Genomic DNA, 244,853 nt, shown 5'->3' on the forward strand with positions numbered 1-244,853 from the left:
TTTAACTACAACTGTTAGAAGTATATAAACTATCTACTTGTAGCTAAAACCTAACAAAGAAGAATATACATATTACCATTTTCATGCATTAACTACAGCTGTACTTATTTATGCCTCAGATGATATTCATTACAAACCAACACCCTGCAAAAGATATGGAGAGGGGTCTGATGATCTTTGTCCATTGAGAACCATCTCTGGTTTGTACTATAATAATAAAACCGGGCCTCAGTTTTGGAGGGCACAGATATCCATTTCACTTCAATGTGGTATACTGTACAACGCCTCCTGTCTTTGTTCAGTCATCTCTGGTGGAAGCAATGAGTCACTGGAAGGATGTACTGTAACACATCAAGACCTTGAATTCTGGAGAAAGTGTTCCTTTTAAGCTCTTCATAATGCTATCATAGGAAAGGATGACAAGAGGCATCTGGTTATAACAGCCTAAGCTTCCCTGCATTGAGGGCATTGCATAACATCACATTTTTCAGCACTATGCTGTTTTTCAATTACAAAATCTGAAATTTGGAGATCTGGCAGCTCTTCTAATGTTTGTTGATTATGTGCTGTCACTTGATTGACCCATACTTTTTCAACAGCATGAAAACTGCAAAAAGGTACTTTCCAGTGAGTTTTAGAATGTCTTTTATCGTGATGTACACATTTATGATAAAAATCATTCACACTTACAGTAAATGATTAATATCCGTCTTGCGACTTTTAGCTATTGTGTATAGCCTACCTACAGTATATAGCTCAATATGGTTAATTAGAATACCAATGTCCTACAATCTAAATGAGTGCTGAATTGCAAAATAAGTGCTCACTTTCCCAATTCTACATTTTTAAAATTTCACGAGGAATAGTGAATCCTAAGAATCAGCTGCACTTGAGGATGTTGTTTGAGTATCTGGGTATGGTGAAAGGTGGCCTAACCCACGTGGCTGAGGCCTGGCCCCCCCTTCACAAGGAAGCTGCGACCCCTGTAGGTAAAATCCCGAAGGAGAGATTTTAATATGATAGATACAGTATGCTGGAGCTAACGAGAAATTATGTTGGGAATGACTATGATTATGTTGTGGAGAGAGGCTTGGTTGTCATCATCACTACCAGTCTTCAGTTAAGAACTTCCATTTCGTGAATGTAAGGTTTATAAGGTTAAACAGATTCTGACCTTCAATAAATAATCTAGAATATATGATCATTTTTTTAATAAACTAACAAAAGGTTAATAGTTATTGACAATAATATCATATCAAGCATGAGAGAAAGCACAGCTTCATATATGGTATTGTATATCTTTCAATCTTCAAACTGCTGGGCTCCCGGCTCAGTTTTGTTTATTGCATCTCTTCCGACCTTTCCTAATTTTTTTCCCATTCTTTGGCCTTGAAGATCCTTTGTTCTGATCAAGTTTTTCCATTGCTTTTTTCACCCATTTCAGACCCGGATCAGAGCAAACCCTTTTCCCTTTAACAGTGTAGAACCTACAAATAAATATAGCAGAAGAAGAATTGGCAAATCAAACAAGTGTAATTTAAAGCATTTCCTTATGTTCACAATTCTACGTTTTCTAAATTTCTCCAAATGAGATTACATGATGAAATGCATCGGAGCTATGTTGCAGTTCTTCTCATTTTAAAAACATTGGTACCCACTGCATGGATAAGGGGATTAGGAAACTTGAATACAATTTAATGTCATTATTTTGACCTTAGTATAGGTATACATGTATTGTAGATACTGTATCTGCAACCACAGACTTTGCAATGCAGAGAGACAAATAATGGTGCAAATTAAACGTTGTTATTGGTTGTCTCATATCTCCTTTAAAGTATAGTAAAAATATGATTGCAATTTGTAAGTGAAGCTTTCTACAGACATATACCACTTGCTAGCCTATAGTTAATCAGAATAAAAAGTAAAAGAAAAAAGGTCTACAAAGGAAAAACCACAACTGTCAACAATACGCCAAGTGACCTTTATGACACTTTTATGATTGATACACTTTATTCTAGTAGACAGCTGCACAGTGGTGTGCATGCTGTTGTGCTGCATTATGTGCATATGATTTGGAATTTGAGCTTTACAAAGAATGCTGTTTTAAAACTTGAACATGGAGTTATACTGTACTTACACTACTGCATTCACAGGGCACACTGTTCCATTCTGTATAGAGTAGTTCTTAATTCTCTGAGGTCTGAGCTTTGTGTTTGATGTTGTCAGACAGCAGGTTGCAGAAGGACCATTTGCTGCAGGGATAATTAAATTAGTACATTTGAAAAGTCTACAGAAATACCATTGAACGATTTTCTCTAATATTTTAAAACATAACATTACACATCTGACACAGAAACAAGGCTATCAGCTTATTAACTAAGAAATCTATTGTGATGCAAAATGCAGCATTAATCTGTTTTTAAAATACTCAAGCACAGGTACACACATCCATCGAATACTCTATCCTGTTTTCTGTGTTTCAGAGTGACCAGGTCATTCAGGTGAAATAAACCATGCTACTGTAGTAGCTAGTAACACTTTACTCAAATGCAGCCACTTACATGCAAAGATACAAATGGTCCATGCGGTGAAACACAGGAAGATGGTAAGTGTATGCTTCATCTCCTTCAAGGGACTTTCTCTTCAACGGTGACCAAAAAGTTTAATGACAATCTCGACCCCCAGCACTGAGCTCTGTATACTTTGCGCAGTTATGGTTAGAGTTGTTTCCTGCCCACCTGACACCCACCAGCCAGCAAAGAAATGCTGCAAGCCCATGATGCTACTGGAAAACATGAAAAAGTGCAACGACAATGTTAATGAGTAACCCCTTCACACTGGGGGTCTTACATATTCATAACGACCGAAATGTGTATGTGAGGGGGAATGGAGGTGGAGTCTGGCGGAAGAAGCAGTGACTCAAGAGTAAGGTTACTCTGAATAATTAAATAATCTCAAATTAATGTCTTAATACCTATAACAAAGTAGCAGCTTCAATAAAATTCATCCATTTTAAAATTCCTGAACATGTTAAACTTTTCTAAAACCCCTTTTTTGAAATTATCAGGATTATAATACTTAACCTATATAATTATTTCTTAGCCCCAAAAGTATTGCCATTCTCAAAGAAAAAAAAAAGTTTTTTTAAGTAATGTCATTCGAATGAAGACTAACACGTTGAAGGTGCTGTAATTCACCTGGCATTACACAATGTGTTTGTTGAATCATCTGTTCTTCACGTCAAAAGTCACTCATGCCAAGCCCAAACTGCCAGATCACTGTTTTTCCGCTCACACACACAGCGGTGCCAGTTCAGGATATAGATACAGGAGCTATGATGGAGTTCATACTGTAGGTAGAGTTCAATATTCAATTTGTATTATATTCATTTTCTGGAGATAAATACAAAGATATGGTATTCATCACAACTTAAAACTGAACACAATCACTGTGCTAGAAGAGTAATTAGTTTGATATCAAAATCAGTTTAATATTTTAGGAACTCTACCCAGTGTACAGTGCTTAATGTGAAGGAACCCAAAGATATTTTGCGTGAGTGCAAAAACTAAGCTGAATGTCTTCATCTGTAGAAAAAATAGCAGTTTAACATATAAACTGACAAATAATATAATAAACCACAACTCGCATTGTTCAACATAATTCAACATGCATCACAAGTTATTCTAACATGCCGCATCTCTGGTGCCTGTATTCACTTTGTTTCCACTTACTGTACTTCAGTTTCCTATCATGCTCAACACACAGGAGAGGTTCAACTGAACATTTTAATTTGTTCCTCCCAGAGATTGACCTTTGATCCTCAAAGTTTAGGGAACTGAATGCCCTCTGCCTCTACAGGTTCCTATGTACAGTATATACTGTGCAGCCTACTGTATATACCTGTATCATATACTGTATGAGTGTCCACCTTCTGGTATATAAGCTGGTTTAAAATGACAGTTATAGCTGTGTTGAGGGGTTAAAAGTCTCAGTTTCTCACTCTATTCACTTCTCCACACACTCTTTCTTTTTTTGTTTGTTAAAATATGCATGAATATTTCATAGCAAGGTTTGTATTCACTACATTATTAATCTCTTCTTGAACAGAGCAGTGTGGATTTTCATCAAGGACATATACTGTATGATATAGTTCAAGTAGGTAGCTGCGTCAGCATGCGTAGGCCGCAAAGGAACAAGTTCTTCAGGTGTTAACAGCTAAAACGTTATGTTCCCTTTCTTTTCTTTTCAGCATGGAATAAACCTTTGCTTGTTCCCATATCTGATATACTGTATACAGAGCAAGACCATTCCTGGGCATTAATTTACAACATGAGAAAAAAAGGACTCCTTCGCAGTGACCACCTTGTTGTTGGGCAGAGAATTTACACAGCAAGTTTTTTTTTTTCAAATTAATCTTCCTTTTCAGGGTAGCATGATTATTCAAAAAGAATAAATTCAGTTTATACTGTAATGCAACAGTATAAACTGGACCATCTGCAGCTTAGCAACAGGTGAATGTATACAATAATGGATTTCCTATGGGGCTTTCTGTGTGTGATGAATTCTGGGTTCATTTCCACAGATTGTTTACCCCCTGATCACTTAGATAAAAATACTGTAATGTGACTAATATTTCCTGTGATAATTAGACATTCAATAAGGATTGCCTCAAAGTAGGTGAAAAATACCTGACAGAAGCACCTGCTCAGATATACTTAACCACAAGTCTAATACACCTGTTTACACACCTATAGACATAACATGATTCTAACATTGGGCACCCTCCCTGTGTTCACACTGTACTTTAGATGAGATAAGCAGGTAAGATCTAATTCATTTCTCTTTTGATGTGGCAAAATGGAAGATATTATATCTATATTAATGCAGAATTATGTGCCTGTAGAATATACAGGAAAAGCTACAAAGGTAAGGAATCCTACGGGCCAAGCTGTTTCAGCTTGTTACATTGTTATTGTTTCGGTATTTGCATACATGCCAACTAAAAAGTGACTCAATTTTAACTTAATTGGACCCTTGATGAGTGAGTTAGAAAATACATTAACTATCTTGCGATTTTTGCTTGTTTACAGCAGTACAAACAGGTAATATATAGTAACAGTATCTTTATTATGTAAATTTTGAAATAAATAACTGAGCTATGTAGTGTAGAAACAGTGATGTATTGTAGAACACTATAGAATGTGTTTCAAATGAAACCAGGACTAACAAGATGTACCTTGGCCATTCTCACATTGTCTTTCTTTGATTCACCCTTGCTTCCTAACCCTTTCTCTTTCTCCTTCACACCTGTTAGGATTTTTCTTTCCTTCTACCTTTCAGAATGATATTAACCTCTGCTTGTCCCTTTAAAATAACCAATATTTGATAAAGGAAAGTTAATTCAATATAATCCCCACCACGCTTTTTGTAGATCTGAAAAAGAGGCTTTTGGCAACTGTGGGTTGATGTGGAAGCTTTTAACATTCTAAAAATGCAGAAAATATTACATTAAAACATAACTAAAATACTTTGAAGTAGCCGAAATGTGCTTGGGGAGAATCATAAATAGCACAAAAGAGAAAGTTGGCAGGAGATTCAAGCTTACAACTGCTGTATGGTTAGTGCGATGCTGAATCATTTTCACTCCACAAGCGTGGTTTTCTGAAGGTAGTTCAGTTCGGGAATGGAAAAAATAAGACAATACGTTTAGCGACGTTTTCAGGGCCTTGCCCACTCCTTTCTGTTAATCAGCTCCACTCCCACCCGTCTTTGTTCACTTGCAACTTTACACCTGCACTGTGGTCCTGCTGTCGATACAAGTGAGGCCAAGGCCTGAATTTCTCATTCTTAATACTGTACCGGCAAGGTATTTTCAAGGTACCAGCATTTTCATCTCTAAGCTGGACTCTCACTGATTTAAAATCTGCTTCTGCGATTAAGAAAAGTAAAACATTACCTCATGAATGAGTACCTTCTGAGGCTGTGACATGAGAAGTGTCATGCCTTGGTACGCTGTCCAAACCCAGCTATTTTTTATTTGAATGGTAGCTATTTAAAAGTGTGATATTGTATGTCGTCAAAGTTGAGTCGCTTATGGAAAGAAATCAAACATGAGACATCACAAGTTTAAATCCTTTTTATCCATCATTCTACAGCTGTAAAATTAACAGCAGCAATGTGTTTCTGTATTTTTTACTGGCACAAAAAGTCAATGTTCAGTGTTAAATACCACAATGCTGAGATGCGAAGATTCACATAATTAGGTTTAAATTTTGATGTGTACAGGAAAACCAGAATTATTTATAATAAATGAAGACAAACAAGAAAGCAGATGTTGATGACTCCTTATTTTTAACCCTAGAAGCCCTATCCATTTTTTGCACTGTACTGTATGTACATCTAATACATTTTAAAAAATATTTTACTGTAGCAAAATAACAGAAAACACAGGAAAAATGTTAAAGTGCTACCTACAGCACAAGAAACTGCTCTATGGTTTTGAGTGCATATGAGAAGTTTTTAGCAAAACTAGCTGATTAATTGCTGCTTTGAAATAGTATTGAAACTCACAGCAAATACAAAGCATCAAATTGCAAAATAAACAAGGAGGATTTTGCTCAGTTTTTGCACACATTTGTATGCTTTTTTAACATGACAAAATCTAATGAAGAACAAAAGAACATCCAACCTTATCAAGCTCCCTACCAAAAAGATTCCATTGAAATGGCAGAACTGGTAGAAGGACAATGTAATAATTACCAGACTGCATCAGTAGCATTGTGAGCAATAGAACTCCATGCCTCCCCAGGTACTGTACCCCTCCACCGTGTCTTCATCCATCCTCAACCTGGGAAATTTAAATCTCTGTATAAATAGTGTCTAGAAATGGCAGTATCTAATAATGCAATTATTATCTGTCGAAAACCACATCTAGATACTCCTAAAACAAGTAAAAAGGTGCATTATGCTTACAGAGCCCCATGGAAAAAGTCATGCCCAAAGGAACTAGTGATGAGTTTCATCTGTTAGAAGGGGTCATGTACATTTGATATTTGTATGCAGTAGTAGTCACCTTAAACATCACCCTGGTAAATTTCTTCATTTGTAACATTTAAATACCTTTTCCAAACCGTAACAGCTGCTTGTGTAATGTCTCTACAAGAAATATAATTAGAAAAGGCCACTCGTCTTGTTCTGCTCCTGAAAAACTGCCAATTATGCATTGTGTGTGAAGACCACCCCACCCCATGGGTGGCAGCGTGTAACAGGAGAACTAAGTAAACGAAAAGCCACATCACTTGTATTGAGATGACTGGAACAAGTGAACACCATCCTCCTTAAAAAAATATCTCCTAGAATGTAAGTCCCTTTATTTCTGCAGTGAAAGGACAATTACTTGTAAGGAGTTTCTGATTATGGGAAATAGGAGTGGGGGTGGATAGCACGGTGGCACATGGAAGCATTGCTGCCTCAGAGCACTGAGCACTCTTTCTGCATATCTTTCCATGTTTGCTTTGGTTTTTACAGCTTTGGTTTTTACCAGGTGCTGCGGTTTCCTCCCATGGTCCAAAGACATACAGGTAGCTGGCATGAGATTGAGCATGTCTACGTTTGTGTGTGTGCCCTGATTGAACTGGTGTTCTGTCTAGGGTGTATCTAGCTTACACCTGCTGCTTTCTGTGATAGGCTCCGGCTCCCTGAGATCCTGTATTGGACAAAGCAGTGAGGATGTATAGCTGAAAGAGTGGGAATGCTATATCTTCTAGGGTTTTATGAATATTTCCACTAAACACCAAGATCTAACTGAGTATGTAATGATGTAACCAATACACAATATATCTTTTCTCATGGTACTGCCAGCAGAAATTACTGTAAATCCAGAAGTCTACATGGAGAAACCAGACATAGCTGAAAATGCCACAGTGACACAATTAAACCAAACAGCCTATTGTCACTGAATAATAGAGCATAAATTAAATTTAAGGTTTTGGCAGATCTACAGTAGGCTTGTTCAGATTGTTTTGGAACAGAATTTAAACTTTGGCAATTTAACTGTACTGTACTACAATGGAACAAGTAATAGGTTTATTCCATGCTGAAAAAAAGAAGAAGAAAGAGAACACAACGTTTCGGCCGTGGAGCCTTCTTCAGGCCTTCTTCTGTACTACAATGTACTATGATGAGACTGCTGCATATGTAATTGTTGTATACTGTATACAGTATACAGTATACTATAGCAGTCTTTCTGACAGCAGGCAATGCTGAAAGAATTAATGTCCCTGCATACCTCAATATAGTTATAGGGTGTATATCCAAAAGCACCGAGATTGTGACTATAGGAACACAAGGTGCAGTGGTGAGCAATGCTGTCTCGCAGTGCTGGGACCCCGGGTTCAGCTATGGGCCTGGTGTACTAATGTGCATGGAGCTTGTACTGGATGTTCTCTCCATGTTCACGTGAGTTTCCTCTGGGTGCTCCTGTTTCCTCTCACAGTCCAAAGACATGCTGGCTTGTTTTTTGGCTTCTGGGAAAATTGGCCCCTGGTGTGAGTGTGTGCATGCTAGTGTCGGTGTTGAGATGGACTAGAGTCCCATCCAAGGTGTATCCTATCTTGTGCCTGTTGCTTGTTGGGATAGGCGGTGGCTCCCCCACAAACCTAAATTGGATGATAATATCCAATAGATCTAAGTATCACATCCAGCTGTTTCTTGAAGAAAACAAGGAAACAGCTCCAACAACAATGCTGGGTTGCTTCTTCTGTGCTTCTACAACCCTCTAGGCAATGTCATCAGTTTTAAATGCATTTTCTCATAGTTTCAACTCGTGTCCCCTGGTTTGTGTTTCAGAGTGGTTTGTGAAGAACAGTGCACTACCCCTGTCTGTCTGCAGCAGTCTGAGGCAGGATCAGAAGCTTCCGTTAATAGTTCATTTAGATCTGAGACGTGTGTTGAGAAATATAGGACTTCCACGCTTATGAAAACAAAATAAAACATCTGAAGTCTTGAAATACATCTTAAAAAGGCAAAGATTGCTTTGTGTAAGCTATTTAGCTGTCTGATAACTGTAGTGAGGACAGTGCAAAAAAGCTTAGATGTCTACAAAGGGCCATAGGATAATTTTGTATTATTTTCTTGTTGTAATTACTAGAACTTCTGTGTATAAACGTTACTTGCTTCAGCAACAGTACTACTGTACATTTCTAAAACATGATCAAATTGTTCTCAGACTTACATACAGTACTTTGTCAGTCTATACAGTGAACATACGGCACATATCTGAATGCGTGTGTGTATATGCAGGTATATTTCCGGTCCTGCCTCCACACACTGACATACTGTTGTCTACAAAAATAGAAAGGCTGTGAAATCACGAGACTCTGCAAGTGCATAGTAGAAATTCAGGGGAAAACCCACTGAAATGAGTTTTAATAAAGGGGGTTTGAAACCCACAATTGCTCCCCTTCCTGGTCAGAGTGGCTTACCCATGTCTGGTGCAGAAAGTACAGTCCTCCTACACGCGTGTGTCATGTAATCTTGAATGACTGAAAGCAGAAAATGAAAGCCCACTCATTTCTTTGTCATGTAATGACCAGCATACATTTGAAAAAGAATGACAATGTAGTGGGGATCACACAAGATTCAGAAGGAAGATTATTCCATAAAAAGAAAAAAAGCTGATCTATCCAGCCCCTGTCATTCTGCACGGTAGTGCTGGTTTCTGCCCCCTTAACTATAATGAAAGTCCTTTTTGTCTAGTTTGTGTTAATCTAAAATGTAACTACAGACACAAATGAAAGAGAACAAAGGAGTTATAGATGGCATGAATGTACAGCTACAGGAAATATTGTTCTTGTCTGGACCTCTGTGCCCAAGAGCCAAGCCACTGTGACATAAAGATGCTAAGTATCCCATCTTTAATGTGAAACACATGTGAGACATATATCAACAATACGTGTGCAGTAATCCAGCATGTATAGATAATTCAGACGTAAAGATCTGTTATTTAAGTAAAATGTTGAAGACACCTGGAAATGAAATGATCTGAACAAAAATGCACATAGAACGCAATTTATTGATGCATAGTAAACAGAGCATTTGCCAAAGTAAAAAAAGAGTCTTTAACTTGTTCAAATTCATTAGAATAAAAACCTGTGATACAAATCTTTTATGTCTTTTATTAAATTCTCCTGTAATTGATATATAATATAATAAGTTAGTAAATAAAATAATACATTTAACAATTATAAAACAAGCAATATATGAAGTAATTAAAGAACTCACTACATAAAACAGGAGAGTGGAAGCACTGAATGTTGATAAAACTTGCTTGTAAATTCTCACCCTACTGACCACTGGCTGGTAATGTCAGCCAACTTGACCATGAAGGCAATGGTAAAACAAAACTCTTAAGCAGATCACTTTTGAAGCTTAATAAACTCAGGATCACAATTTCTGAAAAAGATATGTCAAAAGTCTTTCTCACTACACCACCTGAAGCCAGAGTGAAGGGAAATTAAGTCACAATCCAAAACAAAAACAGGTGGGGTATATTTTCAGATGTTACAAGAATAATTATAGTCAAGCATATGTTCTACTTGTAGAGTAGTTCAAGACTCAACACAGTAGGCAAATGAAAAGGTGACCAAGAACTGGCTAAGCAATGACATGGAAAATAAATGTATCCATCAACAGTTTCACATTGATAAGGTCACATTGTTCCACAGAGACTGAGAAACTGTACTTTTCATTTATTTCACTGATATGTTGGCCAGAATGTTTTGTTGAAAATTTTGTGAATGTATGAAAAGTGCATTCTTATCCATACACAGGTGAATAATGTTTATTTTGAATAAATATTTACATACATTCATAGACGACACCTACAATGATGCTTAATATATATAATTTAGAACATTTACAAAATAATAAAACAATATTCAGTTTTGAAGTAGGATACCATTGTCTATTGCACTTATTGTAAAATACTGTAATCCAGAAAAGTCAAGTTGAACACCAAATTAACCACAGTAAGGAATGCTGTAGCTTATGCTGCTTAATAAACACTAAAGAAACGAATTGTTTCTGAGAAGGGGGACTTTTGGAGCTCATCCAAAAATGTTTCTTTTGAAGAATTAAAAGAATCCTTAAAACAGATCCTTCCTAGGATTTCAAAGTACAAAGTCAAAATGGGCATCAAAGACTTGTTATTTTGTTGAGTCCAAAGTACACCTGGAGGAAGTGGGCATCTCTGGTGTTGACTGATATGAGGGGGTTGATTTATTCTTCCCATCCACATATTTCATGGCCTTCTTTACCCACGGTTTCCTGGGATCCGAGCAGACTCTGACTCCTCTAATTGTGGTGAATCTAAAAGAACGAGATAAAAATCTTTATTTTCCATTCCATCTGCCAGTCTCTCAAACCTCAACTCGTACATTTGGAAAAACTGCAGTACATACAGTATAGCATCTAGAAACATTTCTTTTTTATAAACTGCCAAAAATCTTATTGTTTTACTCTCATAAAATAAGAATATCAAACAATTCTACTTACACTACGGCTTCAAACAGGCAGACGCCACTGTCTTTCTGTATGTGATAACTTGCAATTTTCTCCCGCTGAAGAACAGTATTAGACGCCTTCAGGCAACAGCTTGCTGTAGGTCCACTCCCTGGAAAAGAAATTACAGAAACGGTTGGTTTGGAATATGAAGTCTCTGCTCAACTTCCGTGAAAGAGCTTCATTCAGCAGGATGGCAGACAAATGTAAGTCAAACAGCAAAAGTACTTCTATGGATCCAAACAAAATCCAGACAAATGTTTATTACAGGTTTGTTCATCAAGGTATTGAAAGTGAAGTGAAATATTTAACAGATTTCATTTGAGACAGGTACTGTGACATGAAGATTCTTGAACAAGTGTATTTAAGTTGGCTTACTTCAATAATGTTGAACATTTTTTATCTCATGTATATTCACAGATATGAAAAACAAATAACAAATCCAAGAACAGCATGAAAAGCTAACACAGCACATGAGAGTCTTACCTGCACTAGTAAGAGTGCATACGAGCAGCACATTGAAGAGCAAGACCAGGATCGCAAATGGCTTCATTTCTGTAAGTCTTCTGATTTCTGAAGACCACCAAAAGTGTTCTGCTTTTAAATGCTCCTCTTACACAGATCAGAGTGGAAAAAGAAGGTTGTATTTCCTCCCAGCGCCCACCCTCTCACCCCCCTGTCACATACAACACCTTTTACTTTTGTGCCATAGTATTTCGTAGCTGCTTGTGTAGCTGCTGAAGTTCCGGTGCAGTACGTAACCACTATCTTGTCCAGAACCGCATGATGCAGATGCACACTAAAACCTCAACTCGGGGTAATGTCTTTTCAGTACTCCATCTGCCTGTGTTTTAACAGATTAGCAAACTCTGTAGTGGCAGTGAACCATTCAGATTCAATTCAATCTGGCACCAAAGGTAGAAGGGTGAAGGTCTTACTGAACTAGGCTCTATGCAGGGAACCATTTTCAGTGGGTAGCCAGCATACATGGGGTGTTCAGTCTAAAGTTTAATAAAGACAAAATTTGTCATGGCTTCACGATGTATCAGTGAGTACCACCTGAAATTTATTTTATACCACAGTTAGGATTTTTATGTGACGCATGAAGACAAATTCCAAACAAAAAAACAAGCCTTGAAGTTTTGACGAGTTATTTGTAGTATTCTTTTATGGTGACTTGCGGCAACCATCTAGTTTTGTATGTATTTCAGTGATATTTCCAAGATATGACAGGTTTTCTACGTTAATAGTGTACAGAGTTCCACATTGTCTGCCAAAGGAACAAGCCTGATAATGGCTGTCAGCATGGGGGTAAAAAGTAATTCACAGAGTCAGGTTTTGCATCATTTTTAAAAGGATTTGTCTATTGTAACTTTGAAAGGTTGAAGCAAAGTTTAGAATTTCAGGACATTCGGGTCCAAGTATTTTCAAAGGGTTTGGTAAGTGAACTGTTGCTAACAGTCAAATTCACAAACTGTATATTCTCGCCCAACCCTATCCCATCACATACTGGAATGTACTACAGTATAAAGTGCAGTACGTACTGTATGGTTAAAAGGCATAGGTAACATGTTAAATAAAGGACTATTGCATGGGCTTTATAGGTATTAAAATAACATTGATCGACTAATACAAACAACAGTAATCACAATCTTTCAACACAGAACCAGCACAACACCATCTCAAAACCAATACAGTCTTCACTACAATATAAAAACAAGACCTCCATGAGACGCGGACACTGGGTAGTAGGTACTTTGCCAGGAGCAGGGGGCAGGGAGAGGCTCACTCTCTAGCTAAATTCATCTTTCAGTCTTAGTCTTTTATACTACGTCAAGTATACGAAAATTGCGCTTAACTACCTTCAGCCTCCTGCTCTGCTCTACCTTCATAAAAGACTCCACCAGCCAGATTGGATTGCGAATAAGCGGATTTGCGCATGTGAAATTAGAAGATATCGAGACCCTGCTTTATTGCATATTTTTTTTCAGAGGTCACTGACATATTTCTCGTTGAGAAAATAGCACATATGTTACCATACAAGTTCAATCCTGCTCAACAGTGAAGTCATGAGCGATACTTCTCTTTTTCAGTTCTGGCATTATGGGAATATGGCCTGGGAATCATGAAAAGAAGAAGAAAGGGCATGGATACAGGCCTCACATTTTCATCAAATATTTCTGAAATTAGAAAAAAATGAAAACGCAGAGCACAATCTGGTTATAAAATATATCTCAGCAGATTCTTTCATTAACTAATGAAGTGCTTTTTAATCAATTCCAAAATTAACAAACACATGCTGATATATTAAAGCAATAATAATAATTATTATTTGAAGTTATCTGTGCTGTCTAACACTCTATTCAATACTTAAAAGATACACATACTGTAGACACAGCAAGTTAACATAGCTGATACAGAATTTAAGAACAAATGATGGTGATCATTTATAGAACGGAGATATACTGTAGATACAGTATTTCAAGCCAAACAGATCAAGTAGATGAGCTGAAGTCATTCATTACACTCAGCTGTACTCAGCCCAAGGCTGGTAAGATAAAGAAACTTGGTCCTACAGTACATTTAATTAATAAATTCATACCTTTCACAGACAGCGTGAAGGATACATGAATGTATCATTTTGCACAGTGCAAAAGCACCTAAGGCTTAAGGACATTTAATAATTACATTCACCACTATCCATCGCTCTCACAAAATATCTGATTATAAAGCAAGACAGAGAAAAGCATTTGGCAGCTTTATACAGTATCATAATTAAATACTGTATTGAATACTTGTTTGAATTGCTAATAATAATTCTTTTAAATGCTATATAAAAGCAAATTATTTTATTTGGAATTTTATTCTGCCGATCAGCATAACAGAGGTCCATGATGATATCATCCAAACAGCTTGCGAAGGGGAACTTTTTTTATTTGACCACCTTAAACTATTTTGATGACAACTTGGCATACAAATAAATGAGGAGAATGATTTTTTTCCCTATACAATCCAAAGCAGACATTTTAGGGTTACAGACTCTGAAGAAAAGAAAACCAACATTTAAAGAAAGCTAAAAGAATGCAATTCATTAGATTACAACCAAAGGTCTGCTTTGAAAAACAAATAACACAGAATATAGTGGAGTAAAAAGATATAATATTGAAATACAGGTACAGGTATGTGTAGCTTCAGGTTCCATTTATTCACAGAGCAAAATTTCTCTTGCCAAAGAAAATGTACATTTTGTACATTTTCTGATACTGCTTTATCAACAGTAACCGTACAGTGTAGTGTGCAATATTTAAACACCTAATAAGACTGCATTCCACACTTCTGCTGTTGTTGTTGCTGGGATCCAGGAGCTAGCATGAACACATGATAACATGTCAAACCTTGAAGAACTTATGAATGTAAGACAGGTCATTACTGGTGCTTAACAACCTATTTTGTATTCATAAACATTTATTAAACGTAAATATGTTGGCAGAAATACAATATCCCTATTGATTTCTACTGGTATATCCTAATTTTCTGTCATTTTCTGTAAGTAAAGAGGGCAGTGAAGATTAATGGACAGCACTAATCTTCTCCAAATGGTAGACCCAGTACTGCTTTTGAGCAAATCAGGTTTTTTATGTTTTAATTGAGCTGAATAAAAAGACACACCAACCAAGTTAAAGTATTACCTATCCTACTCAAATAGTCTTAGTGTGGAAATCTGGTGGTATCATGGTGTGTGACAACACATCTGCACCCTTTCAGAACAACTAGGAAACTCCGTTTTCATGTTCCCATAAGGATTACTCATTGCACTATCCATTCTGTATGCTGTCATGCTTTGACAGCTGCACAGCGATGTCAGCTTTGCTCAGACGTAATATTATAATTAATATTAATTGCAATTGGACAATATTAGACCAATGAAACAATGTTTTAAAACATACAGTACTAGAATTCTTTATAACTGCAAATTAAACAGATAACTGCACTAAGGGATGCTAGATACTAATTTATCACTTATAAATCTATAATTAGAGTAATCTTGACTTCAGAAGCATATCTGTTACTTTTCTGTTCCTTTACGAAATAAACATTCATGACTAATTCATTTGTAATCAGAAATTATTAGCAGTCTGTGGTTGAAGACACCAAAACCTTTTATTAATGTCCCCTCACCACAAAGGAGGGAGAAAAAAGACCCATCGTTGGTGTTTGCTGATGTGAGCTCTGTGGTCATCTGCAGTGACACGAGTGGAAGGAACACTTTGTTTCCTCTGTGTGTGTTGCTAGCTGAAACCGTGAGTCCTCTTTCTCTTCACATGCTGAAGAAGAGAAACTACTACAATTTAATATCACGCTTTATAACACTCTCATGTGTGTTTCAGAAGGTTGCTTGTTTTTTTTATACAGTAGGTACAGTACTTTGAAACACAAGTTTGTTAGTCATGAAACCATGTAAGTGGGGGTGTTTTAAGAACTGTAGGATGATGTGTGGGCGGGAGTAGAGGTGGTTGGTGGTTGATTTACTGCTATTTGCTGTTTTATAACCTTTCACTTGTTAGTGATATGTGTTGTGTACGTTGTATATATGCTTCCCTTTTTACAAATGTCTAAATTTCACAAATGAGCACCTACAGAAGACTTTAATGTTGTTTCCAAACATGGTGTTCTCTGGAACAAAGTTACACTGAAGCTACCCACAGGTGGATAAAGGCCCATCTCAGGTCTCGCATGCTAAGTATCATTAACTGGGATAATCTATAGAAAAGTGGACAGGTGGGTTCTTTACGATGAAGTGGCACAAAAAAGACTGAATGCCTGGGAAATGTAACTAAGCTACTGTAAATTCAACATCTACCTCCTGTTCTCTCTAACACATGGCTGAGACATAGATGTGTGCATGACAGAGTAAAAAAGAGACATTAGTGAATCAAAAAAGCTAGCAATACCTAAAATATTGTAAATATCTGTTTTCCTTTAAAAACAGACAGTGAGCTGTTAAAATAAATAACTCTGAAATAGCAGTTGTCTATAAGGAGTTTCATACAAGAATTATATTTTCTTGTCTGGGTTTTTGTTGACCCTCCTATTTCCTTTTGATGTATTAGGATTTGCGTTTTTTGTGTTGAAAGGTTCAAAGGGTTTGGAGACGTCAATGTTGACAGTTTTCATGATCCAGTCAACTTGTGAGGTAGTTTTCTTTACAGCTGTCTCTGTTGGATGTCAACCATTGTGACTTTGTACAGTTGTGGAAATTCTAAAAGAAGAGAATGAAAGCATTCATTTCTCTAATCAGGTAATATATACTGTATGTAGTTAAACAAAAATGGAGATTTTCAGAAAGAATTCAATATCAAATGCTCCAAAAAAACACATCATGATTGATCAAGGACCCCCATGCAAACTGAGGAGTGACCAAGGGGCAGCTACAGAGGTGGAGACGGTGGAGGTAGCATGCAAAAGACAAACTGTATCCAAGGAAGAGAAGGGGGTCACATACAGTACAGTATTAATAGTGTTTTAGAACAGGAAATGACATCAGGAGTGACTGCTAATTGCCGACAGCCGAGTCGGATTGAATTTTATTGTAGTCATCCCTACTGAACTTTTGTTACAAGCCCCATTAAATACACAATATGTATGCAGCATCTTTCAATATAACATTCATTTGAAAGTCCATTTAGAGTCTACCTGTTTAAGGTTAATCTACCTTGTCTGAGTATCACTTGAGGAACTTGGCATCTCCTTTGTTTGTGTTGACATTTTTTCTTTCCGTGTTGTATAATACTCAGGCAATAGGGTGGTTGATGATTTATTCTCACTCAAATCTGTTTCTTCAAAGCCATATAAAACAGGTTCCCCTGTAGGATAAAGATAGATTTTCTTCTTACAGTTTATCTGTGGAGAACGTATATGTAATTAGGAGCTATACAGCGTGTATAAAACTTTTGGCCACCATTATTAAAAAAAAGGCTCAAAACATGTAAATATTCTAATTTACAGATGTCTACATATTAAAAGGAAACAAAGCATGTAAGTTATGGTGAGTTACTGTATATGACTCTATGGAATATGGAGTCTGTATCAATTGGCTTGCTGGCATGTGAGCAGGAAGGACTTCCTATGGTGTTAGCAATTGAGTTAAGTTGAACTTATGTTTTAAATGTTTTACTAAAAATTCACTTTTAAAAAAGGGCTATGAAAGTTTTATAGGGACACTATGAAACCTTAAATTTAGGTTACAATTTACTGTACATTTACAGTATATGTAAATATGTGTATCTATCTGTGTATGTAGAATGTAAAATACAGCTGAAATTATTTACAATGATGTATTTCTACTTTTAGAAAGAAAGATTTATAATACCGTCTCCAGCAGATTTGTCTGAATGAATATAAAAATAGCTTGAAGTATAATAAAATAACACAATGTTTTGGAAAGTGCAGTGCTGACAATTTATAACAACCATGTTATCCACTGAATAGCGGACATTTATAGATATTTTTAGGAAAATCTCTCCAAGAAGTGACAAATTACAAGCTGACTGCAAAGTGGACTTACAGAGGGTTTACTATAGCTACATAACTGCCGAGTGTGTGTTATAATCAATGCTTCAAGGTATCCCTAGATCACTTTATCCATTAAACATTTCACTACAGTTTCTTGACTAGTTTCTCTGGAATGATAGTGTTAAAAGCTGAGCTGAAGTCGAAGAATAGTAGTCTTGCGAATGTGTTCTTTTTATCCAGATTGGATAAGCTGTATTTTATTTATTGAAAACCTTGGAATTCAGGTGCATCACAATGTGCATAAATCATATTTTATACAGTAGCTATAGTGATCTAGGAATATTAAGCATCAAGCATGGATTAAGACACAGACACAGATAGTTCTGTACGCACTGGGACCTTAAAATCAAATTATGAATAAGTTTGTTCAATTAAATAAAATGGGGTAAGGGGACATGATTTGAAAAAGTTACCCATTGAAGTGCATGAGAAAGGTGTTGATTGAAATGAAGGGACTGTCACTTTTAATTTTTTCTTCTCATCTACACATTTCTTTGTCTTCAGTACCCATGGTGTCTTGGGATTAAAGCAGATTATTTTTCCTTTAATTGTGGTGAATCTAAAAGAAAAGAAGACAAAAATCTTTACTGCCCTTTGATCTGTCAGTTTGAAATGTGTACAATTTTAAATACAACAGTACACAAAAACTTTTGTGTTACATAATGTTATAAATACATTTACAAGTGTTTTTTAATCTTACAAATTTATCAATCAAAATTGATAAATTTGTCTCATACTGTAACTAGTGTTTATACTTACATCACAGATTCAATGAAGCATACATCGTTAATTTTGTATACTGTATATTATAACTTACAATTCTATGCCACAAAAGAACAGAATTAGACACCCTTAGGCAACAGACTGTTGTAGGTTTATGTGCTGAAAAAGAAATGGAAGAAACTGTTGGACTGGAATAGGGAGACACTGCACAATTTCATGTTAGAATGCCATTCAGCATGAAGTCAAGTGATTTGAGTGTCTGGATAACTAAAATAACAAATGTACAATATCCATAGGGATTACTCTATAAATTATAAAAAATCGCATATAAACACAAATGCTGTGGAATAAGGCATATTCAAAAGACTCATTACCGATTAAAGAGTTTCGTTTGGGCTTTTCATCTATTGATGGATTGGATGTGACTGCAATTGATTTAGTCTTCCCATCTAAATATTTAATTGCCATCTTCACCCATGGTTTGCTGGGATTTGAGCACACGCTGACTTTAGGTGTGGTGAATCTAAAAGAAGGTCAGACGTGATTTTTTATTGTTATCTTTCAATGTCTCAAAGTTGGAATTTGTAAAATTGAAATACACAAGAGCATAAAAATGTTATGTTACATAATGTAAAAAAAATACAATTATAAACTTTTTAGAAACGTATAAACTCATAAAAATCATGTTGGTACACTTTTACAAGTACTGTATATGGCGCAATTATACAGTACATACAGCACAGCTTCAAGAGTGCATACACCACTCTAGTTCTGTATATAATAACTTGCAATTGTATCGCACTGAAGGACAGTATCAGATACACTCAGGCAACAGGCTGCAGGAGGTTCATTTGCTTGAAAAGACACTAAAGAAACTGTTGGACAGGAATATGGAGATACTGCATAACTTTCATTTAAGTATTTTATTCAGCAAGAAGGCAAGTGATGCAAGTTCCCAAGAAGCTCACAAATATACAATAAACAAATTAGTTAATATATATACAAATACAAATAATTTACAATAAAATGGGTAAAGTATATTCAAATGAATTGAAAAGATGTTACTCGTAAAAGTGTATGAGATGGGTATGAGAGTTTCCTCTGTTCATAGAGATAAAGTGACCATTGCTGCTGAATTATTCTCATCTAATTATTTAATGGCCAAAAATAACATTATTATTATATTATCTCATGATCACAAATACAAATTGCTGAGTGTAAAGGAAAAATAACACCTTTGACTTTACTGTCCCAATATACCTGGGGAAGACAGGTACTGTATATTGAAATTAAATGTTCCTCATTTAGATATGTACTGTATGTATTAGTCTAAAAACAGGATTTTGCTTTTCACAGTAAATCTATGTAAGCCTACTTTATATATTTGCAGTAGATTCACTTTTCTGAGAAGCTTTTTAAAGCTTCAATTAGAGCACGAGGTCCATTCTCAGTCTTAATTTTCATTTATGCTGTCTTGTTCCTGTTTCTCCATGAAAAAATTGAATTCTTGAATGAAGTTACTGTGCTTCAGTGCTGAGTCTTTTCTCTCCTAGACTTCTCTTCTAGACTAAAAAAATTCTGATCTCGTTGTTTTTCAGGATAAAATATTCCTTTAAGCCAACTAATATACCTGGCCACTTTTATCAAAAATAATTAATCAACATGCATATCAGAAGCTGTAGAACAGTTAATTAATTGATTCCAAATTGTGTTGTTCTACATAGTAATTGGGAATTCCAAAAGTACACCAATCCTAGATCTCAGTCTAGGTAGTTCTCAGTCTTTGTAAGAAATTCCATTAAGGTTTTTTCACAAAATGCTATTTAATTTTCATCTAAATATAACAACGGCAGGTAAGAAGCTACAAGTTGTCTTGCCACTGTTAACAAAAACGCAAATTTGCATGTAGCTATCATGTACTTTTTTAAGTCTTCATGAATAAGGATTTGAATGACGTTACATGACAGCTGTTGCACAGTTTTCCTGCCCATTTCTGTCTGCCCTGCTCTTTCAGCGGGTAAGAGCCAAACAACCAAATCTTGTCGGAAGAAAAAGCACCACAGATTTCAAAGAAAAAGCTTACAATAAAATGTGGGAAACATCATGTGAAACCCCTCCTTCCACAACAAAAGTCATGAACAACACATTTTCACGACTTTCACATGAACAATATGTGAACGTCAACCTTCTATATTGCAGTTAAAAGAGTATTTATGTTACAAGTGTGGAGATATGAAAAAAGAGTTCTAGCAATGCCAAATAGTATACTAGTGTATACAGATTACACATTTATTTTTACCAATACTCAAATTCAGCTGGCTCTGATATTATTGTTACTACTCAATTACTTAATCCTGCAGAGAATGTTCTGTATTTCCAGCAGTAATGATGAACATGAAGCCACCTGAAAGCCAAGCAATTGAAAATTCTCTAACATGCTCTTTACTTCTCAGCTGCCTATACTACAGTGGACATTGTCCAATTGTCCATTGTCCCTAGAATCATCAATACACTGTATTTGTTCCTGAACATTATTTTTATATCTATATACTGTATGTTTTTATATGTATTGTTATATTAATTTGTACTACAAATCAAACCATGCAGTATAAGAAAAGATGTATAAAGACTTACCCTTTTCAGCAATGATGGATATGAGTATTGTGCCAAGACTAATGCTTGAAAAATGACATTATTTTAATTATTTGAATTAACTTTTAAGAGGTTTAACACAGTTAGATATTTCTTGCCAGGAGAGATCAGCACCTCTTTTGAGGACCAAACCATGTCACAACACCTATGAAACAAAGGTGTGTCTGTGGGGGACACTGGAGTTGGCCGAGATCCTCTCTGACACATGATTTCTGGATTTTATCTGTGTCTATGTATGTCATCTAGTGTTTAATCAGTTACCAAACAAGTACTGTACTGTAACATCATTTCCAATTCTGTTTTTCTCACCAGGCTGAGAAAAACTGAAGTGACCATCAGTAAATGATATCCCTTTGTAGGTAGAGACACAGAGAAAAGTAAAGAAAACAAGGACAGGGTAACAGAAGAGGTCTTGTGCATACAACATGTGGAACATGTCAGTTAATGGACGAGATTATTATGAAAAGGGCTGGAGGACAGCGTGCGAACGTGGCCAGGGCCTGTTTGCACCTATCACAGGAAGGATGAGGGCCAGCGTAAATTAGGGGGAGTTGAAATTCAGCCAAATAAATGCAATGGACAGTTTTAAATAGTAAAAACCCATGTCTAGAACAAACCGAACAGGAATGGACAAAGTCAAGGAATCGCATCCCTAGTGAGGACACTGCTGCTGTTCTCTCTTAACAAGGTGCTTTATACCCCCAAATACACACCCGGCTGAATACATGGGCACCTACTGTAAATGGGTACAGTGTATGTGAAAAAAACAGGTAATTGCAGCCTCTCATAAGTCAGTTTGCATTAAAGCATTAGCAAAGTAAATTAATAATAAACTTCAGTGTTAGCTATGGAGAACATGTTTCAGTGAACAACAGCAGTGGACACTGAACAGTTTCACGAGGTTGTGAGCAATGCCCTTCTTGGTGGTGGTGGAGGGGAGTCCCAATTACCTGTAAAGCGCTTTGAGTGGAGTGTCCAGAAAAGCGCTATATAAGTGTAAGCAATTATTATTATTATTAAGCAAACATTCATGGACATACTGTAAATAATGTTCACCAAGAACTGATGCGGCACCCTCTGGCGTCCCCTGTCCTTGTTTATGGGAATGTTTCTATAGTACCGTGTCACTTGTGTTTGTTTTTCTTTTTTATTTGATTTCCAAAGACATGTCATAGTGTGGCACAGTGGCACAATGGCTAGCATTGCTGCCTTGCAACACTGAGGCACCCTGGGTTCAAATCTAGACCTGGAGTGCTATCTGTGTGGAGTTTGTATACTCTCCCTGTGTTTGGAAGGTTTTCTTCTGGCTGCTCCAGTTTCCTTCCACAGTCCAAAAACATGCTGGCAGGTTAACTGGATTCTGAGAATATTGGCCCTAGGTGTGAATGTATGCGTGTCTGTGTCTCTGCCCTGTGATGGACTGGTGTCCTGTCCAGAGTGTACCCTGCCTTGCTCTCGTTCCTTGCTGGGATAGGCTCTGGATCACCCTGTGTCCCTGAATTGGAAGAAACGGTTAGAACATGCATGGGTGGATGAAATTTAATATAATAGATATGTAGCAATGGTCATAAGAGAAGCAATATGAATATTTGGGATAGTGTCACCATTTTCCAGCTTTTTCAATATCATTCTGATTTTCAGGTTTATGACCAGAAGAGGTATTCTTTATTTGTATTACTCAACGTATAGTATAACACTCTCAATGGCCTCTAGAGGCAAAATCTTTGATCATCAAGTGCTTGTTTAAAAACGAGAGGGGGATCTGAGAGAATAATGTTTCCTAACTTCACACCTTTGTGTGCATTTTACTACCTTTACTCCTACTAAATATGCCTCTACGAGCATGCTAAATGTGGATGCCTGCTCGACAGGCTTTAGTTCTTGCGATGTGGGGGACTTGTGCTTGGCTGCTAAATTTAGATAAACCATTACTGTCTGAGAAGTATAGGAAGGAAAAGTGCTTTAAACCATGACCTAGAAAAATAAAGCTTAACCCTTTAGCTTGCAGTATGTCACTAGTGTGTGTGTTATTGTAGAATAGGCTAAAAGAACATTATTCACATTTCTGTTTACAGACTGCAAATAGACTTTGAAGAAACATGTCATCAGAAATATATTATAGGTCTGTATTTTTCTATCTTTGATAAACAGTGTGATAACATCTGCCTTGAGCTATGCTGTCAGAAAGCAGGAAGTGCACTGAAAGGCACAGGATGTTGCAGAGTGACCACAAGCTGCGCAAAAGGTATCCAGAAAGCAGATTCTACGAACACCCCATAGCAACACGGTTACTAATAACATACAGCAGGTTTTCATGTGGATGATTATTTTTGGATCCTGTTGTTGATATGCTTCCATTTAAATAGAAATTCTCACAGAAAGAGTAATAAAAACGATGCATAGACATACAATTTACAATTTATTTTTACTGAATATCGACAGAACGAAAGAAAAACAGAACAGAGAAAAACAAAAGCTGAGCAGAGAAATGAATTAAAAAGCAAACCGCCCAATCCAAAGGATAATGACAATATGCAACATCCAGAAATACATTGCAAAGCTAATAGCCTTTGCAGAGTTTTATAAGATTATCCTCATTTTGCCTGATAAAGACATCAATCAATAAATCAATTGAATCATAAGAAATGATTGTGGTATTCAGCTGCCTTGGTTGAAAAAATGAACACAGTGAGATATTCAACATGATGAGTACCTGCATTATTCTTTATTAGAAATAGTGGCTGCTGAGAGGAAAAGGAGTGCCCCAGATCAAGAAGAGGAAGGTTCAGATCCTCACACTTTGAAGTACCTGTGTTACACATCTCACAGGAATGGTTTCATCAGGGGGGAGGTGTTAAGCTGTTGCCGTTAAATTACTCACTTCATACAGCAGCTGGGAAGAAGGCCCACTTGTGACACTTTCCTACATTGTCTTCTATTTATATTCTTTTCTGTGGCAATTTCTCTCACTCCGCTTATGGTGTTAATGAACGCTTTGTTTCTTTGTGAGTGTGCTATATTTTTATAGTAAAATACAAGAAAAAAATCGTTTCTCTACCCATCTCCATCCCCAACCCCCCCTCAGAGGTACTATAATTATAATTACGGTCGCCAAAAATATGGTCAAACAGGTAGAGTGGAACCCCCATGGCACAGGGCTTTGACTGAGCTTGTAGCAGCACTCCAAACCTTCATTGCCACCCCCTAACACCTCACTGGCACCCAGGCTCCTAGCAGTCGAAATCTCCACACGGATTATATTCAAACAGGCCTGGATCCAGTGATGCCAGGAGAGGGATTGCAGTGGCTTTCAGCACAGTCAGCACTCTGGTACACATTTATATCTCTTGGCTGAGAAACTGTTTGTGCTTTTTAACTTGCACCTTTCCTTCTCCAGCCCCACCTTCAATCCTTGCAGATCGCTCGTCATGATCATGAAGTGAGGAGGGTCCTCTTACTCTTGTCCTCACAGGCAGGGGGGGCCGCTCCCTGAACTCGGCGAGCTCATGTACACTCTATCTCCTATTGAGATTCCCAACAAACTTTTTTTTTATTTGGTAAAAAAAAGTGAGAATTCTAAAAGTAACAAAGCATAAAGGGAGAAAGTGCATAAACAATCATGATAGTACCAGAATGTTTAAATTAGGTGACTGAATTTTGTAAAACGTATGTGCCTTTATTAAGGAATTATGCATAAGCATTAACAAATTTTACAACAAATGCATTTTGTTTCTGAAAAATATAAAACAATCAGACATTGTGATATAATTTCTGAATTAGGAGAACTTGTATCAGTAACAAATTCAGAAAGTATTTTTGCTTGTCCTCACCTTTTCACGGGTTCTCAGCTATTGAAACTGATCTGAAAGCTTATTTAAGAAAAAAAGTAAACTGATTTGAGAAAAACATTATGTATGTAGAATGTGACTCAGAACTCCGGACCTACAGTACAAATCCAGCAGGCCACTGCACTCACTGAAGGGGTTCAGTGAGTGCAGTCAGTGAAGACGTCAGTGAAGACGACGGCTTGCTGATAGCAGTAAGGGTACCCCATGTAATGAAACAAGTAAAAGGTTTATTCCATGCTGAAAAGGGAAGAAAGCAGCCTATGCAGCTACCCACCTGAACTACCTCATGTAATGAGCCAGCCAATTCAGCCCTCTGTTGATGTTCTTTATCTGATTTCCAGTTTGAAAATCCCCATGACCTGTAAAGCGCTTTGAGTGGAGTGTCCAGAAAAGCGCTATATAAGTGTAAGCAATTATGAATTATTATTAGTGAAAGAAGAGGCAAGGCTGATGGCAAAGTCTTAGCAAGAAGACTCTCAAACAGCAAAAAGTCTTTTGCTTTTTCTTTATCAAAGTGAGACAAGTCAAGGTAAGAGCCGAGGATTCCAAATTATTGTTAAAATAAGAAAAAGATATCAGTCAAAACCAACCTAGAAAGAATACTATGAGTGCAATCTCCTATGTTTACCTCCAATCACAACTGTTATTCATAAAAATCCAAATTTATTCACTAGATTTCTGTCAAGCACATTGGGTAATTCATAGTTTAGCTGAGTTCTGCTTCCAGTGTCATATCCACTATTGACTCAAAGCTCTATTCCTGACTAGTTAAAACATCCGTGGAACAAAACACAATAGTATTTCAATTCAAGATACATTATGTAATTAATTACATGCAGAAACCTTCTTTAACTTATGCTGATACTATACTATGTTTAAAATTGAAAGCTTCCTTGCATTATCCATTAAAATAGTAAAAAAGGTATCAAACCACCACTGAAAACCATCCAAGTCCTGTCTTCCTGATGTCCTTTATTCATATTTTATTTTCCACCATGGACACTCCTACGAATGTTCTCTTCTTTTGTCTGCTATTGGAATTCCTGACGCAATGGTATACTGTATAAATAATTGCTGCTTGGGGCAGGGCAGGTGTTTTTTAGTCACTAATTTCTTAATTTTGACATGGAGTAATTACGGCTTGAGAACTGTCTGAGGAGAGGGTCTGCAGTGGAAATCATTTTTGCACCCCGCCTTGGAAACAGGTAACTGTGCTGGCCAAAGGTTACTTGCATTATAGTGCAAGAAGGTGAGATGGAAACGACAGTCAGAATAAAAGAGTGTTAAAACGGAAGTGAAGTGATTAAAGAACAGGGTGTTCAGTAAAACCTGATCTACTGCATATGGGGGTGGTCTTACCACACAGACCAAAAAAGATTCTGTTTAGAAGAACTTATGGTCACAGAAATTCTAGAGGACTTTCGCCAAGCATCGTTTTCAATAACAAACCCCCCCCCCATTCTTTTTAAAATAATTTCCCTAGTAAATTCCCTGTGTTGACAAACAGAGTTTTATTCTATACGATTTGTAGTGACAAAATCATTTAGTGGAAAAGTTATTTTTTTCATGCAATACAAAAGCATGCACAGCCTGTAGTTAAACCATAAGCAAAAAAAAAACTTTTTACATAAAATCACTATGGCAAGGGGTCACCAAAATTCAAAACACTAAACTTGAAAGAGAGATTAAACATACAGATAAAAAGGAATCACTTTGAATCCAATTTTCAAAAAAATCTGACCTACTTCTTATACCCTTACACACGTTTTCAGGACATGAATGAAGACAATGAAGGCCTTTCTACCTTGTGTTGTGATTTCTACAATTGTCCACCAGATGGAACCCTATGGCCAAAAAAGATCATTTACACATTTGCAGGCATACACAATTATTGTATTTTCTGAAGAGTTCACATAATTTATATCTTACTCTCTAAAGCCCTGTACATATGCATTATCGTAACATGGTAGAACCAGAGAAATAACAGAGACGTATGATAGTGTGTTAGGCAAAATGTTGAGCATTCACAGCAAAACAGAATTATAAACACATAGTATAAGTATAGCACAAATAATAAAACTCTCCTATTACGTTTCAGACATTCACAAAGAAAATGACTTTCTGCCACAATCAAGGGTGTACCTGTGGCAGTCAGAAATACCTGGACTTCCAAGATATGTGCAAGATCCAAGTTGTCTAAGAGATTGTACCAGTTTGTTCTTGCAAACTGTACCAGAGGCTGTTATTTAGAATATTGGATTACATCTCAAAAACAGAGTTAGAATCAATTCTGTAAGTAATCTAAATATATTTTAAAACATCTGTAAGAAGTCATATTGTAAGTGCACTTTCTTTGTACTTAATTAGGTAGAATGCTTTTCTGTTGGTTTTATTGTAAAATACCTTCTGGTTGTGGATGTAAGTGTTAAAGAGGCAACAACACCATGTGCTACAGTACTTCAGGGTGATACTGTATTTACTGTAAAATCATTGCAAAAAGAAATCTAAACAAAAGAACATGGAAGTACACATCTATATGATACAGTACATGCAGTATTATATACAGCATACAGACATGTAGACAGAACAGATCTGTACATTAATGTTGTCTTTTGACCAGAAACCTTAGCTGTAAACCAACAATATTAATCATACCCATAAAGTTTTATGGCAAGGAAACTTGGTACCTTGGTACCTCAGGACAGTCGTTGAAATAGGACGATGACTCAAACAGAAAAAGCATCTTTCCATTACAAATTGTTAACGTCACTTTCATCATATGAAGAAAATTTGCTGCATAATACAGTGATTCTTAGAACAGTCGTTTTATGTTGACATCCTCTGTAAGACCCAGTTCTCTTAATGACATTGCTCTTTCCTAATCAAGAAATACAATGTCATCAGTAAAATGAATTCAAGTAAAGTAATGTAACTGTCATTTAAAAATATTAGGTAATCATATCTTAATGCTTCTGCTGTCGGTTCTGCTTTTTGTATAGTAGGTTTCATGTCTTTAACCCAGAGGTAAATTTTAATTTACCGTATATACAGTACATTATTACTGTATTTTGGTTGTAAGTGACAATTACAGTCACCTTATCTTCTTTAGTTCAGCAGTTTTACTGCAGAATTTAACAAAATTTTGCATTAACAACCTGATTTGGCTTAACTTTAATCATTTTAAAAGACTGAAAAGTTGTACAGTGAGTACGTCTTACGCATCTGTAAGATCATAATTAGAAAATCTCATTTCTTTCCTGCATCTTTCTTTAGATCTTAGAGATAAGAACCTAGTGGATTAGGACTTTACAGAGGCTCTCGCATGAGCTGGGAATCTTAAAATAAAAGTACTAAAAGCAGTCATGCCAATTGGAAAACCCCTAGCTCGAAGACTGCTGGCAGAACACCAACTGATTGCACAACAGTCACATTTTCACTGTCACTAACCTCCTGACCATGGAGTTACAGATGCTCTTGAAATAGATTCTGTGATGACTACTGGCATAACTGCTAACTCCTCTTCCTATGGGCAGGAAGTTAGACCTCAGCCAAGCGGGCTTAGCCACATTTTCACTAAACATCTCATAGTTCTTTAAGTACAACTTAATTCATGGATGTCATTATTCTTCGTGAGTGAATTCATTTTAAAACAACCAGGCACTGAAGTATTGAATTATAGTGTTTGTCAATGATTCAACTCAGTCCACGTCACCCAATCATAATGCTCATTTAAACTCAGGCTGGTGCTCTTATTCTTTACCAATCACCAGATTTTCTTAAAACACCGATTAACGTCTCATTACTAACATCTCAGCTGGTCCTGTTTGGCCAGGGACACCTGTCTATAGTCAGCACTTGCCTCGCTGACACAGCAAGAGCTTTTTTGCCTCTTTCCCGTATATCACACATTTTGAGACCACCTCTCTCAGTTATGCGAGTTTTATTTCACAAATCTTCACATGCATCATTAACTAAATACTTTAACACTTTATAAAATCAAAGCATTTTAAAACTCTAAAATCAGTTGACCAATTAAAACCTCAAAAAAAGACCATCCACCTTGCTAAAGCAAACATCACAAGAATTATTGGCAACAGGTGCCTCACTTGCATCCCCTGAGACTGTCAGTCTCTGCTGTTGGTAAGGCCCAGGGTAGTGCCATCTAGATTTCACATGCCTGTGGCACTGTTCTTATAAGCCTCTTAATTATCCCTGAGAAGTGGTTAATTCCATTAAAAGCCTATCCTGACAACTCTTTTCCCTCACATGGAATTTTACTCTTTCTGAATGCTAATTACCCAATCAGAACAGATTTGCTTCATTTCACACGTGATGTCCACATTATAGAAATGGGTGATTCTCTCACAAAGCCATGTCTTACTACAGTACCTCACAGACTTTTAATTAGTTCCCGTGTTACTCAAAATAATAATGAAAGAAAATGGAACGGTTGCATTTTGAAAGTCTAGTGACACTCGTGGAAAGTCATTTAGCATTTTTGTGAATGATTGCACACATTTTATATTGGAGATATGTTATAAAAATCATATTTTTATTATAACAAAATAAAATAACCATGATATACCACATATTGCCATATTCTGCTCTACCAAAAAACGAAATATTTAACCCCACCTAAAATTCTGGTAGTTACTCATTAAGTGGTCATCTGGTTTCAGGGGCTTTCCTTCTTTGGTTCCAAGGACCAAAGAAGTCACTGCACTCGATTACTCATAATAATTTGCAGTTTATTATTAGCTTTCCTTTTTCATTATCTTCTTTCCATTCATGATCCCCTTGAAGAAAAACAGTTGGACAGAGATAGAACAATCACCTACGTAAAATCTCAACTATTAAAAATAGGTTTCCATACATAAATGTTTACGTACTCTGTGTACTAAATTCTATCTACAGCATGTAGCATCAAGGCATACATAATTAAGGTTTTCTGTATACAGTATATTCATTGAATTAAGCAGAGGTTAATTCCACATTGAAAAGTAAAACAAAAGTATAAAACAACATTTTGCTGTTCTATGCTCTATGGCCATTACATTTAGGACATTGGATCATCTAGAGATCTAAATAAGCTTCCTGAGGAATAACGACACACAAGAATAAGACAGCACATTTGAGGATGTTTACGGTGAGCTTAGGTGTAATGAGATTTGACTTAACCCGGCTGAGGGACAGCTCCCTGCCCATAGGACAAGGAGGCTGGGACCCCCATGCAGTGTGAGGAGTGAACCATGAGGGAGCTGCAAAGATGGAGATCGAGTGGAGACATGCATGAGACAAATGAGAAACTACATCTGCTTATGGCACAGACAGCTTTCCATGCGTATGATTCAGAACACCTGTGGTGAAAGTTTCTTCTTTATTCATAATTGTTCTGTCTTAAAATGTACTCAAGCAGCTTTAAAAAAATCAACATTGAGGTTTAAAGAAATAAACATTGCGTCACTGCCCAGTGCCAAAAATTGTCTGATCTCACTCTCTGCCTAATCTGAAATAAAATGCTTTTTTTTATATGTATTGTACCTATGTGCTTTCATGTGTTCATTATACTGTAAGTCACCCTAGATATAAGGATCTGTTAAAGAATAAAATGAAGAACAGTGGACTAGGGGTTTCAGGGGTCCCCCATACCTTTCCAAGAGTCTGGGAGCTTGTTGTGAAGGAGAGTCACATCAATCTTCCTATTTACTTTATTTTTCACAGAAGACCCCACTGTATGATGCAGGAAAGAAGATTAATTCTATAATTCTCTGATTTTTTCAATAAATCTACAGGTAGTTCTTCCTAGGAATGAGGAATAAACGTTGCTTCTCGAAGAGTGATAATGTAGAACTAATCAGAAAACACATCACATTGATACAGCTCAGCAAATTTTTAAACATTGCACAACTTAAAATATCCACTGAGAGCTGTTTCATAAAGGATTGAAAATTAACTTTAGCCTCTCTTAAAAAGTCATCTTACTTGAGGTGTCATCCGAAGAAATGATTCCGCTTGGAACAAAGATTTACATGCTTATATAGTAATCAAATGTACTTAATAAAAGATGTCCCAAATACTACAGGAGTTTAAAGTGAGACATACAGTAAATATTTCAATTCTACTCTGTTCTAACACTTGTTCAGCATCAAGGAAACCTCGTTCATCTGAGAATTGTGATTCTGAGTTGGTCACATTATAACAATGGGACAGCTCATCCTGTCAGATGAGTGCCACTTGTGTATGATATCATTCAAACTGGCAACTATCTTCCACATGTACAGTATGTAGGTCTGTAGTTTGGACCCGAGGTCTTTATGTATTTTTAAGTACAGTATAAGTGCAGTAAGGGCCCAACACACAGTAGTATGTAATGGATTTGCAATACTGTACAGTTAATATTCATCAGCCATAGGGTGAAGTGCATACGGAACATAGAACTAACATACTGTAAGAAACTCCAGAAAAGCCATCCTTTGGATATTCACTACTAGTAGGTTCAGATTTCTAAGAAATGAAAAAAATCTGTCATGCCTGCTAATGACTAAGGGGTATAATTTAAAATGTGGATTAAATATAATTTCCACTAGAACAGTTTGTCACAGAAACCTCATTGAAATTTAAGTGGCCTGTACTTCCGTCTGCTTAATATATTTAACAAGCCTTTTCCCTGCTTTATCTCCTTCCTCAAAATATTTCTGTCTAGACCTAAATAAGACAAATTCAGCCTTTTGAGTCATAACAGAATTATGTACATATTTTAGCTTTGTCATATTTTAGATATAAGGTAGGTTATATTTGTATTTTTTCTCTAATTCAAGTTGTTTTGTTCTCGTATTGTTCCTCTAAATCAAGGTGCCTTGACATATTGCTTTTTTTGCAGAAGGCAGAATATTCTGTTTATATAATGTATTTATTAGCCAGTCACTGCATCTTTAAACTCCAATTTTCTCCAATTTCTTTTGAAACCTAGAAAGAAACATGCATCCTGGGAATGATCTGTTTTATTAAGGAGAATACTGTAAATGTAGTGACACAGGGACAAAGCCAGAAACTGAAATTGTCCCAATATGGTGAGAAAGAACAGATGAAACAGCTTAAGATATCTGTAAAATACATGCTGGGAGGTGGGTTAAAGAATGTACAGTGTAATTCTTCTTTTAGGTTCCACAAATGCTAAATCTGAACCATCCACATTTCTATACGGAGACTTTACATTATATTGAATACATTGAAAAGACAAGCTGATGATGGGGCAGATTAAAACAGGATCCTTCACCTGGTTAAAACAGGATAGTCATCCTTTCTACCCATCTTGAATTCCAGTTCTCCGAAAAGCCGTCTTCTCCATTTAGAGCCATATATTTACAGGAACAACATTCTGTCCCTGTCAGATAACAATATAATCACTCTACCAGTTACTGCAAACCCTTAGCTTCTTTGATGCATTTAAATTGTAGATGTTTGTAAAAAATAAATAATCCTTACACTTATATAGCACTTTTCTGGACACTCCACTCAAAGTGCTTTACAGGTAATGGGGACTCCCCTCCACAGCACCAATGTGTAGTCCCCACCTGGATGATGCAACGGCAGCCATAGTGCGCCAGTACTCTCACTGCAAATCAGCTCTCAGCGGGGAGGAAAACAGAGTGAAGAAGTCAATTAATAAAAAGTGATTATTAAGAGGCCAGGATCGGTAAAGGCTAGGGGGAAATTTGGTACACAAAGGTAACACCCTCACTGTTTTCAAGAAATGCCCTGTGATTTTTAATGACCATAGAGTCAGGATCTTGGTTTTACGTCTCATTGAAGGACAGAGCCTTTTACCGTATAGTGTCCCCAACAGCACATTGGGGCATTAGAACCCACACAGACCATAGGGTGAGCGCCCCCTACTGGTCCTGACACCTCTTCCAGCAGCATCCTTAGTTTTTCCCAGGAGGTCTCCCATCGAGGTACTTGCATACAGTAGCTTCAGTGGGTTGCCAGACATGTTGACATAATAATTTCACACTAAAAACTATATGATCCACCTGATCGCTAAAAAATCATATTGTTTAGATTTAAGAAGGAAAAGTATTTTCGTTCATAAAATGAAATGGTTTAGACCTTTAATATGCCAGAACAGTGAAGCTCAATCTCTTCTGCTCATAATTTACAATGATACAGTCATCTAAAAGGCTGTAGTTGTTATAACTAAAAGGCCCTATAAATAAAAACAAGTACAGTATACAGTATAAAGTATATAAAGGCATATATTCTATATACAGTATGAAAGTATATAATACTTATGGAAATAAAATAGTTTATTACAAAGTACAATAATGTCATATGATGGATGATTCACCTAGTGAGAACTCTGGACTGATGTTTTAATCTTATTTAACAGTCTAATTCTTCTTTCCTCCTTCATGACTCTGCTGCTAACTGCAGTGAAGTAATTACTGACATTACATAAAATGCTTAATTTCAAATTACAGGATATCTCATATAGTACCACATATGTATTCCGTATTTTTGTTAATACTGTACCTTAATTCATCATTTTTATTAATGTTTATTCTTCCTGTTGTTATCCTGATAATTAACCATATTATATAAACAGAGAGACATTAAAAGTGCAGCAAATGTTATTGGCTCACATTTTGTAATATTAATGCCTCCCAACACATAATATCTCCTAATATTTTTGTCTGTGGCAGATAACAGGGACAGAGGATTAATCCACAATTCAATGATGCTTTTGAATGCAGCTCTTTAGAAATAAACAGGAAAACTTCCCCAAACCCCCTCCATGATCTTTCTGGCAGAGTGGTGGCTCTGTGGTTAAGGAGCTATGCATGTGGCAGGAAGGTTGCCAGTTCAAATCCGGCAGAAGAATCCTACTCTGTTGGGCCCCTGACCAAGGCCCTTAACCCCAACTGCTCCAGGGGTGCCATATAAATAGCTGACCCTGTGCTCTAATCCCAAGCTTCTCTCTCCATGCTTGTGTGTCTCATGGAAAGCAAGCTGGGGTCTGTGAAAAGACAAATTTCCTAATGCAAGAAATTGTACTGTATATGGCTAATAAAATGATCACTTTATCTTTAATAAACCTCAGCTCCTTCATGCACTGAAGCTGAAGCAGAGTCCTGCTCAGATTTTTCCTTGTCCTCTTGCCTTGCAAAGGATCAGTTCCTTATTTATCCAGGAATCTCAAAAACTACTACTGTATATGCAATTAAAGGCCACATTCACTGGTTAGAGCATGGATGTGGACCAACATCCCAGGCCCATTCAGGTTCTAGTCCTCTTTTAGAATGTACTATGATGTTCATCAATGTCAGGTGATATTTTCATAAAAAGGCATCGATATACAAAGCCTGCAGCAAAGAAATGACCATTTTGGCTCATGATGCCAATGCAATGGTTTTCACTTCCTTATCCACATCTTCTATGACAGTAACTGCTGGCTTTCAAAATAAGCTGCGATTTTCTAGCGTTGATTGATCTTTTTGCCCATTTAGAATTTTGTTAACCTCTTTCTACACTTTTTGTTTATTCTTGGTTTCAAAAATGTATTGTCCAATAAGTGTCAGCATACTGTATCAAGGCGGGAGCGGGGCGAGTCGCAGCGAGCACCGGTAAATGTCTGAGGGGACGGAGGCACCGGTGTGAGGTTAGTGAGAACCGAAAGAAAAAACAAAAAAGGAAAAGCGGCACTGCGCCGTGTTGTCCAGCCCGGAAAAAGCTTCCCGCTTTTTAAAAGACCAGGCTGGACTTACCCTATTTAACGGGGTCCAGTCTGGGCGAGCTGGCAGGTAGCGCAAGGCCAAAACTATCAATTCAAATAGTGGAAAAAGGTCAGCCTGCCCCGGTAAAGATGCATTCCAGGACAGGCGAAAAGAAAAAGAGGACCTCGCACTCGGGTAAAATCCCCTAAGGACTGCCAGTGTAATGATCCTCCCCTTCCAGGGTAGCCCTGCTCGCCCCATCGGGGCGTGTCCGTTGTGCCTTTATAGAGCCCCACAGGGGCAGCCCGTCCTCGATCAGCCCTGCAGCTGTGTTTACAAAGGCAGCGCGTTGCCCTTCATCCAGGGCTCCGCCTCCACACTGAACACGCCCCTCGCGTGTAGTATCACAATGCGAAACATTGTGCAGTCTCTCCTCAACATGTTCATTAAGAATTTGTCCTCTTATTTCTATATAAATAGATTTTAATAAGTAATGCATTTATGACAAACACAGGAAGAAAAGGCAACACACCTGAATAACTGAAGGTCTGAAACTCAGAAATTGGTACAGGGGTGATAATTACAATATCATTCAAATGTTTCAACAAATATTGAATATCATTCAAATGTTTAAGATCTGAAAGCACATTTTGAAATTATGACTCAGACTGGAATCAATTAGCCTGTGATTAAGTATCCCACTCAGCTGGATTAAAAAATGTTAGGATCATTGGGAAATACTGTTCTAGAAACCATGTACAGTACATGTGTAAATGCATCCAAGATTTCTCTTTCAGAAGATGTGATACATTTTACGCCAGTCACCTCAGGTGCAGTGCTCAGGTCTGACAGGCGCAGAGATCCAAGCGCAGGGCTTCGGGCTTCTCCGTTTATTTATGAAACGAACAGAGGAAAGAGACGCACAGGTGGCAGACTTGTTATGAAAAGCGTCCAGAGGAATCAGGCAGACAGACTGACGACTGATCAGTGCTGGGACGAGAGACAGTCTTTGATTCTTGTGAGAGTGATATCGAATACAGAGCTGACCACCAGACAGCTCACGGTAGCTCCACCTCAGAGCTCTGGACTAGCACTGAATCAAGCCTTATACAGTATGTGGTGATGAACTGACGGCTTGATTGATAGGCAGCTGGTCTGACAGACAAGAGCCTGATCTCGTTCTCACGGCTTCAGCTGGAAGATGAACACTAGTGGGAATGTGGCAATTAGATCGCAAACCACTTCCAGCCACGGCGTGACACTGAGGTCACTGAGTTCCAATGAGATTTTTTCATTATTTCTGAAATATTTTACATAACGTTTTCTATTGTGGGAGTATTCGTACTGTACCTTCCGCATTTGTACAGTAGGACACACGTTTGACATGTTAGGATACAATTTAAGAATTTAACCTTCGTTTGAACGGTCTGAGGTTTGAATTCATCCTGGTCGAGCTCAGATGTAGTGGAAAGCAAACAGCAGGATTAACAAAGTAGAAAATAAAGTGTCAGGATGAAAAGACAAGGAGCTGTTGCATGAAGCTCCCATTCTCAAACGCGTTTTCTCAGACGCATCGCTTGACTCTAGTGATTACATTCTGTCATACAGATTCGCATTTCTGCCAGAAATAACATAGAAAACATAATTTTTGTTTTATTATTTCTTTAATTTTATAGTGTACAGTGTGACAGCTGCTCACGGACAGTCAAGAAATATAATTAAAATTCCCCACCATTTTTAAAGATGAACTATTCAGTGATATGTTGCGTGTTCTTATTTTAGCTTCATGTGTATTTCATGAATGGTTTGTGAATTTTTTGTGGGATATTCTTGTGAATTGTTCATGAAGAGTTTAATTGGAATTTGCAGAGACTAATTTTCTTTCCATAGGAAATGCAGACTAGTTTAAAAAGAAGATTCATAAACCATCCTTTTTACAATCATCCTTAATTTTCTGAGTTCTTTTTTTTCATCAAAAAGTGAAGACTAACAACCTTTATGATGTGGTCAGAATAATTTCAACCTCAAATTAAAATCAGTTTAATGGTCACTAACTTCAAGAGATTAGAGGGAAAGTAATTTATATAAACATTCATTAAGGCAATTTCTTTATGCCTTTATGTTAAATATTTCCATTCACAAAAAAAAAGTCTGTGGAAAATCTTTCAAAATTAGCACACATGCGTGTCCTGACACATTACTAAGCCTGACTTCCCTATTTTATCGTATAAAAGATGGTTATTGCTGCACATTGATCTCCAGTATTCATACACCTACAGTACAATAACAGACATATTGTAAATATAAGTTTGTTAAATAACGGTTTTAACATGAATTACAATTATTGTAAACTAGAACTTGTGATCTTCTGTGTTTTACTGGGAACAGTAACTGTTTTCGGTGGTAAGTATAACTTTCCTCATGTTTTCTTTATTTTGTGTTTAATCTATCTTAATCTGTGTTCATTTAATCTTTTCAGTTCTTCTGAAGAACGAACAAGTTGTATTTATCAAACTTTAATTTATGAATTTCAAAATGATGCTTTATTAAAGAATAATAAGCCAGCTGTTAGTGCTGTATATACTGTACTAGTTAATACAAGTAGAAATATCATACTGAAGATGGCACAAGCTACATTTGCAAATACTGTAACCTTAGGGTTAAGGTTTAGGGATTTTCTATGTTCATAAATGGTATTAGCAACACATAACGTGTTACCTAAAATATTTATCTATGCTTTCTATATAAAAATAAATGAAATTATTTTTAGAAATAACTAGAAATGTAATCCATCTCCTTTGTTCAATCAATATACAGTGTAGGCAGCAGACATTACATATTTGATTGTTGTTGATAGTCACTTTATGACTTGGTGTTTACTTTTTTGAGAGACCAGTACTTTGTTTGATATACTGTACAGTATATATATCAACAGTTGATTTTAAATGCAATCATATTTTAAATATTTTTGGTTCTAAATCTTCTTATTAGTTAGAGTAAAAAATGAGAACAACAAGCATCGTAAATCAAATGCTTAGAAGGTGACCGTTTTTGTTCTGTGAAATTTGCTGTTGGTTGACTGTCGTCACAGATATTGTGTTAATGTTCCCTCAGATGACATAAAGGTGAACACCTGCTGCACAAAGACAAGCAAGAATCGAATTCCTACCCCCATCACAGGTTACATCCTCGAGGAAGAAGCACTGCCTTGTGTGGAAGCCGTGATGTAAGAGCCTGCCTTTGAACATTTACACATCTTAGCATTTCTGCTAAAAAAACTGTACAATTCAATGTAACATTAAAGAGGCTCACATAGAAGAAAACAGTTACAAGTATAAGATGAATATACACAAAGGAACCAGGAGTGTACTGTAAGTTCCCTTTATTTTGTTTTTCAGATTCATTAGCGGCAGCAAGAAGTACTGCAGTGATCCAAATACCCGATGGGCCAAAAAGAAGATTGCAGAACTTCAGTAGGTCAACCGAAATTACAACTGCCATCCTTTAGAAAACTGAGCGTCCAGACACGCATGTCTCAGTGATCCAGTTCCACAAAGTTTCAGTCTATCAGAGATCCATTCTGGAAAATAGTCGTTGTTATTCTAGGACCACATTGTTCTCCATGAGTGATGTCAGCACTTCTGTAGACCACACTCCTGATCTGGTTTCTTCTCTTACTCTCCAACAGGAAACTGGAGGTTCCGAAACTGCCAAACAAGGACTAATAATGACATTGTTTGAGAAACAGAGGATCCGTGGATCTCACTTACATCAGGCCATCGAAGATATCACTTCATCACAATTCTTGCTCCATGGACAGTTGTGTGCAAAACTAAATGTTCACATGATGTAATGGCAGCCAATTACTCAGTGGTCAATAGGAAGCATGAAGCACTTCTAGGGCATGTTCTCCGCGAGATGTTGAAAAACCTCCCATAAATGATAAGCTAAGTCCTAGTCAATGTCTTAAAGAAACAAGTTCAAAAGATTATTGCAGCTTTATGGGGAATTGTATTTTAAAAGTGACATGCAGTCTTGTGTTTGAATTAAGTTAACCATTTATTCATCAAAAGTTTTAAAATACTTTGTTTTCTGTATTATAAACATACCCTATTTAAAAAAATAGATATTTATTTTTATACTGCACAGAAAATGTTGACATTTAATTTTAAACATATTTATTTATTAATAAGCTACTGTAATACAGTACATTTTATATTTATTAAAATAATCAAGGCATTCTTATATTTCCTGTATGGTAATTGTAGTTTGTTTCTTGATGAAACAACTTTTTACTGAGATGTTTATTTGAAACAAGTTTGGCATCAATAAAGAATATCTCATAACTTGTTTTAGCCTAGAAAGAGAAATATTCTTTACTAGTTTCTGTTCACACCTAATATTTTATGTTATTAAAATGTTAATGTCTTCATTGACTTTTATTGTTATTTTTAAAATATTTATTGTAAACATTTTAAATTAACACATCTACACATGATAAAAGGAGTCATCACATGTTTATGTGCGCTACTACCATTTTTTTCATTGCTAATAATTAGCATAATAAGCCTGATCACAAACAGGCTGATATTTTTTTCCTGTAAACCAAATATGCGAACAAGGAAAAAATGAAAAATCTGTGGCAGATAAAAATCACAACAAATGAAATAAATTTCATGAAACCACAATTTCATATACTGTAGTAACACAACATTTATGCACATTAAAAGAGCAGTTTGGTGCAACTGTAAGGGGTTGTGAGTCCAAGTCTTCTCTGCACACACTGCTGTTGAACCCTTGAGAAAGATTCTGTACCTTAATTGCTCCAGGTGTTTAAATGGGTAATGGGATTTCCTGGGGAAACCCTGTAATGGACAAGTGTCACACTCAGGGGCTTATATCAAATTTACTATGTACACAGGCCTAGAGCTCTCAGTAAGAACAACTACAGGCTAGGCTGTTGGACTAACTACGCAAATACCTACACAAACCATAGCTGGTTATAGTTAAGAAGAATTCCACTGCTTACTGACTACAATTCTTATTAAAAGTTTGAAGCCCAGCTTATTACACAGACACCAGATTTAGAAGGATCCCTTCTCAAAGCTGAAAAAGTATTGTAGTGTGATATAGAAAATACTTAGTAGTAAGTGAACTAACATTTACACCTAAACATATTATTACATACTGCATCAAAAGCATAAAAAGAAGCATATTTGTGCCTGCATGTTTTTAGTAGAATAAAGTACATGGATTCAGGTACATTGATAATTATCAAACGGTTTTGTCATGATTTTGATGAATTGATCTTTCATAATTGACTCTAAAACACTTGACTGACTTTGCTGCATAGGCACTAAATCACCATTAATTAGAGGGCTCAGTCGATAAATTCAGTATGATAGGGTACAACAAAAGCATAATATAAATGAACATTAATTCTTTCATGTATTGAAATGTATCCCATGCAATTAAATTGTAAAGAAATACACAAAATATATTTTTCTGTCTCCTGGTTCCATTTCCTATAACTCACCACAGTACTCAGGTTGACTATGCAATAAATCACTCAGCTGGGCTAATCCAATGCCCATGATTTAGCCACTTGACAAACAACACTTTTCCAATACGATTTTACTTTCACCTGAGCTAGACACAATCTAGGACCAACCTGTGATCACTATACAGTCGCTATGGTTCCCAACAGCTGTGAATCTCTAAGGATCTACCATTAAAGAGAATAACATCGTTATGCCAGCGTTGTGTTGGCGGCTGGGCCAAATTAGCACACTGTCACTCGTCATTTTTAAACTTATAAGGCTTTAAACTGAACACAACCTGTTGATGATTTGCTACAATATGGAAGATCAAGAGTTTCAATACCCTGCCAGGATCGACATATTATTCTTCATCACAATTATCATATTATTCTTAATGATCATTTTCATGTTGCTAATTCTTCTGATGAGACAGTGATCCAGCAAGACTGCACAAGACCTCAGGATTCACTTACTGTGTAACAACACCTTACTTGTGAGAATATGACATTTATTCTGTGGATCCCCTACTTGAAGACATGAGCATTTAAGAAGAGGAACAGGGATGATATATCCTGCTCAGTATGAAGGGAGCCACAGGTTCAGACATGTGGTATCTGTGCTTGGTTGAGGAGCCAATAGTGCAAAGCTGCCATCTATGAGATTATTCTAAGTCAAAATCTCCCCTAAAAGAACAGGAATAGGAGAGAATCCTACAAGACAATATCTGCAATTGGTGCAACGCATGTGTCACAGATATACATTATGTGTCACAGTACTTCCAACAGTGATCGCACATGCAATTAGACTATAACTTTTACAGTGGATCTTAGTTTTCTTGATAATCATCATGTGTGTTCAGTTAAATATCAGTACACCAGTTATAAATCTTTGTTTATTATTTTACTGGTATCATCTTTGTGAAGTATGCAGTACATAAAAATTAACAGGTGTATAAACAAAACAGCTTCATGTTAAATACTGTACATGCACATGTACATTACATGTACTGTATATGTACAGTGCAGTCCGTAAGTATTTGGACAGTGACACAAAACGTTTTGTTGTTTTGGCTCTGTACTCCAGCACATTGGATTTGCACTGTATGTACTGTATACCAGATGAATGTGATCATTTAAAAAGAAATTCACTGAACTGAACTCAGCACCTCTGAACTCATTACTCAGATCAAGGATCTTGGGCACTTATCCCAGGACACAACAATTAACTTAGGTAGCACAATCCCTTGTTAGTGAGAAAGAGATTAAAAAAAAAATTAAAATGCTCTTTTGCTTTTCCGATAACCCCCAAAACTGTATGATACTATTTCCTTCAGACACATGACAGCATAAAAGAGATCATATAACTTATTTCACTCCCTAATGAAGAGTTAACACAAACACTGTTTAGCATAACTCAACCATTTTTTCTCACTTTAAATTAATGTATTTCTCTCTATAGATGCCAACACACTCAACACATTACTCAGCTCGGGGGGTAATGGAAACAGGACACACACGGTTGGAACATTTAAGAACAGACAGAGATAGTGACTTATTTAATATTAGAGATACTGAGTAAGACAGTGTCAAAGTTCATTTCCTTTTTTCTTTTATTCTTTTGAACCCATGTGAGAATGCTGCTCTGAGACCAAGCCTTTTTTACTCAGTCTGACTCAAAGAAGTCTATAATTAGCAGCACATGAGAGTTGTCAGTCAGCAAGGAGGAAATGCTGTCTAGGCCCCATTTGTTCATTTTGTAACATGGTGATTGTTTAGTAATGATAATAACCAGTCATCAAGACAAGTGAATGGAATATAGAGCATAGTTCATACATTTATGATTCATCTAATAACACAGAAACGCCAACTAGTAGTTTGTTGAACTATTAGCTGTGCTTAAAAATGGGAAATCTGTGGACTGATGGTCAATCTGATTTGTATTATAAATTCTTTTAAATAAAATGACATAAACTATACTAACAGAAATTAACAGCTCTTTCTTAGATCAAGTTTCTCCTTTGGTTAATATGAACAACAACAACAAAATAAGCAAGAACACTGTAACCCATTTCCCCCTCTCTCCCCTGCAATACAAAACTTATTTATATGTGAATGTAATGGGAGTTTGGGAATGGGATTGAACACCTCTACAAATACTGCACACAAAAACTAGTGAATTAAATGTCACATTTTAGATTACTAATGATGGAATCTAAAGGGACGTTAGTTCCACCTAGTGGCCATTTTTCATAATGAAAAACTTTGACACTGCACTTCCATGAACTTTTGTAATTATCTTTTGCCTTAAATGCAGCATTTGGCTGCCCAACTGACCGACTATATGAAATTTCAAAGTTCTCACTCTGATCATTAAAACATCTTGGGATCACCACGTGGGCCCTGGTGACACGTTTTTTAAAATACTGGATAATAATGTAATGTTGTATAATAATAATAATGTTTCTTTATTAACCCTATACAATTTCTTGCATTAGGAATTTGTCTTTTCACATACCCCAGCTCTTCTCCATGGAGACACAGACAGGGAAAGAAGTTTGGGGTCAGAGCACAGGGTCAGCCATTGTACAGCACCCCTGGAGCAGTTAGGGTTAAGGGCCTTGCTCAGGGGCCCAACAGAGTAGGATTCCTCTGCCAGCCACAGGATTTGAACTGGCATCCTTCCAGTCACAGGTGCAGATCCTTAGCCACAGAGCCACCACTCCGCCCCCATGCAGACTTACAAGAACAAAAATTAAAAAAGGAATGGTTCATTTAGCACTAAAAGCTTTTTCTAAAAAGTGTTTTCTAAAAGATGGATACTACCTCTTTAACAAGGATTCACAGGAGGTGATACACAACAAGATGAGTACTATCAGGGTTGAGTAGAGTTAGACCCCCCGTCTTTCAACACAGCAGCAAGCCTAGAACTCTACAGACAACTGTGAGACTATTATCAGTGAGATATCCATCACTCCTAACATCACTGCTAACTCCTGGAAAGCAATATATAGCAAATCAGCAAATCAAATGTCTTTCTGTTCTGTTGGTTCATGGCTATGGACTGATCTCCTACCACATATCAGAATTACAAGTCAGTTAGCCTCTACACTCCTGTCCTAAAACTCTGTTTTATAGTATAGTTTTTAATTTAGAGTATTAACGTGAGCACACACGTCTGTTTTGTTGTTTTATTGTTATGTACCTTGAGATGAAAAGCACTATATAATAGAAAGTTTTCTTCATGGCATGTGATTAGAAAACTGAATACATTGAAGAAAAAAATAGCCCTTTTGCAAATATGCAGTAGTTGTTCAACTGTCAGTTTATACAGTAGATACCTTTTACTGCACATATTTCCTTGTGCATAACTAAGCAATCTCAGAAATGAATTATTTCAGAACTGCTAACATCAAGTATTTAGTTTCCGATTCCCTGAAAACGTATTGCTTGTTCTTCTCTTTAAGTTACAGTACAGTATGTCTACCTATCGTTTCCCTGGTAACGTATCGTATGTCATCTTTGACCTTGGTATGACCACTACTTTAGGCCTTTTGCCTAATGGGTGTGGGTGTGGTTAACATACTGTAACTCATGGAATTGTAAACCCTAAAACGAATGACAAATACAGACTAGTTCCTCTTTTTGTCTTATAAAAAGAGGAGTGTAGCTTGAGCTCAGGCATTGAGACAGTTATCTTTAACTCATACATTTAGTTAAAACACTAACAATCCAACCATGCATCTTCTTGCTTCTCATAGGTCAATAATGACCGTGGCATTGATTGTCCTCATCTTAGAATTGAATTCTGCCAGGATTGGTGAGTTGAAATATTTTTTATTTTTACAAAAATTGTTTTATTTTCAACAGAGGTTTTGCAAATATATTTTTATTAGACTATGTCATGTAAATAACACAGGTGGGATGGGCAGGTAATTTTAAGTTTAGTGGAAGTTGTAACTATTCTTTTTATATTCTTTAATGTAAAGCCTTCATTCCAGTACAGAGGCAGGCAGCCCTTGTCTTGGAGATCCACAGTCTAGCAGGTCTTTTAAGCTACCCTCAAATCTATCCATTCATCCATTTTCTATGCTTAACCCAATACAAGTGCCCTGTGAAGGACTGATGTCCCATCCACGGTGTACCCTGCCTTGCGCCCATTGTTTGCCGGGATAGGATTCAGCTCCCCCACGATGCTGAATTGTGAGAAATGGTTAGAACATGGACGGATGTATTTTTGAAATACAGGAATGCTGGGGGAACTGGAATATATCCCGACAATCAAGATCAGGACACCAGGGCATACCCATCAAACCATCAGTTTCATAACTCTTCATTTTGGCCACTTAAACTGGTGATATGGACAATTAAAGTAAAAATACCAACACCCTGTTGCTCCCAAGGACTAGAAAATTCCTTATTTTTTAACCAATTAATTTACAAATTAATCAAAACCTGCACATGCTTTAAGTCTTACAAATTGATGATCTGATGGTGGCCTAGAAAACCTGCTAGATAATGGTTCCCCAATTCCCTAGACAGCCACTTTTGCTTTAAAGGAACAAGTAAAAGTTTATTACATGCTGAAAAGAGAAGAAAAGAAGCACAGTGTTTCGGTTGTGGAGCCTTCTTCAGCTGTGTGAAAGAGGGAAATGCCAGTAGCTAATAAAGCATGGGAGAACAAAAGCCAGTAGTGGAGAGGAGGCGGGAGCAGGAGAGACGCAGAGCAGACACTCAGGTGGATTGAAGTTGAGAGGGGTGAGGAGAGGTGTGAAGTCAAAACCTGCAGAAGAATAGAGAGGATTAGAAGGAAACAAGTCTGTCATTGAGAGAAGGGGGAAGGTGTGATCCTAGCTTCAAGATAATTTTGGTTTCGGATGTCCTTCTGCAATAGGAGTTGAGAAACCCTTCTTTGAGAACACAGACGAAGAGATCAGTGTGATCAAAGAGAAACTATGGGCTTGGAGAGGTCTTTGATTCTCACAGCCCTGACATGTTCTCTGAAGTGATCTCCCAGTCTCCTTCCTGTGTCCCCAATGTAGATGGCTGGGCATTTTCTGCAAGAGATGCAGTAAATAAGGTTGCTAGAGGTACAAGATGTCATCTGAGTATTGCGAATAAAGAGTAGATACACAAGAGATGTTTATATCTCAGTACATACTGTAAGATAGAAGGCTAATATACAGTAATTATAATAACCACACTCTGTTACAGACTATTTCATAACGATATAGTTAATATCCTGTGTCTGAGATATACATTTTACAGGAAACTGTCTCCAACTCTAATGAAACTGTTATTGGCAGAAGTTTAACATACAGTATTCTATAGCCACTGGTTCAATGTAATTATAAAACCTGAAGCTGAAGGTGTCTCCAGACCTGAAAGGCTACAATAAAAACTAAGTCGGTTTCTTTCACAGATCATTACGAGGTTAATTTGTATCTTTTTTTTTTTTAAGGGGGAGAAAAGGTGAACTCCTGTTGCCTGAAAACAAGTCCCGTAGAAATCCCTGGTCCCATTACTGGATATACGGTGCAGAAGAGAGACCCTCCTTGTGTTGCAGCAGTAATGTAAGAATTCCATTATAAAGTCTTAATTTCACACCAAAATGTACAGTAACATTATAAAGATATAATGATGAGAGTGAATAACAAAGCTCCTAACAATGCTTGAAAAACCAGTTCAAATTCTCTACAGTTTAGATAAACAAAGTTGTTAGACCTTTCATAAATATACGTTTTACTATATACAGTAACTAACTTGCTGCTACCATATGTTCCTATTCAGTTAAATTCAGTTAAAGTCTTGTTTTTTCACAGATTTGAAAGCAATGGAACTAAATATTGTAGTCCTGCAAAGCTTCACTGGGTGAGAAAAAAGATTGCTGAATTTGAGTAAGTCACTTAAAAGCTTACAGAAGCATTTTTAATATGACTAATCACAAATAAAGCACCTTCAATTCTGTCTGGTTTCCAGTTGACTCCAGTTAGTGCTAAATGCTCTAGTATACATTTGAAAACATCTAAGAAATTTAATTATTCATTTTCTTGGGGTGACATTTTTATGTTGAACAGAAATCTTACAAATATATTTACTATATCAAACTCTGTCATGTGAAGTAATTGTATTGGTGGAACGAGTAGGCATTTTTAAGTTTAATGCAATGCATATCTACTCTTTGCATTTTCTTTAATGTAAAGTCTTCACTCTAGTACAGAAGCAGGCATCTCTGGTTATGGAGAGGCATAATTTGGCAGGTTTGATAGAATATACAGTATATAGTATATATAATTAATAAGTATTTATTAATTTATTAATAAGTAATTAATAAGTATATACAGCAGAAAATTTTAACTTTTAACTATTCTCAAATAAAATGCCTTCTGATTTGTACACTTAAATTTTGTTCCTGTACATATGAGCTTATTTTATAAATGATGGAACACCTGAATAGAAAAATATTTATATGTTTTTTTATTTAAACACCATATAGAATATAATATGTCTGCCACAATGAATGCCATGTTTCAAATATCCTGTATAAAACAGGAAAAATATGAACCAAAAAAAATACTTACATTTTCTTCTTTCCATAAAGGAAGAATCGTCAGTCTGACCCATAAGACACACGTCTGAAGAAGGGGACATCTTTTTGATTCTGTACTTGAATATAATCTTATATACTTACTTTCAGCAGTGCAGTAAATATACTGGTTGGCCTTTAAAGAAAGCATGGTTTTAAACAAAGATATAACATTCATGCTAAAAAACACTATAAGAAAGATTTAAGTTATATCTGAATTTAGTTTTTTATCTTTATAGATCTGTTTGTCACACATATTTAAAATGTAAAATAACATTTAATTTATATGGGTTTTGGTTATGTTATTTTTTTTACAAAATTTATTAGTCGTATTTTTATATATAAAGTATCTAAATAATTTCTGCTCAACATTAATTTATATTTCAAAAGATGCAGGTTATTTATTCTAGTAAATTTATTTTGTAGTCCTCTGCACCATACTATGTGAACTACTATATGTAAATTCACTGTGTAATTCTAAAAAAATTAAAATGAGAACAAGACGTTAACCGACCCATAAGACACACGTCTGAAGAAGAGGACATCTGTTTGATTCTGTACTTGAATATAATCTTGTATACTTACTTTCAGCAGTGCAGTAAATATACTGGTTGGCCTTTAAAGAAAGCATGGATTTAAACAAAGATATTACATTCATGCTAAAAAACACAATAAGAAAGATTTAAGTTATATATTAATTTAGTTTTATGATCTTTATAGACCTGTTTGTCACACGTATTTAAAATGTAAAATTACATTTAATTTACATGGGTTTTGGTTATGTTATTTTTTTACAAAATGTATGAGTCATGTTTTTATATATAAAGTATCTAAATAATTTCTGCTGAACATTAATTTATATTTCAAAAGATGCAGGTTATTTATTCTAGTAAATTTATTTTGTAGTCCTCTGCACCATACTACTGTATGTGAACTACTATATGTAAATTCAGTGTGAAATTCTAAAAAAATAAAAATGAGAACAAGACGTTCACTGACCCTTTTTTTAAGTTATGCTCTTTTTAAATCACCTTATCCACACAAATCATACAAGAATTAAGGTCTCACATTTTGTATATTCTTGTATTTTCTGTACCTTGTGCTCAATACAACACACAAGAAACTGCCAATGTGCTATCCCCTCCAGCTGTGACACATTTCAGGAAGTAATGAGTGAGCAACATAAAGTAAGGTTATTTGATATGGATGGATTATAGACAATGCCTTGTGAGAAAAGTATTCCAGGGCTACTTGCAATCTTTCCAATCTGCTCCATTATAGTACAGTATATCCTTGATTTAACTGACTAATTCAGGGGATGGGGTGTCCGATATTGCCGAATGTCCGTTAAATAGAGTCTATAAGAAACCAAAAGTCCGTTAAATAACAAATGATATATTTTGAAGCACAATGCCACCTGTATTTACGTGAAAAATGACAAATATCGCTATATATTACACATCATGAATTCGAAAATAATAATAGATAAAATCACTTGCTTTGAAATCGATTTTCATGTGATTTGCTAGTGTGTTACCTAGACAATTTTTAAGCTTAGCGCTAGTTTTTGGGGCCCATTTGTAGTTAAGAAAGAGAGATTTATTGTTCCTATCTAAATTTTTTTTCTCAGAAACTCTCTGGGGCCTGGATGGCGTGGTGCACCGCTCCGTAAATGTTTCCCAAAACTGAGTTGGTCGGATCAAAATTTGCAACCAAGCGCTTCTGAATCTCATTCACTTACAAGAGCTTTGATCAATGGTCTTCATTTTTCCCACTCCTACATTTTGGTTTGGGTAACTTTTCAAAATCCGGAGCCCAGAGAGTTTCAGATATAGATTGTGGAAATGCTCTGTTAAAACCCCAGCTAGGGTTAGGGTTAACATTCACGCACTACCTAGACAATTTTTAAGCGCAGCGCTAGTTTTTGGGGTCCAACCCTGGTGAAGGACGAGTGATTTTCTGTTCCTAGCTGAAATGTGTTTTTCAGAAACTCTCTGGGGCCTGGATGGCGTAATGTACCGCTCTTTAAATTATACAAAAACTGAGTCGGTCAGTTCAAAACTTGTAACCAAGCTCTGTTGAATCTCATTCATTTTTCAAGAGCTTTGATCAATGGTCTTGATTGTTTCCCACTCCTACTTTTTGCTTTCGGGAACATTTCAAAATCCGATGCCCATAGAGTTTCAGATATACTGTAGATCGCGGAAATGCTCTGTTAACACCCCAGCTAGGGTTAGGATTAACATTCACACACTACCTAGACAATATTTAAGCTCGGTGCTGTTTTGTGGGGCCCATGTCTAGTTTAGGACGACTGATTATTTGTTCCTAGCTGAATTTTTTTTTTCAGAAACTCTCTGGGGCCTGGATGGCGTTGTGCACCTCTCCGTAATTGTATCCCAAAACTGAGTAGGTCGCATCAAAATGTGTAACCAAGCATTATTGAATCTCATTCACTTTAAAGAGCTTTAATTAATGGTCTTGATTGTTTCACACTCCTACTTCTTCGTTTGGAGAACATTTCAAACTCTGATGCCCAGAGATTTTCAGATAGAGATCGCGTTAGGGTTAGGGTTAAGATTCACGCACTACCAAGACAATTTTTAAGCTTTTAAGAGTGTAACGCATTCGGCCTCCATTGCCTGCGAGAGCTGGCTTACCAGAGCGGTGACGTCACTGCCCTTCCCTGTGGATAGCAGGGGCCGCAGCCCCTGGGCTGATGGGAGATTTCCCTTTGGCTCAAGAGGCTGGGTCCCTGTTGAGTGATGCCGGAGGCCTGGGTTCAAGTCCCCGCTGGTGGGGGGCTGACCTGATGTGGCAGCAGTGAGGGTGCCCATGTGAACCCCGTAGCTTTACAATATCAACCAGACTATTTTGCGGAAGTACCGACATATCAACTGGAAAATAATGGGGAAGTACTGAAATACTATATGAACTGTAGAATTGTGTCTGTTTATGTGTCCGATATGTTAAATCGGGGTCTGTTAAATCGAAGATTTACTGTACTTTGATATAACTAGCTTTTTAATTGCTACTGCATACAGATCCTGCTTATAATCTATTAAGTTATTACGGATCTGGTTGTAGTGAAATTCTGTAATTGTATGGATCAGAAGAGCTGCAGTTTAAACATACTGTATTTCTAGATACTTAACCCAGGCATATTGATAAAAGACTACAAAAAACAATAGTACAGTCCACACTTATTTGTATCCTTCATTCACCAGTTCTTTCATTGCTTAGGTAGGAATTAGAAAGATCAATACAATAATCATCATTTTTCATAGTGGGACAAGCTCAATTGTTCCTTTTTCTTTTTCTTAAGAAATGAAACCAACGCACCAGATGTTCAAACTTATAAAGCATCATAGTGACTAACTATGGTAAAGATCTGTGGGTGTTATGATATGTCAGCTATTTGTAAACTTGAGTGCTGACACAAATATTACACAGTCATCATGAACATTAAAATATACTGTAGAATAGAAACACAACTTTCAATGAAGATGCAAATGCGTCATTACTTTATTACTACTGAATTTAATTTGACAGCATTATGCGATAAAAAACTCACAAATTTATAAAACAATTTTGACATTTTTCAAACTTTTTCCTCCAAATTACACAGCAGTAACATGCCTGATATATTGTGTAATCTGAAATTTGCTTCTTTTTAGTAGGTCCCCTGTTGCCTTCATATTTGTAGACATCCTACTGAGAGCTTTTTTAGGAAGTTTAATTTTCTTATACTCCAATTAAAGTCAAAACTTTTAATTGGAGGAAAATCCCAGACATAACATATTATATACATTTTTAACTCATGAATTGTTCCTGCTGTTCCTTAAAGATTCTGAGGCATCAAACGCTTTAACAGGTTTTGCAGCCTAATCATTTCAGAAGTGGCATCGTCTGGGACAAGATATGAAAAGGGAGGCGGAGCTGTTATTTTACCACTTTGACATGCAGACCACTTTCCAGCCCAGCTATTTCACACTTTGTCATCTTATGAGGCATTTTTTTTAAAAAAAAGCTCTGAATGACGTAATTCAGAGCATCCCTTCCTGTTAATGTACGTACATTGTTTCCACTTTATGGTTTACTTTGCTTATATGTGGCAGAAAACTACTTGAGCCCATAAAGCAGCAATTTTATTTTTTGAGGGTACTGCACTGAAAGAATAAGAGAAAATGAACTCAGCATGGAGCAGCAAGCTTTGCCGTCTAGCGTTAATCATCTCTCTTGTTGGATGTGTGGCTCTGGCATCTGCCAATTGTAAGTATTATTTTTTTAGTATTTTGTCATTTTTCTGCATCTATTGCAGAAGAATCATTTTGCAAGGTAATGTAAACAATGAGGAATGTATTGCCAAAAGAGCTCAACAAAATGATACACACAGTTACACCATTTTTCATATAAGCCTACCTATTGATTCACATGACATATTTCATTCAGATGTATAGAATGCAATTTCTTTCACGATAAATGTACTTCATGGTAAGAAAGTTTCTCTGAACTATTTTAAAACAAATCAGCAACATAAGTTGCTGTGTAGGGTTGGGTGCTGCTGTCCTTTTCAACTGCTGGACTATTTTCATGACATTTTGGCTCAGTTGCACTCAACATGCCCCGCCTTAATATTAGCCTGGGACACTTCTATTGATGTAGTGCGGCTACAGAATTTTCCGTCATGGCTTTGTTTTAGTTTCTTTTCTTGTCTTAAAAACTGTACTGCGTTTTGTGGTGTTTTCACATGCTGTGTATTTTGCAGTACCTTTGTGGGAATGATGGTGGCACATTGGTTAACTGCTTTAGAGGGCTGGAGTCTGGGTTCAATTCTGGACTTGGGGTGCTCTCTGCGTGAAGTTTGTACAGTATATTCTCCCTGTGTTCACATGGCGTTATGCTTGGTTTCCTCCCTCAGTCCACAAACTGTGCCCTGTGATGGACTGGTGTCCCGTCCAGGTTATATCCAGTTATACAGTTGCTTGCTGGGATAGTGTCTAGCTCCACTGCAACCTTGCATTGGATAATACAGTTAGAGAATGGATACATGGATTTGCAGGGATTATGCAATGATTGTTTATTTCCCCCCTCCTTAAGGAAGGTGTTTAAAATTGAAAATAAAAACAATTGTTAACAAAAATAACAGGTGTGCCCAAGGTAGCTGTACGTATGTGTGTTGCGCATCGCACTATTGACAGCTAAACATACTCTTAAAGTCCCTCAGCAATAAGTGCCAGGAGGAAAATGCAGTTTCATTCTCTGAAAGGTAAAGGGTTATGAAACAACAAAATCATAAACCGCTCTTCAAACTCTTGAAAATGAAAACACAAACTGATGCAAGATACATAATATGTGCACAGACTCTCCAATTCATCTGCAATTCATCTGTTTTTTAGATTTGTTGAATTAAACCTATATAATTTTAGTTCAATTCATGAAACGTCTGATGGTGTTCATTATAATTAAGCAAAAGTGTAAATTAGGTCAGAAGCAAAAGGCCTCCTGTTAAACTAACCCAGTGTATTAGTACTATGACCGGATCTAAAAATAGACATTAGATCTACAAACTCAAAACACAGAAATATATAAATAAACTCCAGCAGACTGAAAGGCTGCTTAAAGGAAAATGTCAACAACATTTGCAGAATATGGTAAAGCCACAGAAAGATATTAATCTTAATTTTCACTTAGCTTCAGTCTTATAAAACCACATGCCTTTATATTCATCATTTAACACTGCACCTGAAATGTGTTGCTAATACCAAAACTGTAAAGCACAATTCTGTACATTTGATATAACAAATACAAAAAGAAATGGAATATTGTTGTGTTTAAGTCAATTTAGTATATGATTGCATTGCAAGCCTCTATACTAAAATTATTAAGAATGTAATTAGTTTCATATCCAAACAACTTACTGCTCTCACATTTATACATCAAGGCATTATAGGTTACTAATTTGAGAGAGCTACCACGCACAGGGGTATGACAGTAGTATCAGGTGGATTAGAAGAGGAGCCTTGTAACAACAGTTATTAATAAGTGTTCTTCTACAACATACAGATATTCACGAAAAGGGCATTTTAATGCACTGTGACTTTTATTAACATTTTTTCTTCTGTGAAAACACATAAAATGCTACCAACCCAGACTACCAAACCAGCAAAAGCAACTATTATTAGCTCGTCATTTCCTGTCAATTTCACACTTGCTGTGTACAGAGAGCTTTGCTATAAAAGGAAATGCTGCGTTGAAAACTGTTAAGTTTTACTTCACATTCTTGACAGGCCACTTAGATACAAATAATTTTGTTGTATCATAATAAGCAAGGGAAATCTCATAAAACATGTATCGTTCTTTTAAGTTTTCTTTCTTCCCAATCATAATCACTTTGGTGATAATTGGCTCAGCTGCAGTCCTGGCTGCTTCAAGTAAGTACTAAATACTTAAATAATATTCTGTTACTGTTTGACAAAACAGAACTCTTTGGATTTTAAAACCAGGAGGGATAAAGACTTATGTTCATATTATAGTATGTTGGAAAAATGCTTTGTAATAATAGTATGAAAGAACAAAAATATATTTTTTCTTGTTTTTCTTGGGACAGAAGGTTACTTTCCCATGTCACACATACAGTAAGAATGAAAAATTGATGTCTTAAATTCCATGTCCAATGAAAATGTGGTAGAATCAGCACATTTGAGAAGGATCAGGTACTTGTATATTTAACATTCTGAAATACTTTTCACTTTCCATAATAGATTGTAGGACAGTACAAATTTAATTATATAAAAACACTTACATTTCTTTAGCCTTGTTACATTTACTAAAAAGGTTCTGAAAAAATAGGTTGCATCTAAGATCTTTGACCTTGTGAAAATCAAAAACACAACCAGTATTCACAGTAGCATACTGTATTTATATACTGCCATTTGAACAGAAGTGCTTTTGGAAAGAAACAATGACACGTTCCAGTTTTCTTTCAGATCGCAGACCAACTAAAGTCACTACCAGCTGCTGCAAGGCTGTATCTAAGACTCGGATTAAATCCAACATCACTGGGTATAAACTCCAGAATGCACTGAAGCCCTGTGTGGAAGCAGTAATGTAAGTCTGATGACCTTTTGATCTAAATCTACATTGAGCAAACTGCAGTATGTCCACAATTCGGCAGCCAGAATCCTTACCAGGTGTAGTGAAATTGATCACATTACTCCTATCCTGGAGTCCTTGCACTGGCTTCCAGTCAAATTCCGTGTGGACTTTAAAATCCTCATGCTCACCTATAAGGCTCTGCATGGCTTGGCACCTCAGTACCTGTCTGAACTATTATCGCCCTACTCCTTCGCTCTCCAAATTCTGGTCTCCTTACTGCCCCCCAAGCCCCTCTACATGGGTGACAGGGCCATTTCCTGTTATGCCCCCAAGCTCTGGAACTCTCTGCCCAAGGATATCAGAGAGTCACCTTCTTTAAACTCATTAAAATCCAGACTCAAAACCATCTTCTTTAGAAAAGCCTTCACTTAACTGTTTCCGTTCTTCACCCTTCTGCTTTTCTTAGTACCACCATCCTCAGTCTCCTCTGTATATTATATTTTATGTATTCTTTTTATTTATTGTTGTTGACATTCTGTAAAGCGCTTTGAGAAGCCACCTTTAAAGGTGTTTATTATAATTTAACAAACATCTTGCGAAGGGGATCCGCATTGGCCTCAAAGCATTGAGGTTAATTATTTCTGTAGTTTCAATTTTGTGTGGTCGTGGTTTAATATCAGATTAGGATTCTGTAATCTGCAGTGGAACTGAATCAATAATAATATGAGGCCTATTTAGTGTCTCCCAGAATGACAAATCGCTCATTTTATCTCATGTAGAATTAAGATGTTTCATGTTTTTTTTTTCTGGATAGTTTTATTACAAACAATCAGTCCGTGTGCTCTGACCCTACAGTTCGTTGGGTGAAAAGGAAAATTCAAGGTAAATAAAGGCATTTTTACATTTACTGTGATGTCTTTATATAACATGGTTTGAATATGTACAGTATGTCTTACTTTGTTTTTATTTTTTTCAGAGGTTCCAAGGATTTCGGACTAAGAACCCAGCCTTAAAGGATTGTTAAATGCACGTATATATTCTGCTTTATTAACAAAATGCGCTTATAGTATATAATACCTGGAAGAGAATAATCATTTTATTTTGTTTGCTTGTTTTTTATGCAGTTGCAGGATTTATTAGATATTTAAGGTAAATAGCATTGCCATTATAACCGACTTCAAGAGATTTGGAACTGATAAAATTATAAAGTTCTGTGAAGTAAATTAGCATAAAATTCTTCTCGGTGTAGGTTTTTCTTTCTGAAATATCAAGCAACAGATGGTGTTGTAACACCAGACCAATATTTTTTACTGCCTACAGAACCTCTGTAGATCCCATTAATCAAAGAAAAATGACCAACGAACTTGATTATATTTTTTATTATATTTATTTTCTCATACCTTAATAAACAATCATGCTTTGCTCTTTTATCTATAGTCATGAATATTGTAATCATTAGATACATAATGGTTTAGGAAGTTGTTTACAATTTTTATGACTTATTAAAAATTCAAAAATTCTTGTATTTACTTATTAAATAATAATAAATGCACTTGATATAATACTTTTGTGTCTGTGTTTGTGTCATTCTTTTATTTTTTTCTTTACCAGAAACATTTAATATTTTTGTTCAAGTGGCTCTCCTGATCTGAACTAAATTGTTTGTTTTTTTTTGATAACTTTGTATATAACCAAAATATTTTTAATATTAATACTGTATGCCAAAATAACATTTAGCACTTTTTAAGTGGTTACAGTGCAGGGTGTCTATAAATGTGTGTCTGCGTCTGATAAAAGATCCAAATAAAATAGGCACTAGATATCAAATTGTAAGCCATAGTCAGTCAAAGTAGTACATTTATTTGGATTAAAAATGTTAATGGATGGAAAACAGTACAGATAACTAATGAAAGCTCACATGGGCGTTAAGTTTAATTACTAAACTTCACAGGCATAATATATCAAAATATGCTGACCAGTAAACACTGTAGAACAGAACAGACAACATAAATTTATGTAAGATAAGATTTAAGATTCAAGCTACAACAACGTTTTTGGCAGATGAGATTTAATTAGGACAACTTTAAAGTGTACATTTTGTTAATGCTACATTTTGCATTAAAAAAAAACATCACTGTAAGATGGAAAACACTGATCTTGAAAAGGCTTATGAAAAGGCCGTAGGGGCTTACAATGAAATCATTTTTATCTTCTAGATGGTGTGTTCTAGATGAGTCTGGAACTATCTACCCTCATGAGAAGTTAAAAAAAAGAATATTTTCTCAAGAGAGGGGAAGAAGATTCAGTTAAGTCCTGCAGTTATCTCATTGATTAGAGGCTACTCTTCAAATTGATTTCATAGTAAAGGGAAAAGTTTACATTCAAACTACTCATACTCAGCCAACAGCTGTTGAACAATCTTTAATGGGTTTAAGCTGTTGGAGCCTTAGCCTTAGTGTCTTTCAAGAAACCATTGTGATACCCTCACACTAATTTGCAACTAATGGCACTTATGCTGTTCTAAGTCAACAGCTACGTCTCTCACTCCATGATAGTTTAAGTTCGTTCATGTTATAGTGATACAAGTTGCAGGTACTTCTGCGTTGCATACCAGATATTGCATACTAGGTGTCGGATAATACAAATAAAATGTTCTAAATATTTTTTTTAACATTTGAGTCCATATAAGCAAATATACTCAGAATGGGTGCCTGACATCATATTGGTTGACCACCGAATCTTCAGCTGATAAAACTTGAAAAGGACTTATATACTGTGGGATTCTTATCTGCTTCCTGAGTTCTTGCATGGTACTTTCCTGTTTCCTGTTTCTTTAATGTTTAATTAAAGAGTGCAGCACAGTGGTTACCATTGCTACCTTGCAGTGCTGGGGCCCTGGGTTGAATTCCAGACCTGGGGAGCTGCAGTATGTGTGTGGAGTTTGTACTGTATGTTCTCATGGTTCTCTGGGGGCTCTGGTTACTCCCACAATTCAAGCAGCATACTGGTAGGTTAATTGGCCTCTAGTAAAAATGCCCTAGGTGTGTGTGTGTGTGTGTGTCTGTCTGTCTCTGCTCTGTGATGGACTCGTGTCCTATTCAGGGTGTACCATGCCTTGAGCCCGTTGGTTACCCTAAGACCCTGAACTGAAAGAAGCAATTAGAAAATGTTGTGAATTATGACTTGGCTAATCACAACACAAACTAATGATACAGATTTCTCCAACAGATTCTGTTTTTAATATTCATATTTGTGTGTAACTATACTCACAATTTATATTTTTAAACAATATGCATCATTCAGCCAATCAATGAAAAATCTGACTATGTGACGGTGATGCCAAGATTGCCAATTCTTCCGAAGGTTATACTCATTACAAACACCAATTTACTGAAGTTTTCATTCAGACTGTATGTCTTTTTTTCTTATAGAAAGTATCATGCAATAACAATGATATTCTACCCAACAGAAGTGATATTTCATTGCATGCACTGCTGTTTTCTCAGAAATGCTCATGATTACTTAATAGGTAATACATGCATCAGTACATGAGTTTTTAAGGCAATGTTTCTCATTAATGCCAAGAAATCATGAAGGAAAACCACTGTGACCCCTCTATCACCCATCACTTAATATTTAGGCAGTGTTTTGTATACACTCATTTTCAGCTGTTGTCCATATAAATAACCATTTCCTTTTGATTTTGTTTTATTATTTCTGCTAAAACACCTAAAGCCAAAAGTATCTGATTTTTAAAGTTCTTTCACTTCTTAACCTTCCCAAATAGCCCCATGATTGAAGAAAGAACTACTGTACATATAATTTTAAGTTTCCTTTGATAGTTCTGCATACAATCTTATTAGACAAATTAGGAGACATCCTGATTAACTCTATTTGATCGATTCTTTGCAATTACATTTTTTTAAATAAAAACAGTATTCTATTTATTCATTTGTGCTGTTTTAATGCTTGTGTTCCTGCATTTCCTTGAAAATACTGTACTTCTAAAAAACAAACAAATCCACAATTGCTTTGAAATTGCCTTTAGTCTCGATGGAATAAAGTGATCTTTTTGCCTACAGTTATATACCATTTGTCTTTTTTAATTTACACCAAAAAAATCTACAGGAAACATCCTTTGTGCTTTCACATCAAACAAATGTCCAAGTCAGTGTCACACTTTTTTTATTTTTAATATTACAGTAATGGTTAAGTCTTTCAAAGCAAAAACTCACTTCTGTGAAAAACCACATTTTAACACGTTCACACTTTAAAAAAAAACATGCACATCTTCTAATAAGCAATATTACCTACACCACCAATACTGTTTGCATTTTTTCTGTTCAGCGACCAAGACTACATAACAGCTGAAAGAGAAATAAACTAAAAAAATAATATATTCAGTCTGCAATACTCATATTAGGAAGTCTACAATGTATTTATATTATTTGTATTTATTAATTTATTATATTTGTTATTTTACTTATAATAACTTAATTTATTAACATAAATTAGGGAGCAAAACATTAGTGCAGTGATTAGCATTGCTGCCTCACAGCCCTGGGTTCAATTACGGACCTAACAACAGAATGCTTCATAAAAACAACTGAATTTTAAAAACCAGTACATGTAGTTAAAAGCAGAGTTTGAAACTCTTTATGGTTATGTGGTGTATCAGTATGCACCTTTAGAATAAAACAGTCTATAAAGTGTGATTTATAAAGTTAGACAATTCTAAAGTTTTCAGCAATAATAAAAGTAATTGGATTATTATGTAATCCAAGCGACTAATGTGTAGTATAAGGAAGGTTTTATCTCAATGCGTTTGGAGTGTCAGGGTATTTCTTTTAACTAACTTCAGTATTTCAACCTGCAGTGCTGTCACTGACCACCAATTTGGATCTTACCTTAGTTGTGCTACCAGGAGCTCATAGATGGTTTGCAGTTTCTGAAGCAACTATGTACAAAAAGCACCTCTCATACAATAATCATTCTATCAGGGTACCAAATTATAGAATTTAAACATCTTTCAAATACTGAAAGTGAAGAGAGCAGAATGATGAAGATGATTCAGAGATGGGGATTACTAGGAGGCCATGATTGGTAAGGGCCAATGGGAAATTTGGTCAGGACGCTGGGGTTACACCCCTAATCTTTTCGAGAAACACCCTAGGGTTTTTAATCACCACAGAGAGCCAGGACCTTGGTTTTACATCTCATCCATAGGACAGTGCCTATTTTACAGTATACTGTCCCAATCACTATACTGGGGCATTAGGATCCACATAGACCACAGTTTTTTGTTGCACAGAAAAAGTGTCATACAGTACCAGATGATTAATCCACACTGCACTAGACTAACTAACTAACACTAGATTAATGACTCCTGCATCCACTCAGATGCACAGGCTGTGATTGATAAACACAGATCAATAAGGAAGTTAAATGATTTTACTAACTCCACCTACTTGGAGATGTGACAATACTATAATTCTTCACCATGAGCTATAACAGTATTTAACATATTCCAGGAATGTCTTTTAAGACCGACTTTTACTTCATGTGAGACACAATCCCTGCATGATTATGAGCTCAATCTTATCTATATAACTTTTCTACACTTTTAGGAAGATGCAGCAACTTGTGAAAGGTGTTTTTTCACAAGTGGTGTGAACTCATTGACAGCGCGCCCTGTGTTGCGTCTGAAAGCAGAACACAGCCAGCTCTGCGAAAATAATCCAAAGTTACAGACGACGAATTAAAAATACCAAGAGAAAGGTCGGGAATAAGACTACTGTCCCACCAGCTTCGACCAGACACGGCACAGTTTAATAACACTTCCTGTATCACACGCCATTCTTCTCTAAGCACAGAGCGTAATATACAGAATTTCATGCAATCAGGTTTGTCGGTTTAACCGATATTATTCATACCAGTAGAAGCTTTTTGGTATCTTATTCAATTAATTGATCTTCGTAACTCGATTTACTTAATGTAAATATAGCCCAACCCCCGTCCTCTTATAAAAAGGGGACATTAAATGAACTAAGCAAATAATAAAAAAGACCCGTCCAGCCACTGGAGCCATGGATACCGTGCGCGTGATTCCAGTTTTCAACTTTTTAAAACAAGTTGTGTGAGCGCGTCCGTTGCGACTTCTGTATTAGTGAGTATCGCTTGTTTTTTGCAATTGATGTGGTGAAAAGTAGGTTCTTGTAATGTGGATAAGTAGCCCTGTGTGGGCAGAATAACCAGACTGTGTACAGTACAGTATATACATATTTAAGGAGCTCCATTTATTGTTATTTTGAAAAAGGACATTTAAACAAGATTCTTAGCACAGTTTACTTTATTAAAATCAGGTCTATTAAAATTAGAAACACTAAATGAAAGAACGAAAGAATACCGTCTACAATAAATGAAAGACACGGGAAGCAGATAGAGTTGCTAAATAGGTTCTTGATTCTTGTTTTTTTGGACAAGACTGGCAAGCTCTAAATCCAGTTAGTCACATTTTAAAGATTGCCAGCACCTGTAAACTATTAAACAATAATTCTGTTTTAGAAAACAATAAGAAGAAGGCCGAAGAATCCTTAGATTTTAATTCGTTTTAATTTAGTGCTTAATGATTAGCAATTATCAGAAAGAAAGTTTCAATTAATCTCAATAGACAATTTCAATAAGTGCAAACAACAAATGCATATAGGAAAATGTAATAGCAGTCTGCTGTCACACAGCTTTCCTGTGTGAGAGTGCTGATGATTCACATTTCTTGACCACAATTGAGGTGAAGAGCTTTCCTTTGTTCCTGAGGACCCTCAAGGCAGTCTCTGGGGTTCCCCTTACTGAAACCCCCGACACAAAAGAACATGCCTGTGATGTTACGGTATATATGCAGTATAATAAAAACTCTCAGCAACACCCACTGTAGACTAGGCCATACGCTGGAAACCAAATGATTGATTTTTTACATGGTTAAATATATATACTGTATATTATCCATCCATTTTCTAACTGCTGTATCCAGTTGAGGTTTGCAGAGGAGTCGGAGTGGTACTGTATACGCTCTGGATGGGACACCAGTCCATTGCAGGGCAGACACAGACACAGACATGCCCACACTCACACCAGAGCCAGTTTTCCCAGAACATACAGTAATTAAACTGCCAGTATGTCTTTGGACTGTGGGAGGAAACTGGAGTACCTGGAGGAATCCCACACAAACACAGGGAGAACATACATACTCCACACAGATAAGCACCCCAGGTCCAGAAGTGAACCCAGCTCCCCAGCACTGTGAGGCAGGAATACAAACCCCTGTGTCACTGTGCCACCCTAAATACTGTACAGTATACTGTATATTAAATATTTACAAAAAATGTATCAAGTTCAGGAAAACAAATGACAGCTTTTTATTGTCCTGTTTTTGGTGACAGTTGTTTCTTAAATCAGGACAGTAACTGAAGTTTCTTTGGAGTTTAAAAAAAGAGTACTTTGTATGAGATTTTTGTACAAAATTTTGTATAGGACTGTATTTACTAGTCCTGCCTCATACACTGTACACAGGTCATTGCTGTATTATTCTCAACAAACAGTGATAAATGCACTTTCTGTTCTCTTTATTATTGCTTATATTATTAGATATGCATATTTTTAATTGTTGTATTTCAATAGATTGGTCAGTACATATCTTCTTTGGAAAACACCAGTTCTCATACCTCATCAGGCTGTTTATTTGTTTTTAAGTCTAACATTATTTCCACTGGTTAACAGCTATAGAGGTACTTAACACTCTTACATTTCTATACATTTTCACCACTTCCAGTCCAAAATTCTCACACATTAATCTGGTCATCAGCTGCAAGTATTACAATGCTCAACTGCACAGGAAGATGTGTGCAATATGTGCAACAACAGCACTTACACCTTGTAGTCTGCTATTGTCAGATCTCATAAGCTTTGCAAGGGTGACCTGGATAGTACAGGGATTGGTGACTTCAGAGGAAAGACAGGTCTCTGGTGTAAGAGGCATTGGTGGATCTGTAGGTACAGTAGCACTCTTCTCTTTGGATGAGATTACAAACCAATGTCTTAGTATGGTAACAAGGGACACTGTGCTGTGGGAGAAGCTGTCATTCTGATGAGACATCAAAGAGCTTATCTACCAGCTATCATTAAGGATCCCACAATAATATTAACAAGAGTAGCGGTGTTAACCCCAATGCCCAGGCAAAATTCCACTCTATTCAGTTTGATCTACTAAAATTCCTTCTTAATTCAGTTTGCATTAAGGTTCAGTTGAACAGAAATTTCTCACTTCTCTACCTGATCACTTGATTTCTGGGGATTTATCTGACAGATTGTATTTGACAGTTTGGTCTGGTCTCCTTCTCAAGTGATAATGTACAGTACTGTAGTTTTCTTATCTTGTTTCTATTTCAGTCGCAATGGGGGTCCAGCTTTCTTACCCACTAGTTCAAGAACCTGAAAGTTATGAGGATCCTGATTTTGATGAGGGTAATTAATTAAGTGTTTAATAAATACATTATTATCTTAATTGCTTTTTCTCTTGTGTATTTGTTCACTGATAACTTATTCAGTATTTGACTGTGTCTTACGGCTAATTATATTTAAGTAATGTGTTTTTTGTGTTCAGAATTGCCTGTTTTGCATTTGTTTCGCTAATCTTATATTTAGTAACATAGGCCTAGAAAATGTTACCATCAATTCATCTTTGAAAAGACATTTTCTCATTTTGGAGTACTTAATGTGTGCATGTCTCCATTACTTAGTATCTTACTTTTGCCCATCCTGCAATATTAATTTTATTGATTTATATTTTTGGTCACTTTGAAGAATTAAGTCCCTGAAGTGAATTTGATATCTTTTGACATGTTGCAATTGGAGTAATTTCTGGTAGGCACTGGAATAAATAAGTGGAGATGACCGGAGTTGAAGGATAACCAGGTAGTTGTTACGTGTAAGTAGGAAGGCACACACAAAGTTTAGGACTTCGTGAAAAAGAGAAGCTGTGCTGTTTCAATTCAGCTTTGCAGCTCTGACATCTTGTGGCAAGGGATCATACCTGCAGTTTATATTTAATGTATTGATTAAATGCATCAGAGATATTCTTCTGATATTTTCAACATCAGAACATCAGAAAGTCCACCAGTGAGAGGAGTTCATTTTGTTTTATACTGTAGTTCTTTAGACCCATAACCAGCACTTGTTGTACAGTGAAAAAACAAGTCTGATGTTCTGCTGAAACCAACCCTGGCAAAGATCAATTTAGAGCAGCCAGTCAAATCTACCCTGTATATCTCTGGGAGGTGGGAAGAAACTATGCAAATATGGAAAGAATATGTAAACTCCACACAGACAAATACTGACTATGGAGCTGTGAGGCAGTATTTCTATCCAATATGGCACATGGGTTTGTATTTGAGAGTGAACTGATATAGTGCAAATTTAATCCATGATTTTTATGTAATATGTTTATTATGTGTTAGCATAATGTTGAACATGCTAAAAGTCTCAATATTGAGTAATATGTAATACATAGTTTTTTCATGATACTGTACGTCCTCTCTGTTAACATTATATTTATACAACCAGACTCTACCAACTGTGTTCATTTGAATCTACCAAACCTTTATCCCCAGATTCTGCACAAACCGATTTTGCACTTCAAATACATAAGATCAACTTGGAGTTCTGTGCTGAGATTGTTCATCACAGGATTCGCTCGGTAGCAGAACAATCCAAATTTGAAGGTGAATATATACGGTAAAGACTTGATAATCAAAAGAGATATATATAGAGACTCCATATATAATGTTATCTGCATCTAATTTTTTTGTATGAATGTGTCATGTGTTTAATGTGATAATAAATTATTTAAATAATGTTGGACATGTTCACATTTCCTTGATAAATTATTTACTGTAATGTATATACCTAATGCAAGTTTCATGGCTAAACATACAATAACAGCTTCTGTTCTTTCTGTGAATTTTTAAAGGAAAAGCTACAGTATGTCTCCATTAGGTGCATAATAACATCTTTCTGGAACTTCCCAGAAGTCCTGGATGATTTTTGGATAGACATATTGTATGTTCTAATCCACATTTTCTTTCATAGAATTCGAGCTCAACTGGCAAACAAAGGTTGTTGAACTCCAAAAGCAGTACCCAGATTGGTCAAACGAGGACATCTTGAATCTTAAGTTGTTGTTTGAAATGTTTGATAGCAACTGTGACTGCGTGTTGGACTTCCATGAAATGTGAGTTGACAACATTGTGTGTGCCTCTCTTACTGCCATTGCACTTGTGTAGTGGTCATTTTTTTACTGAATAGCTGACTTGATACTTGATATAGACTTTATATTGATTACTTTAAGCAATAACTTTTTGCTCTTGTAGTACATCATGGTTTCCACATGATGGCAGCTGCATAAGAGCACTAGCCTCTCCTCCCAGCTGTGTATTAAATGTATCACTCAAGCTGACTAAAACAGTGTAACTAGTCATGTTTTTTCTCACCATTAGTTTAGGTCAAATATAATTTGGTTTTGGTTAAACGAAAAGTATCACAACTTGAGTATACTAAGCAATATTTTAGAATAAACCCTTCAGGATCCCAGAACTTGACTAACATTTTTGTACCTTTGCAGTGACAAAGCCCTGAATGAAGTTCATGATGCATCCAGTGAAGAAGAACGCAGAATGCTATTTGAAGAATGTGCCAAGGAAGAATATGGCTCACTAAATTTTGAGGAATTTCTTCAGGTCAGTTCTAGGCTTAGCCAAGTAATATTACATTAAAACTTTGAGGATCTGAAACATTTGTAAATGTACAGTGACTCTGGTAACAATATAAATGTAATGCACTTAAAGATTCTGTAAAATTGCAGTAAACGTTTTTTCACTATGATTTTGGGAAGTGCATTGTTGTATCAACTTCTTGCAGCAAAGCAAGAAATAGTCCCAGCTTGGCATTGTGGAGAGCTGGCGGGTAGTAATTACCATTGCAATGTTTGAATGCCATGCATTCTATACAAATCAGGACAGATCAGGCATGTCAATAGTTTTTCATGTTTTAGTGGTCTTTTCTTGACTTTTGGACCCCTACCAGAATCATAGATCTACAAAACACGTGTTCCTTCTCCGGGAAGACTTCCAAATCCTCTTCCTTTTCATCAACTCTTCATTAGTCACTACATACTAGAGCATTCAAGTTCACTCCGTGACACCCAGCCTCTCATACTGTACATCTCAGATCAACTCTTCAATAATCTGGCTCTTAGACCTGCATGCTCTGGAAAATGTCAACTCCACAAACTCCACATAACCCATTTAAAATATTCACTAAGACTGGTCAAAAAGAATATTCACAAAGAATACTGGTACATTAAACTGAGTTTAACCGTAAATACCTAGTTTTCAATCTTCACTTCTTTAAATTACACATTACACAGAGTAAATTACACAGAGTCCATTGCAACTCTGTTTCCTCATGTGGAATTTCACTCCATTTGAGTCCTAATTACTCATTCAAAGCAGCTACAATATGTTTGATGAAAAGATTCTTTCATGTAGCCACTCTGCAAAATTCTTCCTCGCAAAATTGCTCAAGCTGAGTCAGGTTAGATGGATAGCAAGTTTGAGGTCTTGTCACAGATATTTGATGGGATTAAGGTCAGGATGCTGACTGGGCCTCTCAAGGCTCTTGCAGTGTACTTTGGGTCATTGTCCTGTTGAAAGACAAACTTCCTCTCCAGTTCGAGCTTTTTAGCAGAGGGTAGCAGGTTTTTGTCCAGGATTTGTCTGCAGTGTGCACCATTCATCTTCCCATGGATCCTGACAAGGATGCTAGTCCATGCTCCTCAAAAGCACCCCCTTAACATGATACTTCCACCGCCATACTTCACACTGGGGAAGGTGTGACCTGGCTGGTGTGCGGTGTTTGATTTGCACCATACATACTGCTAAGCATTCATGCCAAAAAGTTCCACTCTATTCTTGTCAGACCACAAGACTTTCTGCCACATCACTGCAGTATCTTCTAGATTTTTTACAAACTCTTTGCGGGCAAAGAAAATATTTTTCCAGCCAGGACTTCCTTGCAGCATTCCCATAAAGGCCCTTTTTGTGGAACACCTTGGGAACTGTTGACCCATGTACAGTACAGTACATTATCTTCCATTGCAGTCACTGTCTTCTGTACCTGCTCTGATAAGTGCCCTTCTTGTCTGGCACCTAAGTTTAGGGGGGTGGCCTGATTTAAGCAGCATGGCTATAGTTTCATACTTCTTCCACTTCTGTACAATGAATTGCACTGATCCCCAACGGATGTTCAGTGCCTTGGCTATCTTCTTGTACCCTTCCCCAGATTTGTGCCTCTCTATAATCATATCTCTGACTTGTTTAGAATGCTCTTTCATTTTAATTTTAAGTGCTTTTTTGGGGGGAAAGTCTTTACCAAGCTGTAGAACCTCACAGAGAGAGGTATATTTATATTTACAAAATAATTGACAACAGGTGATCCACAAATTTCTTACACAGGTGGAGTCAATCAACAAATTGTATGACCTTTGAGGTAATTTATTGCACCTGTGCAAATTTAAGCTTGCAATTACAAGGGGTATAAATACTTTTTAAATGTAATCATTTCTGTTTTTAATTTTTAGTAAATTAATGAAAGATTTTGGAACATTTATTTTGTGTTAACATGGTACTCAATAATTTGTGGATCAATTTCAAAAAGCTTACTTCAATCTATTTAAAATTTAGAACCTGTGGCAACAAAACATGAAAAATATGTTACTGAATACTTTGTCAAGGCACTGTATAAATTAACTAACTGTTTATGATTTGATTATTCCAGCAATCTAAAGTTACTTGAAAGATATGTAGGAGCATTTTATTAAGATTTTGGTTTTGCCTGTTTTAAATATTTGCTTCACTGAAGTTTCTAGTTTTATTTTTCCCCTCAAAAATCTTGAATTAATCTACAGATCTTGAAACACATATGCACAAAATTTCAATTAACTTCACGCGTTAATTAACGTATTAACTGTGTGTAATGCTATATGTGGTCAAATTCAACAAACCATGCACATTGCATTTTAAGAAGGTGGCTCTGTGTAAATAAATCAATAACATAATTCTTACTCTGTTAATTCCACAGCTAATGTATACATTGAGACAGCGGACAGGACCTAGCAGAATGCCTGCTAACTTGATTAGTAATGATGCAGGCACTGGGGAGATGATCAGCATTGTGAGGAGAATCGACACTTTTCAGCAGATGTGCTATGGTGTCTTTTAAGTCACAAATGTCTGCAGAAACACAGTCTGTTTCATAACTCACAATGTAAATGTGTTGTTTTACTGTAAGTTTTTGAGTTTAGAATAAAAAAAATGTTTACTGTGTAAATCCCATGACTTAATGTTTCTGGTAAATCAGTTATACATAAATACTGGCACTTTCCTATCCATTCCAGTGCCGCTTGTCAGCAAAACACACTCCTTAGTTACATAACTCAGTTAACATTAAGACAAACATTCACAGTACTGATTGTTCCAGCAGCCTGCAGTGGCATGAATTGAGAATATCTGGCATTCGAGGAAAAGGAGTGCTGCAAGCTACTGTATGTAATTTTCAAGATTTCCACTAGGTGTCACTTCAAGACTGGTATGAAAATATTGCATATGACAAGTGACAGTATTGCAAGTCTTTTTGTTAGATGATGAGTTACTAAACCTGTGTTACTAAAAACCTGTTTAGTGTTACTAAACCTTTCCGATAATAACAATAATCAAACTTTGGGTTGGCTTCAAACTGCAACGTACCGAGGAACTGCTGGAAACCACTTCAACACTTTTAGTACACTTCTGAGACATTACAATACCAATCACAATGCCAGCAAATGGCTGTATTCAGGATGACCACATATAATGACGCTGGCACAAGATGAATGGATCAGGGTCACACAGTTCTCAAAACTCCCTTGGAAGGCACCTGCAACAGCCAAAACATGCCAACCTGTGAGGCGAATATCTTGCAGTCAGTTATAACACTAATGGTGGCCACCACACTAGATACTGTCATTTGAAGAGCTTTTACACCCCTTGTTCATGTTCATTTAGCTCTGAAATGCACTCATACAGTACATACAATTGTATTATTATCGTTCTAACTATTAGGTGAACAATTGCATGGCTGAGGTATACTGTATGTAATGTTTCAGGCACACTGCCTCCATTGTGATTTAGTTATTTTGTTTCTCATTATGTTCTTCAGCAGTGCACCATTTTGAGCTCCATTCTATGCACTTTTTTGGGTTAGTATAACTTTAAAAGAATGCCTTTACATTCTTTGATCAAGCATTACATTTTTGTACACTCAAAAGTAGTTGTCCTAAATTTTCAATGATTCAGTAACACTTACTGACAGTTTTAAGATCCTCACCCACTGTTCAGGTTTCAGTTTGAATCGCTTGACTGTCTGATAAATTTGAAAAGCTCTTAAAAATTGATTGAAGTTTTTTTTTTACCATTTGACTTCTTCATAATTTGTCTTTTTTGTAACCATCTAAATTTTTGTAAAATCAACTTAAATACGAGGCAAATGTACATGTGAGAAGGATTTAGAAGGGTACAACTAGTAAAAAAGTTAGTGAAAACGCACTACATATAAATATCTATCTGTTCCCTGTAAAGTGTGAAATTGTCAATATCTAATGCAATTAAATCAATCAAAATAATAAATAGAGTGCTTGTTATAATGACCTAGATGAAGCAATCATTTAAATTAATGTGACATAATATATTAATATATATTCCACTGTTTAGTAAAATTAAACACAATCATACTCAGATATACTTATTAACAGTATTCAATTAAAGCCCATAATGAAAATAATATGGTAATTATCTTGGGTAATTAAGTGGGGGCAGTAAACTCAAATGCCATGTATATCTGGTTCATTACATTTAGTGATACTTGATGCTGGAGCTTAGAAGACAAATATGCCCAAGTAGATGTCATGCTTAACCATATACTATTAATATCAAATGGATTTACAGTAAGTGTGTGTATGAATAGGGTTGCGCATACAGTACGGTATACATGACATTTCAGTATCCCCCATTAGAATATAAGCATGGAACAAATGTTTTAATGTGTATTTTGTTTTTCTTTTTTAACATTTATGTTCATTGAAATGTTCCTTATGTTAAAATCCAATACAGAACATACAGTATGTTCTGATTGATGTTCTGCAATGGAGCTGTACCAAAATACAGAATTTGTACATCATATCATAAAATACAGGATATCTGAACGTGTTCAGGTTGAAAGGTAAAGTAACATTACTTCTAATGCAGGGAGGTTAACACTTTAACCACTTATGCCACAGAAGAACTTCTAGGGCATAATACATAATACCTTTGTGGTCAATATGTTAATGATCACACAGTACTTATATTTCTTAAGTTTAATTTGTAATTAAATGTGGTTATAGTATGGATATAGTGCAAAAGTATTCACAACCTTCCAATAATGTCCAAATTTGTTGAGTTACAATGATGTGTACACTTTGCTTTCCGAGTTAAATTTAAATGAATAGAATGTGTCAATATGTTGTGAACCCATGAACCCCAACCAGTCTGATAGTGTGTGAGCACGTGTACAAGGATAATCCTGACACGTGAAGTTGGTAAAAGCTTATCCAAAAAAACTCATAGCTGTAATTTCTCCAAGAAGGTGCTACAGTACCATATAGTATGGACTCAGGGGGTGAATACTTATAATATGTAATAATATGTGTTGAGTTTTCTTTGCTGCCTTTTCTGTCTGCCACTTAACTTATTTTACTCATAAATAAGTTCAGTTTGAGCATTTAAGTTTTGATTAAAAACATTAACAACATTTATTTTAAACAACGTATACAATATTTTGCAATTCAACAACATGGGACATGACTGGAAAGGTTTTGCAAGACACTGTGTATACAGTACATTACCTTACCTCTTACATCTGAGACATCAACATTTCACATGCTGTGTATTTATACAACTTGGGAAACTTTATATTTTGTATTTTTATAAACGTGATTTCCATTACAAGTTTGGTTCTCTATGTTTGATCTTTAATATTCTACAATTTCTTCCACTACTTACTGTACTCTCTCATCAAAAAAGAGATCAGTGATAAGATCAGAATTTAAATAAGCTCTAGTGATTTCTTTATCTTTTGTCTGATATTTAAGCAAATGTTGTTTTATCATTCATCAAATGGGATTTTTCATTCAGTGAAATACTGTACTTTATTCTGAAAAAAAGGAGTTGGATGGAGTTGAGTAGCCTGTTAGCACATGAAGCAATTGGCTAAAATGGCCTCTTTAGGCAAATGAGTAAAGTAGGAAGATATCTAAATTAAGACTCGAACTACAAACAAAACTGAAAAAATGCTTATTAAGCACAACAGTTTCCAATGTGGGGTTGAAAAGATGTGGGCAGGTTTGAGCAACTCTACTAAAAATCCAGGTCACCAAACCTCATATACCTTCAAGACAAACAGTGGTTATACAGAAAAAAATGCAGTGTAAGATATTTCTTCAAATGACATGGATTGAATTGAATTCTTTTAGAGAACAGTAGATGGAGAGACATTTTTACACTAACCTCGCATTTACTTGTGTTTTTTATACTATCTATTGCAAAATGTTTTTGCTTGTATACTGTATATGTTTAATTGTATCTTATTTCATATCAATAGCTTCATAAAACCTTATCACAGATAATAAAATGGTTAGGAATGCAACCCTCATTCCTCAAAAGAGAACAATATCTCAAAAGTGGTATATAGTGGGCTTTAGGTAGATTGAGCTGGTATATATAAGGTGCTACAGATGTTCAGGTGGAATGTATAGTATGCAGAACACAGTGATCCACCCCTGACCCTGAGGATATCCTGTAACTGTGGTGTTTTCGGCCTCTTTGACATATGAACCCACAAAGGGCTGCTGAAGAAAACTTGTAATCTGGTATCCACGTTTCTCTTTACCATTACTTTGAAAAATGGAATGTTCCAAATGGAAACTACACTATATACCCAAATCATCATGAGTGAGGCCAGGAAAGTCATGAGAACAGTGGAGATTTGGTCACCTTAGGCGTCCTGTCATGATCGTAATCCCTCCTCTTAAGGGCACTCCGGCCCTTTCATATTTTAGTTGATTGCTTGCACCTGCCCCCTTATTTAAGCCTGGCGCTCTCGCGATTCCTGGCTCAGCATTGGAAGACGGACGCCAGGAATCCCGCCCACCAGCGGCGTCCCAACCATCTGAGTCCAGGGCTCGGAGCACCTGGCCTCGTTAATTCGGTTTTATTCCCTGTCCCTGTTTCGGATCCCGTTCCAGATTTTAACCTAGTTTGTATCGTCTTGGATGGATCCCCCAGTTTAGGACTTTGGACTGCACCCCTGATTTCCCCTTTTGGACTGTCTGGATCTGTTCGCCCTTGCTGCTGTCGTCACGCCCCCCTGTCTGTCTACCCATCCTATCCTGCTGTACCTTCCCCTGATGTCCTTCCCCACTTACTGGACTTCTGGATCATAGCACCTGCACAATGTCCTGAACAACGCTTCATGGGAGCCTGGACTGGCTCCCGTTACACATCCAGTTTCAAGCATTGCCTTTCTCATGGACAGAGCAAGAGCTTATCACGTCTCCTAAAAGTGTGTGCTGTAAACCATAGTCAACTGTAACACAAGTGTTTGCCATGCATATTAACATGTAATAGTGTACACGATCAACAGGGGCAAGCACAGTCTGGACAACATTTGGACAGTGCAATAACTTTGTCAGGGTTTCCAAAAAAGACCAAGTTAATAATCTGGTTTTGTTTTTGTGTGATACATGAATCATATAAATTAAGAATTCATACACTATGAGACATACAGTATGTCATATATAACAAGAAAGTAGTATATGATGTAATATTCATTAAGCCTTACTGGGACATTTTCCATAGAGTCAATCAGACCTAATCTGCATGCTTTAAAAGTCCACATTAACATCATCAGTGCTGAAGGATGTAATCAAACAGGACTCTGGAACTGTTGTATTGTTAACCACTATTCTAATTGTCTACTGTACATAATATATATGATACAAACTGTACAACATCTTTTTAACAAATGTCTTTTTTTGTTACAATGCTGTTCAGTGTCCTTAATTTTAAATTAAAGTTTAAATGTTGCTTTCCTACACTCCAGAATATCTCAGTACACTACGTTTTAGTGTGGGGAATTCCCAGTACAACCAAAAAATTAGAAGCTGTTACAGTATTGCATCACACACCTTTATTGCTCAATCAGGGAAGTAGTTTATGTCATCTTGTAAGACAAATATGCTGTACTTTTTTTCCCTCTGTAAAAAAAATGGTATTTAAATAGACAACTGCATCTGAAATCTGTCCATTTTTCTTTATTCTCATTAAAGGCATTGCATTTTATTAATAATGTAACACAAGTAAATACATGTTTACATTGAAAAATAATGCTGGTTTATTCTACTTAATAGCTTATATGCAGAAATAATAAAAATCAATAATTGCATTGAAGCTGAAATGAAATATTAGATGCTTTGTGTGGCCTTGAGCAGTAGGGTTCCGAGGAAATTCGTGAAGAATAAAGGTCTTTAAAGCTTTGTCACTCCAGAATTTGCAGCATGTTACTCTGTATTTTTCCCATCTTCCTCTCCAGTAGATGTGGGCTTAGCCATATTCTTCAGTCTGGAGCTATTGACACACAAGGACGTGGTTAACACATGTAACAGAAACAGTTATGTGAATCGCTGAAAATATGAAGTTGCTTTATGGTATAAAAACAGTAAAAAATTGATAAAAAGCAATTTACAAGTCTGCACTTTAATTATGTACTGCACTATTTATCTGGCTAAAAACCATCATGGTGTATCGGCATCCATTTTAAACCACTATCAGTCTTGCATGAAAGATATTATAAGTAGGTAAATTTTACTGTACCTTAGATACTGCAGTGCATTCTTAACCCAGGTGTCTTTCGCACTTGCACAGATTTTTTTTCCACGGTAGGTGTAGAAACTACATTTATTTAAAAAAAAGTAATAGAAATTCAGTTTGGTGCTTTTTCTTAAGAAGAGTGGTTAAACACAATAAATATAATTTCCATGTTTAAGTACATCTCATCTGTTTCGATGGGTTTTGCACAGAGATGTTATGGGAAAAGCCCACCTGCAGACAGAAGGCTTAGCCAGCCCTTTTTTCTTTGAAACATACTGTATTTACTGCTTGTCAAAGCTGACTGACATAGTAGCTAATGGAAGACATACTGTAGGAAAAAGCAAACCACGTGATACTGATCATCAATGTGGCTTTGGTATTACTGAGTTTCGTACAGTAAGAGGAGGTTTATTTTAATAGTACATGACTGTTTCACTAGCTTTCAATTGACGTGGTATATAAAAATATCTACACTCCAAACTCCAAAAAATTGTTTCTTTATTTAACCCTTGAGAAGTGTGCTTAGTTGATTCTGCTATTGTCATTCTATTTACTGAACAGCACCTCTGTGATCTCTGGGTGTGCATTAGTTATTCTGATTGTACTCAATTAATATGAAATGCTTAGCTGAAAAGGGTATTATAGCTCAATAGAACTGTCATGCATTTTAAAGATTCAGGATAATATAGAATCCCTCAAATAGGCAGGACTTTCATGAGTAGTATATATTTACAGAATATTTTACATACATGATCGCATCTAATCTACAGACTTCCAGGGAACTCTGCTCATAATATCCTTTAATCAACTTGAAAGGCACTGGTTTGGTGGTGTAATTAATACAGCAGTCAAGGTTGAGTGGTCTATCTGCAAGACATGAACAACAAAAGAACGCATCAGTATGTGCCTCATCTTTTTAGCCAATGTGAAAGAGATATCTACAGTTTGGTACATGTCAAAAGCCTTAAGCTTAGAACTTCCAGAGAAACACTCAAATAAACAAAGCAGCCAAAAAACAACAATAACAAAAACTAAAATCACCTTTGACATCAAAGGGAAGATAAAGTAACTGAGAAAAGGTGTATTGAAAGGTACCTCAGTAGCTGTAGGAGTAATAACATCCATACCGTAAGTACAGTATACTTTACATAATTATAACAATCACTAGTCTTACACTAATCCCATACTTTAATAGTAATAGACAATTAACAGACATGAATTAATTAATAGATAATAGACGTTAATAGTAGTAATGAGACTCCAGCGTGACCTACGTTCACAGAAAAAACAAATGTGTGTTTGTACATGATCATATTTTCCATTTTAAACTGTATCATACAGGTGAGCCACCCATGCAGTGTCAGTTCTCCTCACTGCCTCCCACACCTTAGTAAGGTGCTTCTTATGATACCTGCCCATCAGCCCCAGTCCACTAGGTGCAAACAAACCCACAATCCTAAAGCAATTAACCCTTATCCCACAGAAATCTCTCCTATAGCTCCCACAAACATATTTAGTACTCTCAGCCCCTTAAGCCACTTTGTTGTTGTTTTTTACTTGCCACTGCAAGCATGATAGCAGTAGATGTGGTTTAAAGAGCAATGTAAATGTAAACAAAAGTTATTAATCAACCACTCACTACTGGGACACACGCAGTGACAATTTAGAGACCCCACTTGGCTTAGGCTGGTCTTCACAAGGAAACCAGAGCACCTGGAGAAAACTCATGTGAGGTCTGCAATCAAACCGCAATGCTGTCAGACCATAAATAATTGTACCATAAATAAATAGTCACTGTATATAATAATTAAGACACAGCAGACTTTTACAAATCTGTTACTTCTAATACTGAGCAAATCACTGGGATATTTGTTTCGCAAATATCTGTTTTAAATATTTGTTTCAAAAATGCTTCTCCTAATTTTATTGTACCACAACATATGATCAAGTTCAACAAAGACAGAGCAAAAACTCACATGCAAATGCTTTCTCAAGAGTGATGATTAGAAAGAGGCATGACAGCAGGGCAACAGTGAACAGGCTTCTCTGAGACATCCTGTCGGTTGGAGAAATGGCTTGGTTGGCTATGTGCACCTCAAGCTCATGTCACTTTTATAGAAGCCTTATGGGCTGGGGGGATGGTGTTAGTGGCTGCTGTTGGTCTTTACATGATGTCTGAAAACATCCTCAGTTCAAAAATCCAAGACGTTCTGAAAAATCTCAAAGGCACAATAAGAACTCATTACCATTTAAAAAGTATTCTGCCACTGGCACAGTTTTCACTATAAAGTTTGCAGTCAGGACATTCAAGTAGCCTTTAATGTTTGTTGAGCACAACCTACTCCACACATTCAAAGCAAAATATAAGTGAAAGAACTGAAATAACCGAAAGAAAGAATATGAATAATGAACATGACAGAAAAATGAAGTCATGATTGCGTAAGTACACAAACCTTTTGCTGTGGCAAGTATAAATTAGTTTAGGTGCACAATATTACCTCAACAAGGCACACAGTTAGTCTCTGTGTGCAACAATAGCAATTCAGAATAAATACATCTGTCTCTGCAATGTCTATTAGCTAGGTAGTGAATACGAAGAGTTTTTGCAAAGATTTAACCACAAAGATAAAGGTAATGTTTAAAAAAACTCAGGGATAAAGTCATAGAAAGGTACAGACCAAGAGGAGGGTAGAAAAAGTCTGACATTGCATATCCCTTTGAAGACAATGAAATGGGTTATTAAGAAATGCAAGGTGTATAATGTTACTCAGACACCGCCAATCTCAGACTGTCCCTCCAGGGACTAACGTGGTTAGGAATTCCACTGTGGGGGCAACAGTGACTTTGAAGCTGCAGCCTACTACAATAGCTGAGAAAAGATCCATGACTGTATAGCACAGTGACAAGAAGTATGTCATTACTGGAAAAAACAGTTCAAATACTGCGTGGATTTTGAATTAAAGCATTTAAGTGATACTGGTGACATGACAAAACTTGTTTAGTGTCTGACATGACAGAATTGCAATATTGGTCTAAATGCAAAATGTTACTTCTAGTGCATACAACACAGCACATCATCCTGTTAGCATCATCCCTGTTGTCAAGCATGGTGATGGCGGTATTATATTATGGGGCTTCTACTCATCTGTAGAGACTGAATAGCTTGAAACGACTGAAAGGAAAATAGATGTACAGGCAAATATTAAAGAAAAACCTGTTTCAGATTTCTTTCTGCTGAAGAACAACAACTGGGAAGGAACTTCACCTTTCAGCAGAAGAATGACCCAAAGCACATTGTCAAAGCTAGACTGGTATGGCTAAAGAATATGAAAGTTAATGTCCTTGAATGGGCCAAAGTCCTGAGTGGAAAATTATTGACAGTTTGTGGAAAGACTTGAAATCCACTGTCCTTAAGCAATCCCCAAGCAACATTACAGTGCTTCGGCAAATCTGCCATGAAGAATGGGTAAAATCCAAGTTAGTGTGCAAAGCTGGTACTCTTGAACAAAAGTGTGTGGCTCTAATTGCTGCCAAAAGTGTTTCCACCAAGTTTTTAGCTCTGTATATGTACAGTATGCAATCAACGTATTTTTTTCTCTTTTATTATTGCTATCATTTACAGTAACCTTCGCAGAAGTCTTCAGATGGAGCACTGAGGTTTTGAATAAAATATTCAGTTCAGGAAATGTGCATCAGATTGTAACTTCACAAAAAGGGACACCCTTTGATTTTCTGAATGCTTTTGCATAGCTCTTGTGAACATAGACTTTTGTGTGCCCATAATTATTTTATTTAATCTGTGTGTTGAGAAGTGGCAAAAAAGTAAGCAGTTTCATTAATTGCATAGGAACTAATTCAAGAATGTGGTGCATTTCTCAGCAAAAACAGTAAGAGGAAACCTGTCATCTGGCCAAAGACTAGACACAATTAACATTTGCTTTGAGTGATTATCATTTAATTATATGATTCAAAATGTAATTCCAGTTTTGTATCTGACAGGCCTAGAGTAATAGTGTGAAGACAGCTGTCATGGTGTATTGTGCACGGTACACCATGAAATGTTGTAGAAAGAAACAGCATTATAGCATTGCATTACAGCAGATTTATGTGTGCTGAAAGTGGAGAAAGGAAATGCAGGACTTTGCAAAGAAAGATTTTGCAATGAATATGAATATGACAACTAGACGTAAATTTAAGAACTACTGATTTGACAAGATTAGGATCAAAATATGCTTAGTAGGAAGTCCATATTTGAAAAAAAAAGCAAATAACTTTGTATCACTATATTATCAGAACGAACTGTTGTAGGCACTGTACATAAAGCTATGAATGATCACGTAGTTCTAAACTGTGGTTTTGTTAAAGGTGAATCCCCTTTGTTAATAATAAATTTAGCATTATTGCTCATTTGGAATATTACTAATTTATACATCATTACTTGACTAAAGGTGGTTGTAGCTATCATAAAAAGAGTGTTCTACAAACCTTTCAAAAACTAGGCCATCCTGTTCTGCCACAATCTTTAAGACAAAACCTACAGATGAGTTTTATTCACATAGTTTTTCTAGAGAGTAAATGAAAATAACACTGGAGATAAAAAAAAACATCTGCCTCTATCCCCCTTTTAAGGTGAGATGGACGATTTATTAGCAACTTAGTTTCAAACAATATAAGAATATGTACTAGCTTTGCAAAATCTGCATATCACATAACACTTTAGACTGAATAAAAAGGAAACTGATTATTTGACCTACTTTATGGTGTCTGATGATATAAACAAATCTTGTAAACTATTTTAACTTCTGAAAACCCAGATTTCCAAATGTTGTCAGGAAGTTAGAGAAGAAATATGTTGAAATTCAAAGAATGCAGAGCTTGCATTTAATCACAATATGTATTTATTGTGTTGCACAATACAATTGCACAATATGTAATTATTGTACTACAATAAGTCTTGTAGTACAAATCAAATCATCACATGAACACATATTTTACAGATTCCACTTTTAGTTCCTCAATAAGCAAAATGAACATCTTGTGTTCTAAACAACACATTTCTGAAAAATACTGTTTTTGTTCTCTTCCTAAATGAAATACTTAGCTTTAATACTGTGTTCCTTACAAAGGTCACTAATAGTACACCTTATTTAAGTACAATTTTTAAAAAAGCATGAAAAACATGCATAAGGCCCACTATTACTCTTACAAAACTTACTTATGGGACTGCATCACTTCCAGTAGTAATAAAAATCAACCATTTATATCTGTTCTGTGTTAAACATCAGCAGATGTTTCATTGTTTTTGTCCATGGCTCCTATTTTCCTTAGTCCTGTAAGAAACAACACATGTAATAAAAACACTTATAGTAAAAAAATGCCGTGTAATAAACACTGTGACTGAGTGATCTTAGAGGAGCTGAATGGCCTATTCTATTTCTGGGTTTTCATAATATCCCTATTCCAAAATCCACGACCATTATTCATGAGGCTTCAGTGTTCAATTACTAATGTTCTAACATTTATTTCTAAAAATCTGAAATTCCCAACAGTTTTTACATGTGAAATTGGCAGTTAATCTGTTCAGACTGAATACTTAAATACCATGAACTGTTTGCTCCGAAATGTAAGTTTGTCAGAACCAACCACCTGCACTGATTCACATGGCCTTGGTGTGCCTTTCACACTTTTGTGCAATGCATTTTTTTAGCCATTACAGCCAGCCTTTAACAGGAAGATCTTATATAATTAAAACCCTGTGGTTTGAACGCAATCTGCAAATGCAAAATGCAAATCTTACTTCAATCGACGAATGATTTCTTTCACCTTCCTCGCTCTTGGATCGGCACAGATCTCCCATCCCTTCCTTGTGATAAGCCTGCCAAAGGCAATACACACTTTCACACCTGCTGCTGTGTATGTAAGACACACTGAGAGGAGGAATTTGAAATCTACTGTATGCTTTATACAGTATGTAAATACTATCACTGTTAACTACAATCTGCCTTACATACTAAAAGAACTCCAAGTATACTGAAATAATACAATTTCCACAAAAATACATTTTGACAACAGTTTAAACTCTGTGAACCCCTAAAATAAAAAACACAGGGAACTTTGTAAATAGTGTAGATGGTTTGACACAGTTTATTAGTAATACTATTAGAATAATATAATACTATTAAAAACATCAAATGAAGAAGTTATAAAGAACTTCTTAGACACCTCTTAGACAACAAAGGAAAAAAAAGCATTTTTTCTTACAAGACAGCTTCAACATTGCAGACTCCATTAGAATCCTGTTTCTTGTATGCCTTAATAAGTTCAGGTTTTACTTTCTGGATACTGGAATAGCTGTTACAGCAGCGATATCCTCCTAAAAGAATGATGACAATCATTATTTGTCGTTTTTTTGTTCTCATTTCTGAAAGTAAAGGTTAGAAATGCGTTAGATGGAGTCGTACTTACTCGCTGCATCAGTGGTGTTGTAAGAAACAAATACTGCAATCAGTAAGAGTGCAGCCAGGCTCAGTGTTCTGTAACTCATCTTAACATTAAGCATGATGATACAGTTACAAACAATTACAGAAGAAGTTAAACAAGCAGAGCTTCAGCTGAAGGAGTGCATTGCAGACTCACATTTATACACTTCTATGAGGTGAAGGGAAAATTTGCAGGGCGTTATGCCAAAAACAATTGTACTTTTCTTCCTCTCTGGGGGGATTCTCGGGCAGGTGGAACGTTTAAAGTTCACATACGGCACATGAGCACCCATCCCTCCGTGGGATAAAAAGAGAAGACCTGTGGGCAGGAGGTTTTGTGCATTGTTCAGCGTCTCAATAACGCTGTGGTAGCAGCGTAGGCACTGTGTACTGTAAAATAAGCTTTATGAGCATGGGAGGAAAACAGGTGTGTTACCCATAAAATAAAGGAATACAAAGTTGGGCCAAAAGGAAAAAGCACATTCTTTGTGCACATTCTTAATCAAATTCGCTATTTTGTTTTTGTTTTTTTACAGAAATTTTTACCTTATTTCATATTGATCAATATCTCTGTTTTGATAAGGTTCGATCGTTTTGGTTCAAATACTGTAAGTGTCTGGCTGTTCCTTGAAAATGCACTTAAAGACATTTCTTAGCATGTTACTGACCGAGTAAGCTTAGTTTGACATTAGTTTGTTCTGCTGTAATCATGTCTAGTCTCTCATATATCAGTAAAACTGATTACAGATCCATAACTCATTTTAGAAAGGAGGTAATTTCCATATCCAAGTCACATTGGCTCATCAGGCCAGAGCTTATCCTGTCTAAACCAAAGAGAGAGCTATTGAATCCACACTGCTCTCCCGATTACCCCCAGTGATGAGGTCACCACGTCTACAGCTGCCTGGACTGGAGCAGCTGGGATACAGGACCTCACTCAAGGCGTAACAGCAGAATCACAGCAGGGGAGCTGAGCTCACAACTCACCAGTTAGTTTGAGGAAGTACTGTACAACATTAACAGACTTGAGAAATTCTTATCACCGTAGGAATTCCCCACTCTGCCTTGGCTAATCAGTGACAGAATTTAATCCTTTCAAACATGAGAGTTCAAACACACCAGAGACAGTCCAGAGCAGTCCTGCTCCCCAACACCCTTTACTGTACATTCAGGCAACAGATCCCATTCAGATCCTGTCCTGGACAAAACTGTACCACAGTTCTATCTCACAAAATGTTATAGAGCACCTAAGAACGGCAATACAATCATTATTTCTGGTTGTAAATTAAAGTAATTTTCCTGTATGCGCTTATCTTAGCACAATACTTTGCTTAGATCCTGTTCCGGAGGCTGAACTAGAGGTGCAAATTACAATATCTGAATACAAATGCTACAAATTAAAAGTAGCATTATTGTATTTTAATATCTGATATGATTTATTCACAATACACATTATTTATATTTGGCTAACCATTTTTAAACATGTGTAAATGACCCAGTACATGCAACATACTATAGTGCATGTAAAAACCTTAATATAAAGTGTTACCAGAATAATAAAGCTGAGTTCAAATATCTAGCATTATTAGAGACTTGGTCAGTCAAAGCAAGTATAAATGTCACAATTTAATTTTTTATGTAATTTAATTTTCTACATTGTCCGTGTTACAGTGGTGTGAAAAAGTGTTTGCCCCCTTCCTGATTTCGCAGCATGATGTCTAGCTTTTGAGGATCTTTTGGTCTACTTCACTTTGTCAGGCAAGTCCTATTTAAGTGATTTCTTGATTGAGAACAGGTGTGGCAGTTATCAGGCCTGGGTGTGGCTAGAGAAATTGAACTCAGCTTTCCAAAGATGTGATAAACCACAATTGATTTATGTTTTAACAGGGGGGGGCAATCACTTTTTCACACAGCTCAAGCTGAAGCGCACTTGGGTTCTGCAGCAGGACAATGATCCAAAACACACCAGCAAGTCCACCTCTGAATGCCTTAAGAAAAACAAAATTAAGACTTTGAAGTTGGAGTGGCCTACTCAAAGTCCTGACCTTAATTCCGATTGAGATGTGTTGGCATGACCTTAAAAAAGCGGTCAAGGCTCGAAAACCCTCCAATGTGGCTGAATTACAACAATTCTGCAAAGATGAGTGGGCCAAAATTCCTCCACAGCGCTGTAAAAGACTCATTGCCAGTTATCGCAAACGCTTGATTGCAGTTGTTGCTGCTAAGGGTGACCCAACCAGTTATTAGGTTTAGGGGGCAATCACTTTTTCATACAGGGCCATGTAGGTTTGGATTTTTTTTTCCCTTAATAATAAAAACCTTCATTTAAAAACTGCATTTTGTGTTATCTTTGTCTAATATTTCAATTTGTTTGATGATCTGAAACATTTCAGTGTGACAAACACACAAAAAAATAAGAAATCAGGAAGGGGGCAAACACTTTTTCACACCACTGTATATTGTATATTCAAAATACAATTACAGAAATCAAAACATTGCTATAAATTGTTTCGAAACCACGCAGTTGCACATACCTATATATCAAACTGTACATTTTGCCAACACCAGTCTGAAATTACTTATGAAATATATTGTGCTACAAGAAAGACACCCTGTCTTTCCATGAGATCATATTACATACAGCAGGGACTACACAATACTTCTGCCACTGGATCATATTACCCTGTGTACATTTGGAAAACGTGTCGTCATGGCATGTCAGCTTTGTACTGATTTTTTCCCCTTTATATTGTTTACATGTGCTATTTCTAGGTTTGACTGAACTGACATTTCTCTAATTACATTGCATAATACAATTCACAGGGGAATGCACCTGCTGTCCTGCATACTGTACTTCCTTTTCTTTCACTACCTACTGCTTAGTTTAAAAATAAAGTACTGGACCCAAATTATACAGTAGTTAAGGCTGGAGTACTGCTACTGTGTTCCTACATTTGACCACATCTGAGGCAGTGGTGTACCTGTTTAAAATGCTGAGGTCTCCCTATGTTTTATTTTTCTAAAGAGGTCTAGTTACTCAAACCAGGTAGTCTTTATCTGTGTCTCTATTAATACCGCAGTATTATTTTATGCATGTAGTATCTCTATAAAAGGGATGTTTTAGAACATAAGTTCAAAGAAAACAGACCATTCAGCCCCTCTAGATTGTTGTGTCAAAAATAAAGTCAGACACATCTGCCCAAACAGTGAGTAGATCCTTAAATTAAAAGTTGCTGCTCTTCTGACTAAGCTATTCAGTGACTTTACTAGTGTGACAGTCCCTTTCTATTGATATTACATCGCATCTTTCTTGGCTAGATCTCCGTTTTAAACCCTGGCGAATGCATGGCATCTAGTTGTAGGCCCTGCTTGTCACTTTCATGATAAATTCTGACTTTCTATTTAGAGGCCTTTTACCCAGAGCTCAGAGTGGCTGTCAGGAGCAAGCCAGGAGCAAGATAATAGAAATCTAAAATTAATTTATCTCATTTGTAAGATTTTTATTCTCTACCTTTCACTCTTCCTTCCTAGAATCTGGCAATTTGGCAAAGACAAACCATGGTCCTCCAAAAACCAGAGAGACAAAGCAGAGGGATGAGGTGATTAAATTGGATTTTAAGCATAATGCAATATTATGAAGCTACAACGGCTTTTGAAAAACGCACACTCTGTCATATCACATAACAATGTTACATGCGATCCACTTGCTAACTAAAGTTAAATTTAGCAAAGCCAATAAAATAACACATTATGTTCCCATACCAGGCTTTATTAAATGTAGCCACTTTGAAAATAAATGAGTAATTACTGTAAATATTTTTCCCTTTACTGTGTAAAGACTGTAATCATGATGCTGATGGTTCAAAGTGCAGTTTATATGGTGCTGTACATATGCAGTATGCTATAGTTTTGTTCACTATGCATCTATCCATATTCAGCATATCACATCATATGTTTGCATTGTTGACCTACTTTCTTTTTGTTTTTGCATTCCATATTTATATGGGGGTCCGGATGGCTGCCTCTACTTTTTTCAGTTCTCTTAAAATGTACAGTTAATTATTATTATCGTTTCAATTTCTATATCTTACTGTTTTAAAGTTCTTTTTCATCATAAATTACTGCCTGTTCACTAAAAGATTTGCTGAAGGCAATTCTTGATTAATGAATGTTCCCCAAGAGCAGTCACGGGCAAAATATTCATGGAATGTTCATGGCTCAGACTGAAAGTGTAACAGAATTTTAATGATCTTCATGTTTTTTCATGAGTAGTCGTGACATTTAATGACGAATTATGCATGAAATCCTCGAATTTATGCATGAAAGCTACATTTGCTGGCACCACCATGAATAATTCATGATTGTGCATGGTTTATTCATGATCATAAATGCAAGTTGCTTTGCTTTCAAGACGAAGCTGGGCTCTAGTTTCTCATTCAGAGAACACAACCTCAGCATTAGAACAAGCAACAGAACCCTGTATTTTCCTGAAGACATACAGAAGCTACTTTTAATATCCATCAAAACGGAATATTAATGTTCCAAAATAGGAGATAATCAACAGTTTCTTAAGAACCGTAAAGTCGTCCGTGGTTGCAAGACATTGTCCTTCAGCTTCAGCCTTTGTCTGCTTCCTGCAGATCATCACATAATATTACTCTCGGCAATGGATGCAGAGATTGTTTCTGATACAGCAATGCCATTTAGGTATGTTTCCTGTTTTATTGCTGATTAGGAAAACAAGAGCAGGTAATTTGCTAGATTGTTGTTATGGAAACTCAATTTCGGGCTGCTGACCTGATTTTAGACTTCCCAGTGTTTAGAGGTGGCATTGAAAGTAGTTTTAGATTAAATGTATGTTTTTCTGTTAGCATAAAAGGCTTTTCTTCATAAATAACAGATGTTTTTTTTTCAATGCATGTTGAAGACTTCCAGTTTTCTAATCAGAGATTTGAATAGTGAAAGGACCTCTGATAAGCCTCAATTACTATGTGGCTTATATTGAGAACCTTTGCGCACACAGTCATTGTGGTAACATTGTGAAACTCAGTGACATAAATTTCATAGACCTCGGTAACAGCACGTACAAAAATGCGCTCAGCTATAATTATGGCTGAAGAGATCCCATTAAGCTTTATTCTTTATCTTTCCTCTTTTTGCTTTCAGCATTGCAGAGAGGCTAGAGACGCTGGACCAGAAAGTGGCGACGATTCCCAAGCTAGAGATGGAAATCAAGGATCTCAAAAACCAGCTGAGACGAGTACAGAAGAAGCTCAAGAGCCTACAGGGGGAGGCCAGCGAGGGAGTGAAGGGAAAGTCAGAAGACCTGTATAACGGGCACACTAAGAAAAGCCTGGAAAACGTGCTCGGCCACGAAACATCACTGTCCGCTGCCTGTAAGGCCCTGCTGCTGAAGGTTTTCGATGAGCAGTACCTCATGACCCACAGCATCACGGGTCGTCGTGGCAACACGAAAAGGGAGCCCAAGCCAATGATGGATGAGCGCAGCATCCAGCTGATCCGCTACCTTCTCAAGAGCAGGTTCGGCCCGTGTGTGAACGACAGCACCATTACGGAAAAGATTCAGAATGTTCAGAAGGTCCTGCGGCTGAAACACCGACGCCGGGCAGCCCAGTCTCACTGAGCGCTCATTTCAGGCCTCTGATGAGGTTTTGAGGTTTTGCTGCACACACTGCATGGAGCTCACAGTTTCAACACCTTGAAGCAATTGCCACGTGTAACATCTTTTAATTATACAGTTCTGCCTTGAAAGTAATTTTTTAAAACAGCCATTTTGATGTAATTTAACAGAATGCTTTGAATGATACATAAACATTTCACTGCATTTAACAATTAGTATATGCTTATAGCTCAGTCCTAATATTTCTATGTGCAGCAGCAAAAACTATTACTGTGTCGGAGTTGTGATGCCCTGATTCTTTTTCTTGGAATGCCATGATCACCTTTCGTGGAACTATTGCCTGCTCTCTTTGAGTAGTTAACCACTGGCATAAACAATAAAACATCAACAAGTGGCTCCCCTTTCAGAATGCTAATTCATGGGGCACAAGTAACAGCTCCCTCACAAGTCATTAGTGGCTCAAACTGGACCACACTCTAAAAAGACATCATTAACTCTGCCATGGGCTGGCCAGGTACCAGACAACAGACAAACATTTGTGAGCGGCCCAACATAAACTTCATGCTTCCTGGGACTCTCCTTATCTCTCAGAAGGTTCTGTGCAAGTAATTAGGTATCATCTCATGGCCACATACTGTACTCTTTTACACAAGTTTAAGATCATTGATGTTTTGCATAAGGTGAAATAAAGTGCAATAAAGCATGAACCCCACTAATATTTGTGTTACACCGTATATGTTTATAGAACAAACAAATGATCTTTCAAATTTGAATGTCAAACTATGGAGTTGTGGTATGTCACTGTACAGACAGTTTGAAAAAAATATAATAAAACGTATAATCTAATCCATCTCAACCATTCCAGAATCAATTTCTAAAGCCTTGTTGTTATCGCTCTCAGACAAGATGAGTAGACAGCAAAAAACATTACCTGCCTCTGAGTTTTAGGTTCAGTTCCATGCAGTACAAAGACCAGAAGCTTGTGTGAAAATATGGTGGTTTTGTATACTTTATGTGCCATGAAAGTTTTTTATAAAGAAAACAGGTCCTCCAGACAACAATGCAATGCTATGGAATTTATTTGTAACTGAAAATTATATATACAGTAAATATACATGATTCTTACATTGCATAACAACAGGTTTAATCTCCAATTATATATTAAATCTTTCGCAATAGTATTTAATCTGTCTAAATCTGTAAAATAGTAACAAAAACATTTTTAAAACAAAAGGAATTCTTAAAAACAAAGTCAAATACATCCTGTCAGGCAGTTTTCGTCTTCCAGGGCTCCTCCAGTCTTGTTAGGAGTGCAAAAGTGTGTCAATGACGTCAGCCAGCAATCTTATTGTTCCTTTAAGAGTGTGCAGGGAAAACATCAGTATTTCAAAATAAAAGGACAAAATGTCCAAAAGATTCTTCTACATGAAAATGTTGAAACACGAAAAGTGACCTTACTTAATCTTCTGTATGGCTATCATAACCCATTTGTCTTTTGGATTTGCACAGATTTGCCTTCCCCTCACTGTTAAGAATCTGTGATAGAAAATGAAAAGAATTTAGCACGACAGATTGTTTCCCTCACAGTGTTAAGCATGAACATCTTATTTATTGACTTTTAATATGAGATATTCTAGCATTCAAAGCACAAACCACATACAGTATACAATATATACAGTATGAGTGTATGTATATTTATGGATCACTTACAGTCTATAGCTGAACTACAGTACAGTATATGGCTCATTAGAACATTATATTAAATCATTAAATTTAAATAATTGACTTCTTAAGACTTAATTGAGCAATTTAGTCATCAATAAACACCCAGGTCTAAAGACTATTCAGGCATAGAGGTCCCTTAAAGGAACAAGTAATAGGTTTATTCCATGCTGAAAAAAAAAAGAAAGAGAACACAACGTTTCAGCAATGGAGCCTTCTTCAGGTGTGAGAGAGACCGGCAGTAGGCAAATGTAAAGTAGCGGGAGAACTAAGGTTGGGAGGGAGGAGGAGTGAGAGCCAGGAGCAGGGGACAGAAAGAGAGGCCAATCAAGAGGTGTGAAGTCATCATGGGTGCAGAGAGGTGTGAAATGAAACTTCCAATGAATGGAGAAAATTTAGAAGAACAGTAGTCTGTCGTTAAGGGAAGGGAGAATGTGTGATCCTAGCTGCAGAATAATTTTGGTTTCGGTGGTCTTTCTGATGTATGAGTTGGGAAAACCGTCTTTGAGAACACAGACGGAGAGATTAGAGTGGTCGTGGCCGTCAGAGGTGAAATGAGAAACAATGGGCTTGGAGCGATCTTTAATCTTCACAGCCCTGACGTGTTCTCTGAGGTCCCTTAAATACTTGTTACATTGATCTATAGCTGAAAAGTGTTGTAAATCTAAAAACATACAGTACATGTTTCAGGGTGTCTTATAAAACTAGATTGGGGCCCTCCAGGACAAGGGCTGGAGACCCCTGTAATAGACAGTGTAATGTAAATGGTATAGGAAAGTATGTACAGTAGGTACAGTCACAGAGCAAAATAAGAGAGTGACATCTACAGTAAACAGATAAAATATGATATTGCTACAATTCAAGTTGAAATAGAGATAAAACTGTACTTACACTACTGCACTGATGTTGCAGTATTCCTTTGTATCTTGAATTCTATAATCTTTTATTATTTTGAGTGGGATTGGCTTTTCCGAATAAGACACACAACAGTTTACAGGACCTGTGGGGGGGGAAGAAGGATGTTATTTGCATTTACTACAATCTACAATCAAAGAAACAAACAAACAACAAGTAAACAGTAAAAAATGAAATCGGGGCCGCAGTATGCGGACAAAATCTGGTGCATTCGAGATCAAACCAGAAGAAGCCGAGTAACGAATGTAAAGTTGCACATTCAGGTTTCACAAGGAGTGGTTCCGTTCTGCTGGCAGATGGGTCTTCTCCAAAGCTATTAAAACGAAAAGTGATGGTTTTCCACTTACTCTGAGATTCAGCGACTGAAGTCAGTGTCATCAGAACTGCCAGGACTATTGTAACGCTTAAGATAAGACGCTCCATTGGGGTTTCTCGATTCTTGCCTTAGCTGTCGAGTTATGAACTATCTTTGGCGGCACACTTCTGGTGTCTTTCTGTCGGGGTCCTCTTTTTATACATTTTTTACCATAGGAAATCTCCCATTCTTTCTCAAAAATACCTCACTCATGACAGGAACATTAGGGAAATTATTGCATAATGGTAAAATTAAAGTAGGTCACCTGGGGACCACAACCTTCGAGTTCCTTCGAAAACCTAATGCTTCCTGGGTATAGAAAATCCCCAACTCTTTACGTGCTTCCAGTATTATCTGACAAAAATTAAATCTACAAACGTAACTTCAATGCTAATACAGTATATACAGTATAGCACGTTTAGAGGGTTCATATTCTGCCATGTGATTATAAAAGAGTGAGCTACAGAAAAGTTAAACATAAATCATGAAAATGTTGAAATACCAGTTACAAACAGTACATGCAAAAATAAATGAAATCACAAAGGGGACTGACTTATGGTTCTTGGTAGCCTCATAAATAAACAAATAGCATGATCATTTCAATAGTCCACTCTGCAGTACATATTTCTCCTGTTATCCTCTGCTCTCAATATCAAATTAAAACATCTGGCCACAATATAATGGAATCGATGGATTCATTTTTGAGAAAATATCACTTCAATTACTGTTACACTCCTGTTAATATTGATTACTTTTATAAACCATATAATTGATTTCCATCAGACTTTTCTGTGATTCTAAATTATACTGTATTTTGACTGCTTACTAAGAATAGCAGATGTTTAACACATTTATTAAAATTCTAAAATATTCCATAAAAACTAATGCAAATCTGACTTCTTGTCATAATCCTCAGTTGACTTACGTGTACCTTGCCAAACATGTTGAAATGGTACAACTTTGAAAAGATAACTGATGGTTCATCTGAATGCTCAAAATAACCTAGCAATAACATGAATCACTTTCACTTCCTTTGATAAGATAATTTAGGTATGAAACAGCAAATCGTTGAACATATCATCAATAAGCGCAACAGGTAATTTCAGAAGTTAGTGATAGTCAGCTCCATTGTATATGGTTAATACTGTTAACGAATTCTGACAGTGCTGCCCAGGGGTAACACATCAGAGCCTAATAAACACCCTTGTTAAGGAATGGGTAGAGTTGATGGAATTCGTTGTAAATTTCGAAATTATCTCAACTGTTGGAACATGTGACTACTTGACAATTCAGCTAATAAGTATGCTATTTTTTTTTCAATGTGCATTTTTTTATGATTTTGTGGCATAGAGCAATTTTTCTTCCAACATCTGAAAAGCATAAGTTTTGAATCTACATACACAACTTTAGTTGAAGGGAATTTGTTAGGAATTTGTGCACCTTACTAAAAATTATGATCTGTACAGTATATACTGTATGCTGGTTAAAGTATCGTTGCACAAAGTTTTTATTACTTATCGCTTGGAGTAGGACAAGTCAAATCTGATATGATTTTGACAGTGGCTGTTAACATTTTTATGTGTATTTTACTGTAGAGGACATTTAGGGAACAAATCAACCACACTGTGATTAGACTTCTCTAAAATAAAACAATCAGAGGGAAGTTGGTATTTATATAATTTCTCTCAATAACTGTTATGCTTTGACTCTGTTTGAAAAAAAAATGGTACTCGTACTGATGGTATTTCACGAAATAATAACATTTTATTATCTTAGATTTCTATAATCTCACATCACAATTAAGAAAAAGCTTTGAAAGTATGGTATTCACTTGTATTACTATATTGTATTACTGTCTATAAATTCACTTCTATTACCAGATTTTTCTCATGAGGTACTTGGTTATTGTGAAACCAGATATTTCAAGTATAAAAGCATTAATAAGCACATGGCAATTTTTCAAGAGGAATTTTAAGAACCTCAGACAAAGAAATTGCCCTTTGGCGGTGAACTAAGTCATTTAAGAAATCTAGGGCATTCTAAATTAAAAAAAGTCAATTGAAAGTTATAAAACATAGGCGAAAAGCAGGGGTGGGAGATAAAGGGAAATTTATGACATGGTGAGAGAAGAAAGAAGATACAAATGTAGCTCACAGCTTGATTCACCGTGACCCATTTAGCTGTGGGGAAATAAGAGTTTTTCCCCTGCAAGCAGAACACCATTGCACATGACAGGCTTCCGTTCAGTGTACTATGTTCTTTCCCTAAACAGACAAATAAAACCACATAGATTTATCACGTATTCTCATTAATTATTTGGAATTAAATGCGTATTTTAAAATAACTACCATAGTTTAAAAACTAAAAATACAATCTTTTGTCTGGTGCCCATCGTGAATCTCTAGGATTCGAAGATAATCAATTCCACACAGTAGTGTGTGTCACTACCTTCTGCCATTAAATTGGCCAAGAAGCTTTAGTGCTGAGTACTCGACGTAGACATGACAATAATGGGACTTGATTCACCTAAGCAAAACCCTGCAAGGCATTGTCTAACATGGCCCTTTAGACTTCTCCAAGATCACTAGATACAGTGGACAATGTCTTGAACTTATTCAGCTTGTCAGCTCTAAAAAAGCATAACTATGGTCATACCTCATATTTGGTTAATTCTTTGGGTGTAGACATTTCTAAAACATTTCCAATTTCTTGTACTAGTTCATCCCCACCCATGCTTTTCCTGAAATGAGTTGTATTCTACGAAAGCAGCAAGAGAGCACCTTGAGCATTTGTGGATGTAGAAGACCTGTAGGGATGTAGGGATGACCCTAAGGCAGCCAGATCCTCATTGTACTATAGATATTGAGTGGCGTCACAGTAACCCTACAACTGATTTCTCAACCACCAATCAAATGCTTGGACCAGCTACTGTACTGTAAGTCTGCCTTCCTTCCCTCAACAAGAAGCACTTTTACACAACAAAATACACACTATTAATAATCATTTGTGGATCTCATCTTCTGCAATTGAATCAAATACACTCAATACTGATGTGGAGAAATTTGATTTATATCACATGTTACTTGTGCTTTGGACAGTATTCCCATACTGCTGTTCAAATCTAGTCTCCCTTGCACTAATCTAATCAATAAGTCTTGAAGTCTGGTTTTGTACCTTGTAGACATACAGTTAACTGCTTTTACACCTGTGTAAAGAAAAATAGAACTTTATAATTCTTTACTCTTTGGCTTCCAATGTATCCATTTTTGGCAAAATTATGTAACAGGTGATTGCAGACAATCTGCAATCTTATCTTGCAATTTATGAATTATTTAAACCTTTCCATTTGGGATTTAAACAAGGGGACATTACTGAAACAGCCCTTATTAAGGTGGGTAATAACTTACTTGATGGATTATGACTCTATGCTTGCCTTTCTGGAATAAGTGCAGCTTTTGATATTATGAATAATGGCATTCTACTGGATTATTAAAATTAATAAAGGATCAGTGTTCTAGTTGTTTTGGGTAATAGAAGCCATTTTTTTAAATCTTGGCTGTTTTAAACCTGATGATGCTCCAATTACTCAAGGCGTTCCACAAGGTTCCATGCTGGGTTCTTGCATCTTGGTCAGATTATTAACCATCATTGAATTGGGATTTAGGTTGAGGATGAATATGACACTTAGTTTTAGATTACTTACAAACTAAACCAGTTTCTACTGTTACTTTTCTGTATGTTACAGCTACATATTAAATATTAAATATGGGTTTATCTAAAGATAAACTATAATTAAAATGAACTCATTTCCGATCAAACCATACCATACGGTGTTACGGGAAGTCGAAGTCTAGCCAGCAAGCAACAAGGGCAAGGCAGTGTACCCCCTGGATGGGGCGCCAGTCCATCTCAGGGGAAGTGCAAGCCAATCACACATGGGGACACTGGAAGAACGAGGGGATAAATCTGGCCCAGACACCGGGATAACTCCCTACTCTTATGAAGAAATGCCCACGGATCTTTAATGACCACTAAGAGTCAGGACCTCGGTTTAACGTCTCCTCCGAAAGATGGCGCCCACTACAGTATAGTGTCCCTGCCACTATACTGGGGCATAAGGACCCACACAGACTGCAGGGTGAGTGCCCCCTGCTGGTCCCACTAAGCACCACCACAGCTTCCCAGGAGGTCTCCTATCCAGTTACTGACCAGGCTCCACCATGCTTAGCTTCAGTGGGTAGCCAGTTGAGAGCTGCAGGGTGATATATGTATATCTCCATGAAAAACATATTGGGGTCGCACTCCTATGCTACTCTTAATTTTACGACTCTTTTCTTGAAATGTGAAATACAACCTTTAAATGTAGCAGATTAAACATGAAAGCATTTTTTTCAGGGACTTTAAATAATATTCTAAAACATTTGTGTCCAACAATTTTGATTTGCTCTCTCATTAGGACAGGGCAGGTTTCAACATGGCAGTAAATCTTTTTTTTACCACTCCTTTTAATTTTCCATGTCATGAGTCTCTAACTCGACTGGCGTTTTCATATTGTCATACTTACTTTCCTTTCTTTCAACTAATCAAGTGCAAATTCATCTTGACAATCTTTCAGTCTATATATAGTCTATATTAAAATTACAGTTAATTATTAGGATTATTTCAGATATTTTTTATATCTTGGGAATTTAACCCAAGGCCCCAGTGCTGTGAGGAGAAATACTAACCACTGCATCACTGTGCCACCCTTAATGTTATAACTATGAATTAGAAATCATCATTACTAGTTTATTACTACTCAAAAACCTCATCATTCTCTTTTCCACCTGTGGGAAGCACTTTCCCCAACACAACAATGGATTACAGTTTGTTCCAAACTTGCATAGCTCTAGTTCCAGGATAACTTTCTAACCTCAGTGTGGTTCAAGCAACTGAATTTTGAAGTGTTTAATCAAATTCTTATTATGAGGAACTATGTAAATTTGCGGTGGTCTCTTATGTTAATGTCTGAGTTATTTAAGCTCTTTCAAAGGTCAAAAACATTTCAATAGTGAGCAGGCATTAGGTACATTTCTGGCATCAGGGAAAAACTATTTGGTCGTATTTGGATTTGTATTTGGAAAACAAACACCTACCCTTATGTGGTCACACACCAAAAAAAACAGGTCTCGTGCTCCTGCTGTGATATGAGCTCCCAACACTTCCTAGTCTCATCTTTCATTTGAAGTGCTCTAATTTCAGAGATGGAGGAGAAAAGCATGTCTAGTCTTGATAAACCTTAAATACCAAGGGGACGGTTTTGCAGATACAGTACAACTGACACCAATATAAACTTTCAACAAAATTACAAATTCTAAATCTGAATTATTCACACCCCTTGGACTTTTTCATATTTTACTGTGTTGCAATATAGAATCACAATGTATTTATTTGGGATTTTTTGCCACTGATTGACACAAAACACTCTATAAAGTCAAAGTGAAAACAAAATTCTAACACTTACTATGAAGCATGGTGGTGGCAGTATCTTGCTATGGGGATGCCTCCCTACGTCAGGGCCTGGAAAAAGTGTGAAGAAAGAGAAGGAAAAATGGCTGCAGTAAAGTACAGAGAAATCCAGGAAGAAAACCTGCTGCAGTCTGCAAGAGACCTGGGACTTGGGAGAAGAACCATCTTCCAGCAGGACGATGACCCAAGCCATGCAGCTAAAGCCACAGTGGAGAGTCAATGTTCTGGAGTGGACCAATCAACAATCTGTGGCGGGAGTTAAAAATTGTTGTTCACCAACTTTTCCCATCCAACCTGAGAGAGCTTGAGTAATTTTTGCAAACAAGGATGTGCAAAACAAGTACAAATGTGCAAAGCTGGTAGAAACTTTTCCAAGAAGAAATATGGCTTTAATGTCTGACAAACTTGTCTCTACCAAATATTATCTCAAAGAGTGTGAATATTTAGTCAATCATTTTCCATTTTATGTGTATAATGAATTTAGGAGGATCTGTATATTTCTGTTTTCACTTTGACATTAATGGTGCTTTTTTCAATCCATAGCAAAAATTCCCAGTTAAATACTGTTAGACATTATTATTCCATATAGTAAAATGTAAAAAAGTGCAAGGGGGATAAGTACTTTTGATAGCCACTCAGCCGTTTTTCAAAACCTTCCTGCATTTACAGTAAGAGAACATTTCATACATTAACTGCCTGAATTATCATTATTTAAATTTACCATTGCACTCAATTCAGATTTAGGTATCATGCACCTATAGCCATGACATGAGTGTTTTCAAATCAGCATGTTTCATACTGCACATGCAATTGTCTCACAATTCCAATCCATTTTGTGTACCATTACCTATTTCAATACTTCTAACAAGACACCTGTAGACATAAGTAATGTCATCATATATTTGAAACAAGGTTATTAACTAATTTATTAGGCGCAATTAATACAGTTAGCCTAGGTATGGGCATATTTGTGGACGAGACCACTTAACTATTTTAAGACACCAATTTAAATATTTTTTGTTATTTCGAAAGACAAAACTGATCCTTCCTTCCTTCTTCCCCCATTTTCTCCCTTTCCATTAGCGTGGGACAAGGTGCAGAGATTTAAAAGGGGAATTACATGCAAGATCGGAAAATACCATTACAACCCGCTGGAAACTTTTCATCCCTCTTCGATATAAAGGCGCCGCTAAAGATGAAGGACAGAAGAGAGGAACACAACTCTAACGTTCTGATCTGTTCATTCATTCAAGCATTCTGACCTAGTGAAAAAAGAACTGAGAGAAGATGACCCAATTTAAACTGTTTGCTGTCACCGTGATGATGCTTTTGTCGATGAACTTGTTCAGCGAACAGGTTGCAGCCTGTGAGTGTTACTTTCTTTTTCATTGTACAACTCCTGGACTTCTACATATACTCTGTCCAGATCTAAAGACGTGTGTTGTATACTGTATATAACTGGTTCGCTTTTCATTATTGCTTTTTTAAAACTTTTAAGCTATTAAATGTGCTTGCCGTGTCAGTTACATTAACTGTTTTTTCTCTATTACAGTATGTGATGTCTTTATGTTCAGTCTGGTTACCAGTAATTCTAACTGCTTGTTTTCTTTCAATTTCTAGACTGCTGTACAGGCTACTCAAAATCACAATTGCCATTCTCCAGAATCAAAGGTTACACAATACAGACTGTACATGGTATCTGCAACATTAGAGCAATAATGTGAGTATACAGAATATTTTAAATATTTTCATATGGTTGTCTGGTTTATATTTAAATCCTCTTACATAAAACACTTATCCAAATCAAGCTAGTGCCAAAATTTCAGTGTCATTTAATGGAGTCTTCATAAGACAAAAATCTGAGTTACACTCTCGCAATAAATTCCTAAAAAACACTTGTACAAACCATCTTAAAAGTTTTTATCATTGCTTCTTCTTAGATAAAGTGAGATCACTTTATGGGCCATATACAATTTCTTGTATTAGGAATTTGTCTTTTCACATACCCCAACTTACTCTCCATGAGACACACAGACAGGGAGAGGAGCCTGGGGTCAGAGCGCAGGGTCAGCCATTTATACAGCACCACTGGAGCAGCTGGGGTTAAGGGTCTTGCTCAGGGGCCCAACAGAGTAGGACTCCTCTGCCAGCTGCAGGATACGAAACCGGCAACCTTCCAGCAACAGGCGCAGATCCTTAGCTGCAGAGCCACCACCACTCTTCTTGCGAGGCAACATGTAGTTTAATGATAGAAAGAGCAGTACCTCGAAAAAGAAATATTAAGAGGTACAGTACATGAAAATGTAGAACAGGAATATTTTGATGTATTCTAATTAAAGATCTGTTCATTTCCAGATTTCACACAATCAAAAACAAGGATGTGTGTGCTGATCCAGCCCAGAAATGGGTGATGGACAGAATCCAGCGTCTTAAGTAAGTCCTACTATCTTTAATGTGTCATGTACTAGAAAGCAGAATGATCTACCACAACCTAGAAATGATTCCAAATTTAGCATGTTTAAGTAGTTTCTAAAAGCCTTACTTTTAGGTTGTAAAAATAAGACACTCTATTGAATTAACTGTTGCAATTTTAGTAATTCCTCAAACAAATGCTCTTACATTACCTTTAAAATTATGTTACAATTAAGATATGTATATAAGTGGCAAACGAATGTATAATTTGATGTTATCTGACTGTTCTTGTTTGCTTTTTTCAGGCTCAAAGCAGAGGCACTGTCTTAAAGATGAGAAGATATGAAAATGGTTCATGAAGAAAAGAGGAAACGATGCTTCAGCTGTACCAACAATAATACTTTCATTCACAGTCTTAATTTATTAGAAAGGGGGAACGAACAAAAGTCATTTATTTTTTTCTGTTGTTTGCACTGAAATAACATTCATAAACAAGATAGTATAAAAGTAGCTAATCTAATGATAAAAGTGTTTATGATAAATGTGATAATGACAAAACATATTTTAATATATTTATGCTGATATTTAAATTAATTAATTATGTGAACCAGAGTATTTACATCTATTCTAATATGTAAGATCAAAGGAATAATGAAATATCTAAAAAGCTAACATATTCTTATATAGTTGTCATAAGCTAAGTTTTGATGTTTAAAAACTAAAGTTTAATGTATGTTCATTGGAGGATGTTTTTATTCATATGGAAATGGACATGTGTTGTACATTTCAGAATTCACATTGAATGCAATGTAAAACTATGCAGTGTACATTTTATTAAAAATCCAGCATGCAAGTCCATGTTTCTTCCCTCATTAATGAAAATATTTTGAAAATATAAAATTCAGGTTTGTCTATACAGTAGCTTCATAACTCATGTTCAAAAATGCTAAAATTGAATTAGTCTGGTTACCCTTCTCAAAGACAATACTGTGATGATTTCCATCCAGGGTTCCCCAAACACTGGTGCACAGCACTGGTAGACCTCCGGAAGGTAGTATTAGGATAAGTCATCCATTACTTTCTAAACTCTCCAGAAAACACTTTCTCCTGAGACATGCAGTGACATCATTGAGAGACTCACTACTGTCCAGTCAGAACTACCTCTCCTGTCTGGTGCTGTGGAGCTTGCAGTGTGTTAAATGGACATTGTCTGCAATCACAAACAAAGGTGGAGAAAGTTTACAGGTCTCATTCTCTTTCACATGTACAGTATACCATAGTCACCACTAGACAGTAAAGTCTCCAAAGAATGATTCTAGATTGAAGGGTGTTTAATAAAAATATTTGAGATCACAATTAAAAAAATAAAAAGGTATTGTGCTAAAAAAGTTATTTTGATTTCTTGCATTGTTTTTTAAGCATACAATGTGCACAGCTACTGTACCAAACACTGTGTCTCTAATATACTGTATGCTCATTTCCAGTCAATAACTAACAACATACTGTATGAACCCATATACTTCCTCAAATTCTACTTCAGTTGTGAGATGTTTCCTATAAAATAAGAGAAATGGGATGCATTTGAATAGAGTGATGATGATCGGGTTATTTTAAATAAACCCGACTTAGCACTTACATGACAATAATAAATATGGAAAACAATGTAGATAATTGTAGAAAATAACCAAAGGTGTGTCACTTTTGTGAAACATACTCCCATTCTTTTAAAAAAAAATGCCACATTAAAAGACGACTTTAGAGAAACCAAGTGATTCCTAAAGATTGTTTGGTGATTCATAAATATGGCCTCCCCATGCCAGACGAGAAATCAGAAAGACCTTTTCTGGTTTCTAAATTAACCACTGGCCTTTCAACACTGTGACAGTGTGTAGTCGGAGCCGCCACACCGAGCACTGGTAAAAAGTGAACGCCCCCGGTGAGGGGACGGAAACACCGGTGTGAGGTCAACAGGGACCAAAAATAATACAAAAGTGGAAAAAACAAACAAAAAGCAAAAAGAAAGTATGCTGCTGCGCTGCGTTACCTCCAGGCTGGGTTTTACCTACAGTATTTAACAGCGTCCAGCTTGGGGAAAAAAAGAGCCTCTAGCACAGCGGTGACCAGACTGGACATATTGTACCCTCTTTAGCGGGGCCAGTCTGGTGAGGAGGGCACGCAAGGTTAAAACAAAACAAGAACTGCTGCATAACAAAAATGCGTGTGTATGCTACTGCCCCAGCGAAAGTGCGTGATGGGACAGGCAAAAAGAAAACCTTACACGGTTGCAAATCTCTCCCCCCCTTCCGGGGGGCATGTCCAGTGTGCCTTTATAGGACCGGCCCAGCTGGGGCTCATCAGCTGGAAGCTGGGACAGCTGGGACTAAAAAAGGCAGGCGTCGCCCTTCTACCAGGGCTCCGCCTCCACACTGGACACGCCCCCCAGCGTAACTACACGTAGTCCTCGGACACAGGAAAAATTAAAATTAAGACTGAGATACAATGATTACCTTGTCTCTTGACATTTATAAAGTCTCGTCAATAGAAACTATTCCTTACTTTGGTGAAACCACACACAATGTATTGTACAGTATATAACTGTAATTGCACAAAATAAGCTTGTGTGAAAAATCAATCAAGAAGAATTGATTAGCACCACTCCATCTTTAGTGCAGAAATTGTCTTAAAATCATGAGGTGAGTTTTTAATAAATTAGTACCCAGAGTAATGTGTTAATGGCCATGCAGGTCAAACAGCACTACCTTATTGGTTAATAATAATAATTATAATATTATAATTATTATTCCCTATACTTCTATAGCACTTTTCTGGACACTCCACTCAAAGCGCTTTACAGGTAATGGGGACTCCCCTCCACCACCACCAATGTGCAGCATCCATACATCAGCTGTCAGTGGGGCAGAGTAATGAAGCCAATTCATAGATGGTGATGATTAGGAGGCCACAATTGGTAAAGGCCACTGGGAAATTTGGCCAGGACGCCGGGGTTACACCCCTAATATTTTCGAGAAACACCTTGGGATTTTTAATGATCACAAAGAGTCAGGACCTCAGTTTAACATCTCATCTGAAGTACGGACTGTGATAGATGGTTTTGATAGTAAGTAAAAAACTGCTTCTGCTTTGTGCTTGTGCAGTACTGAGGCCTTGGCCAGTTGGCATTGTGGATTATCTTACTGTCATAGAATCAGTGTAAGTAAGTCTAGTAAGGAAAGCATCAGAGTAAGTTGCACTTTATTTTAGAATAATGTACAGAAAAACAGACTTTTCTTTATGGGTGTATTTTTCTAATAGTTTAAATGTGCGTCTCTGAAGTAAAGGCCATTGAGTGTTCAACATCAAAAACTGAAAAAACAATTATTAAAAAAATACTGTTTAAAAGCCTAGTAATACAATAAGGATGTACAATATACTGTATATTACTTATGAACATAAACAACAAATTTAAAGCTTCCAATAGTTTCCTCATAGTGTGCATTATTAAAATAATATTGTTATTTATACATATAAATGTTAATAAGCTTCTAATATAAGTTAGTCATTAAGTAATCTTTAATTTCCATTGGACAGGATCTTCAAAACCTTAAACACCACAATTCACAATTCACTGTAAAATATACATTATATAGTTCCTCAACATTAATACATTTTTTCCTCTCTCCTATACAGATACAGATTTATTAGAATTAATCATTAAATTAAAATAAAATGATTAAGGTATCAGTAAAATCACTACAACATAATTGGGGTTTTGCATATTGGAGGTAAAAAACACTCAGTGATCACCCTGTTTAAATGACTTCAATATGGCACCAGTTTGTGGAACCGGTCTATACTGAAGGGAAAAAAAATAATGAATAGAAACATAAATAATTATCTAAAAATGAAAATGAACACAGCAGGTGAAAAAACTGTCTAAATCGCATCAGAATTTTTATGCTTAAACAAAACTTCTGAGTTAATAAATTTTTGGTGGCTGTTACTTTAAGCAAAATCTCTTAGCTCCAGTGTGCAGGGTAGAGATATGGTGACACACCTGTAAACTCATGCAATCTGTGGGTATACTGTAGGTGACATTCCCAGTGCCAAAGATGACAAACAAGCCAGACTAGAAAAACTCCCAACAGGATCCGGCCCATTCAACAAACTGGATTACATCATCGGCTTTGTGTTGTTTTGTTTTTAAATGTAAACATCCAGGTTGGACTTTCCTCTAGTTTTCACTGGCTTCAAACACCTTTAAAATTATGATGTAATATATTCAATAGCATAATTATTGCAGCCTAAACATAATGTATTGACACCCTTCATGTTTGCTAGTTCAAGTACAGTATGCAGCAAACATTTGTAGAAATACGCAATAATGTTAACTACTCCATTAACCTATACAAAGTCAAGCTACTTTTGCACTTTGAATATGATCAGTTCAAAATAGACAAAATAAAAAATATAAACATGTTTTAAATCTATTTATAAGTTATAATATATAATCTATAAATTATGAATAATTAACTATGAATCTATACATTTATCTACAAAATGGAAAATTGGCAACACTATTTCAGGGATTGCAAAATGCATTGTACAGTATATTGTAACAGGTAACCAGACATTTTTTCTCATTTTGCTTCTCTGTCCTTTTTTAACAGACTTCCTCAGCGCAGGGTTTCAAAGGTCAGTGAAAGAGAGTAACAAGAGAGTGTGCCAGGGGGTTTCCGCAGAGATCAGGCATAACTGCATGTCTTTTTTTAAATGTGACACTAACATTTTATTTTTTCCTTTTCTGCCTGCTTTTATTTTGGTATTATGCAAAGCTCTTTTCTACAGGCAGCCAGGCGAGATACACATGTTAACAAAATGAATCTTTGTTTTATTTCCTTCTATTATTATCATAGCAGCAATCATACCAGTTAAGAGTAAGTAATATTGTAAGTATATAATATAGTAAGCATGTAATATAGCTTCTGCTAAGTAAGTATATTATATGTGCACTAATATCTCATATTCAATTAAGAAGGTATTTTTTCAAATATATTTACTGAAGATCTCTTACTAAGGTTAGCAGTGACATGAAGTAGTTCGTGGAGTTTACAATTATTTACTACCTTATTTGCAAGGTAATAGGATATGAGAGGGGAAAAGAAGATGTGGTGCACAATTAAATATTAATATTTATATATAAATAAAGTCCAAATTAAGCACTTCCCTCCATTATTACAGCTCAAACACAGTAGCTATAGCAAAGTTTAATTTAAATGGTATCATGCACCCAACCTACAACAGTGTATGAATATCTATTAATATAAGAATTATACTTGGAAATCAAATGGATTAAAAATTCAGATGTGGGCTGGTGAAGTTTTTTTGTGTTAGGAGGTACAATGTTTTTGCACAAAACTGCTTAAAAATTACTCTAAAGTGACATTTAAGCAAAAGAAGAGAAAACCGCTGAAAAACAATGTTTATTGTTTTAATCATCAGCATTGGTTTTGTTAAAAAAAGCGACAAAAACATTATTTGTAGAAAATGGAATGCCGTTGTAAACAATCTTCTGTATATAATAAAAAGAATGTTGCAAAATGTAGAAATTCCATGCCACGTGCCAGATAAAAATTTCTCCACTGTAAAAATGCAAGGGGAAAAGATTGAACAATAACAAAAGGAGGAAGTAATTTAGGAATATTGTTTCCATATACGCGCCTCATCACAGAAAGCCCCATGTACGAAACAGGTTCTAATTTTGATGACCTGTGGAAACTCCTGAGTCTGCCTGTACTGTATAAATGTGGCCTCCTGTTAGGTTAGTTCATAGCAAAGCTCGTAGAACACAGATCTCGTCTTACTGTGAAAGGTTGCTGACTGTACCTTAACAACAAAATGGCAAGCTCTAATCTCATCACAGTCATACTGTTTGGACTTCTGACAGTGAACTTGTTAGCCCTACACTCTGAAGCAGGTAAGCATTGTATTCACTTACTTAGCTTAAATAGCTAAAACCAGTAAGAATAAATACATTTTAGATATACAGTGGCCTTTTTGAGTAATAATGATTTTTTTAAGATCAAGTTGTATTTTACTTTGTTTTAAAAAGACTTAGCCTTACGTGTAAAATACACCACTTATTAAAGACAGTTCTAGGAGTCACTTTCTTTGCTCTTTTGTTTTTCTCCTGTCATTTTGTCTTCACTGTAAGATTTAAGAGCTAGGTCTTCAACTGATATAATGTGGACAAAACTTTCAAAATGTTACTGAATAAATTACAGAAGGCCTGTTTCCTAAGGAAAAAGGTCACAGTTTACTTTGGAAGTAACTAATTAACTAATGGGAATCACAGCCTGGATGCTAAACCTCCTTTCTCTTTTCTTTTTTCTTTTAGCCCAAGGAAACTGTTGTCTCTCATACTCAAAGAAGCCGTTTCCACGCCATCTGATTGCAGGCTACACAATTCAGACTGTCAAGTACAGATGCAACATTGACGCAATTGTGTAAGTCATCGCACATGCCAAGTTAGCACCTGACACAGGTGCATTTGTAAGGGAGCGACCTGATTGCAGTCCAACTTATTATTGTGGCAACTACTGCCTAAACACATTCGTTCAAATGAGAACAACAGGGCTAAGAACAGCACTGGCACCCACAAGTACAGTTATCTTATTTGTACCTTAGGCTGTGTCTCTGTATTTATGCCAGCACATTTCATTTTGCAGTACAACTGCATTCTTTAGTCAGCATCTTCTCACTGTACATTGCGTACATGTCTTAACATTTAAACTACGGCATACAATTAACTTATGATCTGTACACACTAGTAACTAAAACCCACAAAAGAGCACAAGAGCAAAGTAAATGAAACACAAACGGAAGCAAACAAATGAAAGGACTCATGTGTGTACTTGCGTGTAATCTTTGAAGTCAGAGTGGTGATTAAGATGACCTACAGTATATTGTGCACAGTGCTCTCCTCAAAGAGTATTATGATGATATTATAAATGTATTTTTTTTCAACCATGCTGATATGCTACCAATATCTGCACTTGCAGGTTCCACACTGTCAAGGGAAAATCTGTCTGTGCTAATCCAGCAGAACACTGGGTGATGAACAGAATCGAATGGCTGAAGTAAGTGTCATTTTTGGTGTTAGTTCTCTATGCTCACACTTCTAAGCCCATGAAAAACTAATATAAAATGCATATGCATTTATGAAGAAATGCTATAATACTAGTATTAGGCTATAATAATAATGTTTTTATTACAATTACTAATCAGCAGTCTTTAAGTTCCATCATAGTCTCTTTTTTAAATACATGAGCAAAATTATAATTCTATATTATATTATGTTGAAAAGTTAAAAATTGTTTTTAAAACTCTTCTTTCCTTCTTTTTCCTAGGGAAAAAGCAAACCAACTTGTTCAGTAAAATTCTGTCACCTCTTGAGTCTGAAGATGGATTGAAGAAGAAAATAAGCTAACGACCCAACTTATTTTTAAGCCCTGTACAAATGTACAAATACAGATGGAAGGACCCTCTTTTGTTCTACCTGCAAAATACTTTTTGGTTTTCAATTTTTATTGTAGATAATTCTGTATGGTCATTTTTACTAACTGCCTTTATGCTATGATACTAATGTTATTTATTATGCTGGTCAAAGATAAAGTGCTACAATAATTCTGTTACTCTGAAAAACTACTGTTATTTTGGAGCTTAAGCATTTACAGTACATGTTCTTATTCTAGCATTTTGAATGTATTTAACTTGTTGCCTAACAAGCATTTGGCATCATATTTGATTTGCATGTTTGTGTTATTACTCTGTTTCATAAACAGAAATGATGTAATGTATCGATAAGATACTCTGGTAAGATATACAAGAAACTTTAAAACACTTTGTTTTATATGGTATCACACATTTGTGTTCTTAGTTTATCTCAATTGGAAGAGATTTGTTAAATGAATTTGTACGGAATTCTCATAGAAGGCTTTTAAACTGTTTTCCTGGGGATTAGTATGGATATTTCAGTAAAATAAAACAATATTTATAAATAATAAAAGATCAAGTAGTGTTCTGTCTTCTTTCTTAACTACAAAACTACAAAAACCTTTACAAAACAATCACAGCCACCACTGCTGTTTTTAAACTTCACCGTCCGGACACAGCAACAAAATCTTACTGTACATCAAAACAAAAAGACATCTTTCAAAATAATAAAATAGTAAAACTTTCAACAGAGTTATCCTTTTTACCATCACTTCCTAGGTTAGTCAATCAGAGACAGGCCATGTATAGTATAACACCGTGTATTGTATACATACTGGACCATATAAACTACATATAAAATAAGAAATTCACAAAGTTATTATCAAGAAAATGACAACCAATTTTGTAGCAGGTGCACCAATATTTTATAAACAGACACTATTTCTTTTTCAATGACTGCTAAGTTCAATACAGGGTCACAGTAAGGCAGAGCCTGACCCGGACAGTCCTGAATGGGATGTATACAGTCTCACATACAGTACATCTTGCAGATGGGGGACAAAGACACCGCTGAAGCTAGACCGTATTGGACTGGGAGAAAGACGTAGCCCCTGGATCAAACACGTGACAATAGGGACCCAGAAAGTGCCTCACGCCTGCATCAAATCAGGAAGCCAAGAGCTGTGAGGGAGAAGTGCTAACCTCCAAGTTGCCAAGCCACACCTGAACTGACATGACACAGGTACATACGTTCGATGATTAACATCCATCATGATCGGGAAAAGTCTGTGAAAGTCTCGGGCTAGTAGCGTGTGTTGTCACTGATGGACAATGTACAAGCTGTACAAGGGTGGTGTATGCTCTGCATCAAGTGCAGTATTCTGGGATTCCATCCTAATCCTGTAATAATGTTTGGACAAGTATGTGCCTGTTCACTGGTTTCAAAGTCTTAAATGCCACAGGTTGTCTCAGCTCCCACACATATCTAATGGGGTTTAAGCCTGGCAAACAGAAGATCCACAGCAAAATTAACACGTTCTCAACTTGGAAGAAAGCCACCCTAAAACAAGAAGACATACTGTAGTGTTATCCTGCTGGAATTTTGACACATCAGGACACATCAGGTTCCAGCACTTGATAGACAACCAGAGTGGACAACTTGTCTACTTGTGATTAATCACAAGTGCAGTTCTGTTGTGGCTAGACATCCCTGCCCAAACTGTCCAACTTGGAACTTCCCAATGAACTTGGTGAAATGTCATGGTTCGAGGTCTACCAGCTTGTTGCAACTGATGACAATGTATCTGGCTGTAGCATCGTGCCACATTAGAAATTGAACACCCAAGACAGCAAGTAACAGAGGGCTGATCAGGATTAGCCTTTAACACACCAATGGCATGGATATGTTGCAAATACATGGCACAAAACTCTGCATGAATAGAAACAAGGCATTATGGTCCTTTTTCTAAGTTGCATAAGACTATACATTCAACAGGACAAAATCTCTATCTTTAATTAAATTATTTTGTGTTTATGCAAGTCCAGGTCTCTCAGGGTTATCACAGTCAGTCCTGAATAATCAATTAATCTAAAACATTTGATGAATAACCGGAATCAAAGCTTTATTTTTCTCAAAGCAGACAAGCATAGAGTCTTTCTTAAAGAAATTTAAGTACAGTAATAGGCCTTAAGAGAGCTGTGGGCTTCATTTTAAAAAAAAAACGAATTCAAAGATGTGCAAAACCCCTATTTAGCCTATTAAGAATACATATACATTACTATACAAAAAGGTCGCTTTCGCAAATGGCACAAGGACCTTGCGTAGTCTTATACTGCCCTCTACTGGAAAATCTGCAAAATAGCATCAGAAAATGGATAGATTGGAAATGGAGTTAACCAGCGGTCTCGTGAAATTCAGACACTGTCTAAAATGAATGCAAGACAAAGGGAATCTTTTCAAGTCAAACACACTCACAGTGGATCTGTTGTGATGAAGCTTATAGTAGGATCACTGGCCTGCAATCTTGCTTTAATAATAGTAAAGCAAGTTGTAATGCATATATAATATCAAGCATTACTTAATCATAGTAAAGCATAATGAAACAATCCATTATAATAATTCAATTAAATGTAATGTTTAAAATAAGGGATTTCTTGAAAGGTTTTCCCACAATCAGGAGAGATTGAAAAGAACTGCCATAGAGCTTTACTGTGTCAAAAAAGGCTCTCTTTGATATATAAAAATTGTCGTAAGTCTCCTATTCCTTTTATCACACAATACAATTACATGTAAATTGAGACGTGTGAATCTTTCTGGTCATGTCAAAGCAATTTATTGAATCAAAAAAGTAACTATCTACCCAGCAGAGAAAATAAATTCCAGAGTAGGAAAATTCAATCCCGACTTGCATCCTGTACTTCAGAATGGGCTCAGATTTGCTGCAACTCTCACCAGGACCAGCAGCTATCTGTTAAAGGCTGGACAGGTTTTTACCCTCACAACATTAGGCAATATTAGACAGAAAAGTTCATGAAGCAACAGGTTTTTACTGAGCTGCAGAAATGCTCTTTGTTCGGAGGACACAGCCAACTCACTGCTGGATCCAGAAGGGAAATGATGTCTTATGGAAAAGAACCTGTCTGTGAACGTCTGTGACACTGGGCCAGTAGCCAGGTCTTGTGGAAGGGTGTGAGTAAAGAGACTCTCTGGATCGCCGGGACTCTAAAGAAGACCCACAAAAGAACATTCTGTTCTGTTTTACCTCCAGCATGCTTGTAGAAAACTCATAATGGACCACTTGTGAATCTCCAGATGTTGAATTGAGCTGCTTGCCAACCTTAGAAGCCCAAAACCTGAACGTCTCTAGTATTACACCCTGGGGCCTCTGGCTCAGCAGTAGCACAGATCTGGTTGTTCCCATGAGTAACATCACTGGTATCACCTGGCACACTGGGGTAGTGCATTCAATGATTAATAGCAGATTCTTCTGCAGCTTTTAACAGTATTTTCATGTCAAGTGTGAGGAGAAATAGCTGGGTCTGGTAAGCAGGCTGCTGTGGGTGAAACATTGAAATTTACTGACTGCAGCTCCGGTATGCTTGCAAAACGCTCACGTACTGTAGTGCCTCCCGCAAAACCTGCTTGAGCTCTTCTGACACTGTAACTGTCTGCAGCTGTGGTTCTAGGTTCAGGATGGAGGGCACCACTTCAGAGAAAGCCTGCTTCTCCGTGTAACACTGTTCCATGAGCAGAGATGTTTGCAAGCTCCTCCAATTCGGACCACTGACTCTCGGACAGAGGCTGCATGCAAAGCTCTATAAGAACCTCATTCAAAACAACTTTCAACAGGTCTTTCAGTTTTACACGGGATCAGACCTCCAGTTTTGTTTACAGTCAAAAGACAATGTTTTACCACATTTGGACATGATTTTACCTGGGACTACTGAAGATTCAAGAGCACTGCTCACCAAAGTTCTGGCTCTGTTAAGTGTTGTGCTTTCTGGACACTCCACTCAAAGCGCTTAACAGGTAATAGGGACTCCCCTACACCACCAATGTGCAGCATCCACCTGGATGATGCGACAGCAGCCATAGTGCACCAGTACACACACCACACACCAGCTATCAGTGAGAAGACCAGAGAATAGAGTGTTGGAGCCAATTCATAGATGAGGATTACTAGGATTACTTGAATTACTAACAAAAATATAAAATAATGTTTCACATCCATTGTAAATAAATAAAATCCTCCCTTATGTTACTCTTTCGGTGTTCATGCAGCACTTGTAGGCCTTTTACTCTTAGTTTTGATGAAACAAGTTGCTCGTGTTACGTTTGGGCGCAGAAACGGTTTTCCGACAGTTTACATCCGACTTACCATGCTTAGTAAAGGCAAATGGGAAATTTGGCCAGGATGCCAGTGCCTGCTCTTTTCAAGAAACACCCTGGGGTTTTTAATGACCACAGAGAGTCGTGACCTTTTTGCGTTTCATCCGAAGGATGGCGCCTTTTTACAGTATAGTGACCCCTAGGGATGGGCGATATACCGAAACTTTACCTCTACCGACGTTAAGAATTTCACACCGACCTAATTTTGCTTATGTAAAAGCTTTCCCTACTCATGCGTGCTTTCATGAGCGGTCCCCTTAAAAAAACTACAACACCCAGTCGTCATATCCAGTCACATGCTTCTGCCTCGACCAACCTTCGTTCTTTATTCAAAACACAAAGAAGCGTGCCGGGCATGAGACAACAGGGTCGCTCATGCTGAACCCCAGTCAGGCAGGGAAGAGTCAAGTACAACTGAAGATGAGCTGGTATCTAAAAAAGATGCAGTGTCGATCGTTTGGTGCTATTTTGGCTATAGCAAACAGGATACTGAACAAAAATAAGTCGGATGTAAACTGTCGGAAAACCGTTTCTGCGCCCAAACGTAACACGAGCAACTTGTTTCATCAAAACTAAGAGTAAAAGGCCTACAAGTGCTGCATGAACACCGAAAGAGTAACATAAGGGAGGATTTTATTTATTTACATTATTCATTTTGAAAGTTCACAATGGATGTGAAACATTATTTTATATTTTTGTTAGTAATTCAGGCAACTTCAACTTGCCTTTTACTGTAAAACAATTTAAAAGTAATCTTTTTTCATAAGATGCATATTTTGATTTCTAGCATAATTTGTACTGAAAATCTATAAAATGTGAAACATTTAGATTTAGTCGGCATTTAATAAATATTCAAAGTCCTATATTTTTCATAAATGTTCATTGTGCAATATGTTAAAATGTTCAATATTTTTTTTATTAAAAGTTATTCTGTTTGTGTTTCCATGAATTATGTCCTTAAATGATTTGTAAGACATTGAGATAAGATGAAGTGTGTGCAGCTTCAATAGTTTAGCATATTTAAAACATGATCTTTCAGCATATCATATCAAGGGTTACAAAAACAATTATCGTTAATTTATCGATATCGAGGTAAATGTGTGAAATTATCATGATATTGATTTGAGATCATATTGCCCAGCCCTAGTGTCCCCTTCACTAGACTGGGGTATTAAGAGCCACATGTAGTGCAGGGTGAGCGCCCCCTACTGGCCTCACTGACACCTCTTCCAGCAGCAATCTTAGTTTTTCCCAGGAGGTCTCCCATCCAGGTACTGACCACTTGAGCTCCAGTGGGTTACCAGTTATGAGTTGCAGGGTGATATAGCTGATGGCTAAAATTGCTTAGATTGCTGTGTATTGCTTGGATATCTATAGGTATTAGTAATGAGAAACTGTTGTGTGTGTGCCAGGCTTGGGATTCTTCTGTATCTGGACAGTTCAACATCCCGCAAAATGTAATTTTGAAAGTTTGTGCTGTTGGCACCACATTATCAGCACCCTGTAATGAAAAAATATAGATTTTGTTTCCAGTCTTTAAACTGGACATTTGAAATACTGTAAGCAGGAATGTCCAAAAATGAATTTCAATAAAGGAAACTGGCTTCTTCATGTGTGTATATATATTTATGTAACTTAAAATTTACAAATAGTTTAAGTACAGATAAAGTCTGTGAAACATAAGTCAGATTATATGCACTTTTTTTAGTAGTTATGATACTTTGCGAGGGAATGTACTGTATATGCTTATTTTTCTTAAAGATCTTAGGCAGGCAGGGCAGACTTACTAGCAGCCATATCACCCTGCAATTCACAACTGACAACCCACTGAAACTAAGCAGGTGTGAAACTTTTCAGTACCTGGATGGTACTCAGTACCTCCTGGGTCTAAAAACTAAGGTTGCTGCTGGTTAGTGGGGCCAGCAGGGGAGGCTCACCCTGCAGTCTGTGTGGGTCCTAAAGCCTCGGGATTTATTATTATTAAAATGGATATAGTTTTACAGCAGTTAGGAGAATTCTTAAAAAGTCATGTGTTGTTCAAACAGGAAGAAGAAAAAACGAATAAAATCTCTGTACTCACCGCTAAGAACGCTTTCTCCGCCCTCTATTGAAGCATCAGTATGATCCCTACACTCTTCTTCCCAGTCCTCCTAATAATCTCCAATATTCACCACAGTCTCCCCACTTCGTTTCAAGGCTTTTTCTAAAAAAAAAACGTTTGACCCATCCTCAACAATCACAAGCAATACCTTATCCTCCGATATGACGAATTTATCAAGAGCGCGTTCAAGGCACTTTAGGATCATCTCCTAGGTACTGTGTGTGGAAGAGGACTCCCATTTAGATTAAAGAAATGCAGGCTGTACCCTGCTATCTGCTGGGATGTAGAAGCAAACAGAAATACCTAGAATTAGGAAGGATGCCGACAGCTCTCTCTGGTACCATCCATCTACAGACACAGTTACTTTTCCACGTGCTGTGTGCCAGACTCCTTTATGGTTGCGCGGTGAGTGTGGGGAAGCGGGCGATTCTTCAAGATCCTGGAACTCCGGAACAGTAGCGTGATTCTGTGAAGTAGGGTTCTAACACCCTGCAAAATACTTTAAACGATGTCTCAACAAATTGACCAGCGCCTCCTCCCCATCCTTCTTCAAGTGAGGGGACCCGGCTCCCCCACATCTCAGACTTTCTCTGGCATGACCCCGGAAGGCTCTCCTCTGAATTCCTGCAAAACCCCTTTTTCTTCTCTCGCCCTTCTTTTGCGTTACGTTGTAGACCTCCTTCTGAAAGCTCTTCGGGGTCTTTAAATCGGTTCTCTTTCTTTCCTTTCAACTCCACGGCGCAAAACTTGCTACGGGTTTTCAATCCACCGTTTTTCGTTAACACGGGGCATCTGCTTTTTTTCTTTACGGGCATCGTGATAAAGTTATCCCGAACAGCATTTTCTCGTTGACGTCCTGTGGTTGTCGACGTGGAACCATTTAAATCCATAATTATAAGAAATTAATAAGATGTTGGATAGAAAAGCTGTTACAATTGTTAGAAACAACCTCGGAAAAGTAAAGGAAATCTGGCTTTAACGCCCTCTTGATGGATAAATAAGACATGTATTTCTTGCTTTTGAGATTCGCCCAGTCCAGTGAAAGGCACAATACAGAAACAAAAACTAGGACATTGAGTGCATGGAGTCATTAATCAGTTTCAGTTTTGATTTTGGTTTTCCAACTCCGTTTCAATATTCGTGGTTTTATTTAACACAACCGCATTCAACACCTACTCTATTACGTCTTCCTTGCTTCGTTAATGTCCGGAACATTTCTTGAGGTTCCGACGCAGCGTACAGGTTCTTAGACACCATCCATGCTGAGTAAAAGCAGTTTCATTTTAAGGTCTTGCATTTGATTGTTTACTTAAATATGTTTCTAACTACAATATTTATTTAACATTTTGTAATTAAAGACACTCTAAGGAAACTACCCTGTGAATGCTCATTATATGGACTTTATTTTTTTTATTTGAAGGAGTAATCTTCTGTTTTTGTAGTCTTAATACAAAATAAAAATCTAAAGTGTACGAAGCTATTATTATACTACATTTCTCCAAGCGCCTTCAAGACTACCGTAAGTACGTCAGACATAGTGGGCATTTGATTATGTAGCACCTCCAATGCGGTTGTATCGTTTAAACCAAGTCTGTTACATTACCCGAGTAATAATAATAATAATAATAATAATAATAATAATAATAATAATAACACTCCACTCAAAGCGCTTTACAGGTAATGGGGACTCCCCTCCACCACCACCAATGCGCAGCCCCACCTGGATGATGCGTCGGCAGCCATAGTGCGCCAGAACGCTCACCACACATCAGCTATCAGTGGGGAGGAGAGCAGAGAGTAATGAAGCCAATTCATAGATGGGGATTATTAGGAGGCCTTGATTGGTTAAGGGCAATGGGAAATTTGGCCAGGACACCGGGATTACTCTTTTCGAGAAACGCCCTGGGATTTTTAATGACCACAGAGAGTCAGGACCTCGGTTTTACGTCTCATCCGAAGGACGGTACAATCGTTGTTTCAATGCATATTGGTTTTTTCAAGAGAGTTTATAAAGGACCATACAGTCTACGTTTTCATTTTGTATTAATTCCATGCATTCAAATTTTCTCTTGAACCGCGTGATTTCAAGTGAAAGTATCAGTTTAAGTATACTTTACCGTGTAGATGTCTGTATTTTTTTTTGCATTAGCGCTTTGAGCCTATTATTGCACGCAGTTAGCGATCCATTTAGAATAATTTCAAATGCTTTGCTTCAACCATTCTGTGTTCTTGCCTGTCCTTGAGGAGTTCCGACTTCAGCTTCTCAACTGTTTGCTGAATTGGATTTGAATCTGAAGATGAACATGCTCAGTCTTGAGATTCTGCTCTTCTTTCTGCAGCTGAACACCTGTGGCTGCCCTGGCTGTATTTGCGGGGTCATTGTCACGCTGCAGAGTGAAGTGCTGAAGTGAGTAAGCCTCACAATTCATTCCCCTGTCGCTCTCATGAGTTACATTATCACCAAAGAGGACTGAACCAGTTCCCGATGCCCAGCCCATGACATTATGTGGGCCAGCAAAGGAACAAGTAATAGGTTTATTCCATGCTGAAAAAAAGAAGAAAGAGAACACAACGTTTCGGCCGTGGAGCCTTCTTCAGGTGTGTCATTATGTGGGCCAGGCTTGCTCACAAGCACAAGGCTTCAAGGCAGTCCCAGGAGATGACAAAAATGACCAAGCTCTCCGGACAGGTGAGGCAATGCTAAAACTTTCCCAAAGCGATGAAAAGGTTACAGCATGGAGAAGGAAAGGATCTGGAGAAGCTGCAAACAAAGCAACCTGTGTGACAGAGGGATCTCTGCCACTGTCCGCGGACAGTACACGCACAACACACGTCCTCTTTTACTTATTTTTATTATCCTTCTTTTTGTTATTTTTTGCACTGTATATAGTTTTCTGTGGGGTTTGAGAGGAGCGCCGTCCAAATAAACCACCACCTGTGCACCTGAGTGCTCTTGAGGCTGAGCCCGCGGTCTGTTTTGAAAGAAGCCACTTGGGCACCCCTCCTGCCCGCCCTGTGACAACCTCATTAGGGCCTCAGTCAGTCTGGCAGGCAGGGTAGGGGGAACTTCTCGTTCACTCCGACATTATGTATCTGGAAATATCTGGAACCATCTGGAAAACGGTACCGGAGCATTCCGGCCCGGACTACCAGACTCGGAGACAGTTTTTACCCCCGCACTATGAAACTATTAAACTCCCGGCCTCTCTCACTCTCACCTCACCTCTCACCTATGATCTGAACCTCACAGTGCCTTCTTCCTTTCTTTCTTACCAAAAACCCAAACACACATTGAAAATCTACCTCTACCATACATGTCAAAAGCTCACTCCCCATAATGTCTATCCCTTTATTTTTATTCTGTTAATGCATATTTTTGCACATAACCTGTTACCTTTTTGTTGTTTTGCACATTGCCTGTTGTTGTTTTTTGCACATTGCCTGTTGTTTTTTTCCACATCGTCTGTTGTTGTTTTTTGCACGCTGCCTGTTGTCTCTGTCTTTCTTTTGCTACACAATTGTATTGTTGTTTTTCCTCTTTGTACTACTTATGTCCGAGAGCTAGCTAAATAGCATTTCGTTATACCATATACCATGTATATGAGTGTAATGACAATAAACTTGAAACTTGAACTTGAATGTAGTAAAATGGAATGAAAAAATGTGGTCCCAGGCTTCCTGTGCTTTTAAAATTACTGTATATACTGTAGCACAAGTCATGTAAAAAAATGAGTAATCTGTACGCACCCTTTCCAGAGGATAAAAAGCTGAAAAGCAAAGGATCATGCTTAGAAACACTGACAAGCAAATGTTCTATACACCTAACAGATATAAGGAAGTGGGCATTGTGTTGCCCAGATATCTTAGAAACACATTTTAATGCACAATACCCCCCCCACCACACACACACCTACAAAACTAATAGTAATAGATTAAAGTAGCTGTCAATCCCAGTCAGACCATAAATACTCCCAAATAAAATACTACCTGTGCTTTTATAGACAGAATGACATGTGTTGGACTGTTCTGTGAGATAAGTACGGTAATTTACACCTTGATTTCTTTAGTAGGCAGTACAGGTAATGACACAGATGATTGTGGTTATCAGGTTAATGGTCTAGTTACATCACATGCTTACTTAACATTTACTGTGCTTACTGGATAAGATTAAAAATTCTGTTGGAGATATTACAAGTGAGTAAATGATAAGGATACTATATACAATTGCAGTCATTTTGTAGAATTTAGATGCATTTGCCAATTACAGCATATCATGTTTAATATAGAAAGTCCAGTAATTATATCAGAATTATTGAGGCATCCTATATTTAAAGATAAGATGATATTCTGAAAAGAAGGTACATTCAAATTTTAAAAATGCATGTGACTTTAAACTCAATTGAGTAATTGCACAAATTAGGTGTTGGGTATTTCTTTGCTAAGAATCAAATCAGTGTAATAACATTTCAGCATTTCTTTTAAAAACTGTGTTGCAGTTTAAAACAATAAAGGTGGATATAGATTTACAATTCTGTAGTGCAGGAGAAAGGAGAAGCTATCAATGAGAAAGATAATACAGGAGCATTTCCATGTTTACCATGACAATCTAAATAAACACAAAAAAAGCAATATTTAGGCAGACGTCTTTCACAAGCTATGTAATGTGTCTGTTTAGACCTCTGAGCAAAAATACACATACTATGATTAGATCTTCACAATCAGATAAGAAAGTTTGCTGAAAAGAGCAGAGATGGAAATAGAATCACAAGGAAAATAAGTAAATTTAAAAACAATGGAAATAGACAGAATCACAAGGAACATAAGCCAATTTAAAACCAATAAGAATCAGGGAAACTAGCAAAAAAGTGTGTTATTATTTAACATAACAAGATTCAGTCAAACAGTCCCAACCTACATCTGTGTACAGAGTCAGCACGCAGAGATGTGATCTCTTTCCAAAGTTATAGACCTCCTTTGTCACAGGTCTTTCAAAAGAGCCAGATCGATCTATGGTGTTATATTTCACCTCTGGCTGTCTGACTGCAGAAGTTAGATGCATGTAAATTTGAAATGTACATTTCTTAGCAAACTTTACAAACTTATCAATGTAATACATACAGTATATTTGTGTATAATGCATTAAATATATTAGGAATTGAAAAACTGTAGCCATCAATATTATGGTTTCATGTGGTGTTTTAACAATTCCTTAATCCATAGAGTGTATTAGGAATCATTATTTTAATACATGAATGTACTACTTTAATACTTAAATTGAAAGAGACCAGTCAGATTTTATTATAATCGATTGTGTGGCAATGTGTAAATATAGGACAATACAAGCATCTCACTCCATTGTAAAGTTTTCCTTATATTTTCATATAGTGTTGCAAACCTAGCTGTGTGGTCTCAAGTGTATTTACCATGTTTAATGTAGTATGCAAATATCATAATTTTCCTTAAAGTCTCTTTGTTTTGTGAGTTTTTGTATGAACTTTTGTGTTTATTTATTTTTCTAGTGAAGACTTTTCTCTGTGATGATAATTACTGTTTAGATCTGTAGAGGGAAATAAAAAGTAAAGAACTTTGTGGTTCTTCAATCATTAGAGCACCAGTAAGTGCATGGGACCTCACACACTCTGATTGCAGCTGATAATGTGTATCTGGCTCCCTTTTCCCAAGCACTTAAGAATCAGCACTCCCATCCTGCCCCCCACATTTCAGCTAATGATAACTGTTTTTGCATTATTTTTCAAGTGAGCACCTGCATCCAAAAATAAAATTACATGCGTGCCATATGGATAATTACCAACAATACAGATTTCTGCATGCATTCACCTGGAATGCCATGTAAAAAAGAGCAAGGAAATCTGAACTTAATCCTATCATTGTCCTATTCCAACCCAAAAGGAAATCAAATACCTGGAAGCTCTTAATTGCAGTCTTAACGCTGAAGCTCAAGCTTCATACTGATAGTAATGTACAGAATAAAGGATAAAGCATGGCTTAAACAGATCTTTTTCCCTAAAACTGGATAATTGATGTGCTATTATTAATTATTCTACTGCATAGCCATGCTAAAGGAGAGAGGAGTTCTTTGAAAATACCATCCGTCCATCCATTTCAGGGTGAGGGGGGAGACAGAGCCTATCCCAGCAAGGAACGGGCACAAGGCAGGGTACACCCTGGATGGGACGCCTGTCCATTACAGTGCACACACAGACACACACTCACATCAGGACCAATTTTCCTAGGAGCCAGTTAACCTACCAGTGTGTCTCTGGGCTGTGGGAGGAAACCGGAGCCCTAAGAGGAAACCCACACAAACACAGGGAGAACAGACAGACAAACCTTATGCAGGGAACACCCCAGGTCCAGAGCTGAACTCAGGACCTCTGGTACTGCAAGGCAGTAATGCTAACCACTGTGCCAGCATACAGTCTTTAGTAAATATTTACACCTGGTTATGTCACAGTTGCTTTCAATACCAGTTAACTTCATGACAGGAAGGAGAAAGACTGTGACCTCATCATTTTACCAGCAGAGGTCACTAAAACTAAAAACTTGACTTTTTTTCTGGATGTAAAATATGTAAAGAAATGAAAACAAATCTAACTTTATGCATATTGTCCAAGCTGCATTTCTGATTATTTTATTAAATAATAATTTTGGTTTGTACTGTGTTCTTCCCCAATGACCTTCCCAAAAATGTAAATTATACATAAAGCACAATACAGTACAGTATGTCATAATAATTAATTCTTTTCTCTTTTCACCCCTCCAAAGGTTTCCCAGAGTGCTTATATATGCAATTCCATCAGGACCACTATAGAAAAGATCAGAAGTGAGAAACTAGGTATAGCAGTTTGTGAAAGTCCACAGAGGAATTAAGAATGGGGAACTGTGTCAGCAGGCATTGCATGTTGAGGTTAATTCCACACCTTAATTAAAACTCCTCGCCATACTGCAGCATTGGTTTGGGAATTCCTGGCTGGAAGGAAGAACACCATCTACTGCTGTACATAATACCACTTAGAGCAGCATCCTGCTTTTCCACAGAGATCTCCCATTGCAATAATGACCCAGCCCAGCTCTGTTTCACTACTGATATCTGACATTCTGAGCCCACAGAGTGGAAACACTGCTGTAAAATATAATTTCTAGTGAGCTCACAAAGGTATGTTCTGCTTTTCATTCAAGTTTGGGATCTGTTTTCCTGCAAGCGTGAAGATTGGCATGGATCTTTGATGTTGTGGCTAGTGTTTTACACAATAAAACTAAGTAGCATTGTGATGATGCATGATGGAGCTTATATTGGTACAGTACATGCCGTCAAGCAAATAAACATTTTGCCTGTTGCATCCCCCTAGTCAGGTGTCGCATTCAGCCACATGACTATCTGTGTGTTCTACAGAGGGAAAGTGAGCGAAGGCATGCATGTGGATTTGGATTAATGGTAGCTGCCTAACTCTTGCCTCTGACACTTTATTAAAAAAAAACTTCAGCAAAGATCTGCAAGACTATGGTCTCTACTTCACGCCACGATCCACAACAAAGAAAAGATATGTCCTATTTTAAGTCTTCAGTGCACAGAACTAGGAATTCTAGCCCTGTTGCTGATAGTGTATCTCTGCGAAACAGACAATGAAAACGTACAGCTCATGTCTTATCCAGACTGATAGTAGAATGTCTTCCAAAGTGCACCCTGCTCTTCCGAAACCGAGCTCTTCAGGGATACTTTTTGATCTTGGCAAATTTGTTCTTGCAAACATCCTGTTTTAAAGGCCACATTTAGACTTAAATCATTTCAGTAAAATCAACAAAGGAAGAACTGGTGGCATTGAATCCTTCAAAGTTCTTCCATAATGTTACAAAAGAGGTTAAGGAACCTGGTCAAGGCAAATGGCTTTATAATTTTTTTTTACAAATTTTAATATTATGTTATCATTTGTAGCTAATCCTCATAATACAAAACACATGAAACATAATTAATACACATAATAAAATATATAAGTAATGCACATAAAATACAGTTTTATGTGTATTAAAGGGTAGTATGATTCTGACAAAAACAGGTATAAAAACTTATTTTGTAAATTAGTATTCACGCAAAATTGATTGCAGTATTTATAACAAATATTTCCTTTTCTGTGAATAGTTTATATTGTTGCCTTCTTCAGCGCTGTTGCTGAGAATTTGATTATGAAGACCTTATTTAGAACCAACAGTGGTCAGACAAAAAAAATGCATTATTATTGTGATGATATTTTTACAGAAAATACTGTAAAAAATACTATCACACCTTCCTAAAGATGGTTAACCACATTGATAAGAGCTGTAACATTTTCATCTTATATGGAGATAATAAAACAATCTGGTTATTTTAGCCTGAACACAGGAAAGTCGGACAACACAGTGATTTGGTTTAAAAATTTGCCCAAGCCAAATGAAACACGAAGACCAGGGCCAGGCAGCTTAAATGAAAATGTAATTGAAATCAAGTCAAGGCTGATTATCTAGGGTGTGTTGTGCAAACTGTCAGGCTATGTTATAGATGCAGAGTCATTGGGAAAGCTCCAAATGAGGCTTGGAGAGTCTGAATGACAGACCTGTTTAAAGTTGGAAAGCTAAAAGCAAGAGGTATTGGGCATGTTTTCTGAACTATAAGCTTTGAAATATTTTTTCACACATAAATAACCCTTTTCATAATCTCCTAAACTACTTTGCTTGTGGACTGAACTACAGTAGGCCTACTGTAAATGGTCTATGATCTTACAATGATCACAGTTTCTCATGCCTCATATACAAACCTGTCCAAAATGGATTTCTATTCAATCTTGGAGTCTTCAAGTTCTTCTATAAATCCTTGTGTTTTTAGCTGGATACATATTAGCAGTGCTTCCAGATTAGTTTTGTCAGTACAGTATGTTCTAATGCCACTGCTCTTCTTGGTATGATACTGACCCAACAGTCATTAATTCCCACCTGGAAGTCTTATCTCAGGTGTACTGTACTTCCTTTCTAAGGAGATTTGTCTGCATAATTATTTTGAATATAGATCCCACACTCTCTTCCTTAGCAAGCCTGTTCTGATGGGAAATATAGAGAAATCCACTAACATCTTCTGTTTTCTTTTATATATTTTCTTAATAACAATTGATGTATTTCTATTAATTATATGTGTAAATTCATCCTCACAATTTATCTCAAGTCATGACCAAATGTCTTTAAATAGAGGACACCTTCTTGAGAAGCATTTATTGAAAAGGGTGCTCTAACTAGAAGCCCTTACAAACAGTAGAGAGATCACTTTATTAGCCATATACAGTTTCTTGCATTAGGAATTTGTCTTTTCACATACTGTACCCCAGCTTGCTCTCCATGAGACACACAGGCAGAGAGAAGCTTAGGATAAGAGCACAGGGTCAGCCATTGTACAGCACCCCTGGAGCAGCTGGGGTTAAGGGCCTTGCTCAGGGGCCCAGGAGAATAGGATTCCTCTGGCACCCAGGGGATTTGAACCAGTAACCTTCCAGCGACAGATGCAGCTCCTTAAGCACAGAGCCACCGCTCCATTCTCATGGCTACTGTTCATGGCTAGTAGCTACTAATCAGTGGTATTTTGTGATTGGTTAGCTGCATACAGTACACGAAATCATGTAACAGTAAGACAGTAAATATTTCCCTTTCCAAAGTAAAAACTCTGCAGTGATCAAAAAGAGTGGACATGTCACATTTTTTTTAAAGAATGACAGCAGGAGAGTTAGATATGTAAATGCAGTTTGGAGGCGCGTACATTACTGCGATGGTATATCTTTAGAAGACAGGCAGAAATTGACTATCCCCATCAGCATGCAAAGGCAGCACGTGGAGCGCTTGGCCCTGGGTGGGGCGCAGATAACTGCAAAACTTCCGAGAAAGTGAGGGGCTTCTGTTAGGCTGAGGGTCATCTGTCTCTGTAGATATACTTCAAAAGAAGAAAGTGTGGAGGGTCTCTGCTGCCATTCCACCCTGCTGATAGAGGATTATTGTGCGCATGGCACTGGATTGGTCACTTAAACATTTAACACGCTAGCTACTGTATATGGATGATTACCTCCTTTTAGACCTTCAGTGAACAATATAGAGTATTGAATACCATACTCAAGTACCGGGGGATCTTCTGCTGGGAATGTTGGTGAAACCATTGGCAGGTTAAAAGCCATGGAAGTTTATTTAGCAATTTATTATGGCACTTCATTATTTTTTTATATTTCTTCCTTTTATAAATGGCAAAATCCTGAAGAATAGATATGTAAGTGAGTTGTGCTTTATTACTCGTGAATTTGGTGGTTTACAGTATGTGTTTCATTTTTTGTTCTCATTGTAACGAGACAATGCAATCCACATGTACAAGCACTGAATATTCACTAATTGATTCACAGGGACTGTCTTCATTAAAGGCCTCATGAAACGTTTCAGTGGGCCAGGTAACAATGTACCACGATGAAGTACTGAAAGTCCAGTCCAGTTAGCAACAGGCACTATGAGGGACTGAATTGTTTGGTGAAGGGAGATGATGCAAAAACACCCAGTTGAATTACAAAAACCACAAGAAGGAAAGGAGGGAATTTGTTATTGGTGTGAAAAAACATCACTGCCCACGAATCAACATCATCATTTCTTCCAACAAAAAAGAATACATTGTTCCCTTTTTCTTCAAAGGTGCCATTATTGATCAAAGAACATCCAGAATCTCTTTCAGGTGTCGTAGTCCAATTGCCTTGTTTGTCTTATACACTTAAGACAGGTGAAGAGTAAGTGCACTGACATTCAGTTTGATTTGTATCACAGTGTTTCCAGTTTCTGTAATGTGTAATTAGTTAAATTAATAAGAACAAGACTCACATTTGAAAACATTTTTAATTATTCCATATAGGGGTGGCTCCTGTGAAGCTGCTAGCATGATCGCCTCACATCTCCAAGGCTGTGGGTTGAAACAGGAATCTGCATTTTTGTTTTTTTTTTGTTTTATGTTCTATTATATACTGTAGGTGGAACTTTTTCATTACAATAATCAGATAGTATGTTCATACAGTATATTCTTGTTTTTTATTGTTGGATTGTTAACAATAGATTTCCCATTTAAAAAGCACTAAAAAGAGGCCGGACCAGAATTCAATTGACCTGCGTATCAATCCATCCACACACTTTGTGTTTATTTGGGTCATTAAGGAATTATACAAGATGTATTCATGAGTGCTGCTTGCCTTTGTTATTTCTTCCTTCATAAGGTCATAACTATAGAAAGATTTTGACTCCATTTGACTTTTCCCAGGACATTACCTGGATCCACAATATTTCCTTTCACAAAAAGAATGCAACTTGACCAGCCCACACTTTGGCAGACTGCACAGCAGAAGCACAATAATGCTTGTCGAAACACTTCACTTTAGAAAAAATGTGTTTCTCCCAGTGTTTTCTGGGTTGGGCTCCAGTTAACTGAACCCTCTAAAGATAAAGCACTTACTGAAAATTAAAGGATAGAACCATGCTTCATTGACGCTTATCAATAGCTAAGCTTTATTACACATTGAGGTTTTTTCTTTCTGTTTTGTTTTAAATAGGATTTAAACTGAATTAAAGTCTTCTTTGTTTGGTGCTGAGGGGGAAAGTGTGCACAGTTCTTCAAGGGTGGATGTGACTAAACATTATGAAGAGGAGAAGTAGACGAATGCGAGCCAACAGGATTAAATAAATCCAGGGGAAATACTGTGTTTTGGATATTATAAAGATATCTGTGTTAACCAGCTGAATGCAGAATTAATTTCAGGAGTCACTGTTGGCCTTTTCACTTATGTGGGTACCTGTTCCACACATTTTTATATAAAACAAGCATCACCATTGTGTCCGTTTACATCACCTATTCAGTCCAGGTTTAAGGGTAATTCAGTACAGTTCCCTGTTTGCAAAACAGTTGTGTTGCTCACCTGCTACTTTGATGAATGATCAACTGGTGTGTGAGAAAGTACAACTTAAGGGGTTGCTCAGTTTAGGTTAGCTGCATTTTGCAACGACAGCACTTTGTTTTGTACAGATAGAAGCACTAATATTTCCAATCAACAAATGAAAAAGGAGAGTAATTGATTCTGAATAACTAGGCAATTTTGATTTGGACTGAGCATGTGTAGAATGGTCGAGAGAAATACATTAAAATCAGTTACAAATGGTCCTGACGAATGCAAAACCTAAACAAAAAAAGGTGTAAAATATGGTAAAGATTTCAGTAAATAACGGTACAATGCATATTGGACTACTCATATGCAGATGTTTTATACAGTATGTACAGTAAGCTAACTAAATGTGTAATTAAAACTATTTGGAATCACAAATGGAGCAGTTGTCGATAAAGCTGTTCTGTCCATAAACTTTAGGTTGGTGAACAAATATTTATCTTCAGATCCAATAGAACATAAAGTGGATGAGTTCTGTGTTTTGTAGTTCTATTATTATAGAATGCCAATAATATTAAGGTTTTGCTGTGATTAGAGGTGCCAAGTCTCAGCCCCAGAGTGCATACTGTATCTGAGTGGAGTTTGTACAGTATATTCTCTTCATGGATGCATGGGTTTTTTCCACATGCCGATTAGATAAAGAGATCATATTAAGAAACAAAATATGTATTCAATATATTGATAACATTTGTTAACCTGTGAAGTATTCAGTTTTACATTTTTTACAACATGAAAATATTGAAATCTAAGATGATACTGTATATTTCCTCAAGCGGGTGCCGTAAACCACTGGCTCAACAGGATCTGCCAAATCATTGAAAGTATGTTGCAAAAGCTTAGTTTTGAAAATACATTCTCAGATCTCACACTGATAAAGGTAGAAATCTGTCAAAATCATATTGTGATGATTCCACAAGACAGACCTCTGTTTCATTATGCCCACTTTACAGCACTGTCTTTGACAGAGGCCTTGCACAGTTCTTGCTTCAGGCCTTGAAGGAGTCGTGGGGGTTACTTTTAGGTTGTGGTTTGATTTTGTTTGTCATATTTTGTAATAGCAACTGTGTTGATAAGCTGTGGAAAAAATGTGTTGATTCATTTTCTGCAGTACCATTTTGTTTTACAAAGTTTGTATGATATGTCTGTTGTATATTCTATATTCAGTTTATGTTTACTCTACCTATTTCATTGAAGGCTGTATGTCACGATTGTAGTCCCTCCTCCTTAAGGGTGCTCCGGCTCTTTTCACTTTGGACTTAATTCTGTGCACCTGCCCCTTGTTCCAGCCTCCTTCCCGTCCCCCTTAAAAGCCAGACACTCAGTCAGTTCTGGGCTCTGCATCTGATTTCCATGTCGTGTGAGCCCGGGTCCTGATGAGTCTGGCTCCGTCATGTTCCTGTTCCCCCTGCCGGTTCCGACCCGGTTCCTGGTTTTAATCTCCTGGATAGATCGCCTGGCCATACTTGTGTTTTTGGATTCCCCATCTGGATTACCTTTGGATTGTTTGCCTCGGCCACACCTCCCCCGTGCACCAGCGCACTTTGGACACGCCCCCCTGTTGTCATCCCCGTATTCCTCCATGACCTTTTTCCCCAGTGTTTCCTCACTCCATCCAGACGGATTGTGTCGTCTGCATAGGGTCTGGAAAGAACTGTTTGTGACACTGTAAAAATGTAAGGTGTTCTGCTGATGGTGGAAACATGCACTTTCAGTGGGTTATCATATTGACATTGGTTACCTTCATACTCTTAAACACTGCTGTAACATATTAAATTATAAATTGATAAAGACTGTGTAGCACCTTTATTCAGTGTTATAGCTATTACAACACCAAATAAAATCTATGCAAGTTATTCATTAAAAAACATAAAAGCCTGAGTTTAACTGAAGAGCCCAAAGTATTTTGTTTCATGTAAGTAAATATTTTTCCCCTCAAATCATTGATTTGAATTCTAAAGGTCAGGATAAAGTTAAATTAAGCAATATCAATGTTGTGGTAAATAGAACCCCACAGTTAAATATTATCTTCTTTAAACTGAAATGTGAAGCATTATGTAAGCAACAAATTGTTAAGCAAAAACAAATATAAAAATAAAATTATATTAGCAAATCACAAAGGAAATACTTTAGTAAATTGCAATGGAAATTTAACTTGGAAATACCCATTGCAGGAATTCTTGACACATTTGGGCTGAAATACCACCATAACTCTAACAATTATTTGTTAAACCTAATTTAGTCTTGTGATTTTCTGACAAAAAAGACAAAACTGACAAAAAACCTCCATGCAATTCCTGTTATCAGACTTTACAGAGGGGTTTCATATAAAAGGAGGCATTGTTTAAAGTCTTGGCTGCAGTCTTAGTACAGTCTTAGCACAATCAAAAATTGTATAATTATCAGATATGATTCTGAATATAATATTTTCAAAAACTCACACGGCTGTTAGAAGTTTGGAAATGTATTTTGTTTTTGTAAAAAAATTGGTAAAAATTGATTTTACAAAAGGGAAGATGCAAATGGCATGAAAGAAGAGATGTCATTTCTAGTGTATCATATAATTGTCCAACTAACATAAACTTCTAAAGACATGGAATATGTCATTTATAGGTATGTTTGGAAACCACCTGTGCTTTGGTTTAATTGGCACACACACACACCCTAGGGCCAATTTGCCCAGAAGCCAATTAACCTACCAGCATGTCTTTGAACTGTGGGAGGAAACTCATGCAAACAAGGAATGATTATAGATAGATAGATACTTTATAGTCTCCATACAGATAGCGCTTCAGTCTGGAATTAAACCCAGGGCCCCAGCACTGCAAGACAGCGGTGATAACTACTGTGCTACCCTACCGCACATCTTATACCAGTTCACTTCAAATCCTGTAGTCAATAAAGACCTCTTAGCTGGTTTACATTCAAAACGTTTTTATAAAGGGAAGAAACTAAGACGATTAGTGCTCTTAGGTGATCTGTTTCCTTTAAGCAATTACCGTGTAAACAATATATTTTCGGGGTTCACAAATCTCTTAAATTATCAAATTAAAATTCCAAATTAACAACGCTTTACCACACTTGTTTTCTGTGAATTGATTTCTATCTGTAACCTCAATATTAATCCTTCTCTCTGTGTGGTAGATGCCTTGGTGGTGGATTAATCCTACCACACACATAAAGATCTTGCTGGTGATCATGATAAATTCAGAACAGTATTGCAATACAGGATTGTGACAGAATAAAACTAATGAAATCTCCTATGAGACTAAACATAATCATAGAACTGCAAATATCTTTATAAAGTAACATACATTAAGAGAAAATCTTTTAAAATCAGAACAAAACCAACTATCTTTCTTATTTACACAGTAAAGAACTGGATCGATGATTTTGTTGTTCATTTACAGAAATGTGGTAAGTCATTAAATTAAATTTTGAATGAATAAGCCTTTCGGGTTTTTAAAATTTTTCCATTCCTCTAAAATTCCCACAAAGAAACTGTATTTTTTAATTTGCTATATATATATAAATAAGTCTTGAAGCTATCAAACCATGCCCTCATTAAGTAACTTCCTTATTGGCGGAAAACCAAACTTTACTTGTTGTCCTTTGTCTTTTATTGCATGTGTGGGTGATATCCATCTTTCAAAGAGAAAAGGGAAAAGGACAGAAAAGTATAGCATAGTATAAAAGTAAAGATGAACTGAATTAGTTTTTTGTGTTCTTCATTTAAGTGTTGTTCATACTGTTCAATTGTTCAATAATTTTCATTGTTCAAAATTGTTTAATGTACTGTATTTGACTGTCTTTATTATTATTATGACATAGATGAAGATCAGATCACATTTTAGGAGCCGTTCATGCAGAAATCTAGCTAATTCCAAAACACACAAACTTTTTCTCACAACTATATGTGTAAAAGCGACAATAGTAATAAACATTACCCAAGAGTCAATAAAATGTGTTGATTGGAAAATTAGAACACGCAGAGCCCATCAACCCATCAACCTTAAATTCAGGAGAAAACCCAAATTCTTCATAACAATCATCCTGAAAACTACAGTACCACAAGGTGGTCTGAGAACATCACATGTCACCTTAACCTTAACCTAAGACAAATGACCGGATTACAGCAATACATTGACCCAGATTTCTAATTGTAAATTGGACATTATTCATTGTTTCTCTAGGTTAGTTGATAAAATCCACTGAAAAACAAAATCTTGTCATTAATTCAAGCCAAAGAATAGGTACAGATGTAAAAAGGTCCCATTAACATATATTTTTAACAATTAGAGTTTTAATAATTATTTTTATCATTTGCTTTACCACCTTTTCTTAAACTACTTATACTTATAGTACAGGATATTTACATGTTGTAGGAGACTACAGCCTGCAGCCAACTCCTACAGTATGTAAGATCAAACCCCTGGACTGGTGCTGTTTTTGCAGCTGAGAGCAAATACCATTTCAAGCCAAAGCATTTCTTCTCCCATTTGAAGATAAAATGTCCTCCATGTTCATTTTCTCTGGCTTTATACGAGACACAGTATAGCTGTTGTAGGAATGGATAACATATTGTATGACATTAAAAAATACTGAGTTTGCATTCAGGGAAGAAAAGACAGTCTGTTTTTGTATGAAACCTACTGTAATTACAGGTCCATTAAGGGTTCAAGAAAGACAAAACTGCTAACTCTTGTCTGTCAAAAACCAAAGTCAACAGATAATATCAAAAAGGTTGCTGATTTGATATTCTGCTGCTTTCAACTTCAGATACCATATTTACGTTAACTGGAAAATCAGTAGAATTAGCCCAAAGGACTGTGCAGATCATGCCATTACAAACATGTGGAATTACCAGATGAGCTCTGTTTATAGAATAGTCCGTTATTTTCTATTTGAGGATTTCCAAGAGGAAACATTAATAAAAAATGCATGCACAAGTTAATGCTAATGTAAAACTGGTAACTACTGGTTTAAGTTATAGAACTACAGGGATTTAAAACACGTTTACTCTTCAGCAGGAATTACTCACCATTGATTACTGTAAGTAGCCAGTTTAAATCTTTTATTATTTTAGCTCTGAGCTGATATCATACATATCATAGAGACTGTGTACTCAAAGTAGTAGATTAACACTAGCATGTCTCCATAATAATTTAAAAGCTCTTTGGTTAATACTTTTAATAATATTTGATTACTCTTACCATTGTTCTATTCTTCACTCAATAAAAACCACTTTAATATTAGGACCAGTTGATTTAGTAATGCTAAAAAGATCAGATTCGTATTGCACATATATGGACATCAGGTTTGTATTCATATTCGTGCAGTAAAAGCAGAATTACACAGAAAAGACTCCAGGTTTATCCGTCAAAATCATTTGGGTCAGCAATGGTCACCCCGCCTTCACTTGAAAATGAAAGCCCACGTGTTATATCCTCTGTGAACGCCGTCGATTATAAACCGAACAGTTTGGGTATTTTTGTTTTGTGTGCATTTTTAATTTCAGGTTACTGTACCTTTTCGTCACTAGGAAACAAGAGCTTTGCCACCCACAACGAAAATTCTCGAAACAAACAGCGAACTGTTATGCCAATGGCTTAGTAAGTAGCTTAAACAGAACCGTAATTATCCGGACCCCAACCTGTAATCACACACACACACACAAACACGCTGAGGTCCTCACATAAACATATTTAATATTTTTTAATCCCGTCATTCTACAGTTTGGGGAAAAAGAACCGCTGAACCCGAGCCAGAGGACGCGGGTACCTCCACAACCCGAACTACAGCAGCCACCCCCACCAACGTAAAAGTAAAGTGACGTACAGTATGCGACGTTCGGCCGCTGCTCAGCGCTCATTATAAAAGGGGACAGGACTGCCGTCAAGCCGGTGAGAGCTGCAGAGCTGCACGTCTTATTCTGGGGGGTAGGGGAGGGACAAGGTAGAGAACAGTAGACGTTTCAACGTTTGGTAAGTTACTTGAGGTAGCTACGGAGATGTAAAAGGGGCTAAATCATGTTGGCTCATCTTCGGGAACCAGACGGTTTTGTTTTTTTTTTTCTCCCTCGTGGTTCAACTCGTACGGTTATGATAATGTTTAAATCATAGTTTCAGTAATTATTGTTATACGCTTAAATTCGTGCCTATTAATAGCATCCTTTGATTGCGACGCAAGACAGAAGGACATTCTGCACACTGCATAACAGCTTGGAAGCAAAAAGGTTTTCTTTTCTGTGTGCTTAAAGTGGGCGTTCGGGTGTCCTCATTCAGTCTGTGCCTGGATGCGCGATCTATTATATTTCTTGTAAGGGTTATTATTTTTGCTGATTTATCTTGTGAAGAGGTTTTTGTTCCGTCTGAAACGAGACGGTGAATATGTCACGGTGAGGAACATGCCCGGTATACGTCACTGTGGCAAAAAATAAGATACTACAGCAGTTACCTGCGGGTCCAGCTGAAATACAGGAAAAAGGAAGCTAGAGGATTTAATTTTGAAACAATTGGGATTTGTGTGGATAATGCACAGAATAGCTGGTATAACGAACATGATATATTCTCCAGTAATTCACGAGGGTACATCATACTTTCTTTCAAGCTGCAGTAAATATTGGTGCCTAAAAAAAAATGAAGTATCCGTAGCACATGGCAGGAAGTACATCGATTGACCTTGACTCTCCAGACCTACAGTAAATGAAGTGACGCTTTGAGACGTTTAATGGAGAAAAGCTTAACGCCCTGTACAGTAAAATATTAAATATAATCTTAAATATGTTTTCTTATTTAATGTTTCTTGTAGGGTAAAGACAATACAGAAAGCAGCAGCTGTAATTGGGCCTGGTGTAACACGTGTTCTTTTTTTGGCCTTAAGAGACTTCTGTCTCGTCTTTTTTCGTCTTTGAGATTAAGATTAGCGAATCGTGTTGCTTTTCGTTTTGTGCAATATTAAGGTTAACAACATTTATTAGCTGTCTGGGCAGATACAAAGGAAATATGTCCACATCACAAGGTTTTGTGAAACTGTGTGCTCTTTCTATTTGATATATAGAAAATGTATTTCTGAAACGTAATTAAATGAAGAGGGGGTCATTGTAATGGAAATGGGGCTAAGGGCTTGCTGGGGTTTGAAATGTCACCGAGGCTGGAAACAGACATAGCCGGACTTGACCATGAGGTACCTCTGATGTCCTTGAAGGCCACTGGTACATGTCCTTTCCCCTGCAGTACAGGAGGGGTGTTAGTGTAGCTCTAGTCACAACAATTGTCTTTGTATATAATAATTCACTAGATTCGCACCTTACCGATCTGAACATTAACTATATCGTGAACTAAGACACGGGGGAAAAAAGAAATCTGCTTTATACAGTATGTAACGTTTAGCTGCCAGCTTTTTTATCAGCTTTTATTTTTTTAAAGACAAGTTGGACTTTTTTATTTCCTTGTGTGAGCTGCTCCCTTCTTCAATTTTTAATTAGATTTTGAGGCTTTTTTTAAGATGTCTAATTTTAATACTTTTTTAGACATGGCAATATGTGAAGTACAAAACATTTTTATTATACATTATTTTATTATTAAGTTTAGGAAGTCTAGCTGGACTTTTGTTGTATAAATAATAAGTATTGAAAAATTACCGATACTGTACACATTTCTTAAACGTGCACTTTTACAATACTGACACTTAAGAGAAACTTTCATACGTTTCTTTAAAGTTTAAAAACTGAAAACAGATTTAAGTAAATATACTTAACACATTGGTTGCTGTGTCTCATTCTAGCTAATATTAACATTCTTTATGAGCAGATTTGTTAGGCTCTTGGATTTCTTCCATGAATAATGTGGAATCTTTGAAGTAGTGTCCCGTGTTAACTCACATGATTTGTCACAATCATGGAGCAAAAGATACAGTGGTTTTTCTTTTATGAAAGGCATTAACCTTTGACCAAAATCTCAGTCGTGTTTAAATAATCGCTCCTTTTTCAAGTTGAGCTTTCTCAAGCCCCTCTAAGAATTAAGCCAATGAAATATATAAGCTTCAATATAAATACTGTATGTAAGTATTGTCTTGTAACTTTGGAGTTAGGACAATCATCCTTCTAAATACTGGCAGGTTGTGTGATTTTTATAAAGTTATTTTTGCTCTTTTTAGTTTTAAAACCAAATATATTTTTGCTGTAAGATGTGCATGTTTGATAAATGCAGAAATAATCAATTGTTTTATGTCTCTTGGATATAAGAGATTTTTCTAGATGACATTTTTGAGTATTTACAATAAGTATGCTTGGGTTCTTTTCTTATTTCCTGCTTCAGTTTTCCTGATCCATTAAGTAACACTCTTGACTGCTTTCCTGAACTTTACTGCTGCATGTAACAAGAAACTGAGAAAAAATCAGATTTGCCGGGTCTCTCATCTGTGTCCGACACGATAAAAAAAATGCAGTTCCCTCCTGATCGTGCCTGTTGAGAGGGAAATTGATCAAGGACGTGCCGGTATCCCTTACTGGTGTTTAAATATAGTAGTACTCTGCAGTGCTTTTGTGTTCCATACTCCTTTTATTGTGAGGCTGAAGCCATCTCATGCTTGGCAGAATGGACTTCTAAATGTCTGCACCATGGGTTCGTTATGTAATATTAAAAGGCAGAAGGATGTTGTAGTTCCTTATTAATAATTTCCTTAAATGCACAGACGTGCTGGACTCGTTAAGATTGTAGGCTGGGTTCCTAAAGAGCTTTAGTGTATGGGGGATCATCTTGCAGCATGACCCTTGTGCATGCACATCTGGTTTAACAGAAAGGTTCCTCTTGCCTGCTTTTATAATGAATATTGTGATAAGGGTCTGGCCTTGAGCAGTTCTGAAACCTTGAATGATAAGGCTACTCATTTTCTAATGCAACATTGCCTATAAATTGCTTAACTTTTTTGGGGGGTTGGGATGTACAATTTGCAAAACTTGTCAGTTCACTTCTTAGAAGTGAATATAGTTAAAAACATTTTTCATTGGAGAGACAGGCTCGCACAAAACAAAGTTAAAGGGATGTTACTTGCTCATCAGTTCAACAACTAAAAATGATTAGAAATAACAAATAGGATAGATCCTAATGCTGTGTTCGCATTACAGGCAGCATTAAAACACCTCAGATGAATGTTATTGATTTATGCAGAAACGGAAAAGTATGGCTTAATCTGGTTAAAAGATTGTGACTGTGCTGGTTGTATTCCTTACTGGAAGGGTGTGGCATCCAATAATCCATATCCCTATCTCTTGCTGGCACCTGTTTAATTGCAGTGGCAAAACCATACTTAACATTATTTAAAAAAAAAAGTAAGCCTATAGATTGTGCTACTGCTTGTGCAGGGCATTGGCTGCTAGTGAGAATTGCTCTCCACTAATCTTTTTATTTTTTGTTTATGCTTCATGCCACCCAACTCACACAAGCCTTCTTTACCCATAACGGAACAGACCACCCTTTGTGCATGATCCGCCTCTTAAGCATGCTGTACATTAGGGATTTTAAAATGCACTGTAGCTACATGGTATGATATATTTGTGTAAGGTATAACCCTGCATTTGTTGAAAGTTATAAATTGTCCATACAAGCCTTAAATATTTAATGTTTTATAGTTTAGGTTTTTCCTTAGTGACTTAATAAGAGGCACTGGGTGGGGAGGGGGACATGTAGGGCAGACTGGTGATTTACAGGGATTAACTCAAACTTGGTTAAAGTTCACAGGCAATGAATGAGGTTGGTCACTAACCAAGAGGATGAGTGAATTAATGTTAGTGTCCATAATGTAAAGCAAATTCTTACATGGTATATTCTGTAGAAGTTGTGATGGTGGTTTCTGGGGTTTTTGTATAAATAAAGGAAGTGGAATTTGGCAGTTAAGGTACTCCTGCAGCAGAGCATCCTCATTTCTGTGTTTGAGGGATCTTATCATTTGGAAGCTTTATAGATGCTTTGCAGTACTCGCTGTTTATATGTTGTGCATGTACATTAAGTGGATCAAATGGCACTTCTGTAATGCACTGGTTTTCCCCATGGAACATTAAGCAACTGCAGCCCACCCTTCATTCTGTGGTAATGCATTCTGAGGTTTGAGCCAAGTTTCACTGCATTGCAGTACAGGCACTTTTGCTTCTTTGATTTAAGTGTATAATTTTGAAGATTAGTTCCTGTGAGTTTTGCATGTGTTCGTGAAGGCAGCTTTACCTAATAAGTGTTGACAGTTGAAAGTCGTTAATTATTTGTTCACGATGGTTGATGCCTCATTGCACCAATAAACATTATAACCTGTTTTCCCACAGCTCTAGCAATAGTATTTGCAGGCAGTGAGAGAAATATTTTCTATCAAAACATGCAATCTTTGGTGACAGGAGCTTTTGGAATTTAGGATCTGGTCTAACTTGTATGTTGTGAGTTTTGATATTTACTATTTGTGAAGGATTAAATGGAGTTGTGCCCCCTGGTGGATAAGTTATTAAACTCTTGGAAGCTGTTCAGCTCGACTGTAATGTACCCTTAATTTAATCAGTGTCTAGAATGTGTTATGGCTTCAGAATTGAAGAATAAGCAACAAAAATCAATCCAACACAAAAAAAAAAAACCTGTCCTTGAAGAGATGGAACATACAGGTTGTGTAGCTGGAGCTTTGAGTCACGTACCCTGTGCTGAAAATGGAAGATGGTAATTTAATACCATCTGGTGAGCTTTGAGTAGGACTTGTATTTCATTAAGAAACTGTCATCAAAAGTAGTCACACTATTTCTGTTTTATGCTACTGTCCTTATTTTCGATATCAAGTCAAAGGATGTATGTGCTAACGGTATTTCCCCTCAGGGGTTTCTTCTGTTTTTTTTAACAAATGTGGTGACTTGCTTTTAAGCCAGGTCATTATCCAGTGAGCTGACATTTTTGGTTTACAACATATAAAGAAACAAGCAGCGGAATTTGCATCTGTCTTTACAATCAGATGTGAATATTATAATTGGAATTTTACTGCACTGATTACACGTTTTACAAATGTGTAGCATTGCACTTTAAACTAAAATACAGTATTAATTCATTATTTGTTCCTAGTTTGCAGCAGGAGAATGTAAATTGATAACCTTGAACTATAATGTAATTTCTTTTTTTTTTTCCCCACAGGAGTTATGTACCCAGTAAACGGATAAAAATATTTTGCAGTCACGTAGCGGATTAATCCATTTTAGACTGTATGACCAGCAGGCTTATGACCCAGCTGTACTGTGGTTAAATATTTCTAAATGTAATGTCTGTAGGCTAGAAGATCTTATTTGAAACAAGTCTGCTGTTGCTATGCAGTTTGAGTTGTAAATAAACTCTTCTGTATTGACATTTTAATCTGAAGGGCCTTTAAAATCAGGAGAAAAATATATTAATTACTTTAACTGCTAAATTGATTCCAAAAATAAATGAAGAAGATTGACTTAAAAGTTAGAGATGTTTGTTATTCAAGCAACGATTGCTGTGCTGGTAAAAACATATTCATGTTGAGAAATAAAGATCTTATATAAGCTTTGAGATTATTTTCAATCAGTTCTTGCATAGAAAGTTATATACTGTGTGTTAAACGAAAGAAAGAACTTTAAAAATCAATGACAACACAGCCGAGTTTACATTACACAATGATTTGTGCAGTAAAGCTAGTGGTGAGCCAGACGTGCAGTAGAAAGTTAAAGATGATTCAAATGTAGTTTCAGCTATTAACTCTTCTGTAAAAAAACAATTCGAAAAATTGTTGGTATCATCCAAAAAAAACATTCCTTTATTTTGTCTTCTTGCAGCCAAGACTAACAATTTGGGTCTTTTGAACTGTTTACATTTTAAATGCCTTTTGCCCCATGTTTTTTTCCTTTGAAATGGGAATAGAAAAATGCTTGTTGGAGACTTATGTGCTTCAAATCTTTCCAGGGCTTTTAATGTTCAAGGTGAATTGATGTTTATTTCTTATTTTTTTCACAGGTTGCGAGGTCCTGTAAAACCTACAATGGATCAAGCAAGATCAGCAATATCAAATATAGTAAGGCCTTTGTTTTCCAGTCTTTCTTATATAATCAACAATGCATCCCATAACTAATGAAAAATGAAACTATCTCTTTTGTACTCAAGCTGTTTCCTTAAGGCGCAGCTTCATTGATTAGGCAATCAGTCTTGCTTCCTGTCACAGTTTTTCTGGTTACACTCTTGTGAAACACCTTTGCTTCTTAGTTACGGTTCGTCTTCACTTTGGCACTGGAGGAGTTGAGTCATCATTTAATGTTTTCAGGACCTTCAGGTATCCATGCCCCTATTTTTTCAGTGTAAGAACTAAAAAAAAAAACCTCTTAAGAACTGTCACTTGTTATTATGATGTACTCTTAGGTTTTTTTCTAATGCATCACATCGCGCTACCTGCCCACCTAATTCCTTACGGGGCCTGGAAGCCTATGCTGGGAAGCACCAGCTGTAAGGCGGGATACACCCTGGATGGGACACCAGTACATTGCAGGGCACACACAGACACGGACGCAAACATACACACTCATGTGAAGGCCAGTTTTCTTTGAGGATAGTTTACCTGCCAGCTTGGCTCTGGGCTGTGGGAGGAAACCAGAGCACCCGGAGGAAACCTATTGAACACGGGGAGAACAAACAAACTTCCCAGGAATGGAACTCGGGGCCCCGGCGCTGTGAGGCAGCAGTGCTAACCATGCTGTGTCACCGGGCCGCCTTCGGTGAACATCATTGTAGCCAATGGCATAAGCAGTAGGGCCGAGATCGATACCACCAGGTGGAGAACAATACCACCCGGGATCTGGTGGAGATGTGTGGGTTCAGCAGAGGCCAAAAATGTCTTTGACAGAATTCCTGTTAGATGTTAGTTGTACCCAGAAAGGCACTCCAAGACAAGCCCAAAAAGTTGCAACACATGCTTAAGCACTGTGGTACGTGTTTGAGGCACAAATATCTAGGTAAGCATTACTAGATCTCATACTGCCTGGACACAGGGTTTGAAAGTCTGGCGTCGATAGCCCTTATGTTGAGATGGTTGAACCACCTGTTTGGATTAGCAAGTGATATTACTTGGTTACCTAGAACGGCAGGCTTTATCACTGGTGACCATTGTTTGTGGAACTAAGCAGCATTTCTGCTTCCAGTGCCATAAGCACTCCAATGCAAAGCGTATCGTTTTCAACTACTTTGCACAGCACTATGATGGCAGTCTTGATTCATGAAATGACCTTAAGTAAGAAAGGAGGCCACTCAGCCAAGAATCCAGGTAATGGATCTGAGGATCTTGTCCAGCCCAAGGTATTTGTCATCCTTAAGACCAAGCCCACAGAGGAAACCTCTGTGGAGCAGCTGTAGTAGGACATATTTCACACACTTGTGTGAAAAGAAAATATGGCAGATATTTATCTTCTGGCCTATATACATTTATTATAATAATTTTGTTTAATATTTAACAGAATAGTGAAATTGCTATTACTTTTAATGGGGATTTCAAAGAAAATAATGTGGGTTTTCTGTCCTTTCAGCAGTGTAAAGTTGTTGAGATGACTAGTACAGAGACGAGCTGTATTAAAATACAATAAAAGGCCGTTCATTGCACTTGCTTTCTTTATCAGTTTACCTGTTCACTGGAAAAATTCCTATCCATACAGACTGAGTCTGTACATAACAAAATAGTTCAGTATTCAAAGTTTTTTCAGTTTCCAGTCCTCTGCTTGTTCTTCTTCAAGCTAAAAAAAATGATGTTCTCTTTTTGGCATGGAAACAAAACCATCAGATTTGGTCTTTGAGAGGAGCTACTGCTTTCAGCAATTAAAAACAGGAGAATTGTCAGTGTGTCATTGCTTGTCTTCAGGTGAAGTCTCCAGCTTCATATGTACCATTGTGTCTCATATGTACCATTGCTCTTCTTGTAGTTTCGTGGGGAGCCCCGTTCCTACACTCGCTTCAGCCTAGCCCAGAACATGGAAGGGGAAAACAGTCACGTGGAGATGAAACTGTCGAACTCTGATGCAGATGAGGAGGTTGGGAATTCCGTTGGAGATCATCCAGTGGTTCATGTCAACAAGTCGAGCAGAAGTCCTAAAAATGTTTGCTTCTTGATCATTGGAACAGTGCTCCTCTTCCTCATTGGTAATGTTTTTCTGTTTCAAGGGGGGAAGTTGTTTTGCAGAAATATGTTTTAATTCATACCTACCAAATTTTATTTGACATCACAGCTCACGTATGAGGACAGAGAAGGAACATTATGTACCCTGGTGTTCCCACCAGTTAAGCCTTTGAGACAAAATATGGTATATAACATATTCAATCTTTTTTTTTTTAACACTGCAAGCTGAATACTGCTATGCAGGAGCATTATAAGTGATCGTAAGGGCGGCGTGTTTCTTGGTTGTATCGCCCAATGTAAGAATAATTGCAAACGAGTACATTTAGCTTATCTAGTTAGATTTGTTTTACAGTAGAAAGAATCCCACGTTCAGACATTTTGTGAAAAAGGCAAAAAATCATCAGCCTCAACAAATTTTCAGCTTGTTTCTTGCTCCCTTTCTGCAAAGAAGTGCCAGCCTGCTGCTCTCAGCTTTAACTGCATTCCACCACAGTTTTCATACAAGTCTGCAGCTACTGTACCTAAAGAGTCACAGACGATTCTTATACCCAATTAATCCCAGCCCTCAGTTGTTTTTTCCAAATGAGCTGAGACGTAGAGCTTCCAAGTTAATAATATAGGAGCCCTCTTGTGTATGTATGTGTATATATATATATTGTTTTGTAAATGGCAATCAGAGTATCACTCATGTTTTTTGCTCTTATCTTCTAGGATTTCTGATTGGTTATTTGGCTAACCGTAGGCAAAAGGAATGCCTGCTCTGCCCTACGGATCAGTCTCTCACATCTCTGGCTGATAAAATTACTGATGACCTCCCCGACACCCTACCGGAACAGGATCTTACTCTCGACTGGAGTGACCTGAAGCGCCTGCTCGGTCAAAAAATAACTACCAGCACCTTCATGAATAGCATCAGGTAAATGTATATGTCAATTGCACTTTTCTTAAAATTGAGGTACAGTGTTACGGCCTTAAAGGCTAAATGTCGACTTTGTACGGATGGATGAAATCCTGATGACAAATACGTAAGATGTGGTGGATTACAAAAAAATCAAGTAAATGCATTGTACCTAAAGTAGAAAAAAGAAGCCCAGTGGTAACTGAAGACTTGAAGCTTGCTATAATGCAGGTAGTCACTTGAATTCAAAATAGTACATTCTCAATCAAGTGATATTGTGTCCTAAATACAGAAAGTTACATACTGTAGTACTGACTGACGCAGCATGTGGTGGCACTAGATTAATTTTGTCTTCTGGCTAGTGTGATCAAGAAGCTTGTTTATTCCCTTTTGCTTTTATTTTCTAAATTTCTTGAAATAGTTCTCTGTTGGCACGTTCTCACATGGTTTTTCTCTGGACATGGGTAACCCGTGTCTCTGAATTGTTCCCTGCATGTGTGGGCTTTGGGAGGTGGGCTAATGTTCTGTCCAGGGTGTATCCTGCTTTGCCACCGTTGTCAGCAGGGTTAGATTCACTGCGGTGATATATTGGATAAAGTGGTTATTGTAAAAGAATGGGTAAATGTTTCTGGAGATCTCTCCAGAAAAAACTGCTATAAAAATGCTCAGCAGTTTCTGCGGTTTCTTTCTTGAAGGGATTTCATTTCTGGAAGCCATGAGGCTGGCTCTGAAGAAGATGAAAGGCTTGCCATTTCAGTGTATGAGAAATTCAAAAGTTATGACATGAGACCCTGGACAGATGAACACTTTGTCAAGCTTCAAGTTGGAAGGTTAGTAGGAATTTACTATATGATTGTATATCCTTGCAATACAGCTTTGGCCACTGAGCAAGTACAGGATGTGTGGCTACTTTTTGTCTTATTGTGGCTTCTTTATTTTATTTGTCTCAATTATAGTTCTGAAAACAAAGTTACCTATGTAGGAAGTGGGGACCGTGAAGAAATGATTGCTTCCCCAACTGGATATCTCGCTTACAGTGCCACTGGAGAAGTTATGGTAAGAGCATTGTGGTGAAATTGGTGCAGATCTGACCATTGATAACCCATATCTTCAGTAATTTAAATGACCCTTCTGTCGATTGCTAAATGTTCAGTTCATTTAGGTGAGGCATTATTGATGAATAAATGTCATCTGTCTTGCACAGAATTTGTTTCACTGAAAACACAATTGCACTCTTTTTTTTTTAAGGAAGAGATTTATGAAGAAATTCAGTAACACATTGAATTCATTGAATAGCCTCTGTACAGTTTTTTCTGTACAGTTTTTTTTCAGGTAGTAATGCACCTGCTGGGTAAAATTTTAAATGTGCTTTGTCTTGTAACACAACCCATGGGTTGAACATCTCGGGAAGCTTTTTTATAAAAGCACTTTTATATGCCGACACTATATGTACAATTGTTGGGAATTATGTAATGAAATAAGGCAAAAAATATTCAATTAATGGCGGGGTGGTGCAGCAGTTAAATTCCTGGGGTTCTATCTATTTAGAGCCCGGATAGCTCAGTCGGTAGAGCATCAGACTTTTAATCTGAGGGGTCCAGGGTTCAAGTCCCTGTTCGGGCGGTTGTGCTGTCCTTAAATCTATCATCAATTTCCCTACGGGATTAATAAAGTATTACCTATCTATCTATCTGCATGGAGCTTATATGTTCTCCTCATGTTTGTGTGGTGTTACTGTGGGTGCTCTGGTTATGTCCCACAGTCCAAAGACATATTGTTAGGTTTATTGGCTTCTGGGAAATTTGGGCCTGGCGTGAGTGTGTGCCCTACAATGGAATGGCATTCCGTCTGGGGTATACACTGCCGGGATAGGTTCTGGCTCCCTTGTGACCCTGAAATCGAAGAAGCCGCTAGAAAATGGATGGATGATGGATGTTAAATACCGTTTCCTTTCTATAGGGCAGAGTGATATATTGCAACTATGGCACACCAGAAGATTTTAAAGCCTTGGTCGCTCAGGATGTACAGTTGAATGGCACTGTTGTCTTGCTTCGAGCTGGAAAACTAAGTTTTGCAGAAAAGGTGAGTAAACTGTTTTTTTGTATATTTTTATATCTAATCAGTGAGTTAAGGTGAATCTGCCTTATTTTAAACTGGACAAAGAAGTACTGAAACATTCCAAAGAAAAAAAAAATGAAAATGTAAATCACTTTTAAAAGCCAGAACTCTGAGTTTGTGCTTTCTAGCCATATTAATGTATATAGTTTTGTTTAGTTACTACTTGTGTGTTAATACAAATCCCCCAGTGTTAGCAGGCTGTAGCATATAACTTTCTATTGCAGTTCTTTTAACTACATGTTATGCGTGTCTTAGAACCGCTTGTATGTCTTAATCATTAGACAGTATTAGAACTCCAAATGAGCAAGTTTGGGCAGTGCATCCAATTCTTGCTTTATTAGTCTGTAAATTGTTCATGGAGACTTCAGGCAATCCTGATCTTGAAAACACAATTGAAGAGCTGTTTTCCGTTGTCTTTTAGGTTGCAAACGCTGAGAAAATGAGAGCTGCGGCAGTTTTAATATACCCAGATCGATCTGATTATGCAAGTCTGCCGCCGACAGCTGATCTTTTCGGCCATGTGAGTACTGAGGGCATCTGAAGGACTACTACTACTTGGCTGCGTTCCCAGAGATAACTTGTGTTGGCTCCAGAGCAGGGCTTGAAATGGGTCGCTCCTTTCGCTGTTTTAGATCTGGAGCTCGAGGGGACTTTGTAGTGAAGTATACTGGCCAGTTGATGGTGAGAAGGAACATTATAGGAAAGAAAATACAGTCGCTTTCTTAGCATTCCTAACCTTTAAAAATATTTAATGGAAGATATATTGAACTTTATTTGGAGATACTGTGTTCTGCCTGGCATAAATGAATGCATTTGATTCACCCTTTCTTCTCTAAAATGTAAGGTAAGTAGGGCTGCAGCAGACACATTTTGATAATCGAATATTCAGGCGAATATTACAAGGATTAATCGGTTAATTGGCTGAAAATTTATGGCTTGTAAATGAGAAAGGCTATGATGAATAATGTTTAGCATTGTTCCGTAGCCATATTCCTTTATTCAAAAAAATAACGAGAAACGCAAAACTTTGAAAAAGTTTCAACTTCTTATTTCTTACTGCATTGTCTTTCGCTCTTAAATTTCAGGAAAAAATGTTTTTTTGTGCAAAAATAAAATTCAAAATGTTCAGAGTTAAATATAAAAAAATAAGTCAGGATTCAAATCAGCTCAAAGTTCAAAATAAACTTCAAATAAGTCATTTGAAATCCAACTGTGAACTCAGAACAGCAGCAAGTAAATGTTTTGATTGACTGTAGGATTTGCTAATGTGAGCTGTGGTGATGAGCACTGATAAATAATTAATCAACATGTAGATAATATCCAGGGTTCCCACAGTCATGGAAATCCTGGAAAAGTTATGGAACATGATAAAATATCCATTAAGTTTTGGAAAAGTTGTGGAATTGTTTTTAAAGTGACCCCTGATGATCATGGCTCTATCGTAATTTTGTTCATAAGTTAGCAAACTTTTAAAAAGAGACTGCAGCATCGCCATTGCTAACATTACACATTATAGTATCGCGTCAGACCCTCTCGCTGGAATTTTATAGTGAGCTGTAAACTAGCCGAGCGCCCACGTCAAAATGCCAGATAAATGCGTTTTTTGGTGACCTCTGGTTAGCAGATGAAGAATACAAGCACGTCCTGGGTCTTCGTCTTTTTGATGTAAATTGTGCGGGGAAAACTTTTGACGTGAAGAATATCGAATAATTGTTTCAGCCCTAAAGGCAAGCAATTTATATAGTGTTAACTCTTTATTTTTCCATTTGAACTGGCTTCAAGTTATATATGCAGTCAAAACAGGGACTGGTTAACAATATTCTTTATAATATATTTGAGTTTTATCACCTAGTTAATGGTGTTAAATTATTAATTTGCTTTTTTTTTGTCTTTTAAAAGGTTCACTTGGGTTCTGGAGATCCCTATACCCCAGGATTTCCTTCCTTCAATCACACTCAGTTTCCTCCATCAATATCTTCCGGATTACCAAAAATCTTGGCTCAGACCATTAGCGCTGATTCTGGAAAGAAGCTGCTACAGTATGACCATCTTTTTATAGTTTTATCTTTAGGCTAATGTGTGAAGTGCTTTCCTGGAGTGCGAAAGGAATTGAGATGTTCCTGTTTGACTGGCCTTGGTTGATAGATGGGTTTTTACTTTGGTAACAATGGTGTTATGTTAGGATGTGTGTTTCAAGTGCTTTGAAATAATCTCTTATGTGGGTTGATGTCTTATAAAACCTGTCATTTAAGTGTGTTTACTTTACAAACCTTTATAAAAACTCTGTGAGAATATCTGCCCGATTATATTAACTATTTTCTGAGCTGTAGCTACATGTGGTTTCTCTGAGCCAGAAAGCACTGTTTTACTTAACACAAGGCTCAGGCGTGATAGTCTCCATGAGAAAACATTTAAAGGGAGTTTGAAAGACTGCAGACGTTTCTGGTGGTGTCTTTTTTTTTTTTTTAATCCTTTTTTTTTAATACAGGAAAATGAAAGGTGATAATGTACCTGCTGGATGGATGGGTTCCTTTGATGGAGTGAGCTACAGGCTGGGTGCTGACACAGATAGAGTGAAAGTCAAAGTGAATAATGTCCTTCTTGAGAAGAAGATACACAATATTTTTGGAGTAATCAAGGGAAACTTTGACCCAGGTAATATTGCAGATATTTCCTAAGGCTCGAACGTATATTTACCAAATCTCTGTGACTGAAGGTCCACATCTTTGCAGTAAAAGAAATATTTGCAAAAATATTACGAGTAAGATCATTATCAGATCTCAAGTCTTGCCTTGTCCAGAAGGTCGAAGACCTCCCAAACCTCTGAGTGTCATTTTTCCGTTGTAAAGTAAAAGGGAAAATATATGTAAGTATGATCTGACTTTGTGCTACAGTACATGTTCCATTTCCTTTAGTTTACAAAAAGTAACTTTTTAAAAGTGGTGTTTTGCTGATATATCCGAGTAAACCATTTTCACAATATGCGTATTGTGCCCTGAAGTACATTTTATTGTTCGTTATGGATCTCTTTTGATTCCGATGTTCTGCTTGAGCTCCAGAATGGTGTAAAGAGGTTTTGAGGGCCAGATTTGGATACTCCACATATACATAAAACATTTGTAATTAAAAATGTAGCAGAATTTCAGCATGTAATTTACCCCTCAATCCTCCTTTTTTTTCCAGCTGATTTAATTTTTCATTCTTCCCTGTCATTTTATTTTGCAGATCGCTATGTTGTGATTGGTGCTCAGAGGGATGCCTGGGGCCCAGGTTTTGCTAAGTCTACCATAGGCACAGCCCTGCTGGTAGAACTTGCCAGAGCCATTTCAGAGATGGTGACCAAGGGTAAGAAAAATGCAGGGCTCGTACAGTAATCTGAATCTGTTCTCATACGGACCTGAACTGTTGCTTGATCACTTGATCACTCCTGGACATGGAGATAGGAGCGAAGGATGGAGCAAAGAAGGAACAACTTGATGTCCATCTTTAAGGAGCAAAAAACAAAATTTGCTTTCACAAATCCCTTCAATGATGGACATTTTACATTTTTATATAGTTTTTAATTGATTTATAGATGCAATAATCAGTATTATCTTCTTTTGTTGTTTTAATGATTTCATTTCACATTCTAATGCTGTTATGGATAGTGTAGTTTTGAACTTTTTTTTTTCTGAATAGATGGATACCAGCCCCGAAGAAGTATTGTTTTTGCAAGCTGGAGTGCTGGTGACTTTGGCAGCATCGGAGCTACTGAGTGGCAGGAGGCAAGCGATACCTAAACTATAGTTTTTTCTTGTTCCACCAATATGCGTTTGAATGCTTTACTCACTTGTTTTCTTTTTCAGGGCTATCTATCTTCATTGCATTTGAAAGCAGTGGCTTACATTAACCTTGATAGAGCTGTTTTGGGTGAGTTCTAAAATATTCTAACATTTTGTTTTACTGATACTTCTGTTTCCATTGGGGGTTTTTTATGCCTAGTGTAGTAACTTTTCATAGTATCCTGTACACCAATGATAAAGATGTTTAAAGTCACCACGAGAGAGGTTTAATATCTCTCTAATTGATTACTGAATCACCCTACTCGCTGAGGTATGTAAATCCACATTAAAGGAACTACAGTACGTCCAGAATCCTGACCACGTCTAGTAATGCGATCATTCACACTCCTACCCTGGTGTACTTGCACTGGCTTCCTATCAGGTTTACCTAAGGGGCTGTGCTTGGCTTGGCACCACAGTATCCGTTTGAATTATCATCCTACTCCCAACCTGGCATGCTTCATTTGTCTAAATCGGGTCTCCTGTCTGTCCTGCAAGCCAGTCTGCAGTCTGTGGGTGACAGGCTGCTGCTGTTCTGCCCCCAAAGCTCTGGGATTCTTCCCTGTGGATATCGGCATGTGACCTTCCCTGAACTCTTTCTCATCTGGGCTGAAAACCTTCTTCTTTATAAGGACTTTTATTTAACTGGTCCTGTGTCAACCCCTTTACATTTCTTCTGTAATCTTAACCCTCACTGTAACTGTGTAATTCTGCTGTCTTCTCTCGTTGTGTCTCTTCGTTCTGGAAAGTGCCTTGAGAAGCTACTTTTAAAGATGCTATATAAAAGATTTTTTTTTTGCCTTTTTGTAGGATCTGAAACATTTCGGGCATCAGCAAGTCCATTATTGTACAACCTGATTGAGAGTGTACTGCAACAGGTAAACCCCTGCTTTTATCTTAACTATAATCCCATATCATCATACTTTATGAATATGAAGATAATGCCGTCTCTTTAAATCTCAGGTAAAGTCTCCAACTAGCAGTGAGCAGTCCATTTATGCTGCTGTGGGAGGAGAGGACTGGGAGAACACAGTGTGAGTCTGAGAAGCCTACTTTTTTCTTTTGTAATTAATGGTGTTCTTTCTTGGTTATGATTTAAAATACTAAAAGACCTTAATTTCCTCTGGAGATGCGTATTTGTACACATTTGTACACATAAAATCATACATTACCTGAACAACAACCGAGCTCGAAGTTGTGTACAGATGTGTTGCTTCTTTTTGTATGTCAGTTAGGTAAACCCTTGTCAATCTTGGTTCATTTTAGCATGGAGCCTATGAAGATGGATGATGCAGCTTATACTTTCCTTACGTTTTCTGGTATTCCCTCTGTCTCATTCAGTTTCATTCGGGTAAGTTTTTAAATTAGACACTGTTACAGAGATTTTGATGTTCTTTTTTCATTAATGCATTGAGTACTTACATCATTTTAATTTTGTAGAATTCTCCAGTTGATGATTTTCTGGGAACAGCTGAAGACACCAGACAAAAACTAGAGAGCAGAACACAAGACCTATACAGTACTGCTGTTGCTGCTGCGCAAGTGGCTGGTCTAATGGCTTTGCGCTTGACACATGATCACCTCCTGAGACTTGATGTTGAAAAGTACAGCCTATTTCTGCGCACCATGGTGTCTAGGATCGTTATGGAAAGTGCAAAACTGCAGAATGTGAGATTAAACCTTTTTTTCCTGTCAATATGCGTGTGTGTCCTCTGAACAACTGTTTCATTACATTTTAGTATTTTCTGTCTTGCAAAGCAAAAGAGGAGCCCAGAAACTAAAAAAGTAAAAAAAAAAAAGCCCAGAATGCATACCTATCTCTACCATCAAACCTTGATATAACTGTACACTAACCAATAGTATTTGTTATAGTTGTCAACCATGTTGCATAAAATTACATTTTTGAGTGTAGCTTTATGTGACTGTTTTATGTACAGTAGGTTTGTTAAAGCACTCAGGCATGATTTGTACAGGATAACTTTCAAAGAAGTGAAAAACTTTCTGCGCTTTTTATAACTCAAACACCTGTTTTTTATGACTATTTTCGTTTCCCCTGTAAAGATGATGCTAAGCATCTGCTTGACGTAGCTTCAGAACTATAATGTAAATGTTGCTGTTTTGTCTTTTTTTGTCACAGCCTGGAGCGTTATCCATGCAGTGGTTGAAATCGGGTAGTGGAGACTACAGCCGGGCAGCTAGAACTCTGTTAGAAGACATCGAAAACAGTGATTTGACTGATGCTGCAATGTCCCGCTACATTAATGATCGCATCATGAGGGTAATTTCCTTATTTCCTTTTTCCTCTCCATATCCATGTCTGTCGCAGTCTGTTTGCTTGAATTAAATACTTTAGATGGTTTCAAAAGTATGATCATATTTGCAAAAACTTTTCTTCTTCCAAATTTGATTAGATCCATTTCTCATCTACATATGATTTAAAACCTTTGGTTAGAATCTCTCCCATTTTCCTTGAATAAAAATAATGTCAAAATGTAGAAATGCTACTTAATCTTGTCAGATACTTTTTTTTTAAGTTGTTCTTTTTGTTTTAGCGTTGCCATTTTAGTGTTTTACCTTTTTAATTTGCATGGCACCAGCACTCTTCTGGAGTTAAGTTATTGCTCTTGATGGATGAAAGTGTGCCATCTCTCTGTAGGTGGAGCACGGCTTCCTTTCTCCCTACGTCTCTCCAAAGGAAACTCCTTTCCGTCACATTTTCTATGGAGCTGGGCCTCACACCTTGGAATCTCTGCTTGACCGGCTTGGGGTTTTCCGTGAAAATTCGGCAAACTTCAGTATGGACGAGTACAAGAATTGGTTTGCTCTGGCCACCTGGACCATCCAGGGTTGTGCCAACGGGCTGTCAGGGGATGTGTGGGACATTGATAATGAGATGTAAAGCTAGTGTCTGTGGTTTGCTTTAAGAGCAGAGGAGACTGTTAGGTTCACTGATTTGGACAGTTCTGGTGTTTATTTTTACTCCTCTTTCGGAAAATATTGAATGGGTTTCCTTGTAACTCGGAAGGCACTTCATTAGATTCATTAGATTGAAGTTCCTCGCAAACGAGTGGTCGACTTCGCTTTCACAGTTACAGTGACCCACTGGTGTGTTAACATTGTTTCACCAGTTGCCTCCAAATCGCTCTAATATAGATCCAAAATTTTAACGAACACATAAACGAAATCGGTACTGTACCTTATGTCTCCTTTTCGGCTGAACTCAAATACGCATTGATTGTATAAGTGAAGACAAACATTTTGAAGTTTTCACATGATGAAAACTCAAAATGATCTGCCTTTTGTCCTAATTATGGCTTTACCACCTGGTAAAAGCTTTGAATTTAGTGGCAAATAGCATGCAAATGACTTTATCCATGCTCTATGTGGCTTTATTAATACTTGATTGATCGTTCCAATAAATAGTATGTGAAGTTTAGCTTAAAGTAGAAGATAAAATCTTTTTGCTATACAAGCTAAACTTGCATGTCAGTCTAATAATATTTTGCCACAATTTAGTGCATCAAGCGTAGATCATTGTTGTATCGTAGTTGTACTTTCATATATCGGGTCATGAATAAGACATCTTGCGACTGGTTTCTGATATTTTTCTGTGCTTTTTATATTTGTGATGGGAGCTGTTTTGCATCTAAATGACATTGATCACTTTTAAGGTTTGAGCATTGCAAAGTTTTAGCCACCATGCTAACCAGATTTGAACTTATGGATGCACACTTTCTAGTATGTACCAAGGTGCTGCATGATGGACTCTTGTCACTGGAGCTCCGTTGTGGTTAATTTGTTTTCACAGACAGACTGACGTTTTTGTGAACACGTATCTAATTGCCTATAGAGCAAAATTCTGTTACCAAATCTTTCCTGTTAAATTATTCAGTATGTAACCTTAACATTTCCTTCCAGCCAATTTCATTTGGCCAAAATGGGGAAAAAAATGTGAAGAAAAGGTCTTCACCACCTGGCACTGAGATATGTATTTGTTCATTATTTATTTATCAGTGACAGAGTTCACTATAAATAGTATTTTTTTTATATAATTATCGGAAGCAGTGCCTTCCATAATTATGACAGTTATACTGTCGATTTATTAAAAGCAGCATCTGCTATTGAAATAAACTTGTTACCAATGTCTATGTCCAGAAACTTTAATTGTCCTATGGGTGTTGTAAACTAGTCCAAATTGTACAATTATACATCCTTCTTTGGAACTAAAATGCTGGTATTTATTTTCCTCAACAGATTAACCAAGGAAATTTCACTCTTTTATGCAGATTTATGGAAATTCTAGAGTTTTAAGTTAATTCTAGACAACATTCAATTTAAATGCAAAGTTTTGTTTTGACCAATTTTTACTGCAGTCCAAGATCAATCAATGTCCAAGTGCTTGAATTTGGCAGTGGAGAAGGGAATGAACCAAACCTTTTAAGTAAAGCTTTGCAATTTCTTGGACATAAATTTTGGTACATTTGTATTTCTAATCCTAAAAAACATTATCGGGAGCAGTGTCTTCCATAATGTGGAAAAGAAGGTAGTTTTTGCCTACCAAGGTGTATATATCGGAGGCAGTGACCTCCATATTTCACACTGCAGGGTGTATGTAATTATCGGGAACAGTGTTTCCCATAATTTTTATATATTGTTTGCATTGACGTACTATTGCAAAGCTTGACTTTTTTGTGCATCATCATTAGTGGAGTGGGTTTTCTTTCTACATGCCCTCTACTTCTTACAGTGTAGCCATTGCTGTTGTTTTATTTCCTATGTGTGGCTTAACTGTGCCTCGAGTGATTTAAGTAGTTTACTGCCGATCAAAAGAATCCTCAAATAATGCAAATTTTGTTCATCAGAACTTTTGTTTTGCTTTCATGACACTTGTTTTTCTCTTGCATCTCTTTTTTTTTAAGTTTCAAAACATACAGTAGATGTTTTCTCCTTTACATTGGCTAAATACAGTCAGACTTCTGAGGATCAAGATTAGGGTTAAATCCTAATTTATTAGGGAAATTGAAAAGCAAAGAAGAATGCCTACGTTTGGTCAAAGCCAATCCCTATGACAAAATTCAATATTTTGCTGCATTTATTTTGAAAGTATTTTGTGACTTTCAGATAATAGTTTAACCTTAGTCCTAGAGAAAGGATTTCTTTCATGGAATGGGGCACTTGTTTAGAAACTGAGATGTAAAATTTGACGAAAATGCTAATGATATACAATTAAATTTAGAAACCGTTTTCAGCACATAATCATGAGGGAAAAACAAAGTGTTGAGAATGCAGACAGTACAGTTCTTCCTGTTAGCACATCTGTTTGCACTGCTGTAGTGGTGAATTAGTCAAAAGTTGGACATTTTAAACTGAGCATTTTGTTATACATCAGGTGTTGGTTATTAGAAATCGCATTGTGTAAAATTTAAGTGTAGTGTGGGTAATGCACAATATATTTTTTTCATATAAAATTGAATTAATTTTGTCTCAGTAAGACAACAGGAACATAAGCCTCAATAAATGGGGAAATTTGTATTCCGCTGTAAAATGATCAGTAAATGCTCCCAGTAACAAATAAACCAGTCTATGGTTTTAATGTGAAGGCTGAGGCAGTTTTTGCTTAATGTGGTTTTTTTTTTCAAATTGATTTTTTTTATGGATCAGTATGTTGCCTCAATCTTGTTCTTATTCATCTAGATTTACACCCTTTAGCTGTATTATGACAAAATTAAAATAAAGAAACATTCCCTGGCCAGAGTGCTGCAAGATAAATATTAATGTAGCATGGTATATGGTATGTACCGTTGTTTCCATTATTGAACAGATCGTATATTTAGAAGGTCCTATCACTAACCATATTCAAAACGGTAAAAAAATATTTTTTTAAAAACAATTTTAAAACTGATTAATTTTTTAAGTTATATGATCTACAATGAACTTTGGAGTTGGTATAAAGCTTTTTTTAACAGAAAAAATCACTTTAAACAAGTAATGTGGTAAACGAACCTGTAATATTGTGGCTGTGAGTGATCGTCTCATCATGTGTGATTTTGATTGCTTTGTTTCTTACATTATGTTCTTTTAAATTGTCCAACGGTTTGCTTTTGGATTTTTACAGCTATTGTTATGGGAAAGTAAAATTGCTTTTTAGATCTAGGCTTTGCTGTTTATTTAAAACCAAGTGTGTGACTGTTTGAGATGGTAAAGTTAATGTGAATTGGGGAGATGGGTTGTTTCCATTTTGAAGAAATGTCTGTAGGTTGGTGGCTGGGATTTGTAAAAGATAAGAAAAATCTGTATTTCTGTTTTCCGCAATAAATGTTGATAAAGCTATTGTGTCATTGTCCTTGGTTGAGTGCATACCTGTTATACTAGGCATTTTTAAAAGATCTAATTGATGTATATACAGTATGTGTTATATGATGGGTTTTGGTTTTCATGATATCAACTTCAATATAAAAGCTGCAGCCTCTAATAAATTCAGCTCTTTGTTCATAAAGACTTCTCTTTAGAGCAGTATGCTTGTATCAACATAGAACATAAGTCAATGATAAGACAAAGAAACATGCATTGTACAACAATTAAAGGCATCATTATCAAAAAGCAGCCAGTAACACTTTAAACCCTATTGAATTCAACACGGAATGTTTATATTGGACTCTGCTCAGTAAATTCTTTCATAATGCAGAAACAGAACCGTGTCTGTTATACCAGTGTACAGGACACTTGCTTTTTGCAAAAACAAAGTGGAGAATTGAGATTAAAATGCAAAACATTTTTGTTAGGATTCTTAAATTCAGCAATGCAATAGAGGTTTATGTTTATATTTAAAAACAAGCAGTAGTCTATTGACAGTAGGGTCTTCATATGATAAACATCCCTGTAAGCAAGAAATTATCTTGAATTCTGTGAGGCACAGCCGAATCATCTTGGCAATTATGTGAATCTAATATGTGACAAATTAGAAACACAATCTCTTTGTAAAATAGGTATTTTCTATGAAATCCTGTTTTTCATCTAAAATAAATGCCTTGTCATCAAACTTTAGTGGAAGATTGTAGGTTCAAAACCCAGGTGAGACACTGCTGTTGTGCCTGCTCTTGAGCAAGATTTGCCAGACTTTCTCCAGGCAAATACCCAGATATATTAATGGGTGCAGGTGTACGTTGTTAAGGATAAGGCTTAGCCAAATAAATTAGTAATTAAACTATTTTATTCCACTTTTCTTCTGCTCTGAGCTTAGAAAAACGCAGCACCAGAACAAATGGCTTGGATGGGTATCTCCTTGGTCCTCCTATAGGACTGATTTACTGTTTTCAGTTTCACAAAACCTGAGTAATTTATTATTGTAATCGGTTAACGATGGTGTCTTGGCACATACGTGAAATTCATCCTTCAGATAGCTGCTTATTCCTGGTAAGTCTGAAGTAGTTAGGAAACCAGAACACCTACACTAGCAAAAACCCATATGAACATGTGGGGCACATGCATACAGAGGTACAGAAGGTGCCCCAGTCTAATATCATATTCAGGACCCAAGAGCAGTGAGGCAGCAGTGCTAAAATCCCACCTGTATAAAGGATGTTATTCATAGCCTTTTAATCGAACTGTCACTAAAAATGGGAGCTGTACACATTGGAGATTGGAGAATTACAGATGTAACATCAATTCATACAGTATATAAAGGATGAAAACTAGACTTTTTGGGGTATAGTAGTCTTTTACAGCCTGTTATTAATAATCTACTGTGCATTGACAATTAAGTTATTGAAATGATACAACTAAGCTAGAAGAATATTTACAAAACAATTGTGCCTTAAGAGATGCCTAATATAGATTTATAAAAAGTATTTTTTTCTCAGGAAACATCAAGAAAGAGTTGAAAACTCTAAAGCATGAAAAGATTGAGATTTCTGGAAAGCATTTAATAACTTCATTCATAGAATGTTAAGGGTTCAAACTAAAAGCTATTGCAATCTAAAGTGATGAGTGCACATAGGCTGAATATTGATTAATAAGAAACAGCTTGTCATCTTAAAGGTTTATAAGATGTAAAAGAACAAGTAATAGGTTTATTCCATGCTGAAAAGAGAAGAGAGAAAACAAAGTTTTGGCTGTGAAGCCTTCTTCAGGTGTATATATACAGTATATGAGATGCAATATGTATATGTATATACAATGTATATAAGATATCCAATGCATAAAATATACAGTATATGCCATCTTAAGATAGTGACTCCTAACCCTAGTTGTTGGAGACCACTTTATCCGAAGTTTTCTGTTCCAGATTAGCACAAAATCACCTGTGCTAATTATTGCTATTAATCAATCTGCTTCTTTAGACCTTTGGTTTACTTGTTTCTACACTAAAGCAAAAGTTTCACGTATACCCTGTTTACAGCAATATGAATTTTTGATTACTTACTAAATTGATTAAGAAACTACATAACTTCCAAACCTTTACAAATTGATCCTTGAAAGGTGACCCAAAAAGAAACAGCCGAAGTGTGATACACTAGGACCAACATTGGCCATCCCTGGTCTAGCGCAGATAATATTGAGAGGAGATTTGAGCTCAGATTATAGAATAAACAGTGAAGATAGGGTCTATTTCACTATCAAGAATGAAACCTGGACAAGGGGTCACAATTAGAAACTAAAAGGGAATTAATTCAGAGAATAGGAAACTTGGCAGCATGGTGACACAGTAGTTAGCATTACTGCCTCACAGCACTGGGTTCGGTCCTTGGGATGCTGTCTGTGTGGAGTTTGTATGTTCTCTCTATGTTCGTGTGGGTTTCTTCTGAGTGCTCCAGTTTCCTCCCACAGTCAGTAGTGTCACGGAAGGACGAACCGTGGAATGACAGGAGAGTGTAAAGACCCCATGCTTAGCGGCGAGACGGGGGTTAGCCCGGGCTCAGCTGCTCAGGAAATGCCCTACAGAAACCTATGCCCTCAGGTAGTGGACGTGGGGCGACCTGGGGCTCGGCGGGTTTCAGTGACATCCGAACGTCAATGCTGAGAGCCGGCAGAATGAAAGACCCAGAAAAATATAGCCCCAGAGAGAGAGAAACACCGGAAGGACGGCAAAGAACCGGAAATGGGAGACAGGACAGAGAAGGAGCGCCCTCTGGCTGCAGAGGGCATGACAGGTAGGTTACAGTAACTGGCTTCTGGGAAATTGGTCCCGGTGTGACTGAGCGTGTGTCTGCGTGTGCCCTGTGATGGACAGGTGTCCTGTCCAGGGCGTACCCTGCCTTGCACCCTTTGCTTGCTGGGATAGGCTCCCCCGTGACCCTGAATTGGAAGAAGTGGTTAGAAAATAGATGGATGGCTGGAACAGGAAACACCTTGTGGGTGCTTGGAGAAGGCTTCCCATCCAAGTGGTTGAGGCCACTGGACTACAGGATTAAGCAAGCAAGAGGAGTAAGCAGACTCCTCTCCTTTGTAGCATTTCTGATGTTTTTAAGTGTACTTGAATTATAAAACGAGCTAGATTGTTTATAAATTATTTCGTTGTAATTGTCATTCTGAAGTGCGACCACAGTGTGGCAGTATAGTACAAACGATTAAACACGAATGCCTCCAAATTATTTAAGCAAGAAATATGCAACATATTAAAAATCGAAGGTCACACTCATTATGAAGATATCTTGCATGTGACACATCATCATGCACAACGGAATATACTTGAATTTGCATGCACATAACACTCTTATTTCTCTGCAGGCCTGGGGAAGGAGGCAGTGCATTTAATCCACGGCAATAGCACACTAATGCCACAAGGTGTCACACTGCCTCCACCTTAGGACAAATCTCCCAGTCGCCCCCCAAAAGGGGCTTTTTAATGGATGCACCCTGAGTCCCCTAAGTGGCTTAGGTGCTGTGTGATGTGTTGTGGATGCCCCGGTAGGGGTTCAAGTGCTACTGAGGGGTCTGTCCAGCCCTGGGCAGCTGGCTGTCTTTGAGTCTTTATTCTTCCTAAAGGGATCTATCCAGTCCTGGTGCAGCACCACCACCTGGCCACAGCTCCTGGGCCCTGCCAGGCAAACCACCTCTGATAGCAGACCATGCACAGCGCAGGGGCTGTCCCAGGATGGCAAGGGTTTCAGAGAGCTCCCCTTCTTCAACTGGGGGGCTGTAGACCTCCTCGAAGGCAAAGGCCCATCCAGCTTGGTGTGCATCTTATTATCTTACTAGCTGTCCCTGGGTGACAGCATGTGCATTGTCCCCCCTGTCTTGGAGACTGATCACCTACGATCAGACGCTCATTCCAGCAGACAAAGGCCAGTGTGTGTCCCAGTCTCTCTGGTAGCTGGCTGGCAGGGTGGGGAACTGTCTGACTGAAGCTCCATCGACCCGTCAATCTGGACGCGCACCAGGGTGGTTGGGGGTCTTATGGATTCCTAATTCCTACACACAGGCACACCTCCTCGAAGACAGCTGACGCGAAGTTCATCCCCTGGTCACTGCGCAGCTCCTCCAGAGATACCCAACCTGCTGGACATGCCATCCAGAGGGGTATCTGCCATGGTGATGACAGTGTATGAGGCCATTTAGTGAAGCAGTCTGTGGCCTCCAGGACCTATCGGGTACTGGACGCAGCAGGGAAAGAGGTCCAAAACAGAGGTCCCCCTCCTGGGCGCCCCTGCCTGGAACAAATGAAGGTGTGCATGGGAGATTTCCTGGGGACCCTTCTGTGCCAAGCAGGGGTGGCAGGTCTGGCAGTACTGCCCCAAGTCCTGCTGGCTCTGGCCGCAGTTACACAGCTCCTGGAGGCACTGCGAGGTCTTGTTTAACCAGACTGACCGGAGCCGGGCAGGCAACGCACTGACTGCAGCACTACGGCACTGCCGCCATGTCTTTCCTGCCCAATGGCTCCTCCCAGCCCTGCATACTTGTTATAACTTCACTCAGCTGGTAAAAGTCTGTTGGCAACAGTTTGGGGAGCCTGGCTCTGCCCGACCTTATCGTTCCAGCAGTATCAATGTGTATCTCAGTGTGTCAGTGTAAGGCCCAGTGTCTACAAGTAACCTTTTTTTTCCACTGTAGCCTCACTTTGTTGTGTTTGAGGGCACTTAGCTCTTCTACTTCATTTTATCACCCAAGTGTCTCATAAAACAATAGTTTTTGTGGGTTATCACCATCCAAAATGCTAATTAAGTTAGTAGTGGATTCAGATGGTACTTGTAGTTATAATTTATTGTAAGCATCAACTGTATGTGAATTTTGCAATGGGAGTATTGAACTATTCACCTAATTCTCAGTTGTAAAACAAAGAAATGCGTTCATTGCGTTACATTTTAGTTACGGCCGGTCATTTAGCGGCAGATACAATAGCTCATGGATTCACGTACAGTAATTTTGAGCTCTCCGCCGCCTTGTGACTTTAGTGTGATGGCGGTTGTCTGTCTCTTTAAGAGTGGGCTGAATGAGAGCATGTGCAGAGCGGGTTTGTGTTGAGAGTGAGCGACGCTAGTAATCCCTAACACGGGAAGAGATCGCGTAAAACGGGGGGGGAAGGCAATCAATTAAAACAGTTTTTGTGGGACTTCTAAGGTTATCGTGGGGAGGGCTTTTAAGAAACTCGAGCCCGCGTTGCGGTGGTGAAGAAGTTCGCGGCAGGGGAGGTTAAATCCTACGTGGCGACAGGAAAAGAACACGAGCTGCAACTGACAGGTAATACTCAGTAGGTAAGAACAGGGCTCGTGTGACAGTGCAGGTAGAGTCATGCAGGCTGATTCATCTCTTATAGGAGCCCTTTACAAATGTACGAATGCATGAAGTCTTCTTTACCTGTAAAAGGTAGTGGCACTTTTCGAGCTACACGTTACAACAGTGAGGTTTTCCTAACGCGTTGCTTTTGTTTTGTCATGACTGCTACTACACTTGCAACCCCAGACAGTATTTTGCATTTGTGCCACACGCATTATCTACTGTATGCCTGATACTGTTTGTGTGGGTTTATGCTTTATTTTCCTTTGTTTGTTTAGGAAATTCTGTTGTGCTGCACTTCGTAACATCGGTATGTTAGTGTTGATGATTAAATATTCAGCACAGTGCGTTTAAATCATTCTGTTTCGTGTATCGCATCGCTTGTTTTAAAGGGACGGCTGCATGTCTATCGTCTATTCAACATCACTCTGTACCAGTGCAGACAAAGAGATTTGTGTAGGAGTTTAACACGTTCTTCAGTGTGCATTAGGGAGGCTGCGCCAAACTATATAGCAAGCAAAACTGCATTACACCTGCGCTTCCATTGTTATGAAATATATTTGCCGCAGGACTTCCTGCCAGATTATTGCAGCCTAATGAAAAAAAAAACCTTTTTATCACTCAATTTCAGACATCCTGTCACTTAGTGGGCTGTATTTCTGTGTCAGTTCTCAATCCTGACTGAGACTGAGTTCTGTTTTTTTCCCTCGGGGACTGTGTTACTCATAATTCTGTTGAACTATGGTCACGTTACACTGTAGCAGTGTACTGTGCATTACAGTGTGGTGTCACTGAGGGCTGGATTCCTAGAGTTTTTTGGTTCATCTTTCTTTTAGCAGCTGATTTAAACAGATTCTTTGATGTCCTCTTGGTAAAATAATTAAACCAGTCATATCATGAAGATTAGAAGAGGAATGATAATCAGAAGACATGTAGCTCCTCAAAGATGAGAGATCCCCTCCCCTCTGTCCCAGGCCTTTCCAGTCCTGGTCCTGGAGAGGTGCTGAGTCTGCAGGGTTTCTAGGTCTCTTCAAAGCTTCAACACCCGAAGAGCTGAAAGAGGCTGTTAAATCTGTCTAGTTTTGTAACTAGCTGGTTTAGCTCATTAAGAGGTGAATAGGAATGCAGACACACTATCCCTTCAGGAGCAGAATTTAACAGCCCTGCGATACAGCATCGTTACGACAGTAGTGTCAAATTGTGTATCGTACTGATGTATGCATGTTGAAAACAATTGACGAACTACCGGTGAGTTCTGTATTTAATTGTGGATTGAATAAGTAGGATATAGGTAACATAAATGTAAGGAGCATCAGAAAATGTTAAAAACTTGCTTGGACTTAATACTATATACAGTACGTGTAGCGTTGTTTCGGTTACGTAATGGGTTAGGCTTTTGAGAGGTGAGCTAATGTTTATTTTTCACTGATGAACAACAACGTCTGTTGACTGGTTTCAGTTTAATTAAGTTGAATGTGACGTGAACTGAATTTAAAAGCCACTGTGAGCTCACACCTTGTGTTGTGTTTTCTTTCTTCTTTTTTTTTCAGCATGAAATAAACCTATTGCTTGTTCCTGTATGATATAGGCCTTTTAAAAGTTCAAGGAAACCATTTAAAGCACCTGTTTTCCTTTGATTAAAACTCTTTCAGGTTTAGAATTCTATTAGATGTCTTTTCTTCTTTGTGCTTTGCTTTAAGTATGCCGTCTTCTTTTCCTGAAGTCCTCATATGGAGTAATTAAGCATATTGTATTTTTCGCCGATACTGTTTTTGTTTTATAAAATATTTGACATAAATGATGTTCTTCAACTGAGTATGAACCAGTGGAGTTATTTAAAAAAATATATATATATAAAATAGAAGCTCAGGTACTACTTTTAAGGGGGAATGTTAAAACAGGCTGGAGAGCAAGGGTTAGTTCTTTTAATATTTGCACATGATTGTTTTGCAATTGTGCTCAGAAGTTTTGAAATCCTGCCATTAAAATTAGGACTGCATGAAATACCCATGGATGGTCATTTTCATCTGTAGCCAGTAAGGTTATAATGTTTTTGTGTGCAGTTTGTTCATAGTGAAACTTGTAGGTTTGTTGTTATTGCAAAAATATCTGCAATTACTGGCTCTTTCTTCCCATAAAACAAAGTAATAGTAACAGATAAAGATATGATTATTTCTTTTCCTATAAAGGGTAGATAAAAGAATTGTGAGATCACGGTATTCTTGATATTTTATAAAGACTCCAGTAGAAGGAAACCTGTTGCAAACTATATGAAACCTGCAGACTACATTTTGTAGTTGATATTTTTGACTCCTTGTAGTGTGTGTTTTTTTACAAAAATACCTTTTTACGAAAAGCAGTTGAAGAACTGTTCCAGTTTCTGTGGCATGGTTATATCACTGAAACTAATTTAAAGCCTTTAGGAGAACCTCACCTGGAACTTATGAACAAAGTGTTTCATAAAGTTAATTTGGGGATTTCAGAGGGATCAGAAAATGCTATTATGATCCATTACAGAGGCAACAATTAGCCCTGTCACTGCTGGAGGGCATGGAATCGTATTTGGCTGTACAGTACTGGTTATGACTAGATACATTTCTGGGTTTCCCAGAATGTTCAGACCCAGTCTCGCTAGTCTTGAACGTGTGTAAGCCACTTATGGTTACTGTAGGACCATTTGACTGGCTGTTGTACTGTAAGTACAAAAGAAGATGATATGTGTGGTTTACAAAGTGTTATTTCACTGACAAGCCTATGTATGCTGTGACAAATTACACAAAGCATTTCTCTTGTGAAGCTCTTTATTTAAAAATGTTAGCTTTTGAACTATATACTTTTAAAATATCTGGTAATTAATGCTCTCTTTTATGTTGACATTTATACTGTATGTTGACCAGGAATGCCTTTTTAAAGTATAAGGGATTCATGTTCCCTTACTTCTTGGCCAGTGAAAGTGCAGGAGAAACAAATAACATGGTTCCCCATTGTGACATATGACTTGGCGTCAGATTTAAAGATATGTTTCTCTTAAGCTTGGGTGTACAAATCAAGTAAATCCCGTTATTTAAGAGTGGTTTGTCTCTGATGAAATTGGGGGAAATAAAATCGAAACAGGTTAAATGCGTTGTTTAAATTGACATTGGACCAAAATAAACTTTTTTTACCACTGACAATGTCAGAGCTCAAATCTCAATGATTCCAGACCTGCTGACTATTGATGTAGAGACTACATTTGACACCTCCTTCATTCCACTCTGTTAACGTTTAGAAGTGAATTAAAAAATTCCACTGTGGTGAACTTGTGGTAGAACGGAATAAACAGACCATTGGCTTGTCACTGCATACTCAGGTAACCTATGGTAAATCAACAGATGGTCCTTAGCACATGAGGGTAAAGGCACACGAAAGTGAGACTTGAGAAAGATAATTATTTGAGTGGGTAAAGGTTTATTCCATGCTAAAAGGAAAAGAAAAGAGACACAAAGTTTTGGTTATGGTTATTATTTGAGTGATACATTCTGTAACATTTAATTAGTAATTATGTATGTTTGTTTGAAATAAAGTGTAAAGTGTTGTTTTTTAGTTTTCCTCTGGCCTCCCTGCTTTTAAGTATGTTGAACAATTTAGAGACACATTTAATGGTGCAGTTTTTCATATCTCCTGACTTGAGTAGGTGGAGGTAATAAAGAGAAGCTGCAACAGAATATTCTGATCCAATTGCATGGGGGTGGGGTGAGTACAAGCCCCCACCCAAACCCAAAGAAATAACACCGATTCCGAAAAATAAGCCACCCTTTTTGGTGGTTGTCTGGTTTTCATTCAGTTTTTATTCCTGCTTCTATAGTATATGTAGAAGGCTAGACCGTGTTGTGTTTTCTGGGTTTGTTAAGCACAAAAATGCAGTTGGAGATACCGTATCATAAGAGCGATCATAATGTGGTGTCTGGGGATGGAATTACTGTAAATTCAACAAAAGTGCCAAAGGGAGTCACCATTGTATAAGAATGCCAGCTTCAGATAGAATGTTGATTTGGGTTTTAAGCTTGGAATATGGGCGTGATAGGAATTCCCTTCGTTCCATCCGAAAATGGTAGGTTTCCATATCAATGTGTTCTTGGAAAAATATCAGGGCGATTCACGAGGAGTATTGCATGGATCAGTTTGGTAAAACTCTTGACACCAGTTGTGTTCTGATATTGGGAAAGGGCAGCGTTTAGTTTGCTTTGTAACCTTTGTGTTTTGTTGCCTTCAGATGACTAAATGAAACCAACTGGTTGCGCTAAGAAAAGCAATGTGATGTTAGTGTAGACCAGCAAGCCAGGATTTGCTGATGCTAAGATGAAGTGTGGTGCATTGCCGTTTGTGTCGATAGAGCCACAGTGCCTGCATTGTGCACCATTGACCTTGGCAATCCACTGTGCAAGGGATGGAATTTGTCTCTCTGTTTCAGGGAGACCTTTCCTTCAGTGCTTGTGGGGTCAGTGAAATAGATTGTGCTTTTGAGCTGACTTTATGTCATGTAGATAGTTTTAAATATAGTTACTGTAAGTATTGAAAAAGAAAAATGTAGACAATCCACATTATTACCAATGAGGTACAGTAGGCCTTATTCATTTTAAGGTCCCTGACATTCATTATCAGCCACACAGATGTACTTTTATAGCTTGTAGAAATGAAATCAGCTTTCCTGCAGTACAAAGGTGAATGCAGGGGTGTCTGTTAGCCTGTCCAAGTGTTAGTCAGCAGCTGTCACTTTTGTTTCAGTTTGTGGTTTTGGCTTTACCGAGGCTGTTGTATCTGCGTCTGTTTTGTGCGTGGGTGTAAAATGTTCAATAACTGCTGCCTCCAGGGCTCATATCCGGGGGATGGTTTGATAAACCTGCATGTAAAGGCAGGCTATAGGTACGTTTTTGTAACTTTGCATCTCACTGTTTTAGAGATTCTTGATTTTTTAAAAAGAAAATTAAGTTCAGACAATGGGAGCTTTAGATGGCTATTACTGAAACCTGCAGGGTGTGGTATCTTCTGTAAACCTGTAAAATCATGCGAGGTCCTGTATCCCAAAACTTTCAAAAACATGCACTTGGGGATTGGAAACCAACAGCTGCAACAAACTCCATTATTATTATTAAGAAAATCCATTATCCCTCCCCCAACGATCCCTTTCTGCTCTGGACCAACCCAGAGTGCACAGTTGGTACAGATTTACCCCAAAAGACTTTTAATTGGATTTGCTGCCAATCATCATATTTCAGTTTTTTGTCTCAGTTATTGCTGTCATTTACTGTATCTTATCATGCTTCAAAGTCTTCAGTTTTGAGCAGTTTGATGCTGAATAAATTAAGTTTAAGTGTGAGTATATAATTGTGTTTGATACATGAATTCATCCACATACACATGGTGATTTTATATAGAAACCCCATGGTAGAAGTCTTTTGCTAGGCACTTATGTTTTGTGTTTTTTCGATAAACTCTTAGTTGTAAGTTTTAATATTTGTCTTCCTAGAAGGTAGATGTGTTGTTTTTAGAAATGGTGGTAGTTGTTTTCTTCATATGTTAAAACAACCCCCTCTTTCTCAGTGATTTATGAATACCTGGTATTATACTTCATATAATATGGACCATGGTTCTCTTCATACAATGTGACTTGGTAAAGGTCTAGTTTTTGTGCTTTGTGCATCCCTTTTACAGGAATGATTACATTATTCTGAGCAATGAAACTTTTCTTTTTAGTTTCCTCTTTGTCTCTTAAGCACCCCCTTACTGTATATCTAATATGTTATCTTTTGCGCAAGAAGACTGTGTGTGCCCAGTCGGTAAAGAGCTTTCTTTCACTGTTCCCGTTGCAATGCAGACTGCAAATGCAAATGTTAGAAATGATGTGAAAGGGACGGCCGTGTGTGTTCAGGAAACTGCTTCTGTTCTGTTCTGGGTAACAAAAAATCTGCTCTGAGGCACAGGACATGGGTGGAGTGGGTGGATTCTAGAATTTCCATTCACTATTTATTTATTTGCTTAGCAGACGCCCTTATCCAACTTACAATATACAGTATATGTTGCTCTCTATATTTAAATTTAAATTCTGTAAGAACAAGGAACAACAGTGCAGGTACCATAAGGTAAAAGTAAATTTAAAAAATGACAGGCTAGCAAAAGCTAGAAGAGTAATGTGAGAGGAGCTCCAACTTAATGATATAGCATGAACTAAAACATTATATTGTGTGGGTAGAGAGTAGAACTGTAATCTCATTTTGGGTATGTAGGCCATGTATACCATAAATAATTATAAGTGGCAAATTGTACATTACAAATTGTGCATTTTCAGTTTGAGAACTGAAAAAGATTAGCACAGTACAGTGCAATAAAATGGAAATGGGTCAAAAAGTGAAGATGGGTAGGACAAGAGTAGTTGAGACAACAACAGAGGAGAGCTAGTCTTTTTGATTGGATGCATTCCATGATAGGGACCCAGTCAAGAGACTAAAGATTTCTGGAGGAGAGGCTGCAGAATTCTGGAGGAGTTAGGGTGGGCGGGCGGGCAGTGTTGGCAGAGAGGCAGGCCAAGAGGGAGTCGTAGAAACCCACCAGGTGGGAGAGTTCCAGGGGCTACAGTAGAGCTTATAATGACTGTTGGTAGACGACTAGACGATAAACTGAATACAGAAATAGATTTGAAATAGATGAGTAAGTAGTGATGAGAAAGAAGAGTGAAGATAGCAGTAGGTATCCAAGACAGAGGAAAACTGAGGTCTCCAATTTCTTTTCATCTGTGTGCGACTTGGTTCTGGCCAAGAGGAGCAAAGGGGGGAAAAAGAGTGATGGAAAGGTGAGGTGCAGATCGGATGGTGCTCAAGGGATGAGATAAAGGCAGAGAAGAGAGTGGAGAGTTAGTAGAGTCTGGTGAATAAGTTAATAGTTGAAAGCAGGGAGAGTGCAGAGTAAGCTAGAGTAGATGAAGATGAAGATCAGAGGTTGTGGAGCAAGGTGACACTGGCAGACAATGGAAGATGAAGACATGGGGGTGAGGAAAGGAAGGAGAAAATATAGAGATGGGAATAGTCAAGGAGTGTGACAGAGACTGGGAGGCCCTGAAGAAGATGCTATCTAAGCGTGCTAGATGTGTGTGAGTGGGGGAATGGCAAGGGAAAGGAGTGGAAAGTGTGAGATGGAAGTGGAGCTGCATATAGACTGGTGAATGTTGACGTCAGCTAGAAGATTTGCTGAAGGAGAGAGAGACTGGAGTTAAGAAAGGAAATAGGCCCATTCATCAAGAAAATGAGTATGATGACTGGGTGGGCAGGAGAGAACAATGGTAGGAAGTCAAGTAGGGGAATTGTATTTTGACAGCATGAAACTCAGAGGTGGTGATGGAGAGAGAGGCAGGACAGGGAACAGTCAGGAAAGTGAGCAATAGTCCAGTCCAGTACGAGTGACACAGGAGAGCGATCTTAGAGGAGCTTTAGGTTTCAGTAAGAAAATCCAGTGCAAGATAGGAGTTAAAACTGAAGATGAAGTCAGTTTTGTTTGATGCTGATTCGCATTTCCAAACACTGAAATTTTACAAGGCCTTGGCATGAGGGAAGAGGGAATTGGCAAGGAAATTGTGTCAGAAGAGGTGGAACCACACCAGCAGGGGGAGCATGAGGTTGTTAGTGAGGAGGGAGGGAAACGGGGATTTAAAAATGAGTCATAACGAGGAGGAACAGAGCAGAGGAGGATAAGAGGCACACAGGTAGGTAAGGGAAGCCAGGACCATGAGATCTGAATGGGGATTGACAGATGGCGGGTGTTCCTTGTCCTGGAAAAGGTATGACTTTGTGAGAACTTGCCAAGTTTAATTGTAGTCTTCCTTCACCATCCTATCCTAGATCAGCTCAGTTCTTCATTGAATCTTCCTTCAGTCTGTTTTAGAACTTAATACAGTAAGTCCATTTATAATCCATTTATACTACAAATCTCTCAGTTTGCAATTCCTTCATCTGACAGATGTTATTTTTGATGGCTCCCTGGTGAAAATCTTTCCTTTTTAAGGTCCTATAAAATCTTGAAATAGGATATTTTTTTAACTTAATTTGGACACTTAAAATAATGTTTATCTGTTTATTTTTATATTACTGTACATTTATTAAGACTGTTTTTCTTGGCCTTGTGATATATTATAAATATTAAACTTAATTTTAAGTTGGGACTTGCAAAACATAATGAAATACCCGAGTATGACCAAGAGCTGCTGTGTCTCATTATTTGCTAACTGTTTCGGATTAATATATTGGGGAAAAAAAACAAAGAAAGGGTGGCAGATTTGTTGCATTATTATCACTAAAAGCTTACTTCATCTGAGATTATTACTGCTAGAGTTAATACGAGTAAAATGGACAATGTGCTCATTGAATACATTCAATGATAAAGGTCACACCTCTCCGATAAATTACATCTTCTTAACCTGATGCACTCTGTTAGCTCAGCAGCTACACACCCACTACAATAACCAACTAATATGCACTGTTCATATATAGGGTGAGGTTGCATTGCATAAAACAAAGAGTGAGTAGGCTAAGTTTCTGTGGGTTAGTGATTATGCGGAGGTGAAAATGATGTAACAGGACTGAACTGCCGTGCACTTTACCATTAAAGTGTACTACAGGAAACAAGAAAAGCGCTGATGTTGTAACCTTTGGCTTGCATTGCTGCAGTGTTAAATGTAATTGTTTTATGGAGTGCTTTACACTCAGTAGTTGACATGTCACGTTTTCATTTTAATCAGAAGTGCGTGTTCGTATCCATCAGACATAAGAACTCAAGCAATACAATACGAATACAACACACAGAGAGGGGTGTTGTATGTAAGTGAACATTTAACGTATTTTTACATGTCCTTAATTTCATGTTTGTTTTTTCTCCAGCTTCAAAAATATAATAATATTGCATCTTAACATCTCCTTATGGGTCTGTATAGAACAACAATATAAATAAGAAATACTGTAAAATTATATTCTAAAGAGTATAAGTGCTATAGCATTTAAAACAGTAGTTGGGCTTTTTCATCTATCATCTATCATCTATCTAGGGCCAGCAGCCATATCACTCTGCAACTCACAACTGGTAGCCCACTGAAGCTCAGCAGGTGTGAGCCTGGTCAGTACCTGGATGGGAGACCTCCTGGGAAAAACTAAGGTTGCTGCTGGAAGAGGTGTTAGTGGGGTCAGCAGGGGGTGCTCACCCTGCGGTCCATGTGGGTCCTAATACCCCAGTATAGTGACCGGGACACTATACTGTAAACAGGCGCCGTCCTTCTGATGAGTGTAAAACCGAGGTCCTGACTCTTTGTGGTCATTAAAAAATCCCAGGGCGTTTCTGGAAATCCTTTGGAAATCATGGCCTCTTAATAATTCCCATCTATGAATTGGCTTAATTATTCTGCTCTCCTCCCCACTGATAGCTGATGTGTGGTGAGCGCACTATGCGCACTATGGCTGCCGTCGCATCATCCAGGTGGATGCTGCACATTGGTGGTGGTGGAGGGGAGACCCCATTACCTGTAAAGCGCTTTGAGTGGAGTGTCCAGAAAAGCGCTATATAAGTGTAAGCAATTATTATTATCATCTATGTGACATTTTCATCTATGCTTGGGTTTTCAACTTGGGTGTGCAATATATTTATAATGTGCAATACACCTTTATGTGTAATGTTCTGGTTTGTTCTTTGTATATTCTGGACTGTGAGCAGCTCTTCTTAGTGCACTTCTCACTGACTGTACTGATTGTATTGTATGTATTGTATTGTTGTATTATTGTATCATTTCGTTACACTGTGCTGTGTTGAATGTTTCAAGCTGCTGCTGCACTGCAATTTCCTTCACGGGATCAATAAAGTATCTATCTTTATAGATCATGCCTGTGCATACATTATGTGTATCTTTTATACAGTATGGATATGTGTAGTTTAAAATGTTTAATTTATTAATTATAAAAGACATAACATTTGTATGGAATTGGTCTTTTATTAGAACTTTTTTTTGTTTTTGAAGTATTTTCGGAGAGGTTTTCACTCTACTTAATTTAACAACAAAAGCCTAGTTTAATATTTTTTAATTTAGTGATGAGTCCCAATTTCCTTCTCTCATTCTTTCTGGTAGTGATGCATTTGGAAAGTAACTGCAGTGATGTTAGTCTGTACTCTGCTCCTTGTGCTATGTGACATAAAGCAGTGTTTCTGAAAGTGAGAACATCATGGGACTTATATAAGACACTCTTATTAAAGAATGTCTTCAGTGACTTCGAATGATTGCGTTGTTTGAACTGTAGCTTGTTGACTTTATTACGAAGGCAAGGCTGTGATGAAATCTGCTATGCTATCTGCATCTGAATCGCCAAAAGAAGTTAATATTACAGCTCTTTTATGCCACAGTATACACGGGACTTCATTTAAATAGCTTTGTCAGTATAACAGGTTTGTTTCAGAAAAGGTATAAATTCATGCTGCAGTTTGTGTAGACTTAGTTCTAAGTTTATATTCAAGCAGAAGCACCTACTGTTTAAATACTAAAAAGGTTTTGATGTAGTTACACTGATGTTATGAAATTGATTTAATCCTTTTTAAGTAGAAGTGAACATGTTTTATATTTTGTTTCTTGTGAAAGTGGATTCCCTTAAGGTGTATTCATTTTTCTTTGTGTTCTGCTTGTATTTATTCTCACCACTTGGGCAATGAGTTTTTATTTTGGCTAAGGTTTTAATTTTAATTTGGCTAATGCTGGCATATGAGCTGTGGAATTTGTAGTAAAAGGCAAGTGAAAGAACATGACAAGCAAAACATTACAAATTATTTTGTACTGTATATACAAAGAATCAGATAGAATTAGGTACACCGTATTGCTAATTGTGCCCAACATTATAATAAGGAAGCTGTTTTTGAAGATGCCATGCTCTCTTAAAAAGCACCATAATATAAAATTGACCGGTTCTGTCCCTGTCAATCATACAATTTGGACAGGACGGTTTTGTCTCTCCTCATTCCTGCAGAGTTGAAATGAAATATTCACAAAGGGTGTTGTTGCAGCTCTGCTGGGTTTGTAGGAGTCCTGTCTTTAGCCTGATGGAACCCCTGAGTCCTTTGTTCATTTAGGCATTTACTTTGGGAATTCTTGCACTTCTGCCTGGGTAAATACTTCACAAGCTTGTGCTGACATTAATTTGTTTTATTATGAAAAGCTGCTGAGATGGCTTTCAGCCTAGGAATGTCCCAGTGAGCAGTATAAACTTGACGCAAGCTCAGCATTCAGCTGATGAGCTTGAAACTGAAACGCAGACTCAGTCCTAGAATGTGGATGGCCTTCCCTTGGGCCTGGAGAAATGTTTAATTTGGAGCAGCACTGTGAGGGTGGCATTTTTGTTCCACTTAAAAAAGGAGTCCAGCCCTCTTTGCTCTGACATAATGTTTGTGTTTGGGCTGGGAAGTCCAACTGCGCTGCAGGAAGTTTACTGAAATTGCAGGGATGGAAAGCAAGGGGCTTGTGTTTTTGGCAGGACAAAAGAGCCTTTGTTGGAGGTAGCAAAGAGTGGCTTTTTGTACTTTTTGTACTTTTTGTACTTTAGGTGGGTGTGCAGTCAATTGAATCACCCCAATTCAACAGCTGGGAGTAAGACATTCCTCACGAATGGCAAACTCCCAGACACCATAGTAGATGTTAACATTGGTACTTGCTTCATAGAATTACATGTACAGTACATTGTCATTTGATAGGTGACAGTGTATTCTTTAAAAGACTGGTTTAATTAACATGTACTGTATGTTTAAGCTGGAAATAAACAATGAGGCACATTGTACTGTGTTGTATTGACAATAATATTTGGAGTACAGCAGGACATTATAAAACATATACCATGGCTTCTTAGTGTTGCAGTTTATTAACACTTAGTGAATCACATTTACTTATTTTTAAATGTTAATGTAGAGACATACATGTCCCTTGGATAGTACATGTATAGATTGCTGCTTGCATTTATTGACGACATAAAAATATGCTGCATAAGCCAGATATTTGCTCTTATGGATATTCTCAAATCTTATTGCAAAAATAACTATGTAATGTAAAATGTCCTTTTACTAAAGTTCTGCTGTACTGTACGTATCACATGGACAGGAAGAAAGGATTTTTTGGAAACCAGTGGCAGAAACATTCCTTCACTGTGGTTTGCCAACGTTCAGGGTACATGATTGTTCTTCTTGCGCAGACAGGGAATTCGTCATCCTCATTAACGAACCACAGCAGTGAAGCTGTATGTGTCCCGACATTTTCACAGAGAACCGCAGAACCATTCAGACCTCTGTGGGTGTTTGAATGGAGCAGACTTACCAATAGCAGCGTGATACAAACTGGGTGCTCACTCTGTCCAATTAGATTAAATAGATTTAAAAAAAAAACAGAAATTATGTTTAAGACACGTTACATTGATTCTCTCAATTTAGCGCATTGTCCACAACAGCTTCAGTAAATGTTTCTTGTTCCCCTTCTGTGAATGGATATTTTACTCTCCCAGATTTCCACCTAGAAGCTAAAGCAGCAGCTACTGCTCAGTGTGAATCTTCCCAGTCCACAGCAATCTAAAAATCTTCTTTTATAATGAATCCATGTCTCTCATGATACTATGATATTTAACAATAAGCCATGTTATTATTAAATGGTGAATATATTTGATTGTTTTAAGTTATCGTGGATGATGTTCTATGTAAATACTATTCTTTCAGGGTTTTATTTTTATTTCACTTTATTTCTTTGTAGTGTTTTTAGTGTTTTTACTTGTTAATGGTGAAGTTTGTCACAAATAGAATATAGCAGATGTTTACGATAATTTTATTGCACTTCTTTTGCATCATTGCCTTCACAGATATCACGCGTAATCGTGATATGAATTCAGAAACACTACCCTGATGTACCTAAACTGAAATCCGTGCCTTTCTCCTTATTAGTGTTTTTTTAATTGCAGGTGTGCTGTAACCACAGTGAGGAAAAAGCTTCAATGGATTGCAATGCTCAAAACCTTCTGATGGATTGACACGATGAAGCCCACAGAGTCGCAGTCTTAGCCCATAATGGACTACAGGAACAGTGATCCTGTTTGTGGATGAACTGCAGTGACAGAAAGAGCTTCGTTACAGAGTCGCAGCAAAAGGTTTGCACATTGACTGATACGCGTTCTGCACCACAGTTAAAATTCTGGCAAGTTCTTCACTTTGCTTGGAAAAAACGTAATCAGTTGTGGCAACCTGAGTTGGGTGAGGATGAATCAGTTTACTGTTTGGCGCAAATGCAGTGTTTTGTGCAGCACACGAATCAGTGAGGTTTCAGAGTGAGAAACTAAAATTACATGCAGATCATTCCATGAATGTTTAAAATCAGCTTAAACAGCTTATAGATGGCTAGCCTGTTGCAAACCAGCAGGTTCACACATCGTGTGGCCAAACCAAGTTGCCCATCTCTGATTTGCCTGAATGTGCCTTCCCTGTGTAGTAGATATTGTCAACCTCCTAGCAAGGCACTGCTTTTCATGCATGGCTGTCCTTCCTTTATCAACACACCTTTGCTACACACACACACTTGTTTCCTTGGCATAATCTCTCACTGTACGCTTCTGTGAGCTTGTGCTTTCTTTGCATTCAGAAATCGAGTCAGTGAAGTCCGCATTTGGCCATGTGTGCACGTGGCCAGCCATTATCTTTAAAATGATGCTTGGTATTGCCATGGAGAAGCGGCACGTTGCCTTGGGCTCATCACAAAGCCTTTGACTGTCTTGTTGCCCCTTTATATGCAAGGTCTTTGTCCAACATCCATGGGCACAAAATAGGCTTTCTTTACTGCTCACCCTGAACTGTTGCTGGGAGGTGTTGTTGTAATGGTCTCTGTAAGATGGAAAGAGCAGAGGGCTAATGGATGGGTGCTACACTAAGGGTTTTCCGGGTGTTGTCCTTGACTTGAATGCTTGTTGGAAGAGTTTTGTTAGCAGTCTATTAATGACTTGGGTACATAACTTTCAGACCCTGGGGATTTATTAACTGCTTCTAATACTTGTAACACTTCTGCTTCACCTATGCTAACACTATTTAATTGATTTAATCTAGCCATTTTTATATATTGGTTTTGTGCATTGTAGTGACTGTATAGACTGTACTGGAAGAGGTAAAGAAAGCCCTTTGGAGTATGTAAGATATTTAAACTAGGGCCATTGAAGATCCCAAGAACATGTTTATAAGATTACGGGTATTAACCCTGGTGTCTTGGCTTGATTTTAGTTCAAGTTTACTCAGTCTGGCCTACCTGAATTTCCTCTCGTATTGAAGCCATTTCTGGCTTCTGCACTTGATCCGTTTGATTTTTTGTGGGGCCGCCAGCACAGAATGGCTGCCAGACCTCACCCAGGTGGCTGCACTTCAGTGATGGATGAAGTGGGTCCCATCCTTTCACTGAATACACATTGATAGTTCACTGATAGTTGAGTTCATTGATACCTGGTATCCTGGTTGGAGCAAAAGATAAAAGCGGTGGCTGATGAAATACTGTGGGGGCAACAGAAGAGCTTGATTTTTTAGCATAAAGTAAAATAGTTGCACTGCGTAATTACTATTTTTAATCTGCACTCTTTTTTACTATGATCAGATTCATAGTGCAATGCACACCCAGTCTTAAGGACAACTGTTGTGTTATTGTGGTTTCAAAGCTGTTCTAAAATGCACTTGCTGAGGTCAACCACTTCCCTTTTCAGTGCATCAAAACATGATCACATAAGCCCAAAATAACACAAAGACGAGTTTTTAATTTTATAAAAGGGAAGGGAGGAAGGCCTAAATGCTCTGAAAAGTATTTTGTAAACAGCAGTGTGTTAGTCTTTGTTAGTGAGGAAGAATTTTAGCATTTACCTTTTTTGAAGTGTATAAGATAGTGACTAGTTGGCTTTGAAAAATGCTTTTTACCCAGCAACAATATGAAAGAACAATTGTAAGCATATTATTTGACTTTTTGATATTAATGGTACAACTGCAGAATGTCTAGCTCATTTCACACCTTTTATTTATATACTTCCTTTTTTCTATATGCAAGGTAGAACTGCTTCTTAAGAAGAACGTGGTCAATTACAAAGAAATGTTTGTAGAGAGAAAAACAACTCCTTATATGGAAACTTAGAATGAGCTTTCCTGTGTGAATTTGCTGTATAAAACTCATTGCATTTATCATCTCGGTGGAGATCTGTATGAGAGGCTGCTCTCAGGTCTACATGATTATATCCTCCCCATGCGCATGTATAAAGGGACTCTGCTTGACCACACCTAACCTGAGTGAAGACTTTTCTTTGACATTAGTCAAGTGGCAATGGACAGGATAAAGGTGGCAGAAAGGAGAAAAGAACTTTAGTTAGAAAGTAATCTTTTGATCACTTAAATTTGAGTTAACATGTCTGTGCTGTAACACAATTCTGTGATTTTCCACAAAACAGCAGTTTGATGTGATCCCCCTAGTACATCTAATACAGCAACATTTTGCATAAAACCTGTTCATCTGTCCAGTTTGTATGATGTGTGGCATAAGTTGCACTTGTGAATGTGATGTACTGTAGACGCGTATTTATTTACTGTTCTGCTTAATATAATCCGGGACTGTAATTCACAGGAAAAGCCATGTGAATGCTGAGGGAATGTGGGGAGTTGACCTGAGTGAAGTAGCTGTGCTGGATTTGGGCTAGAGAAAGAGGGGGGGGGGGGTGCTGGCAGGGGAAGTTCGTCTATTTTTAAACTGGAGTGTGGAGAGAAAAGCCCAAAATAGCCCTTCGTCCTGCATATGGAGTGTAGTTCCAAATGCCTGGAGCTCCTGCGAGAGTAACAAGGTAAGAGGAAGTAACAGGGTTGTCTGGGAGGCTGCGTTAATTTAACCCCCTAACATCTGTTAGAGCTACAGTATCTGCTCTCTCTCAAATATGCCAACTCTTCTGGGTACACGGCTACAGTATCTGCAGCTGCTGGCTCCTAAAAGTGAAATGTTACCTCAAAGCCCATTACATCTTTTAAACCTTTCTATTTTCACCAACATCTGATGCCCAGTAACAACAGAACTTCTTAAGTTACCTTTTAAGAAACGTCTCGCAACTCTGGATGCAAGTTATAAAATTGTAATGATGTTTTAATTATTGGGGCAAGAGGTTCCGCATATCCTTGTTTTGTGTGTCACGTCTTAATCCCTGTTTGTTTTGGGAAAAAATACAAACAACTGGCTCAGAGTAATTTCACAGGTTAAACCTACTGAAGTGAGGTGGACCAGTAAATGCTTGTGGTTTTAAACAGAGTACAATTCCAAGATGGTGATAGTCCTTACTGTTTTTTTTAAGGGTCCTGTGATTTTGTTTTAAGGATCAGTATGATAAGTGTCTGGGGAATGGTCAGAAGGCACCTGAGTGCTTTCCTTTCTCTTCTTATCCTTTTTTATTTCCTTGCACAGGAAGACTGGGTTACACATTGACAAATAAAACACTCTCCCCTAGCTGTCAGAGGTTGTTCTGAAGGTGCACCTCCTTACTCCTGATCCGAGTGTCTCCAGACTCCAATCCCAGATGTCTTTAACAATATGTCTGACACGAAGTGCTGGAATGGAATGGATCTTGAGATAGTTTTCAGTTTGGGTCTTGAAAACACATCTCCAGAAGAGAAGGGTTGAGGGGACACCTGTCAACATCCAGTCTCTAACCTTTCTTTTGCATGTAAGGAGACAAATAGTGTAGACTCTGCTGTGTTTGCTATGCTCCAAAACTCCAGGATGAAAAAACAAGGTCCTGATGTTTCTTTCAAAGTTAGGCAATCTGTTTTCCGTAATAAATTAAGAGCAAGTGTAGCAGCACGCCAGTGGTAAGGCATATAATTAATTGTTTAGAAAAAATTAAATAAGAAAACAGTCTTTTATGACTTGGATTATCTGTTGAGGGGTGTCTGTATTTGTGTCTGTGTGTGCCCTGTGATGGACTGGCGTCCTGTCCAGGGTGTACCCTGCCTTCCGCCATTTGCTTTCTGGGCTTGTTTGTCTGGCTCCCTGGCAACCCTGAACTGGAAGAAGCTGTGAGAAAATGGATGGATGATATCCATTGAACAAAATATGAACTAATCGATTGAAACAAAAAGACCACTTTTCTTTGAAGTTGCCTTATTTTTATAATAACCAGATGACAACACAGAGGGTTGAGTGTAATTTACTGTTGACTTTTGATTTGATTATATCCTTAGTGGTCTGATTAAGACTAAACACCAACTTCCCTGATTGCACATTTCCTATGGGCAAGCTTCCAGGAATCAAGTTAGTGGTTTGATATCAGTGAGAAAGTGGTCTCTCTTTCTTCAGACATTGGAAGAGCTTTGGAAATTAAGCCTTGATTAAAGTAGGTCGAGACAACAAAAAGTACAAAGGGAAGTAGTCAGGAGCAAACTATTTATTTGATACCTTGGCGTCCAGATCTTCAGGACATTTTGCCAGAAGAAGATCAATTTGTATTTCCCACCTTTTACTGAAGGTAGAGTTGAATACTGAATAGTACTGAACAGTTTCTCGTATGTAGAATGTACACAATTAATAATACACAAAGTTAAAATATTTCTGTAACTGCATTGTAAATATACGTTTAATTTAGGGATTTGTTAAATACCATTTCATCCTAATGAGTTGTAAACTTCAAATATGCCAACTCTTCTGGGTACACAGTACTGTATATCTCAGTGCTTGTACACTATTATTATTGAAATGTAGTCTGTCTTTCTTATAGTACTGTTAAATTAATATTTTATGCAGTTTTTCACAATTTTATCAGATGTAATTATTCCAGGTTTTCATAGTTTAATTTCATTGTGATAAGCAATGGACAGTGGATAAGCAGTTTTGAACAAATTCGTAGTTGAATCAAAAGATCTCAGTCTGCCCTGCTGCCCAAAACGACTTGTTGTACTTCAGCTATTTATTCAATATGAAGTAGAAAAAACACTGAACTCTTGTATAAATTAATATAATTGTGCAGTAACGTTACATTAAAAGTGTCATGAATAGAAAATTAAGAGAGTGTGTGCTAATTTCTGAAATGCTGCCCCCTTGTGTCATAATGAAAGGCTGCCTGTAAGGACTTAAGATCTACAGTATATAGTACAGTATGTTTTTCTTAGTTTAATGTTAATTGGAAGATAGGCCTAAAACTACGTTATCAGGGACTCTGGATAAATCAGGTATTAAGAAGATGCAAATGCACAGAATATAAACAAGCTTTGAGTGGGATAAAGCCTTCACTTCTGTTGAACTCAGAGGAACCTATATCTGAATGCTTCACACATTTTTTTATAAACCACCAACAACATATATAATTTCTTCTGTTCATTTTTGAATCACAAAACCAAATTGAAATCATTCAACGTGTCTATCACAGAAAGATAACATCGTTGCTGACTGCAGTTTTAATTTCTTCATGTGTGTGTGCAGGTGCATGAGTGAACATCTCCTGCATTTCATGCAGAATTTTTTAATTGGTAGTTTATATTAGTGCTCTCAACTCCATACTTACCTTCACAGTTTGCATTGATAAAGCTACAACATGCTGAATGATTTATTATTTCAGTACTTCAACACATAAATTAAATAAACATGTCTTTCCAGATTTGTGCCAGGGGTAGTGAATTCACTTGGCTGTCTTATGAAATAAAATGTTTCATTTGAATGATAAGCAGGCGACTTAAACTGCTTAAGTGATAAGTTTAGGTCATTAATCTTAGCAGTCATACAGGAATCAAGAATGATGCCTGAAGGAGTATGAGATTAATTGACTGGAGGCACAATAATAAAGAATAGTGGTGAATCAGAATTGGCTAGGAGGCTTTGTTCCAATTATATATTAATGCTGTTGGACTAAACTACAGGTAAGTGGACTTAAACGTGCCTATGCACGCATTTGTATCTCAAATGGAAAGTGCGAGTCACAGCTTTACCTCAGATGACAAAGAAGGCCCGAATAGAGACAAGGTTGTCAGTGGTTTTATATTAAAGGTTTTTCTGAATTGTGGGAGTGTTTTTTCATTTATTTTCAGAAATGAGGAAAACGAGTAAAGGAGTATTTTTCCATTTTCAGAGTGATTCATACTGCTTTTATTTTTGGTAGTACAAAGCAATTAAAAAGAAGTGATTAAGTTGATTTCTTTCCTCAGGCATCATAGTGTGTATGGTTGAATTTCATATTGCTGTAGTGACCAAGGAATGTGCTATGCTACTATGAGACCTGAATGCAAGCCCCTGATTAAACAGTTTGATCCAGGTAACCTGCAGCTGTATCTATTGAAAACTAAGTAAATCTGCAAGCTCAGAGATCACAATTTCCATTGGTAAGCTCTTTTCCTAGAAAAATTATTCGCTGGAAAGATTAAGGAGAGCAATTTTCCATTTCTCTGAGATCAGAGATCTTTGTATGGCTCCTAAACTTTCTGTAAAAATAGAAAAGCCTTCCACGGAAAAAAGGATAATGGCTATTGTTTCTCTTTTTTAAGCTTTTCATGTCTTAAATGGCACAATATTGAGGGAATTGAGTATTGGCAAATATGCTTACTTTGGAGGGACATGGGTTCATCCCAGATTTAGGCAGGTTGCACTGTTTTGTTTTACTTTTTAAAATTCAGTTTCCCATTTTTGCTTTATATAGCAGTGCCAAATATTTTTAAGGGTATTGCCATTCTGTTAGTGTAACTCTGGTTAACTCTTTCAATGTCTGTGTGCAATTACGTTTTATTTCGGCATTATTTGCATCTCTAACTGTTGTAATTTGTAATTGTTTTTGTAATTACTTTTGAACTATAGCACATGCTTTATAATTATACTTGTTGTAATTTTAAGGCACCGTGGTGTCAGTGCAGTGCCATGAATTCTTGTTTTTAAAGAATACTGTTCATACCAAGAATTCCACTAATGTATCACAAGAAAAGATCCTGTGCAAAATGCTACATTAGGATACCAGGAATTCATTATCCCTAATACTGGAATGAATCCACAGGCAAGGAGCACAAGATAATTCTCCAACTTCAGAACCATCCTTTTTAGAATGATCTTTATAAGATCACTTTATTGGACATGTACAATTTCTTGTATTAGGAATTTTGTCTTTTCGCATACCCCAGCTTGCTCTCCATAGATACACAGACAGGGAGAGAAGCTTGGGGTCAGAGTGCAGGATCAGCCATTTATATGGCGCCCCTGGAGCAGCTGGGGTTAAGGGCCTTGCTCAGGGGCCCAACGGAGTAGGATTCCTCTGCCAGCCGCGGGATGCGAACCAGCAACCTTCCAGCCACAGGCGCAGATCTTAGCCAAAGAACCACCGCACTGCCCTTTATTAAATATCTCCAGGCAGTCTGAATGTACCATATTATAGTATGTGCTCTATGAATTCTTTTTCTTTTCAGAAAACTGAGGTTAGTTAAACAAGGCCAATCTTGTCTAAATCCCTTGTGGCAAACAGTACCCAGGAGCAGGGTACCGATTTGGGATTTTAAATAGGTGTGTCTCGAGGCAAGTGGGCACACACAATGCAGATGTTAGGTAAAAACAGTGCTTTTCATTTACAGAGTAAGAGAAAAATAACCTGAACCACAAAATAAAAGCTCAAGCTCTTCTTTGATCTCTACCTAGGCTTCTTATTGTCTTTCTCTGTGAAGTTGGGCAGCTAAACTGCTAACTGGCAGCACAATAAAATCACTCTCAAAATTCCCAACCCTCACAAAACTCCACGCGCCCATCTTAATGCTGCCTTCTTGCTCCTTTCTCCCTCCAGTGGAACAGATTTCTTGAGGCTCAACAAGTACCACCATCTTGTCTCCTCCTACCACCCACCTGCATTAAATTAATTGTTCTTTTGTTTCCTGTTGCCATACAGATGATTATTTCCATAATCTTATAGTCATAAGACGTATTGGTCTGTAAATGGGGCAAACAATGAAGCACCTGGAACCTCTTGGTATTGTCCAGATATCTTTCTACAGTAGCAGCATTTTTTCCAAATTAATTTGAAAGACCCACCTGAAGAAAAATCTTGATGTTTTTGCAGGAATGTAAAGGTAAGGTCACATGGTTTGGCCACCATATTGGCTTTCTGACAGAGGGGAAATTTGTTGACAGTGAGAAATTTTAAAAATTGTTGTGTAAACTGAAACCAAGCATTTTTTAACCGTGATGGTCATGATATGCCATGTTTATGATAAAGTGAGGTTCATGACAATGTGATTGGGCACATCCTGGATTTGGTAAAAAAGAAGGCACTTGAATGACTTGGACAACAAAATCATGAGGTTGAATGAAGTGGAACTTAATAATGAATCAAAAGCTTGTGATGTTTCTCAGGATTGTTCATGGCAATTTGCTGTCTTAAAAAAAAACATGCCTGGCAAGAGTCGGACAAATTGAATGGCTGGCAATTTGCATATTGTGCATTATAGTATATCTTGGTGGTATTGTACAGTGTGCTAGATTTATTAAACTTACTGTAGTTTGAATGTTAAACGTGTTGCTTTGACACCAAATGGAAGTTTGATCATTTGTTGGTCTAAGTCATGAGAAATCTGTTTCTTATTGTTTAAAGGAGCTACACAACAGCATTTTCCACATAAATATTCCCAGAAATGAAGTTGGAATGGCTGTGGCTTCTTTGCCTTCAGCTATGCACAAACCCAAAGACTTCTTTCTTCAGCTTAGCATATGGGAAGGATTTAAAAAAGGCAAAGGAAATTGCTTCTTAAGTATGATACACATTGCACATTGAAAGCATGGGCAGAGCCAATCAAATTCTTGTTCTGGTTATGATTAAGGATAAAAAGGTAAACAAACCTTTTACTGTTAGGCCAACCAAACCCATGGGAAACATGTCTGAAATGGATGAAATACATACTAATGGATATAAAAAACGAATTTATGGAAGGACTGAGACCTTCAGTTACTCTATTAAGTGTAATTAGTGGTAGTTTTAACACTTCAGCTGGGTTATATGTAGAATGATCGCATCGTTTTAGGTAAATTCAGAAATTGAAAATCATTCAAGTGTCTAAATGTATGCCTATTTTATTGTGTCCAGATTGTGTGATTTGTTAGTTTTGTAATCATTCCCCCTTTCACCCGTCCCTACTCATGTCTACATTTTATTTAGTCTTTTCAACTCTTTCCAATCATGTTTTGATTTGAAAATCATGTTATCTCCCTCTCTCCTTCAGACATCTGAAGAGGCTCCACAGCCAAAACATGTTTTTTCTTTCTGCTTTTCAGTGTGGAATACATTTCTACTTACTCCTCATTTAGAATATTTCCTGCTTTTTATAAAACCTCCTCTACTTGATTTATTTTAGGAATAGAAAAGCACTTTAATGGCTGCTTGTATTAGTTGGTATAATTTAATTTACTTGCATAAATACATTTTTTTTCAGACGCACCTGTAGTGTGCTAAAGAAGCACATGGAAATTGTGTAATTGCTATTATCAGATGGGTTTAGCTTTTCTGAAGTCATTCACTAGCTTGACTTATGACTCACGAAAATTTATTTGAAAGGATTTTAAAGCAGGAAGTTCATTCTCTTGCTTCTTGCTCACTGAATGTTTAAGTAAAGCAGTTAAGTAGGTCCTAAAATCAACACATGTAACCCACTCATATCTGAGGGAGTCTGACCTCATCAGTGTGTGACTTTTCTTTTCAGCCTTTTAATGCAAATAGGCCACTGGGGAGATTAGCACAGATGGTGTGTTTCTGTCATCATCCTTAATTTTATTTTAATGGGTGCCTAAAAAGAAGCTAAGTTTCTGTTAGCCATTGTACATTGTACTTTTGAGTACATTTCTAAAAAAAAAAATTTTCTAAATGTATACTGATGACACACTTATTTTTTTTGTTTTCTTCCTCTTTTCTTTCTGAATAGTTACTATCATGCTGATTACCTATTATCTATTATTATAGTATTTGGAAAGCAGGTGGGGGCCTCTAACTAACATATTTGTTGCATGGTAACAAAATACCCCTCCACAACACAGTAGAAAGAAGGAGAGAAAAAAGCCCCTTTGTTTTGATTAATTTGATCTAACAGTCCTTCCACAGTGGTCTTTTTAGTAATGTTATAAAGTCAGGAACGACTCCTGTTTGGTTAGGGTGTTATACTGAAATTCCCTGTATAGATTTTATGGTAAATTCAGTTTTTCATGTTCAGATTTTAAACTTTAGGTTAAGCGAATTAGAATCAAAGAATGAAATCAGTTTTGAAGTGGAAAATAATTCTTATTTTTTAAAATTTGCACTGTACTGCTGCTAAAAGTAGATGAAAACATCAGCTGATTGTTGGTTCACTTATAAAGAAAAACCTAATGGTTATCTTCATGCTTCTCTTAAAAGCAGCATCAAACACAGCAGTAGGGCAACACAGTAGGGCAAGATGAATCACCATAAAAACATTAGGATCCATATCTGGACTATTAAGGAAGTGTTGAATTGCAGGTGGTGGAATATTTTAAATATTGCCAATCCAGTCAAGTTCTTTTTAATCGTTAAAGAATTGTATGGGTATCCGGTATATTTTTTATTTTCATTGCACGAACATAGTGAGAGGAGGTTCCCTATGGAATTTAGCCTACTTTTTCCACTGAAATGTACTGTATGTTGTATTTTTCACTTTGAAGTCTCTGTTCCATTTTCAGAAATTTGTGTTCTTTTTTGGGGACTCTGATCATATCAAGCAGCATTTTTTAGGATACTAATATGTTAGACATTCTTTGTGTCACTCTTCCTCTGCTGTTTATCTTCTGAAAGGCAAACTGACATATATTGGAATCTGCTCTAAAAAAAGGCAAATAAATAGAGGATTATCAACATCACTGAATGCTTAATATTTAAATTCCTGCCCTGTATTTGCTAGGGATTAAGAGGGTAGCTCTTTGACAGTTTTTTGCTATATCTTTATTCTGTAGTCAGCTTGCATACCTTCGGGAAAGTGATGGTAAATACCCAGAAGTCTCAACTTTTGAGTAGGCTGGAAGACCAAACTGTCTTTTTAGTTCCAGTACGGATTATGACATGGCAAAATGTCGTGTTTATAGTGTTTAATGCGAGGATATCAAATTTATCAAAGTGGTGGTTTTAACACTTCCCACCTCTCTCTATCATCCTCCTCAGTGGTATTTTAGAAGTAGATGCTACAGCCTAAAACGGGGCCATTAGTGCACAAAGTTACACAAACCGTAAATAAAGGTACCGCTCCACATCCATACCAAGGACTTCCCAGAAAAACAGGATTCTTGGCTGTCGGGCATTATCAAAATAGCCGGTGAATGCACAGTATATACGTTTGCTTCCTCCTTAAAGCAAGCTCTCTAGAACTGCTGTCAGCCATGAAACGGTTAACTGAGTTGATTAATTTTTGCTGGAAGGCTTTTTTTACGGAGCAGGCTGTCCACCCCCAATGTCCTGCCTAATGGAGCGTGTTAATTTCATCAGGGAAACAGTGGGTAGCATGGACACTACCTCTGCCTTTCTTAAAAAACACACACACACACACACATTCTGTGTTCCCATCTCTGTTTGTGAGGTGAGCCTGTTTTCATCTTCACTAGAATATCTTGTAACATTGGTAGGGGGGTGTGGGGGAGACACGTATAATGACATTTCTCTGGGCTCTGCAGCCATCTGGAGAAAGTGGAGTAAGTGGGAGGGGTGAGTACTGGGACCACAAGAGACCGATAAAGGGAGGGGGAGAAATAAAGCAGAAAACTGAGACATGGGAGACTCAAAAAAGCAGAACTGATGCCGTTTTCTCTTGCAACGCACAAGAGATTTCTGGGTGGCTTGTGAAACGGTGCAGGTTTGCCAACAGCTGAGGACAGACTACACATACAGTAAGAGATAAGCGGATGCAGTGAGTGGTACAGTACTGCGGTAGCCATCACTGTTCAGTAATGCGGCGATGCCCTCGCTCTGTCCTCTCCAGCTGCCAGATTTGGTCTGCTAGTTGCTAGACAAACAGGCAATGTAGATGAGGTGGAGGGGGAGGAGGAGGAGTGGGGGGAGTGGGCGGTAACATTAAAAAAAGGATATAATCGCATGGTAACAATAGATTTAATTTTTTTTTGCTGATGCAGATGTGAAGCTTGAGCCCGTACCAAGGACTACTCTTAATTCAGCTGTGTGTTTGCGGGGGCTGGATCTGCTCTGGGGAGGCAGGCTGATCACACCGAAGAGGAATACAAAAACAGACGATTTATGAAATAGAAATAGGCCAAGTTGGTCATCTGGCATTTGTTGAGGACTGAGGCTTAAGTACAGCGCAGTATTTCTGATTGCAGCCCAGGACAGCCTTTTTTTTTGTTGTTGTTGTGCCGCGAACAGCCTTGACTTGGAATGCCATAATGGAAGAAATGAGGAAAAGAACCGCACTTTTGTTTCTAATTCATGGAAAACATTCCACTGTTTAGGAAGAGGTGGAAAAATGCTACAGTATGTGAGAAATCTGAATTGGAATTTACTGTGAGCAGTGATGCAGTGATATTACCAACTGGTTGTTCTGGGTATTATTCTGTCAGCCTACATACAGTACAGTATTAAACGCACAGTGGTTTGGCCAAATAAGAATTTATCACAAATTGGATGCGTCATGTGAACACAATGTTCTTCCAAAATAAAAAAAAGCAATACAGCAAAAGGTGAGGTGAGGAGAAAATGAATAGCCAGAATCACAACACATTTTTAGGACAGGATTTGAAAACGAGGAAATTAAAGCCAGTGAGGTGATGCATTAAATGCACACAGAGAGCTTGCGGGTGCATCACTATTTCTAAGGTAGAAAAAGGCAAGGTAGTCAAAGGCAAGCCCTGTGCAAATAAAAGATTAGAAATAGTGTAGATACTGTAGCTCTCTTCCATCCAGGAAGTCTGGTACATAGACTCACGGATGCCACATTAGCTCAATGCACAGAGATGTTTTTGCAGACATTCCTCTTTCCTTTGAGCCTCTGAAGCAGGAGAGTATTAGCTGCAGGTCTTTGTTTTCATTCATTGGTTAAAGACCACCACCCTGTATATAATTGGCAAATTGTGTTGCGTGGTTACAGCTCAGAGATAAGTTGGGGGAAAAAAGATGACGGTTAGTCTTTGGCATCAGCCGAGCAGTCGGAGCTCCATTTGAAATTTCAGTGGGACCAAAGTTGTAAGCTGGCAGCCGAAGCGGGCGGCTATCACGAAGTCTTGGGGGGAGAAAAAGAAAAAAATGCAAACAAAATCAATGAAGTGGATATTTTTCCAGTGGTTCTCGAGTTGTGGCCTGTGACTGTCAGATGCATTCTGATGAAGTTCTCCCTGAAGATTCTAAGCTGTGCAGTGTTAAAGCATTAGAGCTGAAACCTGCAGTAAGGGGTAAAGCTGCAGTTCAGACACCTCCTGCATGACATATTAGGGGAAAAAAGGTGAGGAGGCAACAGAAGACATCCTTTATCTACAGTGAATATTTACAATTACAAAACAAAAAACCAGCCTCTTCAATGCAAACAATAGGATAGCAGATGAACATTGCTATTGCCCTACAGTGCAAGAGACAGACTTCCTGGAGACCCATATATTAAGAAGACAGTGACATCAACATGGGAGACTCAGAATATCAACGATTACCGAGTGATGAAGAGGAGGTATAAGATTTATTCTCTGTTAAAATTGCTGAGCTGTTGTGCATACTGTAGGAGGTTAGTTTTAGGAACTGTTTTTGTGTGTTAATTAAATTAGCTGTGTAATAAATAAAAGAGAAAATCAAGTTTGTTAGAATACTTTGAGCCCTATTCTGATATTAAAAAATTAAATAATAGCCCAGTGCAGAGGTCAGATTTAAAAACAAAATTCCAAGTGCAACTTGTATAATGTTCGTGTTAGCATGTAAGATAACAATGTATTATCAATTCCATGAAAGATGACTCAAATGTGACTGCACACTTGGTGTCATTCTGAGATTACACGGTACATGATAATGTGTGTTGAAGAAGACAGAAAGCAATATTGTACTTGATAGTAACCTTTTGTTTGGTCTTTTTCATCGCTGAGCCCAAAGAACACTCACTCATACATGGGTTGTGCCAGTAGGTACCAGCCTAGTCTAACTATGTCATGAAGGAACTTAGACTTCTGAGAAAGAAGAACTAGGGACATTCGGGCATTTGTGTTATACAGTATGAATATGAAACAGAAGCATTAACCCAGTCTCACATGGCCAGGAAAGAATATACCACATTTAATTTTTCAGGGATGGTTTTGAAATATACTGCAGACGTTTGTGTGCAGGGTTTTTGATTAAACACTAACAGTACAATTATTCATAGGACAAACCAGTCAGAATGTGTAGGTGTTTTCTATGCTATTTTAATTGATTAACAGATAACATCAGTAAAACCTGGACAATACTGTGATGTAGTACAGTATCTATAGAGATCAATGTATCGCTTTGCTTTGCTTTGCTTCAGACACTATTCGCAGAGAAAGCTAAATTAAGCTTTTATGCAGTTTATGGACTAAAGAAAATAGACCAATAGATGGTCTGAATTGATTTTATTAAAGTCATTTACGCACAATATCTTTCTGAGCAAGTATTGATCTTGTTTGAGGACAGATGTGGGGAAAGTGAAGATCCATAATTTGCCTATGGCGTGATGCAAGTGACCATTCCTGTGGTTTTAAAATTCTGCTGTGTCAGGTGATTTCCCTACAGCTGTTGCTGCCTCATCTCTTCACTGGATATACTGTACAGTAAATGCACCCTTAATGTATTGGCTTATGACTCTTTTCCTAAAGTCATAGTAATTTTAAAAGGTCCCTCGTAAACTGACGTTTGATGGTTCATGTATTATGATATTAACAGAACTCTCTGGGCATTGTTGTACGTGTGTTTTATTCTGTTTTTCTTATTCTTCTGTACTTTTGATTAGAAGCAGACATTTCAGCATTGGAACGTGGAGTCCTGTCTATCCAAACCAGCGGCTGTATTGCTGATCCAAAACACATTGTCCTGCATATTTCTCTCTAACCAAACACCAACTTTCTGAGTTAGAGGGCTGTTAACTCTCCTTGCCTGTCTGTGCCCTGCCAAGAATATTGAGGTTTCTTTCTAATGCAGAATAGTTCCTAGCTGTTGCTAACCCAATCTGTAAATCCACACTGCAAAGATAGAAGTTAAATAGGTCACTGAATGAGCCTGACAACCCTCTATGACAACCAGTATATACTACTGTATATAGTGTCTTGACACTGGTTCTTGTTTTCTTAATTAAGATTACTTCTGTGCAACTGAAAGAAGGTAAAATCTTATTTTTATAATGCAGTTCTTACTGTTGATGCATTCTTTACTGTATAAGTACTGTATGGAACTTTATTTTTTGATGTGTGTATAGAATGCATTTTTACTGTGTCACCACATACAGTATGTAAAGCACTGTGCTTTCAGTCCAGCGTACGTACATGATTCTCAAACCAAATGTTACAATTGTTCTGTTCAGACAGTATTCTGCACAGGGGTGTGATGACTCATCCCACCTGTGTCTCCCCTGCACTGAAAGCACAAGCCCTCTGTGTCCTTCTTGACCTTGCGCACTGTGGTATTAACACAGCACCAGTGTCTTAAGTCTGATCATCTCTTTGTTTTTTAATTCATCCCCTGAAAGAAAAAACCCCAGAAAAAAAGAGCTTTGTTTCTGGTACTAAGCTACCCCCTGCTGAAGAATTTAATTTTAAAACAGCTTGTGTGGTGCCCAGCTTGTCTCGAGGGCAGTCTGAACTAAATCTTTACCCCCTAGTGCAGAGACTGATGTAAACCGCTTTAATCTAGCTGTTGTACTGAAGTAGAATTTATATGTCTGTCACAGAATGAATAGAATAGACCATTTGAAATGAATGGAAAACAAACAGTAGCGGCATGTTTTAATATTGTTACTTCTTAAAGGAATTTGATTTGCTGAATTTTTCATTGTCAGACCTTTGCTGGAGTTGAACATAAGGTCAGGATTGTATATATCCTCGATGGCTAGGAGTTTAAAATTATTTCCTACAAGAATCTTTTATTTGTATTTAAAAACAGTTTTCCCATTCCTGATGAGTACTTATTGAATTGTTAATGATGCGTTGCCATTTAGTGCTTTGCTACTACAGCAAGTAGGTTTCTCTGTAACGATTGGGTGGAATCACAGATGCACAGCTGTAGCTGTCTGCCTACCTCCGCATTGAGGTGTGGGATGAATTTCAAGGACAAAACATGGCCACTAGGAACCTGTTAAAGATGTGCAGCCTAAAACATTTGGGAACACATTCACCAACAGAATGTACCAAACATGTAAGCTCAGTTTCGAAACAAAAGTTTGCACATGGTTAAATTGGCTTTTTCAGGTGCTAAGGCAAACACTCCTCTACAAGGTGAAACAAAGGTTCAAGTACATTAACACACTTATAAAAATTTGCCATTTATGAATGGAATATTGTATGTTATGTTTGTATTACTTGTTATTCAGCTTAGTAGTGTACTTGTGTACTTAAAGCCTGTAGGCTCTGTGAAATTAGCACTTGACACTCTCTTCAAATGTGAAGACTGTAGGGTTGGACTCACTCCACAATGCAGCACAATGACTGGGATTGTTTCTGTACTGCTTTAAGTTCATTTGAAGTTGTTAGTATTTTGTAGCTGAGAGTGTACATATCCTGTACAAAACGATTCTAAGCTTAAATGGGCACTAAATATTGCCTGAGAGCCTTCCACTATTCTGCCTTTTCCATATACTGTACATTAAATCATTTTTCAAGGAACTGAAAGTTGAAGGATTTTAGCTGCTAACTATATCCTTTTCTTTTTGATACTATATATTATTTATGGATCCTTATGTGACAATTCATCCAAAACGGTATAAAATTATCAATTGAAGCTGAACAAAAAACGATGTTGTTTTAACTAGTTAATTCTGAATACAATTGTGTAGTACATCTTTTACCCATATTATGAAACGTACAACAATTTACTGCTGTGTAGAAATTGAATTTTTGCTCTTTTAGATCCACAGTTATGATGTGTAGCACAAGAAAAAATATTTTCAAACTGATATTAAACTGTATACTGTGGCACACGGTTTGATTTTTTTTCATACCACTTGGCGCCATAATCCCCAGACTGAGATGTATTTTAAAGATGCCCTAATATTTTAAAAGCATTTTGACTACTTACTGTCTTCATACAGTTGTTCTCATTTGCTAATCAAATATGCCATTGTAGTCCGTTACTTTTACAGTACATATGAACATTAGATTTGTAACCAGCGCAGATTATGATGTATTTTGATCAAGTTGCAGTATTTAAAACATGGGTAACTGAAAATGATCTAGTAAAATGAAATACAAAATTACTCCAGATACTTTTTATTTCTTCATATTCATGGGGGATGATTGTATTGTCATTTACCCCTACAAAATTCACAACTTGCAGTGGACCTGTATTTTTGTAACAAGGAGTTTGATGCCATCTTGTGGCTGAGTTGAAAAATGCCACTCCATATACAGTAGATCTAATTGAACAGACCATTTATTTTTCTTAAATATTTTTCATCATATTCTTATAATAGTACTATAAAAATTATATAACCTCCCCGCCATCCAAAAATAAAAGCACTAATACAATTAATGAATGATTGATTGTGGTCACTATTTTTAATAAAATTGTTGCTTTCTTCATCAGAGTTAGGAGATATTTGCAGTCTGGAGAATTAAGTGTTTGCCTCAACAATTGTCTTTAAGTGCAGCTGCTCTGGAAAGAAATTAGCACCAGTGTGTCTGGTACCAAAGGATATTCACGGATAGTTTGGAAGCCTGCAGATGTTACTCATTAAGCCAAAGTGACAGGAGAACAAGCAGATTTATTGTTGAAGGACAGTTTTCCTTTATTGTAGTGTCAAATACAGCGCTCCCCTGAGATATTAGGTCATCTCTTACAAGTCTGAGCTAGGTTTCTAGGCACTGTTGATCAACATGGGCTTCAGTTATTCAAGATGGCATTCCCTGTTCTCTGTTATTTTCAGTGTTTATGTTACGATGTAGAGTGATGATCATAACCTCGAAATGCTCTCTAAGCTGTCATAGAGCTTGCTTTCTTCTTCTCATGTTTTTCTTAGCGCCTCTCTTGCTTGTTTTATGTTGCTCAGTCTATTATGTGAAGCTGGACAAAGACAGAATAAGTTTTAATAAATTAAACAAGTTCCACATAATATATATCAAGAAAGGGACTTTGGGCTACGCTTTCTCTGGAGATGGAATCTGCAGCAGAACTCCTTTTGCAGGAAGTTTAAATTGGGTTCAAATTTGGTTTCAGCTTGCATTGGCATTGTTTTCATTTGTATTTTTTTTTTATGGAAACAAACTGCTTCCTTATGCCTTCCAGTTTCAGATGTTTTATTGCATTCATTATGATTGCTAAACGTAAAGTATCATATATTACAAAAGTATTACATGCAGAAACACTAGCAGACAACTTGATTTAGGTAGACTTTTGGGACCTGTGAATACATGTTCTTTCTACGGTATGTAATTTTAATGGTTCTTTCATATTTAGGAGACTATTTTAAAAGGTCAACCGTGCTATTGCATTTATTGTTACTTGTATGGAATGGCATTTAGTGACATTAACTGTACATTTGCTGTCATTTATCATGATGGAAAATTAGTTTTGTGTTGGTGAACTTACAGTATATTGGAAAAATCCAGCTACAGTCATTCCAAAAGAGATAAGTCTCTCTGATCATTCTCATGAACAATGATCTTATTCCTTGGCTAATGCTTGTGAAATTTCAGTTCCGAAAATCTGAATTCCCATTCTTCTTTACACACTTCCAATGACTCGAAAAGTCCCTTGCAAACCATTCTTTTTTATACCTTTAGTTTTCTTTTGGTGTTTTTCATTGCATATTGTGCCATGCTTGTGTCCACTTTTTACTTTATGGCTTGTACTTAAGGTTGAGAATGTGAACGAATGGAACAAAAAGCGATGCTGACAAAGGAAAGCCCACTCCGTAGTACAAGCAGGACTTACATTGTTGTGTAGAAAGATAACATTTTGGGGAAGGCGTAAAGAGGAAACTAAACAAGAACAAAATAAGATATATTGGGCTGCGGGGGAGTGGAGACTACAGTAGTGCAGAAAAAGAGTGAGTGAGAGAGAGAGGGAGAGAAGGGGGCCCACAGGAAATGAACTCTCCATCCTGCAGTTAAATCTGACCTCTTGGCTTTTGATCAAATAGTATTCCATCCGAATACCATAGAGTCTCTGTTTAACCAGCAAGCTAAACTAGGCAGGCAGCAGGACAGGGGGCACATACAGTGCTGTCGGGAGCTGCCTAACGCAGGAATTACAAAACCACACTGCTGCAGACAGGCAGGGGGAGAAGATATAGCCAACTTAGTTAAAAGAAGTAACAGGCAATCCAAAGTGGAGAAAGCTTTTTTTTTCTTCCCTTACATCAGAAGCAAGATCAGATCTCAAAAGAGAGACCGCTAGAATAGGCTGTGCTTCTATTTGTAGGGAATTATGGACTGGATATATGAATTGAAGAAAGGGAAAAAAGTACAAAACAGGGCATTTGCAGGAAAAGCTACAAGGAATGTTGGGGGTTTCATGAGTTGTCAATCTGAATGCGAAGTGCCAGTCCGGTTACAAGACTTTGGAAGTGTATGGACTGGATCTGAAGATGCTGCTTTTTTAAAAAAAACAAGGTTTTAACAGTCTCTCTTGGGACTTTCTAACTGTGGACCATTTAATGGAATCTGATGGTGAACCCGATTTAAAAAAATGGAATCCTTGGGAGGGGAATTGTGTTTATGGATTTTTTTCTTTATGAGTTCTGAACTACCTTCTCTGTGTAGGTTAGCAGGAAATTCTTTGTTTGCAGTGAAGAATCTCAGGCCTGAATTCTTCCGACCTTGATGCTAAGGGTTCAGACATTGAGTGTGTTTTTATACAAACACCGCATAACCCTGGAGCAAGGATGCGTCGCTTTGACAAGCTGAAGAAATCAATCCCCTTTTTTGCACATTTTCATGTGTATCGAGTAAGTTGGAGTTATGATGGTTTTGGTTTATCAAAAGGGTTTGCGTTTCTTTCCATAATGTGCAAATAAAATGCCTGAATGTCCCAATGAAAGAAAATAATTTAGAAAAGAAACACAGTAAGCAGTTTATTCATACTATGATCTAAACATCATTAAAAGCCTACTCTAGAAATACCACTGAAGTAAATGTACAATTTGGTGGCTGTTTCTCATTAATTGGGTGTGTTCTTTGGACATGGGCTTACAGTAAAACAGTACTTTTGTAAGACAACACCATGCTGTACAACATCCTTTCGGAAGACAGGAAGATTATGCTCTTGTTAATGGCTTACTGTACGTTGATACAGCAATAATTCTTTCAAGTCAGCTTATGTATTTAATGCTCCGTTGATTGATTGTTTTTTCTGCAGTCTGCTTTCTAAAAGATCGTATTTGTTCTGTTTTCTGTGTCTCAGAGAACACAATACAGTATGTTGCCTCTTACTTTGGAAGCACACTTTGGCCCCACTGTACCTTAGCCTGAATTATCAAATGTTCACTTCAGTTCTTTTTATGGAATAGCATGTACTATATGTGAATGTCTTATCATGTACATTTGTTTTTCGTTGTAATAGTGTGCTATTTTAATTCCACCTCAGTGATTTCTTGCACATATTTTTATTTCTTTTCATTTCGAGCTAAAAATAATATTGCTAAGTAATGTCGTTTTCACATTTGAAATCAAATAATGGGAATGAAATTGTAAGAGTATATTCTACAGTATATTCTGATTAAAAGATGCAGATTTCATGGGAAATCAATGCAGTACTTCTATTTTTTGTTAGCTAAATGTATATATTCTGCAGTTGTATACATTGCTAATACTGTATATGAAAGATAAAGTCCTTTTCAGACCTCTGTACATTAAGGATAGATGTTCACCTGTTGTCTTAACCTCTGGAATAAGATTATTCACTCTCAGTCAACTGCATGTTTGAAAGTGAGAGTAGATGCAACTTTATTTTTGTGACAATTGTAATGTTTGCGTGCTGTAAATATTCATGCAAAACAACCTAATCAGTACACTAAGTCTCAAAATGAGAAATGAACAAATGGTGTTTCCTCTGATGAGGATGTTGTCTGCAAGAATGAAACCAGGTGATTTATTAAAGTCCCATACAATTTGCAGTCAGAGGCCATTTGTCTCTTAATGGTGCTGTACTATATGGCCAGGAAACCTTCTGAGAGACAGTAGTAATGATTTTACATTCACCACACCAGTGTCAAAAGTAACACAGGACAAAAAGTATGTTCAGCTTCCGCCAGTCCCACGGAATTTTGAAAAGCACACATTGTGCATCGATATGTTTTAGTTTCTTGTCTTCTTTTTGTGAACAGCTGCAGTTAGCGCCATAAACAGGAACTTTTTAGGTTCTGAAAAAAATGTTTTTCTGCCCGACGCATTTGAAAACCTCCTTCATTAATTCTTGGAGAATTTACTTTTTACTATGTTTGACTGCCTTCATCTGTTTTCTGTTTTCGGGATGTGGGTCAATAAAAAAAGGGAGTGGCTTAGATATGCCAGCTCTAAATGAATGATGAAGAGATTTATGTGGAAGCTATTTGCAATCTCAGGTGATCCAACCAATTTTCCAGTTTTCGTTTAGGAAGTCGGATTTATAGTATGTATGCCTTTTATGGATGTGTCATCTAAAGGAAAATTCTCAACTAACAAAATATTATTTTGACCACAACCCTCGTGAACTGTTATTTGGTTATTTGGTCTCAGCCAACATGATGTTCGTTTTGTTTTTTGAGAGACGTATAAAGAACATAATGGCTATACTTTGAAAGGTGCTGAGAGAAATGCTGAGCCATTACTTTTGGTACAGTAACTGTTTCATTATGACCTAAGTGCTGTGTAATCACAGGCATTGTATCATACCTTCAGCGTGTGTTCGCAGTGCTTCTTTACAGTAATGCCTGGCTGTCCAAAAGCCACAGGGCCATTGTGATTAGACGGCCACAGGCAGTGCATTTCTGAGCTGGCCCTTGTAAGGGAAGGGAGACAGAGGCTTGTGGAGGGAAAGTGAAACATTCCCTTTAAGCAGTGCTTCTGTCAAGCATGAGTGTGCTTCAACTTAGTGCTGACAACGTCTCTGATTCATTATGATCATGGGCAGTAGGATGCAATCTTCTGACTGGCAAGACCATTGACTGCTTAACAAGAAAGGGCAGACGTTGGGATCATTTTGACCCCTGACCTGACCCTTGTCTCTTTACCACCGGAACTCCAGCAAGACACAAGACAACATTGTTCTCCGTGCTTTTTTGGAGATGGAATGTTGTCCTAAATACACACCAATTTTACAAGCACAGTGTCATCTTTAGGTAAAAAAAAAGTGGAAGAAACAAGTTTCACATTTCATCAAATCTACTTTTTTGCTTCAGTCTGCTGTATCTTGACATGTGATGCTTTTTTATACTGTATACATGAAGGTAATGTTCCACTCAGGACTCGACAACATTGGCTTTAAAGCTTGGCTTTAATTTTTTTTAATTTAATACAGATTTTTAGGATTTGTTTTGCCAGCTAGTTTTAAGATGTTGTCTGAAAAAATACGAGTACCTCAATGCAATCCCTGTGAGTGAGACTGGAGCTGCATAATTCCATCTATAAAAAGCTGCTGTGTATGACAGGGATTCGTGACTTGGATTCTCTGGGACAGGAGGTTTCCATGGAGATAAACAACACAGTGGTCCCAAGGCCTGAGCCAACCACTGGCAGATTTGTTTATTCAGGATGAGCCCACCAACTCAGTGGCTGGTAAGAGGTGCTACAATAAAATCAAATTTACTGGTGCAAGTGGATCATCTGGGCTAAATTAATTGTAATCACACTTTCCTTGACCCTGTTTTCTGTACTGTACCCTAGCTTCTATAGTATAGTGGCCAAAGTGCCGCTGAAAATAAATGTCGACTGACTTTACTCAGACAAAGCTTGTTTGGCCCCTTGAGACTTGGTAATGCCTAAAAAGTAACTACCATCCAGTGCCAGCTCTATTACGGACAATAATGGAATGATATAGAGGGTAGGTTCAGTGTACACTGTGCATGTAGCCCCATGACATAACATGCTGTCTTTGTTTGAAAGATTATTAATGGCCAAAAAGGTTTGGAAGGTGCTGTATGAAATTATACATCGGAACTATTTTTTTTTACTCTGAGTATAGCTTGCAAGCAGAAATAACAGCTGAAGATAACAAACACAAATGCCTCTGACATTTCAGTCACCCCATTAAGAAACCTCAGGTTCTTGAGTGTCAGGGGTTGTGACAGGGGTACAGCTGTGATGAACAATGTTCAACAAAGTACTCCAGAGTATCCTTCTCAACGCGATTGAATCTGAAGTGGCCACAGGGAGAGGGCTGGGGTGGGGGATTGCAAAGTAATTGAAAGCAGCTGATGTCCTGTGTGCTGAACAAGAAAGCTAAGAAAAGGGAGGGAAATCTACTTCCTTATCTTAACTCCTACCAAAATGGCTGGATTATGCCAATGAGAATAATTTTCAGCACTACAAAATGGTGCAGTAGATACTTGAATGAAAGCAAGCTTCTAGATGTTTACAGGTGAGTATTTACTGTGTATAAAAGAATTACAATAATCTCGAAATAACGTGCAACAGCTCAGCTATTGGAAAAAAGGTCAGATACTGAACAAAAAGTGTCAGGCTTCTGGTGTCAATCCCATCTGCAACCGGACGTGTCAGTGCGGCAATAATTTGTATCTCTAGAACAGACCAGTTTTCGCAATGTAACTGAAAGTTGCTGAGCGCACGTGACAGTGTGGCATGTTGTGATGTTGTTCTCTGTGTGCTCCTCGGCAGAAGCTGGGCAGTAGCATGCAGTCAGATGAGGGGACGGAGTGGCTTCTGGAACTCTTGATGGAGGTACAGCTGCAGCAGTACTTCCTGCGCATCCGCGACGACCTCAACGTCACCCGCCTCTCTCACTTTGACTACGTCAAGAATGAGGACTTGGAGAAGATTGGAATGGGTCGGCCGGGTGGGTGTTACTTAATCCAGTAGCTGTAAACCTTCTAAAAAGTCTTGTCAGAAAAATTGTGAACCGAAAACTGCCGGTTTAAAGCGACGGTTCATTTGGCCTTTACTTCATGCGATTTCAGAAAGATTTTTCGGCAATTGTGCAATTGTTGTGCAATTATTTTTTATCGTAAAGTCGGCTACACAACTGGAAAAAAAAAATGTTGACTCATTGGTGATTGCATTCTGACAGAGTCAGGTGGAAATAAAAATCAGAGTAAGAGGACATGTACTGTAAAGCATTGGAAAAATATGGAAGGACAAGGGCAAGTACTGTATATAATGCAAATAATGAGTTAGAAATAACTAGTAAAAATGAGCTACTGTATACTCATAATTACATTGTAAAATGTCATTGGATGTCAAAAGTGCCACACCATCTCAAGGCCTGCATAAGTATAGGCAGAAATATCATTGTAAAAACTATGTCATTTGTAGAACTTTAGACTCGTGGTAAACACTATGGATTCTGAGAAGGAAATGTAAATGACAATAGCATGATTCTCGGGTTTTAGCTAACGAGGGCTACTGCTATTGACAATTTTCAGCCCTATGTGTCACCCGGTGTGGAATGTAAGAGCCTTTGTTGGTGGTTGTGGAGTCATAAAACCCATACTGCTGCAAACAGAAGAGAAAGGAAGGGAAGGAAAAGCCACACACTCCAAAGCTTGACTTGAAGTAGTTCTATAAGGAAGAATGGGAATGAAATTAACAAAAGCCAATGCGAGACTGATGAACATTTACAGGAAACATCTAGTTGAAATAATGGCTGCTCAAGGAAGTGCCAAAGATCACTAATTCTAAGGGTTCACATTCCTTTTTATGCAAGGTTTTTGCTGCTGCATCGTTTTGTTAATGAAATAATAAAAACATAGTTGATATCTTTGTGGTTATCTTCAGCTTTTTGATAAAGACTTTCATGAAGATCTAATTATGTTGTAGATCTAAAATAGACAAGAATATGGACCAACCTAGGGGGCTCAAAAACGTTTCTTCAGCGCTGTAAAGTATATTGTAAACAGCTGTGGTTTGGGGATTTTGAAGGCTCTATGGATGCTGTGAGTAAAAAATCTTGGCATCATTTATATAAAGCAGATTAGCTCAGGTCTCCTCATTTGGCTTTCAGAAAGCAAACATTAGTTCATCTGAGCAAAGCACCTGCTTCCTGTGGGTTGGATCCCATTGTGAATGTTTCCTGCCTCTTTCCAAAATGTTTGCAATCTGCAAGCTCCCTTCTGCAACAGCCTTTGTGTGACCTTTTGAGTCTGCAAGAATGTTTGCCTTAAAACGTTTGCATGTTCCAGTTTTATCATGGTTTAAAAAGATCTGGTAAAAAAAAAACAATGAACACAAAAGCACATTCTTAAGATAACCAGACAGATATGGAGGACTCTTTGCCAAAAAAAGTTTTAATTTTTTACGTTTAAAGGCTGCATTTCTCTGTTTAATAATGGTACAACTATCACCACATAGGCAGCAAAGCAAAAATTGGTTCTGTAATTGACAATATAAAGAGATTTTCAAAAAACAAATATCCCTTTCTGCAGTTCTTATGCCAAGCCATTAAAACTTGACTTAACTTAAATGCCTTAATTAGAAAATTCCAAATTCAGTACCTCATTTGACCTGGAAAGTGTTTCTTCTATGGGTGTTAACAGTCTGGCTGACCGCAACGTTTGTGTTATTTCTTTCTGAAGGCCAGAGACGTCTGTGGGAGGCTGTCAAAAGAAGGAAAGCAATGTGCAAACGCAAGTCCTGGATGAGCAAGGTATGGAGTGGTTTATAATGACTTTTCTGGAGACAAACATTTAGTACAGTACAGTATCCTTCAGATCCTACAGTATACTGTAAAATCTCAGTGTGCCAGGAAACTAACACGGATTTATTGCCTTTTGTTGCAATACAGCTTAATACAATTTAAAGCCACTTGATTTCAAATTCTCTTCTGTGTGTAAGGAATTAATATTCTTCGCTGCCTGTTCATGTTTTACTCTACGTTTACCTCTCCTTGAATTTGTGTAACAGGAAATGTTCAGTAACGCTTTAACTACCACTTATCTATCGCTTCGATTTAAAAAAAATGTATGATTTTAAAATATGAATAACGTTACAATATAGTAGTATTTTACCTTTAAGGAGTGCAGTCTTGTGATTCATGCCTGGTAATTATGCTTAAGGAGCAATAAAATTAGTTTCAAGCACAAAACCTTCATTTCGTGATAAATGAGATCAGTATTTTTAATTCTGAAAAAGAAATAATTGAAAATGGTGATGTCTTCATTCGGAATTCAAGGCTTCTTTTCTGAAATTGTAATGACTTGGGAAGGTCTGGAATCAGCAGGGTTCTGTAGTAGTCGTGCTTGCTTCTTCGTAGTGTTAGTTGACAAGTGTGACAGACCACAGATAACAATAGGCACTTCTTGGTTGTTTTGTTTTCTAAGAAAGTAATGGAAGCAGAATTTCAAGCTGATATATACTTTTTTTTTAATGCTGTCTTTGCTTTGTGGACCTGGGTGCTGTGTGTTCAGACCCGTGAGAGAAGGGACTTCCAAATGTGGCTTGCCTGTTTCTGGCATCAAGACAGCCTAACAGGAAGCAAGGGATTGATAGGCTTCTAAAATTACATGGGTTTGTTTCTGTTCCAAGCAGGGATCTGTGGCTCAGTAATCTGTGCCCTCTCCCACCACACTGCCCCCAGCCCGGCTGAAGCCCAGGGTAGAGAAGCACTAGCTTCATTGTTATCAGGGGAGTCGCTGCAGGTTCAAGGCTTTGTCTGCGCAAAGCTGCATTCTTAAATCTTAAAAAAAAAAAAAGAAAACTTCATCTATGACCTCAGGCACCCAGTCACTAGATCTGCAGAACACTTGACGTTAGCCTAAAGCATTGTGCAGATGTCTGGGAAAAACATGTTTGAAACTTCATGTTCGTCATCACAGAATAATGAACAGTCTGTACTTTGTGTTCTTAGGGTAGCAACCAAGTAACAAGTAGCTGTTGGTTTATTGTTTAGAATTTAAACTTTTTTCCCCCCTTTGCCAATGTTATTGTGAAGCACACGTCTGTTCAAGATGGTTTGATACCGCAGAGCTGTAAGTGGTGTTGGGATAAAGTTGCAGGGATCTCCCCCTTTTCATTTGGCCTGCTTTATGATAAGTGGGTTGGCTGCTAAGTATAATGAATTGTTGTGCTTTAGTCTGCTTCCACTCAGCCAGCACCTCATCGCCTTCAACTGACAAGGCCTGGAGGGAGGGAGTGAGGGCTCCACTTAAGAAAATCTGCTGAGAAATAACTTGTTGGTTGCTCGGTGCAAGAATGTTCTTTCATCCTTCAATGACGTGTCTCGTGTTACAAAGTGGCTTTAAAATATTTTAATTACAGATAAGATATTCGGAGAAAACAAGAGATATGTTATTAGAACTCATTGACTAGACTAGATATTTTTTCTCAGAAGATCTAGCCTGTGTATTTATAGTGTGAATGTGTACCCTGCAGTATACAGTACATTTATATACTGTAACTTTCACATTATCATCATTAATGAATAAATGACATTAAAAAAATAAGGGGCGATTTCGAGCTTAAGTTTTAACCTTGACCAGTCTGTCTTTTAGTGACATGCCGGCTTCTCTCAGCTGCTGCACTGGGTCTGTTTTGGGAAAGGCGGATTTTGGCGAGCTAGATGGAATCACTCTCAGCTGCAGCCTCTCTCTCTGCCTCCTCAGGTGTTCAGTGGGAAGAGGCCCGAGTCAGAATTCCAGCCCCAGCCGGCCACCACCTTCCGCAAAATCTCCACGCCGCCCCCTCCCGAGGGCCAGCAGGCCCTCACCTGCCTCATCAGCGAGAAGGACCTGTCTCTCTTCGAGAAGCTGGGTGACGGCTCCTTCGGAGTGGTCAAGCGTGGGGAGTGGTCCGCTCCCACCGGGAAAGTGGTGAGTTTGAAAAACCAAATTCGGAACAGAAGCCCTGTGTGGGAAGCTGTTTTGCTTAGTTTTTTAAAAAACAAGTTTTTGTGACAACGGTCTAAATCTGGTTTCTGGTCTGGCCTGAGCCTTGGAGATGAAGATTATGTCAGGGAGCTGTGCTTTCACACCCCTAGGTGCTATTTTCTGCAGATGTAGGTTTATCCCCCTCTCTCTGCCACAGAATTCAATAGGGATACCCAGTCAGTCATGCTAGCAGTTACTTAGGCTGGTGTCTTGCCTATTAGAGTTTCACTGACCCCGTCTGACCTGATGTATCATGTACTGTATATAGATGACCAGGCTAGATTTACATTGCAGTACACTTATCTGTCTGCACCCTTCCTGTAACACATGTAATTCTCATTCCATGTGAGGCAGGGTAACAGACAGGAAGAAACTGTATCGCTTATGAGATATTATTTTGTCATTCAACTTTTAAAATCGTCCCTAGCTCTAGTACGGGTTATTTTTCTACCCTGCTTAAAATAGTAAGAATCTACTTGACTTTTTACAGCGCTGGGACATGCGATCCCCAGGTTTCTGCATTGTTTTCCTATGTCATGTTCAGGATTCAGTGTCCACCCTTAAATTATATACTGAACAAATTCGGCCTTGGGCTGAATGTGTCTGTATGCCGATTATAGTAAAAAGCAGTATCACTGTGGGAGCATTAGGAATTCTGGCTTTGCTGTGCAATATGTTCCACTCCCATCTGCTGAGTTCAAATCATTCAACTGAAATAAAGTCCCTGAAGTTTTACTTGGAAAAGAAACATATAGAATTGTAAACGCCTGGGGATGAAAATATGACAATATGCCAATGGATCTACAGGGGAATAAGCTAGACTTGAAATGAACTGGAAACTTCGCAAGTGGTGTGAACAGTTATTTTTTTAGCATTTTTTTGCGCATTTACTGTAGCTCTGGTTTTTTGGCAGGAACTTCTTGTTACACTCCAGTTCTGTTTCTTTTAGTGGGTTCTTTGCTTTGCTAGACTGTTCACAGCTTACGCTCTATTTATAGATCCACGTTGCTGTGAAATGCTTGAAAACCGATGTCCTCAATCAGCCTGACGCACTGGATGACTTCATCCGGGAGGTGAATGCCATGCACTCCCTCGACCATCAGAACCTGATACGACTGTATGGGGTTGTGCTCACACACCCTATGAAAATGGTAAGCTAAGAGCCGTTCTTAAAAGCACCGTGGCACCTTTCAAAATCTAGATCAAATCTGTGAGGCAACACTGAACAATTATCAGTGTCTTTGCCTTAGAAGAAAGGTGCAGCAGTGTAAGCTGCATCATTCTTAGTGAATGCTCTTTTCACTAAATTGTTTCAGTTTTCCGGGCCTCTACAGCTTCATGTTTCTCCAAAAGCATTATTTTTGCCATTTTACCTTTTTTGTTTTGTTTTGTGGTTGAGTTTATTTTTTAAACTGAGATTACACTAAGAAACTGATACATTTGCCGCAACAAAGTAGTAGAGTATGTTAATCTTATTTAACTGTATCATTTTAGAATAGTTTGAATTACTTTTAAAAAACATGATGCAGTTGTAGTTATTATGGACCTTCTCTTTATGGAAAATATTGCTCTCTTCCCTTGAAGTTTATATAACCTATGCAGAAATTGACATGAAATATTTTTATTTATATCTGAACCTATTTTCTGCTGTGATCCTTTTTTTTCATCAATTAGGTAACGGAATTAGCCCCTTTAGGCTCCATGTTGGACCGTCTGAGAAAAAACCAAGGGCATTTCTTGATATCAACACTGTGCCAGTATGCAATCCAGATTTCCAATGGAATGGCCTACCTGGAGTCAAAAAGATTCATCCATCGAGATTTAGCTGCCCGTAATATCCTGCTTGCAGCCAATGACCTGGTAAAGATCGGTGACTTTGGACTCATGAGGGCACTGCCAAAGAACGACGATCACTATGTCATGCAGGAACACCGCAAGGTCCCCTTTGCATGGTAAGACCCTGCTTCTCCACCTCTGGAATAATACATGAGTGCAGCACTGGAAGGTTATCAGAATAGGCAGGGCAATCTGTGAGTCCACTCATATTGCTGGTCCTTGAAAACCCTGGGCTTTTTCAAGGTGATCCTTGAAAGCTGTTTGTTTGAATTAAGGCAGTAATTGTGAACTGTGGCACCATCACAGTGCCTGTTTTTTTGTCCTGCATGTTTCATGCCTTTGTTAACTTTGCTCAGTGTACTTGGTAAATGCCATATGTTTTGCATTTTAATCAATGAGAGACTGCTTTGTACCAGCGTGCACATTCATTGTCACATTTGATAAACAGATTTGTTTGGTTTGCACGACAGGTGTGCCCCTGAAAGCCTGAAGACGCGCACGTTTTCTCATGCAAGTGACACCTGGATGTTTGGTGTGACCCTGTGGGAGATGTTTACATACGGACAGGAGCCCTGGCTCGGGCTCAATGGCAGCCAGGTATCAAAAACAGCAGAGAGCAGGCCGTTGGTCATCAACATCCAGATCTGTGCCTCAAGGTCCTGCGATCTTGCAGGTGTTGGAAATCCTCAGGAAGGATTGAGAAGGATGATTAGTTTCGTGTGGTTCGGCACAGGATTCATTCCCTGACTAAATTCAGTTTGCTTCAACACACATCAGGAGACAAATGGAATTTGCATCATGGACTATAGAAATAAAATAATGTAAATTATGGTGACATATAAAAAAAATATGAATAGTTTTTTTGTATGTTCTGCTTTATAGATGTGCAGATAGGATTCAGTGGACAAACAACTATCTTTTAAAATGGGCAATGTTTTGCAGATTCTCCATAAGATTGACAAAGAGGGAGAGAGGCTGTCTAAGCCAGAGGACTGTCCGCAGGATATCTACAATGTGATGCTGCAGTGCTGGGCCCAGAAGCCAGACGACAGACCCACCTTTGTCGCTCTGCGGGAGTTCCTGGTGGAGGTGAGTTGAAGACATTGGTGTACAAATCTGTACGCGTATACTGTATGCATTGTGTTTCAGCCTTACAACAGGTCTGCTGCTGGTGCTTTATTTTTAAGATCTACAAACTTAGAAGTGGTCGTTATTCTGGTTGTTTGTGTTGCCAGACTATGCCAACAGACATGCGGGCACTGCAGGATTTTGAGGAACCTGACAAGCTCGAGATTCAGATCGATGATGTCATCACCATCATTGAAGGCAGGTAGGTGTTCAAAGCAGAGCTGTTTCGCCTGAACTTCCTCTATGGAGGTTGCATTCAACCAGACAATTGCATGCAAATTGCTAGGGAAACATTTACATAGTGTGAGTGGCGTCATATGCAAAAAAGTGGGATTGGATCTTATGAGTCTGTGAGCTTGCAGTTTCCGTTTACTTTTTTTTTTCTAAAACTGTTGGGCCAGATCTTTGTCATAAAAGTCTCCAAGTTAATTCTTACATTAAAGTGTGGATTTGAAAGGGGCATAAAGTTTTCTGTTAGTGCTGCATGCATTAAAGGTCAAAAGACACCAGTATAATTGTCGGTCTAATATACATATAACAAAGTTGCGTTTAATACATTAAAATGTAAAGGCAATACATTGATTTCAAGTGGAAAAGTAATTTATTTATTAACCTGAATTTAATTTGTGTTTCCTTGAGTTCAAATGTTAAGGAGTTTTGAAATACCATTTAAATGTCATGGCCTGGTTACTTTAATTTTCTTGGCTTTGAATGTGCTACATGTCCAGACCACAAGGGCAACAGCACTGCAGTCAAATTGAACAGCTGCTCGACTTAGAAGAATCCTCATGTTAAGCAAGCTGTTAAGCCATTGGAACAGTGAGAGCATAAGTCAAACTACAAAGCATTAACATTTAGAATAATTCTGAAAAAGTTGACTGAAAAAGTTGTACTGGTGAACGCTAGTTTATAAAACAAGCTCTGGTTTGCATCTCACCGTTTGGTGCCTGTAATTTACTCTTTCAAGTTGAATGTACTGTTGGATATTAAATGGAAAGAAATAGTAAGCATGTTCTAATGGGAAGACTTAGTGGCATCTGATCTTTGGCTGAAAAAGTCACTTCATAAAAACTTGTTAACAGAAATTGCTGTGATTTCTCCTATCAGGTCTGAGGCTTTCTATACTGGTTATTGGTTACTCTGTCATAGTAGCAAATAATGAATCAAAAATGTCTAATCTCCACTCAGAATTGAAAGTCTGTACGTTTTTTATAAGGTCCTTTGATATTAACCTTGCATTTGTGCCTTATTATTTATCCTACCTTTTAATAAGTGTCATGTCATTTGGAATATTCTTACTAGGTTATTAACCCTTAGGCTGCAGCTTGTAGTAGTATTAGGGCTTCGGATGTGGACCTAGAAGGTTATGGATTCAAGTCAGTTTTGTGCACTGACAAGGTACAAGGTACTTAACTTGACAAGGTACTTAAGTCTGATTTCTTCAGTAAAATGCTGTGCTGTAAAAATGGATACTTTCCCCAGTCATCATTACAGTATAAACAAAAGTACAAATTGTTCACAGACAAGTTAAATAAAAGCTTATCATCATTAGTATCAATGTTTAGCAATAAGGCGATAATGCTTGTGAAACAAACACCAAATCTTTATTATCGGTGGAGTAGTGCTTTTAGGTATTTTTTTTATTATTTTTTGTTTGGAATCTAGGGCTGAAAACTACTGGTGGAGGGGCCAGAACAAACGGACTCTGAACGTCAGCCAGTTTCCCAGAAACACTGTCACCTCAGTGGCTGGACTGTCAGCGCATGATATTAGCCGACCACTTAAAAACAGCTTCATTCACACAGGTCATGGCGACACCAACCCTCACCGCAGCTGGGGTTTCCCTGATAAGATCGATGAGTAAGTGCCTCACTTCTGCAGAGATGCGCATTCAGCTCTTTCATATACTAGGCTGTAGTAAATGATGATAATCATCATATGAGAATGGTATCAGTTATTTCTTAGCAGTTATACAGTAAAACAATTTTTTACTTCAAAATGTTCCCACGATTCCCTTGATCTGCCACTTTCCAGGATCTGTTTTTTGAGGTCTGGCGCCACATCAATTTGAATTGCTTTTGGCAGTTATTTCTGTGGCTGTTTGCCTCAAGAAATAGAGGAACAGCTGCTGTCCTGAGATTCCAACATCTTGTAGGCCAGGTCACTTAAGGAAATCCTCAAATCTTCCTTTTTCTGTACACCACTAGAGGGTAGCAAAGTATTTTTCTGATTCATTTACACATCCCAGAATTTCTCTCTCTTATGTTTTAAAAGACTATTTAAACACTTAACTCTTAGAGTAATGTTTTACGCATTCAAATGCAATATGCAATTATTATTGGAACATATTTGGAACATCTTATGCAATTCTTGGTGCTTATACAGTTCTACGTATTGCAACATAACGTTACAAACAAGAGGATGCCACTTAACCTTTTATTCTTGTTTGGTTGCTAGTAGCTTATCCACCTAAAGATCTCACCCAGCCCTTTTCAGAAGATTTCTGGAAAACTCCACCACCATTTGTGTGAAAAAGTGTCTCCCTTTCTCTGTCCTAAAAACACTTCCTAATAACCTCCAGTTGTGCCCTTGTTTTCTTGCTTATGTGCCAAAAAGTAAGGTAATCTAGTGGGTTGACTGTTGGCACTTCTCACGGTTTTGAATGCATGTATGAAAACCTCTTGCAATCTTCACTGCTCAGGACTTAAGACAGTCAGTCTTAATTATCGGCTGTTTTAGACACCTTAAATTTACTGACGTAAGTAGGCAGTGCCATTGATGACCAGCATTGCATGTAGCATGTGTGGAAACACCATCCCAAACCAGAAAACCCATCAGAATGGGTAACCTGCTCCTCCTGCAGTCACCCATTGTTACCTTCTGAAAGGAATGGAATTGTTCTTCATTTAGTGGCTGGAGATTTCAGCCCCGGAGTTCAGGAAGATGTTAGTCTTGTTCATTGTTGTTCTTGCAGTCTGTATCTGGGCAATCCCATGGATCCTCCAGACGTGCTGGGAATGGATTTTAACACCGCCAGACCAACTCAGCTACCAGGACGGGCGAAAAGTGAGAATGCCTGTTGTAATGTGGAACCAATCGCATTCTGTGCTGGTTGTGCTTGATTTCTCTTTTGGACCCCATAAAGGCATAATACATCTTAATTAGCATGGTTACCATGAATTGTAAAGAATAGCTGCATACAATTTTTCTCTTTAAGATTTAACTGATGTTGAATGTTGAATGAGTTTGTCTTGTTTATTATTTTGTGTTATTGGAATAGTGGTAAAAGTATTCTTTTCGATTCAGGGATAAATTCAAGGGTACAGTTGTGTATTTGGTAGTTGGTAGTCAGGTATGGAAAGATACTGTCATCACAACCTGTAAATGTTTAACCTAATACTAATGATAATACTAATACCAATGATTATATAGTGCATTTTCTGATGAATTGGTCAAGTATTCCTTCACTGTCCTGTTGCCACTCGAATCCTACCTGCACTTGAGCTTCTAGGTGCGACTTAATAAGCTAGTTATTTCCATCTCTTCTCCACGTCCTTCATTGTGCCGGCTCGATAATAACATGGCAGTCTCTTTTCACTCTTTTTCTTTCTCTCTCCCTCTGTTCTGTTTCACCTATTCCTTATCTTTACGCCCTGTGGCTTTTTCCAGAGGAGCCCCCACCTCGCCCCCCCCAGCCAGTGATTCTTGTCAAGAGTAAGTGTGGGCGCTCAGTCTGGTGCAAACACTGTTCCTGCCCTCTCTGTTCTAGACTAGCTCCACTCTTCAAAGGTACACTGTGCACCTTCCTTACCTATTGGCCTGGACTGGAGTGAATCTTGTGCTTGGTCTGCAGCAGTTTGCAGCCTTAAATTTGCACTAGACACTGCGCTGGATTCACAGCGTTATTCTGCAATTAGAACTGCTATTAACGGGGGTGAAAACTAAATTATTCTACTAATTGTAATTTGTTATTGTGCTTCTGTCGCGTGGTGAATTAACATTCTATGAACTAATGACCTTTTGCGCCATCATTTCATATGAACGTGCCAAAAGATTTAAGTGTGTGGTGTTATTTTTTCCAGATAGATTATACATACTGTTTAAAGAACTCTGAGCTCTGTGTCATCTGTTGCTCTACACATTATGCATGCAGTGATGATGCGTTTAGTCAAGTGTAAAAAAACAACTAGATGTAACTGGGGGGAATAAAAAATAACTTAAAAGGGTCACTGGTGTGACTGGTACACATTACAACAGTCTGCTGTCTTGAAGCTTGGTATTAGCTCAAGTGTTTTCAGGAAAGACTGTTGTGATGTAGTAAAATCATCACAGTGAGCAAATGTTTTTTTTTCTTTGGGGTTTAGAGCCTTGTTATGACCCCGTGACAGAAGAGGACGATTTGACAGCCTCAGGCCTCAAGAAACTGTACCTGAAAAAGCCAGGATCAGTCAAGGGGCTGAAACTGGCGAAGCCTGCCGCTTGGGTCTCGGCAACGAAGACAGGGGACCGGCAGAGCTGCGGAGCTAGGTCAGCGGGCGCTAACGAGGTATCCTTGATTGACTTTGAGGAGGAAGTGCCCCCTTCCACTCCATCTCCTGTTGTGGAGAAACAGATCCCCGTGCTAGCGAAGTTAGTTTTAGAGGCTGACTCTATATTGGACAAAACACCTCCTCAGAGTCCGACTCGTATCCTTCCTCGCCCCCTGCATCCTACTCCCGTAGTTGACTGGGATTCCAAGCCCCTGCCGGCCCCTCCTGCCTATGATGACGTTGCTCAGGACGAGGAAGACATTGAGGTGTCCTCGATTAACAGCTCTGAGCCCAGTCTGCTGGATGACCCGTCCAAATATAGGTTGGCCAGGGCCCAAAAAGTCAAAGAGAGCGGGGAGCCCAGCGTGAGCTTTGTACAAGAGGGTGACACAGTGGACAAGCCCAAAGTGGAGGACAATCTGTTTCTGCCCTGCAGGCAGAACCCACAGAATAACTTCTCCCAGTCAGCAGAGATCTTCGAGGAGCTTCAGCAGGAGTGCATGAAGAGGCTTAACGTTCCTGTGGTTACCTCTCTGCCTTCTTCCCCAAGCCCGAACAGCTTGGATGTGCACAAGCACATTGTTCTGTCCTTCTCTGAGGACAAGCCCCAGATACCCCCCAGGATTCCCATTCCCCCAAGACCTATGAAACGGAACGATTACGGAAGGTGGTCTGGGGATCTTTCCCCGTCCTCAGGGGGCGAGGAGGACAAGGACAAACCCCCGCAGATTCCCCCTCGGGACCCCTTATCCCAGCCTAACTCCCGAACTCCCAGTCCCATGAGCCTCCACGTGGGTTCACCTCAGCAAAGGACCAGCCTCTGCTCAGCAGCGTCATTCGGCTCCTACCTTTCCACATCCCCTAGCAAACTAATGCCCACAACCCAGAGCTTTGCATCAGACCCCAAGTACGCAACACCCAAAGTTATTCAAGCACAAGGCAAGGACTGTGCCAAGGGGCCTTGCATTTTGCCCATTGTAAAAGATGGCAAGAAAGTGAGCAGCACTCACTACTACCTCCTCCCCGAGAGACCGCCCTACCTAGACAAGTACGAGAAGTTTTTCAAAGAGGCAGAGAGCCCTGAGGACAGCTCCTCCAGGAGGACAGTCACTACGGCAACAGTGAGGCCCATGATGCAACAGTCAGACCTTCGAGCTAATTTCTCCTCGAACAACAGCAACACACATGGAGTCAAAACCACAGCGAAAACGCCCTACAGCCTTCAGAGAGTGAACTGTGATGGACAGGCTGGAAAATCAGAGAGTGCCAGGTCAATGGATAAAGTCAAATTAGTAAGTAACCTTGCCTTCTATAATGCAGTACTTTCCGTGTACAATACCATCCATTACACCTGTTTGTTGTAACACTGATGATGAGATTCACTATATCTTGTGCTTAAGCCCTTCATCCTGGAACTAAAAATGTGTTTTGTATTTAACATTCAGGATGAAGGTCATTAAACATTGTTGAAGGCACAATTGTGTACATAGAGGTTCTGAAGTTTTTTTAAATGTCTCGTGTGAAGGTGCAGGATGCCGTCCATGGAGTGACAATAGAAGAGTGCCGGGCTGCCCTGCATAATCATGGCTGGAATGTTCAGAAGGCAGTGCACTATCTCAAGGTAGCCTTTAACACTGCATTTTTAACTTTTCTGTAGCAAGGACTAGTAGAAAGACTACAAAAGATTATTGAGACTAATTAAAATACCATAACACCTACCTATATACTGTATATTTGTTTCATAAAGATATATAAAGACTTGTTACTTACGGTAGTGTTAATATCCGAGTTAATAACTTGTTGTGTATCACAATTTACTTTTTGTTTTCCTAGTCACCACCTTTTCAAAAACAGTGTATTTCAAATCGTTTGTCCCCACCCCCCCCCCCCCCCCCCTCCCCCCTTAGGTTGAGCAGCTGTTCTGCCTGGGGCTAAAAACAAGGGCAGAATGTCTTAAAATGTTAGAGACATATGACTGGAATCTGGAACTGGCCAGCTCCCAGCTGCTTGACTCCTATGGCACTGTCAGGCAAAGGTAGGACCTTTAAAGTATTGGTCTGAACTGGGTAATAATCAACACATTAACACAAATCTCTGAAATAAACACTATTTACAGTCTTAGAAAACACAGTACTTTAAGCGCCTATTTCAGTTAACTGAAAAGGCATACATCTTCAAGGACAATAAAATGTTTCCTTTATTTGTAGGCGATGATGCCTCAGATGTTCCAGTTTTATTTACACCACTGATTTCAGCCCCACCCCTGCTGGTGTGCACAGAAACTGCTGCTTTATGTGGAATGGAATCTTAACCTGAACAGAACTCCAATTTGATGGATACCTTCCCTTCCATTGACACTATTGATCCCAGCTGCATTTTCAGCCCAGAGGTCAAATTTCCACCAGTTCAGTATTTCTTCAAAAAGAATGATCGACTGGGGGTGTGTGCAGTTGTTTGTTTCATCAGTGTCCTTTTTTCTGGTTAGCTCGCTAATGTTTTACAAAGGGGTCTGTGTAATTTTTTCTCTTTATGTATTATTATGATGTTTCAGTTTGTCTTCTGTTTTTTCATGTTTGTTTTGTGTTTTATTTAATGGCTTTAACAGATATTATTGCAGAGAGATATATGAAAGCCAATGAGATCTGTATTTTTTTTTCAAAACCGTTCTGTCAAGTACTATTTGAAATATTTTAATGCTTCTGACTGTATTAAAGGGGGGATGGCAGCCAAGCTGTCTGTTCTTGGTTTTTCCGCATCACGTTCATAAGCAGATTCTGTGTTTAGCAGTTAAGCCCATCTCTGACACTGAGCCCTATCATAACATGTTGTGTTCCCACGAGCACCACCAGTTATGTTTGCTATTATGTGCTGTTATAAATAGTACATTATCAGTATGTTCTGCATTTTATAGAGAAATTCAGCACAAATGATATTGGTTGGGAAGTCAACTTCAGAAGAAGTTAGTTACATCATAATCTTGGAATTAAATCTGAAAACTGACCCATTTTAAAGAAGTGCATGCCAAAAAAGGAATTGTTCCTAAAGGAATGAAACAAATGTTTTTATCTAGTTACAGACTTGGTCACAGTCTGTAAGTCACATTACTAAAAAAAAAACACCTTAACATTTTGTGTTAAATGTCAGAATTTAGATTGTGACTAACAAAATACTAAAGTATAGTTTTTGCACTAATTTAGACCTTCAGCAAGGACATCTGTAGTATACTATGAGACGTTCAGTAATTAAATACATGTGTTTGAGTCTCATGTGCTGTGTATACAACGTTACACTGTAGAATGCATGCCAAAAAGGACATCTTCCTCACTTTTAAAGAATGCTGCAGTTGTTTGTTGTGAATTAGAATCAATGTAACCACCTCTTCTTTTAGAAAGCTACAATTAGCTTGTTCAGGACTTTGTCAAATAAGGCAAACCTATTGTTTTTATCAGTGTTTATCTGTTTAGAGAGCATTGAACTTCTCTTGTAAGATTTGACTTGGTAACGTTTATAGGACCATCCTTATGAATAGTGGTGCTTAATGTTTACTGTGCAGGTTACCTCTTTATTAGGAAGTTGTCTGTTTTAATTGCTGTTCCAATTATCTGAGATTTATTTTTAATACATAAACTGTATGTGTATATATAGTCTACCTAATATTGATGGCAGCACTCTTACTGTAAGCGTCTTGACAACAATGGAATTCCCAAAATGTTTGTTACGGTGTCTGTGAAACATTCTGATAATACAGCTAGTGTTCTGACTTTTAGGTGTTTATTTTGCAAAGACATTCCTCTTTCAAAATGCAAATACCAGTCAATGTGTCTTCACAAGATAGATCCCTACAGTGTATAGCCTAAAATATTCATTTTCCTCTGAATATAAGATGATTTATCATTATTAACCCTAATTATTTTAAATATTGTAGTTGTGATTCTGTTGTGTTATGAACTACGTTTGTCTTCGTTCTTTATTGAGGCAACTGAACTTTCCATTCAGTGAAAAGCAGCTCACCTTATTACATTTTTAGCAGATTCTTAGTGTTTTTAATAGGGAAATACAATTAGCAAAAGGCTTAAAGGAACGTCATTTGTCAGAAAATAAACACCAAAAATGACCACCACAGACCTTAGCTTGTCTTACCATTGCTTACATTGCTAAGCTTAAAACAGATTTAAAAGACTGATGCAAAATCACATTCAACGGCAGGTGATATATTTGGGTTTGTGGTGACCTTTGTATGTTCAAACCAGCTTGTATAGTCTACGGTGTATGTGTAAAATGTTTAGAATGGTTGTACAACTGAAAATTCACTTTATGAGTGTTGGAAATTTGCATAAGAGATAATGCTGCAGATCTGGAAAATATGTATTTTTATTAAAAATAACTATTTTTTATCTTTTTTATGCATGTCTATGGTGTTTTCCTCCATTTGCTTGGATTGCAACTTTACGAATACGTTTAACTGTGTTGAAACGTTCATGCTAACTCAGGTTGTGTTGGATCCATGCAAGCTTCCTGTTCTTGACAAGTGACTTTGCATTCCAGACAGAGGTGTTCCTTTCAAAAAGATGTCTTGCACAACAAAGAGAAGCAAAGATGTGTTTTAGCCATTCTAGATTGTCTTTTTCAATAATTGTGTTATAGCCTTCCTGTTGAACAAAACATTTTGAAGATTGGTCCGTAAAATAAGACTCTATTGTAGATACTTTGGAACATTGTCATTGTATGTTTTGGCAGTATGATTGAATTATTTAAAAAAAAAACATAATTTCACAAGTTACATTGATTTACAAATTTCCAAACATTAAGCTGAACTTTACTGATTTGCTGGTCTGGAAGGTTTGTTACAATAATGGTTTCTATTTGCCAGACAGATTGTAATAGAACATACTGTAAGCTTTGACATATCTGTTGTGTCCACCTGCTCATACATTTCAGTTCTTACCCTCCAAAGATAAGGTGTTGAGGCACAGACAGTTCCATTCATTGTACGTAAATTAGCCAGTAGATCATTCTTCCAAAAGCTGACAGATTTAGTAACTGGCATGCATATTTTTTCAGCATCCACACTGTGTAGCATTGTTATGCTGCTTTTATTCTCATGAGGCGTGATTGAAAATACAAAAGAGCCTGATCCTTATCAACTTTTGTTCAAGAGTCCTTTTAAAACAATCAGTTTAAATGCAATTTAATAGTAATGAGAACTATGAAGTTCTAAGGCAACAGAGGTTTCTGCAGCATTTTTTGGTTTTCTTGGATGAAAATGGATTTTCTCACTAAAGGTCATATTTACAGTAGTAAGTATATTTTTTAACATTTTGGTCATTCTCATTTTAGCTTAGAGTTGCTAGATTTCATATTTATTCCAACCTAAAAGTACTATACTTTGAATGCCTCTGTATGTCAACCAGATTAACAAACATTAACAGGGGCATTGGTCTCAGGTATCATCTTTTCACTCCACACTGAGAAAGTGTGCTCCTTTTCCTGTTGATTATTTTCCAGTGTAGCTTCATTGACATGTACAGTAGCAACTGATTGCAAGGTTTCTTTTTCACAAAAACCTTTAAACTATTTCCATTGTATTTTTGCATTTAGCTTTTCCTAAGGAGTGTCTTTAGACTGCTTCTACAGAAGTAGTGAATCATACAGTATTTACAGTGCGGGGAAGTGGATCTAATTTCTCTAAGGAACACGCAACAAAAATAATTCTATTGACCGATACCCAGTGATTTGATTTAAAAAAAAAAGATTTTAAGAGTGCTAACAGTTTTAATCATTGGTAAAAAAGAAAGAAGTAAACGTCAACAAACGTCTGTCTGAACTATAGACTAGAGAATTACCTTGATACACACTAGTTTGGAATCATTATGTTGAGAAATCACGACTGATATTTGTCCACCGAGATTTCTTGTAAACGTTGTACATCACATTTGTTTCAATTAAAAAAACATTCTATCAATAAAACTACAACAGTCTACCATATTATGTAATTTTAGATTGTTAAAAGGAATTTTCATTGCAGCACTGAATTAATTACTTACATGTCTGGATTTGATATCTTTCTATAGCTGATTATCTGCAATCCAGTGTAGGGCATAGGCAAGGTTAGTGCCATTATCCACAGTACAAAGAAGGGTTTGCTCTGTTCAAGAGGAAAAAGATAAAGCTGGTAATTTCACTGCAGCCTGTCTTCATAATGTGTGTCCTATGGTATATATAGCAAAAGCATGTTAATAAATAACCTTGATTTGCACACTGTATTTTTGGAAGGCAAAGTAAATGTTAAACCTACATGCCTGTGTAATAAATGATGTCTTGAAAATGTCTGGAAGCTCAAGTCATCTTGTTAAATGTGTATATGGTTTTATGTACAGAATATATTTTATAAATGTATTGTTTGTATAGGTTCTGACTGTAAATTCATTAAAATATTATATAGTTCCTATGTTTTCATTGTGTGGTGATTTGATTATTGAACTCTCTAGTTTTCATGTCAAGTGGATTAATTCCTTGCAGATATACAGTATTTCATATTGATTTGACATCTTCATTAAAAGACCCTCTACAGAGTCTGTCTACATTGAATGCATAAACTGAAAAGTTCTAAGGATTAGTTGCTTGTATTTGCTAGTGATGTTCTTAGGACAGCAACTAGTAGTGTTATCTCACAGCTAATGGGTCCTGAGTTTCATTCCAGAGTGGGATGATTTCCTAATCTGTGTGGGATTTTCATGCTCTCTCTGTTTTTTTACTTTAAAATTTCTCAAACAACCTTCAGTACACCTCATAAAGGCATGGAGAGAGGCTGGGTAGCAATATCCCCTTAAATAAATGGAGTAGGGTCCCTTTCTGATTCAGTCTTCTTTTTTTACCAGAGTAAAAACATTACTCATATTGTTCTTTTGTATGTTTTTTTAACTGTCATGATGTACAGTATTTGTAATTAACTGTAGAATTTTTTTCTCTATAACAAGCTGATCAGGGATATTTATTTCTACAAGGCTTAGGTAAAAAAATCGAATAAAATTATTATAAAGCATAAAAACTGGAAGGCAAAAATGCACCTTAATTAAATATAATGTAGGATTATGTCAGAAAAGATCTTCCCCTGTGTCCTGTTACAGTATGCTTGTCATCTAGACAGTTTCAATTGAGCTTAATATTGTCTATATTCTTTCAAATTTAATATTTGAACAATTGAACAAAAAATGAACGTGTGGTCAGTCATAGAGTCATGTGGCTCCTGGACTAGTCATGTGCCAACAGGTTACTATTTACATTACCATTCTGTGGCAGTAGATGGCACTGTAATCTGGGGCTGGCGAAGGAGCACAAAGTAACTGAAGAAACCTAGCTCTTTAACTTAGTTCACTTTTAGCTCTTAACCCAAACCTTTATTCTGAATCCCATTCCCTCAAATTCTCTTCATACTTTCACTTGCTGTTACCTTGGATTTAATCCCAGCTCCACTTTAAATCTGATTCTCGGAGTCGTTATCTCCTAGGTACAGTACAACCCAGTCCTACACGATTCCTAAATGAATCCTGGTCCTGTAGAACCTTAACTTGGCTTGTGGAGTAGAGGTCAGGGGTCTGGGTTCTCGAGTGGAGATTCACAATTTCAGGTGGGGACGTTGCTGCTGTTTGCTTGAGCAAGGAGCTTTTCATGGACTGCTCTAGCGAAGTCAGCTTTGTAAATGGGCACCAGAATTGATGAGTGAAGCACAAATTAATTGTAACACCGTTCAGTGACTCAGCCAAATAAATGATTCTAGACACACCTCTTATCCTAGCCTCAAGGATAACTATTAACCTTTTTCCCGGGGATTCATGGGTCTTCTAGTTTTTATTCCACCTGATGACTGAACTGGTGATCTACTATTAACCGCTACAGTACGTAACCTTTTCCAAGTCTCTTATCCTTAAGATTTTGGCTTCCTGAGAAGAAAAGGCTGTGCTCTCCAGGAACAGGAGTGACAATCACTGCCCTGAACCCAAATGACAACTTATGAAAGTGTGCAACCGAGAGGCAGTTCAACCTTTAATTCAAGCCAAGTTTATTCCTACCCAAATCTTGTAAGTTAATGCTAAATCTTAATTAATTAATTCTATCCTAACCAGGTCAAAAGATAGCTATTTCTTCTGTCAATTTGTTGTTGGAAAAAATAAGACTCGGATCTATTTAAAATTTACGAATGTGCAGACCATTACTCTTTAAGTTCACACGTATTTTCACATCACATCATTTCCCTTATGTTTGTCATTTTAATTTTCAGTGAAATTAAAAGAAAAGTTCTGAAAGTACACTCATTGCACGTGTTTATGTACAGTACTAAAGCAAATTAATGAACACCACGTTAACAACAGTGTTCTTTGAGATCGTGGAGTGTTCTCACAAGTGACAAGTCTTCTGCAATTTGAAGCCTCTCTCATGGTCATTGCCTGCATCTACACTGCGTGGAATGTGAATCGGGTCCTTGGATTTTGTAACTCAGCATCTGGTGGCATGTTTTCGAATTGTTGAAGGGCTTGGCAAAATCCAAAGTAACATAGCAAGCCCAGACCGAGGGAGGAAAAAAACTGATGAGTTCAAAGTCATTTCTGTATACTGCTTACTCTTTGTAAGGGCTGAGAAAAAGTTCATCTGCCGTTTTTCTTTTTTTTCTTCTCTTCTAAAAAATAGAGCTGCAATGTGCTTAATGTGCTGTGATTTAACAGAGTTCAATGAGGTTAAAAAGTAACTGCATACAGAATACAATGTTGACCAATGATTTCAACAAACTAATTCTTAACTGCAATACAATTGTTAGTTACAGTAGATGCACATACTGTACAGTACCACAGTATAAGTATTTTACAGATTGTGAAATGTAGGTTTGTGTAGAGGCTTGTGCTGCCACTACTAAGACATTTTTTTTTGTAACTTTGATCAGTAACATCTGTGTATAATTACATAAATTAATATACACCACCTCAGGCACACAACACCTGCGTTCAGGAATGGAGAAGCGTCATGTTTACAGCCCATCTGTGCTTTCAGTCACAAAATTCAATAAATGGCCCTGTTTATCATTTTTCATTTTCAGATGTTAGAGCATTTAAAGCTACTGTACCAGTAACCCATTACATGCCCAGTCAACTATGAGTTTTCCAGTTCTCTGTATTTGAGTACTTGACTTTTTTGAAGTTTGTAATGATTAATTTGCTAGGTGATGTAGATCCAATACAGAATGAGCGTTCGACTGTAGTAACAAATAGACTTTGCCCCACACAGGAATAAATGAATGCATGTCTTGTGTTGCTTTGCTTAGCTATAATTCTGTAGTAATCTCAGTCATTTACCACCTTGAAGGAGCCATATTTCTACATGATTATTTTAACTGCAATCTGTTCCTTATGACCTCGGTTTAATAGTGGTGTGTCTCATCCCAGATTCGATTTCGAAATCACAGAGCTGTGTGGCAGCTATTAGAACTGAAGGGACTGTTGGTGCACAAATTGTTTCCTTATCACTGATTATGCATTTTTTATAATAAAGGGCTCCTTTTTGACATTCAAACAGTAATCTTTGTAAAAAAATATGTACAATATTGATTTGTTTTAAGCTACACAAAGTTGTAAACAAGACTGAAAACCTTCCAGGAATTACAAGGATGGCATTCAAAAACTGGTTTATGTCATCAGCATGCAAGGCAGAAACTCTCAACACAATGTTTTGATTGTAAGGATTACTGAAAAATACTGTAACTGCTTATCAAGTTCTCAAAACATGAGAATTATGAGGGACTGAAAGATTGATTGTTAATCACTTCTTCCCAGTAAATGGGAAAAGGAGGTGAATCATAGGCGCTGATCATAAAGCCATTGATGACTTTGGCCCAAAGCAAAGAGGCTACAACTCAGGGTCGGAGGCTGGGGGCTGTGTAATTCGAAGGAGGAAGACTGAAGAAAACAGAAACTAAATAAATAAAAGCCAAATGAAAGGCCTTAGTGTATGAAACTAGGAGCAAGGCGAGATTGCAATTTGGAGGAAGGTCTGGGAATATTGATTATGGGTGGTGAGATTAACTACCAGCCCTCTGGGGGCATGTACTGTAAGGCCGACTGGGCTGGGGAAGGGTGGGGAGGCACTATGAGCGAGTGTACTGTATGCTGCACCACAATAACTGCAGAGATGGAAAACGCAGAAGAGAAAGAACATGAGGAGAAATTGCATTTATTGCAAACTTGGCAACCTTTGGTGAACAAAATGGGACAGCCAAGTTTCACATCAGATGTTTGAAGTAAGAATCTCTGTTACTGCTTTGAACATTTCATGCTCATGCTTCTATTTATGAGTCCTGCGTGACATTGTAGATGACAGCTAAACGTCCTGTTTAAAAGATCAGTACGTTTCATATACAGAACATTTTTGAATAGGAGACATGCTCTGTCAGTGAAAGGTGAAGGTGAAATTAAAGTATATGCAACAACCACATCCATCTCTGATAATACTTCTAGTTAGACACCAACCAAAAAAGGAAGTGTACTATAAATGGGAGACCCCTTTGCTGTAGCTGCCTAGCTGCCTGGGCCCAAGCTAGGGACAGTGTTGGGGTGAACAAGGAAGCCAGATCCAGTACAGACTGATGTTGTGTGCTCACACATGTGTGAGAAGTGGGAGACAGCAATCGAGGATCTAACAGTAGGTACATACACTTACAATGCCAGATATACAGTAGGCACACGACATACAGTAGGTGTGGCGCATCGGATTCTCGACCAGAAAAGAAGAAAGGGGGAAGGAATGAGAACAGTGTGGGCAAGATGAGGAAGACAGAGATGAAAATTGAAGGGGGACAGAACTGCCATGGGGACAGGAGCCGCAGTCGCTCAGACTTTCTGGAAGCTTTGCTCATATCAGGCGACCTGGAAGACAAAACACCAACGGTATGATGGGCGCAGAGCTGCTTGATTTCAGTGGAGCATTGAGGCTCAAGAGGCAAGAGAGTGAGTCTGATCCTGGATGAACATAATCAAGGTCATACTGGATGCGAAACGTGCCCATCTGTGACAATGTGAGATGCAGAGTACTAGCATGCAGCGCTAGTTTTTATATGCAGGGAAATGCAAGTGTAAAATTTGATCTCCACCGAACCTTCTGATCAAGACATCCATGCTCCATTTTGTAACACTTTGTAAATAGGACCCAAGTGTCCCATGTAAAAAAACAATTCGTACTGCATTATATCATTGTTTGTGCTTGTTATTGATTTCAGGAGGCAGGAGATATCAATGTAATTGCTTTCTTCCACACTCTATATGGATGCAACTTGGTACATACGTACTGTAAAGAAAATTCTACTGTATTTCAATTATAAGAAATAAAATGCAGCACAAACTAGGTTGATCATATACATTAGCATCAGCAGAAAATGCCAGCTGGCTCAGACATTTTTAGTACAGTCAACAGGCGGCACTGACAGCTGTAAATCTGTAAGTCTGGATAGTGAAACAGATGCCATCTTGAACTTATCTCTGTAGTTACACCCCAGGGGAAGAACCAGCTCAGCAAGCAAACTGGAAAAAAAATTCCAGATCCTTATCAGAGGCTATCAAAGGAGCAAATAAATAAAATAATATCAAATGACAAACAAAAGGTTTTGTTTTTATTAATCAAGTTGCTTATTCGTCCTATTGAGACAGATTATAGTATACAAAAGCTTCTTGAAGGGACAAAAATTAAATGTTGTTAGCTGCTTTATAATAGTGATTATCTTGCTTCCTCTTGTATGCTGAAAATTTTACCTCAGCCTTTGATAGCAAAAAAAGCAACATTTCAGTTATTTGTCAAATCCTAATTAATTCAACACAGCAACAAAGTTTATTCGGGTCATGTATTGAGAGTTTATTTAGTGTAACTCAACTGGCTGAGGAAATGGCAACCTGTCCATAAGGATGTGACTACCAGGATCCCAAAAGAGATCAAAACAACCCCATAACATTGATGCACGTCTCTTCAAGACATAGAGTATGGTCTGCACTCTTTTGGTTGAATTGATTTGTTTGAATATAGGCAAAGCATGGTAGGCTCCAGAAGGTAGGCACCAACCTAGGTCTGAGGTAAAAACTGGAATTCCACGATGAACTGTAGAAGATGCTCTGTTTAACTGAAAGAACTAACCAGAACACAGCCATGGTGTATGAGCCGGTGGTTAAGTACCCACATGCTGATGCTTGTCAGTGAATAGACTGGGATACAGTAAAGGACATCACAAGAATAAGAGACTCCTTATGTTGATAATTGAATTGACCTTGTAGTACTACTGCAGGCAAGCAGGCAAGCAACGAGTCCTGCCAAGTCCATTTGTTTCATTTGAAGACTGATTGTCTCCAGACGAAACACCAGAATACAGTGGGTAAAGCAATGGTCTTTTGAAGTACGCCAATAGAGCTGTAAGTGGAGGAGCTTGGGCTTGGAACGTTGGGGGCAGTCAGGGGCCGACAGCAGGAAAGGAACGCTGGGGAAGAGGAAGAGTGAAAAGCACCAGAAACAGGCTGGGGCCAAATGTGTGGTGGGGCAGACGCACGATGATGAAAGGAGGCAGGGATTGTGGAAAGAGGGAGAGAAAATGAAAGAGAGGAGGTAGAGAAGGGGAAGTGTCTCCAGGGTCAAGGTGGAGAGAAGAGCAGACAGCATGGGAACTGCGAGGAGCTGCTTGTTTTGTGTGGTGGCTGTGGAAGACAAGCTTGCCAAAAGTAGGAAGGGAACTTCTACCTTGGCTTGGAGGAGTCAAATGGTTGTCACATTTCCAAGACTGGCTGTATGAGAAAAGTCAGCGGGCATGAGTGTCACGGACATCCAAAGGGACTAACCGTGGAGAGGCAGGAGAGCGGAAAAAGACCCATATGCGTAGCGGTGGAACGGGAAAAAGGCCCGGGCTCGTTAGTGCAAAGAGTTCAGGAGTGCCGTATAGTAACCTATGCCCTCAGGTAGCGGACGTGGGGCGACCTGGTGCTAGGCGGGTCTCAGGACATCCGAACGTCAATGCTGAGTGAGGGCAGAGTGAAAGACCCGGAAATATATAGCCCAAGGGAAAGAGAGGGACCAGAAGGACAGCAGGCAGGAAACTAGGGACAGGACAGAGAAGGAGCGCCCTCTGGCTGCAGAGGGCGTGACAATGAGGAGATGAAGGGAGTGGAAGCTAGCAATAACATCTCCTCCTGTGAGATGATGCCATTACTTGCACAGGAACAACAGAGTTTGAAAGTTGGAGATGGAGAATTGGATGGCAAACACTTTGTCTAGCGAGAGAAAATGCAGAGAAAAAGATATTTAAAGGTATGCTGAGGAGGTGAAATATTTATTTGTAGAGCAGAGAGCAGAAGTGATGAGTAAATGCTAACAAATATTTTCTCAAATGTAGAAGAATAATTGCATTCCCTTTCCTTCCTTGTTTTATACCATTAAGCAATTGTCGTCCTTATAAATAAGCAAGAAATAAGTCTTAGGGATCTTGTAGTTTAAGTCGAGGCCCTTTGTATATTTACTGTCCTTTTGAAATGATTCAAATAAGCATCTCACTCTTGAATGGGTACACAGAGAAATTCAAATCACGTCTTAGCTGGTTCACAATAGGATTCTTTCATTTACTGTATGTGTTTCATATTATTGATGAAAAGAAGACAGAGGCTGCAAAACACAGTATTGTATATATTTAATTAAGTCTGACAGCTAGTCTCCAAGGAGCCACTACCTATCTGGAAACAGTAGTTATCTGTGATTTCAATCGATCTGGTTTTGTTTCCCTTCGTTTCCTTCTTCTTCTGAGACTCTTCGTATTCAGGTAAATTAATCAGTGTAGTGATTTCTTAGTTAGCTTGACTGTTACTGACTGGTTCCGACACAAAACTGTTTCCATCTTTGTATGCTTAATCCAAAATAGGACCTTAGGGATTTGAATTTGTTTTAAACCATTATTTGTCTGAAGCAGTGCTTTATCAAACTTTCTTCTGTTTCTAAATATATTTTTGGGCTTAGTAATTTGTGATTAAATTCCTTCTGGATTCTTTCCACTCTAATAACTCCAGTCTCGTATTTTGACAACAAACACACTGAGAAACATGACATAAGCTTTGGTAATAATTCGTAATGAGCATGCTTCTCCTTAACCATAATCAAATAATTTTTAAGTTGCTATTAAAAAAAATGTGTATGCATCCTAAAACATGAATATCAGTTTCTGCATTAAAGTGTTACAATAAATATTACAAACAGTATGTAGTGTATTACACTGGAATATTGTTATACTGCTGTCCTGTTCTTCAAATGATAATGATAAAGTACAGAATGTGACTTATGTTGTACTACTCTTACTCTGTATTAAAAATGTAATTTAGTACCCTTTTAAAATATTGCATTTTAAAAATAATCTAAGTATGATGTTGAATACAAGATCGGGTAGAGGTTAAATTCTAATATTGCTCTTCCATTTCCTTGCACATAAAAACTCTCTGGAGGCATTTTGCTTTGCGGCAGACGGATTTGTTTCACATTTGGTGCTGCTGGGACCTTCCCTTCTTTGCGATCAGCCAGGGCTCCAGAAACGTTCCCACGTTCTGTATTCAGCCTCAGCCCTCCACCGAGTGGCTCTGCTTCCACCCTGAGGTCTGCCTTTTTCTATTTGGTCTCCTAATGCTATTCCTTTACATTTACTGATTCATTTTTGCATTATTAGAAATTGACCAAACAACTGAATTGCTGGGTATTACTTGTTACTCTAATGATTTTTCTGCAAAAAACAGTATATAGCGTGTGAAAGCTGACCATCCAGGGGTAACTTCAATCAGACTTGGTCCTGGACAAATCAATTGCTTTAAAATAGCCAAGCACAACTTTCATTGTGACCTTCAAATGATTATCCTCCAGTTGATGCCTCTATGTAGAACAAAGTAAATGTTTGATGAATAAAGATCTTGTGCAGGCATATAAAAGATTGAAATTGCTTTGTGTACATGTACAGTACTGTAGTAACATAGACCCAACCTCATTTCACCAGTATCTTTTCCCAACATTACAAAGTAATAATAAAATGTTTGAAATTTCTCTTAATCTTCTATTTTCAAAGTGTGACTGATAACTTTCAAGGATAAAATTGTCTTTGAATGACCTACAGTTCATTGATGTGTGGATTCTTTGAGCTTCTGCAATATTCGATAAACTGTGCAGCCTGTACTACAAGTCATCACTGTCTCTTTAATATGCTTCAGTGATTAAGAAGCCTCTGACACAGAAGAATGAGGCCTGCAAGTATAGAAAAAATATTTTATATATTAATCCATTCATTTCAACTTTTGTAATAACATACTGAATATGTAATGCAGCAAATTAAATACACCATGAATATGCTGCCATACAAAGCAAATGAAACACTATCCTGACTGTTAATATTAATGAGCATCAATGGTATTGAAAGTGTATCTACAAGTATCTATTGTATGTTACATTTTGCTGCATTTGTTTGTACTGCATTTTTGCCATGGTAGACAGGAAGAATGGGTTACAGGTATATCCAAAGATAAGTATACATAGATTACTATTGAAATAACCATGTTAAGCATACAATCATGAAAAAATATAAGGTAAGAAATTCCAACAAATAGATTTTTTTCTGGTAATGTTCCCCTCAAACTGTACACTATAGCTGTTGATCTACCCTCTTCTAAGATACAACTCAGGTGGCATCCTAGATGACTTTACTTTGTAAAGTAATGACTTTTTTTATTTAGGATTATGTTGAGAAAAGCTTTTAAAATACCCTGTTTGAAATATTTAAGTGTTTGTAGTCTGCCATTTTAAATATGCATAAAAAAGATTGAAAAAAAGAAGAAAGAGAACACAACGTTTCGGCCGTGGAGCCTTCTTCAGGTGTGAAGACACCTGAAGAAGGCTCCACGGCCGAAACGTTGTGTTCTCTTTCTTCTTTTTTTCAGCATGGAATAAACCTATTACTTGTTCCTTTGCAGCCTACGCATGCTGACGCAGCTACCCACCTGAACTACTACCGCATAAAAAAGATTGTTTTATAACCTTTATGGGAGTTTGCTTTGTAGTAGTGTTGTAAACTCTAGTTATGGTATGCAATGATTATTTGATATACTGTTGCCCATTTTCAAATTCTTGCTAAAACTTTGTGCTTGCTCTTCAGTGAGTATATTCTAATTTCCTTTTTCTCGTAAATATGGACAATTTTATAGATTAGGATAGTCAGAATTCATTAACAAATGTCAATTCATACATTTGCTTGCAAAGTCTTTTATGAGTTTAAACCTGTATTTTCTGGTCTGTTAGAAGTGGATGTTGTCCAGTAATTACTGGTTTTCCTTCTATATTTCATATGTTATTTGTGCAGTGTGGGGTCATGGAGTTGCCACTATGTGACTGGAAAATGTCTTCTGTCTTAGGAAGGAGTTGGAAGATATACATTCGGCCAGGTACTGTAAGAAGCTTTCGTTATATTTTATGGACAGAAGATTACTCTTTCAATTAATTATAATTGCTTACACTTATATAACGCTTTTAAGGACACTCCACTCAAAGTGCTTTACAGGTAATGGGGACTCCCCACCACCCCCACCACTGTGCAGCCCCACCTGGATGATGCGACGGCAGCCATAGTGCGCCAGAACGCTCACCACACATCAGCTATCAGTGGGGAGGAGAGCAGAGAAAAGAAGCCAATTCATAGAGGGGGATTATTAGGAGGCCTTGATTGGTAAGGTTGCATCCCTACTCTTTTCGAGAAACGCCCTGGGATTTTTAATGACCACAGAGAGTAAGGACCTCGATTTTACGTCTCATCTGAAGGACGGCGCCTATTTACAGTATAGTGTCCCCGTCACTATACTGGGGCATTAGGACCCACATGGACCGCAGGGTGAGCGCCCCCTGCTGACCCCACTAACACCTCTTTCAGCAGCAACCTTAGGTTGTTCCCAGGAGATCTACAATCCAGGTACTGACCAGGCTCACACCTACTTAGCTTTAGTGGGTTGCCAGTTGTGAGTTGCAGGGTGATATGGCTGCTGGCCATATTCAATTGTTCATTGAATTAGTAATTTAATGGTAAATATCAAGTGATGGGCTTTCATGCTGTAAATATTTATGCTATAGAAAATAAGCATTTAGGTTATATGGTCTTTCTTGTGCTAGCTTCGTATAATTTCACCTAAATTAAACAAAACTGTATTATTATTGATGTTACAGTATATTTAATTTTATGATAACGTATTATGTGGATAAAAGGCTTCGCTGCAATAGTTCCTACAGTGTTTGCAGTGGATGAAGGCTAGCATGATTTAATTACCTGAGTAAAATACACTGACGATTGCAGTTTTGCCCAAATCTATAGATATTACAATAATGCATTTAGGCAAAAGCCTAATAATGTAGAGTTTGTTCAAATTGATTTTGAGGTCTTACATACATATTTTATCCTTGGTTTTACATTTTGATGTTATCTGCATTGTTATATGAATTGTTTCTTAGCTTTTGTGATGTACTGTGTACTGTATGTGATTTCTTATTTCTTGACAGCTGTGGTAAAACAAGCTGCACATTGAGGATAATACTCTCTCTCTCTCTTTTTGTTAGTAGTGTAATTAACAGAAGTTAAAGGGGAACTGCAGTCCCAATTTCTCAGACTGACTATGAAATCTTGGTAACACAATTGTCTCACAATGGTCTCACAATGGGTGACATAAAGTAATGCAATGTACGAGCAAATCTAAAGTAAGTTGGGCAGCAGATATTTCATTGCAGAAAGATTCCAACATGATCTGCATGCAGACTTAACAAGTAATTTCCAATTATTGGCAAAACCATCTGGATGTTGAGAGCAGTATTTAAAAGAAATGTCTTCACAAGCCTGCTTGTTTACAATGTAATATGGCCTCATCACGTCACTGGACGTTTTAGTGCATACAGTACCTGGTAATTTGCTCTATTTTGTCATGTAAATTGCATTTACAAGTAAATTGGGAGGTTTTGTAAATTGGAGGTATTACAAGTTACTCCGTACATTCTACGTGTGGATCAATTCTTTCTACCTCAGAAATATGAAAATAGCATTGCAGTTCCCCTTTAAGGTGGATGTCCAATTCAGTTGCCCTTCCACTTTCATTTTGCATAAAAGCTCCCTGGATGCACATGGCACTGCACACATCTTTTGTAGCACTCAGTATTTTGCTCTGTTGTGGATGGACAAGTTTTGCACTCATCATTGCTAGGGTACTTACAGTACTTCACCTCATTCATCTCCTACGAGTCAGGACTTGAGTCGCCTTTTCTCCTCTTCAGGTTCAACCCTTCACTGAACACACGTGGCTCCTCTCCTGCCACGTCTTCTGCGTTTTCAATCAGTTCTGATGTTATAGTTCAGGTGGGTAGCTGCGTCAGCATGCGTAGGCTGCAAAGGAACAAGTAATAGGTTTACTCCATGCTGAAAAAAAGAAGAAAACACAACGTTTCAGCCGTGGATCTTTCTTCAGGTGTGAAAGAGACAAGGCAAGTCCTGATGTTGTCAAGCCTTCCAGAACCTCTCAAAAATAGAGGCAGTTTTGTCTTCCCTTTCCCCTGTCTGTTCTGTTTCTTTCTAATCCCACCCTCTCTGCTCTCCTTCCTTCCCCTCCTTATCTCCGTTTCTGGTCAAATGTCCAACCTACCACACCTATGGTCTCATCCTATATCTGTGGTTTTGCCTCGGCAAGTCAGTTTTCTCGAAAACATTTTTTTCTTGCAGTACAGACATGATTTGCATGAAGAACAGTTAAACTTTTAAATAATCACATGGTGTTGGTTAAAGTTGTAAAGTCATATTAACAATGTAAGGGTGAGCTGCAGGGTTTGCTAGACTGTGGCTCTCCAAGACTAGGACTGGCTTCCCCTGGCCTAGTTTGTTTGAATCTGCAGTGAAAGTGAGCATTCACTATACCATGGCTCTCCAAAACAGAACCCCTGGTGGTTATTTTGAATTGAGTTCCTTCCAGGTTCCTACTTGTATTTTGTGTTTGTTATATGTGAAGGGCATTTAAAAACCATCCTTTAAACTGTATCGCCTAAGGTATGTAATGAAAAGCAAAGAAATGAAAGGTAAAAGGTGTTTAAAGCAAAGAAATATTGACCCTTTGGACTTGAAATAATTTATTAAGATATATCTAGTAGAGGAGGTATGATATATTTGAGATGTGTGGGAATATTACTTCATATCTTACTGTGTAAAGCAGTGTCATACAACCTATAGTCTTTGACATACCTGGGCCTATGGTTTCTACAAAAATATCACTAAACTCATTTAAAAATTCACAACTTTTAAGGAGTCAAACTCCACTGAAAATTGCAATTTAGTTGCAAAAAGGTACTACATTTTGACGTTAACAGTAAACTACAAAGCCAGACTTGAGATCTCTGCATTGTAGATTCCCAGTCCCTGCAAAACATGTTATAATCTCTCCACTGAGTTAAATTAAATTATTTTTATTTGTGTCATCAAACATTTCAACATCAAGGCCTCACATTTTTTCTGCTGCATGATTGTCTTATGAGGCACAGGTGGTGTGTCTTAAGATAAGTAAATAAATAAATATTTGCTTTGGGAGTTAATCATTATGGCTGTGAAAGACAGAGAAAAAAGTACTTACTCATAGAAAATGTGTGCCAGGGGCATATTGCTTATAATATTACACTGAGATGCATCAAGGACACAATGCATCCACAAACTTCAATTTTCTGAAAAAGAAAACTAAAATCACATAAAAGCCTATGAAGCTGACTGTCCAATTTTGGGTCTCACATTAATATCTTATTCAAACAAACAGGTAGCATGTTTGATGTAATTTGAAGGGAAATGAGAAGAGACTTCTCCCCTCCAACACAATGACAAGAGCTGTAAAATGTTGAAATTCTACTTTCCAGCATTAAAACAAAATATATTTCAAGAGCCAAAGTTGTGAGAATGTGTGAGGCAGAGTAAGGGCTCACATCTCTTGTGTCCAGAAAGAATGTTAAAAAATGTTTTTCAGAAGCTCTGTTATATAGTATCTCTACCTTTGGCTGAACAGTGCAGTAACCTCGAAAAGGCAGAATGGATGAAACAGAAAAAGCAACATAAAATTTTATATCTGTAAAACCGGACACCATGAAATTAAAACTACTGAGTTATTTAAAAGCAGAAAAGTCAGATGTTGTAGAAACAACCCCCTCCTATACACACTGCATTTAAAACCACAACAATGTAATAAACGACAGATAAGTTTGCATTCTTTTATATACAGTAGAAACATACAGTATGCTGTATAGCTTATATCTAAACGTGATCATGATAACATGAATATTGCATTAAATATACTGTACAAATGAGAGAGAGACTGGAAGCTAGGGGATTAAATGACAAAACGCCACACAGACAACCCTTTTAAATGTTATTCTTGAAACAAGGTATCCATGGGCGTACTGCTAGTAAATCAACAATTTTTATTAGCCTTAATGTTATTGGTATGTTCTTATTTCTACAGAAATGAGAGCAAGGCAAAGCCTTCTAAAGCTTTTTCTAGAAAACTAAGCAAAACTCCTCTGTCCAGAACCTCAGGTTGATTGCTCTTGAATCAATTGTTGTGTCACCCTCCTCCTGGCCATGTGGGGGCTGCTTCTTCTAAACTGATGATCCTCATCTAAGGGCTTGCTCACGATTGCGCCTTCAGTCCAGTAGTTCGTGGCACAGAGGAGATCATTCAAGCTGACAGAACCCTATCTCTCTGCTGCTCAGAGAGGAAAAACAACTCCCCCTCATCTACTTTAACAGACAAAACTTTCTGATCCTTCCTTTGGGACAGCACATTTTAAAGTCGTGCCTGACTGAGTTTGTTTTAAAAGGAAAACAGAGTCCTGGTGGCTGAAAGGATTGAAATGCAAAGTGGACACTGCTCCCACCAAGGTGACCCCAGTCCCTCCAGGGACAAATGGCATACATTACTACACAGATTAATATTAATGTATCAATAAAGAAATGGAAGACAGTTTGGGAAAGCCAAGATTAGTAGTGGTGATCAGAGACTTGTGTAAAATCTCTAAGCATATTGCGAATCCCCTTTGATTTCCTGGCAGGGACATTCAGAGAGTTAAAATTCAAACCAGCTCACTAGCAGATATACTGTTCATGCCATCATATCAAATAACCGCTTGGATAGACACAAATTACCACTAAACTTATCCTTTTATGAAAGCAGTGAAAGTTATATAAGAGAACTGGAGAGAATGTGATCAATACATTAGCTGCCAATTTAAATGCAAGGCTTTGTACTGTATATACTGTAGATAATAACATTATGTAGGACACAGTTCATACCCTGGAGGCCACAGAACAAGAGATCAAACTGGAGAAAGGTCCTAGGAGGGGTTTGTCACTTTCAGAATCTAGGCTAAAGCTCTACAGCCCTATCCCCCTGGACAGCTATGGGGCCTTCAGGTTTTCATTCCAGCCAAACCCCAAACACATAAATGGATTAATCAGTTACTGTACGTTATTCAGCAGAATTAACATTTATGCTACTTGCAATTTTTGCTAGTAGAACTTTTAAGACTACCTACTGTATACAACCTACGGGACTATGGAACTCCAGGACAAAGGCTGAACATTCCTGATCTCTAGACAATTCACAGAAGCAATCAAAAAGGCAAGCAGAATTGAAGGGCCAGGGTTAACTTTACTTATTGCTATAAATAATACAATCTAAATAAGCGAATAATGTACTGCTATTGCTATTTGTTTTAAATTATTGAATATCAAAATGAAGCTCATGTGAGCAGTCCTGCTCTGAGCATATTGCAGATCAATTCAAATATAAGCCCTATGTTTTATTTTATATTAAACTTTATCTTAAGAATGCAGCAGCGTGACATGGAGGATGAAACCGGTAGGCTACCAAGGCACTCTGGAGAATATTCTTCCACAACCCAGAACACTGGCAGGACAAAGCTATTCCACAGCCAGGCATTGCATTACACGCTGGCATTGAGCAAGGCAAGATGACCCAGCCTTCCCCCACACGTTAAGAGAAGGCTTTAGCCCGAAGCACCAGCAGGAGGTAGAAACCAGGGTGTTTTTGCGTGACAGGTTCAGTGAGGTAGCGCAGTGGGTCCCTGAAGTAGAAAACCAGAAAGAGCAGGAGAAGTTGCTGCAGCAGGAAGAGGAGAGGTGGAGTCTGACACTGAGCATCTCCTCAGCCCAGGGGGTTGCAGGTCTCAGGTCTGGGCAGCAGCACGTGCTCTGCATGTAAGTGGCCTGGCCAAATATTGCTTCATTGCCCCATTGTAAAATTGTCCAATTGTGTAATATCTGTCACTGTGAAAATGTACAGCTGGGCAAAAGGGGGTGGAAAAGAAGATAGGGACCAGGAAGGAGGAGACAAACACATGTACCAATTGCTTGACCTCCCGCCACTGCCAACTCCACCCCAGTGCTGGCACGTGCCCAGGCCCAGCCTGCCCATTGGATCCAAAATGTTGATGAATATGATGAGAATGCCAGCCCTGCATAGGGCACAAATTCTACAGTTGCAAGAAACACCAGTTAGGGGGTAGCTGCCTCCCGTGAGTTAAGCGAAATGATAAGATAATCTCTTGTATTTATCCAAATTGCTAGAAGGTCGGCAGTGCACCATGCTAAAGGTGTTACAAATCATGGTGTTCCTCCGTCTCACCACCAGAGGGCACCCCAACCTCTAGTGCCTGCTCTAACTGCGCAGCAGAGGCGGAGACCAAGCAGACGTCATTAGCCAATCCATGCTCGCCTAGTGTCCCTCTCTCACCATGCCTCCCCTCCTCAAGCCTATTTAAACCCTGCTCATTGTTCAAACAGTGCTCAGTATTGTTGCCCTTACTCTGAGCTCTGAATGTAGCCTTCTGTACATTTTTCCCTTGTTCCTGCATTTATCTCCTGATCCTGTTTACTTCCTTGTTCATTCGTTGCCTTATCGTTTTTCCTGAGTTTTGTCTGCTTGTTGCTTCCTGGTTCGGTTTTCTTTAGTTTGGTGTTTTCAGCCCCTGGTCTTTAGTTTCTTCTCGGACACCTTACAGTGCCTGACTTTTGGAGTGTGTTCCTGGACCTTGATTCTAGACTTCTCCTTCTGGCTTTGGACTCCAGGCTCTGTCTTTTTAGGATTTCCCTAATTCACTATTTTGGATCTTTGTGACCTTTGAACTCTCGTGGGGTCCATTCCCTGGTTACTGAGCTGTGGACCAGCCTTGCACATGGGGTGTGATAAAATGACAAACTGAGGGAGATATTAAATCATTATAAAAATGAAGGTCTGACACCAGTCCTTCAATGCAAAGAAACTGAATGATAATATACCCTTTAAAGTCGGGGCTTATCGAACTTTACTTATCACGTGTGTACTGCTATTCTCCTACACAGTTTGCTAATAAAGTAATTAAAACTTAAACCTAGGCAGAACCAATAGATATTTATCACAATAATACACACAGCTATACAAGACACACACTTTTTTTATTCTATTAACATGGAAAGTGCAGATTTCTACCAGTATAATCTAAATACAGCAATTTTTAGATCCAGCTGACCACTGAGATTGCTGTGTGTTGGCATCAAAGAAGGTTAGTTAGGTAGATATATTGGAGTCAAACAAGGAAATTTGACTCTGGAAATACAGTACATTGAACAAAAAGATTAACCAATTCACTAATCTATCCCAAATCTTATTTACAGGCTTCAGCAACCTGAAGAGATGTCCACCTGGCCGTGGCCAACCAGATGATGTTGCAACATGTTGTCCTGTGTCTAGTGTTGCCCCCTACAGTGGCATGGACTTCCCTACAGTTAAAACAGTTAAAAATAACAAGCCTAAAATCATATCTTAAATCAGGCCAGTATACAAAAGTCTTATCCAGGTTGAAGAGGAAAGAATGAGCAAATCAAGCAGACAGTTCTGAGACAACACCACACAACATGGTTGTAGTGTTGCAGTGGGACTTACAGGTAACTCCTGATAATCTGCCAAAAGATTTAACTAGACTGAGAGCCCTGAAAGTGAATTTCAGATGGAATTCTGATAAAAGACATCTGAGAGGAGAACTGAGGTTTTCAGATTTTTGAAGGGAATCAAAAATGTTGATCTATATACTGAAGTTATTTCATGTTACTTTCGGAGGGCAGAACACAAGAGCATAACTGGAAAATTAATGCTCGATTGATCGGGTTATGAAAAAACGGTAAAAATATTATACTCCACAAAATGAACACAAACTATAAAGGACAGATTTGTTCATTGAACAGGTACTGTAGGTCTCAATGTGCAATAAGGTTAAGAGCAGATATTACACCATGCAAGCAAACGTCTGTACACAGAGATTCATCAATATAAGGAATACTGTATGTATTAGGGCTGGAAAATACATGAAGGTTGTGGGGATATGGAATAGGTTATCCAGCCACGTTGTTGAAGCAGATTCACTGCTTTCTTTCAGGAAACAGCTGCACGAGAACCTGAGATCAATTAGCTAAGAACAGCTAATAGAGCTGATGGCCTGAATGACCTCCTCTCGTTTATAACCTTTATAGGGTAAACATTCAAGTCAGGTATGATTCTGTGATACAATAATCTAATAGAGAAAAATGACAAGCAGTGATGGGCAACGATTCTTATTTTCTCATGCTCTTAAATATTTTTTTACCAACACTTCCACCTGCCAATGTAATTATTTCTTAATTTCTCTATAATTGTTGAGGCTTGTTTTTGTTGTTTTTCATTTTTTCTCATTCATTATTCTTTTTTCTAGGGACTTGAAAATTACATCATGATAAATGGCCTCCTGCGATGGACTGGCATCCTGCCCAGGGTGTATCTTGCCTTGCAGCCTGCATCCCCATGACCCTGTACTGGATAAAAAGGTTAAAAAATAGATGGATGGAAAAAGGGCTTAACAGGAAATGCAGGAATGTGTTGAAGCCACAGTACAAAGCACCTCCCTTTCTTTTTTTAAATTGACAGTGTTATTGAAATCACTTTTTTATAACATTAAGATTCTTCATAACATAATGTGTTTTGTTTAGGAAATATGCAGTACACCTTAATATTTTTTTCTTTAACACATTTTTTTGTAATAATAACATACAGTAAATGTTTATCACTTTAACATCTATGTTTTCTTATGCTTAATGTGACAAACGTAATATAAATGCAATGAAAAATACAATACCTCCAAGATAATGAAAAGACATAGCTAGATGTCCCCAGGTCTCCATGGTATATATTTCCCAGATATGTAAGTCCATGAAATATTTAAAGAGAACATTAATATTGACAAAAGGTTTTCACTGACTGCAAATTGTTTTCAGAAGGGAAACTGAAAGATCAGCTTTTATTACTCCAGTTATGCCTGAAAAATCTATCTGCATTGTTCTTGCATGGAAGTACATGTTAAAAGATTATAAAAAGAAAAAAAGTTCACTGTCTACATTATGTTTTATTGATAAAGAAGTAGTGCATGACGAATACTGGATCACAACTTATTTTGCTGTATTTTCCAAGGAAAGGAATAACAAATGTAACCTCTCATACTGTGTTTGTATAGTATACTGTATAATAGCTTTATCAAACAAGATACAATCTCACTTTTGAGGTCAATCTTAGAAACATTTTTCCTTGAGTTGTTTCCATAAATATGTAAAATAATACATAATTAATAGTGTAATATTCCTCTTTTTATTTATTACAATAAAAAAAGCTAATAAATCCTTGAATTCTACTGCAAGTGTTACTCTGAAAAAAGGGGAATTGACAGATTCACCAGAGTGTTATACACCTGAGGAAGGCAGATGTGTTTAAGAAAGGTTATCATTTTAACTGAGTAAAATAAAGATATGGTTTTCGTTGAATGGCCATTAACAGAAGGCTCCCCAATTTTAGAACAGTTTTGTTTCAAATTTCAGAGAAATAGTGAATTCAAACACAATCTGCTTTGCCCACAATTGTAAGTCACCTGCTATTGGAAATCCAGAACAACAATAACATTGGTATTTTGGGCATTATTGTGTAGAAACAGCAGTGCTTACTATTTTCATTTTTTTTGGAAAAGAAAATAACGTTTGCATACCAGTCCACCTTCCGCACACTACAGTTTCTGTTGTATCTCATCCAAAACCCTTCATTCTTGAAGATAATGATCCAAAACACATTTTGTAGGTCACTTGGAGAAGCACTGGAGTGTAAAAATAGTTGAAATTGCCAATTTAACATCCAATGTAACATTCTGAACTGACCTGAGAAGAAGATCATTAATTGTAATAGTAGCTTTGCAAATATCTTAAACTCTAACTGCCTTTGTTTCTAGATTATAAAGCATAAAGTAAAATCATCCTAAACATTTTGAGAGAATTTCAATGTAAAAGTCTTCCCATGGGTGAATGTTTCAAAAAGTAAATAAAAGATGAACACACCATTGAAGGCATTATATGATTACTTCTTTATAATTCGAAAAATCTACAGCATAGGAAAATTCTTGATATACTTGTACAGTATATTATAATGTATCAAATAACAGTGATATTATAACTAGGTTTAAAACATTTATTAACATTTTCTGAGAGAATGATTATATGTACTGTATATATACTGTATTGTTAATCCAAGATTTAAGTGATAAATACCAGGCAGTCTTAATCTAAATATTTGAATTAATGAACTTGCAAAGAAGCTTCCAATAAAAAAAGAGATTTTTTTATGTTTAAAATACAAACAAAAAACAAATATTTGTTTTTAAAAAGAGATATTTATCAGAACGTCCTGATTGTAACTGAACAGTCTGTGACACCATAAGAATTTGGTTTGGTCATCTAACACTCTTTCTCTTGGTCATGACCTGTATTGTAATTCATCTGAAATTATTTCAAGAATGACAGGCAAAAAATCAAAATCAAATCCTCTATATTTAGTCCAGGCTTCATTCAGCATGACTGCTAACCTTGGAAGCGCTGTCAAAATCAATTACAAGACCCTCATCAATAAATATTGAATTCCAACACCTCCATTTTGTGATATGTCATTGTATTCAGATGATGTCACCAAGCACTTGAGCATGTAAGGTCACTTATAAATATTTCAATGTCCATTTCACATGGCTCAGCCTCATTAGAAGTCTTTCCAGACTGATGACAATGTTATAATAAACGTCTGGGGGGAAGGTTAGATCCTATTCTCTCAAACTTCTGTTCGGCCATGAACAGTAGTAGAGTATACAGTATAAATCCTCCACCCGGGATGTCCCATAGCAAATCTCTCTCGCGCCTTTCCTGCCAACCCTTCTATACCCCTACAGCAACTCTCTGTCTCAACCTTCGCAATCCTGAGGGGGGGGGGTGGTCTGGACAGTTTTGCCCTTCTGGTGAGTCTGTCAATTCCCTTAGCCAGGTGAGCTATGCCAAACACACTCTCTTTCCCATTCACAACGTTTCAGCTGTGGAGCCTTCTTCAGGTGCGAGGCTCACACTTGAAGAACACTCCATGGCCGAAATGTAGTGTTTTCTTTCTTCTCTTTTCAGCATGGAATAAACCTATTACTTGTTCCTTTGCAGCCTACGCATGCTGACGCAGCTACCCACCTGAATCTCTTTCGCATTAATTAGGATCTAGCCGAACTACTGAATAGCTGTTTGGAAGGGTTGTTTGTAGATTCAAACCTCATTTTTAAGACAATTAAGAGGCAGTGCCTTTTAAACTGAAAGATGTTGAAAGAACCAATATTTGGTAGAAAGTTTGCTAGAACTTAAAGAAATTCGTTATAACATTATTTATAAAGTTGAGAATAGCTACTGTAGTTGACTTCCCTTGCTCAGTTCAGTATGATTGAATGTTGTTTTACCTTAAAGTGTCTGCAAAGTAAAAAATAAAATGTTTTGCTTAGCACAATGAGAAAAGGATAAAAATTAGATACCAAGGATTCCACAAAGCTATGGGATGGATCATGTGGTAAATCTTGAAATGGGAATGCATTAAATACACAAGCTTTCAGCAGGAAGCAGGCTATTTAGATATGCAGTTTTAAAAGCCCATTGATCTTGCCATTATCTAGTCAGGATTTTTAGCAGACACTCTTAGTAAAAGCCAGCAGGTGAAGTCACTGATTGCTTTTTATGATGACAAATGCCATAAAAATATATTTTTTAATTTAATCTGTGCACAGAAGCATGGCATAGTTTGTCACCACATTAATCCATGACAATTGAATTTCGTGCTGTATCTAAGTGCAATTTTGTTGTTTTTATTATATGCATGAAGGAAAGCAGCAGGACACCTTTGCAAAAGCAGATAATCCAGGATGCAGCTCTCTGTGATTTTTTGCAGAAGGAAGAGAACAGTAAGCAGTGTCAATAAAATTCTCCTTAGCATCACTCAGAACCTCATCAAACAGGATGAAATCTGTGCTTTTAGGTCTGATAGAATGATACTGAACATTTCCAATATACGTCAAAAGAATTTGTGAAACTTATTTTTGTTCTATTACATAAAAAACTAACATACGGACATTGCAAACAAGAGTCCATTCTAATATGCTTGGTTTCTAGAGCTAATTGATCCACAGATCTCATTGAGTAATTTATTGAAACAAGGCAGGATAGTTTCAACACTACATTTGGGTGGTATGATCCAGACTCCCAGAACACATTGTCTAAAGAAGTTCCTTTTCTCCCTTAGTTTCCAGTTCTGCTTCTGGTTCATCCTTAACAATTGAGCTTAAAGAAGTTCATTAGGTTGACTTTGTCAATACTTTTGAGAATTTTATTACTTCAAGTCCCTTCTGTACATAGTCTTTGAATTTACAAAGGTTTCAATCCCAGGAAAACAACTGTTTACTCTTTTAAAGAACAAGCCAACAAAAAAGGGACATCATGCTTACTTACCTTGCTGGTCAGAGATCAGCACAGTCACTACCCCCAAGAAGAAGCCCTAAAGCAACAATGCAGGTTTTGAGCACAGAGTTAAAAGCAAATTGGTTTGGCTGTGGTTTCTCCGAACCTGAACAGAACGTGCGTGCAGTATGGAAAAAAATAAAACCATGTATAATGCAGCTTGTTTGAATGAGTGGATTTAAATACAAAGTGCACTATGCTGTGGGTGACAAAACACAAGTCAGTGAACAGGTGACATTACAGTACTACTGGCTAGCTGCAGGAGCAGGACTGGCAGGCTTGAGATTGGAACTTGGAAATTGTGGTGGGCAATGGAAGATGCTGTGGTGACTGGAAGAGTAACCTGATGCAGAAAGCAGGTAGAGAGCTGTCTCTTGCTAAAGTTTGCTAGAGAGAACGGATCAGAATGTATTCCGAGCTGACCACCATGCAAAAAAAAAAAGTGGGAATTTCAGCTACTGTATGTACGTAGCTGAAAGTTTTGGGAGGGGTAAGAAGTGAGGGTTGACACTGACCACTTGGACGCCAAGCAAAGGGTGGATGGGGGTGGATCGCGTCACCGTAGTGCCTAGGGCTGAGCACTAGGGGATAGTATGGAGATGAAGGAAGATACAATGCAGACTGACGCCACTTGTTCACACCTACTGTACAGGACGGTGTGGTTGACAGTGTCTGGTGGCACCAGCTAGGGACAGCGAAAAGAAAGATTGGGGAGAGGCAAGAGACAAAACAACATAAATAGCCTGGGGCCATAGATACGGATGGGATGAATGCTTGACCAGAAATGGAGAGAGAAAAAAAAGGGGAGACAAAACTGCCACAGTTGTTCAGAATTGGTGGAAGGCTTGATGACATTGAAAGAATAGAAATCGAATTGCAGGTGGCATGGCAGTAGAAGAGCTTCTTATTTTCAGAGGAGGATTGAAGTAGAAAAGGCTGAAGGGGAAAGAAAGCAACTCAGGTCTTCACTTGTAGTATTTACAGAGATGAAACTAAAGACCCAACAGTGATAACTGCGAAACATGTCCATCTGTGAGAAAGCGAAACATGCTCACAGTGCACTCTGCAGCAAGGTAGCTTTTATATGTAGGGAAGCAAAAGTGTAGGATTAAAATTTGACCATCACCCGAACGTCCAATCACACCATATTCTACATACTGTATCCCCCACAATCTGTGTGAAAGGCTTTTCACAAGGAATAGGTACCCACATATAGGGTGAAAAGGTAACCAAGGGGTAAATGCTAAGGTGGATATGGGGTGGAGGACAGAGTCATGATTACCTACAGTATTTACTGTATATAGCTTTCAGAAATGAAGTTGGGGATGACTGTGATATACTGTAGAATAACTGGGGCAAAAGAGGCTTGGTTATCATCATTCCTCCTGAGTTTCATTTAACTTCCATTCACGGCATGCCACTGTTAAAGCTTGTAACTTAAACAATACAAACAGTAGTTGAAGTAATCAGATGAATGTGAAACAATGAAAAAAGTAAACTTTATTTCACACTGAAGAGGGAGATGCAGAGTTGATCTGTTATTTCCCATTCGCTAACATTATATTTGGTCATGTTCAATAAAATAAAAAAACATATTAGTATATTATAATATGAATTCAGAACAGTAACATTCAGTGCTTTAAATACTAAAAAAGAGATTTTTATAAAGATAGCAGTTTTAAATTCTAATCTAGCTTAAAATTCCCATGTTTTCCTGTGAAAGTAAATTTACTTATACTGTATGTTTAAAAAATGCTAGAAACATTAACTAGAGTTCTTACATAAGACATGAGAAGTACTTTTTTTTAGCACAGATTCAGTATTACGTAGTATTATTTGTTATTTACTCATATAATGCCATCAATATACAGTAGTATTAGTGCCAGAACTAAAGATGCTTATGCAGGGATTTTGCAGAATTTTGGACCTACCTAGGATTTTGAATTTTTAGGATAGGTTCATCGTTAAGCCCGATAAGACCCAGCACTCCAAGTCTGGAATGTACAGGTATGAGAGTTTAAAACTAGTCTCAATCTAGGGATCATACTATCTTAATATCAGTATTTTAAACACAACTGAAATGTTAGTTTTAACCACAGCCTTATGGGTTTCTGAACCCCAATCCTAACCCCAGTTCAACCCAAACTTCAAAACTTACCACAATGCCTATTCACATCTATCGTTACATTCAGACCATAATACACTTTTGATATAGAAAATACTATATAACCAGGATGATTTAATCTGTGTTTTGGTATTATGACTGACTTTTCACTGCTAGAAAATAACACTGGAGTAAGTCAGGTCATTTTTTGAATCCATGTTATCCATTCTATGATTTAGAATTGGTGTTCTACTGTTTTTTATGGTATCTCTTAGGCTGCTATATATTATCTGTACTATAACAGAGATACCAAAATACTAGAAATGTAGTTTCTAGAAATACTAGATTATACAGGTTTCTAGACATACAGTTTCTAGAAATAAACATTGTTTTTTTCTAAAGTTTTTTATAGCTCCTTTTATTGTCCTCTGGGATCCTGTTAGCACCTGGTCTTAATTGATAGGTTTTTCTCTATTGACTTTTGAGCGAATTGACTTTTTTATTTTGAAGAATCTGATTAGGATCTGCACTTATGTAGTTATTTCATGCTTCAATATGTTCCTCGCACACACAAACAGGAAGAGAAACCCAAGAATAATCATTTAAATCCCTGATGGTTTGGGAGTGCTTTTTACCCATCCCCTAGGATGCTATTAAAATTCTAGTTAGATCCCCTGGGAAGTCACTATACCTCTCTGCCTCCCATGAAAGGCACTCCATTGCTCATTACTGGTTAAATTGCTGCATAACCTGAAGGTGAAACAGATCACTGATAGACCTTCAAGACTCAGTGGGCCCAGCAAAAAATGTCTATATAATTCTCAGCCTAGGTAACATCTTATAGATAATGTGAACTACAACAGCTGTGAGGCTGGTGTAGTGGAATATCTGTCCCACAAAAATGTACACATTATTTAAATTGATGAATTAAGTGTCGTATTGTATGGATTGACCATCTCGTATAACAATCTTTCTGTGCAACAAAAAGTCAAGATGTTTTCTAAGATTGCAGGACAGCCACTTGTGCAGAGCCTTCACACCACTTATATTGTGTGTTGAGATGAGCTGTTAGTATATATTTTGGTCCCAAACATGTTATGCAGGAAGAATACCAACTAATGCCTTTAAACAGATGTTTTAGCATGGAATTTTTAGAGAGAAAGTTCAGGTGGGTAGCTGCGTCAGCATGAGTAGGCTGCAAAGGAGCAAGTATTAGGTTTATTCCATGTTGAAAAGAGAAAAAAGCACTACACAACATTTCAAAACTGTGCTGTGATGGAGACGCAGATTGCGTTCTGTTCACAGCAATTGATTTTTTGTTTTAATTGAAAACACAACAACTGCAGGTGAAGAAAACAGTGATGAAGTGCTGCTTAATTTCTTTTGTCAGAGGCAAAACATTTGGGATAAAGAAAGCATGATTTTTTTAGGTTTCATCTAATAGAAAGAACGTGGATTAGCCACCTAATTTTATAGGTGGTATTGCATATTTTTGTATAAGGACAAGAGACCCATTTTTTTCCTTATTTCTATTATTTATTTTTCCTTCTTTAACTTTTGATTGTATTTTTCGTCTTTCTCTTTATCATGATATACATCATCCTTGGATTTTGAATTATTATTATTCAGTTACAAATTGTAAACCTAATACTGGATGAAAGACTCTGCTTTACAAGAATCCTCCTCACTTACAAAAGAATTGTAATTTTTAATAGATGTATTAAACTTTGATTTGGTTCAGTTCAAAGTAAATGTATCGTGCATTTCTGAAAATCTTGTAAATTCCAAAACAAACTTCCAAGCAGTCACACTTGTAGATTTCAATTATTCATATATTATCTTTAGATGATAAATTGGAACCTGTCTCCAAAAGAAGAACAAAAGCTTCTTTTTTGATAAAGTATGTTTTGACATACCGATATACACTAAAAGAGATACAGGCTGTGAACACTCTTTAACTTCTTTCCATAAGAAAAGAATATCAGATTTCAAACACATAAGATCAGATGTATCATATGTGGACAAAAAACTAAATGAACAAAGAGTAGTGTCAGGCAGGAGGGAAAGGCAATCTGGGGCAGAGATTGGACCAGGATTGCTGGAAATGCTGGCCAACTCGTTATCACATCTGAAAAAGCTCTAAACCACCTATAGAGGTGATAATCAGGTGCTACATGCATCAATAGAACACTCCCTTCCCCCTCCACCTGCATAGCATCTCTGCACTGCACCACAAATGCAGAGGACAGGAAACCCATTGTTTGAGTTCTGATGCCAAAGTAACTCTGCAAGGAAGGTAATCTGAGATAAGGACCAAAAACTAAGATTATCACTGCTTCAGGAAGTCTTATTATTGTGTCTGCAAAAGGTTTGTGCCACCTGGCAAGGTGGTAATGTTCTGCGACATGGAAGTCTTGGAGCTGTTCCAAATATCACTCACTTTACAACAGAATTCTAAATCATGGGTTCTGAAATCACCTGCGACAGACTTGGATCCTGCCCAGGGTGTACCCTGCCTTACGTCTCTATTTAAATTAGTTCAGAGAAAAGGCACTATGCTACAAAGGCAAAGGTTGGTAGAGACAAGTTATTGTGATCCACTTTCAATATCAAACAAATTCCAAAAAGGTGGAAATAAATGGAAGGGTATGGGTATCAGAGGATTTCTCTAGAGATCCTGCATTGTATGATGCAAATACTGTTTGAGCAACTGCAAATATAATTGTGTAAACACAGCGCATGTCTGAGGACGTGATGCTGAAGAAGGCTTCCGAAGTGGAAACCTTTCTACAGCAAAGACCATCTGTACAGACTTTATGCTTCGCATCAAAATGAAGTGCTTACCCATCATCTTGGCACAAGGAAACCACAGAGAAATTCAAAAGTATTCAACCAAGAATGAAAGGGGGGAATACAAAGAGGCACATATACAGGGGATAGATTTAACAAGAGACAAAGAGCCAAAAGATTAATAAAGGTGCCTACACTTAAATGCCAGCACTAGGAGCAACATTTTAAAAATCAAAACTAGCTCATATGCATGTGACAGTGATGTACTGTAAATGGAACTACAGAAACATTGCTAATTCAAGATGGCACCATATTAGTAGCAGCTCGGTGTCTTTTTGTTGTCTTTTTGTTTCTTTCAGTTAGTAAATGCAGGTGTGTTAGTGTTTTCTGCAATTTCCCTCATGAGATCAATAAAGTGTCCTATGGAAGTAAGTTTCTATCTATCTATAAGGAGCACAGACATGAGAGAATCATTAAGGAACTGCAATCATATTATATGACTACAAGTACTGTATATTTTTAAACTGTACAGGTCCAAAACAGAATTTTATCATTTAAAAAAAAAAACAGATAATGAAGGATTGAAAACAGCATAATGAAGATAGTCATGGAATTAATATTTAATAGATGGCATTAGTTTAAAGGTTCTGTTTAAAGCAGAAAGAATATTAACCTTAAGAGTAAGTAAATAATAAATCAAACTTTACAGTACAGAAGGCAGTGACCCAGAAGATTTAAAAAATCAATTAAAGAAAAAAGAAAGCACTTCATAAATTACTTTCAAAAGAGCGCAAACCAGTAAAGAACTTGGAGATTTATTTTAAAGGTTCTGTATAAATTATTTTTATATCAAAAGGAACATTATTATTATATAAATGAACATTGCAATAGAGGATTAAAAAAATAATACAATGATTTGCGTATATTCCTAACATAAACACTGAAAATTGTACCTTTCTACAAAATATTTCCTTGATTAAAATAAATAATGCACTGTACAGCATGACATCTATATAATGTATACTACTGTACATATATATTTTAATTATCTCTTATTCAGGGTTTTGCATAAACTGTTCTACTGTACTTCTCTGGGATTGATGAATAATCTGACACAGAAAAACTTTGTTATGCTTAAATCCTGACCATGCTTGACTAGGTCCAGGGTAAGAATGTTACCCAGGGTAATTTTGAGTGCTCATATACTGTACTCAAGTAAGGATATCAGTCTATGTAGTTTGTGCCAACTACTAAAATCAGAAATGCAGTGTGTTAAGAATTGTACTGTACAACACACACAATTGCCAGATATATTTTTGTTGATTACTCAATAATTTGTTTATACATTATAATAAAAAAATATTATTATGCTACTAAAACATGTATAGATGGAAATCCTGACTAGGATGCATGCAAGCAATCACATTACACCTTGGAGTCCTTGCACTGACTTCCTATCAGGTTTCGAGTCGAATTTAAAATCCTCATGCTAACCTGTAGGGCTCTGTGTGACTTGGCACCTCAGTACCTACCTGAATTATTATCTGCCTACTCCCCACCTAGCAACCTCCATTTGTCTAACTCTGGTCTTCTATACAGCATGCCCTCCAGGCTCATTTACATTCTATGGGTGACAAGGCCATCTTGCTATGCTCTAAAGCTCTGGAATTCTATCCCCAGGAATATCATAGAGTCACCTACTCTGAATGCATTTAAATCTGGATTATTTCAGTAGCATCTGTGCCTGCTCCTTTTTCTAATGACCATGTACTGTATCTTCTGCTGCACGTCTAACTGCTTGTGTTTCTTACTCTACATGTTTGTTTTGTAAATTGCCTTCCTTATAACTGTTTTCATTTGTTTTAACTGTTTTATACCTACTGTAAAGCACTTTAAGATGCTACGTTTAAAGGTGCTATTAAGTTATTATTATTTTTACTACTACTGTGGAACAGTGTTTTACACTACTTATTGAAGTATCAAATCCAGTACTGTCTTTGTTTTCTAATTAGGTCCTAAACTTTGTCAGAATTTTTTAATGTATCGGAAGAACATTACTAATCAAAAGAAACCTTCAGAAAGTTAGTATTCATACTTGTTAATATTTTCATAGATAGTTTTAAAATAAAAGCTGGGTACAACAGACACTACAAATGGAAATGCATACAAAATAATTAAAAGTACAAGTCTTCTAGTCAAATCAGTATGCTTTACTGGCATCTGGGTCAAAACAAAAGACTTTTAAAAAGAAAAATACTGAATACATTTGTTTGTTTGATTACATGATTTATGGCTCTCCAGATGTTTAAGATTCAGGTGGCACGAGAAGCTTCCATTTTGTACAGTGGTTGCAAATTATTTAGAAAATTACTGTATTTTTCTACGTTCTAATCCTTTGCATTCTCCCTCATAATAAGGTTTATCCTAGCTAATGAAAAGCTGAAGTTGGCAGTACACTTCTGGAGATTTTCTTCGCGCGTTCATTGTTTTTTTCTGTTTTTATAAAGCCTAGCTGATAATACATCATCTCCAAGTAACTAAACTTGAGTGATTTAAATTCTTGATAATGCCGATTGCAGCACTGATAGTTGTGATAGCCACAGTGAAATTAGTATTATATGTATTTTTATGTTTTTAAATTGTTTTATCCTGATAGTTTCTGATTATTTAATTCAGTGGATAGTCTTTTATTTGATTTGGAGATATCGTGTGGCCTCTTCCTGACATATTTTCTGGTCATATTATGTTTTTATGGGTGTTATCAAAAGCAAGGTTACCATACGGTTGCATGATAAAATGAATTAGACACATTTCATGTGTCAATTTACTGATACAGACAAAAAAGCATTACTCTCATCAGTTTATCTTCTGAATAAAATGTGCAACATTAACTTTTATCTAGCTATTGAAGATGTTCAAGGTCACCACAAAGGAGGCTGTTTTTTCATCTGAAGTCAAAAAGAAAGGTGATTTGGTCAGAAATCCACAACTGCAAAAAAAGTTTTTATCCAGTATTAATTTACATATCTGCAAAAACCACTGTTAGAATTGAATATCAGTTCTTAACCTCTTAACACTGAAGGCATAAGAGTTCAAATGCAAACCTGACAAAAATAAATCCTGCAAAGAATAGACTGTTTTGAAAACAAAATCTTTCAGTATTGGAAATGATTTACCTTTGCTGGTAAAGGCTTTAATAATTGTATAATTGGGATCTTTAATGCAAATTAAAAATGTACAGTAAGTATTGGAAAAGGTTGTATTTTGGCACAAGGTAAGGAAAATATCTGCTAAATCTTTGCTTTGTATCCTAATGATCTAATGACCACAGTGATGCCAACAGAACATCTGACAATATTTGTGCTTCTGTGATTGTTATGTTAATGCAACCAGGAGTACAAAAAATTAAGACAAGTAATGAAATGCCCTCAAAGACTGGCCATGTTTATTCATGAAGGAACAAACACGTACTCTGACCAAGGTCTCTCTGATACATGAAGAATATTCTACTGTTGGTTTAATGAATCATAATTATGCATAATAACATTACATTATAATGTATAATAATTATACAACACATTATACAAAGCTGTTTCTAATGGCTTGTGTTAAAGTTATTCACATGTTTATTGCAGCAGTACAAATATTTTGTAATCTGTAGATAAAGACTAATCTAATCTAATCTTCAATAGTAAAAGATATTAGTTTTTCGCATTTCCAAGGGATTCTCACCTGAAAGGTTATCTTGGTTGTGTTTAAAATTGTGCTAAATGAAAAACGTAAATATAATAATCTTCACGATATTGTCAAATAGTTTTTAGAGTTACATTATTATATAACAATTAGGTCACTTTGATGTTGTAATAGTAAAAGGAATTACTAATTGACCCAATTGAGACAATGCTCAATAAAAAAACACTGTCCTTTTGTGTCAAAAGACATGCGCAGTAGCTTTATTTAACTGCTCAGCAAACAATACTAAACATGAATGTTGTTCTTTATACAGGCTAGTGTTGAATCCCGTCCCCCTTGGAGGTCTTAAAACATCTTCTTTATCATCAATCCATTTTCTAACCAACTTATCCAATATACAGTACTGCGTGTTAGGGTTCCAACATCTTACTACCAGAGGGCACCCCAATCTCCGGTTGCTGCTGCAGCAGTGTGGAAGGCCAAGCAGACGTCTGTAGTTGCTTACACTTATATAGCTCTTTTCTGGACACTCCACATAAAAAGCGCTTTACAGGTAATGGGGACTCCCCTCCACCACCACCAATCTGCAGCCCCACCTGGATGATGCGACGGCAGCCATAGTGCACCAGAACGCTCACCACACACCAGGTATCAGTGGGGAGGAGAGCAGAGTAATGAAGCCAGTTCATAGATTCCTCAGCCTGTATAAACTCTGCTCCCAGACCTTGCATTGTTTAGCATTGTTTATCTCTGTATTGAGTTCCACCTCCTGATGTCTTTGTTCTATTTTTGTCATTGTCCTCACTCCTTTAGTTTACTTATTCCTTGTTTTTGTTCCTGTTTATTGTTACCTCATATATTTTGGGATTTTCCTTGTTCTTTGTCCAGAGCTTCTGGTGTTTGGTTTTTTCCTCCTTGGATTGCTTACCTGGCTCTGGACTTTGCCTGTTTCAAACTTCACTTGAGGATGGTGTTTTAGTGTTGTCATTTTTACTTCTCTGTCTGTTGGAATCTGCACAGGTCCCACTGCTTGTTTTTTCTGAGTGGCCTACACAGCCTTGGCAATACGGGGTAGCAGGGAATCTGGAGTCAGCCTTGCAAGCCACAGGCTTGATGCATGGGATGTCAGTCCATCACTGGGCAGACAATTTTCCCAGAAGCCAATTAACCTCCAGTACATCTTTAGACTGTGGGAGGAAAGCAGATCACCCAGAGGAAACACACATGAACCCCAGCAATGTGAGGCACCAATGCTAATCATTGGGCCACTGTGTTACCCTATCATCTTTATCAGCAAAATATAATTTGTTTTTACTACTACTAGAATTACAATCTGGCAAACAAGAATTTAATGAAGAAAAGTCTATATAGAGTAGTCACATGATTTCCTGCAATTTGCGATTTTATACGATATGACGATGCCATTTCTTGACTTTCTGAGGAAATGAATTCCTTAAAATGTGTCATTCTCCTTTTCTTATTAATAACACTGAAGATTAGATGTTGTTGTGTTGTGTATTGGACTTTTATCCATTAGTTGAAGTTTTTGTACATTATTTTTAACAAAGTTAACTGGTGTTCTTTTGTATACAGTATACCCTTGTGTTAATACAGGGTACTCATTTGACAGACACTTGTTTTCAAAGGGACTTGCAATTGCATCTGTGTGATGGAGGGCTTATGCACACCCTTGACACAGATATGAATTACTGTAAGTCCCTGTTATCTGTGTCATTCTGTTTGTCACAGAACTATGTCATCAGTTTATACGTCTTTGTATTTATATTTTTATTTCTATCAATAACTATTGTTAATTCAACCTGCGTATTTCTTGTTGTGTTTTTGTCTTACTGGTTACTTATTCCGTATTTGGATTCGCTAGGTTGTCTTTGCCTCCACCTTTTAGTATCAGATTACAGTAAGTACCCCTGGTTTAAACGGAGGCTTACTTGTCTGTCAACAGGAGTTGGGGTGGAGTTCAGGGTATTTAAGTATTTAACCTGGCACTTACAGTGTAGCAGACAAGTCTCGTCTTAGTCTGTGAGTATCCTTGTCTCTGTGTTGTTACAAAGCCTGGGTGTTTGTAGGCCTGTTGCATTGAAACAGCTGGAAGGAAATTCCTTAGAGAAACTGCAGTTTATTATTATGCTGAACATCTTTCTCTTTTGCAAATATTTTTTCTTGCATAAGAGCACTTTCAGTAAACAGACCCTTTTTTGTACTATTCCTTGACTGGTCTTTATTTTTTATGATTTCTATGACCACCCCTTACCGTCTTACTGTCAAAGAATTTAGTTCCACTGCAAAAGATTAAACAAAGTGCATATAATAGTAGAAGAAAACAAGAACAAATATATTACACAACTGTAATTGCTAAGATGTTGGACAGTGCCAATAAGAATTCTAATAGAAAATTACATTTTTTTTGACAGGGACAGTGTTTACAGGGAATGTAATTTCTCCTTTCTTGTAATTAATGAGAAAGTAAGAAAACCTGTATAAAAAAGTTATACAGTGCAAAACCAGACAACTAAAAAAAAAAGAAATTTCAAGACAAAATAACACATGCTGATCTTTGTCTTCCATGAAGGTCAGTTCTTTACATTGCACTTCTTCAGTAGCAAAGAGTAAAAGACAACTGAAGAAGCACATACTGTACAGTACGCTGTAGTGGACGAAGTGATTATAGGGAAGAGTAGCATGGTGGTGCAGTGATTACACTTCTGCCTCACCGTGCTGGGGCCCTGGGTTAAATTCCTCATTGTCTCAATATTTGCATATTTAAATGATATAACAGACAGCCAATGAGTAGGTCCAGACAAGATGGAGAGTGGGAGAACCACATTCCCTATAACGTTGTGAGGAATGATTTCAATTGTCAATCGCCTGACCACTTCTGAAAAACAACAAGAATTGGTCGGGTGAGGATTAAAAAGTAAGGAACTGCAAGAAAGTTCAGGCTTTCAGAGTTGGAATGAAATTTCAGAGAAAGCTGAAATTAAGCTAAAGGATATAGCATTGAAGGTCAGAAGACTTTGATGCTAAAATACAGTAGGGCTCTGACCAGATCAACAGTAAAAGATTACTTAAGGTGACCCTTGTACAATATTTAGTATTGTTATTTGTTATTCTGATTAAATAATACCCTTATAATACCTTTCAGTTAGAGATCTTCAGTTATAAGATGATTTTGTTTGAAATAAAATTAATAAAAATAGATCTTCAATAAATGTACAACACTTACTCTGAAGGGAAAATGTCCAAAGGACAATGAATACGAATTAAAATTAATATAGCATTGTGAGAGCAGCATTCATTTAAATTGGATAAGATTGATTAATAAAAAAAACTCAAATTTAACCAGCATGCAGGGGTCAATGCTGCTAAAGAAAGATGCATGCTAATGATCGATGCCTCACATCACAGTATGAAGCATGCATAGGCTTGCTGAGATCCCTGCAGTTTGCCTTCAAGAATGCACACTTATCTAACACTGGTACAGATACTGTCCGACCCGCACTGCAAAGGAAAGCTATATGCAGTGAGCAGAATAATTAAGGGGAAAAATCTCCTCACCGGCCCTCACTAGAACGCTGTGTT

At 37.4% G+C, this 244,853-nt stretch overlaps 6 protein-coding genes, 3 long non-coding RNA genes and 1 other non-coding gene across 18 annotated transcripts; 7 read left to right on the forward strand and 3 right to left on the reverse strand.

Annotated features, from left to right (window-relative positions):
* The first annotated feature begins 44,297 nt into the window (after positions 1 to 44,297).
* Positions 44,298 to 47,353, forward strand: LOC138242174 (uncharacterized). Its single transcript, XR_011191429.1, has 4 exons — positions 44,298 to 44,424; positions 46,066 to 46,177; positions 46,427 to 46,501; positions 47,206 to 47,353. It is a non-coding gene; the product is annotated as an uncharacterized lncRNA (long non-coding RNA).
* A 12,783-nt stretch (positions 47,354 to 60,136) lies between these two features.
* LOC138242214 (uncharacterized) lies at positions 60,137 to 67,725 on the forward strand. Of its 3 annotated transcripts, none has more exons than XM_069197652.1 (6): positions 60,137 to 60,454; positions 62,731 to 62,805; positions 63,951 to 64,061; positions 64,429 to 64,570; positions 64,961 to 65,075; positions 67,477 to 67,725. In XM_069197652.1, the coding sequence occupies exons 2-6, from the start codon at positions 62,736 to 62,738 to the stop codon at positions 67,615 to 67,617; spliced, it is 579 nt and encodes a 192-aa protein (XP_069053753.1). In that variant the 5' UTR covers positions 60,137 to 60,454; positions 62,731 to 62,735; the 3' UTR covers positions 67,618 to 67,725. The 3 variants fall into 3 exon arrangements, with proteins under 3 accessions (XP_069053753.1, XP_069053754.1, XP_069053752.1); XM_069197653.1 differs by lacking the exon at positions 60,137 to 60,454 and adding an exon at positions 61,045 to 61,174; XM_069197651.1 differs by lacking the exon at positions 60,137 to 60,454 and adding an exon at positions 62,236 to 62,334.
* Positions 67,726 to 73,004: 5,279 nt separating this feature from the next.
* Positions 73,005 to 75,445, reverse strand: ccl20l (C-C motif chemokine 20-like). The gene is made up of 4 exons (XM_015361083.2): positions 75,314 to 75,445; positions 74,087 to 74,204; positions 73,341 to 73,418; positions 73,005 to 73,094 (listed from the first exon to the last, which is right to left on the reverse strand). Exons 1-4 carry the CDS (start codon positions 75,390 to 75,392, stop codon positions 73,028 to 73,030), a joined length of 342 nt encoding a protein of 113 aa, XP_015216569.1. The 5' UTR covers positions 75,393 to 75,445; the 3' UTR covers positions 73,005 to 73,027.
* A 2,772-nt stretch (positions 75,446 to 78,217) lies between these two features.
* Positions 78,218 to 79,971, reverse strand: LOC107079136 (uncharacterized). The gene is made up of 4 exons (XR_011191422.1): positions 79,803 to 79,971; positions 79,599 to 79,710; positions 79,135 to 79,212; positions 78,218 to 78,667 (listed from the first exon to the last, which is right to left on the reverse strand). It is a non-coding gene; the product is annotated as an uncharacterized lncRNA (long non-coding RNA).
* Positions 79,972 to 88,099: 8,128 nt separating this feature from the next.
* On the reverse strand, positions 88,100 to 111,384 carry LOC107079121 (uncharacterized). Its single transcript, XR_001480090.2, has 3 exons — positions 110,655 to 111,384; positions 110,331 to 110,453; positions 88,100 to 88,179 (listed from the first exon to the last, which is right to left on the reverse strand). It is a non-coding gene; the product is annotated as an uncharacterized lncRNA (long non-coding RNA).
* On the forward strand, positions 95,091 to 97,222 carry LOC107079120 (C-C motif chemokine 20-like). The gene is made up of 4 exons (XM_015361063.2): positions 95,091 to 95,323; positions 95,578 to 95,677; positions 96,313 to 96,390; positions 96,675 to 97,222. Exons 1-4 carry the CDS (start codon positions 95,245 to 95,247, stop codon positions 96,697 to 96,699), a joined length of 282 nt encoding a protein of 93 aa, XP_015216549.1. The 5' UTR covers positions 95,091 to 95,244; the 3' UTR covers positions 96,700 to 97,222.
* Positions 102,181 to 104,440, forward strand: LOC107079119 (C-C motif chemokine 20-like). Its single transcript, XM_015361062.2, has 4 exons — positions 102,181 to 102,343; positions 102,764 to 102,872; positions 103,428 to 103,505; positions 103,776 to 104,440. The coding sequence occupies exons 1-4, from the start codon at positions 102,265 to 102,267 to the stop codon at positions 103,801 to 103,803; spliced, it is 294 nt and encodes a 97-aa protein (XP_015216548.2). The 5' UTR covers positions 102,181 to 102,264; the 3' UTR covers positions 103,804 to 104,440.
* Positions 111,385 to 128,225: 16,841 nt separating the features above from the next.
* On the forward strand, positions 128,226 to 149,641 carry tfr1b (transferrin receptor 1b). 2 transcript variants are annotated; one of them, XM_015361270.2, is made up of 19 exons: positions 128,226 to 128,244; positions 134,335 to 134,392; positions 136,281 to 136,497; positions 137,186 to 137,390; positions 138,068 to 138,202; positions 138,329 to 138,428; positions 139,332 to 139,454; positions 139,912 to 140,010; positions 141,390 to 141,529; positions 141,979 to 142,145; positions 142,716 to 142,835; positions 143,169 to 143,254; positions 143,336 to 143,399; positions 144,122 to 144,189; positions 144,275 to 144,345; positions 144,578 to 144,662; positions 144,752 to 144,979; positions 145,449 to 145,589; positions 145,968 to 149,641. In XM_015361270.2, exons 2-19 carry the CDS (start codon positions 134,360 to 134,362, stop codon positions 146,208 to 146,210), a joined length of 2,325 nt encoding a protein of 774 aa, XP_015216756.2. In that variant the 5' UTR covers positions 128,226 to 128,244; positions 134,335 to 134,359; the 3' UTR covers positions 146,211 to 149,641. The 2 variants fall into 2 exon arrangements, with proteins under 2 accessions (XP_015216756.2, XP_006637845.2); XM_006637782.3 differs by having other exon boundaries at positions 128,235 to 128,325.
* Positions 138,922 to 138,995, forward strand: trnak-uuu (transfer RNA lysine (anticodon UUU)). The gene has a single exon. It is a non-coding gene; the product is annotated as a tRNA-Lys (tRNA).
* A 5,116-nt stretch (positions 149,642 to 154,757) lies between the features above and the next one.
* On the forward strand, positions 154,758 to 210,147 carry tnk2a (tyrosine kinase, non-receptor, 2a). 6 transcript variants are annotated; one of them, XM_015361227.2, is made up of 17 exons: positions 154,758 to 154,987; positions 168,010 to 168,195; positions 192,009 to 192,186; positions 193,922 to 193,992; positions 195,926 to 196,153; positions 197,209 to 197,361; positions 197,885 to 198,162; positions 198,517 to 198,643; positions 198,989 to 199,135; positions 199,282 to 199,376; positions 200,840 to 201,034; positions 202,149 to 202,240; positions 202,844 to 202,888; positions 203,539 to 204,995; positions 205,229 to 205,324; positions 205,611 to 205,738; positions 205,911 to 210,147. In XM_015361227.2, the coding sequence occupies exons 2-17, from the start codon at positions 168,148 to 168,150 to the stop codon at positions 205,915 to 205,917; spliced, it is 3,345 nt and encodes a 1,114-aa protein (XP_015216713.2). In that variant the 5' UTR covers positions 154,758 to 154,987; positions 168,010 to 168,147; the 3' UTR covers positions 205,918 to 210,147. The 6 variants fall into 6 exon arrangements, with proteins under 6 accessions (XP_015216713.2, XP_015216714.2, XP_015216712.2 ...); XM_015361228.2 differs by lacking the exons at positions 154,758 to 154,987; positions 168,010 to 168,195 and adding exons at positions 179,775 to 179,933; positions 180,177 to 181,714; XM_015361226.2 differs by lacking the exons at positions 154,758 to 154,987; positions 168,010 to 168,195 and adding an exon at positions 185,816 to 188,143.
* Positions 210,148 to 244,853: the final 34,706 nt, after the last annotated feature.

Source organism: Lepisosteus oculatus, chromosome 13 (genome assembly GCF_040954835.1).
Source record: "Lepisosteus oculatus isolate fLepOcu1 chromosome 13, fLepOcu1.hap2, whole genome shotgun sequence".
In the NCBI taxonomy this organism is placed as follows: Eukaryota; Metazoa; Chordata; class Actinopteri; order Semionotiformes; family Lepisosteidae; genus Lepisosteus; species Lepisosteus oculatus.

Bases quoted from the DNA above. Each gene is read 5' to 3' on its own strand.
- LOC107079119 (XM_015361062.2), top strand. From the start codon at position 102,265: ATGGCAAGCTCTAATCTCATCACAGTCATACTGTTTGGACTTCTGACA. The intron at 102,344-102,763 runs GTAAGCATTGTA...TTTTTCTTTTAG, and splicing joins AGCCCTACACTCTGAAGCAG to CCCAAGGAAACTGTTGTCTC. The intron at 103,506-103,775 runs GTAAGTGTCATT...TCTTTTTCCTAG, and splicing joins AACAGAATCGAATGGCTGAA to GGAAAAAGCAAACCAACTTG.
- ccl20l (XM_015361083.2), bottom strand. From the start codon at position 75,392: ATGTCTCAGAGAAGCCTGTTCACTGTTGCCCTGCTGTCATGCCTCTTT. The intron at 74,205-75,313 runs GTGAGTTTTTGC...CATGTCTTGCAG, and splicing joins TCTTGAGAAAGCATTTGCAT to ATAGACCACTCAACCTTGAC. The intron at 73,095-73,340 runs GTACAGTAAAAT...GTGTGTCAATAG, and splicing joins AATGCACTGCAGTATCTAAG to CTCCAGACTGAAGAATATGG.
- tnk2a (XM_015361226.2), top strand. From the start codon at position 188,081: ATGCGTCGCTTTGACAAGCTGAAGAAATCAATCCCCTTTTTTGCACAT. The intron at 196,154-197,208 runs GTGAGTTTGAAA...CTCTATTTATAG, and splicing joins CCGCTCCCACCGGGAAAGTG to ATCCACGTTGCTGTGAAATG. The intron at 197,362-197,884 runs GTAAGCTAAGAG...TTCATCAATTAG, and splicing joins TCACACACCCTATGAAAATG to GTAACGGAATTAGCCCCTTT.
- tfr1b (XM_015361270.2), top strand. From the start codon at position 134,360: ATGGATCAAGCAAGATCAGCAATATCAAATATA. The intron at 143,400-144,121 runs GTGAGTTCTAAA...GCCTTTTTGTAG, and splicing joins CCTTGATAGAGCTGTTTTGG to GATCTGAAACATTTCGGGCA. The intron at 144,980-145,448 runs GTGAGATTAAAC...TTTTTGTCACAG, and splicing joins AAAGTGCAAAACTGCAGAAT to CCTGGAGCGTTATCCATGCA.
- LOC107079120 (XM_015361063.2), top strand. From the start codon at position 95,245: ATGACCCAATTTAAACTGTTTGCTGTCACCGTGATGATGCTTTTGTCG. The intron at 95,324-95,577 runs GTGAGTGTTACT...TTCAATTTCTAG, and splicing joins CAGCGAACAGGTTGCAGCCT to ACTGCTGTACAGGCTACTCA. The intron at 96,391-96,674 runs GTAAGTCCTACT...TGCTTTTTTCAG, and splicing joins GACAGAATCCAGCGTCTTAA to GCTCAAAGCAGAGGCACTGT.
- LOC138242214 (XM_069197652.1), top strand. From the start codon at position 62,736: ATGGGGGTCCAGCTTTCTTACCCACTAGTTCAAGAACCTGAAAGTTAT. The intron at 64,062-64,428 runs GTGAATATATAC...TTTCTTTCATAG, and splicing joins AGAACAATCCAAATTTGAAG to AATTCGAGCTCAACTGGCAA. The intron at 64,571-64,960 runs GTGAGTTGACAA...GTACCTTTGCAG, and splicing joins GTGTTGGACTTCCATGAAAT to TGACAAAGCCCTGAATGAAG.